The 288,358-nt window shown below is 39.5% G+C and overlaps 11 protein-coding genes and 1 long non-coding RNA gene across 30 annotated transcripts in view; 4 read left to right on the top strand and 8 right to left on the bottom strand.

The window, feature by feature from the left end:
• gpat2 (glycerol-3-phosphate acyltransferase 2, mitochondrial) overlaps nt 1-17,836 on the bottom strand; it is an 85,850-nt gene extending 68,014 nt beyond the window's left edge. For all 4 annotated transcript variants that reach the window (XR_015094827.1, XR_015094828.1, XM_086075869.1 and 1 more), the window contains exons 1-2: nt 17,681-17,836; nt 14,876-14,922 (exon numbers count right to left, since the gene is read on the bottom strand). The gene's annotated coding sequence lies outside the window, so the exon portion shown is untranslated. The remainder of the gene's footprint in view (nt 1-14,875; nt 14,923-17,680) is intronic.
• A 20,048-nt stretch (nt 17,837-37,884) lies between these two features.
• adra2b (adrenoceptor alpha 2B) lies at nt 37,885-43,437 on the bottom strand. Its single transcript, XM_086077202.1, has 2 exons — nt 42,770-43,437; nt 37,885-42,397 (listed from the first exon to the last, which is right to left on the bottom strand). Exon 2 carries the CDS (start codon nt 42,370-42,372, stop codon nt 40,822-40,824), a length of 1,551 nt encoding a protein of 516 aa, XP_085933328.1. The 5' UTR covers nt 42,373-42,397; nt 42,770-43,437; the 3' UTR covers nt 37,885-40,821.
• Nucleotides 43,438-49,784: 6,347 nt separating this feature from the next.
• dusp2 (dual specificity phosphatase 2) lies at nt 49,785-54,249 on the bottom strand. Its single transcript, XM_086077211.1, has 4 exons — nt 53,300-54,249; nt 51,883-51,998; nt 51,589-51,808; nt 49,785-50,333 (listed from the first exon to the last, which is right to left on the bottom strand). Exons 1-4 carry the CDS (start codon nt 53,694-53,696, stop codon nt 50,116-50,118), a joined length of 951 nt encoding a protein of 316 aa, XP_085933337.1. The 5' UTR covers nt 53,697-54,249; the 3' UTR covers nt 49,785-50,115.
• Nucleotides 54,250-58,294: 4,045 nt separating this feature from the next.
• On the bottom strand, nt 58,295-78,232 carry izumo1 (izumo sperm-egg fusion 1). 8 transcript variants are annotated; one of them, XM_086077207.1, is made up of 11 exons: nt 78,091-78,179; nt 76,386-76,437; nt 65,443-65,640; nt 65,304-65,375; nt 63,584-63,667; nt 63,473-63,493; nt 63,303-63,392; nt 63,074-63,201; nt 61,000-61,135; nt 59,013-59,178; nt 58,295-58,916 (listed from the first exon to the last, which is right to left on the bottom strand). In XM_086077207.1, the coding sequence occupies exons 3-11, from the start codon at nt 65,615-65,617 to the stop codon at nt 58,817-58,819; spliced, it is 972 nt and encodes a 323-aa protein (XP_085933333.1). In that variant the 5' UTR covers nt 65,618-65,640; nt 76,386-76,437; nt 78,091-78,179; the 3' UTR covers nt 58,295-58,816. The 8 variants fall into 8 exon arrangements, with proteins under 8 accessions (XP_085933333.1, XP_085933332.1, XP_085933329.1 ...); XM_086077206.1 differs by lacking the exon at nt 76,386-76,437 and adding an exon at nt 66,580-66,708 and having other exon boundaries at nt 78,091-78,105; XM_086077203.1 differs by lacking the exon at nt 76,386-76,437 and having other exon boundaries at nt 78,091-78,232.
• LOC147173638 (alpha-galactosidase MYORG-like) lies at nt 67,026-75,835 on the top strand. Its single transcript, XM_086077201.1, has 7 exons — nt 67,026-67,209; nt 68,668-68,709; nt 68,799-69,100; nt 69,698-70,229; nt 71,131-71,935; nt 72,034-72,137; nt 73,011-75,835. The coding sequence occupies exons 3-7, from the start codon at nt 68,823-68,825 to the stop codon at nt 73,356-73,358; spliced, it is 2,067 nt and encodes a 688-aa protein (XP_085933327.1). The 5' UTR covers nt 67,026-67,209; nt 68,668-68,709; nt 68,799-68,822; the 3' UTR covers nt 73,359-75,835.
• A 1,227-nt stretch (nt 78,233-79,459) lies between the features above and the next one.
• msh3 (mutS homolog 3 (E. coli)) lies at nt 79,460-121,992 on the top strand. Of its 2 annotated transcripts, none has more exons than XM_086075450.1 (24): nt 79,460-79,700; nt 80,126-80,234; nt 80,981-81,195; nt 81,279-81,491; nt 81,562-81,678; nt 84,695-84,812; nt 85,726-85,865; nt 86,074-86,240; nt 89,100-89,209; nt 89,599-89,713; nt 90,069-90,153; nt 90,881-90,990; nt 91,949-92,081; nt 94,572-94,759; nt 94,833-95,001; nt 95,090-95,154; nt 97,650-97,766; nt 97,947-98,054; nt 100,161-100,275; nt 100,551-100,708; nt 109,859-110,045; nt 116,810-116,942; nt 117,601-117,769; nt 121,413-121,992. In XM_086075450.1, exons 1-24 carry the CDS (start codon nt 79,575-79,577, stop codon nt 121,495-121,497), a joined length of 3,252 nt encoding a protein of 1,083 aa, XP_085931576.1. In that variant the 5' UTR covers nt 79,460-79,574; the 3' UTR covers nt 121,498-121,992. The 2 variants fall into 2 exon arrangements, with proteins under 2 accessions (XP_085931576.1, XP_085931575.1); XM_086075449.1 differs by having other exon boundaries at nt 81,261-81,491.
• Nucleotides 121,993-125,095: 3,103 nt separating this feature from the next.
• LOC147173635 (ras-specific guanine nucleotide-releasing factor 2) lies at nt 125,096-166,851 on the top strand. Of its 4 annotated transcripts, XM_086075446.1 has the most exons (29): nt 125,096-125,718; nt 137,599-137,705; nt 138,227-138,374; nt 141,176-141,265; nt 141,351-141,487; nt 141,978-142,094; nt 142,201-142,280; nt 143,771-143,964; nt 144,191-144,300; nt 144,385-144,503; nt 145,528-145,688; nt 145,761-145,827; nt 146,894-147,030; nt 147,254-147,336; nt 148,683-148,931; nt 150,872-150,964; nt 151,404-151,858; nt 153,705-153,830; nt 154,565-154,654; nt 155,787-155,893; nt 157,273-157,385; nt 157,604-157,664; nt 158,268-158,371; nt 158,650-158,734; nt 160,071-160,268; nt 161,233-161,312; nt 161,412-161,529; nt 161,615-161,683; nt 164,452-166,851. In XM_086075446.1, the coding sequence occupies exons 1-29, from the start codon at nt 125,443-125,445 to the stop codon at nt 164,542-164,544; spliced, it is 3,867 nt and encodes a 1,288-aa protein (XP_085931572.1). In that variant the 5' UTR covers nt 125,096-125,442; the 3' UTR covers nt 164,545-166,851. The 4 variants fall into 4 exon arrangements, 3 of the variants coding, with proteins under 3 accessions (XP_085931572.1, XP_085931574.1, XP_085931573.1); XM_086075448.1 differs by lacking the exon at nt 150,872-150,964; XM_086075447.1 differs by lacking the exon at nt 154,565-154,654.
• Nucleotides 166,852-171,550: 4,699 nt separating this feature from the next.
• LOC147173634 (corticotropin-releasing hormone-binding protein-like) lies at nt 171,551-176,574 on the bottom strand. The gene is made up of 7 exons (XM_086076061.1): nt 176,368-176,574; nt 176,208-176,295; nt 174,537-174,697; nt 174,167-174,377; nt 173,586-173,740; nt 172,462-172,582; nt 171,551-172,028 (listed from the first exon to the last, which is right to left on the bottom strand). The coding sequence occupies exons 1-7, from the start codon at nt 176,446-176,448 to the stop codon at nt 171,874-171,876; spliced, it is 972 nt and encodes a 323-aa protein (XP_085932187.1). The 5' UTR covers nt 176,449-176,574; the 3' UTR covers nt 171,551-171,873.
• A 13,739-nt stretch (nt 176,575-190,313) lies between these two features.
• LOC147173633 (homeobox protein orthopedia-like) lies at nt 190,314-195,358 on the bottom strand. 2 transcript variants are annotated; one of them, XM_086076360.1, is made up of 3 exons: nt 194,948-195,358; nt 194,289-194,701; nt 190,314-191,983 (listed from the first exon to the last, which is right to left on the bottom strand). In XM_086076360.1, the coding sequence occupies exons 1-3, from the start codon at nt 195,021-195,023 to the stop codon at nt 191,480-191,482; spliced, it is 993 nt and encodes a 330-aa protein (XP_085932486.1). In that variant the 5' UTR covers nt 195,024-195,358; the 3' UTR covers nt 190,314-191,479. The 2 variants fall into 2 exon arrangements, with proteins under 2 accessions (XP_085932486.1, XP_085932487.1); XM_086076361.1 differs by having other exon boundaries at nt 194,987-195,358.
• A 62,104-nt stretch (nt 195,359-257,462) lies between these two features.
• Nucleotides 257,463-270,402, bottom strand: LOC147173632 (uncharacterized). The gene is made up of 3 exons (XR_015094855.1): nt 270,365-270,402; nt 268,296-268,344; nt 257,463-258,288 (listed from the first exon to the last, which is right to left on the bottom strand). It is a non-coding gene; the product is annotated as an uncharacterized LOC147173632 (long non-coding RNA).
• On the top strand, nt 269,581-276,963 carry scamp1 (secretory carrier membrane protein 1). Of its 2 annotated transcripts, none has more exons than XM_086076296.1 (9): nt 269,581-269,829; nt 271,261-271,341; nt 271,511-271,621; nt 271,851-271,959; nt 272,133-272,261; nt 272,344-272,503; nt 273,293-273,394; nt 273,465-273,631; nt 275,108-276,963. In XM_086076296.1, the coding sequence occupies exons 1-9, from the start codon at nt 269,773-269,775 to the stop codon at nt 275,221-275,223; spliced, it is 1,032 nt and encodes a 343-aa protein (XP_085932422.1). In that variant the 5' UTR covers nt 269,581-269,772; the 3' UTR covers nt 275,224-276,963. The 2 variants fall into 2 exon arrangements, with proteins under 2 accessions (XP_085932422.1, XP_085932421.1); XM_086076295.1 differs by having other exon boundaries at nt 269,583-269,829; nt 273,465-273,582.
• LOC147173630 (LHFPL tetraspan subfamily member 2a protein-like) lies at nt 276,385-287,487 on the bottom strand. 3 transcript variants are annotated; one of them, XM_086076298.1, is made up of 4 exons: nt 287,283-287,487; nt 279,290-279,375; nt 278,735-279,216; nt 276,385-278,615 (listed from the first exon to the last, which is right to left on the bottom strand). In XM_086076298.1, exons 3-4 carry the CDS (start codon nt 279,129-279,131, stop codon nt 278,359-278,361), a joined length of 654 nt encoding a protein of 217 aa, XP_085932424.1. In that variant the 5' UTR covers nt 279,132-279,216; nt 279,290-279,375; nt 287,283-287,487; the 3' UTR covers nt 276,385-278,358. The 3 variants fall into 3 exon arrangements, with proteins under 3 accessions (XP_085932424.1, XP_085932425.1, XP_085932423.1); XM_086076299.1 differs by having other exon boundaries at nt 278,735-279,375; nt 287,283-287,434; XM_086076297.1 differs by lacking the exon at nt 287,283-287,487 and adding an exon at nt 279,451-279,603 and having other exon boundaries at nt 278,735-279,375.
• Between the last annotated feature and the right edge of the window lie 871 nt (nt 287,488-288,358).

Below are 288,358 nucleotides of genomic sequence, written 5' to 3'. Positions count from 1 at the left end.
GCGATTGCACTGCTTGCGCAGATGGCTCCGGGTGATGTCAGCGGATGAGTCCAAAGTTAGCTGAAAGCTAATGACTTGACTCGACTCTGATCACTGCTAGAGAAAACAACTAATTTGAAAGAGGAATATGCAGTTCTCTTTCAGATCTACTTCAGCTCAGGGGACTTTATTCAGTACAAACAGCGAGCACAATGAATCTGTAGTACTTTTTGTTCATAAATCACAAGTTAAGCGACCCAAACTAAGGCCACACTGTTGATGTCGTGTTTGCCTTCAGACATGCATGAAAAATGCTGACTAATCGCCTGGGTTGTTTTGTATAAATGAAGTGTGAAACAACTCCTGGATACATCCATGACACCTAATCTTCGGTATATAAAGATTAGTAAAGCAACCTTATATTGTGAAGTCACAATTAAAATAATGTTTAAACAGATGCCTTTTTGTTTTTTCCCCTTTAATGACTCATGCCCACCTATATAGACCTTCAAGAAAGCATTCTACTCTTGGTACGAAAAAGTCTAGCACTCCAAATTTCTGATACTGCACATTTTACTTCCGATGCCATTATATTTCCTATTATTTGTGCCGCAATGGTGAAGCACAATGTGACATTTGTCAAGTCTTCAGGAAGAGTTGGTGAACAACGAAAAGTTAAAGCACCAAAGAAGAGGAGATAGATTGGAAATGGAGAAAAGACAAGTGGAGGATGAAGGACTGAAATCTTTTTCTTTCAAAGACAGTTCTTTGAAATGGCTGTGACATTTCAAAAGGCCAGACTTCCTGAGAGGCATGGACACTCCCTCCATTAGAGTAGGGTACTCCACGATTAGACATATCGATAGCATCTTAACACACTTTATATCATTCCAGTGTGTATTGTACTGTTCGTTCACCAGAATGCGTGTGGGGATGCGTTAAAAACAGATGAAAGATGTCGGTGCTCAGGCACCAGCATCTCTTCAGTTTTATTTAACGATGTACCACTTGCTCAGTTCACCTAACAAGATTAAACAGGACAGACAGGATGTGTCTTGGCGACATTCAGTAGCTCTGGGAAAAAAAGCAATCATTTGTGAGTTTCACATTTTAGGTGCAGAGCAAGAGCCAACCCAAAACATCACACGCACACCAAATTAAACTCACCGATCGTAATTGCATTGATTAAAGTTAACTGTTGTTTAGAGGAGTTAATGATAGTGACATGATGGATGGCTGTATGATGACTTGCAGAAGTCTCAGCACCACCCTGCACAAAGTCTTTATTCACTCCAATGCGGTTTGAAGGGGCAACTTTCCTGAAGGCAACCCATAAGATGACTGCATCCTGTATTTTATTCATTAAGACTGAAGGCATGCAGTTATATGTGGCCAAATATCCGATATTAAACTCTGATCGCTTTCTGCGGTTGATCACTGTTGCTCATTTAGAGTGAGACTGCTACAGGCAAACGGTGCTGCCGAATTAGCTCCCATTTAATTGTATTAAAAAAAGGAAAGAGAGTCTGACTGACAAAACCGAGTCACATGGCTGGGATGTGATATTGTGGCCTAATGGGAACCATGTGGCTGCCACACGATCTTTAATTACGGGCAAACTCCTCTGACAGGCTCTTGTGTGATTCTCTACATCAGGCAGACATAAGCATACTCAATGAAAGTTGTGCGTTTGTAAAGTATTCGACTGACAGATGGAATCAATATAATTAGTCATGATACATGAAAGAGGCTCAGACAAACTGTATTATGCCCCAAAACAAAAAAATCTCTATAACTTGCTTTTCAGTCATTTGCTTATTCTCTCCCTTCATATTTAATTTTAGATTCAAAGGAAACCACCTAAAGAGACTGTTGATTTACAGAACCAAGCGCACTGCCTAGACTACACAGAGTCGAGTGGCTGCATGCCACTCGATTAGAATGCTGCAAAAATCACACATAGCTACTTAAGCTTAAGCATGCCAGCTGTGCCCCAAATTCTTTACCAGGGTGACGCTGGAGTCAGTGATTCTCGTGACAGAAGTAAAACTGCACTGTCCCAAAAAAAAAAAACCTTCAACAACACATACAGCTAACAGCAAAACTAAGAAGGGAGTATGCTTCACCATACGAAGTCACCTTCCTAAAATAATGTCCTAAGCTATTTATGTATTTATTGGGAGGGGATCTAGTGAATCATACAATTCTACCCAGTAATGAAATTATTGATAAATACAGCAAATGTCCAGTATTTGGTTCAGGGTATGTTTGTTTGTTTTGTTCTGTTGTGTTTCGTTTCCTGGAAAAAAAAAATACAAAAATAACTAATTTTCCAATGAAGGACACAATATGATGGAATCTAGCATCTTTTTCACAGAATATGAAGAGGATTTTTTTTTTTTTTTAATCAAACTAAAATTAGAAAGGTGACCTTTAATCTGTGAATGTCTGGCTGCTTCAATCTGGAAATATAATTAATGAAATACCATCCCTACATCCATTTTCTAAATGCACACAAATGTAAATTCACCTATAGCACAAATAATGCAAACGAAATAATACAAACAATAAGTAAAAAAAAAAAAATCCAATTGCAAAAAGTTATTTGCAATGAACTGCGCAAAAAACAAAGTTAAACAATGATACAAAGAATTTAGATAAATAATAATTGTGTTCGCGTTTATCTTCATTCCTTGTGCAGTTGTTTTTCAAGAACACTAAGGCCTGCCACATGACGAGTTGGAACCCAGCTTGAACCGAACCATCGCAAAAAATGACAGTTGGAAGAGAACGTGAATGAGAATAAAGAAAATAATTGGGATTAAATTATTAATTTGAATGTACCCAATCTGGTACATAATGCTCGCTAGGTTTTTACCACAAGCTTTTGCTATTTCACCCATACAAAATTATAACAAGTATTTATCTAAAACACAAAATACAGCATGTATATTGCAACGATGGTAAAGCAGCACATTTCCCGGCATCATTTGATTTGGCGGGAGAAAATGGAGTGCTCGGTGCTGGCGCTAGGCAGCAGTAGGCATAGTGCCCAGGTGCCCCGCACCGATGGTTGAGAGGGACATGTCCCCAGCCGGCGGTGTCCTCTCTTTCAGCCATCGCCAGCCACTGCCCTGCGCCAGCATTGAGAAGTCGATCTCCCCACATTTAGTCAAAGCATACTGGGAAGTGTGCGGCTTCACCATTGTTGCACAATACATAGATATTTGTGTGGCTAAGCGGCGGGCGGCTCCACATTCGGTCGAGTCTCGCTGGCTTCCAACCCAGTTGTGTGTTTGGTAAAGAAATAACTAAATCTCACTACAATGCCACCTGATTCCAAATTTCTAATAACTTTACAATAATGCACTGGTGTGTTACATTGTTTTGTGCAGTATGAATGAAAATCAGGCCAATTTCTCAGCCATCATATCAGCAGTATTCAAATGGACATACCTATTTCATCAGAAAGCTCACAACGGGCAAAAACCTCCGGGATTTCCAGAATAATTTCTGAATTTACTCTTTCATTACGGTCACTCCCACACCACCCTGCTTAGCATTCTCTGAATCAGCAGCAGCAGAATAAAAAGTTTTGTGGTTTGAAAGCAGTCAGAGATGAGGTAAGTGTGACATTGGCATTCTGCAGAGAGAGAATAAGATGTTGTCTCTGCTATCACAAGGCTGAAGCCTCAAGGGTTTGGAAATGGATCACAGGACCAATTCAATTATGTTTCTGGAAGTCATTTGAGAACACAAGATTTATCTTCAGTTACTAGCTGGCAACCGTAAGAGTATTTTCTTTTCTTTTTTTAAACACTCCATACACTTGTTCCCAGAAGATGTAGGTGATTGAATTCAATGACATGGAAAGACACTCTCAGAATTAGAATCACAAACTTTATCTACAAATCTATTGACTCAACATATTGGGGTGAAGATAGCAGAGATCAGAGGACGGAAACATCGCTAAAAACTAATAATATCAAACACAGCTTGATATCTCTGCTAGACTGAAAGGATTAGGCAACATGTAATTGAATAATGTGAAGGGAGGGTGAGTATATTGGTATTTAAAGCATCCAAACAGAAAGGCAGGGGAAAAGTAGGAAGGCATTGGGGTGACAGCGCATGACAACGGTGCTATGAAGCCTGAAAATGCTGTTGGTGTTTAAGTACAATTTGTGTTCATAGCGTCGCCAGCAAAGCCTACATACTGTACTTAAAAGCACAAAGAAAAACACAGTCATGCATAACCATTTTAACAAGCGGTTGTCATGTAAATATACCGTCTGTGTTTGGACAAGGCTTGGGGACGTAAGGGTCACGCTTTCAACCACCCATGAATGTCAATTTGAGTAGATTTTGAGTTAATTTTGTGCTATTTTATGGATCTGCATGCATTCCCATTCAGTTGTCATGGAGCAGATTAAAGATTATACAGCAAGCAGTGGATGCAGTTCATGGCTTTGCCAAAGCTGACAACAATAACTGTTAAAGCGTGGTGTAATATTAGGGCACATTTATGACGCCAATAACTATGAGTATGAGCCCCAATCCTCTTCACATAGGCGCATGGACATGAAAGGAAAGTTCTATGTTTTGAGGCATGTCTGTTTGTAAAGGGGCAAATAATGGATGTTTGTATGAGAAGTGGAGTGCCTGCTCACTAAGTGTAAAAGTGTAGTGTCAAGTATAAAATTAACTCATTCACTGCCAGCAGTTTTCAGAGCAGCCGTTTTAGAACATATTGACTGATCTTTCATGACCCACAGAATATTGTGTTCCGTAAATATATAAGCACCAATCCAACCAAAGCAAATAGTCTCAGCATTCATCAGAAACAGATGTTTCCAGCTTTTTTTTATTTTTTAGTAATCAGCAGTAGGGCTAATGTATGAAAGGTGCTATATAAATAAAGTTTGATTGATTGATTTCACCAAAAACACTTGATTCTGACCAGTGTAGAGAAAAAAAAAAAGCTTAATCACAACAGACTTTTTGACGCTTATATTATTTGCTTTTGTGACACCACAACCTATAAAACAGCGACCTTTTGATGGCAAAATAATTTACAGATATAGTACGCGCCTTAACCGTTTGTGCATTTTGTCACGATCGCAATGCCCACTTTCTATCAGGGCTGAACGAAATCAACGAGAATGAGGGAACACAATCTTTGCAAGAGAACGCAAAGTTTTTTTGCGAGGGAACACAAATGTTTTTTTTTCCCCCTCTACCATGTCACCTTCGGGGCTCCGTATTGAACAGCCAAGTAAAAGCAAGAAAAAGTGCTTGGAAGAGGTGACCAAAGCACGAGGCTCACCCTTGCATATGCATTATAAACTGACACTATGAACTGACATTCATTTCATTAAGCTAAATAAATCACTCTTCAAAATACTCCTGATTCCATCTTGTGAACGCCATTGTTTGATTGCCTCGACACATAGGCAAATGTTGTGCTGTCAACTTGACATGTGTTCTACAAATAAAAGTAAGTCATAAAAGTACAAAGCCTCAGAGCAGAGTTCCTTCTTTCTAACAAGTATCTATCTCACTGTCTCCGCTTTATGTCCCTCTTGTCAATATTCTCACAAGTGTACAGCTTACACCTTAGACCCCTAAACTGTCAACCTCAATGTCTACCATCATTATATTTCCCTCTCGTCCATGTCCCTTCTCTGCCCATCTCTTTTCTCTCCCTCACTACACCAAGAGGCTACTTAACATCTTAACTGCGGTGATAAACAACAGACAACTCATTCCACTATCAATCAACATCACTCCAACCACGCTTCACGTCTCGCAGGCCTTGCAATTCCTTAGTGCTCTGGGGATCTGATTTATTCCCACCTCTCAATGACTTCCCTACCTTATTCTCTCCTCAACACTTTCTCCCTCCACTCAATCTGTGCTTTGTCAGCATCTCTTTTCCTCCAACTGATGTGGAAAAAACATACTTTCTCTGTACATAAATATTATGTGTCCCATTTGGTTCTCAGTAGAGAAAATTAACATTGTTTTATAATACCCTTGAAACTACTCCTGCCACCAAGGGCAGTATTGTGCATTTTGTGGTATTTTACAAAGACGCATGGCGGTAAGTGGTAAGAGAAGATTAATTAGAAGGAGAAAAAGAAAAAGCCTCCTGTTCATTGTTTCTCTTCCCAATCGCCTGACAGGACTCTCAGTTGGAGCTGGTATCGAGCAGCTTTTTTGTGAACAAAGCAGGGGTTTTCCTGCGTTTGGATTTTATCCCCGTGTCTTTCTCCGCAATAAGCAGGAGACTTTAACAACAGGGGAAGGTCTTGAAACTCAGATGTATCGATAGCTGCAGGTATGACGCGCATGAGCTACACACAGTTTTCCAGCAAAAAAAAAAACACACACGCAACTTCTGTTCTCCATGCATAGCCCTGTGCCGAACCAAACGCACTGTCACTGTACTGTACATGATGTAACAAAAATAATCTTCTGTGGAAGTAGTCCTGGACACACCTCATATACACTATATAATTGCTCTCATTCCCAAAAATTTTTTTGAATCCTGACCAAATCAGCAGATGACCAATTGGAGGTTCTATGCTATAAAAATGTAATTCAATTTAAATGTATTGAAAATTAAAACAACATTAGGCAAAAGAGAAGATATTTTGTGCATATTGTGGGTAGTTCGTTGCCGTGTATCTGCCATAATATCTGCTAAGCATGAAAATATACAGTATATGTCAGAAACAATAGTCTCAGATGCTATACAAACAACTACCCTGGGCTGACCATGCCTGCTGCTGAGTATGGTTAACTCATCATTGGGATGAGAAACGCCAAAAACAATCATCCACTTATAATGTGAAGGAAAGTGGTTTTAGCCTCCAGTCTCTGTCTCTGAAGAATTGAATTAAGTAAAACTTCAGATATTACATTTCTTAGCCAATTTAATCGCACCAGTACAGTGGGAAAACAGAAAGAAAAGACAACACTGGTAATTGGGAAAACTATGTTATACCGTATCCTACTGGGGATTTTCTTCAGAGAGCGCACTGATTCTGTCTGACTAAGACTGCGAAAGATGTGTAAAAACTTGCTGTGACTAAGTGTGTGATACTATTTCAACCACGTAGCACAAAAACAACAATGTGATACTGTCCAAGTGTGACCACAAGCACATGGCATACAAGAAAACAGCATTTGAAAACATTTTCTGGATCTATAGATAAATAATGGTTGACAGTTACATTTGGAGGAAATGTCGGCTTCCTCAATTATATCTCTATTCCAGGAAAAATCTGTACTGCAATTTAAAACAAGACTCAACAATTAAACCTTAACTGCCTTGTTAAAACAAAGATAAAAAGAGAAGCAGATCGTAAAGACTGCATAGTACTGCAGCACAGCCTGAGTCTTCAAGTATAACTAACTGCTTTACATTCAAATTCAAGAGCCAAGAGTGACAAAATAACAATAACACTACTTTTTATACATAACATTTCAGTTAAGACAATTACAGGACAGGTAATTGTGAACAAAGATATTTCAATATTATTATATGACAATATAAATATATCCCAATTATTGTTTTCGGTTTCAAATGCTGTTGTGCCAAACTTTTCCATTTCAACAGCAGTCTTTAGGCAAAAAAGGATATCTTCAACTATCATGTTGAGAATTCCCGTGACTAACACAATTCTTAGTAATTCAAAATTGATAAAGTGGACAGTTTTCATACATTGTGACTTGTTTACAAAAATAACAACAATTACAGCTCACAAGAACCGCGGAAAAAGGTTTGAAATTGTTTGTCTTTTTCTTTTTTTTTCTATCACAAAACCGAAGCATTTGAGCAGGCAAGTGAAGACTTAATATGAACTGTGGGTCTCATGAGGGAGGCTGAGCATTCCATCCCCCATTCTAGCCATGCTGCCTTTCTGTAAAATAAATAGGTAGAATAATAGAGCATCAACCTTGAATGGACTGTAGTAGATGATGTAATAAAACAAGTTATTAACCAAAATAAATCATAATTTCTATAAAACAACGCTAACAATGGCGTGGTTGAAGCACAAGGTCAATAATAAACTTGTTTATTCACTTCCAAGTCAATTTCATGGCTGCAGCACACTATAGCGTTGTCGTAACAGAACAGAACAGCGGGAAAAAAGTATTTGAGCATGGCTATGGGATGATGCCCAAATTGAAGTTTAAATCCCCTCACTGTAAACCCAACTTAGTGCTAGGCAATATGATTATTTGTGCGAGGGTATGCAGTACAGTGCATACTGACAAAAGTAGAAAGGACATTAGTGAGCCACAACTACCTCACCAACACTTCTGTGATTCAGAGCTACCACAAAGATTTGATCTGTATGTTTTAGTGTCCTGTGAATAAGCAAAGGCCCTTGTCAGTGATAAAAGCAATATGGTATCTGATATAAATGGGTGACAAGAGAGTTATTTTTACAATGACTAGCCGAAGTAATAGCCGATGACACAGCTATATGGAATTGTACACCACAAAAACACAGTAATGCTAGTAGTACCCTTTTTATGCCAACATTTGTCAACCAAAGGAGATACTTCTTTAGGTCGGCTATTTGTTGTTGAGATGGTTTATTTGATTTAAAAGAGAAACTTACAAAGTAAAGTCCAAACTGACAACATAATCTTCACCAACTTCTAATGGATAGTTTTTTCTCATGATCTTCTACTTTACTTACCACTGTGCTTCTTTCAAGAAAAAAAGTGTCACAACAACCCAAAGAAAAAATCGAAACACCCACACAGAGTACATCCTGTGATGCTGGCTGAAATGGTGTCTTTTCAGGAGCAGTGATAGCTCGCCTGATATGTTCACGCATTATGAAAGTTCAATGTCCAAAATGTGCACAATATTGAAGCATAAGGAATATTCCAAATTATTTTTATTAAAATTTCACACTTTATTAGCTTAAGTGTAACCTCCCAAGTGAAGCCTTAACAAAAAAAAAATATTACTGATAAAGGTGAAAGCAATTTGTAATACAACCCACTGTCTGGATTAAAAGTGTCCATTCAGTCTGTGTCACAGACGGAGCAACCGGGACCAATAAATGAAAAGATGCCCCACATTTAATTCCATAAAAATAAGGACAACTGTGCTTTGCCAAGCACCAAATCAGATAAACAATTCAAATTCAGACAGCGCTCACCTTTTTAATTTATAAGGGGAAATGCAAAATCATTCTCGCAAACGCAGTCCATCTCAAGCATTGCGAAAGAGGGCGATGCTGAGATAAGTCCGCCCAAAATAGAAACAAGGAGTGCGACAAGAGCAACAAGAGCAACAAACTGATAAAAGAGTGGCGATAGACTAGAACAGCCAAATTGAAAATTTAAAAAAAGATAGCACAGCGGCGGCAAAGACATTATGTAGATATCACTTGAGTGTTAATTCGTTAAGAGACCAGTGCTCACGTATGCACAATTAAAAAGCAGAGTCCTGCAGGACTACTGGACCAAATGAACACTCTGCAAGCTTCTCTACATGGTGCAGATGTGACGGCACCACAGCTACTACAACACAATGTGGAGTGGGAGGGAAAAAACAAAAAAACAAAACAAATGAACAAACAAAGCACAAATGACACGGGCACACACGAGGCTACAGGTGTGCAAGTGAATTTGCGTCAGCAAGCCCTTGAAATTCGGCTGCTTTTATGCTTGTGGAATGCAGGTCATGTGCGTCAAATGTCAGGGGTTGCGTATACCTGTGCTATACATAAACATGAAGTAGCCCACTATACAAGTAATGGCACAGGATTGAAAGAATACAGTTTAGTTCGATTACAAACTGCTACATTTACTCCTCATTCATTTAAAGGATATAAAATACAATTGAATCCAGTAAATGACCAATGTGAACTAGGGGTGTTCCATATCATACCTTCTACGATATTACCGGTGTATTTTTCTGGGTGATAAAAAAATTGAAATCGCGAAATTGACGTGATGACGTAATGCGTACCATCATACGTCTTTGAGTCCATTTGGACAAAAACATAAAAACAATGCAGAAGCGTGTGAGCCAGTTCTGTCGCATCTTCGGCAAAGTGGGAATGAGCTACCTTCGTCGTGTGGAGGCTGTTTGGTTACAAGAGGTCAGATTATGATGCAAAAAAAATAAAATACAATCGTTTGCAAATTGTGCACGAAAACTGTTGCCGTTAAAGTTAAGAGATGCGCAGGCTAAAGGCACGCGAGGAAGACATGGAAACGGTACGTGTTTTTTGGCGTGAATAAAAATTTATTACTGGAGCACTGGAGCACAAGAAAAAGCAGACGGTGGTTGGATAATACTGAAGCGGTCGCGTATTGTTTGGCCAAGATAAACAGTCCGTGGTGTTTACTTTACCGTGATCGGTAACTCGCCATCTAATTGACGTGAGTTTGTGATGCTAACCGGCCGCTAAGCTAACGTGCTCTTGACGAGACGCCGTGCGCGTTGCTGTTGCGCAGCTGCGTAAACATCATTGACCAATCAGAGACATTCACGGCAACATAACGCTCGCAGGAGGGTTGCCGGTTACGGCAAAATAACCACTGCGTAAACAATCGCAGGGGAAATTTTTTTTTCAACAATACGCTTGCCTGCGATGTACAAAGCTTGACGCTACAAACTGGCTGCTACAGTGGAACCCCCCCCCCCCTCTCTCTCTCTCTACAACACAAGGATCAACCACACAGGAGAAAATAATGGACCTTCTTTACTCATGCAATTTTCCACTGACTTCTGAAGGTTTGTGTTTTCTTTGTATTTGCTACGTAAATGTGCTTCATGTGCTTTAAGCAGTTATGTTACAATTAGACCTCACAGGGTAAACACTACCAGGCCTGTTTTTATTTCCATTTAATTCCATTACGGTTGCTATATTTGCACTTTGTTTACATTTCAATTGTGAAAAAAAGGTGGCTTGAATATTGTGCTGCAATAAAAGTGCTATTATTCCAAAGCACCAATCACAAATCTATTGTTCAGAAATGATTACCAATATCGTCAAAAATGTCATCACCGCAAATTTCTTTGAAATATTGTGATATACTTTTTAGGCTCACCCACCCCTAATGTGAACAATATTGTTAGACAGTAATTGTATATCACTGAAAGTTGCCGTGCCTTGTCAAAATGTCAAATATCGGCACAGATAACCGACCTGGCCGATAATCGGTCTATCCTTAGTAATGTCTTGTGCAATGTTGTTTAAATGGTAAAAATGGACTGCTTTTTATATAGCGCTTTAAATACACCATATGGTGCCCAAAGCGCGTTGCAATTGAAGCCTCACATTCATCCATTCACACAACAGTGGTCGGCTGCTGCCATGCAGGGCGCTGCCAGGTCCGCTGGGAGCAAATCGGGGTTCAGTGTCGTGCTCAAGGACGCTTCGATATGGTTCGAACCCACAACCTCACAGATGGGAAGCAACCACTCTACCATGCCACCCCATACATCCATGCTCCTCTATCAGTACATAAATGATTATTTGCGGAATACGCTATCCCAAGGCAGTATAGTTTATATAGTTACAGTGAAGTGTGCAAAACGATGTTCTCTTGGAGTGCACGCATTACAGCTGACCAATCTACTCTAACTTGTTAGCAGGCTCATTATTGCCATAGGACATTTGATTGTTTTACGTAATTGTGACTTCAGTGCGATGCTGAGGTGCGACAGAGCCAGCACATCAAATCCTGGGAATTCCTTTACTTCTACACCAACATCCATCCAGCATCGTATTAGTATGCCCAATATATTCTTATTGCGACGGTCATTTATTTGCACAAAGTTAAGTCACACTTCCATACTCCACGCACACGGTTCAACTGCTGCTTCTTCGTGTCCACACTCAGCAGAGGAGCACTCAGCAGACAAGCACTCTGCAACTCGGCTGCACTCAAAACACACTTCGGTGCTCAAAATCTCCACTTACTTGCTTGTAATTGTGGCACAAATATAACGCCATGCTGTACCCCGAGGGTCACCAACTCACAACTCTGGTCCTCGAGGGCCCCTTATCCTGGATGTTATTGAGGGTTCTCTCCTCCAACACATCTGATTCAAATGTTCTGCTTGTCAAGAAGCTCTGCAGAAGCCCGATCCTTATCATTCAAAATCAGGTGTGTTGAAAGAGAGGGAACATCTAAAACATGCAGGATGAGGGCCCTTGAGGACCGGAGTTGGTGACCCCCTTCTGTAGCCTCTGCCTCAAGCACACAGAATGCTGCGGTTGGAGTTTTCTTCTATTGACCATTGACAACTGACATTGATTCACTGTCCAGCCCTAACTTCTACCTCCCTGCATTTTAGACAAATAAGTAAAAGAGATCCAACCATTACAGTGGAAATTGGAGTCAAACATACATGTCAGTCGCACAAAACATTGGATTTTGAAACAACACCATTGATATTCATATTCAGCAGTATCTCAGACAAGTCTTGAAATAGGGGTTAATAATGGATTAGCACAAGTTGTTTTACACTAATAAAACAATTACAGCTTGTTGAAAACTAAAACAAAGCAGTAATAAAAGCATCTGATCTGACAGTAAATTCAAGAACCAACAAGATAAAAGAGACTGTAGAATGAGAATTTAAATTTTTGTAACAAACTTAGCCAAAATGCCATGGCACTTGTGAAACCAAAGATTCTGGTTTACAGACGAGTTGTTTATATGCTCAGCAGATGTCCCACAACAGTAGCTACACCCAATCCCAATTTCCAGATTTTCAAACGGAACAAGGAGAAAGCACACCAAATCATAAGAGAACTTTTTGAGGATACCAGCTGTCACTGCTTTAAAAAAAATAAAAATGCATCTACATTCTTGGACCAGCAAAACAATTCCCTTAAGAGCACTTGGATGTTGGAAACCAGATGCAATCATCAGCAGACATCACGAATTTCTGCTTCAGAACACTTGACACAAAACACTTATAAAGCAGACCACTGTTGTATACACTCAACTGGCACTTTATAAGATACACCTTGTTAGCTTTTGAGTCGGATCCGCTTTCACCTTCAAAATTGTGTTCAGTCTTCATCATTGCAAAAGTCAAATGTTTTTTTGAGCATATTGGACCATATTGACAATATAGCAGTAATAGAGTAAATGCGAGATTTGGAGACTGTACATTCACAACCACATCCCAAAAGGTGCTAAACTGGATTGACATCTTGTGACAGTGGAGGCTGTTTTGGTTGTTCACGAGAGCAACAAAATAAATAAAGCTGATTAAAGCTTTGCAACATGGTGCGTTTCCTGCAGGAAGCCGACATCAAAAAATAGTTCAGGACATTGTGGATATAAAGGGTCAGCAATAATGGTCAGCATGACTACGACATTTAAACGATGCTCAATTGGTAAGAAGAGTGTTTACTTAACAAAGTGTGTTTTCCAAAAACAAACACTACTCATTTAAACAATCAATCTAAAAGGCAATACATGAGCAACTAGATAACACCAATCAATGTGACCAATCACAGGTTCCAGTACTTCTGCTCACTTGAAAAGTGGGTGTGTTCAAATGGAAGGTGCTCTGCCTTGATTCAGTTCTTTAACACATCTTGATGTAAATTAAAAAAAAATTAATTCTGGGCTGCCTACTGCACATAAACACGTTGCGCTTCCGCTCCTAAGTTAGTAATCACAGCCTCCATGGCGGCGTATAAGAAGCACTTTTTCAGCTACAAATATCGAAGCTCTCACAAACATATTACGAGACGTGATTAACGGGGAAAAGACGGAGAAGCCTTGCTAACTGATTTGCTAACCGCTAACGTTGTCGTGAAACTGGCATTCATTTAAGTGCTTGGGTGATCGATACACTTTTTACAAAGTTCTCGCTGGTACCGCGTTTAAGTGGAGCGTGTCAAACTTTTAATAGCAAAACCTTTTAATGAGTTTCCGGAGAGAAAAAGTAATGCGACACACTTAGCTAAACAGGAAGTGACGTGATTGTTACGGCATCCCGTACGTCAACCGGGGAGGAAGATTAAACGTACAGGGTTGATAAGCGATTCAGGAAATTGACAAACCAAAGTGAACACTTTTTATATCACTAAACTTTTGAAAGCTGCACAATAAATGTTTCAAAAAGAAGTTAAAGTAGAGCTCATCATTTTTTTTTTATATAATTTCTGTTTGAAACATGTCTTGTATCCTGACCCCTACTCAGATTGTGAAAAATATGTCAGTCGTTACTGTGCCTCGTGAACATTTGATAATTTCATATAGCACACTCCTGGATGCATTTCTCTTTTGATACACATTTGTTTAATGTCACTTCAAAATAAAATGTGAAAAAGTAATTAATAGTGTGTTGTATATATAATATAATAGCCTATATCGTGATATAATTTGTTTCTCTATCGCCCAGCGCTAAGGAAAAGTGTACAGTACTGTTGTTGTGTTTTTCCATTTACATAGGCTATGATATAACGGATGTTATTCTTCTAATATATATTGCATCTCTCACAAAATGAAAACACTCACACGGCGCTGCAGTAGGCCAAAACTCACCCTGAGACCCTCACATTCTGAGTAAAAGCCATCTAAAGACAGACCACATGCTACCACGTGTCCACAACTTCAACTCAAGCCTTAGGCCAACAACGCTTTGGACAGAGGACACCTGGGAGAAGAAAGAGAGGTAGAAAACATCCTGTGACAAGAGACTGTGCTGTTGCTAAGGTCCTTTACAACAAATTCAACTACAACTCTAGCCCTCAAACCAGGGTCCTTTGAGCGACCCCCAAGGCAGTGGAGCCCCTGTAGATTTACAAGCGAAGACAGCAAAATAGACTATTGTGCCAATAAACACATACGGTCACAGCAGTAAGAGGCCCAGGATCATTCCTACCTTATTCTCAGGCAGGGAAATGATTCTTCCACTGGGTATTGTCAGAACTATTGGAGAAGAAACAAAGACGTGTTAGGAGCATGAAATGAAAGACTAACACAGAGGGAACTTGAAAATGAAAATTCAACGTCAAAACTGCAAAGATACTCGAGAGAATTTTGTCCTGTGGGTGGCGATAATGCACATTTCCAGAGAAGGCGCTAACTGAGAATTTTACAATTATGCTGGATTGCTGCTGGATCACTGCCCATAAAAGAAAAAAAAATCCTCAATCCACTCCTTTTGCTGCTCAAATTTGAACTGAAACTTTCATGGAAGTCTGTTATGTAATTTAACAGCAAAACCGCTCGTCTTGCACTTTTAAACTTAGCAGAGGTAATAAATGTCTACATAGAACTTTCAGGTCTGCTCCATGTAATCGCTTCTTTCACTTGACTTGAAACCGTGTTTTCGTGCCAGCGGGTGAGTATAAAAAGTTCAGCCATTTTTTATGCCGACATGAACTATATATGGCAGCAAACCCACTTCCATGTAAGGAATAAGTGTCAGCCCATTGATGAGATGAAAAGGGGAGAAGGAAAGATAAGAATGAAGTCTTCAAGGCATGATTAGGTATTCACTGTTAGACAAGCCAAATCAGAAGTAATGGAGAAGACATCAGTGGAACGGGCAAAGACAAATGAGGGGATCGGGAGGGGATGTAAAAAAAAATATATATATTAGTTACTGTGACGGCTCATTTGGCTACACTAAACAAAAGCTCTTCTGTATTTACTAGTGCACACGGTCACACCACATGTAACTAATCTCATTCATGCAGGAGGATATTATGAAATCTCTTTTCTTTAATTCAGTGTAAAAAATGCTAATTTCTTACAAATTGCTAATCTTATCTACCATTCCATAAGGGTGCAAAAAGGTCTTTACTGAAAGTTTATTGTATATCAGTATATTGTGAAATAGGGACACATTTTGTCATAAATGCTGCAACCATCATCATCAGTCATCTTTTATTAATTTTATTTTTTTTAAGTTTAATTTCAAAGCAGATTTGCCTCTTCTTGTGAATGTTGCCTGTCATGCACCTTTGAATATTGGACAGATGGCTCATTGGATGGCCCACGTCACATACCGATGATGAGAAATGTTCACCTATGATCACATTGGCAATTTATCGAAACTTACCCAAGGAGAGACTCGAGTCAAAAGTTTGTGCTGTGTGGGATCCCGCATCAAGATTGTTGATGTTAACTCAGCCCTAATTCTTAACACTGCACACCTATTTTGTTTGTTTTTTAATGTACCTAGGATGTATTGTATTTCTTCAACATTGGTGTAAAAGAAAAGCCACAAATTTCGAGGAAACTGGAGGGGAAGACAAGTATTTAGTTTCAAAGTACACAGAAAAAAAGATTTGAAGATTGCTGATTGGCAAGAATGCAAATCAAACAACTATTTCCATGATGTCTAACAAGCAGCAATGGCACTACTAGGAACTAGATAAAAATAATACATTTTCCTGCTAGTTGTTGTTCATTAATTCTGAATGAGACGCCAAGTACCCTTCAGCCTTTTCAGTACTGAACGCTTGTTCACTGTGGCCACGACAGTTTTTTTTTTCTTTGTCCCTGCAAGTATGAGCTATTTTGTGCACCCATCTTGATTTGACACTTCGTCGTATGTATCCATTACTTGCGTTAATTACTTATGTGGCAGCTACAGTGAAAGATACACTGACTGATGAATTGATGCTTGGATTTGTGCTTCACTCAAAAAAGGTTCTGAGGTCAGAAAAAAAAAATGACATTGATCATTTGAATGTAAAAGCCATTCACACGATCGTGCATTTGTCAGAACCACTGTTTTCCACGTTTGACTGCATCTGCGTTTTTCATCTTACCACAAACCACTCACGATGACATCAAACAGGTGTACTTTTCTTAAGTACGACTTTCAAATTTCGTCCCTCATTTGTAGTTGACAACCCCCTGTCAAAGACTTTTAGGTAAGGCCATTCTTCAAATCCAGCAGACATTTTTTTTTTTATACAGCATTTCAGGTCCCTGTTGATGTTATTCTGTTGGTTCAAATTTTATGTTGCTTCCAATGCTAATGTCTATGATATATCTGCTCCTTAACTAACACTAATGGAGATTTTGTTTATTCTTGATGCTTACTGGGGGGGTTTTCATAGCACGTAATATAAAAATGAGGTACAGCAATAAGTTATTTATTTGCTGTATTTTACTACATTCATGTTATGATGTGACTTTACCTGTGTACATTACGTTACTATTAGGAGACTGTCAGATTATTTTCTGTAGAAAATGTGAATTGAATATTTGTTGTAAATAATTATTATGATGATTTGTCAGAGGAAAACACATATCACTGGAATTGTCTTTAGAAAAACATCAGACAAGTCTGATAATGCTTAAGTGTTTTCATGTAAATCAATTAATCCTTGAAATTTTACCCACATACCTTGACTACTAGACTACGACGCACCCATATTTACGTACATATTCCAGTTCTCCTAGGAACGTAACTGTCGTAAAACGAGGACCCCCTGCAATTAACGTTTGTAATGTTTATAAACCGCAATTAGTGCCTCTTCTTAAAGCGCAAGAAGTTGTCGAAGTTAGCTAAAAGTAACGAAAAATAGCATACACGTTAGCGGTCAAATTGTGGCGTTACTGTTTAGTTTAGTTTAGATTGCACTCTGACAGGCTATGCTAGCGCTCGCTCACACTCAAGGCCAGCCTCGTGACATTACTGTATCCTCGCATAAAAACGTTTACATACCTAGTAAATAGACGGCCTTTCGCGTAATTCCGGTTGAATTTGTGACGTTACAGGCGTCTCATACAGCGACCTCGGACTTGGCAACTAGTGTCACGTCCTTCCTGGTAATGCTCGCGGCTTCTGGCAATCACGCTGGTGTCGTGCCCAGTGCCCGCAACAACGTTGGTAGGACGTGAGTCACGTGACCAAAATCTAATATAAATCTATCATATTTATTTATTTATTATTTGTATTTAATCAACAGGAGCAATGTTACTGAGTAAGGGAAAAATAAGAAAACTGTGTTTTAATTTTATCAAAATGTTACGAATTAATGACCTTTTAAATATTTCAGAAAGTCTGCAAAACGGACTCTTTTAATCGAAACAAACCAACCCTAACTTCGGAATGGAGGTTTTTGAGTTAGACCTTTAAAAATAATGACGATTATTTACAGGAAGTGACGTCGTTCAGCGCGAAATAATGACTTTTCACAGGGCTGCAGACAGTTCTACTCTATAATCAATAAATAAATAAATAAATAAGACCGTTCTACTCTATGCTTGTGTCCAAATTCAAAAGGCTGGGTCCTCCGAAGGCCGAATTTACCGGCTGCATGACGTCACTCCCGGCGCGAGCTTGAGCAACAATAAACCATTTACAGTGTATTGTCATCAGTGTACATAAACTGATTTTTGCTGATCTGACATCTATCCAGACGAATGAGCTGCACTCAACACAAAGGTATGATCATTGGCATAAATCATTCATTCACCTCAATTCATCATTGATGACAAATGATGTCGCTGCTTACTTGCAGTTGGCCTCATGGGTCAGATCAAGGTGAGTAGAGTTTTCTAAACTTGTACTCAAGAGTACTGTTATGTTAGCTCACAACTAAAGCAAAAGTAAAAAGTAGTCCTCCCAAAAATTATGCGAGAGTAGCCTACGAATAGGTAAGTTAAAAAAAAAACTTTAAAAAAAAAGAAAAAGTATATATAAGTACAGAGAAACTGGTGAGGAACTTATGATTCTTTTCTATTTGTTTTTAACTCACAGCATGAATATAAACATATAAAATAGGGATGTGAAAATGCAGGTATTGCTCAATTACTTTGAAGTATTATTTGGTATCTTTTAGCCTTAATTTAAACAATTATAAATTCAATCTCTGCAAAATAATAAAAATAAGAATTTCTGAAATACTCATATCTGTTATTATTGAGAAAGACACCTTTATAATGTACAAAAAAATAATAAGACTTTATTGCTGTGACATGTCTTTTGTTCCAAAATTAATTAATTAAATAAACCATTTATTCATGTAAGAGTGTCAGATTTATGTGATATGTCCTAATCCAATCAGCACAGCATAGTAATTTATTGCAAATTATTTTTACGGACCCCAACCCCATGGATCCCAATACTCCTGTTGGAGAGTCCTTGCTATAATGTTTATTTTCATTTCAAGAATAATATTTTGAAATTTGATTCACAACTAAATAATGGCATAAGTGATCAAGGTCAGACTACTTTATTGAAACCTTGAGGAATGTTTTTTTTTCTCTTCATTTTCAGAAAGCAAACTGTTAAGATGGACTCAACAACACTTCAGCTGGTTGCAGTCAAGACACAATCAACGTGTGACACAGCCATGACAATCCATTGGGTGTGGTGACGATAAAAATCTCAATAAACCATAAAGGCAGATATGAGGAACGCTAAACGATTTAATGAGCCAAGCGTGGAAACAGGAGGGTGGAAAAAGGTCAAATATTTGCCGCATAGCTCATTTAGCACAGTAAAGCTCAAACTTTCAGCTTGAACAGGATTCAAGGTGCATTTATGGGCATCAAAGTGTGTAAATGTAACAGAAGAGTTTGTAGATGAACCGACTACATACTTAAAGTTCATCTCAAAATTTGAGCCAGGCTAGACTATTGAGTCACGTGTTGACAAAACTGCCATACTGCGTTATTTGTTGTTTTTACGTGTCAACGTACTTTATTAAACTTGTGAAGTGTTGCACCTCTGCTTTTGATTCCCACAACATCTATTATATCTACGCAAAATATTACATGAATTGATTGCTTTATAAAAATACATAAAAATCATATTTTACACAATTGAGGTTGTTGGTGTGGCCCTCAAAAACTCTCGAATGGCCCCTTTGAAAAATATATTGGCCTGATTTGCCATATGGGACAACGCGATTAGCTGACTTTTTTGCACCACAAACCGCTTTCATATCAAGACATATTTTGATGGACCGTCCAAAAGCTAATGCCCGGCTAGCGTTTTTCTTAACATCTCAGTGACTAATTTATGAATGTTAGATGACAAAATGATGGTGACTAATGTACTGATGGATGGATGGATGGACGGATGCTGATCTGAATGAGTTGTTAAACCACTCTACTAATTTAACAGCCATAAATAAAGTAATAAATGAATCTAATCTCACTCAGTATATATGCTTTGAATATCATATGCATGCTCCAGTACATCCCCACAATATTTACTGTACTCTCCATCAACAAGATTACTGAGATAATAAGGCACACAGACAGATCATCTCCGCAAGCCATTCCAAGACGTATTAGAATATGTCATCGGATAATTGCCTCAGATGTACTGCATAACTGAACAAACATGCCGCTTTCATAATTATGACAGTGCTAAAAATGACTTTGATGGCTAGTACCCAGATTCAAAAGCGAGTGAGTGATAATTGCTGGTGTGTGATTGCTGCCCACTGCTCCTCAGGGATGGAATATATGTATAGATATGAGCTATGTTTTATAGAAAAAAAAATATTGCCAACAGAAGGTGAAAATGCAAGAAAAAAGGGAGTTGGTCAGTCACAGATACGAGATATATTCCCAAATGCATTTGGGGGGAATCAAAAGCCTTTTATAGTAGTGGTTCACTTAGCTGACTTTTTTATTGTTTACACTCGGTGCACTCTTCATGATCACCTTGTGAGAAGGGATGGGCAGAATCTGTGTTTGACTGGAATGCTTTGTAAATTCTGAGTGGGATATTTCCTACTTACCAGCAGTCTGGAATGCAACATTAATTTTAGATTAGATGTGTCTCAATATTTTTGGCGCATACTGTTCATGCAGGAAGAGTTGTCTTCAGCTATGATGAACCACAGAAGACCATCTGTTTTATGTTTACAAATACGTCTGTATGTGTGTTAGAAAAACGCACACATACACAAGGATGGTTGGAGGAAGTGATTCCCTGCTCTAAGTGCCAATAGATGCCAATTTAATGCTAGCCCTTTGTCAGCTTTCATTAATGTTAACTCCATCATCCATTGTCCTTCTCTGCTTTATAAACAATCTAGAACATTTCACTGCTGTCAATCACTCGTGCAGCTTAACCAAATTGAGCACAGCGTCTTCCATCTCCTCGCTTCCGGCTAAACATACACAAACAGCGTGTCCCTCTGGAAGAGGAGTGACATTATCGTACAGGACATAAACAGAATGTACTCGCAAATGATTGTGTCGGTCTGAGATGGGAGATGAGCTTTGTATTTGCTTAGACACTGTTGTAAACAATAGAGAACTTTTTTTTGTTTTTGCTGTTTAGTCTACTACTGCTAAAGGCTACAGGGTTCCCTCACTTTTTGCGGGTGATACGTTCCATGTCCGCCCGCGATATGTGAATTTTTGCAAAGTAGAGGTCGTTAATTTCAAAAAAAAAACTTCAATAACCGCTAATATTGTCTGTCACATGAACTCTTTTGCTCCAAAAAAACGTTAAATACGTTCTATTTTAAATATTACCAGTGTCCCCAAGACGTATTTATACGTTTTTGTTTCATGCTAGAGCATACAGATGGCTTTGATGAGAACGGTTGAAGAAATGGTAGTTATTACATAAACGGCCAGCAGGTGGCAGCAGAGCAAAAGAGAGCAACCAGGGCCATGTTGAAAAAAAGCTATTTTACTCACATTTCTAAATAGATTTGTGAATAATGATGAAACTTAGCTGTATTCTAATGCTAGTTTCTGCAAAACGGAAACAGATAGAAATATACTTTTTTTCTTGATGAAAGAAGAGACTTTTATGTTTCTTTTGGTGGGTTCCATGTTTTTACAGCAATAGAAGACAAGCAGACAACATTCTGTCGGTCAAAAACAGCCGGGAGTGAAGGGGATTGCTTTAGTGAAAATGGCTGGGAGTGAATGAGTAACAAGCTCTTCTTGTGGAGTTGCGTAAACGAGCTGCGTAGACTATTACTATAAAGTGATGAAAGTCAAGACGAAGTTGACTGGTTGATTTAGCAAAGTACAGCGGTCCCCAACCATTTTTGCGCCACCTGACCAATCTCACGTGAAGTCATATTTCGACGGGGCAGCGTAGAAACATAAACTAAAGATTAAAAATACATCTCTCCATTGCTGGTCTTAGTGGGAAATAATAGGAGCCTTTTGTATATTTTCTCTCTTCAACAAGCTGGTAGGTCTCATCTCGTGTTCTATAGCCTAGCTTGTTGTAAGAACAGTCCCCTGGTCCTGCTGGCATGAATATTTTAAAACTAGCGGTGATTGAAATAGCCAACGCTAGCGAGGCTAACCACGATTGTCATCCACAGCAAGCTTATTTTTGTACTCTTAACCCGTGCAGATTCATGAAGTCGCCTCGTTGGCTGGACATCTCACTGCTACGCAGAGCATTATCAACTTCTCATGGCAGCAAACGGGCAAGCCTTCTGTAAAGAAAATGTAAAAAAAAAAAAATCCCTACAAAATAATGAATCCTCCATCAATGCTTAACTCTACGTAAAATATATATTTTTTCCCTTATAGGTTTCATTTTGTCACTGTAATAAAAAAAAATAATAAAAAAATATTGTGTTGTCCAGGTCACTTTGACTTGCATCAGTCTTATGTATTCTAATGGGCGCCAATATTGGTTGCCAGAACTTGTAAATTCACAGGAGGCGTATCAATCGAGGTGTTAATTAGACTACGGACAATTTCACACTCACTAACATTGAGTGTCAGAAAAGGCTTAATCGTCTTTTATACTTAAGAAGTTCTTGTTTGGCTCAGGAATGCTTGAGGGCAATGGTGATAAAAGCTGGTCACATTCTTCCTTATCTCCTTTAGCATAGGATGCACCGGGCTGTCCTTGAGAAAAGAGAAAGGCGATAAGGCGTTCCCTCAATTCCACCCCATCGCAACAAAGCTACATACAAATAAACGGACCGACATATTGACTAAATGATCACAAAGCCCTCATCGGGGATTTTTAACATGATATGTAAGTACATTTGACCATGCTAAGATCAGCGTAACAATACTTGAGTACCTATGATGCAATTGTCCCTTAGAATTGTGAGGTGAACATCGTTTATTTTTTTCAAGCATCAAAGAGGGAATTTGTATTTTTAAAACTACTAGCAAGATCGTAATGTAGCCTTACTTCACTAACCGGTCTGCCACTTCTACTAATTACTTGAGCGGCTATCGACTAGGGATATAACGATATCCGAACAACACGATACGATATTATCACGGTATGAAGGCCACAATACGATAATTATCACGATATTGTGGAGAGGTTGGCGATACAAAAAAAAGGTCACAATATTGTAAAAATAAAAAATAAAAAAGAGGTCATACAAAAAAAAAAAGACTACATTGTGCTTTTGTACATAACAGAAATGCATATAAACAACCTACAGTCTCTCACGTATTGACTCGGTTCACGATATTGCCACTATCGACCAGCTGCATGTTCACCAGGTTTGGAAATTATAAAAAAAAAATTAAATTAGGAGCCGACCATTTAATTGGCCACCGATTATAATCGGCTGATTATTGCCCTTGAAACATCTGCCAAAACAATCAGTCAATTGGGCAAAATGGCCGAATATTTTCCCCTTAAAATATTATAAACGCTATTGAAGAAAGCCAAAGTTTCCGATGTTGTGAAGGTACCCTAAATGCACCATTTTGCTTGCGTAGCATTAGCAGCTAGCAAGTGTGTAACGTATGTTATTCTGGTTATTCTGTTGTTCCCCCTCCCAAGCGTCCTTTAAGTGTTTGATGACATCCCAGTTAGAGTTAACTGTAAAACTAAACACACGACAATAAGATTATTCACCACTGTATATTTAAATACAAAACATGCTTCATTTTTAAAACATCGCTAGCCTAGCGCTAATGCTAAACGCAAAGGGAGGATCTCATCCAAATGCTAACTGGAAGTTAGCATCGACTTCGGGAGTGTTTTTTCCTTCAAATAACGGATATTCACACACAAATGCTATGGGAACTCGCACCCACAGGTAAGATAACGCGACACAAAAGCACACATTCTTCCCAATGAGTGAGAAACGAGTTCTTTTAATAGAATTAAATCATGTACATGGCACCTTACTGCCCCCAAGAGGACAAAACGCACAGGAACAGTCCGTATTTGTTCTTACTGTTTTTTTTTGTTGCTGTTATTTGAGTATATTCTATTTTTAATTTCACATTCTTATTTTTATTTTGTCATTGTCCTTTCAAGTTATATTTAAAGTTGATATTTAAAGGATTCAAAGAATTTCTTTTCTTAAAATTCAAGGACACAAACATCCAAGGATTTTGTTGTTTTTGTCTTAACACACATTTCCACATGACATGGCACAAAATACAATCCCCGAGGTCCAGGTTAGCCTGGTAAATCCCAAGACAATAACACAAGATAAAAATATATAAAAGAAAAGGTTCATGCTTAGAATAAATATGAGTATTGAAAATGCAAGAGGCTATATTTATAACATAATTTGTACTTGCAGGGATGAATGGACATGACGCTACGATGACACTTTTAAGTAGTTGAGCAGCTATAATAGTTGAATAAATACTAAGTTTTGAAATAAAAAATTGTTTAATCATGATTTTAATCTCAATCAAATAATCATGATTGCTTTTTTTTTCAGCCCAGTTATGTACCATATACAGTACAGCAGTTGTAAACAAGTAAGAATGCTTTTATCATTGACACATTCATCTATACAACAATATTGTATACTTCATGAAATGTGTTGATAAGGTCAACTTGTCATTCAAAGCAGAGTAAATCTTAATAGCGAAAGTTAGTGCATAAGTGACACCCATTATATATAAATCAATATTTAAAATCAACCCTTCAATCGGTATCGGCATCGGCTTAAAAAAAAAATACATATCAGTCGGGCCATAAAAAAATGCATATAAACTTGTTATTTATATGAATGTTTCTCATGTGAAGTCAGCCAAAGACCTTAAACATTTCCGATGGAAAGGTTCCTCCAGATGGCTTCCCAGTAGCTTTAGCTAAAAAAAAACAACTCATTCTTTACATGTGTGATAACGGTGTGTGTGTGTGTGTAAGGTATATTCAATAGTTTCATGCTGGAAATGTCATCAAAAGTCATGACTTTTTAAAAACAAAGGGATTGCTCCTCCACCCAACATCGGTGTTGTGCCATCCATTGTGTTCAGCGATCCAACTCGGCTTTTTTATTTATTTATTTTTGAACACGTTTACCAGTCTAGTGAGCCGATACTACAATGGGGATGGACTATTTTTTACATTTGACGAGACAATTTCACCAGCGAAACATGAAATTGCCGGTGGTCTCTCTCTCTCTCTCTCTCTCTCTCTCTCTCTCTCTCTCTCTCTCTCTCTCTCTCTCTCTCTCTCTCTCTCTCTCTCCCTCCCTCCCTCCCTCCCTCCCTCCCTCCCCGGCACTGCTTGGCACCGCTTGGCTCCTGACCAGCAAGCGAGGTGCTCCTGTTGACAGCTCTATTCACAAAGCTGCTGTCATGGGTATCAAGAAACGCTCAAGCCGTGGCTACAAGCAGTAGTGCAGTATATCCAGCTTGTTGTCATTATATACTGTATATACTGCCATAAAAGTGTGAATGGTTCATTCAATCAAAATTGGATACTTTAGCAATACGTTATTTACGGTAACTTGTCATAATTCCAGCAGTCAGTGAGTATCCGTAAAAGAGTCCATTGCCTTCATCCAACTGAACAGAAATGTTATTCATAAACTAAAGTACAAAAGTAATGGTAATAAAATAAGTTTGTTTTGCTATGCTACTAAATATCAGTGCTTATGTAAGGCAATTTCATAACTTACTCAGTTGACCGTATTAAATTATACTTTCATGTTCATTGTTTTACAACCAAGATGTGGCTGCAAAATTGCACTGAACATTTGTCTAACTGTAAATACACTGTTGCCCATAAAAGTAACGAGCGAATTTGATTTCTTTTACAATCCACTGTTTATTCCTATTTAGAGTAATCAATTATAACCGGGTGCAATGATTACTTTTTGTCTCCCAATTACCAAGCGAACCGAAGTCATGCATAACATTTACGTGAATTTTAATCAGATGTATAAGAAACGGTATCTATTAGCAAAAATCATCTCTTTAAAATGGATTTGACGTTTTCTGCTTCATTCAGCATTATTAGAAAGAAGCCTGACATCAGAATGCTGAATATGCACTCCGAAGAAATAGGCTGGGCCACTTTTGGAATATGATATAGGCAGCATTCTATATTGCTATACAGGAAATATCTATCACAGGCATCCCATCCTGCTATAAACGCATGTTATATGGAGATGCTCTGTCGTTTGCACAAAAGCTGCAAAATACTGCAAATAACAGTTTATTATGTACAAGTAGAGTTCTTTTTTGCATGGAGGAGATTGTTGTTTTCTCAACCTCATTTAAAGGAACGATTTGAAAACAAATCACATAAATGCTTTGAAACGCTCAGAGATATGACTGGTACAGGCCTCAACAATGGTGGACTGTTAACACTGTTATTAGTAATAAATGCTTCTTTCTATTTGCTTTGCAGTGTGATAGTCGCCTGTTAGTCACATGGTGGTCCTCATCCACACTGATGATGATGAGAGGCAAAACCACTGAATCCATTACTGCAGGGGCATAAAAGCACAGAGGAGAGAGACAAAAAACTATAAGGCTTGGAGATGACTACCTCCATCATCAGAAGGCTAACCTAAATCAGATTGTATATCAAATAAAACTGGTCTTCGTTTCATATTGTTGCAAATGTTCTCATCTTCAATTGATTAGATATTATCCATGATAATGAATATATTTGCGAGAGTGGCACTCTGCCAAAACCAATGAATTGCCGGGCACTACTGTTCCACTCCAGTTCTGTAAGTGGTGGGTTATTTTACGAAACTTCCTTTATGGACTGGAGAAAATTAGCGATCGATTAAATTGTTCATTTTACTTTTCAGGAGAATGGTCGAGCATCTCTCTGATTGTTCGGGACTTCTATTTTAATATAGTGCCGTATCTTGGAGAATTATGCTGCCCGGAAAAGTTGCCTTAACTGAGGCCTGACCAGTATCAATGCACAGGCATCTGATATCAATACCCCTGCTGTCTAACAGCCAATATACCAATATGTTGCACACTTATACGCCCAATTCACAAGTATGCGGTGCGGAAGGGATGAGGCGCTGCGGAAGGTTTCCGCAAGCGTTCTATTTTTTCCGGACGCCGCATGAAGTTGAAGAAATGACACGAGTCAGACAGGAAGTCGGCATCTATATTTCAAAATAAAACCGTTTGCGAACTCATTTTTTGGGGAGGGAAGCTAGCTAACTACATAGCATGACATGAGACGGACATTTAAGACAAAAAAAAAGAGCTCAGAATCAACTAAACATGACAAATTAACACTATTTAAACACAAAACGTACTTACACATGGTAGAAGTCACGGAAATAATGTCCAAAAGCATATCGATGTGTCAACAAGCAAGTGTTGTTTACCAGTAGCACTCTATATACACGGTTGTTATTGCGTGAACTCTACTCTCCAGCGTGAACCCCCGTGATCTTGTGGTGGCCGTTAAGAATGAGTTTGACTTTTGAATGTAATTGCAGTATTTTTTTAGTACGCCCCGTCCTCCAAGAAAAATAAATAAATTGTGTCCTCAACTCTCCCAAGCGACTATAAAAAAGTATTATTTGTCTATATAAAAGTATTGCTAGTGCACCTCTGCAGCTAATACTCCTAGCGCACTCTGTCAATGAAATCACCATCTGCCACCTACTGTAGTGGATGTGCAATTGCACTTTATTCTAGGACGATGAAAATAAAAAAATAAACATTCCCTGGGGTTACGGGGGGCATGTCTCACTATTTGAGAAGGATGGATGTAATGTTAAATGAGTATTCTTTTCCATGTATCAACACGACACTTTTAAGCCAAAATTGTCACGATTTGATTCCGTAAAATATATTTTGATGTATCACATATTATTCACAATATACACATTTTTTTCACACATTCTTAAAGGGTGAATTTTTCCGTGTCAAACCCGCTAACAAAATTTGAACGAAGCCTCACTGAAGTTGCTGACCAAAGCCCCCCCCCCCCCCTCTACATGTATGAGCGTGATTCTCAAACATGACCTTTCATAATGGCATGTGATTTTGAAAGTGCATAGTTGCAATAGTTACATCTGTTTATAGCTTCAGCAGTAAAACAGTGATAGTAATATTAAGCTAGCATTAGCACTGTAACAAGCAGACATTAGCCACAACTGCTACATCGGTAGCATAACTTGTTCGTAATAATAGGCTGTAGGTGTTGACTGCCACGCAGAAATTGTTTTCACAGTTGCTCCCCCTGCTGAATCTGGTAGGTCACTGACCCCTACTTGGCCCCAATGCAAGCAGACTGTAATAGCTACATTTTACGGTCTAAAAACAACTTTGAGTCAAGAAATTGGGCTTTCAGCATAAAACAACTAATAAATATTGGTCAGATCCTTTACTTGGGTTAAAATTGGGTCAATTTGTAAAAAAAACAATCCAGAAAATTGGGTCAAATTGATCGGCCCGTTTTTGATCCATAATTGGGTTACTTTTTTTTTAGAGTGTACAGAAACCGGTTCTGTCGTTTTTTTGGGGATAAACCTAACCTAGCAGCAACTGTGATGAAACCATGATCTTTTCGCTTGGCATGTTTTTTGTTGTTGTTTTTTTTGGGGGGGGGGGGGGGTAATTAAGCAAAGAAACAGGCAATTACCGGCTACGAGTATGTGCTTTGTCTTCACACATGCCATCAATCTTCTTCCACTAATGAATGCAATGTACTTTTTTGTTTTCATTGTTCCGTACTATAATCCGCTGCTTTAGTTTAACTAGGTTTTATATTATATTCACGCTTTATTTTCCAAATCATAAAACAGTTAAGGAGGTTTAATGGGACTTAATTTAATAGGGAACCGACAGCGAGTGTCATGCTCCTTATTATCTGTATTCTGAGTGATGGTCAGCTCTGCCTCCTGACTTAACCTTCGTAATTAACACACTATACGCATAAATCAACTAATCAGTGCATAATCATATTTCCGAAATCAATGGAATTTTTTTTTGGGGGGGGGGGGGGGGTCGGTTGGTGACATGCATGTCAAAAACGTTTCGTCTGGCAATGAGGCGAGAGATGGAAGGTGATTTTTCAGACGAGTGCTTTTACGCGGCAAAAGTCAAAGCAGGCTGCTGCATTATGCATAAGACACTCTCATTTCTGCATGAAATGAGACATATTTGTGCGCTTATTTCCAGAGTGTCATGTCCATGCCCTGGCCTCCTGTGCTCCACTTCCTGTCCCCCCTCCATGTGCCAAAAATTGGTCTCGCACACAAGCGCGTCCACGGACGCACACGCGGCGTAGAAACTCCTATTTGTATGTCAACAAACAACCTTTTGCAATCTCATCGTGGTTCTCTTTCCTTCTTTTAATCAGCCTCACACTCCAACAAACGCATAGAGAGCTCACTCGAGAAAATGTTATTAAAAGGTTGGAGGCGAGTGATGTTGCGCTGATTGCTGTGGATCAACTGATGAGCAGAGCATGACTAATGATGAAAATGGCAATCTGTGCTAGAAAAATCATGAGATACTCGGATTAATGCTTTTTTGTCAACTTGTGCACATGACTGCCTTTGGTCACACGTATACCGTTTTAATGTGTGCTGCTCTACTGTTTATAAGTGTGCATGTGCGTTAATGCATCTGTGTCAGCCCTTCTCTTTATCTATTTTGTTGTGCATTGATTGCGTGTTAACGTTTCCTCTGCTTGCGTGGGGGGTGTCTGACCTTTCAATGATGGCTCGGCTAAATAAAGCCTTTCTTTGAGGTCTCACACAAGTTGCACAACAAATCAGCCGCCTTTTTGAATTATTATTTTGTGTTGAACAACAAAGACGTCAACTGTGGATTTTATGTTCATTTCATAATTGCGTGCTTTCCATCAGATGATTTGGAGTTGCATAACAGTTTTGAGAAAATCTGGATTTCTTTGTAATGACCAGTGAAGTAATTAAAGTAATTAAGTAGTCATTAAAGAAGTAATTAAAATCAAAGACGACATTCTTAAAGCTATAGGTACTTGCAAAATGAATTTACAGTATGAATTTTAGGAATATTTTCCCCATAGAACATGATAAGAGATAGAAATAAGCTGTACCAGGGTCAAAGTGTTGCCATCAGTCTTTATTACTGTACAGGAAATGTCATATGTCATACGCTGTTAACTCATTCACTGCCATAGACGGTAATAAACGTTGACAAATCATTTTAAGTTTTCTATTAGTTTAACATTTTTTTTCTACTTTTGTTAACAAGAGTATGAAAACCTAAAAAAAATTTTTTTTTTGCACATTTAGAACAGATAGAAAATTTGTGGTTAATCGTGACTGATTAATTACGCTAAAAAAAAAAAATTAATCGCCTGACGCCCCTAATTTTAAATAATCATCTCGTCAGGCGATTACAATTTTTAATTGTAATTAATTTCATGACTTCACTAGTCACGATTAATCACAAATTTTATATCTGTTCTAAATGTACAATAAAGATTTGTTTCCGAGGTTTTCATACTCTTGTTAACAAAAGTGGAAAAAATGTTAAACTAATAGAAATAGTTCAAATGAATTTTTGACGTTTATAGCCGTCAATAGCAGTGAATGAGTTAATAATAAGGCATATAAAACAAAAAATTGTCAGTCTCAACTTCAATGTTATTTGTGACATGATTTTAGAATATTTAGATAAATCTTTGGAAAAGGTTGACATAGAATCATTTTATTCTCAGGGAACAATATGTACTGGATGTCAGTATTGCATTTATTTCAGCGTTTGAGTACTCCGGTTTAAAGTTTTATATAACAGATTGCCTATTTGATTAACATAACTCAATTGTTGTATTTTTGGTGAGGAATGGAAGACAGATTGTGAATTGGCTCCTGTTGGATTCTTTACCTTTCAGTACAAGTGTGGCATTATGCAGCGGTTCACCTCCCACAGATATGATTAGATTCTGTAAAATGATGGAAGGAGACACCCACGGTCAGGTAATCATGGTATTCTTCGCAAATTTTCAAAGCTGTCAAGTATCGAGCAAAAACGTATTTCGACTGTCAGATGAGTTTTCCTCTATGCAAATGAGCTTCTTCTTTGTCGTCTCTGTCTAATGCTGTGCTGGTGCGACAAGGCTCATCATCAAGACAGACAGGCCAGGAGTTAATCATCACATCACCACAGAAGGCCTTTAGATAGATCAGTGAGCATTTCTGACACAAGAGGGTTTAACTTTTCTTTGGCCTTTTGTGTGTTGTGTTTGTCCAGACTTTATATTCTACGGCTTTTCCTTGAACCGGTCACCAGTCAATCGCTGCGTACATGATGACCATTCACACTCAGATTCACACCTATGAAACAATTTAGAGTCTTCAACATTATCCAGGTCAGAGCAAAAATTGGAAAAAAGTGTTGGTCTTCTTTACTGATTCTTCTTCTACGCTTTCCGTTAACTCCCTGTGGCTGCGCTACAGCGCCAATCCAGACTTGGCATATACATTACAACCGTTAAACGTCCTCAGCGTCTTCTTTTGGACACACGCAAGTCTTGAAATGCTTCTGTGTGTACGAGATTTGTTTGAGGAACAAAGACGGCTTTGCTTCCATCTCTATCTATCTATCTATCTATCTATTGTGTCAATTATACAAGGATTTTTGCTATTAGTAGGCTGCCCGGGTCCCTATCACCCGCAAATTGCAGGGGTACATAGTATAGAATATATATTGTGGTGATATTTATTCTTATTTGGTCTTCATGAGTTTACTTAGTAATTGGTATTGGTATGGAGTAATCCGAAAGTAATCCAAAGTAATCAAGTTACATTACTTTAATATTATGGCACTTGGATTACGTTACTAACTAAAATTTTTAAGCAGTTAACCTGTAACTGTAACGGAATACATTTTAAAAGCAACCCTCCCAACCCTGCTATTGCATGATATTGAAAGGCATTACATGAAAATCATAATGAATTATATGAAATGATATATAGGTATGAATGCACTTAGTGTCTTGACCAATGACTCAGACAGCTGGGACTCGAACTACAGAACTCGTGATCATACGACAATCCAGTCTATCTGGGCGACCAGGACCGCCGCCCTGTCAAAAAAAACAGGAAATGATGTTGAATGGTAGTGAAGCATGTGGCATGATGAGGTGCACGTCTGTGTGGGACATTTTTTATGAAAAAATATTAAATTGTAGGATTACTGTAAGTATTTTTGATTGAAAGTAGCCCGCTTAGCGTGAATTTTTGGAACATGTTGAAATTGGATCGGTGTGAATCAGATTTATTATGTGGAAGTATTTGCAGAACAAAAAAGTGGGAAGAATAAGAATAATATGGAATAGTAACAATGCTTTCAGCATTCACACAATTTAGAACAACTTGAAAGTCAACAAGCATCACAACCTGCGTTCTATGGTACGTATTTAAGAACGTGCTGTTACTTACAATAGTAGTAATGAAAGACGCACTGATAATAGGACAAAGGTGGTGAATGACTTGCAGAGGCAAAGTATAAAGATTTGCTAAGCCTTCAGGGGTTCCAACTTGCATTACTGCATCCAAATGTTGTATTGTAAACTTACAGCATATGAGCTTTTGAGATAATAACCCAAGCGAGAACAATTGTTGCCGATGGCGAGTAAGATACCAACACTGGCATTTACAATAAACAAGTGTTTATGTCCTCTCACACACAACCAATGAGAGGCTCCATAGAGCAATTGTAAACATAATTGCACTGCCTTCTAAAGAAAAGAAGGCATTTTTATCACAAATTTTACAAAGCCCAAGTGCTTCCAAACATCTACACTTTCTGAACAGAGGAGGCCCTCCTTTGTTTCTCTCTCCATTTTTTAAAACTCATTCACTGCCATTGACGGCTATAGACTTAAAAAATTATATTAGTTTAAAAAATGGTCCACTTTTGTTAACAAGAGTATGAAAACCTAGATTTTTTTTATTGTACATTTAGAACAGATATACAACTTGTGATTAATTGTGAGTTAACTATTGAAGTCATGCGATTAATTACGATTAGAATTTTTAATCGCCTGATGCTCCAAATTTTTTTACATTTTCTTCTTCTTTTTAATTCATTCACTGCCATTGACAGCATTAAACGTCAAAAATTAATTTGAACTATTTCTATTAAAAACTAGAATTTTTTTATAGTACTTTGAGAACAGATATCAAATTTGTGTTTAATCGTGAGTTAACTAGTGAAGTAAAGCGATTAATTACGATTATAATTATAAATTATAATCGCCTTACGCCTTCTAATCTTTTCTTTAAAAAAAAAAGATGATTAAAAATGAGGGGCGTCAGGTGATTAAAATGTGTCATCTTGATTAATCGCATGATTTCACTAGTTAACTCACGATTAATCACAAGTGTTATATCCGTTCTAAATGTCCAATAATTTTTTTAATAAGTTTTCACACTCTTGTTAACAAAAGTGATTTTTTTTTAAACTAATAGAAATAGTTTAAATGAATTTTTTATGTCTATAGCCGTCAATGGCAGTGAATGAGTTAACAGGCAGCGAATGTGTAATGAAATCTAGTAGCCAACGTTAAAACGTGGACGGGAGCCGAATGTCCATAGTCACTAATGTTTGTTGCAGGACATTTTCCCTGCGTTTATTGCCTATCGACTTGCTCACGCACACACGTGCACACGTACACGTATCTGGAGGGATGTACAACAGAATCTCGCGTGTGCATAAGAAATCTAATGAGTGTGTGTCCTGCATGCTGGGTTCCCTCCATCCTCTCCAGAGGCTATGCTGCCACACACCTGCCCTGTTTTATATTCATTCCAATGCCGGCAAGAGAGTAAGCGGCTTAGGGACACAGCGTCCGTATGAATATACAACACTGTAAACATACACACACCAACTTGTCTCAGATAACTTATGTGTTCTTATCCTTGAGTCACACCACAGCCGAGATTATGGAAATGAAGGTGAAGACTGCCAATACATGGTTTTGTGTGTAGGCGAGGTTTGGGAGGCAGGACAGATTTGTTTCTGTATGACAGTACAATGACAAATCCCCAAACTGTCCATCATTACAAGCATTGAATATGAAAAGTGTACATTATTTGGAAGTGTTATTTGGAACTGTTCATAATTCCCTCCACCTTGTCGAAGGCATCATTCCTTGCTGAAGAAGAGCAACCCGAAAGCAAGATGCTGCCACTACCATGCTTCACCGTAGATATGATCAATTGGTCATCTACTAGTGATGAGCAGTGTTGTGTTTGCGCCAAATGCACCTTTTGAAATTATGGCCATAAAGTCGGACCATGATACGTTTTGTAACGCTACAACGACACACAAGTTAAGATGAGATTTTTCAATGAATACATTTGCATTATAAAGAATATTTTATAAGTAAATGAATATAATAAATTTAATTTTAAGTATATGAATAAAAAAAAAAAAACTTATTAGTGTTGTTCCGATACCGGTATCGGGAGAGGCCCCGATACTGCATTAAAACAGTGGTATCGGCATTGACTTTGGATGCAGCGTCTGGTGTCTTGCTTGTGCACGACATTCACTGATGTGTGACAGGTTCACTGAATGCAGAGCCAAGATATTCTATTGGCCCTTAAATGCTCTAAACCAATGGCAGGGCAGCTTTTTCATGTTGGAAAACAAAAATAACTAGGTATTGATATCGGCCGATACTGCAAAACTGGGTATCAAAATCCCTATCGGGGCCAAAAAACGGTGTACTAATTTTTATTATTTTATATTATTTATTATATATTTTTATATATAATTTAATATAATATTGTTTATAGTAATTTATATTAACTCATTCACTCCCATAGACGGCTATAAACGTCAAAAATGATTTTTAACTGTTTCTATTAGTTTAACTTTTTTTCCACTTTTGTTAACAATAGTATGAAAACCTAGACATTTAAAAAATATATATATTTTCTTTTATTTATATTTTTTAAAGAAAAGATTATTAAAAATGTGTAATAGTAATTAATCGCAGGACTTCAATAGTTAACTCACGATTAATCACACATTTTATATCTGTTCTAAATGTAATAATTTTCTTCTGGGTTTTCATCCTCTTGTTAGCAAAAGTGAAAAAAAAAGAGTTAAACTAATAGAAATAGTTCCAATTAATTTTTTACGTCTATGGCCGTCAATGGCAGTGAATGAGTTAAATAAGATTATTATTTATTTTTTTATGATATCACATTTACATTTTGGCATTCACACGTTTAAAAAAATATACATATATATTATTATTACCCCATCGCTCTTTATTTTTGTGAGGGTTTTCAGAGTGTTTGTCATTCATGGGTTTTTGCGGTCAAGTTCGGCCTCTTGGCAAGTTTTATTCTTGTCTTTTTTTTCATGTTATGTGATGTCCAATCCTTAGTAATGTATTCACTGTGTTCCACGGTATATTTAATGCCTTAGAAATTCTTTTGTACCCTATTGCCTTACTCATACCTTTGAACAATGAGATCCTTGTGATGCTGTGAAAGGTCTCGGAGGCTTGTGCCGTATGGTGTAACTGGCGAGGAACTGTAACATACAGCCCGGTTTTAAAAGGGTGTGCACACTTGTGCAAAAACATTATCTCTTTTTTTCTTTTTTACTTTCTTTTTTTATCACAGTAATGTGGCATTTGATTGGAGAAGGTGCGTGTAGACTTCATATACTATCTAGGGCCACTGACCTGAAATATAACAAGCTGTCACAGGACCTGCGATGGTGTATGCGTGTACCTGCATCTGTTTATGTGGAGGCGGATCTGCTACAGAGAGAGAAAAAAAAGCCAATGAGCTTCGATTCCATGTACTTTGGCTCAGTTATACGTGTTGGCCTACTTGTTATGTCCCACTGTGACACACACAGGAGACGTTCAGTTGGTACTCTTTAATATACCGAGAGCATGCTCCACATGGAAAGTCTGCTTTTAGATGCTAACTTAGCTGAAGTCTCACGAGATTTTCTGAGGTCTCATGTGACTTTGGACAGCCACGTTGTTTTTGTTTTTCTTTCTGAGGTATATTTTTTCTAGAGTGTGGAAACTGATGCGGCATTGCCTCGCCATATCCAGCAATCGGCCATCTTTTTTTCCCGTTTCTTTCCCACATGTATAGTTACTGTATATGTCGGGGTTCCCCGATTGCTTCTCATTGTGGGCCAAATCATGTCAAGGTTGCTAAGTTGCGGGCCAAATTGTGTGGGAGCATTTTGTTTGCACCACTAAATAATGTTTGATGTGTACTTTGTGTAGACGTGTAGTAATATTGTTATGATTGGGAGAACGAGTGGTCGTTTGTTGTAGTAGCAGATATAGTCAGAGTGTGTGTTGATGGATGAAATACACAGCTAAAAGAAAAAAGGTCCAACTTCAATTTATTTTTTAACGCCCCCAAAGAATACTTTGATCAACGGAACATGACCAGTTTGATCAATAGAACAAAATAACTTCAGCAAGTGGTGAACAAGAGGGGAAAAATCGTGTCCACGGGCAAAGATAACTTTTCTGAAATATTTTGTCATAGCGATGTCGGTTACATTGATGCTGATTGTTAAACGGTGCACACCTCGGCAGGATTTCACACTGAGGCCTGTCATGGTATATATATATATATTAGGGGTGTAAAAGATGTGAGTTCACTGAATCAAAACTAATCGAAAAATTTCACTTTAAACTATATCGGGATACGTATCAAATTGTCTTTTATTTTTAGAGATGGATGATTTGCAGCCGATTTGGCCACTAATTGGGGACGGTTTCTCTAAATTGTAGGTGTGAATGTGAGTGCAAATGATCCATTTTTTTTTGGTTTAGTTATGTTAGAGATCTGCACGATTTATACAATTTGCATTGCCTAAAAAGTGAAATAATGTAACTCCACCAATCTTAAAAAACTATCCTTAATGTTGTTTTAATGTACGGTATGTAACAAAAGGAGAAAGTGAAATTAACCAGGGTTTATGAGCTGTGGGTTAATGGTGCTCAGTGGAGCGCAGACCTCTGCAAAAGGCGAACAACCCTAAGTTGGATCAGCAAACAGAGCTGTTTTCTGCATATGCATGACTTTGTCATTAAGACTCATGTATTATTTACTCAAAGTGACGAAAATGTCAACAAAAAGTTCTCATCTCATCAATATAATAAACAGTGCATTATTCATTGGGTGGCATATTGTGTTAGTGGTTAGAACATCTGGCCTACAGTTCTGAGGTGCTGGGTTCGAATCTCGGCACGGGCTTTCCTGTTAGGCGTTTGCATGTTCTTCCTTCCAGTTTTCTGCCACATTCCAAAAGCATGTGTGTTATGTTCGTCTGTACGTGCCCTGCGAAGACAAGTTCAGAGTCAACCCCAAAAATGTTCTTTACAATATTATGTTCTATGCAGCCCTACTGCGTTTGTGGAATATGAGTTAACCATCTCAGGGGGCGGCCATTTTGCCCATTTTCAGCAGAAAATGACATGACAGTAGTTAGCTGTTTTCTGCAACTGGTCTGACGACAGCAAGTGACAAAATGGCCGCCACATGAGATGGATTTTGCTGCTAGATTCGTACTCTACAAACCCAATATTAATCAGAATGCCGTGTTTAGGGTGCATATTATTGTAAGGAAACTTCTTTGGTTGATTTTGCCTTGAAAAAAATAGATGGATGGATTATTTACGTATCTTATACAGTAAAAGTTATTGGATGTAATATTGACAACCAAGCAAAAATTTACTGTCATGTCCAAAATAGTGGTATAAAAAACAGCAGAGATTGCTTTGTGCTTTTCCAAATCACTTTATTTTTAAACTTGAGGGTGGGAGGGGATGATCACAGATGGAGGACTGACAACTCCGAAGCGCCGACCATGCATTTTGGTCCGAACACAGCAGGGGGAAGACACAACAGGTGCTTTCCATCGAAAAGATTTGGATTAGCGCACCTGTCTCCCTCAAGCCACAATCTTTGCTTCTTCTTTTTTTTCTTTTTTTTTTAACTAAGAGAAGCAGCAACGTCACCACAAAAAGCGAAGAATGGGGTGGGTAGAATAACTCATTTTTATACAAAAGCAGCCTTTTTGCATTGGAAAGAATACAACTTACAAATGTTTAATTGAACACATCTTTTCTTCTGGGTCATTTTCATCACTGTTTTTGGATTACAAATGTTCATTAAGCAGCACTTGCTGCTTCTTCTTTTTTTTTTTTATAGCTAATTCGGACAAATGTGCTTATCTCTATTCAAAATGATGATCGATGCTCATGTATGGGGCGTTTTATGCAAGTCCATAGTTTTTCCATGTATTGTAACAGCATCACACAAAAGCCACTGTTTAATGTTTAAAATCAATAAGGCTCTCGCTCGTTAGAAGGTAATACAATATTTTTACCCTCTGAGCCATATGATATTGTTTGATCCTCAGAATGAAAGCACTGCAATGGAACAATAAATAGAGAGGAAACACTCAGTAGTTTGAAATAAATAGTACAGTCTTGTATCGTTACCTCCCATCGCGCACACACGCGCGCGCGCACACACACAGCAAATATGACTTCAGTAAAACAACATGGGAGCCATATATCAATGCGACAGACCGAGGTCCCTCCGGGGTGGTCAGAAGAAAAGGTGCCTTCTCAAAATGCAATCAAACACACACTTTCAAATGGCTCTCTCAACACACCGACATAAGTCCGATATTCACAAATATAGAAGAAGCAGTCACATGACAAGCAGTGTCTCTTCTATGCTTCACTATTGTAGATCGATAGAGAATACATTCACACACACGCGCTCTCGCTCTCACACACACACACACACACACACAGGTCAGCAGAATTCGACAATGTGTCGCTGACAGCCCTTGTCCCATTGAATCAATAAACCTGTGTGCTCTATAAAACACACGTGTTTTGTCAAGGAAAAAGAAAAACCTCCGTCTTTTGGCAGGTAGCAAAAATGAGAGAAAAAATAATAATAATAATCCACAGCAGATGGAACTTGTGACTCAGGAAAATGGCCTTGGAAAATCCATGCAGTCGCAAGTGCGAGGTGATGTTATACACATCCCTCACTGCATTGTGTGTCTGTCCTCTTAATCATTTGTTCGAACGTTTGCCTTGTCACTTATCACTGACGGTCTGCAGAAGGTGTCAAGTAATGCAAATAAATCAGCAGATGAACCTCCCATGACATAGTGTGAATAACCTCATTAAGCAAGGCTTCATTGTTAACAAGATTGCTCCACCCTGTCCATTAAAAGCAGAGAAGATCATTGCTTTAGTGTTAAACATGTCTCTCATGACTGAATGCTAAAATTTCATTAAAAAAAAAAAAAAAAAGAACAATACACACAACCTGAGTGTCCACTCTGACCCGCAGGCAGCTGAGAGCCGCGGCATCTGTCACGTTTGACGCAAACGTCTCGGTGTTTCCTTTCGTTTGAAATGGACCCTTCCACTGGTGTTATCGCATTTTCGATCCTCAGATGCCTCTCATTGTTGCTCTTTTTGGATAGGGATCAGGGAACACATGTTTGCCCCGCAGCTGGACAGATTAAGACTGCAAGAAATCACCACTAACCTTGTGTGCTCCTTGTGCTCTCTGCTGATGAACAAAAGGCCCCGGGGCTTGTTTGGATCTAAGGTCAGTCTTTCTCATGTTTACCTGTTGTCCTTCCTCAATAACCTGCCTTACACGTCTGAAGAAGTACATACTCTATGTGTGCGTGTATATGTATATTAGGGGTGTCAGGCGATTACAATTTTTAATCGTAATCAATCACGCAACTTCCATCGCAAATTTTATATCTGTTCTAAATGTACAATAATTGTCATACTCTTGTTAACATAAAAGTAGGGGATAAAGATGTTAAATTAATAAAAATATGGCTGCATCTTTTAGTCACTGATACAGTCATTTCGTAATAACTCATAAAATGGAGTCAAAATCCAAATGAGTGTGATATTGATTTGTGTTGATGTTATTTTTCTGCCACTTAGATGGCATGATTGCATTTGTAAGACTTTGGTGACTGCTCAGTGCATTTTTCTTTTCAGACCTATCTAATCTTTAACATGAGGTATCGTGAAATTATACGCATTTTTAAAACTGTAAAATACAACTTGATCCCACTCTCCACAAATATATGCATTTTTATTAAATTTATGACTGCAAAAATTTTAAGTGGATGTGTCTGCTGCGTTGCGACTGGAATTCCTCCAATACAGACTTTCCAAGTAAGGGCCGGTCATTAATCACACATTGAAAAAAAATTTGTGGCGTTAAAGGAACTTTAAATTAACTCAAAATTAACGTTCTCATTTTTACACCCCTAATATATATATTTATGATAGACACATTTCACATATCTCTACTGCTTGAACTGTTGTGTCCTCCCTGATTTGAGGCCCCTGTGTTCCCAGCATTCAGTCAGTGTAATGTGATATATTTTTTTCCCGCATTGTTTAGGACCAATGCGAATTTTCTTTTTAAATGTTATCTGTGTCGTCTGTAGTCATGCCTGAACTATATCTATCCTGTCAAAGACCCCTATTGTCCACAAATCAGGATGTCGTAGTCTAAAATGTCAAGTCGCATATTCTATGGCTGTGATGAAGAAATTTGAAATTTGACGTCCATGGCTCATAAAATTAATAATGCAGCCCTTTGAAAGATAGCAGTGTTATACTGTATGCCTCGTTGGTTCCAAATGTGGTTAAAAGAAAGTACCCTTGGTACTTCTGCACAGAATCTTTTTGAAAGCCTTCCGAAAGTCTTTGTTGAAGATGGTGTAGATGACCGGGTTGAGGGAGGAGTTGCAGTATCCAATCCAGAAGAAGAACTTAAAGAGTGGGTCGGGGATGGCGCAGGTTTCGGGGCACACCGCCTGAAGGGAGTAGGAGAAGAAGAACGGGAACCAGCACACCACGAAGACGCCGATGACCACGGCCAGGACAAATGTGAAGCGTTTCTCTCGGTTGACCATGGCTTTGCGCCTCGCCGCCCCGGGGTTGTTATCGATTTTGGACTTCCTCCCCGGCACCAGCCGCGACCCCGTTGAAGTGGCGATCATGTTCCTGTAACGCTTGACGGAACCCGGGGAGTGGATGCCCCCTCCTGCGGGTGACCCCGGCATGCTGGCGCTGCCCCGGCCCCCTCCGTTGCTGGCCTCGCTATCTGTGCTGGAGCTGTCGCCGTTGTTATTGTCGGATTTGCTTTGTTTTTGCCGCTTGAACTTCTTGCCCGCTTTAGTCTTGGTTGGGGCCGGTTGAGGCGCGGGGGGGATGGTGGGGGGTACATGCAGAGTTGTATCTACGGAGCTGGTGACTGGGCTCGTAGCTGAAGATGGAGGTTGAAGATTGTTAGGGTTGGGATCCTGGGAGGGTTCGTCCTGCCCTCCTGAAAGAGACGGGGTAATGGCGAGGGTGGGGGGTCTGGCGTTGGATGTTTTCTTAGGGGAAGACGTTTTTTCATCCTCATCCCTACCATTGGCTTGTAGTTGCCGCTTGGGCTGACTCGGCGTGGCGGCGCCGACTCCGTCCTTGCGAGGCTCCCCTGGAGGGCACCGTGTTCTCTGCTTGGCGATTTGGTAGATTCTTACATAGACCAGGATCATGATGAGGCACGGGGCGAAGAAGGAGCCGATGGTGGAGTAAAGAATATACCAGCGCTCGTCATTGAGCTGGCACTGGGGTCCCCTCTCGCTCGCAAGGTCACCCACCTCCGTCTTGTTGAGCGACAGCAGCGGGGGGAAGGAGATGACGGAGGAAATGAGCCACACAACCACGATGGCGGCTTTGATGCGTCTGGGAGTCCGCTGGCGGCCGTAGGTGACCCTGGAAATGGACAGGTAGCGGTCTAGAGAGATAGCGCACAGGTGCACGATGGAGGAGGTGCAGAAGAGCACGTCCAGGGCCAAGTAGATCTCACACCACAGGGACTTGAAGTACCAGTAGCCCAGAAGTTCATTGGCCAGAGAGAAAGGGATAATGAGTGTGGCCACCAAGATGTCTGCCGCAGCCAGCGACACTAGGAAGAGGTTCTGCGGCCCTCGCAGGGAGTGGCTGGTCAGCACGGCGATGATCACCATGATGTTCCCCACAATGGTGAAGACCACCATCAGGGTTATGGCGGTGGCGAAGGCCGCCGTGGCTTCGGGGGAGTACGGCGCCAGCTTGAGGACGCTCTGGTTGCAGGGGACGGAGGCGCCGCTCGCGTTCCAGTTGCTAAGCTCCAAGGAGCAGCCGCCCTCCGGAGCAGAGGCCATGCTTTGGTCTCTTCTTCCGGAGTCTCTATGGAGAAAAATACATAGCCCCTTTGAATTTAAGTTGACTACGTTGAGCTATCACTGCTGTCCAATAAAAATGTGTTGGAAATAAATTTTAACAATTTAACTGACTAATGTCTCTTTCTTTTCACATTTCTCCTTCAGATTTCTTTCTAAATGTTACCAGAAAATAGGCAAATGATTGGAGTGGCTAATATTGTGTTCCTTAAAATAGTATTAGGGGCATTTAACAGCAACCGTCCATTACTGTCTTCAATTAACTTCTATTTGCTTTCAAACAAAAGGCACAACACTTGCAGATGAATGCTTTCCATTGGACGAAAGCTGTTTCTGCCTCGCTGACGCACACTTTCAATTGCAATCTGTGATTATTTACCTCTGTTGATGTCGTCTGTTGTTTTTCTCCAAATGTTAGCTCCCTTGCATCCTCCACGACGGAGCTTCCGAGTCCATTGTAAGATCACAAAACATGCGCGGGTCTTGTTGCGTCAGGACACGGATCAGCGCCGTTTCATTTAAAACAAGCCCGACATAAAACACCGATTTTCTCCCTGCCACATTTTACTGTTTTCCCCTACCGTGCAACTAAAACTTCTCCAGCTCGTAAAATATTGAACTCGGTTAATTTAATATGTACTACGGGTAGTCAACTTTGAGAAGAAGAAAATGAAGTATTGTCACATTATCTCCGTGCGCCCTTGCTTGCAGACACGCCTCATTTGGGAGAACAGTTAATAAAAAGTCAATAAAGCTGATACGTTACACTATTTACACCCGTTCACGCTAATAAAAGCAGAGAACGAAATGAGAGCTTTCCAGTTAGTCCACTAACTGGATTTCTAGTCGTGCGTCTTGAGCCGCAAAATGCGCAATTATCACTGGTGAAATCCCACAAAAAGGTCACATAAATTGCTCCTCGTCGCTGCCCTTCTGGTTCCACCCACACCCCGCGCGAGTTCACGCCACGATGGAGCGGCTCCTGTGGCGCGCATCGTCACTTTCTGAAGCGCATCTTCACTCGAGAAGTGGACCCGAGCCCGGTTGCCTCCCATCTCTCTCTCTCCCTCTTGCGCGTCTTTTTAGAGCCGCTGACGTCACCGCAGAGCTGAGCGTCACGGGATCCTGACTCGCTCCCCAGCTACACCCCCACACCCCACTCCACACCCCCCACCCCCAGCTCCTCTCTGGACTCTGGATCAACTCACACAGAGACCATTCAAAAGGACATTTTAGCCAATTAGCCGTTAATGGATGCTGCTGACCCTTGCGAATGTAAAGTAAGTTTATGCAAGTGATAACATTGTAGTGAAATACGAATGACGTATGCTTGTAATAGGTATCATAATAAAAAGTAATTACGTCTGGAAAAAAATTGGTGACAGTTTATACTTCCAGGTGGCAGAATTCCTGACCTGAACTGAAACTTGTGATTATTGTTGCACTGCCCAATTTTTGTTTGTTTGTTCTGATATCTTATTCGGGCTTATAGTGAATTCAGAGACTTTTTTTTTCATGATACACATTGGATGGTATAACTGCAAAAAAATGTGCAAAGACTGAAAAAGTTATCCCATCATGGGCACTTCAACTGTGAAAGACTGTGCAGTATGCTCTCAATTTGGACTTTTTTTTTCAAGTGGTTCAGAAAAACATCCTGTTTTATAAATGATAACATGTCATAAAAATGTGTACTTGCTCTCATGACTTGATAGGAACAGTTTGTAATTATTACTGGTAATACAAACAGCCCGAATGTATTTATCACGAGACAAACATAGAGTTTAAATAAGGTCATAAAACAATATTTTGCAAAAATATTTTTCTTGTTAGACCTCAATATTGTTTAAGGCCGAATATTAAACTGTCCCTATTCTTGTGTTTTAAATTACTTTACAATCAACTACCAGCCTAGCTGGTAAAAATTAAGTTAGGGGTGGTAAAGAAAAAAGAAGTCCTAACGTAAATACCAAAATGTCAGAGTCAAATATCAGAATCTATCATCTATCAATGTCCATCCAGATGAAGCACGCTGCAAAAATACGAAGAAAAAAACATAAGTGCTATGTGTGGGGTATGTACCACATTTTTTAGTGACCGACTGCTGAGAATAGTTGTTAAAGGAGGAAGGGGTTTGATTCATAAAAGCGGGAACCCTGTTGAACCTTATTACTGGGAAAAGTGTGGAAGCTGAAATACCCACATGCCCCACGGGTGCGCCGCCGCTATGTCCGTCTCTCATCTCGCCACCAAGTCAATTGAGAAAGAGGCCCCTCCCCCAATTTCACAGAAAAGTACCACTTCACAAATTTCCTTCTATTGGAACAATGTATATTTTTGTCTTGGCGGTATTCCCTTCTCAACCATTTCGGGCCAATCCCCATCTTTTAGCCGTCAAGGACGGGTCTGTTCTCTATGCTGTATTTTCACAGATCCAATATTTCCTGTACATTCAAGCACTTCAGGCACTATTCCATGTGATTTCTCGTGGATCTTATGAATAGGCTCTTTATTGCATTCTTGTGACGCAAAGTCATAACTTCAGGACCTCAGGATCAAAAGGTAGTCTCCGTTACGAAAAATGACTCGATTCAGTGAACTACAGTATATGCACCGACTTATGAATCATGTTGCTCCGTGTACTTCATGGGGTTAAAACCATTACCATACGAAGGGAATGTGCTCACAGCCTTCGTGTATGACTCCACTATATAAAGGCAGAATTGTAATTGTTATGTTCCGGACTATAGACCAGGAAAGGGTACCCCGAAAAAAAAGGTGTTTATTACAGAAAAAAATATATTAAATGATTAACAAGAAAAGGCGCTGGCAACCAGCTAGGAAGGAAAACCAAAAACACTTGCAAACGGCAAGGGGGGAAAAAACGAGATAACTAAAAATCACTTTTATACACGGGCGCGCAAAAAAAGCAAGACGCTCGAAACTTTAACGCAAAACAACGCGGAATACAAAACTACCTACACGCGTCAAAACTGTGGCAACATGAGCACAAGAACTACGAAAGTGCTCGGGAAAACACTTGGCACAACAACAGCGAGCAAGGTGAATCTTCTGGTACTCGTTTGCTGGAGCGTAGTCCCTTTTAAAGTCCTTGATTACTGATGTGCCTCAGGTGCGGCGCTGGTGGGACACGCCCCCTCACTCGCTCACTAGAAAAACACCAGACGCACAACAGGACTGAGAGCAGGAGCATGACAATTGTATTGTTTATCATTTATAATTGTATTTATTTACCAACATGGTGCCCGCAAGCTTCAGGTAGGGCTCAAGTGGGGATGTTAGAAGAATGGCTCACGTGGGACGTGATTGGTTTTCACGGGAGGCTTTGGCTTCCATGAAGGGTCAGGATTTTTAACAGTGGTTACGAAATTGTGTAAAATATAATAATGATTCAGTTGTCAGATTTGGTGATGGGTGTCAAAGAGTTTCAAAGGAAGGGTTGGCTTTGCAAGAGTGGTCCCAATGTTCAATTGTGGTTACAAAATTCAGCAAAAAAATAAATAAATCAGCTGTCAGAATTTATGACTTAGGGAGTCAAAGCAGTCAGAGTTTCAAAGGAGAATTTGGCTTCTAAAATGGGTCCTGATTTTTTTTTATGTACAGCGGTTCTAAAATTGAGTTCAAAATTTCAGCTGTCCGATTGGGCCACCGCGGGTTTTAAAGCAGTCAGGGTTTGAAAGGAGGGGTTGGCATTGCAAGAATAGTACCAATTTTTAACAAAGTTGAGATAATTTAGTTTAAACAAATCAGCTGTTAAGAATGTGTGACCTTGGGTTATAAAACAGTTGGGGTTTCAAAGTAGGGTTTCAAAATAGGGTTTGGCCTTCCAAGAGGGTCACAATTTTCTAGCAGTGGATCCAAAGTTGAGTTAGAAAAAAAAATCATCTGTCAGAATGTGTAACCGTGGATTCTAAGGGAGCCATTGTTTAAAGTAAAGGTTTCAGACAAGGTTTTGGTTTTACAAGTTCATGGGTCACAATTGTTACCAGTGGTTCCAACAGTGAATTTAATAATTCAGCTGTCAAAATGTGTGACGACAGTTTTTAACGCAGAGATGGTTTCAAACAAGTTTTTGGCTTTCCCAGTGGGTCACAATGTTTAACAGTTGTTCCAAATTGAGTTCAATTGAGCAATTCAGCTGTCAGAATGTGTAACCGTGGATTCTAAGGGAGCCAGTATTTGAAGTTTGGGTTTCAAACAAGGTTTTGGTTTTACAAGTTCATGGATCCCAATTTTTTACCAGTGGTTCCAAAAGTGAGTTAAATAATTTAGCTGTCAAAATGTGTGACGACAGTTTTTAAAGCAGTCATGGTTTCAAACAAGTTTTTGGCTTTCCCAGTGGGTCACAATGTTTAACAGTGGTTCCAAATTGAGTTTAATTGAGCAATTCAGCTGTCAGAATGTGTAACCGTGGATTGTTAGGGAGCCAGTATTTAAAGTTCGGGTTTCAAACAGGTTTTGGTTTTACAAGTTGATGGGTAACAATTTTTACCAGTGGTTCCAAAAGTGAGTTGAATAATTCAGCTGTCAAAATGTGTGACGACAGTTTTTAAAGCAGTCATGGTTTCAAACAAGTTTTTGCTTTCCCAGTGGGTCACAATGTTTAACAATGCTTCCAAATTGAGTTTAATTTAACAATTCAGCTGTCAGAATATGTGACCTCGGATATTAAAGCAGTCAAATAGGTGAATTTGTGAGTATGTTATTGGGACGTGGTGAAAGTCAGAGTACCTGCAGAAAACTCACACAAGCATGAGGAGAACATGCAAACTCCTCACAGGAAGGCCGGAGCGAACATTTAAACACTCAACCTTTGAACTGTGAGGCAGACGCGCTAACTGCTATTCCAACTATCCAATTTGTCATATTTTTTCATAAATGTATTATAGCCCACCCATATTTGAAACAGTTATCAGTGCAGTGGTACCCTCATATGTACTTGACTTTTTCCAGCAGTAACATATACCAATACCCTTTTGACTCTTGAAAAAAGTGAGTTACTTTGAAATCGAATAATTACCCTATAGGGGATTTTTTTTTTTGCTGCCGACTGAACTTAAAAGGGGCATGATTGTACTCCCCCATTTCGGTGCAAAACAATCTGTATGAAATCGAGCCGTGTTACCTCCAACCTTTTATCACCGCAAACGCTGCAGCATATAAGGCCCTTGTAGCTCTCTGTGCTCATGCATTTTCATCGTGACTTGACTTCCGCTTAAATCCCTCTGCATTATGCACCCTGCAGCACGTCCCTCCCCATGTAAAAAGCCCTTATTATACCCCCCCCCCCACACACACACACACACACACAGTGGCATGCTGCTCTTGCCGAGGTCAAGTACCTGATTGCATTGCCTGCTTGCGTCATGCCCCTAAAACGAAACGGCGCCGGGGTTCGTGTTGTGCTGTTCCAGAGTGGGTAGGTGGCCTCCGTGACACAAACACGCGCGCGCGCGCGCGCACTCGGCAGCCTACGCATCCAAACACATGGCCCTTGAATGGTCCGTGGGTAGGAGGTCCTGTTTGTTTGGTAATGCGCCCACCGCGCGCACATTATTCATTTAATTAAAGAGGAGCCCTCCTGTGGAATTACAGCTTGCAGGGCTTGAAGTAGGCACCCATAATGGTGATACATTTTTGCCCCCATCCCCGATATATTCCAAATATAAAAAGGAAACAAAATAAAGCTTTTAAGCGCTGGAGTGCTCTCCAATCAAGTAGTGTGTGTGTTTCTCATGGGCGGATTTGGCTTCAGTATAGCGAAATGTGTTGTGTGCACTGTGGGGCAGAAAGAGAGGTGTGCCGCTGACGCCAGCATCACACAGCAGTGCGCGCGCACAGTACGTGTCGGAAAAGTTGTGTGAGTGTTCTTTTTCAAGGTTCAAGTTCCTTGGTGAAGTTGTTCATTTTCATCCCAACAAACTGAAGGGCAAATGTGGCGCACATCCAGCACAATGGGTTGTGATCTTTTATGAATGGTTACTTTGATTCGGCGTGTGCAGCAGTACGCCCTTGAAGTTGACAGGACAAAGAGCACACCCCACTGCGGAGGCGCTCTGAGTTTTTAGGACTTAAGGAGAATGCAACAATGGCACACTGTCTTGTGAGACTCATGCCGGTAGTTGGCGCTACACTGCGGCCGTTTGACACATTAATGAATCATCATCGTGCGTCAGAAAGACAATAAATGTCTTTGTTCACGATTATCTGTCATCGTTACGAATTGAAATTTTATGTATCATAATGTAGGCTACTAGTGGTATTGGTACTTGGTATCCTATCGGTGAGCATTCAAGAGCCAAAACTCGGGGGGGGGGGGTGGTCAAACATCCCTAAGGAGAACCATAATAATAATAAAAAAATAATAATAATAATGTAAATCACTTGCAGGATACTTACCATCATTTACTTTAAATGAACGATTATTATTATTATTATTATTATTATAAAAAGTCTGGCTGACCTATAGAAATTTAATGCAGCCTTAAATGAAAAGGGAGGAAGGCCGCGTAACCTTATGTGTACAAATGAAGGGCAACGTGAAATTGCTCCACAAGTCATTCAAATGTGCAGTTGGGCAATGCGGTTGCCTTAATTTTGCAGCCATTAACATGTCATTTATTTCAAGTAGGCGCCATGTGTCATAAACAGTGTGATGGTGACATCTGCTGGTGTGCTATGGAGGATTTTGAAACTACAATCGCTAGAGGTCGCTATTTAGCTTTAAACCAATACTTCGTATTGTGGGTGAATGTGTGGTCGACGTTGCATCCCGTCCCTGCCTTTGTAATATTAAAATCAATTTAAGAGACTCATATTTGGTTATCATGTGCAACTTATATGGAAAATACCGAATTGAGTGAAATTAAAGAATTGCTTTAGCAGATAATTCGGCCATGGAGAGAGAATAGCTTCTCCCAAGATCTCAGGCAATCAAGAATTCAATTTCACTTGACTTTACCGCTCTCTATTTAAATATTTTTTTGCAAAGGTTTGAAAAAAGAAGAAGTAATTAGCATATTTTGACAATGTTTTCAAATGTGAAGGAAAAGTACTCAAGTACAAATACCTGAAAAATCTACTCAAGTAGAGTAAAAAAAAGTATTTGTAATTTGTTTCCTTATACCACTGTCCATATTATGTTGTAATTTTTTTTTTTCCAGGACTCAATCCATAGCTCTCTAGTTTTAAAGCCCAAGCACGTACTAATGAGCTACTTGTTAATGTAAATCCAAAACGAGCAAGGCACAAGCAGTACAGAAATTGTTTTTATCTCCTGCCATTAGAATGTCAAATGCAGTCAATCAGTTGCCATCTGCACTCCCAACTGTTGTAGAAATTATATGTATCGAATAAAAACAAGACTGAACATGTTATTCTGCACTGCTTTTTATTTTGCAAAAAAAAAAGATCAGCAGCCATTTTTGTGCATGTATAAAGTGCATTTACTGACAGGCATGTCAACAAACTGTCCTATTATATACAGTAGAAATAAATGATAATGTTTATGTACATAATTCTTTGCCAGCACGGTGTTGTCTCATCAGATTACGTAGTGATGCCAGCACCACTGCGTTTTACATGCTCGAATACCAAAGTACAGAAATATATGATGTGGGTCAGAAAGGTTCTGGGACTAGTATCAAAACATTTCAAATTCTAACTACTCACTACGAGTTTTCCCCTCACATGACTCGTATGACGTCAGCCCCGACACAGCACGTCCGTCTCAAACTGCAGCAGCTGTCCCATGAAATTCAGGTTGGGGGAGATGATCTGTCGCCGCTGCTTCACAAAGTCGAAGGCCTCGTCAAGACGAACCCGCCGGGTGTGCATGAGGTAGGCCAGGCAGATGGTGGCCGAGCGAGAGATCCCCGCTTGGCAGTGCACCAGCACCCGACCGCCGCTCTGCTTCACAGCATCTGCGGGTGAGCATACAGAGGGGGGGTGGGGGGGGGGGGGGGGGGGGGAATGTCATTGACATTTTGCAGGAAAGAGATTTTTTAATACAATAACATAATTTAAAACAAAGACTTACATATTCCAATGTAGTATTTTCCCTTGAAATTGCTTGCAATTAACTCATTCACTGCCATTGACTGCTATAGATGTCAACATTTCATTTGAACTATTTCTATTAGCTTAAAATTTTTTCACACTTTTGTTAACAAGAGTATGAAAACCTAAAAAAAAACGAATATTGTACATTTAGAACAGATATAACATTTGTGATAAATGATGAGTTAACTAGTGAATTAATGCGATTAATAATGATTAAAAAATTTAATCGCCTAACGCCTCTAATTTGTAATAATCTTTTCTTTTTAAAAAAAGAAAAGATTATTAAAAATTAGGGGCGTACATTTTTTCGTAATTAATCGCATTACTTCACTAGTTAACTCACTATTAATCAAAAATTTTATATCTGTTCTAAATGTACAATATTTTTCTAGGCTTTCATACTCTTGTTAACAAAAGTGGGAAAAAATGTTAAACTAATAAAAATAGTTCAAATACATTTTTGACATCTATTGCCGTCAATGGCAGTGACTGAGTTAACCCCCCCCCCTCTTTTTTTTATTCAATCCAATTAGGGTTATCTCATGTTTTTATTTGTTATAGTAGTGGACGCCAGGATAGGATGGCTGTAACGTGTTGTAAACTTACCAAGCTTATTATATATGTAACATGAACTTCATGCAAATCAACTTGCGATTGTGATTGGTTAGCTAGGATCCAATCATGAACCAGAAGTGTTGACATAATCCAAATTTTTTATTTATTGGTTTAGACATGCAAAAATTTAATGTCCATTCCAATTATCTCGGTCCGAAAGGGTTAAATACAATTCAGTTGTATTTACCTTTTAAATACATTTTCCATACGCTTTTATCATACTTGGCCAATAAAGTTTATTCTGATTTGCGTTTAATCGTTTAGAACTGTTTGTTTGCGATATCTATTTATGCCAAATTTTCATTCATTCATTTGCAATACATCTTAACTTCTTTTTTTTTTCTTCTTATATTCAAGTGCATCGTTAAGGTTCAAACTCTTAAATGCTTGTTTATCTAACACACAAATCAGTTTGTTTGATTTGAGCTGACAATACAGTAAGCAGATGTTGACCATGCCCCCCCCCCCCCATACCCCCCCCCCCCCCCCCCCCCCCCTTACCAATAAAGGCGATGGCCGTCGAGAAGCAGGCTCGGATGTCCGCGGCCAGGTTGTCCTCCACGGTGAGGCGCAGGTACTGAAACTCCCCCTCGAAGACGTTGGGGCATGAAGAAGACACGTTGAGCACGGCTGTGATGCCGGCCGACGCGAGGGTCTCCCGGCGGGACGAGTGGACGGCGCTGCCCAAAAACAGGAAGGGTAACAGCTCTACGGGGCTGTCCTGCGATTACAAAGGGTAAATGTGTTCATGACTTGGTTGGGTGGATAATGGTTTTTGTTTTTTCTCTTATCTACCTGATCGTATGCAGGTGTCCTCCGGCCCAAGCGTGCCGGTGGCTCTGGTTCCACCGCAGTGAGCGTTTTGTTGTAGCAGAGCTCTGGGTAGGTCTCTGAAAATTCTTCAAATCCACCTAAAAGGGAGGTCACGGAGTTAAAGCCTCCAGAACACATCCTACATCAAATGTAATCATTGTAAACATACATTAACTCATTCACTGCCATTGACGGCTATAGACGTCAAAAATTCATTTGAACTATTTCTAGTAGTTAAAAAAAAAAATCCGCACTTTTGTTAACAAGAGTATGAAAACCTAGAATTTTTTTATTGTACATTTAGAACAGAAATAAATTTTTTGATTAATTGTGAATTAACTAGTGAAGCCATGCGATTAATTACGATTAGAAAATGTAATCTCCCCTAATTTTTTATAATCTTTTTTTTTAATCGTGTCAGGCGATTAAATGTTTTTAATTGTAATTAATCGCATGACTTCAATAGTTAACTCACAATTAATTGCAAATTTTATATCTGTTGTAAATGTACAATAAAAATAATTTTTTCTAGGTTTTCATACTTTTGTTAACAAAAGTGGGAAAAATGTTAAATATAAATAGTTCAAATGATTTTTGACGTCTATGGCTGCGAATGAGTTAAGGTGTTCAACCTTTTTGCATCCAGGCACCATGGAAGAACATTTTTCCAAGGATGAGATAAATTATATAGTAAACATACCATGTGTGGCACTAAATGCCAGAGGAATGAAAAAGTTGCCTGTTTAAAAAAAAAATCATGTTACAAATGTGTGTGTTTTTTAAGAGGAAAAAACATGATGTAAATCAAGGTATGACTGCATTCTTAAAAAAAAAGCCTTTAATAGTACTTTTATATTTAAGGAATTTCTGTGATGCAATTATTCTCGAAGTGTGGTAGCTACTCCCCTTCGCGGTAAATGAAAGACTCACTGATTTAAATGTGTAATGTTAGTGGCTGAAACTGAAATTTTTATTTTCCCAGTGCAGCACAGTATTTGTTGACCGCGGTTCAGCTGTGTTTCATTTTTGAGTAGATTTCAATGTGAACTAAATTTAGAACATATTTATTAGTTAAGTAGTTGCTTTCCTAAAGGCCTATTAAAGTTCAAACTTTTGCCCCTTCGTCTCCTATTTTCCTCTTCTTCTTTTTTAAACCTATTTAAATATAAGTTCAATTGTATTCAACTTTTAATTGTAACACATATTTACATTTAATATTTTATAACTTGTAAATTCAGGTAACAATTCGATTCAACTTTCTTGCTCAGTACATTTGAATTGAATCATTAGTCTATAAAAATAAAAAATAAAGTATAAAACCATATGATTGATAGTGAAAATAGTTGCGCCATGAATCCTAGTCTGAGAACTGCTACTTTACACATAATGTTGTCGTTACCTTGGAGGAAGCACATTTGCGTGCTGACTTCCTTTCTCAGGGCCGAGAGCAACATTTTGGCCACGCTCTCCGTCTTCAGCTCGTCCACGCAGCAGCTGTCCTCATCCAGCACCACGACCACCGGCAGCGACGTTCGCCTGAAGTCCCCGCGCGGCGGCCGCAGCCGGCCCAGCAGCACCTTGTCCGGGATGAGCCAATCCAGCGCCACCTCGGCGCCCTTAGACCTGCGGCGCAGTACAGAGTTCCAGTTGACGTTCCGGGATTCGCTGACGTGCGCCAGGGAGAAGTCCAGAAAGGGTCTGCAGTCAAGGACAACGCAGCCGGCTGAGGTGCACTCCTTGAGGAGGTGAACCAATTCGTGGCTGTTTATTTCCAAAGGCTCGCCGACTGTCGTCATGGCTGGAAAGGTAACTAGTCAATGTTTTTTTTTTTTTGTTAACTATGATAAGAGCTAGTCAAGTTTGTTCCGATCGAGTTCCAGTGAATGACTTCAAACGAGTTCACTTGCTTGTTGATAACAAAGTCAAAGCCCCGCCTTGTTTTCCGGCAATGAGCGGCAGTTGCAGTCGGAACTCCCATATATGGGTTTACCTGTCACTCCTAATATGGACAGTGACGTCCTCTTGTTTTTAAACAAGCCCGTTTGATGTTGAATGACGTTCGGCTGAGGGCTGTAAGTCATTCAGACGACTACATTTTCCAACATAAATCAAAATTGTCACATTTTTCATGTAATATACTTTTTAAGCAGCGTTAAGTCGTTAATTCTATACACTCAAACACTAAAGGCCTATGTGATCAATTTCTTATATGAATTAAGACATGCTATCAACAGTATGCGGTTATCTATACTTTCTTTGTGGCTATCTATACTTTCTTTGCAACAATACAAAAAACAATTTATTCAGGGTCATCTCTGGTCAATGTTGTAAGAAAAATATATATACAATACAATATATAATATAAACAAAAAAAATTAAGACAATATTGTATTGTATATATATTTTAAACAGAACACGATTTGTTGGCAAAAGGCATACAAGAGTAACTAACCTACTGGATGCTTACTGTTCAACCCACAAATTAAGCAGCACTTTGGCCCCGTAAATTCATTGAATTTCAATTAGCCATGGTAAATTAGCTGCAAACGCTTGACAACAAAATGATACAATCTTATCAGTTGACATTGACATTTGAATGAGATCATTATTCAAATAATTGTTTTTCAATATTTAAGTGCAGTGTTAATGTTTTTTTGTTCGTTAACTATATTCATGGTCATTATCTCATTTCCCACGTTACGCACACGAAAACCTATTTGCCTGCAACACAGCGCTCCTTTTGTGATGTCTCGTCATCTCCTTCAAAAGCCACACAAGTGACTCCCACTGCCTTCATCATGTTCCCACTTCCTTCCTTCCTCCTCCTCGTTGTCTTTCCCCCCGGCTGGCAGCTCCTCAGCAGTATACTCTACTCGCCCACTTTTTTGTCATGCGCTTCCCTGCTGCTGAGGCTGCAGTGACTGGCCACGCAAACACTGAACATGCATTTGCGGCAACCTCTGCATAAATGCGCATACGCTAAAAAAAAAAAAAAATCTCAGCAGCCCAAACAGGAAATGAAAGGGCACCGCGGCTACTGTACATCCTGCCATCACCACCTCATCAACTCCTCCTCCCACGTAGACTTATCACCCGCTTAGTTCTCCCAATTGCACTGTTAACGGATTACAAAGACCGAGTGACTAATCTTCCACAGGCCCTGAACAAGTAAGCAATGGTTACATGTTAAGTTGAAAATATTTTCTGAAAATGACATCATAGTGCCAAGGGCTCAGGTTGTGACATGACCAAACCCAGGAAACAGGTGAGTCATGTCGGTCGTTACCCGAGCCATTGGGCACTGTACAGTGGATTTTGGATATTAACTCATTAACTCCCAGCCATTTTCACTGAAGCAACCCCCTTTGCTCCTGTTTTACTGGATTTTGACAGATTTTGCAAGGCCCACAGAATATTTTCTATTGCTATAAAAACATGGAACCTACCAAAAAAGATTAGTCTCTTCTTTCATTAGGAAAAAAGTATATTTGATCTGTGTCAATTTTGCAGCAATTAGCATTATAATATAGCTAAATTTCATCATTATTCACAAACCTGTTGAAAACACTGGTAACAAGAGCTTGTTGCAACATGGCTCTGGCTGATCTTATACTCTGCTGCCAGCTGCTGGCCGTGTTTTGTCATAACTACCATTGTTTTAAGTGACCTCTTCAGGTCAGCGGGTGCATCAAAGCCTTCTGTATGCTCTAGCATAAAAACAAAACAAAGGTATGAATACGTTATGGGGCGTGAAGAACAAAGTATTAAAAACATATTTTTGCGTTTTTGGGTTTGAATGATCGTGTCCCGGAAAATTTTGACCAGACTTCTAAATCAACAAGTGTATTTTTTTTCTAAAGGTGTCTCAAATTTACAGGATGAACGCAGCAAGTAATAGATTATTTTTTGAATATATGTGAGGAGATATACACTCATATACACATAAATTCTCAACTTCCCCTTCCCACAGGCGGATTATCCAGGATTATTTGCTGGGCCAGGATTGTAAATCTCAAGAAAACACTGCAATCCAGATGCTGACCTCATCTGATTCCTACCGTCAACGCCCATGTGACCTGGCCGCCCACTCGGCTCTGATATGGCTGGCGGTTCATTTTCTGGAAAGCTGAGCTGTGTCTTGGGGATTTCATATGCACGTGGGCATCAAAATGTGTGTGTGTGTTTGTGATTTCATTCACAGTGAATCACACATCTTCACTGAAGTAACATGGCGGTTTGTATGTGAATAAGTACTAAACCACTGAGACATAACTTGCTGGTATGACAGTTGGAACACTTGTCTCTGTGGGAAGAGGAAGGTATTTACCCAGCAATACTTACTGTTATATGCTTAGCATTGCTTAACAAACTAAAAAATTGACTAGTGTATCGCTGGGGTCGGGCCAAAATTGGCACTTTTTAGGAGACGCCAAAAACGGCATATTTGTTTAACCATTAACTCATTCACTGCCATTGACGGCTATAAACGTCAAAAATTCATTTGAACTATTTCTATTAGTTTAACATATTTTTTTTCACTTTTGAGTATGAAAACCTAGGAAAAAAATCTTTATTGTACATTTAAAACAGATATAAAATTTGTGATTAATAGTGAGTTAACAAGTGAAGTCATGCGATTAATTACAATTAACAATTGTAATCGCCAGACGAGACGATTATTAAAAATTAGTCAGGCGATTAATTTAATTTATTTTTTTCACCTTTGTTAACAATAGTATGAAAACCTAGACATTAAAAAATATATATTTTATTTTATTTTTTAAAGAAAAGATTATTAAAAATTAGGGGCGTCGGGCAATTAAAATTTGTAATTGTAATTAATCGCATTACTAAAATAAAATTAACTCACGATTAACCACAAATTTTATATCTGTTCTAAATGTGCAATTTTTTTTAATAGGTTTTCATACTCTTGTTAAAAATAGAAAAAAAAAGTTTAATATAACATTTTAAATGATTTTTTGACGTTTATAACCGTCAATGGCAGTGAATGAGTTAACATTGGATTAACAAAGAGAGCAAGCTATTTTCAACATCTCAGATTGGTCAATAAAAATGACACCCACACATGTGGTAATACTTCTTTTTTTAAGTGAAATTTGTCCAATTTTGACTTCTGAGATTTAGGCCCAACACCAGCGATATTCAGTTGATATTGAGTTGTGTGAATGCTGAAGAATGCCGCGTTGAGAGGAACCAGTTGAGGTGGCTCGGATGCCTCCTGGACGCCTCCCTGGGGAGGTGTTCCGGGCATGTCCCACCGGCGGGAGGCCCCGGGGACGACCCAGGACACGCTGGAGAGACTACGTCTCTCGGCTGGCCTTGGAATGCCTTGGGATCCTGTCGGAGGAGCTGGCTGAAGTGGCTGGGAAGAGGGAAGTCTGGGCTTCCCTGCTAAAGCTGCTGCCCCCGCGACCCGACCCCGGATAAGCGGTAGATGATGGATGGATGGATGAATGCTGAAGAGTTCACTTTATTCTGCACTAGAAAAATTTATTTGTGTTACTACTCGGCACATTTTTTTAACATCCTCCTTCCACATTTTTCAGATGATTCATAACATTCATTCCAAAATTAAGGGCATTCAGGGAAATAGTTTATACATTTTGATAATTGGGTTTTCCTACATTTTGTCTACATATTCCTTTACAAATCAATTTACCTGTTTCCACATTTATCGTGTTCAGATCATTCAGGACAAAGATATTATAAGATTCCAAAAATGACTAAAATTTTCACAATAAATTGCCAAATTAATAGGTTCAAAAAAACATAGTATTTTATCTATAATTAATGTGATAACTTCATGAAAATTTTCATGGACACTGAATACAAGAAGAAGACATCACCTGTGCTAAGGAAACAGGTAACGACGAATCATGGCTCAGTTTGCTGACCAAACCCAGAAAACAGATGAGCCATGATTGGTTGTTACCTACTTCCTCAGCACAGGTGATGTCATCTTCAGTCGACAGCAAGTGGCAAAAATATGTTTTAAAGTAGCACTAAGGAACTTTTCAACCTTAATAAAATGTTTTCATAACTCTTCTGATGAAACATCGTCTTAAAACTAGTTGAATGGTACCTTTGCCGTGGCCTGAGGAGGTCTGTATCATTTTTACTGACACTAAACAACTTTGAGGAGGATGGTAGGAACACTACCACACAAAAAAAACTTCAAATGTGCTGACTGCTTTATGGCATACATCACTTCCCCCTTTACCCATTCGTCACAAAGACAGTCAATTTGACTGGCTTGAGCTAAAAAAAATGACACATTGCGCTTGTCCTCATGGGAAATGTGGTCTTCCTTCAGGCATATAACATTACCGCTTTTGTCCATATGGCGCCGCCAAAATCAACAAACTGAAAGGTGCTTTAACGGTTTTAATTGTACATGAAAAAATGAATTCTGAACATATTCACCTTTTACTGCTGAAAATGACTAAATGAGTCAAGTTTCCCTTAAAAAACCTTTAAAGTGAATTTGGAGATTTATTTCAAAATATATAAAACATGCTTAAAGATTACGATGAAAATATGTGCAAGTTACAAATATGTGGTACTCTGTGGTGGACATATAGAGTAACTTTTCAGATTCTATGACCTTACTATCACAAACAAATGTATAGAATTTTGTTGACATTTTTGTGATAGGCCAACATGAAAAAAAGTAGGCAAAAAGTGGAAAGAAAATCATATACAAGTCGTGCACTCCACATATCTGGCCTTCATAAGTGGCAAGGAACCATTGTTGAAAACCAGGCATAAGTAGTCCCCTTTCCCGCACAGGGTGCACATCAAACAAGTAGAACTGTGACCAGAGTAGAATGTGGAGGACCAGTATGACAACATGGCAAGAAAACAAAACATCAAGTACATACACAAGAATCATTTACTGTGCACGCCATCTGGCCCACAAAGAGCTGAATATGCTATTTTCTTCCTCCACCCTGTGCTTCGCCAATGTTTTTCTTTGTTGAATTATCATCTTTCTGTGGGGGAGGTCACATCGAACCATACATTCAAACATCAACTGCGTAGCACCTTCTGGCCAATCTATAGGCCGTTGTTGTTATAAAGGTGCTTACCTCATTACAGCAATGAAGACCAGGCATCCCGCCAGACTTAGAGTGGTGACTACAGACATGAGTGGAACCAGCGCACGCATAGCGCGTTGAAGAAGTGAGTCATCTTCAGGACTCTCTGCAGGCAGTGTAAATATAGGTGGGTGTGTTGTGGTTTGCACTGGAGTGACTGTGAAGGACGATTAAATACAACTTTACTGACGAGGTTTTGATCTTTTGGATCTAGGTAGCCTAGGGTGACCATATTTCCAAAAAAAAAGAGGACACTTGCCCGGCCTTGAAATTGTGGTACCAGTCGCAGTTACACAGTGTACTTCACCTTCTATTAGCAATGCCAATCAGACATTTTTATGAATTTATAAAAACCCCGGACACCCGAACAGTACTTAAGAAAATGGTCTGGCCTCCCAAAAGAGGACAAATTTCGTCACCCTAAGCTAGCCTAGAACCTGGTTTAAAACCAGTGGCCAAGTGATCAACCACTCATGAAAGTGGTTGTTGAACCTAGCAAACAACATGAGAGTTCAGTCGGGCTCTGCCGCTGATAAAAGTCACAAGAATATGGAGCCTATCACAACTGGTTTCCGGCGAAAGATATACAAGACGTGTGTCTACGAGGACCCACACACTGATAACACCAAATGAGGAGATTACTTAGTGAACAAGCCCGCAACCCGTCTGTGGGCCAAGAGGAGCCCCCGTTAGCTTGTGAGCTAACTGGTAGCTAACTCATCACAACATGGAGCTCTGTGGGATAAATTCCAGCCACCAGTGGCTTTAAGAGGGTATTTTTTTTCACGGCTCAGGTTTTATAACAACACTCTTTGTTATGTGTCAAATTTACAAGACGTTCATTTTCACTATCCGAATTTCAAATTAGTCTTTTTAAAAAAAATCAACTTACTTGTGCAACTTTGCTCATAACATCTTTTGACTGAGACATTTTTAAATTTTGTCTCAGTTTTAGTCTTGTTAGCTTTTATCATAGTCAACCTCATCACGTTTTTATTTAGCCAACTTTTTGTCGACTATAAATCTAGCATTTTAGTCTACTTTAGTCCAAGAAAACATAATTTCATTAGTCTAGTTTTAGTCAGGACAATGATTTTACCGCTGTATTTTTTTTTTTGTCAGTTGATTATGTTGAAGTTGAACATTTCGGATCTAAAACTATTCCACATAAAATTTCCTCTCATCTTTTTAATGAAAAACTATTTGACACACAATTACAGTATATCGACAAGTATAACTCCATGCTACTAGCTAGTAAGTTAGCAAGCATTAGCTAGCGGTCGGATTAACATTATTGTTGAAATACAGGAGATAATGTTGAACATTCGGATCTACAACAATTTCACATAAAAATTTCTCATATCTTTTTGATGAATAACAACTTCACACACAATTACAGGCGGCTACTATGGCTCCATGCTATAAGCTAGTAAGTTAGCCAGCATTAGTTAGCGGTCAGATTAACATTAATGTTGGAACGTTATAGCCGTTGGTTTAATGTTACTGTGTGTCACATGACAGTGTCACAGTGCACTAGCAGAGACAGGATTTTACAAAATCTTATTTTGTCTTTGCTCATGAACTACAAATTTCTATAGATTTGAGTCTAGTTTTTATTAAGGGAAGTACATTTTCATCTCGTTGTCATTAGTCAACGAAAATGCATACTGATTTAGTCCCAGTTATTGTTTATTAATGAGGATTTTAGTCGAGTTTTGGTCCGGTGAAAAATGTGTGCTAACGAAATTAACACTGACACTTTACAGATGCAAACTACAGCATAACATAGATAAAGAAGGCTAAAGTCATTGTTTACTAATTTACCCACTTTTGTCAGGTGCTCCGCATTGGTCAAATAACATGTAAGGATTTGTTTTTTCGCTTGGGCCTTTGCCACATAAAAAGCTCATGACATTTCAAATGATCTAAAAAATAAAAAATAAAGCAGAGTGTTGAGAAAAGTGACATTACACTTTACCAGTGACATGCCATTGAACTTGGTAGAACACAATCCCATTTTGCCGCATCAGTGAACACTTGTACATCCCCTGATCTCTCAAGCTGATCTGATTTAACACCATTTCGGAGTCCTCCATCTGGACCGTATAGTTCCACTGGATACATAAAAAGTGACAGAGTGTAAGGCAATTAATCCGAATGTTTTGAAAATATTGCTCATACAGTTCATCAAAGTTTTATAATGGAGCATTTCATTTTCAATTAACTCATTCACTGCCTTTGATGGCTACAGAAGTCAAAAATTCATTAGGACTATTTCTATTAGTTTAAAAAAAATTCTACTTTTGTTAACAAGAGTATGAAAACATATATTTTGTTATTGTACATTTAGAACAGATATAAAATGTGTGATTAATTGTGAGTTAACTAGTGAAGTCATGCGATTAACTTACCCCGGATTTTTTATCATCTTTAAAATTTTTAATCTTTTAATTTTTAATTTAACTTCAATAGTTAACTCACGATTAATCACACATTTTATATCTGCATTTCAAAAAAAAAATCTAGGTTTTCATACTCTTGTTAACAAAAGTGGAAAAAAAATGTTAACTAATAGAAATAGTTCAAATTAATTTTTGACGTCTATAGCCGCCAATGGCAGTGAATGAGTTAAAGGAAAATCGGTTTGGAATTCCTAACAACAAACAAAAATGCAGTTCAACCTGGGCTCTATTTCACAAAGCAGGTTTAGTGAGAACCCTGGGTCAAGAAACCCTGAAATCCGGGAAACTCTGCGTCTTCAGTTTCATAAAGGAAGGTAACTGAATTTATATAGCGCTTTCAAACTTTAGCTATCACAAAGCGCTTTACAGAAAACACAACATAAAAGAGGAACAGAGGTAACTCTAGCCTGTTTCGGTGGCAGGTTTTTCTCAATGAACCTCAAGGTTTTCTCTGTCCCCGCCTCCTTTCAGCCACACGTGACATTTAATTTCCTCATTCATGAAGTCCACAGCGGCGAGTTTTTACGTAAATACACCTATAGTCTATAGCGTAAAGTCGCGAACATGGCATGTCCTTTTGACAATGAATAATTAATGAGCTTTAGGTTTTCCCTGTAATATTATTGTGATTGCAAAGAACTACATCCAAATGTACGCATTGACTCGACACCCGAGCAGCAACGTTCTTCCACGCCGCCTTCCTCTAAAGGGAACCGCTGCGGTGTTGCACTTTTTTTCCCAAACACATGTTCAAATTCGCCATATGATCGCATTTAGATTTCCAGTTGAGAGGGTAAAAAACGCGGAAGCAGAGGGGCGGCAAACGAACACATAAAGCCCGAGCCAATATTTGAACCCACAACCACTCATCTGTGAGGCAGACTGATTGCATTTATTTAATACAAAAAAAAAAAAAAGACTGATTATTTAAATGATTAAAAGTATTGTTTCCACTCACTACTGTTACTCTACATCACCCCTTCTGAAAAATGTGCATTATTCCACAACTAAGTCACGTGGTCAGGAAGCTGTTTCATTCCGATTCTCAGCAGGCCATGGGAAGGCCAAAAGAAGGAAGTTACTTTTATGCCTATTTGATGATATTTCAACTCTGAGGATTTAGAATCTCAGCTCAGTCGTGTTCATCATTTTAACGTGCATTTGATGCAAAAAAAAAAAAAAGTATTCCGCCCTGTTACTCAAATGAGTTTCAAAACAAAAAAAAGAAATTGCCTGATGGGTTAAATTAATCCACATTTTGTGCAACGACTCTAGCTGGATTCTGAAGTATTTGGTTTAGGTGAACGGTATGGGTTTTAGGTGAATGAATGAGTACACACTCACACATGCACACACCCGCACATGCACATACTCACGCACACACAAAATAAATTAAAAAAAACAGAGCAATGATGATGACATGTCGAATCGGTAAAATTAGCGAATGAACAATACTGAGCTCTCTCAAAAAAAAAAAAGATGAAAAATGAAACAAAAATAAAGGTTAATCCACATTTTGACTACTTGCATACTTAGCATATTTATGACTGAAAACAAGCGCTTGGAATATGTGAGGACGTAAAGACAGACCATTCTTTTTCCATTCACATCCATGGTCCAGGTGTATTGGCACTCTCGTCTCCTGAACACAGTAGAATGCCATGGTTGGAAACAGTTCAGTAATTCCTGTGTTCCCTCTTTAGCCTTCACCCGATGCACTGCAAGAAAAGGTGAGGTAGAGGACGACAAAAAGGAGGATGCTATTGTACTACTCATTTTTTTTCATTCACATGAAACAGGCCATGTGTAACTAACATACCGCCACAATCCACACTGCCGGACGGAGACGGACAGCTGTAGAGCTTATACTTGCATGTTACGCAATCCAATACTTGTCTTTGTAAGATACCTGACAGCCACACATGTGCATGCCTTCAAATATGAACGTGAACTGTTAAAGTTTGGCTTGTGCAAGAAGATCAAACTCACCGCACTTGTTGGGACATACTTCTGAGGGAAGAGAAACAGAAAGCATGCATCTGATTCACAGCCAAGACATTTAAATGATGACGTGCACTCTCTCATATTGTAGCTATTTACCATCAGCCATGAACTTATTCAAGAATTTTTCTATAAGCATATTCCCCTCGTTCAGGAACGAATAGAACTCCGTTGGATCTGTTCCTGGAAAAGGAGCACTTGATGTCAATATCTGCTCAATTTGCAAATAAATGAGTGCTGTCAAAGTCAAAGCGTTAACTGATGAATTAATCACAGAAAATGATTGCATTATCATGAATTAACGCAGATTCATCGCACGAATAATTTTGACCTCAGATGATCCTTTAGCGTGAGAGCGGATGGCTACGTTTGAGGTAGCGCAGGTTGTGTTTGAGCAATAAACAAAATGACATGCATTAAAGTAAAGATGGCTATGTTTGAGGTAGCACAGGTTTAATGACATGCATTAAAGTAAAGCATTTAAAAACAAAAATGCGTATCACATTTAGAATATTTGTTCATGTCAAAATATTGGGGTCATTTTTGTTCCATTTTCAATTATGCAAGTAATTAACTGGTTAAAAAAAGAGGACATATCATCAACACATAACCTGTGCTCGTCAAATTTGGCGGGGGGGAAATGTTGATAAAAATACCTTTTTTTATTAAGCGATTAATCGTGATTAATCAAAATTCCAAGACGTGATTAATCTGATGAAAAAATTTAATCGTTTGACAGCTCTAAAATAAATACACTATCTATAGTAAAGCAATCCAAGATACTGGCTGACCTCTATTCATTTCTGAACCAATTTTCTCACAGGAAATACAAATCAGTTGTAGTGTCAAACAATCACCATCTTGTAACATTTATTAACTATACAGAAGAGTTTGCAAGATTAATTTTAATGTCATTAGCAGTTAACATAGGTTTAAAAAAGAAAAAGAAAAAGTTAACTATTTGTTTACTTTTTTGTGGCCCCACTAGTCTAAACATGGTGTTCTAATGAATTGTTTTTGTAATTAAGCAGCAAAATTAACCAATTTTTATCTCGTTTGCAAGCTGAGCCATGATTGGTTGTTACTCGTTATCTGAGCCTCGAGTAATTATGCATTTGAGGAAGGTGGCGAGTCATACTTTTCCGACATTCGACCAGGAAAAGTGCACAGCAATGCCCCTTTTAACGAGGACGTCCGAGTCGCTAAGAAAAAAAATACAAAGATCACAGGGTGCGATGAAATTCGTTTGCTTCACACCCGAATGAAAAGTATAGATAACTATACTAAAAAGAAACAAAGACACTACACCGGCTTCAATCTGACCGTGAATAGCAAAACATAATTTACACTATTATAAACATATTTATACCTTTATTTATATATTTAATATAGTTATTTAAAGTAACTTCACATAACAAAATGTGATTTGTACTGACTGCATGCGTGAACCAGGACAACAAACCTGCCATAGTCGGCCATCTTTGTTGTTGACATTCGCCTTGAAAACTAAGTTATGGTAAATGGTACTTTACATTCGACTACTCAGGAACAACTGGGTGTTCAGTATCTTGCTCAATGATACTTCAATGTGGCCATAATGGCATGAAATCGAACCCACAACCTCTGGACTGGGAGATGACCACCATACCACTGAACCAAACCGCCCCTGTGTGGCAGCACGTCATTTTCAGTCCACGCAAAGTCAAATTTGCCCGACCCTCAATCAGAAATTAAAATAAATAAATAAACAAACATACATTCCGCTGACTTCGCTATACTATAATGCACAGGAACAATTAGAGCTTGTGAGAGTTCTCACCTTTCTTTTGTTTGTATTTAGTATCAAATACATTCTGGTACTCAGTTTTGACTCTGTACATGGTGGTTGGATCTAAGCAAGGAGACACAGGCCATAAAACGAAATAATCCATAATCAAATATTGTACAGCGATTCTTACCCATGACGCCATTCAGTTTCTGGCTTGTTGCTTTGTAGTTATCATATCCGTCCCTAATAGCTTGTTGACGTTTAATTGACAACTTTGGAAATATGTTGTTATGCATGTCCTGGATCTCTTTGTCGCACTGCAGACAGGCCTCAATTACAGTGTGGCAGCACAGCATCAACACCATTGTCCACCATTGCGGCGTCCCACCTCGAGTGCACAAGCAAATGTCAGTCAGCATTACTCCAACTTTTTGTTTTCATGAATCACTCACAGATCTGCTTAATCACAGGTTATCAAATGCAAAAAAATGTCTTGTGTTAAAGAGGCCATTCTTCACAGACAATAAAGCGATTGAACATGTGACATGTTGCCTCACCAATGGGTAAGTTGTCACACTATATGGGGTAAGATGATTGGATTTCGCAACTAATAAAACAACTGTTTTGTTTTTTAGTTTTTTAGTTTTTTAGTTTTTTACAGCCAGTAAAATTGTTTATCATTGATTTTGAAAATGTACCATAGTCATTGAGCAAACTTTAACATAAAATATTAAGAAATAGATTAACGTCCTTAGGCAATGCTGGCATGTAGGTCATGAAACAAAGCCTAGCAAACTAAATTCCTCACTCTTCAGACTCATCATCTGAAGGGCAATTCTGGCATATGTAAACTGAGTTGCCAGTGGTGCATTTTTCATTGGCCCATTCTTAGCATATGTGACAACAAACGCCAAAATGACTGAGACAAGTTGCCCCAAACTAACATGTTGGCTAATACTTGCTCTAGTTTAAAGTTAGCTTAAAACAGAGCAGTGACTGAGGCATGACAAGATGCCTGAATCTCTCCTCTAATAAGTCCACATGGATTGTTGATAGAATTTGTCTTTGTACAACGCCTGTTTCAAATATGAAGTTCCATTTTTTTTTTTACTTTGGGTTGTACAAATCAGTTAACTGGTACTCATCTCAGCTCAAAATGAATGAGTATTCCACTTTTTTTTTGCGCAAGTATATATCGATATATTTTTACTATGTGTTCTTTTTAACAAGCTTGAAAATTATACAGTATGTATATAAACCACGGAGTAATGTGTAAACAACAAAAATACAGTATCCCCCCATTTAATTATAAAATGGTTTGATCCACCTCAGCCCTCCGCTTCCATCTTCGCTGTTGCGACGTTGTGTACAAGCAGAGCATGCTGATCGTTTCTCCAGCGATACATCCCTGGTGTGACTGTCTAGTCGAGTGAAATTGCAAGTTCCTTAAATTCACCTGGATAATGTGAAAGGTTTATTACCCTACCACTAAATACCAACACATTTGGAATGAGGGAAACAAGTGTTAATATTATTTTCTCTGTCTGTTGCGCTGCTATTGGCTAGCTCACTAACACGTGTGGCATGTGTCGCCTAACGAGTAAGCCATGGACATAAGAATATTTTTCAGTAAACAAAAGCTCCATTTTGAAGTGTATTTTTATTTATATATTTGTATTAAAGACAATATGTAAAAGGCAGAGAAACGGTGCTAAAGTAAATTTGTTTTGTTAAAATGTTGTCTAGAATCGCCTCTGCTGTACACAAGTTTGAAAAAACTAAACTGCGGAACTACAATACCCAAAATCCTCTACAATTTGATCGACGTACGTCTGGACGAATCAGCGTCGCAGTGTGGTTGTTGTTGTTAGAATGGGCGGGCATACGGAGCTGCAGTGCTGCACCTGCGCAAGTCTTCGCGGATGTTGTGCTTGAAGTAAAGCGACATCATGGACAAGTAAGCATTTTTAGTTTTCTCTTTCAACCATATGAAATGTTATGAGTTTCATCTTCGTTAGAAGGCACGGTCAATTTGGACATTCAACCGGCGTGAATAAATTCGAGTCGTAACACAGTTGACAGATAGGGCGTCGTGCGAACTATAGATTGTATGATACATCGGGCCTATTAAAAAAAAAGAAAAATAAAGAAAAAACGGCCATGAAGCCTGGTCGACCGATTGTTCATGAGACCGCTTGGTTTCCCCTAAAAATCCAGAAATGATATGTAACCTACTAACCACAACGACATAAATCAGTCAAATATTACGTGCACACTGGTCTCAACATTTTCTCTTCCTCTTTAGCTAAAAAGTCTGTGCCGGGGTTCTCGGTTTACGACGAAGTTTCCAAGATCAGTGACGTAAGACGTATCTGTACGTAGATCAAAAAGCGCTGTAGTCTAAAAACATAGGCCATAATGGTGAAGCTATCCACTAAGATACAATAAAATGAGTAGTTAAATTACGTCAAAGCTACTTGAATTGGATGGAGTGCGTTACAGTTTAAAATATTGCAATAGTGTATCATTGTTGTATAAATGAGTACTTAATTCTAAAATATTAGGATAATCATGCTTCTTACTATGACTAATGTTTAATGCCGTGACAGCACTGATTATTATCACGACTGAACGTGTTTAACTAATACAGTATTATAGTTGCACATGTGGTCACAATTCTCTAGTAACATTTTAAGCTTTAAAACACCTAGTGATGCACCAAAATGAAAATACTCAAAAATGGAAAATGAGGAGCCCAAAGCCGGAGACCAAACCGCTGAAAGAAAATATACTTTTAAAAGCTTTAAAAAGTATTTAAAAAAAAGTCCTCAGCTGTATCACTTATCCAAATTTGTTTTAGTGCGAGCTCCCTGATTCCTTCCAAGCACTCATTCACGGCTGCAGTGATGATATTGCCAACCCGTCAGACCTTGTCAGGGACTGGATATTTTGTCAGGAACATTTTGATTTGTCAGGAATATTTGCATCTCAGCCAAAACAACAAAATCACTTATTTTTTGTTTACTAGTTTTGAGTGGCAAAATATTGACAGCTTATTATTTTATTTCAGTTTTTGTTTTCGGTGACTGAATTTTCCATGCACCACTAAAAATAACACTGTTTAACAACAATGTTTAAATGTACCTCAACAATTTTGTTAATAACGTAGCCCAAAATTAGACTTTCCAACTTCATCTGCCTTCTCTTCATGTTGAAATTCCCCTCACACACACACTGCAGGTTAGAATGTACAAGTTTCCTGTGAGTAGCGTGAACTTGTTAAGGTTTATATCAGGCGAATGTATATCATTGCACCATCAGTGAGTCAGCAGTGGGGGGTATAGTATACATTCTATTATTTTGTAATATGACAACTGCATTGTTACTACTGTATTGACGTGCATCTGCCTTATAGGTTGGAACCACCCAAAATGGAGGCATTACAAAGGACAAGAAGGTAGACCATCCATCGTTCTTTTTCCAATTCCATGACAACTTGGAGGAAGCTCTATTCTGAACATCATCATTATTGACCACTCTTTTCAGCTCTTCACTTACATAAAGTTCAGTATGTACCAGATTGTCCCAGTGGCCCCCGGGGAGCAGTACCTGTCCGAAGGGACTGGGGGATCCCCGCTAAAAAAGCGAGGAACTCAGGAAGCCCGGCCCCTGGTCATCGCAAGCGTTCTGGGCTGTGTGTTGGTTCTGGCTGCCGTGGTGGCCTGGTGCTACTACTCGGCATCCCTGCGCAAAGCCCAGCTCATGAAAACAGGGCTGCTGGACCTCAACAAGGATGGTTTTGTCATCCGGAACCAGGCGGGCGACATTATATTTACCATGAATTTCAGGTGGGCCTCTTGTGTAGATTGTCTGTCATCCAGTTGAATTCACAAAGGTTGAAAAACTGTGCATCAAAGCCACTCTTCCCGTGGGAGGAGACGATCTTTGAGAGTAGGGATGTAATAACTAAGCACATTCTGCAATTCTGCATAGGGAGCACTGGTTTGAAAGTCATGTCTACATTAAACTAAAAATGTAGTTTACACACAAACACACGTGCAAATGTATTGACTAAAAAAAGTCCTCTTTATGTGTCTGAAATAGGTCAATGGATAATGGAAAGCAGACTGAACAAATGATTAGCCCCTTAGGGGGAACACAGCTACAGCTACTGTAGTCATGGTCTTAGTCCAAAGAGTTCCTCTCATGGACAGAAGTGGTGTCTAACGCATCAGTTCCATTCGCACATATGAATAAATTAAAAGTCTGGACTGTAGAAAACCCAGACAAGAACAGGAAAAACATGCAAGATTCACACTGAAAGATTTGAAGGTGAAAAGCTCAAACCCAAAGCCAGACATGCTAACCACTAGTGTATGTGAAAGCTATTGTTCAATTTGTGTTCTGTTGCATGACCATAACCAATCCTCCTGAATGATCTGCAGGTCCGCCACACTGGATTTAGACTCCTGCTCCCATGAGGAAAATCGTCTAAGCTGCACTGAGTCCGATGCGGGCAAGATCAACTTTTTTATCCACACGGTTCGACTGAAGAACACCGTGATGTGTTATCGCGTGCGCTGGGAGCCTCTGCAAGATAAGCGCGCAGTGGAGCACGCCATGGCTTGTAATGGATCTCACTGGTATGGGGGGGCCGAGTCGGCCACCCAGCATTGGCCGATCAGCATCGAAAGTGAACAGGAACCGCAGCCTTTCATCACCAGCGACGTTTACTCAAACCGGAATGCTTTTGGGGGGATTCTAGAACGCTATTGGCTGTCGTCCAACGCGGTGGCCATCAAGATTAACGATTCGGTGCCATTTCATTTGGGATGGTCTGAGAAGGACATGGCGCTTCACTTCCAGGCCCGATATCAAGATTCTCCATTCAAACCACCAGAGGGACAACAGACCACACCAGAACTCAGCTACAGAGTGTGTGTGGGCTCAGATGTTACCTCAATTCATAAATACATGGTGAGCATTGACACCAAACAATCTGACAATGATATTTATTGCTTTCAGTCATTAGCTTGCAACCTGTGGCTCTCTTTAGTCTCTCCTTTTGCTCCATGTGGATCTCTAACAAAATAGTAGAAATTAATATTATTATTTTTACATATTTAATTTGATTTTTTGGGGATAAAATATTAATGATGAAATAAAAAATAATTGAATATTCCCCCAAAAAATGTCAGTCCAAATTTTCATGTTTACAGGAAGAGACAAAAGGCAGGTGAAAAAGTTTTTTAAATGACTTAAAAATGGTCCAAAAAGTGACGCTAAATATCCAAAAAGGAAAATGAAAAGCAGAAAATTACCACAAAATTGCCAAAAATGTCAGAACTACATCAAAAAAGACAGAAAAGAAAACATTCAAAAGTGACTAAAAAAATGTCCAAAAACCTGAAAACTACCATAAAATGTACACAAAATTGACAAAAAGATCAAAAAATTTATAGCAAAAAGACAGAATTTTTTTTTTAAAAAATAGCCATAAAATGTCCGAAAAGGAAAAAGACGCACTGAATTACCACATGCCCATAAAACAAAAATCAGAAACTTGACAGAAGTCTAAAAATGTATAAAAAGTGAAGTATGAAAAAATAAATAAATCCAAAATCGGAAAACAATACGCATTTAAAAAAAGAAAGAAAAGAATCTCCAAGTATTGGATGCTTTTTTTTTATTTTTTATGGTGCAGCTCTAATTAGCTCTTAGACAGAGTGTTTCGTTCATCAAATATTTTGCGGCTCCAGACAGGGTTTTTCTTTTATTTGTCCTAAAATAACTCTTTTGACAGTAAAGGTTGCTGATTGTAATTTGTCCAAAAATGGTTGTGCAGATTAAGTAACATTTTTATTTTTTGTTTCTTCAGGTGCGCCGCTATTTCCCAAAGCCTGTCAAGGTTCCCTCTGTTGAGGTGTTCAAACACCCGGTGTGGTCCACTTGGGCTCTGTACAAGACGTCTGTCACCCAGGAGAAGCTGCTGCAGTATGCCGCTGACATCACCAAACATGGCTTCACCTGCTCTCACCTGGAGCTGGACGACCGCTACACCGCAGACTACGGCGAGTTCGACTTCGACCCCCAGAAGTTCCCCAACGCCAGCGATATGTTCGACACGCTCCGAGAGGACGGCTTTCAAGTGACGCTCTGGACTCACCCCTTCATCAACTACGACTCCATCAACTTCGGCGTCGCCGTTCAGGATGGTCTGTTAGTGCGCGAGCCCGGCGGCGAGCTGCCGGCTCTTGTTCGCTGGTGGAACGGCATCGGTGGAATTTTGGACTTTACCAACCCGGATGCTCGCAACTGGTATTCGGTCCAACTGGCCAAACTGAAAGCGCACTACGGCGTGACCTCCTTTAAGTTTGATGCAGGGGAGACCAGCTATCTCCCTCGCCAGTTTAGCACGCTAATCCCACTAGCCGACCCCTCCACCTTCACCCGCCGCTACACAGAGATGGCCATACCGTTTAGTGAGCGGGCCGAGCTGAGAGTGGGCTACCAGAGTCAGAACATCTCCTGCTTCTACAGCATTATTGACAGGGACTCGGTGTGGGGTTATGAGCTCGGCCTCAAGTCCATCATTCCCACCGTTCTGACCATCAGCATCCTGGGGTACCAGTTTGTCCTGCCTGATATGATCGGCGGGAATGCGTACCCTGACCACATGGCAGGTATGGCTCACATTACAGGGAATCACCGCGATTAACTACCTTGCATGAAACTTTGAACATTCAATATGAAATGATGTAATATTTATGTTGTACTCTAGGTAATGACCTGCCTGACAGGGAGCTGTACATCAGATGGTTGGAGCTGTCTGCGTTCATGCCTGCTATGCAGTTTTCTATACCACCATGGTACTATGACGATGAAGTGAGTATAAGATTTACTACTAGGGGGGTGTTGGGCGATTAAAGTTTTTAATCGTTTTTTAATGTTTTTTTATTTTTTATGTATTTATTATTTTATTTTTTATTTAAATTAATTAATCACATGACTGCAATGGCTAACGCACAATTAATCGCTAATTTTATATAGGTTCTAAATCTACAATAAAATAAGTTTTCATACTCTTGTTAACATAAAAGTGGAAAACATGTTAAACTAATAGAAATATGGCCGCATCTTCTAGTCATTGACAGTAATTTCATAATAATTCATAAAATTTAGTTAAAATTGAAAAGATGTACTGTGGTGTAAAAAAACGAGTGTGATATTGATTTGTGTTGTGTTGAGGTCATTTTTCTGCCACTAGGCATTTGTAAGACGGTGACATTTTTCCGTATTAAGAGCTATCTATTCTTTAACATGAAGTAACTTGTGAAATTCTGCACATTTTTAAAACTTTAAAAATACAACTTGACCAGTCTCCACAAATATATGCATTATTATTCAATTTATTACTGCTAAATTTTGACGTGTCTGCTGCATTGCGATTGGAATTCCCCCAGTACAGGCTTTTCAAGTAAGGGGTGGATATTAATCGCACGTTTAAAAAAAAAAAAAGTGCCGTTAAAGGAATTTCTAATAAACTCACTAATTTCGACACCCCTATTTACTACATTTACTTCTCTTGTGTTTGTTGTACAGTTTGTTCATATCTTGAATTAAAGGGGGCAACTGAATTGGTTATTTGGTTGATATTTAGAGCCATTTTTTGCATTTTATGATAATTATTTTTTTTTTGTGTGTGTTATGTATTTCTGCTTTTTGTCATTGTCCTCCAAATCTTGCATCTCTATGCAGGTGGTGGAAATAGCGCTCAAGTTCACCAAACTACACGAGAACCTGGTTGCCCCCAGGGTTCTAGAGCTGGCCCACGAGGTGCTTAAGACAGGAGATCCCATCATCAGGCCCGTCTGGTGGATCGCCAACGACGACGAGGCGGCTTATAAGGTCGACTCCCAGTTCCTGATTGGAGATGACCTGATGGTGGCTCCCGTGTTGGAAGCAGGCAAGCAGGAACGGGACATCTACTTGCCTGCGGGGAGGTGGAGAAGCTACAAGGGGGAACATTTTGTTAAGGGCCCCAAGTACCTCACTGACTACCCTGTTGACCTGGACGAGATTGCCTACTTTTTATGGGTTCACTGAACGCATCCAAGCATTATGATGGGCCCTGCCACGCTATTTTCAGGTAGACGTGGTCATGAACACGCGTGCCCAATAAAAGCAGCGTTTTTTTTATTTGTAGGGCGCATGACTGTGCTGCCAGCAATGCGCTCCGGAAAATAATGGTTTTCACCTTATTAACTCATTCACTGCCATTGACGGTTATAGACGTCAAATATTCATTTTAACAATTTCTATTAGTGTAAAAACATTTTTTTTCACTTTTGTTAACAAGTGTATGAAAACCTAGAATTTTTTTAATTATACATTTAGAACAGATATAAAATTTGTAATTAATCATGAGTTAACTCCTGAAGTCATGCAAATAATTATGATGAAATTTTTTTAATCGCCTAATGCTCCTAATTTTTAATAATCTTTTCTTTTTTAATCGCGTCAGGCGATTACAATTTTAATTGTAATTAATCACATGACTTCAATAGTTAACTCACAATTAATTAATCATACATTTTATATCTTTTCTAAATGTACAATTTAAAAAATTCTAGGTTTTCATACTCTTGATAACAAAAGTGGAAAAAATGTCAAACTATAGAAATAGTTCAAATGATTTTTTGACACCAATAGCCGTCAATGGCAGTGAATGAGTTAAAATTATGTCCAAAGTCATATTTTGTCCCCCCAAAAAATATTTGACTGGCCACTAATGCTACATCCTAAAAGATCATTCAATTCTATCCTAAAATGAAATTATTAATATACCGTCTTTACGACTATGAATTGCGCCGGATGAGATTGTTGGTCGCCGCAGTCAAAAAATGCATCAAAGAAAAAAAAAAAACACGAGTCACTCACACACTTTTTTTGCAAACATTTACCAAAACCAAGAACAGTAGCACTCGGACACGCGCGCAAAACCTACTTTGTCTACTTCTACTGTCATGGCGGTTGGAAAATACTTTTATTTTACTACCAACGGCGGCAGTCATGTATAGAAAGTCGACACAATTAAGGAACAGAGATGGTCGGTGCCAGCATGAGCCTTAATTAAGTCGTACCTAAGTATAAATTGCAGGACCAGCCAAATTCTGAAAAGCGTGGGACTTTTATAGTGTGAAAAATACGGTAATCAGTATTTGATTTGGATTTTCATGTTTTGCACAAAAAAAAAAAAAATGGAGACCATTATTTTATTTGTCAATGAGCATACAAGTGGTGCCTTGAAATATGAGTTTAATTCGTACTGTGACCACACGTAACTTGTCTCAAAATATATTTTCCAATTGAAAAGAATGGACCCCCCCCATTTTTTTTTTTACATTTTAATGTACTTTAACTTTTTTTTTGTCACATTACATCAAATGAATGGCCACTGTGCTGTTTTTTTATAATGACGTTATTAAATTAATTCTGTGCAAAATATTAACTTTTTCCTGCTGAAAATGGCTCAATGAGACAAGTATCCCTTTAAAGGGTTACAGCACAGCATGCTACATTAGCATTAAGCGAGCATACTGAAAGGCTTAAAGTTTGATAGTAAACCTCAACTGTGAGTGGCAAACAGCTTGAAGCAAGAATTGTTCTATTTGTCAAAGTCTGTGCTGCCTGTTATGAAGCGAGTTAAGTTCACTGCCACCATGCAAGAGCTCATATCTCAAGTTTGAGCTTGCCAACTCAACACGAAAAAAATGGCCAAATGATGGCTTGTATCTTGAAAAACTTTTAGTCCAGTCACTTGTATCTCAAGGCACCGCTGTATTTGTTTTAGTCGTGAGAACTATTGAGAATATTATCTGGCGAAAACGACAAAAAAAAAAGATGCAATGTTGGTTCTGATCTCAAATGCACATAATTTCATAATCATTTTTAAACAACACAACGTGACCGATCTTGACTGATTCCACCCCCGTTCCGTCTCACATCTGAATAGCTTTGAAACACAGCCTGTGTCCAAATTCACAAGGCTGGGTCCCCCGAAGGCCGAATTTGTCGGCTGCATGACGTCACTCCCGACGCGACTCGACAGCACGCACAGACTTGCATATGACGGATTGTAAATACTGCTTGTCAGTAGCTCATTGACATCGACAATCCATTCATGTGTAAATCAGTCATTTAAAAAAAATGTGACGTCATGCAGTCTTGTGAATTTGGACTGCACTGACTTGGAATGATATCCAACAACACTGGAATGTAATGGCTGAACTGTGCTCCGTTTGGACCGCTGCATACAGATCTCAGCCAAAGACTGAATGAAATCAATCGTATCGTTCCATCCTTTTTTTATGTGCCTTCCAGACAGTAGTAAACGATCTCCGATTGTATCATTGCCGCAGTCTTCCACCCAGTCGGCAGAGACCTCACCTCCTTATATGCTAATATACCGTGCCGTAAGCTAACCAATGTGTGTCTTTATCATCAGTTGTTGGCCACTGAACAAGTAAGTTTACCCTTTTGACTTAAGACATTGATTGAATTAAATGAAGGGTTAACTTTTGTTTTGCATAAATGTTTATTATGTTGTTCTTGTAGTATTCTGCTCCACGTGTAATCTAATTTGTGGATACTTTTATGAATGTACAGCATATGCACTAAACCAGGGGTTCTCAAAATATTGGGGTCAAGGCTACCAATCCAAAAATTCCCTATTAAATAATCTAACCATTGAATACTTTTTTTTTTTTTTAAATCAATGTTACAAATAGATGGAATGGATGGATGAGGGGGGGGGGGGGCTCTATTTTTCCAAGATGATGTAATATATTCAAGTTTAAAGGGGAAGTCAAGGGAAAAAATATATTTACAATAATATGTTCTATATGCAGTTCCTCTAGTTTAAATATGTTATTCTGATTAATAAATTTGTGGAATAAGATGTAAGCAGCAAAATCCACCCGTTTGTATCCATCCCAGGGGGCAGCCATTTTGCCACTTGCTGTCGACTAACAAGGACATCACAGTGACCAATTGCTCTCAGCTTGTGAACGTCACATTGCCAAAGCCCCCCCCCCCCAAAAAAAAAACAGGTGAGCCATGATTGGTCGTTACCTGAGCTCTGAAGTCATTTTCAGGCGACAGCAAGTAGCAAAATGGCCGCCCCCTGAGATTGGCAAAACAAGTGAATTCAAATTCCACATTAATTCATATTCCATTCGTTTAATACACCTTTAATTAAAAGAACAACTTTTCTTTAAATGACATTTATGTTATAACATACCACAATCTTTTTATTGGCCCAAAACCAAAGTATTTTTTTTTTCTAATAAATACTTTTACGGACCCTAGTTTGAGAACCCCTGCACTCCATACATTCCTTCACCAGTGGTGCCATTCCTTATTTTCCGCACCAAATCTCTTCTGATTGTAGACTGGCATGTGTTGCTCGTTTTAAAATGTGATTGTCACGTGTTCAAACTTGCTGGTAAGTGTTTGATGAGTGTTGGAACATTTGAATATTTGTCTGCTCCTCCTGTCATGACGGCAACACACGCACCCAAAAATGCCTTCTTCTTTTTTTAATTGTTTCGTCAGCACTCTTGACAAGTTTGTATGTGTCAGATTACCAAATATTTATTTTCTTCTTTGCAACGACTATGGTGCCAAGAAAGAAATCGAAATATTATGACATACTAAACAGTGCTGGATTATTTTTCGAACCCATTCAAAGGGTAGCTGTGGATTTTGAGCAGATTGGGCTACTTTTACGCAAGGTTAGGCCAATTATTTAGAGTTCTAGCTAGGGTTACATATAACAATTTTTCTGAAAAGAGGCCAAGTGGTTGCTTTAAGCTGTTATGTACCACTACCACTTAAAGCTTCATTAAAAACTAAACATAACATGCATCAGGTATTTCTTCAAACGACTAAATCTGCTAATGTAGTGAACTAGTTACCCTCTTGCCAATCAAAACGGGTCACCATAGTTACGTTTGTTAGATTTACTCCAGTTTCGACTTTATAATGATGATTTATTTACTTAGTTAATTCAAATGTGTTTCCATAACGACCAGACTCAAAACACGATCACGGACGAAAACGGTTTGCTTCTCCCACTGGTTACACCTGTGATTTATCATCCCATTGATTAAGTAGTCTCAGGCCAGGGCAAATGGGCACCACTGCTCCCCCAAGTGGTGGGAGGTTTAACAAATAGACAAGTAACAGAAATGGCTCTTACAAAAATGCATAACAGGCTTACAAAGCTAGCATTGCCGTTGCGGTAATTATAAACAAGTAAATTGCTTATGTCTGTTCACGAACGGTAGCAACACATGCATTTATTACTGTATGTTTCAATGAAATACAATGCTGTTGAGGTTTATTTTATTTTATTTTATTATGATTATGAACAAAAACGATTGTTCTTTGGGCTAGCGGAGTGTAATGAGATCCCTCAATGTAGCAGAACTGCTTTTTGTGTCTCTTTTATTGTCCGTGCCTTACACCCCATGTGCGCTCTGTAAATATTCATGCATAAGAGTATAGGAATAAAATAATAAATTGCTCAGTTGTATTTCTTTGACACTTCTTACTTTTTGGCCTACAATCAAATAATTTGAATAAAGCTAAAGGGCCCCTTTGCAGAAGTTGCCTGCACAAGATGCTAAAAACTTTTACATGACATGTTCATGCATCCCTCCTTTGAGCTGCTCAATATTATGTAAATAAAAATTTAATAAATATCCTCTATTTTGATATATGGCGCAATGTAATGCAGCAATCTTTAGCAAGTTAAAAAAAAATGATTTCTTACCCATGAAGAAAATAATGTATTGAACCAACCAAATCTTCATTCTGTTGCTGTTTCTGGAAAGAAAATCAAGACATGGGGAGACTCATAAATTCAGCTGCTCCATTACATGTGATCATAAAGTATCAAAGCTCTTATGTGTCAGGTTAAATTCTTTATGAAGTGTGTTCACAATGACACGCTATACCAGTGTCACTTTGTTTTGAAATTAATAGAAAGAATGCTATGTATGCGTTAGCGTTCATTTTATCAGCCATTTTTAAATTTAGTCTCAGTTTTAGTCATGTTTCAATCACGCTTGTTAGTTTTAATTATAGTTAGTCAACCTCATCCTGTTTTCATCTAGGCAATTTTTAGTCGACCACAAATCTAGCATTTTAGTCTTTAATTTAGTCCAAGAAAACATAATTTTAATCGTTTAGTTTTAGTCAGGACAATCATTTTACCCCTGCATATCAGCAGATTATGTTGAAGTTGAACATTTCGGATCTAAAACTATTCCACATAAAGTTTTCTCTCATCTTTTTAATGAAAAACAACTTGACACACGATTACAGTATATTGACAAGTGGCTAGTATAGCTCCATGCTACTAGCTAGTAAATTAGCCAGCATTAGCTTGCGGTCGGATTAACATTATTGTTGAAATAATGTTACCTTATAACTATAATTGACTTTTCCCTAACCTTTCACTGTGTATCAATCTCCTGTCTGTCACACCGCGTGTCACATGACCTTGTCACAGACAGATAAGCACAGACAAGATTTTACAAAATCAAATAATTTTCATCTTGTTTTTGTTCATGAACTAAAATGTCCTTAGATTTTAGTCCAGTTTTTAATTAAGTGAAGTACATTTTTGTCTAGTCTTCATTAGTTGACAAAAATGTATACTGATTTAGTCCCAGTATTTGTTTATTAATGAGGGTTTTAATCTAGTTTTAGTCCGGTGAAAAATGGGCCCACGTGTTGCAAACCGGAAACGGAAACAAAGTCGATGGGTGAAAACCCGGACGTCGGAAATCCCGCCTCCTCCGTGGCATATAGTCCATTGAGAGTGTTTATTTTGGCCATTTCTGATCTTCTCTCGCTTCCTCGTAACGATCACGGATTTGAGTGCATCCTTTCACAATTAAGGCGAAGGTTACAGTATATATTTACTAAAGGCAATAATTTCAGATAATCTTCAGAAATGTAAAGTAAAAAATAAAGTCAGTCAAAATCATATATATATGATGTTAAGGGTTTTTACGCATATATAACAGCACACACATTATTTGCTATAGTTTACTGTTGAAAACTCTCAACAGGGAACTTAAAATATTACAGCGCGCTTGATGATTACGTCATTAACGCGACTGTGAGCTCATCACGCGCGACGCTGAGTTTTGAAAAATTGCCGGAGCCTTCACGCAAGCTTCTGATTGCGCTCCCTGTCAACACAATCAACATTTAAGGCATCCGTTAAATGAACATGTTGCAGTTAGGATGCCTAAAGCTCTGAAGAAGTCGTGTGCCTCTCAAAAGTCAATCAGCAGGTACTTCGGGCGGTTGAGCGGCGGTAGCGGCGGCACGCCAAAAACGCAAACTGATTATAATCTCCAGAAAACCAAGGTGAGACTCAGGCAATCATCGTGTGTCACGTTAGTGATTTTATTTTCGTTGTCGCAGAGTGGTGCATTTGGCACTGGGGATTTACTTAATCCACCTCTACTACTGTCACGACACGTACACCTTGATCAATTCAGAATTAGTACAGTATTTATTTAATCATAAAATAAAACAATCCATCCAGAAAAATAACGCATACTACTAGAAATGCTGGTTACTAAATTAGTTCTAACACTTTATCGAGGATTCTTCAAGCTTTTTAAAGCCACTGTCGTTTCAAGTTTACTGTCATGCTAAATTTGGCCAAATAATACATAATACTCATATCATATTAAGGCAACACTGCATTATAATTCAATATGCTTCTGATCATGTTTAGTCACTGTTGTCAACTCGTCACCCATGTATTTGCTTTATCCGCCAAACAGAAGCGTGTCTCCCACCAACACGATGCTGAGCTACCTTCTAAACAAGCCAGGCTCTCCCTGCAGATGGATGACGGAGGCCTTGACACTCCAGCCGCTCGTAGCCCTGCAGGTAACTGTAATGTAACTGTAGCTGAGACTACGGATACATGTGTTTTTGTTTTTCACAATTTGCTGTCTTTATAACATGCCTAACGTCTTCCATGACAACCAGAACAGGCCAGTTGGGAGTGATTCAAAGAACATCGAATCAAATTCTAATTGGCATTGCAGTGTAGAAAAATACATTTTTAACAGACCGCAAAGGCTGTAATTTAAACCCTCCCCAAAATAAAGCAACCTCTGCTTCATTTTGATTGGTCGGGAGGCTTTTTTTCTTCTTCTTTCCCAAATTCATGGTCCATTTCCTTTTATATTGTAAGCCTAACCTATGAGACCAAAACATTTATGTTCAATAAATTTGATATTGTTTATTGTAACACAAATTAAATGATTGCTTATGCTTGAGTTGTTAAAGGGACAGTGTTTATTATTTAACACCATATAGTGGCAAACTAATAATTAATTAATAAAAATAAAAAAAACACTATTAATTTCAATAATATGGAAAAAATATGTTTTAAATTTTTTTTTTTTTAAGATAGCTGCTTTTTTTAGCCGCTCCAGAGCTAGTTCTTGCTAGCCACTCTTGCTCGCTGGAGACTTCCAAATTTCAATCCTATCTCCCGCGTTTACAGCGAAGTAAACAGTTTACATTATGGGGAATATTTGACTCTGTTATATTGTCTGATAAAAATCTGAATTTTGTTATCACGACAACACAAATCCCCAACAAGGCTATTATTATTGCCCATTTAGAACAAAAGTTGCCATTCAGCGCAGGACCAGCGGGTTTGTGCCCCTCGACCTTGGAGAGGCTGAAAGGCTTCGCTTGCACCACTGAGCCCAGTGACGGGAGCTGTGATAATGTAAAGGAGGCGAGCAGTGGGAGCCACGGCTTTTCTGCTGATGTCAAAAATCAACACAAGGACCAGCTCACAGTGAAAGCGCAAGACGAGCAGAGTTCAAAGCAGGTACCCGATGTTCATGATGCAAACATGATGTATTTGCATGTTCAGTGACACATCTCGACTTGCAGACATTCTGCTTCTCTCAGTTTGCCAAGCCAGCAGGCAAGGGAGGACAACATGCTGAAGCAACCGCTACGGATGTCAGTCATCCGTCAGACAATGGCGCCCTCTGCAGACGCTCCAAAAGTGCGTACACCCCTCTGGAGCAGCAGGTCATCCGGTTGAAACAGCAACACAAGGACGCCTTGTTGGCTGTGGAGTGTGGATACAAGTATAGGTTTTTTGGAGACGATGCTGAGGTGAGAAGTCACTATTAAAATGTATTTGAACCAAGCTCGTGAATATATCTAGATATCTGTGTGTTGTTAGATTGCGGCAAAGGAGCTGAATATCTTCTGTCACCTGGACCATAACTTTATGACATGCAGCATCCCAACGCACCGATTGTTCGTTCACGTCAGGCGACTGGTGTCCCATGGCCACAAGGTATGAGTTTAGGCTCGGGCTGCCAAGATTAGTCGACGAGTCACGACGACGTCGACAATTAATATGAACTCATTCACTCCCAGCCATTTTCACAGAAGCAATCCCCTTCCCTCCCGGCTGTTTTACTGGATTTTTACCCATTTTGCAAAGCCCACAGAATATTGTGTCCTATTGCTATAAAAACATGGAATCTGCCGAAAGAAAGATTAGAGTCTCTTCTTTCATCAGGAAAAAAAAGTATGTTTTTATCTGTTTTTGTTTTGCAGCAATTAGCATTACAATATAGATACGTTTCATCATTATTCACAAATCTATCTAGAAATGTGAGTAATTAGCTTTTTTTCAACATGGTTGATCTCTTTTGCTTTGCTGCCACCTGCTGGCCGTTTTGTAATAACTACCATTTCTTTAACCGTTCTTTGCAGTTGAGAGGCTGCATCAAAGCCTTCTGTATGCTCTAGCATTAAAAAACATATAAATACGTCTTTGGGACACTCAAAACATTTAGCATAGAACGTATTTATATGTTTTTGGGAGAAAATGAGTTAATAGTTGACAGGTCGTTTATTCATGTAATTATTCATCTGCCGCTCTGTTTTTGTCGAAAACTGCCTCGTCTCGCACTTCTCACGGGGCTGGATGCCATGTCTGCGACGCACATGCGCATAAGTGGTCATCCGGGTCATCCGCGATGGGCAGTGTAGTATCGAGGCTAACCCGTATTAGCAACAGAACCTGAAACTTCAGGCGCATTTCAACCAAAATGCTTAATACGCGGTAAACCTCCCTTTGTGGCTGATGCCGAATAGCATTTCTGGCATAGAATATCGAGTCATGTCTGGGAGCTAGCATTAGCACCGTGTGTGTAACATGATGTTCTGTTTGGCACGCTAACATATTTGTAAGGTCTATTATGGATTACGGAGGCTTTAGTCAGCGAGCTTGCGTTTATTAACAACCAAAACAGTTTTTGTACGCCACCGAACGAGTTGACATCGAACGTGCGCCCTCACGGAGGTCTTTTTCCGATGTTTTGAGTCGCGACCACGCACAGTGTTGCGTTTATGAACTCGGACGTAGCAAGACTCAACAGAACATGACAGCTTTGCCACAAGCCCTCAACGGCAACACATTTGAATAAAGCACAAAATAGTTTGTTCTAATATGCAGTACAGTGCTTCACAAAAACAAGTCCCTCCTAATCGTTCAGGATTTCGTTTTTCAGGTGCATACCACATTTTGTTTGGTTTTGTTCAATTTATTGCTTTTAAAATAGACATATTAGTGAAACAAAACAAAGTATTTTGGATAAATGTTAAATAAAAGAAAAACAAGTATTAATTTTAGTTGTGTTCAGCGCAGTGTATTTTCCTAATTTTACTCATCTGATTTCACTACCGACATTGAAAAAAGTCATAGTCCCCAAGAAGAGTGAAATATAAATAGTTTCATAGTATAGTCAGTGTTACTCTGCATAGTTTTAAAGGGCTAGGGTCTCAAATTAGGGTTTCAAACTAGGGTTAGGGTCTCAAATTAAGGGTTTTAAACAAGGGCTAGGGTTTCAAATTAGGGTTTCAAACTAGGGCTTAGGGTCTCAAATTAGGGTTTTAAACAAGGGCTAGGGTCTCAAATTAGTGTTTAAAAATAGGGCTAGGGTTTCATATTAGAGTTTTTAAACTGGCTAGGGCTTCAAATTAGGGTTTCAGATTAGGGCTAGGGTTTCAAATTAGGGTTTTTGAGTTATGCTAGGGTTTTAAATTAGGGTTTCAAACTACGGCTAGGGTCTCAAATTAGGGTTTTAAACTAGGGCTAGGGTTTCAAACTAGGGCTAGGGTCTCAAAATAGGGTTTAAAAATAGGGCTAGGGTTTCATATTAGAGTTTTTAAACGGGCTAGGGCTTCAAATTAGGGTTTCAGATTAGGGCTAGGGTTTCAAATTAGGGTTTTTGAGTTATGCTAGGGTTTCAAATTAGGGTTTCAAACTAGGGCTAGGGTTGCAAATTAGGGTTTTGAAGTAATGTTAGGGTTTCAAATTAGGGTTTCGAACTAGGGCTAAGGTTTCAAATTAGAGTTTCAGATTAGGGCTAGGGTTTAAAATTAGGGCTTTAAACTAGGGTTAGCGTCTCAAATTAGGGTTTTAAACTAGGGCTAGGGTTCAAAATTAGGGTTTCAAACTAGGGCCAGGGTTTAAAATTAGGGTTTCACTAAAGAACATTTTTTTTAAGCCACAGTATCACCATTAATTTATAAACATGTCAGAAATTATGGTACAAACTGCAAAATCTAATCAAAGTTCAATGTCCTATAATCTCAATTGTCTTCATTATTAATTTGTACACACTTTTAAAGAATTCAAACTGTAAACTAATGATTGTTTTAACAAGAGCAGCCACTTGTTGGTGCAATATGCTGCTATTTACATATCGTCGCTGTACTGTGGAAAACATAAATTTTTGTCGTTTTTGACATTTTTACGTTTGAGATGAAACTGAATGCAGGCATTAAAAAAATGGACATGAATGTTTTTCACAGGACAGCGACGGTATGTTCTGATTAGTCGACTAATTACGAATACTGTTGTGAAGAATATACATTGATCTCATTAAATAAATGTGGATTTAGATTTCTTTTTTTCCCGTAGTTAATATAAAATGCTTATTTCCCCCGTTTCCCCCCCTGTGGAAAACGTATATTGAATCTTATAAGCAATTATTGTGAATAATTTTGGGTATATAATGTATAAAAAAAATCCCTATGCATTTCACTAGGCTTCAATTATACGCTGTTATATAATTTAACTATTCGCAGCCTAGCCGGCTCCCTATCCACCGTAAATATCCGGAGTGGACTGTAAGTTTGTTGTTTTTCCTGTATGCCTTTCCTTGGACAGCACTAAGATATCCTGCCAAGTTAGTCAGTTTCTCTTCAAAACTCCACATTTGCGCCATAGGGTTGCCTTCATAGCCTTGAAGGATGGCTGCGTTATTAACACTGCAATGTTGTCTTTTACTGCACAGGTGGGCGTCGTTAAGCAGACAGAGACATCCGCTATCAAAGCGTCGGGGGCCAATAAGAATGCTCTGTTTACACGGCAACTCAGCGCTCTGTACACAAAGTCCACGCTTGTGGGAGAGGGTATCCTTTGGAAATGCTATACGTACTGATAGTTTTTTTTTTGTTTTTGCGACAAACACTACGATATGTCAAAAGTATTTGCTCGCCTGCCTTAACTCACCTGGTAACTTAAAGCATGAAGGGGGTTTGCAGTGTCAAAACTATTAGAAAGATTTGAATGTAGCCACACATCACACCTGGTAAATTTCAAATTTTTTTTTGTCACAGACCATTTTACAAATGTTCTACTGACTGGTCTTACTGACAGTTTTACAGAGAATGATTATTATTTACGGCAATAATTTTATTGTATTCCTTACATTATTATTTAGCCCTCTTTTCCTAAAATTGGTAAATTAAAATAAATGTATTTGTTTTTTTAGATGTTTTTTTATTTTTTATTTTTTTTGAATAAATGTTCTCATTGATTGGTCAACTGGTTTATTGGAACTTGTTTTTGTTACATAGTGGGGCCAACATTTCGGGATTTCACAGAGTTGTGGGGCCCACCCGTTCATGTGGGGCCATTTTGCTGGGCCCCACAAGTTTAGAGCTCTATTTGAGGGTCAAGACTTGATTTTAGAGTTTAGGTTTGAATTGGGTTATGGTTGAGGTTAGGGTAAGGAATAGGGGTAGGCAATCATTTTTGATGGTTAGGAGAAGGGGCTAGGAAATTTATGATGTCAATGAGATGGCCCCACAAAGATAGTAAAACAAACTTGTGTGTGTTATTATGCATACTATACATATAATACTATCAGGCCTATAAAGGTCTGGGTAAACCCTGTATTACTTTTATTTATTTTTTTACTTCATGCAAAAAAATCGAATGAGGCCGGCCCATATAGCACAAAAATGTGCCCACTCCTGGGCCAGAATGTGTATTTGTTTCACTGCATTGCTCCAGCGTCATTGTCCTCAACAGTCCACTAAGACGTCAACCCGGTGTGCAGTTCAGACGACGCGACGCAGGGCGGAATTCACGATGCCGTGTCGGAGCCTCCTGACAGCATCCTGTTGTGTGTCAGTGAGAACTGGGACACATTGAAGAAGCAGCTCACTGTGGGGCTGGTGGTGAGTCTGACTGGCACACTTTCCAATCTCATCTCTGCAGTCATGTACTTTATTTTGCTTGATTTTACTTTGGCCGGTTGGTAAATGCTTATTTAATCAATTACTTTTATTCAATGACAAACTCTATTAATGTTGAATAGAATAAATCTTGGTATGTACTTCTACGTCTTCTGTGTGTAATAATGTAACATGTCATTTGTGAATGCAGGCAGTTCAGCCCAGCACAGGAGAGGTCCAGCTGGATTCTTTCCCTGACAGTCAGTCTCGCTCCGAACTGGAGAGCCGTCTCTTGATGATAAACCCTGTGGAGATCCTCGTGCCCTCTGACCTTTCAGCGCAGACCCAGAAACTGTTGCACAGCATTACCAATGCCAGGTAGCCACCAGGGGGCGTTATAGGGCTTCTTTTTAGTGTACCACGACTTCCCATTTTCTGCATCCATCCAACTATTTTCTATCGTGCTTGTCCTCATGGGGGTCGCAGGTGAGCCAGAGCCTATCCCAGCTGGCCTTGGACTGGTCGCCGGTCGGGCACATGTAGACACTCACACCTATGGACAATTTAGAGTCCTTAATTAATTTATCAAGCATGTTTTTGCGATGTGGGAGGAAGCTTGAGTCCAAAAATGGAAAACTGTTCATTCAGATTTCCAGGGATTCTTCCAACACATGCTTCTACATAAACATCTCTATTGTGTCATGTTAAATTTTTTTATTAAACATACATACATGTGCTACCCAGTGTTGTGCCAAAGATTAGCCCTGACACCCTCTAGGGGCTTTCTCTCATTGCATTATGCACAAATGAAAATCAAACGACGCAGTGGGAGGAAGTGAAGTGGATTAGATTAGATGAGGTTGATTGGATAAATAGAAAGCTGCTCGCTGCAGTCTGTTGTCGCCAACCTGCTGCACATTTGTCATTCGTCAACCTCATCTGTGTTTTGCTTTCTCGCAACAGCCCCTGCGGTCATTGTTTGAGCACCACATAAGGCCTGCCAATCAATTTGAGCAGCGCTTTCTAAGAAAGGTACCATGGCAGACTAGTGTGCCACGAGAGATCACTTTGACAGAACAGGACAGAACATTGTCCAATTATTGATTTTTTTTTTTAATTGCTAATTTATCTTTGTTCGTTTATCTATGCCAGAACAATTAAATTAAATACTCCCATCCTGTTAAAATGATTCAAAGGAATTATTCAAAATGAAGATCTCTTAAATATAACTTACTAAATGATTACTCAACCTTTCAATCAAGGGGGGGGGAAGGGGGGGGGGTGATCCTCATTAGTCTATCGATCGACCTGTCATTTAAAATGACTAAAAATCAGATCAACCTTTGTTCATCATTCATCTACTTTCTCAACAACCTCGACCTCTCCAGGGCCGAATGGTGGCAGCGGGCCCCCTGGCAACCGGGCATGTGTGTCCGCAGAGAGGCAGGTAATGAGCCCCCAGGAGATTGGTTGGTAGCTTTGCGCAATATTAGGAGCTTCTCTCACCACCTCACCAGCCTCCGGTCACAATTCAGGTTTGTGAGGGGAATTTGATAGAGTAAAAAAGAAAAAAAAACCGACTGGATGATGCTTTTCGACATCTGTTGTCATTCATTATTATAATTTTTTTTATTTTTTTTTAAAGATTTTAAAGGGGATTAGCAACTGCTGTGAGGACGAGGTGGCAGTCATTGCCTGCAGTTGCAACTCAAACTTAACTAATTTCACTTATTTCAATTAGGAACAGTTACAAACAGCAGTCAGTTCTGTCTGTCTGTCTATCCATCTATCTAGCTAGCTATCTAGCTATTGTTAGAGTAGACAATATTAAGTATTGTACTCTTTGCGTGTTCAATTAACTGAATGGTGAGATTCTGGTGAAGAAGTCCCTTTGCAAAGGTAAATAATTATCAGAAGCTTCTGAGGACAAAAGGCTGATGACACTGAAGCCGTGTTCTATCAGGTTGTCTGTCTCGTCCAACGTGGGGCATCAATACTTATTCAGAAAAGTGGGAGACTAGAAGTCTCCTCCCATCAGCCCACAACACACCCGGCCACAACTCAGCGAATACAAGAGAATCTGTTCCCATGGGTATAAATCAGATTAGAAAAAATACAATAATAATAAGCCTGACTCCCTTCCGACCAGTAGAGACCGGCCCTCCCATTTAGAGATAGCGAATGAATGTATGAACTCGTTGCCCTTCCTCATGAAAGTAACACAGACAAGAATACAATTCATTGAGCCTACACTGAGTCAACTAAATCCAAAACGGCTAAAATATAAATTAAAACTAAAAAACAATGTTAATAACTCATCACTATTTAGCTAGCTAACGGCTTCTAGCGAACGGCAACGGCTTCTAGCTAACGGCTTCTAGCTAACGGCTTCTAGCTAACGGCTTCTAGCTAGCTATCTAGCTAACCGCTTTTTGCTCTTAAGCTAGCTCTCTCTCTCTTTTTAAAGGCCAAATATACACTCTACCTTGGGTAATTTTCCTTGTTGAACGGGTAAAAAAAAGTTTTGCGCCATGTGTGCTTGAATGTGATCGGTGAAACCAAATATAGGATGGATTGCCAGGAACGCCAGCATACATTTTCACTTCAGGGATTTGCAGTAAAGCATAGGTGACACGGCGCTGACATGATCAGACAAATGCATAATAACCAGCAAAAATAGCCACACCCCATCAACCCTACTGATATGAAATATGCGCAAAATATCTGTTGTTATCTGATGTTTATGAGCCTTACAAATGAGGGGTAAACATTTTTTTGCTGTGAGCCTCAAACTATTGAAGACTTTTTCCAACCTATTTAGTGTTTGGTAGAAGCGCTTCAACAGAGCTCGACTGATGGATAAGAAACTCATCCTTTGCTTGAACTTGTATGATTTATAGAGCTTATTGGAACAATAACATTGATGCTCCCCGTCTGACCAGCGGCTGACGTCTTGTGTGTGTCTGTGTGTGTATTAGAAAAGAAAACTGCATCCATATCCACATGTTTGCCTCGGTTGCCGTGGCAACAACAGATCGGGAAAAAAAGCTAGCGAGTCCTTGAAAGCAGCATTGCAGCATGAATGAATGAGATGTGATGGAGCGGCGGGCATGCAGTGTGTGCGTGTGTGAGTGAAGGGAGAAAAGATGGCCAGAATAGTGTCTGTGTTCTTGTTTTTTTTCCCTTTCATTAGGGAGGGAAATTACATTTGCTTTTATTCGTGTTGTTTCTTTCCAGTGCTCAGGCTGACGACAAGGTGCGAGTTGAGAAGAGGGACAGCGCCCACTTTGAGTTTGCCTCTGCAATGAACACAGTCACTGAATTCTATTGCCACGAACTGGCTAAAGGTGTGTGTATGTGTGTTCTATTCTTCTGCATTATCATCACATTTTTTACAGTTTATATATGTTTTAATGAAGCAGAACCTTAAAAGTCCACTAAAATCCTCTCCAGGATGCTTTTCAACCTCCAGTTTGCTCCATCAGTTAATACCATAGGAAATAATAGAAATAGCCTTGTGAGCTGCTGATGCATACCTAAAGACCAGTTGCCACTTTTTTGGGGGATGCACGACGGCTTTCACAAAAGTAGAAAAAAATATAGTTACAGTGTTTCACAACAACACAAAACCATTTTTATTATTTACAGTCAGCACGTTGGGTGTTTTATGTTTATGTTGATGAGGCTTAAAGTGGTTCATGACCACATTTGATAACAATCTGTTTGCGCTGTTTAGGCGGTCGCTCTCTATCGAGAGTGGCATCATTGGAGAGCCCGCTGATCTGCTGTTTGGGTCCTCTAATCCAGTACCTCACAGAGTTCAACTTGGAGAGAGTGCTTAGAAGTGAAAGGTATACGACAACAGACTCATATATACCTAAAAACGTCCACACTTGCCTCTTTTTAAAATGAATAAGCAATGTGAAAGTAACGATATAATACTGTTCTTCAGTTTGAGGGTGTATTCAGACGTTCATTTTTTTCTGTTCAAGATTCATTGTGTCATGTAAAAATGCACGTGAAACACATATTTTATGCTGCGGTCCTTGCCAAAGAATTAAGTTTCACGTGTGGGAAAACTGTTTAAAACTGAGTTCAGTTTATGTCAGAAAGACTTCACATAAAGCCATCCATAGAATATGGACAATGTTGTGCTTTTGCTGTATAGTGGGATGATTTTGTTATTCCGTGTGTTATTCCTTGTAGCTCCTTCCAACGTCTGACTGGCGAGTCGCAGGGGATGATCCTCAGTGCGGCCACCCTCAGGAACTTGGAAATCATCAACAATCAGGTCATCTTTTGTTTTCTTTTTTTTTTATGTGCATTATCAATGCTTAAGATCCTGTAAGGGAAGTGAATTCAGCAAAATTGTTTGTAATGATATGTTTAAAGATCATTTCTAATCTTGTGGAAAGACTGAGAGCTAATGTACTGCAACTGTTTTTCACCTCTTTAGTTTTACTTTTTTTTTGTGGTGGTGGGGGGGGGGTATCTTTGCCATTTAAAATCATCTGATCAGATTATAATTTGTTATGCCCATGTAGAATGATTCATAAGAAAATATGCATCTGTATAGAACTTTACTTCCTGTTAGCTCGATGATAGGCAGATTTTAATGATAGGCATTCACTCATTGATTTTGCAAGCCTTCTCAACCATCCAAATGCTCTTCAGATCAGAATGTACCGCAGAGGCTTGTCACGAACACAACGTACAACAAAATCCGCTTTTTCTCTTTGTTGCATGCGTACGCTAAAGATTTAGCGGCTGACTTAAACTGCTTCTCAGTTCCCAGCAAATTGCTCAGTGAAGAGTTAGGCTTGCGTGGGCGATGGCTCAAAGGTTCAGCACGACTCCTGCGGGTGTCAAACATCCTGTGCGCACACATACACACACTAAGTTTTGGTCCCAGTTCAATTCCTCTATCCTCTTTTTTTCCCCTTAGTTAGTCAAAGCTGTATTTTGCAATTATTCAATGTGCATACCACATTCTCATGTTGCTTTGTCTTCAATAACAGACAGATGGTAGTGTGAGGGGCAGTCTGCTGTGGGTGCTGGACCACACGCGCACTCCGTTTGGAAGGAGGCTGTTGAGGAAGTGGGTGACCCGTCCGCTCACAGACCTGCGGTGAGTGCGCGACTTCGCACACCTGACAGCAGGTGGTACGATAACCTGCAAACATGAAGCCGATTTAGCTACTTGGAAGCTTTCCAGAAAAGGTACAATAGTGAAAGGAGGAAAAAATAGTGAAGTGGTGTTGGTTCTGAAAAGGATTCACCCCAGATTCGAACCCCAACCTCAGAACCATGAGACGTGCTAACCACCAGTGGGGTTTTTTTCATTTAAAAAAAGAAAACTAACATTTTAAATGATTTAATTCAGCCACAAGTAACAAAACAAAAAACCTAATTTCTTTATTGCTGTAAAAAAAAAAGGTAAAAGTGTGCATTTTGAAAATTTTCTGTAAATGCTTTCAACCCTTTGAAACTCGACTCATGAATACCACTCTAGTAAAAAAGTTGACAAAGATCGACACATTGAGCACCCCTGTGCTACAATATATTGGGATTAGAAGCTATGTAGGTACTGCAGGCAGAAATAAAACTCTTTGCTTGAAACAATCTCTCACTGATAATGTGCTGACACTTTTCCAGTTCATTCAATTATTCATGTGTGTGCGCGCGCGCGTGTGCATGCACGTGTGTGTGTGAGTGTATCGTACTCACAGAGGAGGGATTAAAGATGAAATTGAGCACTACTCTCATTTTATGACGACAGCTCCTCTGCATAATTTCAACATCAATAAATCCCAGATTACATCCATTAATTCCATAACAATGCATGAAAGCTACAGCACACGAAAAATATGTGATTATTTGTAACGTTGCTTTCCTTACTTATATTTGGATTTTCTTTATCTGCTGTCTTTGTGATACTTAACACATGACAGAAATGAAATGTGTCAAATGAGGTTCTGTTGGAATTATAAGAAATTGTTGACAAATCCTTATATTATACTTATTTCCATTGCATAAACAGAATGACTATTACTAGTTATGGTACCCTATTTTCTACTTGGAACTAGATCCATCTCTGAGCGTCAGGATGCGGTGCAGGAGATCCTGGAGTCTGATTCGCTCACGTTAAACTCCACAAGATCCCTGCTGGTGCATTTGCCTGATTTGGAGAGAGGAATTTGCAGCATATTCAACAAAAAGGTAACTACTGACATTAAAGAGGGGGAGACGAGAGAGGGAGGGAGAGGGAAAGAGTTTAGAGAGAGGGGGGGAGGGAGGGAGAGATGGGGGAGAGAGAGGGAAAGAGAGTGAGCGAGAGACAGACAGAGGGAAAGAGTGTGAGAGAGAGAGAGAGAGAGACAGAGGGAAAGAGCGAGAGAGAGAGACAGAGGGAAAGAGCGAGAGAGAGAGACAGAGAGACAGAGGGAAAGAGCGAGAGCGAGAGAAATATATAGAGAGAGAAAGAGAGAAATATATATAGAGAGAAAGAGAAGTAGAGACACAGAATTAGAGAGAGAAAGGGAAATGAGAGAGTGAGAAAACGAGAGAAAGCGAGAAAGGAAAGAGAAAGACACTTGAAGAGAGACTGAGGGACACAGCGAGACTCTGAGACGGAAACTGGGGCACTTAAGAGACACAGAGAGTTAAGAAACAAAGATAAAGAGACAGAGAGAGAGAAAGATGGAGAAACTAAGAGCAAGACAGAAAAAAACAGGGAGAGACACTGAGACCGAAACGGAGGCACTTTAAGAGATTCGAAGAGAGACAGACACTGAGACACTGAGAGAAAGGCACCAAGTCGCTTGGAGGGAAACACTACGACACACTAAGGCCATGTACACACGTAGCGGGGTATTTTTTAAAAACGGATACTTTCCTTCTCTGGGCGTAGAAAAAAATAGTGTCCACACCACCAAAAGAAAACATCCACAGCTAACCGCATTAATGTGTTTTCAAGTACGTTCATAACTATTCCAGACCGTAAGGTGGCAACAGTTCCCCAAATCCTGTCCAATCAGAGTACGCCTCCGTCTGGCGACGCCACTTCCACAAATTGGGCCTTTTATGAGATGCATGCCAAGCCTCTAGGCGGCAGTAAGCCAAATACTGCTCATCTCTTGACGTCACTTCACCATGCGTCACACAAGCACGGAACGTCAGCCGCTGATCTGTATATATGCGCATGCAAATCTTCACTTTGGCCGGAGTTTTTAGAAACCTTCGTTTCCCTGCAGACGTGTGGATGACAGGGCAAGTCGCGGACAAATACCTCCCGTTTGCAAAAAAAAAAAAAAAAAAAAAAAACGGCTTCCTGTATACATGGCCTAAGGGAGATACTTGGAAACCCTGAGCAGGAGAGACATAGACTCTCTGAAAAAGAGAGAGCCACTGAGAGATTGCCTGACAGTCTCACATAATCTCATTTCCCATCTGATTCATCTTTCAAATGTCACAGGGTCTCAACCGCCCGTTTGGTGTTCAACTTTTAAACCTTTCATATAGACAAAAACAACATAAATGCCATTCAATACACGCGCTTACCCGTAAGTGTCATGTGGGCCCTCGGTAGATAAATGAGAGACCGTGTGGAATGGCTCTTCTCATGATGGGCGGGGTTTGGCGTCGTAGGGGGGGTTAGGTGATGTATTCCATGAGGCACCTATTCAGAGGGCGGCTGAAATGAGGGAACTTGTAGTGTGTGATGAATACCTGGAAGCTTTCTCCCCCTGTGACTCTCATTAACCCGTTATGACGCAGAAGTCGACTGCAATTCCACTAATGGCAATCATAAACTGCAATTGCTTCGCTTCGCTTCCCGAGAGAATGGCCATTGATAAATCGATACTTTTGATCTGAACTGATCACGGGTTTGGCCTTTAAAGCTGCAAAACAAATCACAATATAAACATTACATTTGTTGCTACAATAATAGTTTATTGGCTCAGTAATATATTGATGATTATTATCATTTTCATATGATGGCTTTGTGTGCCCGTTGTTTTTAAAAACTAGAAATTCAGAGCACAATTTCTCTGGAAGGCGGCATTGTGGTGCAAGAAAAAAATCAAGGGTCAGAAATAACTTATATATATGACAATTTGAAAAAAGTAATAATACATCAACATTTAATGATAATTAACCGGTGACAGTCAGATATTGCTTCTGAATTTTACTTATTTATTAATTTATTGTGTGTGTGTTTTCTTTTTAGTTGGCTCCAAGAACTCGTTTGTAGGAAATAATAATAATAAATAAATAAAATACATTTTGTTTCTAGATCACCTTACTGAGACAACAATAACAACATCACAAGTAAAAGGAAATGCAATTCACAGAAAATACTTAATCTTATTTTTTCAAGGTGTTGAAATAATTTTGGATGTACTCGATGTGTTATGGCATTTTTCATCTGCTTTTATAAACATGTTCCCCTATGAGAAACATTCTGTTGAAACACTTCTTAGAGCTAAAATACACATGTTGCCTTTTTGCTGCTTGGCTTCAATATCGAGTGGAGCTGAAATTTATCACACACATTTTTTATGCGTTGACATTTTGCCCCCAGTTATCAAGTGTAGATCAGATTTAGTGTGTTAATCTTGTTGTCTGTCAGCAAAACGTCTGTGAAAAGTAAAGGGAAATGAATGGATGTTATTTTTGAACGTTTCTGATTGGAAAAATGTGCTGTAGTCGTCCACACAGGAGTTCTACCTCATCAGCAGCAGCCTTTGTCGCCTGGCGCTGAAACTGCAAGCCTCGCTGCCGGCTATTAGAGCGCAGATCCGCTCCGGGCTCATTCGAGGACTCCTGCTGGAAACCCCGGACCTGCTGGCCCCGGCCCACGGCTTCCTCAGCGTGCTTAACGAGAAGGCAGCCAAGTCGGTTTTATAAGAGTAAATAATCAATTGAGGGACGGAATGGTTGAAATATAATGTCACTGTCATGTTGCAGGTGTGGCAATAAGACAGAGCTCTTCTCTGACCTGTCCGGCTTGCCGGTGCTGCGGGAACGAAAAGAGCAAATCCAGAAGGTTCTGCAGGAGATTCAGGACCATCGCAAACACGTCCGCATTGTGTTGAAAGCCCCCGCCCTCGACTACACAAGTGTGTCAGGACAGGAGGTACCTACTGACGGAGCCTGAGTGGCAAGACAAGTCCAAAACGGTGACGGCGCGGCTTCGTGCCTGTGTTTGTGTCCTCTTCTGACAGTTTCTGATTGAGGTGAAGAACTCCCAATCCTCCATTGTTCCTCGTGACTGGGTGAAAGTCAGCAGGTGAGCTGCAACACACAGTCATAGAAAGAGAGTGTACTGAATTGTTTTTATATGAAGAACTGGCAAACTACCTAGCATGTTGTGGATATAAAATAGAGCGCCTTGGTGTGAGTGCTGCCAAACTGTCACAAATGAAGCGGTTAATTATTTGCTTCCCTGATGAATTTGTAACTTTTCTCACTAGAAATGAATGTCTCTAATTGTCATGTTTCATTAATAATTAAGGATTTTCAATACCACTTTTTTTCAGACTAATACCAGTACGAATACTCAACTTTTGACTACTCACCGATAGGGGTGTTAGAAAAAATCGATTCGGCAATATATCGCGATATAACCGCGCAATTCTCGAATCGATTCAATATGCGGCCGAGTCGATTTTTAAACACCAATTTTTTATGGGAATATTTAACAAAACGTCTTACTTAGGGTTAGGATTCATACATTAAGCATGGAAGAATGTTATATTAATGGAACAATAAGCCTTAATATGCAACCTGTTTGTTAAATGCAGTGGCTCAGTTATAAGCCTGAATTTTCAGATAAATAAATAAATTGTCATACAAATCTTACAGTGTACATGTAGAAGTTTACTGATTAGTATTTTCTGAATTTGAGTTAAAAAAATATATCGCAATAATCAATTTATAGATTCGTATCGGAATTAATCGGTATTGAATCGAATCGTGACCTATGAATCGTGATACGAATCGAATCGCCAGGTACGAGGCAATTCACACCCCTACTCACCGATACCATTACTAAGTACTGATACATAAAATTTCACAACAGAAGCAATAGCAGATCATTTTAATAGATCATTTTAAAGACCTTTATATCCCAATGTAAAATGCAAAAAAAATTATTGTTGTCATTTTACACTTTGTATCTTGCATTGACAGTCTGCCTTGTTTTTTCCAATATAAACACACACACGCAGTCTACGCAGAGCTACTGATGGTAGGTAACTGCAGCTCCGAAACGTGCGCACCGTACCATACTTGGCGCATGCATGCTCAAATCAAACGGTAGCAAGCGTTCTACCATGTGTTTTAAAATGGCAACTGGAGTAAAAAAGTGAGTTCAGTACACTCACGGTACTCACGGCACACGGTACTACTTATTCGTGCCGTGCACTTTAACAGGCGTTCACGATCCATTCACATACCACTGCCTAACTCGTCCGTCCGGCGCGGCCTCCCAGTTTGTTTTGATGGATCGCTCCAATGCTTCTCGCGACTTGGAACGCGAAGTTTCAATGTCCAGGGGTTGGATTCTCCCGGAATGATGGCAAGCCCCGACGTTTTCTTTCTTCCTCACCTTCCGAACCATGGATTCATCGACGTAGAATTATCTCGCGGCTGCTCTTTCCCCATGTACAACCGCGTAACTGATAAATTGCAGTTTAAATTGTGCTTTGTAAACATGTCTCGACTTTAAGCTGATGCCATTTACGGATTTCCGCCGGAGTTCGAGTCGTCTCTGCGGATAGCGCCCGGTCGCTGCACATCGCCAAAAGGGTGGGGTCCAAACGGGGTAAACTAAATGATTACATGAGACTGGAGGTGCCACTGCAGTCTGGCGTTTCATTTGATCTCTTTTTATTCACTTTCTCGTTTCATCTCCACATTCGAATACAAACAGCCACAACTCTCTTCTGCCTTTGCTGCCACCCCCCCCCCCCCCATCACCCCCCGCCCCACGCAGTCCCAACACAGGCCAGCAGCCAACTGAGAACAAGCATGAACCAGCCCACCAATCAGAAACGTGCGTTGGCGCAGCAACAAATTAATCGATAACTATTTTGATACTTAATTTTGACAGATCAAATTTTAAGTCAAAATGGGCGCGCCCTGAGATGACTTAAAACGTTTGGATTTAGCTGCTTAACGCATATTACACAAATGTAATATTACAGTAATTTCTGGACTATAGGGCGGACCTGACTATAAGCCGCGCTAGCTAAATTTGGGGAATACTCGAGTTTGTTACACATATAAGCCGCACCCGACTGCAATCCGCAGGTGTTTGAATGCACCAGGTTCCCGCTAAAAAAGTAGCGGCTTATAGTCCAGAAATACTGTGTTTAGACTAGTGGGGCTGTATAGAACTTATAATTGTTAAAAAATTTTTTAGTTGACTTCCCCTTTTAAGGTTATGATGTCAATCCGTTGTATTTTAAATGTGCATATTAGCGGTCGTTGAATTAAATCTATGACTTATTCATTCTAAAATAAAGATGTCTCATCTTCCTATATTTTGTCGTTATTTGGGGAGGCACCGTTTTGAAGTCTTCTTTTGTTAGTTTTTGCGAGAATGTAACACGCATTCCCCACTTCTGCCTTATTACACAGCTTTATTTGTTAGGAAACTCATACAAACCATACAATCCATATCATTGCTGTCAGGCAGAATACTTGCATCTCCGAAATCACTTCTTTTCAGGAAGTCAAAACAACGAACTTCATCCAACTTCATCTCCTTTTGCTGTGCAGCACCAAAGCGGTCGGCAGGTATCACTCTCCCTTTGTGGTGGAGCGCCACAAGACTCTTCTGCAGCTCCGTGAGCAGCTGCTGCTGGACTGCCAGAGGGAATGGACCGCTTTTATGGAGTACGACACTCACGCATGCACATTCAGGCTCTCATAGACTGTTCAGTCGCTGTAGTGTCGCCTGCCACAATCATGTTGTGTTCAAGTGCACCAGCGGTGTCATCTACTGAGAGTCCAATTATGCATTTCCGGTAATTTACGCTTGCAAATCTCTTCCATCCTCTCCTTGCTCTCTTGCAGTCAGTTTGGGGAGCACTATCACACCATGAAAAGGGCTATTAGTCACCTAGCAACCATGGATTGTCTCTTCTCATTGGCTGAGGTGGCCAAACATGGGGACTATTGCAGGTGATGTCCTCATGTAATTTTACTCTGTGTACTTGTATGTGTGTGTGTGTGTGTGCTTGAATTGTTTGATTGTGTATTAATATATAGTCTCTGTGTGTGTATACATTTTTCCTGTGTCATGTCCTATAGTCTCGGGCGGGCAGGCGGTGCGTGGGTGTGTGCGTTGGGCTCAGCAGCGTGCTCAGCTAGAACGCCAACGTTTCTCCCACTCACTGAGATGCACACACACACACACGCGCGCGCGCACACACAAGCCATCACACACTATATCCAAATACAACCCAACAAGTGTCATCAGAAAAAAACGTTTACTGCAAAATCCTTGCTGCAGTTAAAGGTCAAAATGCTACGGAAATGAAAACAAGTTTTCCGCAGGTCATTAAAAAGCATGAAAAGTCATTAAATGGATTGTGCTGAAATGAAAGCCTTCAACGGCATTAAAACAATCATTAAATACGATGTTCAGAGGCATTAAAAATGTATATAGAGTTGAGTTGCTTATGCTTTATTTTGCATCCCTAGTCACTATAACACAATTAAGCAATAATAAATGTGGTGAAAATTAGGGATGCACGATAATATCGGCGGCTGATAATAATCGGCAATTATCGACCAGTTTGACGTCAAACAGATAAACCAGATAATAAAGAAATCCACAGATAATAATAGACATGCCACATTGGTCCATTTGTTGTGGTTGTGGTTCAAGTTGTGCCCAACTCCTCAACCCCTCCCCTCTTCTATGGTAGTGTCGCATATTTGTGATGTCATAATGCGCGCGACCTCATGTTCACGGAAGATGCATCATGGCAACATGGCAGTCAACAATGTGGGCTGTCTTTACTGTATCTCAGCAAAATGTTACCCTGGCAGTTTTTGTTGCATTTTTTAAACATTACTGTTTTGTTTTGGAAACTCAAAATGAGTTACTGGATGTCTTTGAAGCAGAGATTTCAATAAAATTCAGCTTCATGATGCTTTACACAATGTTTCAATGCATTTGTACATGTTAGACTTAGTAGGACTCAAAAATATATTTGTATTCAAGTTAATTTGGCAAACAATTATCGGCATTTGCACTTTCTAAATTATTGGTTTATCGTATCGGTTGAAAATAGCATTATCGTGCATCCCTAGTAAAAATATATTGTGGGGACTGGTGACTAGTTTATTTGTTTTATTTACAAGGGTCTACAAGTTGCGTCATGTTCCAAGTACCAATTGCTCTGAATTTGAAAAGAAAAACTTACTGTTTCTGTCACCAATGTCCAACATGAAAAACTAATGCTGCCTAGTGGCAGAAAAATTACCTCAACAAAAATGAATGACTCAATGTTTCACACTCCTTTTAACTGTTTAGTATAGCTTCAACTAAATTCATGAATTACTTACTATACAATTACAATATCAATGAACTAAAAGATACAACCACATTTGCATTTACTAATCATTTTTGTTCAGTTTGATCAAATTTATGTTAACAAGTGTATGAAAAAAATATTTATTTAAAGTTTAGAACACATAACGTGCGATTAATTTGCGATTAATCACAAATTTTTAATTATGATTAAAAATCGTAATCAACTGACAGCCCTATATATAAAAAGTATATGTATGCATGTATATGTGTGTGCGCATGTGTGTATATGCAGTACGACATGGGCAAGTTAAAGATGTACTATAGCCTACTATAAACAAAAAAAATTGAGACCAGTAGATGGCATAAGTGTTTAATGTTGGGCATTGATGACGCCACAGTTGCAAAGGGCGCACGTTGAGTATTAAAATAAATCTCTAATTATAATATGTATTATAAATTGTATTATTATATTTAATATATATTATAATATTATCAATGCTCTAAATTGTCCCTAGGTCTGATTGTGAGTGCGGATAGTTGTTTTGTTTCTGTGTGCCCTGCGATTGGCTGGCAACCAGTTCAGGGTGTACCCCGCCTGATGCCAGAAGACCGCTGGGATAGGCTCCAGCACCCTCGCGACCCTTGTGTGAGGACTAAGCAGTTTAGAAAAACGGATGAATGGATGGACACTATTATTAATATGATAAAGTCAGCTGACCTATGTGTGTGTTTTTTTTCTGTTGCAGGCCAGAGGTGTCTGACAGCGAGCGTCAGATTGTGATCAAAGATGGAAGACACCCCGCTATAGATCTCCTCATGGGAGAGCACAGCCAGTATGTGCCCAATCACACAAAACTACAGGTATGCACACTAACACACACACACACGGGAACGTGCAAAATCTTTTAAAGCTAAGATAAATCCCGCAGCTGTGTCAAATGTCAGCAGCACATATGCAGTCTTTCTCACACACACACACACACACAGATGTGCACGACAGCACATGCGCACTCTTTGAGTGGGTTTCTGTTGCAACAAGCCCAAGCTTGGCGTCCGCCCACCTCCTCAGCATCCAAATATCTTTTTACCATATATCGCTGTCTGTGTTACAACCGCTCGCTTCCACCTCACTGCAGGCTGATGGAAAACGAACAATGATCATCACTGGCCCGAACATGGGGGGGAAGAGCTCCTACATCCGCCAGGTGGCCCTCATCTGTGTTATGGCCCAAATGGGCTCCCGTGTGCCCAGTTCTGAGGCCCGGTTGGGCATTTTGGATGGCATTTACACCAGGTAGGATCCATTCCAGTGGGAAATGTGTGACACCTGTGGATAAATAGACTTTTTGAAGGTTTTATTGACTCTCAAGCAACTTGTTCAAATCAAATCCTGAATAAGAGATTAGCAGGCAATGCAAATGCACCTCAGAGAAGTGGAAAACAAACATTAGTGCCAGACAGGGTTAATACATTCTAGTTTGGAAATGTCATTATAGTTTTTATTTCGTTTTTTTACATTTCATTTCAATTAGTTTTCAGGGTGGCTCTGTTCATTTATCTGTATTTATTATTTGTAATTATTTCAAAAATGCTTAGTGAGTTTTTGTGTTAGTTTTCGTTTAAAACAATTTGTATTACTTGCGTGCAAGGTTTTAATATATACCACGGTAAAATGAAAAAAGTAACGCACTTCTTACCTAGCGTTGCGTTTCGGCCGAATTAAATGAAAAAGCGGGCAAGGCGAGTCATTGGAGCCAAAAGTCAAACATGCAATATTGTCAGCTCGGAGCGGTGTCATCTGAAGGTGCTTTTCTGTCGGCTGCTGCGACACAATTTCAAACGTCCTTACCGAAATAAATATACTTAAATCACTTTTAAAATCAACCCCAAAGTCTCATGTATTAAATTAATTACCAAAGACAAAAACTAAGGACATTTTCTCTATAATTATTCGTTTGTTTTAGTTTGTTATGTAAATGTAAAATGTAGTTTCAGTTAGTTTTAGTTTTTTTAAAAAGCTTTTTTATTTTTTCATTAACTCGTTTGCTCCCAGCTATTTTCACTGAAGCAACCCCCTTCGCTCCCGGCTGTGGATTTGGACTGATTTAGCAAGGCCCACAGAATATTGTGTTTTATTGCTATAAAAACATGAAACCTACCAAAAGAAAGATTAGAGGTCGGTTTCCATTTTTCAGCAATTAGTATTAGATAAGTTTTATCATTCTTCACAAACCTGTTGAAAAGCTTTTTTTCAACATGGCCCTGGTTGATCTCTTATACTCTGCTGCCACCTGCTGGCCGTTTTTTTGTAATAACTACCATTGCTTCAACTAGTCTCTCCAGTTCAGTGGCTGAAAGCCTTCTTTCTGTATGCTCTAGCATTTAAAAACAACAACGTATGAATATGTCTTTGGGAGCATGGTAATATTTAAAATTTAAACGTTTTGGAGAGCAAATGAGTTAATGAAAATGTTTTTTGAATTTTAGCTTGTTATTTGGTGCCACATAGAGGTTGTACATTCCTCCTCCCTAAAGCCTGTATCTCACTGAGCGAGTTTTGCTTTTTCGACGGGCTTCGTTCAATGTTGCAAAACGTTGCAGAGGACACTCGCCAGACACTCTCAATCTCTCTTTATACTCTCAGACTTTGTTCAAACATGTTCAAAATTGAATGACATTAGGTTCGATTCCACTCGATTGTCAGAGTGTATCGCAAATGACAGTATTTCTTTCATATTGATGGACAGTTGCCGTGACGACCATGAAGGGTCTGTTCTTTATTATTATAGTAATTGCATGTGTCGAGTCTGTCTGACAACCTGTAGAAAAAAAAGAAAGAATCTATCAACAAGTATCATCGAGTCGAGTGTATTTTTAGGCGTGACACTCCTGGCTAATCCGTGGTAATCTCATCGTGTCCTTTGCCGCACGGCAGATGAAGCATGGTTAGGCTTTGTGTTCGCGCATTGCCGATACAATTCGTCTTTGTCGGAGGGAGATCTTGCTTTTCTGCTCAGCTCGATGCGCACGTTCCACTCCTCACTGTACAACATACAATATTCTCTCTGTATTTGTGGCCCCGCTGCACTCTGTGATTAGACAAAATGACTTGCAGATGTGTGTAATTGTCTTTTTTTTCGTGGGTTTAAGCATGTTCTTATGAATTAACTCGGTGGGAGCCAAAACACGGTCAGCATACCAGGGGAGTGTGTGTGCATGTGCGTGTTTTAGCCTTCATTTTGGAGTAATGAGGTTATGTTGCTGTGTGGTCCTTAGGCCAGTGAAGTCACTTTAAGGTTATCAGGGCTCTAAATGCCTTTTAGTGACAGAAAGCAATAAAAACATAGCGTCAAGGTATATCGATGATTGGTACATATTGCATCACTGGACATTGAGTTAGGTTTTTTTTGGTGCCAAATTGAGACAGATCCTATCTTTGCAACCTTTATGTTCAAAATCTGTTCCTTGTTTTGAAGCTTCCCCCCCCCCCCCCCCCCAATAAAATACGGCCGAACTTTTGGACTGTAAGAAAACCGGAGCAATATCTCCCATTGGAAATAATGTAAGATAGACCAATCATGGCTCAGTTTTCTCACGTCACATGATCAAACGCAGAAAACCGGTGATCGTGATTGGTCGTTACTTGAGCTCTGAGCACCTGTGGTGTCTTTTTAAGTTGATAGCAAAATGTGGTTTTGAAAGTATTAATTGTACATGAAAAACAATTAAGTTATCATATTAACTATAGACAAAATATCTTCTTACTGCTGAAAATTAGTGGTTCCAATTCAACTTTTCTTTTTTCATTTATAATTATTTTACAATTGCTCACTTGTAATTTTCACGCAACTTATCTTTCATCATTAATTTAACACGCCTTACATTTAATGCACTCAATTTAATGTTTAATGACACATTCACTCTGGTTCAGCAAGACATCTCTCAATTACATTTCACAACACTTCAATGATGACACCAAGTCCTCTGTGGCGCAGGTGGACTCCAGCAGAGCTCTGACCGGTGAACAAGAGGCGCTGGTTCAAATCCCACTTTATACAGATTGCAGTTCAAGTTTTCTTTTTATTTATTTATCATTCAACTACAAGATACTACCTAATAATTACTAGTAATACTATTACTTGTAATTAATAGTTATTTACTAGGGGGGTGCCATAAAATCGATTCCCATAACAAGCGCGAATCTCATTTAGTACGATTCAGAATCGATTTTAAATGTCCCCAAATTGATTTTATTTGAATTATTTTATACTGTCTTCCCTTTGTTTGTGTGTGCCTTTATTGGGAGCGCTGTTCATGTTGTACCCGATTTGGCCACTTAGAGGCAGTGTGGTTCCACGCGGTCTGATACACTGTTAAGTTGTAGCCACATTAGAGAGTAGAAGGAAAAAGTCACGATCAAGTTATTCCAATAAAAGTTGTTTTTTTGCAGCGTGGGGCTGTTCTTTTGAGTGATAAAAGTGCCGCGAGTAGCGCGCTAATTAGCATTAGCAAGTCAGATTGGAGTAGATCATTACAATTCCTTAAACATCTATAAATTGAAGCAAAAATCACTTTCAAGCAAAAATCGTTCCTAATCGAAAATCGATTCTGAATCGAATCGCAGGCCCAAAAATCGGAATAGAATCGTGAGACATCCAAAGATTCCCACCCCTATTAATAACTTTGTAATTTTCACATCATTTATCTTTCAGTTTACTTCATAAGCATTCAGCTTTCAGCATTCCCACGCAATTTCTCCAGAAATTGCACTTAGTCTAGTCATTTTAAAGGTGTTTAAAGCATCAGGAAGCAATCATTGTGCACTCTATGTTGGAGTTATGCCTGTGTTTGTTTGGGGGGGGGGGGGTATCTGTGTCGGGATTTTATCGAGCTGGAGGTTAATTATTCCCTTTCTATTAGAAAAATGCATATATGAACTCATTAGTGTCCCCTGAGAGAAGAGGGCCGTTCTGTCTTCACCTACCGCATTTCTTTTGTCAGCCTATCAGTTTCAAATTGGGACAGAGCAAAGTTTGTATGGATAATAAACACCCACCCAAGGCCCTCCGCCGCATCTATTATGTGTAACATTGTCGTTTCATTTTGCGAGTTTTCTGCTCTAATAAGTGTAAGGGAGACTGATTGGGTGGGAAGATTTTCGAGAAGCGGATTGGAATGAGCAGACTTGGCGGGTTTGGCGGGGGTAATGAAATGCTGCGTGGGTGTCTAATGGGCTATCCTGTCTTAGATGATCCCCGTGATTGATTAGCAACGAGCTGCTAAGCGGCGCAGCAGCTCGCACATTTTTTGTTTCCCCTCCCTCCCACGCTCTTGTTTTTTTACAGTACATAAAAATAAGTTACTTATTTTTGTTTGTTCTTCAGCAGCAGATTCCAGGAGTGATCGCTCACTGATGCAAATGTGCATGTTTGCGGCCGCTTTGTGCGTTTTCTTGTCTGCATTAAGTCCCGAAGGTTACAAAGCGCAGTCCTGCATCCCTCCACGGTCGTTATGGAAACAGCTAAGAGGAGGAAGCGTGTTTTGAAAAGGTCCTGTAGCCGAACGGCGGAGATGGCGCGGATGTGACATCGTCATCGTCCTCGGTTAGCGTTGTCGTGATCTGTTGCTGCGTCCCGCCTTTTTAATAGTTTACAGACCGCCTGTTCCTCCTCGTAGGCGGCACACACGTCTGCTCGGGCCTTTCACAGCATGCGCGCTTATAAATTAAGCCATCGCGCAGGAAAGCGCTCCCGCACATCGGAGTCGAGTCGAAAGAGCTGACAAAAGCAGTGTGGAGCCATCGGAGTATTGTGTAACACGCTGATTACTCGCAGCAGCGAATGCTCTTTGTGGGTCAACATATAGCGCAGCTTCTATGCGAATAGCTCGGTAATTGTCTGGATTTAAAATGTTTTATTCCCTAACGAAATGATAAGCAATAAAGAATGAATTAAAAGCCCAAAACGGTCTGCAGAGCAATTCAGCGCATTTGGCCGACATTCTTGGTGTCTGAATAGCAAATCAGCTTCCACATCTGTTTATGGGAGCAATCCAATTGTTGCCCATTTTTGCGTGTGCAAACTTTTAAGAAAGCAGGCCCATAGTGTGAGATCTCGCACGAGTTCATCTGGAATCAAAGATTTAACGACGCACGAGTTTTTCTTTGTTTTCTTTGTATTTTGCAACAACAAAGGGGGCCCTCAGCTCAACAAAGGAATAATCTTACACCACAAGAAGGAAACATCATCACTCACATGTAAATTCTCATTCCCATACTTTTTTTTTTTTGGATAATTTTAAAACAAACCTACCAAATAAACCTTATATGTTACATATTCATTCGTCTACTAAAACGTATTTATTTGAAATGCATAATCCTCAGGTTTATGCATTTAGTATTAACTCATTCACTGCCATTGACGGCTATAGACGTCAACAATTCATTTGAACTATTTCTATTAGTTTCTATTTTTTCATTTTTGTTAACAAGAGTATGAAAACCTAGAAAATATTAATTTTTGTACATTTAGAACAGATATAACATTTGCGATTAATTGTGAGTTAACTAGGAAAGTCAATCGCCTGATGCCTGATGAATTTTTAATATTTTCTTTAAAAAAACAACAAAAAAAATAATTTTTTTAAATCGTTTATTTTTATTTTTAAGATTATTAAAAATTAGGGGCGTCTGGCGATTACAATTTTTAATCGTAATTAATCACGATTGATCACAAATTTTACATTTGTTCTAATACAATAAACAAAAAATCTAGGTTTTCATACTCTTGTTAACAAAAGTGTGAAAAAATATTTAACTAATAGAAATAGTTCAAATGAATTTTTGACGTCAATGGCAGTGAATGAGTTAATAAATAATAAATAATTTTTCTATTTTTGGAATGAAACTGAATTCAGACATAAAAAAAAAAGTAATTATACTTTAGTAGTACTACACTACATAAACCTGAGGATTATGCATTTCAAATAAATAGTCTTTATTAAACTAATGAATATATATCATATAAGATTTATTTGGTAGGTTTGTGTTAAAATTATATATATATTAAAAAAAAGTCAATGGGAATTTGCCATGTAAAAAAATTACATAAATCTTACCTTAGGCTTGAAATATTTCTGTGACTACTGTTGAATGATCTTTGCTTTGTATCTTTTTTGTTAAGACTGTGAGGTCCTGATTCCCTAAAGGGTTGATATCAGTATTCGTGGAGGCTAATGATACCAGCAACCGATACTTAAGACAAAAAAAAAAATCAGGCATTTACTCTCTTTAAGTCCTCCTTGGCAGTAGTTGGCGCTACCCGGTGGCAGTTTGACACATTGGTAAATCATCATCTACAAAATGTTGTCATTATGTGAATTGAAATTTAATATAGTAAAAGTACTAGACTAAATACTTGGACTGGTATGAGTCTAAAAAAATTGAATTGAATTGACATGCTGAAATAAATGACCCCATCAATATTCAAATTTATTGACATGCATCTATTTGCTTATGCATGAACACATGAGCGACGCCATTGACCAGCGTCATAATGGGATAGCAAATGAAGTGAAGCCGTTTTTCGGAAACACGTGCGATGCGGCTAAGCGTGTTTACTGGAAAGATGTGAGTGGTGATAAATGGAACCCGTTTTCACAAACGGTGTTTTTGGCGGGAATGAGGAGCTCCAGCTGGACACTGGAAGTGCACGTCCTCTCGCCTGTGGACACACGACACGAGCGTGCGCGAACACCTCGCAACCTTTCATCGGATTGTGCCCGGTCTACACAGCCAAGCTATAGATCGGCAATAATTTCCCTCGAGTCTCTGTCACGCACGGACACATCGCTGTAAATGAGCGCATGTAATGCAGCTGCATGCCTGCTACCGTATAGCATGAGGCGTAACCATGGCGACATGGGAGGTCCATGTTTGCGCAGTTCATTGAAAGGTATGACGCTCAAGGGTAATTAAGTGGGGTTGCGAAGACGCACTTGAAGGTAAAAGTGATGCAAAACTTTTGGGGAATTGATGCACATTTCAGCAATTATTAGAATTGTACTTGATCACCGACCTCCTCAAAACTCAATTAATTTGGATTAGCACCAAATATACTGATGTATCATACTTCTTCCTAGTGGAATTAAAAAGCCAAATGGCATGTGAAAGGAAGGCTTTCCACAGACTGTCACTGGCGATGAGTTTTTTCTTGTCAAAATGATTGGCTGCTTGCAGGGTTGAATGAACGAACCGCTTCTTTGAAAAAAACAAAACAAATTCTGCTTCTCTAGAAGCAGTTATGCATGGAGGGAGGTAGCAAGGCGACAGAGATACTGTCAACGCGATCAGCTTTTGCTCTGATTTATTTAAAAACATAATAATAATAAGTTGCCAGCAACTGCTCATTAGCTCCAAAGACAACATAAGGCCCCGCCCAGATGGAAGCAAAGCAAATCTCGTACACACAGAAACATTTCAACACTTGCGTGTGTCCAAAAGAAGACGCTGAGGACGTTTAACGGTTGTAATGTATATGCCATGTCTGGAGTGGCGCTGTAGCGCAGCCACGGGCAGTTAACGGAAAGCGTAGAAGAAGAAGATAAATGCTCCCCCCCCTAACTTTATTGCAATCTACAGAACAAACATGGCTTTGCATGTATCAAAACATAAAAAAGACGAACATGGTAGAAGCGACAATGGCGGGCGGTTCAAGTACAACACCGCTTGTTGAATGTGGGAATAAAGAAACAAAATATTTTGCCGCAAAAGCAAGCTAAGGAGGCTGCGCAAAATGACTACGATGCGGCTATCCGCCATTGTTGTTGACAGACTGACGGTTCGCGCGCAATACCGTGAGAATTAGCACATCTGCGACCATTACATCATCACTGGAGGAGTATCCTGCATATGGTGTCCAGACGGACGCGTTTTTAAATCTTTCCACACTGGAGTTCGATTTCAAAAGTGATCGGTTTCAAGCTCCGAAACCGCCACCGTCATGTGGACGAACGGCTTAAACGGTAAGAAACTTGTGAGGATACATTGAAACTGGCTTTTGTGTGGACGGGGCCACGGGTCTGTTCTAAAAATAGCTCACCAGTGATGGGACACTGGGACTTGCTAAGAAGAGTTAAAACAGAAGAATTTCCACATTTATTCGTTTAAACGTAACATGACAAGTTTACCAAATATTCAATATTATGTTTAAAAATAAAAAGGCTTGTGTTCAGATAAATGCATTTTTTTTTTTTTGTGTTTACCCAAATATTTCAAAACATTTTAGAGCTGTAATTTTGACAGCGTGATACCGTAATACCACGCGATCATACTGTCAGTATCTAATATCGACCCATGCCTACATCTCAGTTTACGGCAAAATGTACTTTAGCGTGAAATGTCGGCCTGTTTCTTTGGGCCCAAAGTTGTCATTCAGTTGAATGAATGGCATTAGGTGGATATACGCATTCATTTTACCTTCTGCCATCTAGTGGACAAACATGTAATTGTTCTGCCTGTCGTCATTTGTCGCTGGCATATTAGTATGTACTAATCATGCAATATAGTTGCTAAATATTGCGATATCGATATTATTGCGATATTTAAAATGTACCTAAAGAAATGACATTTGTATTATATAATGAAGAGAATTGCATTTTTTTTTTATGCGGCAAAATTAGCTAACTCTATGTATTCGTAGTTTATTAATTGTAATTACCTCTCGATAATGTTCAACTATTGGATGGCGGTGCACATTTTAGTTAACGTCTAGGGCCGGGCAATAAATCGAATTAATTCGATATATCGTCATTTTAAAAATCGAATCGTTGAAAATTTGCTCAATCGTGAAATCGAATTTTGTCTTTTGGATTATTAAAAGCTGTTGTTCTTATGTTGTGTTACACTCAAATGTTTTTGTAAGTTGGAATTTTGCACAAGTGGCAGAATGCTGGATGGGTGCTTTACAAGACATGTTTTGACATGTAGCTACCAACTACTTCATTGTGGCATTTAAGAAAAAACTATGAATGTTAAGTTTATGATAAAACTAATTTAGAATCAGTATACATTATTGATGTCTGAACATTTTGCACAGGAATAATTTTTGAATGAATTAAACCTTTAGATAAATGTTTGTTGGGTTATTTAAAATCGTGATGGTCCTGAATGTCTGTAAAAAAAAATATATATATTTGGGTCGTCAGATAAAAACATAAAATGTCAATGTCTTTGCGATATGCATATTGCATGGGCCAATATCGATATTTTTTCTAGTATGTATGTGTTATTTGCATAGCATTTTGAATTCTATCAGTACAGTATTATATAGCTTTTCCGTACAAAAGCATCCAAACGCATCACAATTTGAGTACATGCAAATGTTTTCAGGTCTTTTTTTGTCATACTTTTAACCTTGACTACCTCTTCCTTGTATCTGATGATCAGAATGGGAGCGTCGGACAACATCTACAAAGGCCGCAGTACCTTCATGGAGGAGTTGACTGAAGCCTCGGAGATTATTTCTCACGCCACCGAGCGTTCCCTGGTCATCTTGGACGAGCTGGGCCGGGGCACCAGCACCCATGACGGCATCGCCATCGCCTATGCTACCCTGGAGTACTTCATCAGAGATGTAAGTTTGTGTTTTAATAAGCACTAAGGTACGACAGCAAAGCCATGTGACTTTCTTCTTCTGAAACCGTGCACTCCTTTGTCTTTTTACAATAAACATTGGGATGTGAAAGCCGGTTCAATTAACCTTCAAGTTAATGGCCTCCAATTGGATCATTGTGTATTGGTGCGCTCCTTTGACCGAGCTCGCTTATAGGCGCTGCTGGTCCGTTGTTTGTTTTGAAGGAAGAAAAGAGAGACGAGGCAACAGGGGAAGGCTCTCGAAAAACGGAGTGAAATAGCGGCGGGGCTTCATCTACATGTTAATTCATTCACTGCCATAAATTCATTTGAACTATTTCTATTAGTTTAACAGTTTTTTCCACTTTTGTTAACAAGAGTATGAAAACCTAGAAATTTTTTAGAACAGATATAAAATTTGTGATTCGTGACTAGTGAAGTCATGCAATTAATTACAATTAAACATTTTAATCACCCAAAGCCTCTAATTTGTAATAATCTTTTTTTTTTATATATATATTTTCTTTTTTTTTAATAAATAAAAATTAACTAGTGAAGTAATGCGATTAATTACAATTAAAACATTTAATCGACAGACGCCCCTAATTTTTTAATAATCTTTTTCAAATCTTTTCTTTAAAAAAATAAAAATTTACTAGTGAAGTCATGCGATTAAATACAATTACAAATGATAATTGCCTGACGCCCCTAATTTGTAATAATCATTTTTTCTTAAAAAAGAAAAGATTATTAAAAATTAGGGGCGTCAGGCGATTAAAATTTGTCATCGTAATTAATCGCATGACTTCACTAGTTAATATCGTTAATAAAAAAAAATTCTAGGTTTTCATACTCTTGTTAACAAAAGTGGAAAAAAAATTAAACTAATAGAAATAGTTCAAACGAATTTTTGACGTCTATAGCCGTCAATGGCAGTGAATGAGTTAATAAAGTTTTCGTTGGTTCCAAAAAAGCCACATAATTTTGGGACACGCTGACAAAATAATGTGACATGAGGAGAATTCCATCACTTTGGTAGAGGTTTGGTCTCGGGTAAGGTGAAAATTACGGAGAAAGAAAGGATCTGCTTATGATCAAAACACACAAGCTCATCTGTGAAGCATGGCGTCCATCATGGCATGGCTTCGGATTGCATGGCTGCTTTCAGGAACGGGCTCATCTCGGGCTCATCTCGGGCTCAAGTCATTATGGCGGCTATAAAACCTTTACAGAAAAATGCCTCCAAATTAATCAGGAGAGGCTTCATTGTGCAACATGACAATGACCCGAAACGCATCAAAGGAAAAAGTGAAATGGATTAAGTCTATCACCACAACTTAATGGGGGCGTCAACCTTAAACATTTCTTGACAATATGTTATATGTGACCTCATAAGTCTAAATATGACATTTGTGGAATATGAGTTATGCAGAAAATCCAGCCGTTTATATCCATGTCAGTGGGGCGGCCATTTTGCCACTTGCTGTCGAGTGAAAATGACATCACAGTTGCTCGGGGCTCAGGCAACGACCAATCACAGCTCACCTGTATTCTGAAGCCGAGCTGTGATTGGTTGTTACCTGAGACCCGCGCAACTGTGATGCCATTTTCACTCGACAGCAAGTGGCAAAATGGCTGCCTTCGTATATTGATAAAAACTGCAGGATTACCCAGAATACCATATTTAGACTAGTGGATAGAACATATTATTGTCTAAAAAAAAATTGGGGGTGGGGGGGTTGACTTCCCCTCTCAGTTTGATGTCTGTGGGTTGCTTCAAACAAAAGGTGTTTAACGCATCTAAATGTAAATCTTTTGGTCTGAAACCCCAAAGTCTTCATTATACAACAAAAACAAAGCCGACCATGCCGTTCCAATACTTTTGGAGGGGACCGTTTCATTCGTACAGTATTTTTTTTTTTTTGACACAACTTTGTGGTTTATGTAATTTTGTGGCTTGACGCTGACTTTTGACCCACCTGTTGTATAACAACATTGATTTGTTGACGAGGCCTTGCTATAAAAGGAGACGCAAGCAAAACGAAGTTGGACTTTCCCTGGTACAAGAAGACCCACACTGTCTTTCATGCACTCTTCCTCCCACTCCTCCTCTGCCATGTCCTCTTCCTTCTCACCAGACATGCCTGCTCGCGTCAAATTCTGTCTTCTCCTTTTTTGCACTCGGTTGTTATAGAAACGCACCTTTCCCTGCCCCCGGCATTCACCCGTGAGGTAGTTAAGAATGTAGATGGCTTTCATAACGCCGCTCATGGACGAGACGGCCTTGATGCTGAAAATGGAAAAAGCGGAACGTTTGCAGGAAGTTGCTGGGTTTTGTGTTCAAGTCGCAGCTGTTGTGCACGGGGTTCCTCGGCTGTCTTCACGGTGGCCGCCTCCTCGGACATTACTCTCCATCAGTCCCCACGGGCAGCAGGTCCTGCTATTAGCGTCACGCCATGCATGTTGCTACACACGTCGCTCTGTTCTTTTGGCACGGGCTTCTGTTGGGTGCCTTTCCATTGAGATTTGTGAAGATGGCAGCATTCCATTTTCCGCAGTCGCTGGTGAATTGCTTAAAGGCACCGACCGGAAAGATGGCAATCGCTACAACGGCAATAAAAGCACAACTTTCCATCGAGGTTTTGGTCCCTTTTTTGGACTCCTTTGATTGAAAGCATGTTTGGCAATCATTTTTCAAGATGATAATGCAGCTTGTCGTAGAGCAAAAGAATAACAAGGGATATTCCTTACCACTATTTTTCAGACTGATACCAGGAGTACTCAATTTTTGAGTATGTATCAATACCGATTGCGGCTGGGTTTAAAAAAAATCGAATAATCGATATCGAATTGATTTTGATTTTTGAGCCCAATATCGATCTATAAAACCATGAATTAATTATTTAACTCATCTACTGCCAATGACGGCTATAAACGTCATTATTTTATTTGAAATGTTACTATGAGTTTAACATTTTTTCCACTTTTGTTAACCAGAGTATGAAAACCTAGATTTTTTTTTTATTGTACATTTATAACAGATATACAATTTGTGATTAATCGTGAGTTAACTAGTGAAGTCATGCGATTCAATTACGATGAACAATTTTAATGGCCCAAGGCCCCTAATTTTTAATAATCTTTTCTTTTTTTTAAATCGCGTCAGGCGATTAATTTTTTAAAATTGTAATTAATTGCATGACTTCACTAGTTAACTCACGATTAATCACAAATTTTATATCAGTTCTAAGTGTACAATATTTTTTTCTAGGTTTTCATACTCTTGTTAACAAAAGTGGGGAACATTTTTAAACTAATAGAAATAGTTCAAATTATTTTTTTACGTCTATAGCCGTCAATGGCAGTGAATGAGTTAAGCTATCATTTTAATGACGTGTGCACATTCATGTGGGGTCATTTCACTGAGCATAATTCCTCGAGTGACTCCAACCAGTCCATGACAGAACCTCAAACTGACAAGTCTTCCTGCGGGAGGGCTGCAAAAAACAAAGGTCATTCGCTGTTCACCTTATTGTTGAACCCAAACAAGATCAGCAACATCCACACATGCAACATTTATACACCAAATCTTATCCACTTTGTCTTTGAGGCTCATAAACTGCCCTCGGCGAGCGCTTGTTAGCTGCGAGGTGCGGACACTGACATAGCGGAGAGGAAATGTAGTTGCGTCTAATTGGATAGAAAAGCGTTGTGAGGTGGAAGGACGGCGTTGCTGTGTTGACACCTCGAGCCTTTTGCGGACACGCTCAAATCCCATGGCTGACTGACAGCGTGTCGTTAGGAAGAAAAAAAAAAACTCACACCACTGTGTCGAGTTGAAGCTTCACATTAAGAACTCGAGAATGCAATGAAGGCTGAGAGGCTGAATGAAAATGTATGGAATGACCTGAAATGAGCACAGTTTAAATTTGGAATGGTTTAAATGTGTCAAAAGTGGAGAAGTCAGAGGTGATATACAAGAAAAGGTGAAAACTTAATTTTTTATCTTTTATTTTGAAAAATTGTTGCTGTTGGCATAAGATGAACAGGTTAATGTTAGAATGGTTTGAATCAATCAAAAAATATAAAAATTAGAGAACAAAAAAAGTCATAGTTTTGGCTTTTATTTTGAAAAAAAAGGATAAACAGTTTAAATTAGTCAAAAAAAATTGTAATTAGAGGGGGTGACATTATAATTTTTGGCTTTTATTTTGAAAAAAAAGGATAAACAGTTTAAATTAGTCAAAAAAAATTGTAATTAGAGGGGGTGACATTATAATTTTTGGCTTTTATTTTGAAAAAAACAACAACGCAGGAATGACAAAAAAGAAAGAAGAAGTAGAAATTAGAGGGGAAAAGCCCAAAATTTGCAATTTAGAATTTTTTTGTGGATATTTTGATGGTGAAAATGTTGAATTTTTGGTAAGTGGGTATTTTTGGCATGTTGAAAATTGTTCCAAAGATAAATTGAATGATTTCAATTTTTTTTTATTGAATGTGCCTTTGAATTGTGCCAATTATTAATGAATTTTGGTGGAATAATTTAGATTTTTTTTGTTAATTATTTTTGGGGAAATTTTAATTAGTAGAGCAGGGACGGACGACTTCATGCAGGATGGGGCCACAGTTTTTCCTCAGTGTGGGCCACATAGACATAGGACCACGCACTTCCTAACTTAATGCTTCATATTTCATTTTTACTAATGCATTTTTCAGTGCATGTATAAAATATCAACTATTCTAACCCAACAACAAAGAGTTTGAAGCAAACAACAAAATAACCCCATACTGTGACTCTTGCATAAAAAGTTTCCAGAGATTTTCTCCCCTTTACCCATATATTATACCTTATATATTATAATTTTGGTTTCGTGTAAGGAAAAAAAAACTTTTATTTTTTTATTAATTTTTTAATTAATCAAGGAGCCACTCAGAGTGAGGTCCCGCTGGATGCCAGTTGCCCATCCCTGTATCAGAGTGATGAACTAGACTGGAGTCAGAACTGGAAACCACCAAAATGATTCATTTGAACTCATGAGCTTTCTATCAATTAATCGATGACTTGACCAATCGCTTCAACTCTTTAATTTCATCAGCGTCTCCCACCAACGAGGCTGTCAGTGCACCCTGGGGTGGTCTGCTAACGAGCGCCCATTAGCATCCAATCACACCATTATTCACACGCCAATCGCCCGCCACCGCGCTTCATTTGTTTGTACCTTTCAATGTAGGTGGACAGCAGTGATTTAAAGTAACGCGCGAGCGCAGGTCCGCGTGCCTTTTCCTGGAAGAGCGTGGGCGTCGCCCCGCTCGTCCTGTTCAGACTGAGGTACAGTATTTCTAGTGACGTGACCTTTGTCACGCCGAGCGAGGTAGCACGGTTGTCCTGGAGTCATTCATGTTGTGCAGTTTTTTAGAGAACAGCGTTTTTTTTTTTCAAAACGGGGAGGGGGGGCATTCAAGTTTAATTATTATTTGTGTTTTTTTTAAGTCATTAAAATGCGCAGGAGAATTAATTACATTTGTCAGCTGGTGTGTACTTGAGCTAACAACACCACATTTCTCCCCATTTTTGTTTGAAATGTAACGCTATACACATTGTCGTAGTTACTAGAATGATGTCAAAGGCTCCAGAAGTGAATGTTTGCAGTGCTAAATCCCAAAGAGAAGGAATCAAATACAACATTGGTGCGTTGTTTTGATCTGAATCCACAGTCGACTCAAATCCTCTTTGTTCTCCGGCGGAGACAGACTCTTACATAATTGTTACCACACCTACCATTTGTTGCGCGTATTACATTTTCTAAATCCCTATTTCTCCCTCCCACATATCTCTCTTGCACTCCAATAAAGACTTGATAATCATCAAGGCGTATGCACAGAAATAAACAGGGAACAGGCACACACATTTATTTTGTGACAAAAGCGTTATCATTTCATTTATCCATCAATTGGGGGCTTGGCTTGACCCATTAGTTGAATCTTCTGATTTCATTTTGTTTAGCCTAAGATATTTTGGATAATTCTGGGCTTCAAACAAATAATTTGCCACAGTGCAGGGCTGAGTCCGGACTCGGACTGAAGTCTGGGCTCGACATGTTTTTGTTGTTGTCTCGGATTCAGCCGTAGGACTCGCAAAAATATTTTTAGCGACCCAACCGACTGTTTTTATTTCTGAAAATTATCGTCTTCATTCAAAAGAAACTTGAAATACAATTTTTTACATGATTAAAATAGACCAGCATTGACTTTGGCCACCTGGTGAGCATAATAACATTTTCGCCAATTTTACTCTTGATCTCATCTTGTGGACTCGAACTTGACATGGACTCGGACTTTTTGCATTTTTAATTGTTGTACGGGATTGTTGGAAAGATGACAAATCCAACATGAAGATGAGAGCATCTGCTTGAACATTTTCATGTTCTGCACAATAGTTGGATCTGAAATTCTTATTTGTTGGTAGCGGCTTGCAAAGCTGGTGAGTAGGTGGGCAGAGGTTAGCTCGCATGGCAAGTGAATTTATTCTCGTAGTCTCTTTCTTTTTGGACAGACTTTACATAACATGGAAACAGTGCCAACAACAATCTTGTTGACATGGGTCAGCCATTATTTAACACATGCAGGTTTTTTTTTTTTTTTTTACCAGATTGAAGTTTCTAAATCCTAATGGTTGCTACATGTGCTTTGTGATTAGCCCAAAGTCAGCATGGATGGTTGAATGAAATGAATGGATGAATGCTTTATTTCCTTCCTTCACTGCAGGTGAGGTCGTTCACCCTCTTTGTGACCCACTATCCTCCCTTATGTGAGCTGGAGCGAGTGTACCCGCAACATGTGTCCAACTACCACATGTCCTTTCTCTTCAATGAACCTGATGTGGCTACTGACACACAAGGTATGCGTTTCTGCGTGTACATTTAAAGGAAAGGGAAGGGAAGTCAACCCCCCCAAAAAATTTTCTTGACAATAATATGTTTTATGCTGCCCCACTAGTCTAAATACGGTATTCTGGTTAATATTGCTTCATAACTCATATTCCACAAATGTAATATTAACTCATTTGCTCCTAAAAACGTATAAATACGTTCTATTTTAAATACAAAAACGGCCAGCAGGTGGCAGCAGAGTATAAGAGATCAGCCGGGGCCATGTTGCAAAAAGCTCGTTCCCCCACTGTATTAAACGGATGTGTGAATAATGATGAAACGTAGCAATATTCTAATGCTAATTGCTGCAAAACGGAAACAGATAGAAATATACTTTTTTTTCCTGATGAAAGAAAAGACACTAACATTTCTTTTGGTAGGTCCATGTTTTTATATCAATAGAACACAATATTCTGTAGGCCTTGCAAAATCAGTCAAAATTCAGTAAATCAGCCAGGAGCGAAGGGGGTTGCTTCAGTGAAAATGGATGGGAGTCAATGAGTTAATCAGAATGTCATGTTTAGACTAGTGAGGTCACATATAACATATTGTCAAGAAATGTTTAAGGTTGACTTCCACTTGAAGACCTTTCAGGCATTTTAGACTTTAGAGCTGTTATCTTTGCAGATGGAGAGGTTTGTCCGGAATTCATCACCTTCCTCTACCAGTTAAGCGAAGGAGCTGCTGGACGGAGTTACGGCCTCAACGTCGCCCGCTTGGCTGATATCCCGCAGTCAATACTCCACACTGCGGCCCTCAAGGCCCGAGAGCTAGAGGATGCAGTCAACTCACGAAGGTGAACCCAGGCACACATTCAAAAATGCTGTTCCTTTAAGGTCGTTGACCCAATAAGCTTCAGGTATGCAGTACAAATAAACAAAAAACATTTTTTTATGGTAGAGCATACAGAAGGCTTTGTTGCAGAAAACAGTTGAAGCAATGGTAGTTATTACAAAAACGGCCAGCAGGTGGCAGCAGAGCAAAATAGATCAACCAGGGCCATGTTGAAAAAAACTAATTCAGCCACAGTTCTATACAGATTTGTGAAGCGATGAAACCTAGCTATATTCTAATGCTCATCGCTGCAAAATGGAATTAGATAGAAATTAATTTTTTTTCTGATGAAAGAAGAGAGGTTTTTATAGCAATATTCTGTGGGCCAAATTCCAGAAAAACAGCCGGGAGCAAAGGGGGTTGCTTCAGGGAAAATGGCTGGGAAGTGGATGAGTTAAATATTTAAAAAATGTCAGAGTCCAAATTTGTAAGTTATGAGAAAAAGAGAGCCAAAAGGTAGATGATTTTTTAATTATCTAAAAATGTCAAAAAGTGACCATAAAATGTCCAAAGGGGAAAAGCAGAAAGTTACCATAAAATATTCATGAAATTGCCAAAAATGTCAGAGGATTGAATAAAACAGGCAGAAAAGAACACGTTCAATCTTCAAATGTTTTGCAGCTCCAGACACATTTTTGCTTATTTATTTGGCCTGAAATGGCTGTTTTGACAGGAAAAGTTGCTGACCCCTGGTATAAAAGAACGCACTGATGAAATCATAAGCAGTCATTCAACCCAATACAATTTCAAACTAAAAAGAGTGAGAAAATTCAAGAAAATGTCTGCATTTAGATGTCCTTTCATGAATACAGTGGCTAAATATTCATTTAGCACAAACGCAGTTTGCTGCTCGTTTGCCAAGTTCACTCCGAATTATGCATTTGCTAGATGAGAAGTCTGTGCTACTTGGGATTGCTACATAATGGGAGAGAAAGAAAAAAAAAAGAACTTTTGTGATCAAATGAGGCACTGTGTCTATTTCAGTGCGGAGGCTGCTGTGTGATGATGACAGTAATATAGATTTACATGCAAAATCTTTCAACTGGAAAGGTTTTTATATGCCGTGAAAAAGCACGTTTGTGGACCGGCTTCACTTTGTACTGAAATGAATGTCGTGTCTATCAAACATACACTTTAACCCAACATTGCAGACGTGAGCCCTTTAAGATGAAAAAAAAGAAAGAAGAAAAAGTCATCTTATCGGCGCTTTAATGGATCCTGACATGTGAGAGCGGCGAGTCTGCATGTCGTGAGGTTGAAAATTCAAAGCGGCTTCAGCGACATGAAATGGAATGTTTATGCAAGGGTTAACACCCCAAATGAACCTGATTTTATAGCCGTGCTCACAATTCTCGAGCACAAATTGTACACAATATTCCAGGAATGTCAGACGCGAGATTAGCGGAGCCTCTCACGGGCCTTTGTGCGCGCTTGCTACGAGGGCGAAAGACGAGCTCGCCTATTAAAAGCGTCATTTATTGTCGTTGTGTTTGTCTGTCGCATTGTTTGCCTTCTGCCGCACGAAACCTGCATTCGTGAGACGCTTGAAGCCAGGAGACAATTGAAGCAAACAGCAGGACAGGAGAAACATTTTAATGAGTGACTTAAATTGGTCATGTTTTGGAAAATTGACTTTTTGATGGCTTGGATGCACATCAATTCACCAATTTCATATTTGTGTTGGTGATGTGTTCATGTGCCACACGCGCAGCGCGGCGTGTGAAGTGCTGCCTCTGTCAGTTAAAAGTTGTTAAAAGGGTTTAGGGCTGCTTGCGTTTTCCCACCGCTATGTAGCAAAAAAAGTGCTGGCGTCTTCTGTTTGAATCGTTCTTAGTAAGTCGCAGTGTCCCATCAATTGTGAGCTATTTTTAGAACAGATCCTTGGGCTACTCATTAGGGTTGGGTTTAAAAAAATCGAATATTCAGTATCAAATTTTCCTTTTCGAGTCTATTGATTCATAAAACCATGAATTGATTATTTTAATATCTTTTTCCAATAAATTTATAGGAAAATAGAGTTTTAAAGGCCACTTTTTTTTTTAATCTTACCATTTTCTTGAAATTGACTGTTCATATGAATTTAAATTGACTGCATTTTAAAACAATTCAGAATGTTTTTAATTTACATTTACAATTATTGAGTTAAAATTATGACAATATTTTCATCTCATCCTTGCTGATGTCAATGTTTGTGTAACACTTAAGTGATTACAACTTGTGTTACTTTCATGAATAAACTAAATCATCTATCCAGTTACTTCCTCCCCAAAATATTATTTGGAATTTAATGTTTGCGGAGTTTTTATCTTGTCCTTGATATTTAAGAAGAATTGCTGTTCCATAATTAATCAATATCGGATTGAATTGAAGTGAATCCAATCAGGGGAAAAAAATCGAAATTGAATCGAACTGAACTCTTGTGACTCAAAATCGAATTGATTGAGGAAATTATAATCGATACCCAACCCTACTACTCATGTCGTCCTTGGGGCTAACTGTTACCTGCTGGCATTTTTTTTTTTTTACTTTTATTTATTTATTTATTTTTGTCAGCGCACAAAGCACCCCAATTTTCCAGTGGCTCCCTCTCCAATTGGAGGAAAGTGACTTCAAAGAAGTGGCTTGTTTACTCAGCTCTGCAAGCAGCCAATCATATTGCGCCCCGCTTAGACGTCCCCTCCCAAAAAAAGAAAAGAAAGCGCTCATAGTTACAGAAACCTTGACTTTTTAATACCAAGGTCAACTGTCAAAACCGGTAATCGGCCCGTGCCTGGTGACGTCGTCGTCGAACAGAGATTGTTTTAAACTACTTGTGGCTTGTTTGTATTATGTTGTCGCTTTTAATAAAAGTGAGAAAACAATCGCAACTCTTGATAAGCCACGTGATGTTTAGTACTCATGTCGTCCTTGGGGCTAACTAATACCCCCTTATTTATTTATTTACGGGGCGGTGCACATTCATCAACTGATATAAAAGGCATCCCGGATTAATATAGTGATGCTTGTAACCAGCAGATCGGAATAGATGTCACATGTTAAGTTAATGACAAAAAAAAGAGTCTCAGTGTAAAGCCGGCTAACGGCGGTTCTAACTTGAAGTTGTCCCCATGCCATTGTCGTCTTTAAACATGAACAACACGGAAACCTCGCTGGAATCGACAGGCTTTCGGTCAACGTAGAGCAAACGGGCAACGCCGTTAGCATCAACTTATAAACGACAACATCTGAAGTAATAAAGAATGGCAAACACCGTCCAAATACCGGCTGCGGAACAGACGGCCTGCTGGGAAGTTCACGGCCGCGGAGTAATCCTCAGCATATAAAATGTCCGACCGCCACACACACACACGCAGCCGTACCTCCTCATCAGTATAATCCTTCCTATATGAAATGTTTGTACTTTGTTGGACTGAGACCACACTGAGTACACAAGACACACATGGAGGAGGAGAGGAGGGTGGGGGGGGGGGTGGAGATTAAGCTCCCGGTCAGAGGTTGACAACACACAGCTGTGCAATGGATACACTACAAAAGACTCAATGCATATGCGGGAATATGCACACGTGTGCTCGACTGACGACGAGTTTTGTTTGGTGTGTCTCTAGGAGGACGAAGGGGAAGCTGCTGCCGGAGCTTTGGAGCATCTCGGACAAATCCTCTCTCACCCGCTGGCTGCAGTCCAAGTCCTGACAACCATGCAATGCAAATGTAACATTTTGCAGGTGTGTTTGTTTGTTTTGTTTTTTTTAGGCCCAGGTTGGTGTTTTCTGTACACTAGCACGTAAACAGTCTAAATATGCACCAAGGATGACTGTTATGGATGGTGCGACTACTATAAGGGAGTGCTTTTCTCCCCTTATCCTTGAGGTCAAGGTACGAGTTGTTACCTATTGCTGTACCATTTTATATGAATCATTAATTGATTGAAGGTACATTGAATCCTGGCTTTGACGGAACAAATTTCAGGCCCGAAACGCTTTCCACCTCAGATTGTTTTCATGGCGCTGAGATGAGATTTAGCACTTGCCATAGTTTTAAAGTGCTTTGAAAAGGAAAGAAGAAAAGGATAAATGACAAAATCGGATAGTGTGGTCACGACTTGAGATGGCAGCCAGCACGTGTCGGTGAATTAGGTACGAAATGTGTACATACTAATCAATGTAATAAACAAGAATTTGTAAGGATCTTGCAATCTCGAGTTATTATCCTTCCACTTAATAGCAGCCTCATCACGCCACAGATTCTACGCAATCAAAGTACAAAATGCAGCTTAACTCATTCGCTGCCATTGACCGTTATAGACGTCAAAAATTTATTTGAACTTATCTCTATTAGTAAAAAAGTTTTTTTCACTTTTGGTAACAAGAGTATGAAAAAAAAACCTAGATGATCAAATTTGTGATTAATCGTGAGTTAACTAGTGATTTCATGCGATTAATTACGATTAAAAAATGTAATCGCCTGGCGGCCCTAATTTTTAGTAATCTTTTTTTTTTTAATCACTTCAGGCGACTAAAATTTTGTAATTAATCGCATGACTTCAATAGTTAACTCACGATTAATCACAAGTTTTATATTTGTTATAAATGTACAATAATTTTTTTTCTAGGTTTTCATACTAAGTGGATTTTTTTAAAACTAATTGCACTAGTTAAAATGATTTTTTAACATCTATAGCAGTCAATGGTAGTGAATGAGTTAATTAGGACAGCGGGTGCACGTTCATTTTTTCCGATAAAAAAAATGACGCAACTTTTTCTGCAGCTCTCAGCATTCGCGTGTAATATCTGAGGGCATTGCAATTTCTAGTTGTGATTATTCCTTCCATTGCTCTTTTGTTATTGCTCAACAGATTGGGTGTAATATAAGAAACAAGAAGTCTGCGGTCCGTTCGGGATGCTTGAGAATTGCTGCTTTGATTTTTGTTATTATTTTTGATTAACAGTGTGGCGGCTTCTCTCGACAGATTACATCCGAAAGAACAAAATGTGTGGCTTGTTCAGGACAGGTTATTAACTTTTTTCGCCCCCTTTTTATAGCCCAAACACTTTGTTTCTGAAATGTTGGGCTTGTTGGAGATCATAGACAAAAAAAAAGCTATGTTGCAAACATGGCACTTTTGAAGCATGTCCAATCAACATCTAATGTACAGGTGGTGTCATGAGATACGGCGATGGACTTGACTTGTCTCGCAGCAGTTTAGCATAGTGTGAACAATTCTTAAAAAAAAAAAAAAAAAGAGGCATTAAGCTGTTTATTGCTTCATGCTAAACATCAAACAAGGAGAAAAGAGGATTAATATGTATTAATATTGCAAACACATTGAAGAAGACATATAGACACTGACCGCCAATTAACTCATTCACTGCCATTGACGGCTATAGACGTAAAAAATTCATTTAAACTATTTCTATTAGTTAAAGATTTTGTCCCACTTTTGTTAACAAGAGTATGAAAACCTAGATTTTTTTTTAGTGTACATTTAGAACAGATATAAAATTTGTGATTAATTGTGAGTTAACTAGTGAAGTCATGGGATTAATTATGATGACAAATTTGAATTGCCTGACGCCCCAAATTTTTAATCATGTTTTCTTTTTTATTCATTCACTGGCATTGACGGCTATAAACATCAAATTCATTTAAACTATTTCTATTAGTTTAACATTTTTTCCCCACTTTTGTTAACAAGAGTATGAAAACCTAGAATTTTTGTTATTGTACATTTACAACATTTTCAAATGAATTTATGGCAATGAATGAGTTAATTAGGCAATTAATATTTTTTTTCCCCTGACAACTTTTTACTCTTACTCCCTACATTTGAAAACAAGACATCTGTACTTTTTTATACTCCATACTTTATCTGAATGTGCTTGTTGGGCTCCACCCATAACAGCTAGATGTAAAATCAATATTAATAGTAAATAGAGAGAGGTAAAGTCAACGTTGGTGATTGAGACCTTGGGGTCTTGCAAGACGGAAGAAACGTTGCAAAGCAGCGACATGGACGAACATGAACCAGAAGGAAGCAAGAGATTCTCCATTCATGGCCTAAAGGAAATTGTTTGAAGTTGTCAGCTCCAAGAATGTTTCATGGTAAATGTGTTGTGTCATGCGTTCAGCTAAAAAGCACAAGCTTCTCATGTTCAGGAATTCTCCGCCTAATCGGAGTAAAACACGTAAGGTAAGGTTTCATTTTTTTCCTTTTGCATCATTAGCTAATTTAGCTTTTTGGTTTCCCCTTATAAGTTTGATAGCATAAAAGCTGGAGTTGATTCTTGTTTATTGTTTTTTTCTCAGTTTGAGCACTATGATTTTTTTCCCCGTTTATTAAAACTGGTATTGTATAAAAATTAACAGTAAAAAATATTTTTTTGTATTTGAGTACATTTCAGAAAGACAAAACTCTTTTAGAACTTTTTAAAAATATATTTTATTTTATTTATTTATTTATTTGGGTAGCTGCTCTCCATGGTGTATAATTTCTTGCGTAAGGATGTTGGATACAAGAAGTATGCTACATTTGGCTTCTTTTTTTTTTAACCATTCAAATTAGACAGGTTGTTAACATTCTATTTGGTGGTTCATATTTAAAAGACATTTATTTTTACTTTACAGGAACTTTAAAATATAGCACAATGGACTCCCGCATATACGCTCAGTTGGGCGCATCTATTCGTATATTCGCAGATTTTAAAAAAAGAAAGAAGAAGAAGCAACTTAAAAAAATATTATTTTGGGGTTTGGCTCCTCTCATCCCTACCGCCCTTTTTTTTTTTTTTAATCAGGATCTTTGGAATACTTCAATATTCACGTGCCGGCCCCCGGTCCCAATTCCCCCCAATATGTACTCAAGGAAAAACAGACCTGAATAATGATTATATTAATATGTATTACATCTAAAATGTTAAACTATTTTTAAAATAACATGAAAATGTATTATGTTAAAAAGTTAAATACAACTGAACTGTATATAGGCAGTGATTGTTTTGCGTACCACTAGAGAGAGCCATACACCACTAGTGGAACTCGGGACACTTTGACACTTGACCCAAGCCAAGCAGTTGAATTGGTCTACTTTTTTTTTTTTTTTTTCTATAAACACAAGTATGTGAACCTGCTTTTTGCCACCTCTGGTGCGTCTGTAGATAAAAGAAGACTTCTACAGTATGTTTGGTTTGGTTCCTGCATGGATTCCTAAAGTAGTAAGAAATTCACGCTCCGCCTTTCAAATCACTCGGTGAGAGAGTCGGCCACGCACGGGAGGGGGGGAGGGAGGGGCCGGCGCTCGTGGTTACGTGTGCGCACATCTGAGCCACACAGACTTGACCACAGCCAAAAGCCGATTACAGCTTATCTCTTCTGTGTCATTCTGTCCTCGTCCACTTGAGGCTTCTCGATGTCGCCGCCGAAGTTGTGAGCGAGCGCCATGACTTCCCCTTCGGCGTCGCGGGGCGCGGGCAGCTCGGCGGCGGACGCTGCGCTTGCGCCGGCGGCGGGACAACTTTTACGCACGGCTCGGCATCTCTGAGCCCTCCCCCACCGACGGGGAAAGTTTCCCCAACCGGAGATGGCCAAGCGTTGACCGAGAAGACAAATAGACGTAAAAAGAACATCTGAGCCGCGCTTAGGATGCAGAAGAGCGTGCGTTACAACGAGGGCCACGCGCTCTTCCTGTCGGCGGTGGCGCGCAAAGAGGGCACCAAACGCGGCTTCCTGAGCAAGAAGACGGCCGAGAACAGCCGCTGGCACAACAAGTTCTTCGCCCTTTACCAGAATGTCCTCTTCTACTTCGACAACGAGCAGAGCGCCCGCCCCGCCGGAATTTACCTGTTGGAAGGCTGCACCTGCGAGCGCGCACCCGCACCCAAAATGTCCACCACGGGGAAGGAAGCCCTTGAGAAACAGGTGGGAGATGTTCGTTAGCACAACACGTGTCAAACAGTCATTTCAGTATAAGCACGTATAAAGTATATAACATGCAAAAGGATGGAACCAGCTAGCTAGCTTATAGGTAGCCCATATATTGTACTATATCACATATTGAGACCTGAACTCCTGTTTTTGGTTACCTAATAACTCAGCATCAGTGTTGTGATTGTGAATGTGTGCTAATGTTTTGGTGACCAAGATCTAATATAGTGCGCGTTTTTTATTTAAGCTTACCAAAAGTATTTTGTAATTTTTTAACTTATAAAAGCTCTCAGTAGGAGTATTGTGGTTTTAGTTGTGTACTAAGAGATGTTTCTAATATTTTGGTTACAAGTCAAAATACTAATTGGTAACATCTTCAAATATGTTTGTAAACTAGACACAAAATGTTGGTTTTGGATGAGTGCGACTAATGCTGTGGCTGGTCATTGTATAAAGCTCTGCATCACGATGCCCATCAAAAAGGTTGCTTGCAGCAGGGTTGGAACATCTCTGCAGTGTCAGTGCCTCCTCCCTGCAGGTGATCCTCCTCCAAAGGAGTCAGTTGCGCAATACGCTGACTTCCCTCTCCATGCTGCAGTAGGGATACAATAAGATACATGATGTGGATTTTTAACGCGCTAATTATTGTATGGCTGAAGATGAAGAGTGTGCCTCGCTGTCACCACTTGTTTCCTCACAGCGCAGAGTGGGAGACCAATGGAGCAACAAGTTGTTTCGAGTTAGCAATAAAAATGAGCGGAGTTCCCTCAATTTATGGCGGCCCATCCTTTGCTTCCTTGCTATTTGGCATTCTCGATGCTGTTGTTTAGAAAGGTTTAACAAATGTTCTCCTGCTGTATTGCAGCAATATTTTGACTTAAGTTTCTCTTGTGGAAATTTGCTAAATGCTAACAAACGATGCAAAAACACAACAGGCAGGCTAACAATTAGCATTGTGTTATGTTAAAGCTGTTTACACAAACTGTTGAACAACACATGCAATACTCACAGGCATATGTTCTTTATCCTCTGTAATGAGTGACTTTTATAGTGACTGACAAATACTTGTCTTTGAGTACCACAATAAACAGTAGGGGAAAAAAATGTGACAGATATTTTATTCAACATTTTTATAATGGTCTCTATCGTTGTTTTTGACCTATGGCAGCAAGGTCCGGAACGTAGCTAAACAGGCGTTCATTGTACAATTTAAACTTTTCCAAACCGCAAAAATGATTTAAAAATGCTATAAAAAAAAAATCACCCCCCAAAAAATTTTTTGGGGGGGGGGGGTGAAAAACAAGATGGGGGTGAAAAAAAATAATAAAAATAAATAAATAAATAAAAGCCTAAAATATATATTAACAAATGTTAGGATAAAATCTGCGAGTATGCAAATCCATGCTTACCAAACCACAAATGTATGCTCAAACATAATGGATGCATTTTGGAATGAGTTATATCAAGGGTGTCAAACATACGGCCTGCGGGCCGGATCAGGCCCGTAAAGGGGTGTAATCCGACCCGCGAGATGCTCTTGTGCAGTTAAAAAAATAAAAAATAAAAAAAGGAGTAATGTCAGACCAATTAATCTGACGGCCAAAATCAAAACCTAGAATTATGTAAATCCTCAGATGAGCAATGCAACTTGTACACGGAATTAACCTGGATTTCATTATTTTACACACAACCTAAACTTATGGTTTGTTGAAAAAAATAAAAAATAAAAACACAGACCAACATAAATCAAACATAAACTTGCTGAATGTGACACACATTTAGCTACAAGTAACATTTAACACATATGACATGGATGAACGTCCTGTAACTTCATTAACTGCACCACGCAATGCATTCTGGGAACAACATATATGCCAAGCAGGTATATAATAGAAATAGTTCAAATGAATTTTTGACGTCTATAGCCGTCGATGGCAGTGAATGAGTTAAGTTTGCTAACCGAAGTTAACCCCTTATCATTAGGGATGCTGCTGCTGCTCAAGTGCTTGGATTTTCGGCACGTAAACACCGCGCACTGCTCAGCTTTCATACGGTATTTCACTGCCATGCATTTCAAATTAGCTTAGCCGTTAGCACTCCCAGGTTCTCCCGTGGTCTCCTCTTGTGCGGTTCGTTGCATACTCGGCTACTCACTGTCCTCCTCTAGTGATACTTTTCAGAATTGTACTTTTATATCCCACCGTGGAAGCGAGGATTAGTGACATAGAGGAGCTGTGGTAAGTAAGTATTTAGCCGTGATAGCTAGCTAGCCAGCTTAGCGTTTAGCATTCCCACAATAGCTCTCGAGTAGCGGGGAAGGCGTGGATGCAATGTTATTATTTATTTATTTATTAACAAGCCTTGACCTGGTTTTAATAAAGGGTGCTGGAAGCTTTGTGGTTAAAAGTCAAAATCTATACAGCGGGCTAAATGTATTCCATCTAGCATTTTCAAGTATACTGAGCTCCCCTAAAATAATGGTATATTAAGCTTTGCTCATTTGACCGAATCACGCTCTTAGTGGGCAAATGAGTCTAATAAACGCTATTTCCAAAATGATGCCTTTGCAAAGATGATCATGTTCAGTTTTAATCATGCGCATTCATGTTACCTCGCGGTACCGTTTAGCTGTACCAAATGCTTTGGTTGGTAATTGAGAGACACACTCATTTTTGTTTTTAATTAGAAACTTATTCTCCCATTGCTATTTTTAAGTTCCATCTCAAGGATAAACCATTAAACATGTTCAAATAAAACTGCTGTTATTGCGCCGATCGTTGTATGTGGAACGTTATTTTGTGTTTCTGCTGTCTCTGCCTGTCTTTCTCCCTCCGGCCTGTCTCACTCTCGCACTACAGCTGTGATGCTTAATTAGAGTTATTTTCAATCTGCCCTAAGCTGCAAGCCTGTGTTCTGCCTGCCACACATATTGTACATGCATAGCCATGCACTCAGGAGCAATAAACCAACTCATTACAATAGTGCTTTTTATTTTATTCCCCCCCCCCCCCCCCACCCAGCAATTGGTGATAGTCAACTTTTGGTGATGTGCTCCATTATGCAGTATATGTGCGGGCTTTTTTTATTTTCTCGTGTGTGTGTGTGTGTGCATTAAAGTGAAGCAGTGAAGTAACCTGCAGTGTATCACACCCCCACAGTGAGCTACAATGCGAGCGCGCGAAGCCTTCTGCCTTCCTCGTTCCGCGCCGTACCCTCACAAAGATACAAACCCTTCAAATCATTTGAAGTGCATTCACACTGTTCTGAATGGTTTCCACGGCGACGGTGCCACTGCTATTTGAACACCAGTGTGTCATTTGGGCGCATATTTGGCATAGCATGCGTTCAGAAGCGCACCATCTCACCGCCGCGGCGCATTGATTATATTGATCGCTCGGTTCACCGGAGAACATCTGATGCATTTTGTGTGTGTGTAGATGACTCCAAGGCAATTTTTTTGTTTATATATATTTTCATTTTGAAGTGGAGAAGGTGGAAACACACTTCTAAGTTAGTAGAAATATTGTTTGATGTTTGGATTTGAAATGGACAGTATTTTGGGTGATGCCAGTCCTGTAACTTTTTTTTTTTTTTTTATGTTGAAGAAAACGGGTAGTAAAACTAAGATCCTGTTGAACAACCCAGTCAGAAATGCTACTGCTACCTCTCCTAGACACTTCCATACCTCCACAGGTATATCATCAGGACCGAGTGCCTTTCCACTCTTCGTCCTCTTCAATGCCCTTCCCACTTCATCCTTACTAACCTTTGCTACTTCCTGGTCCTCCTTACTGTCCAACCTAGCATACAAGTCATCGTAAGCCCCTTGTTTGGCCTTTGCCACTTCTACTTTCACCTTACGCTGCCTTTCCCCTGTCCTCCTGTCTACTTTCTTCAGTCCTCTCAGTGCCCCCACTTCTTCTTCGCTAACCTCTTTCTCTGGATCCACTTCTGCACCTCCTCGTTCCACCGCCAAGTCTCCTTCTCCGCCATTTCCATTCTTTTTGCAAAGTCCAACCACCATCTGTCCTTCTGCGTTCCTCTCCTGGATACCAAACTCGCCCATCACCTCCTCACCAACGTGTCGTGTCCATTGAAGTCTGCACCAATGACAACTCTCTCACTTCTAGGGATGCTCTGCATCATTTCATCAAGGTCCAATCAAAAGTTCTCCTTCTCCTCCCATTGATCATCACACCTTCGATTCCTAGCTTCAGGCTCATCACTCTTTTTTTTTTTTACCTCCAGGACGTTCCAAAAAAACTCCTCCTTCCCGATAACTGCTACTCCATTTCTCTTCCTATCTACACCATGATAGAATAACGTGAACCCTGCTGCTAAACTTCTCACTTTGCTCCCTTTCCACCTGCTCTCCTGAACACACAGTATGTCCACCTTCCTCCTCTGCATCATGTCAACCAGCTCTCTACCTTTTCCTGTCATAGTTCCAACATTCAAAGTCCCTACTCTCAGTCTTAGACTCTTGGTGTTCCTCTTCTCTTTCTGCCTACGAACGCACCCTTCCTCCTCTCCTTCTTCAAGCAACAGTAGTCCAGTTTCCCGCCGGCACCCTGTAGGTCGTTGTTAACCCGAGCCTCGACTGATCCGGTATGGAAGTCAGATATTTGATTTGGCCAAAGTTTTATGTCTGATGCCCTTCCTGACACAACCCTCTTTTTTTATTTTATTTATCCGGGCTTGGGACCGGCACAAAAAAACACTGGCTTGTGCCCCCTTGCGGGCTACATTCAAATAAATATATAAATACTTAGAATTAAATATCAATCAATCAATAAAAAAACGCTCTGCTCTCACATTTATTTATTTCATGCAGCAGACGCTCTTGTCAGGTCGAAATGTTATTCAAATGAGGGGGGCGGTCCTAAGCGTGTCTTGGGGTTGGGCTCCGCCGTTGCAAAAAGTTCGACCTGACAGCATCTGCAGCATAAAATAAATAAATGTGGGAGCAGAATTTTGTTATTTATTGATTATTTAATTCTATTTATTTATTTATTTATTTTTGCATTTATTTTTATTTTTTGAATCTCGTTTTTATTTTTGTGTTTGTTTTTACTGTTCGTTAGTTATTTAGGATATATATATATTTCCTAAATAAATAAATATTGTCCTCCATAACTTTACTATCTCTTATGGCAAATGTCATTATGTTGCGAAACTCGATGGGCAAAATTGCTTGGCAGTCGCACAGAATGCAGTTTCGATAACAGATGTGCACGTAATCTTCAAAGACACACACACCGTGGGTGATAAAGCTCTGGGGGCGAATGAGCCTCTGTAGTGCGCCATGATGTTATTGTTATTGCTTACATCTACGGCAGCCGCACGTGGAGGGGAGGGGTGGCGCACCTCACGGGGTCTTCATGTCGTGTATTGTAGTGTCAACTATTAGGGTCGTCAGGCGTCTGTGCTGAAGCTAATAAGCCATAATAAACATTGCGAGACTAAAACAACATGTTTCAGATGAGAGAAAGTGCTTCATAAAACATTTAATGAGGGTAAGCACAAGGGCTTCGTTAGAGATACGTGCTCAAATATGCTGCGTTTGCTTTATGTGCCTGCCTGGTGTCGAAGATGCAGGTGCACTGCATCGTACCGAACGCTGTTTCGAGTATTTTGGTTTGCTCTTTTAATTAGCTACATGAGGGGTAAAATATTTAAAACTGGTCGAAGATGATTAAATGTCCCAATTTCTTTTTTTTACTCTTGTTACTGCATCATGTTATACTGTAGTGCATACGTTTACGTACATTAATTTTTTTTTGACTTTGTTGGCCCGGTGGGAGCCCAGCAGGGGTTGAGACAAGAAAGGCGGATAATGAGAATGAGAAGGGGTAGATTAGGAGTGGGATCCGGAAGACTGGTGTGTAGGGACAACAACAGTGAGCCCACTCAATGAGTCTCAATGTTTTTTACAAATGACTTGTATTGTTTCTCCAGTTGGTTGCAAAACCCCTTTAATGGCTGGCGGTGTGATGCTGTGGCGGAAATGAAACGTATGGAGGCAAGATGAGAAAAATGGAGCAATTGTCAGGAAGGATGTCAGACAATCAGCTTTCTGACAGTTATTTGCTTTATTTATGCTTTTAAGGCTTTAACGTGTTTTTTTACAACATACTTTTAAAAATGTAATTACTATTAATTAATTAAGAAAAATACTAATTTTTGTCATTATCTTTATGATCTTATTTTGTTTAATTTATTCCAAAACCGTATTGTATCCTCATTTGCTCACGAGACGATAAGAGCATCGGGCATTGCAGCAAGGGATTTTTGTCAAATTCATTCATGTCACATAGCCTGAAGACTTCATTCCTCTGTGCAAAAACCAATTTCACACTTGTGATATATTCATGTAGTGTGGTGTTTTAATATTGCAAGTTCAAAGCATGGCCAACTGTAAAACACGCGTAGGCCTACACTCGTACCTTGAGATACGAGTGTCTCGACTTCTGAGTGTTGTTGTTTTTTAAGATGCAAGCTGTTATTCGGCCAATTCTTTGCTTGGACTTTAGAGCAACATTTTTAGATACGAGTGCTGTTATTTCTTGTGACAGTGAACTCAACTCACTTCACAGCAAGCAGCAGTGGCAGCTAGTGAGCATTTCTTCAGAAAGAGGCTTCAAGCTGTTTATTGCCACCCCCCTCGCCCCCTCCCAATCTGGAAACCTGAAATGGTGAAAAACTGTTTAACGCTATTCAGTATCTCCACAACTGAGTACAGCATTCAAGACCTCTGTGCGGTGGCATGCTAGTGTGCCTTAAGGAACTATCCAATCTAACTTAATTTGTACATTTATTTACTACAAATAATGTACATTTCTTTATAATTTGAGCGTACTGTAATTAATTTCCTGTTACGCTTCTTTGTTAGCGAGTAGATCTTCCCTCCAGAGTCCAAACACTTGTTAATTTGCCTGCTATTTTGTTGTTCAAAAGTTGGACGTCGTCTGTGATCGGTAGACTTGATCACCCCAAGCACTTAATCCCGGTGTTAAACGTGCGACCTGTGTCGGTCTTAGGGTAACTTAGCAATTAGCATGGCTTCTCTGTCTTTCCATGTCATCCGTTTGTGAGAACGCCAGAATTGTCAGAACATAATAATAACTTATTCACCGCCACAGGGGTGTTGTTTTGTGACTTAGGAGCGACTCCGAAACGTGTTTAATCGCAGCAGGGGCCGGCCAAAGCTCATTGCTACTTGTAGCTAGCTAGCTAGCTCATGAGGTATAAGTTGCACAGTACCATTTGTGTGTCCAGCCAAGTGAAGTGTTTTGGGATTGTCTAGGCGGTTGGTTCTCAGTTTTGCAATTCAGCGTGTGTGTTTTTTTTGTGACTCGCAAATCCTATTGATTCTGTGTTTGAAGTTGTTGGACTTTAATGACGCATGGACAATTGCTCGCGACTATTACAATTAGCTGCCCCTCATTGTGCAGGACTCATTTACCTCATGTTGCTTGATAGCGGTTCCACGAGACGACGATTCAGGTGAGCGAGTGGAAGGCTTCAAATTGTTCTTAGTGCTTCGTTGTTTTTAGACGCATTCGCCCTGTGTCTTTGTCGAAATGGAATTCCTTACAGTGCAGTGAAAGCCCTCGGGGGAATATGAGGGTACATTGGAGGCGATTTGAAGGAAGAGTGAGCATGTGAGTGATTCCGAAATGACTGCGTTGGGAAGATGAGTGTTTATGTGCGAGATGGAGAGTGTGTGGGAACACCGTTTAAAAGCTGTATATGTCTTCTATTTAAAGGATGTTTGGCTAATAAGAGTCCAAATGTTACAAATTGCTGTCAGCATAATTCAGTGCAGTGCAAACTACAACCACAATAATGAACTATTTGTTTTAATCTGGTTGTAAAAAAAACGAAATCAATTGGCATACTTTATTTCTACAGATCTTTACATATGTTTACATATTCACATTGTCACTTCTACAACACGCTAGGCAATCATAATGTCCCATTCACTGGTGAGCTACACTTTCTTTCTTTTTTAAAACAAAGCATTCCTGTTTATACGTTTCTGCTGGAGCTCTGATAATTGGAAGGCATATGCAATTGTTGAAGACAGGCGAAAAAGTCAATTATAGCAATTTGCCAAACCTAACAGGAACTTCGCCATTCTATTTATTTATTTATTTATTTATTTGGGAAGTTGCCACCATTTTTTTGTCATATTTTATAACCTCGTAAACCAGATTGATAATTGTGATTCACTCGAGGGTGTTCTTCACATGATCAATCTGGGATGTCACTTCACTCGGCAGATCTGTTCGAGAAAGGACTTGGAGCTGATTGGTCGATGCCGCATCTTGCACCTTTGTTTTGACCAATCAACGCAACGGATGAAAATGTCGTCTTCCATCTGGTCTTAGGAGGGGGGTGGGGGGTGGGGGTGGGGGGGAAACATCTTTACCAGATAAAAATGCACGAAGCGCCTCTCGCTGTTCAAATTCAACAAGGAAGCAGTGAGTAATTCTACGAAAAAATAATTAATTGCCGCGTCCATTTGTCTGTTAGGTTTGTTTGCATTTTAGAGGGTTATTTGCAGTTTCATAAAAATCAGCAGTGCCACTTTTATTATATTTTTTTCAACACAGCAACAAAGCTTCACCTAGATCTTCAAAAATTGGGAGGCATATCTAACTGACCAAGACATACAAAAAAGTCATACCCTATGCGTAGCAGGAAGTCCTCCATTTTGAATTTATTTTGGTATCTGACCCTATTTTTGCCCTTTTATAGAGGTCACATTTTAACGAACTCATCCGACAGAGTGCATCTGATCAGCTTCAAAATTTGCCTGTTTCATCTAAAGATGTTTAAGGCAAAAAGTTATTGAACCCATTTATTTTGTTGCATGCTGTTGTCGTTTGCAAAGATAGAAATTATGCTATTTTTAGGGTCTAAAGTACCTAGTCAAAAACTCATGAAACTTTGCACACACATCAGGCATGGCCAATAAATGTATACTGTATTTTAGAAGGTTCTTGTCGTATGTGTCAGTACCCAAACGTGGCCAGAGTTGCGAGGGCGCTTTATAGCTGCTTGCAGCTCTAGTTACTATTAATTTTTATACTATCAATATTAATATGCTTCCTTCTTTGTTCCTGAACATGTGAGATGGATCTCGAGAAGTTCAGAACACGAAGAGTCATCATGGTCCGACAGTGGAAGCACAAAAACCCGGGAAGAAGAGTCGGATATGGCGTTGCCATGGAGACGCTTCCCTGTTAGACACAATTCATAAACATGCACATGCTAAAGAAATATTATGTAACAGCTCTTGCTTCGCTCCATCTCTGGATCCCTCGGTGCCTTTCTGTCAAAGGCTGTTATGGCACGGATTAGCGTTGATGTAATAATGTCCCACCAGTCAGAGAATCAAAGTGACAGGTGCTTTTAAAAATAATAAAACTGAGTAAAGCCTGGATATGGGGAAGGAGACGGCGCTGTTTTTGTCCCAATAACCTCGGTGACTCCAGCCCATCTCGATAGCACTGGAGCCTGTCCATCCTCCCGGGGGGCAAATGTCTATGCCTCCTCTAGACTCTGTGTGCTTCACTGAATCCTCACTGAGACACAAAGGGATGAAAGCATGAGGGGATGCCGAGATGGGGGGGTGGGGATGGTGGAGGAGTGAGTTTGGAGAGGAGTGGGACGAGAGGTGATGTGCAAAGCAAGAGGAAAGGAATAGAAGAGAATGATAGCAAAAGTCCACTCGGCGCTGTAAGTCTTGTGTGTGTTTTTTGCCCGGCTAAGAATAGCAGCTCTTGTGCTAACCCAGTGCCCCAGGACAAAGCTTCTATCACTTCACACAGTACTACTGTATGTTCTGTTCTCGAGGTGAGTGCCTGTGTTGGCGTGTGTCTGTGTATGCAGTATACATTTTGAGAACTGAGGGTACTGTGTAAATCCGTTTCTGCGACGGACATATACACAGTACTGTATGTTACGTTCCAATAATACTTTTTGCCATGCAACTTTTAATATCTTTAGAACCAGGAAGGAGCCTGCTATTCATTTACAGACACCCAAACACGTACACTGTCAAAAATCCTTCCTTGGTTAAAACGCATTAGCAGAAACAGAATTTAAAATGATATTCTACAGCTGAGTTCGAGCCAGTGTAAAGCCTTTAAAACTGGAATAATACGTTCAGATCTCTTTGGGGAACAAAGAACCTCAGAACCTGAGCTGCAGCGTTTTAAATGAGCTGCTGCTGTTTGATGCTCTTTTGAGGGAGTCCAGTCAGGACCATTACAATAATCAAGTCTACTGGAGATAAAAGCATGGATAAGTGTCTCTTGGTCTGGTTGGAGCATGCAACCCTTCAATCCGGGTGTTTTTCAACTGTTTGAAGTGATTGATTTGATTTGACTGCTAAAAGTCAGATCTGAATTCATCAGCACACCGAGGTTTCGTGTTTGGTCTTTGGTTTTTGAAGACAGTGCCTCCAAGTGTTTACTAACAGCAATACTTTTTTGTTTATTGCCAAAAACAATTACGTTTCTTTTTAGTTTACGGTAATTGAAGGACATTGTTATTCATCCAGCTCTTAATTTATTGTAGGCAGTTCTTGTGACAAAGAATATATAGAGCATATTAATTGTTTGTATACTTTTGTACTTTTCGGCCGCTCTTCTTTTTGTTTTGTTTTTTGTTTTTTTGTTTTTGTTTTTTTCTTAAGAGCTCATATATATATATATATATATATATTTAATTTTTTATTTTTTATTTTTTGTATGTGGGTGAGAATGTGTGCGTGCGTGCGTGCGTGCGTGTATTTGTTATCTCACCAAAAACCTATTAAAAAAAATCCCATACCGTTCACCTAAACCGAACACCGCCGTCAGGAGACCCGAGGGGACCAAAGAAAACAAAGGAAAGTGAAATCCAGCACCGATCAGACACCACCCACCGGGCCACCCACCAGAATTCTTCCCCAACACCAGAAACATCTAAATTCCAACAAATCCCCCAAAAAATCAGGGAGACCTCAAGAGACCGAAGGAGAGACTGAGGAAAGGAAGGAAGGACAGACGAGGCCGAGTGAGATCCACAGACACCAGCCTCCACGATTTAATGACCTGAGGAGGAAGCGGATTGTGTCTGAGTTTCGATAGATGCTGGTGTGGTGGATCTGGCATGCATGAAAATCTCCACCAAAGAGGGGAGCCGTCGACCCCCGCCAGGACAGAGCAAGCGCAACACCTCAGGGCCCCCCAGGCCGCGGCAGCGCCAAAGGACGACCCCCGGGCCGCTCTTCTGTTCCCAGGATATATTGTGCATGCAATGATGTACTTTTTCCCGTAATAAGGTCAATTGTTACTGTTATAGTGTGTTTATGTCACCCTGTTGAATGTATGTTGTAAATAACTGCCGCGTTAAATTGGTGTCTGCCATCTATTGGTGAACAGTGTTAATACAACTTAAAACTGATCCGGTGTGGTGGGTGGCATTTTGCCTGTTCCTAACCTAGATAGTGCCGTTTGTACGCAAATGTACCTAATAAATGGTACACATTGTAACAGTCCCAATATGTACCCTGCTTAAGTACAGTCGGTGTACTTTTGAGAATACGGCCCCATTGACAAGTCATTGGACCCTTACAATATGGCATTGGCACTCAGTTATTTCCCGCCCCCCTTTTTTTAAGAGGCATTTTGAGTCCGTATGAAAGTACAGTACTGGAGTCATTTTTGTGTGTATTGACTTATGTTGCAGTATCTTTATGACGCCCCTTGTCTAGTGTTATTGTTTTATGTGTGTTGAGGCCCCGAGAGCTTTTTATTTATTTATTATTCCTGTATCGTGTTTGACAATCCCCTCTTTCTCTTTCATTTGCATCTGCAGCACTACTTCCTCGTTGTGTTCGGTCACGATGGACAGAAGCCTCTGGAGCTCCGAACGGAGGAGGAGGTCGAGTGTGACCAATGGGTGGAGGCCATTCAGCAGGCCAGGTATCGATGGATGGATAGATCGATAGATCGATAGATAGATAGATAGATAGATAGATACGCAAATGCCCTACCTAGCTAGCTAGCAGCTAACTTAATAGATAGATAGATAGATACGTGAATGCCCTAGCTAGCTAGCTAACAGCTAACTTACTGGATGGATGGATGGATAGATAGATAGATAGATAGATAGATAGATAGATAGATAGATAGATACGTGAATGCCCTAGCTAGCTAGCAGCTAATTTACCAGATAGATAGATAGAAAGATACGCGAATGATAACATCAGACATCAGTGCAGCTAATTTACCAGATAGATAGATAGAAAGATACGCGAATGATAACATCAGACATCAGTGCAGCTAATTTACCAGATAGATAGATAGAAAGATACGCGAATGATAACATCAGACATCAGTGCCCTAGCTAGCTAGCTAGCAGCTAACTTACCAGATAGATAGATAGATAGATAGATAGATAGACGTTTCTTCAACATCATAAACCGACACCCCCTCCCTTTCAGTTATTCTGACATCATCATCGAGCGAGAGGTGCTGATGCAGAAGTACATCCACCTGGTACAGATCGTAGAGACGGAGAAGGTGGCGGCCAATCAGCTGCGTACGCAACTGGAGGACCAGGACACTGAGATCGAGAGGCTTAAAGCGGAGGTATCAAGTGACACAAATGAGAGACACTTTATTAGGAACACCTGTGGAGTTCATTGAGAGCTAATACATGTATGTTCAGTTTTGATTGACACTTTCAGAGAGTTATAAAAAAAAAATGCGTTTGCATTACAGGGGCTTAGTACAAATAGTACTTCAAGCTTTAAAATAAAAATGTAATTTTAAGAATAAGAATACAATATGAATACAATATGTGTAGTACTTCACTTATACCTATGGAAGCCAAAATTTGATAAAACATGCACACATTTATTCTGCATTTTTTTTCATGCTGTCGAAAATATTAACATTTCTCTATGAATTAAAACATAATAGCTAGTATTTATACAGCCAACTGAGAGCTCGTTCTGTATGATGTTGAAAATGTTTGGGAAAGGAGTTAATTTGATATTTATATTTATATTATTATTATTATTTATTTTATATATTGATATTTGACATTTACTCAAAGACATAGCGATACTATGAAAACGTTAGGAGTAGAAAGTACATATATCTGTATAAATGTAGGGAGTAAAGGTAAAAAAGGCACCAAAAATACGCAAGTACTGACAGCTGAAAAATTGCAGTACTGTAGGAAAGTAATTACTTAATTTCCTCTCACCACTGGTAATTTGCATGACGGTGATGCTAAATCATAGCCTTTGTGATCGTCAGCTAACGCACAATTATTATGAAGCTCCTGCATACACATGCACCTCCAAGACACTCCCACATGTCGAAGCAAGTTCTTCTTAAATGCTATTCGATATATTTGCATTCTGTACTGGTTGCAGCCTTATGCCGTTGTAAATGCACATAAACAAAATCATCCAATTCCTCTACAACATCCACTCCATGCCCCTGGTGATTATTGTGTTGCAAGTGTGCGTCTATGCGTGCGCGCGCGCACGTGTGTGTGTATATTAACATATTTGTGTGTGTTTGTGGAGGGATTGATCGGCGCTCCCAGCGTAGGAGGAGAATAAAGACGAGCCATCACATTCTTACAAGCAGCTGACAAGCAACTGTTCTACTTATCTACTCTCCGTGTCCCTCCTGTATTGCAGTTGTACAATAGAACACACACACACACACACACACAAACAGTGTCATGGTACACACACACTCTCAGGCTTTAATGACCTTTGCAACATTGTTCATTTTTGATTGATTACCTTTAAAAAAAACACCCAGCCACAGGTGATTGTGGGTTTATAGTACAAGAAAAATCCATAGTGATGATTGCTCCTTTTGTAAACAGTTAATGAGCATGTGGGTGGCATTGTCATGAATGGTAAGAGTTGTGATAAAAAAAAACGACTGCTACTTGTTGCTGGGTAGAATTTGTGGATTACGTTCATTAGTGCCCACAAGCTCAATAGTTACTGTATAGTCAACTATAGATGAGCAAAGATATATTTGTAACATTCTGAATACTTGAAAGAAAAGTCGATTGAATTAAAACTGAGAAGGGCTCTGAAAATCTTCAGACCTGGGTCAAGTGGACTTTTAGTGGAACTCAGAGTTCAAAGTAAACATGGTGAAGCTGCATTGAGCTGTTATGCTGCACACCAATGGAATAAGATGCCTACAGAGGTGAAGTCATGTTTTTTATTTTATTTTATTTTTTTACAAAGTGCGGAGGCGCTGTGTAGAATGGCTGTCAACATGCTGGTGCTTGATGAACATAGAAGTTGTGGGCTAAGCGGCAATTGGCCCCAAGGGGACCAGCAGCTATCATCTCTATAAATCACACCTCCACCACCGTGTCTCGTATTGTGCCTCACTAATTGCTCTCATAAACAATTGGTCTGTATTGTTCTGGTACCGTGATCCTTTGCATGTGAAGCCCTGGAGATCATCAAATGCTAACAAAAGACATCTTTTTTTTTTTGAAATTATTATTAGGGAACATCTGTAATGAGGCCGCACATGAAATAACATTATCATTTGAGAGCCAGTGTGCAGCCGGCGATCCATCTCATTAAAAACACACTCTTGCTTGTGTGTGTGTGTGAGTGTGTGTGTGTGCTGGATATTTATGAATAATTAAACCTAGCTACTGTAACTATCAACAGTTGTCAGCATCCTCTTTGCAAGCATTTGCATGATGCTACTGCTGCGCGCGCGTGTATCGAGTTGAGTTTCATGCAAAAAAAAAAAGCTGCAAGGCAAAACAACTAATGTTGCACACAGAAGCAGACGCTGCCAAGAAGAAGAAGAAGAAGAAGAAAAAAAAGCTTTTAGCAGCTCTGCTCGCCTTTGTGGGGAAAACAAAAGAAGTGTTTGCAATTACCAAGCAAAATCTGTTCCTTTCGTTTCTTTGCAAGCTTTTGTGTTTCATATCTGGAAAGATGGGCGGTGATTTACTTAATGTCACGTTTTTTAAATGTGACGGCCATGAATGGACTTGATGTAGACAGAATAGGTTTTAACACGGGTTTTTAAAAGCCTTTTACGCTTTGCTGCCAGACAAATGACATGTCCCCGAGACTGAAGATAATAGTTTATTTCTGGCAAATCTGCCACTTTAAAAAACTTTATAAAGTGGCAAATTTAGGAGTTTTTTTCTCGCCAATTTATAGTCACAATTTTGCGACTTTAAAAAGGGGCAAATTTGCGATTTTTTTCTCTGAATATTGCCTACACCCTCTAAATGTTTTTTTTACTTTTTTTACATGGGCCTAATACGCCGTCGTAGCCTGATGCCCCGAAATTTGCAATAGTTCCCAAACACCCAAATTAAGCATTTTTCAACTTTAAGAAACCATTATTGTATTGTATATAATTTGTGTTTGCAGATTATTGCTCTGAACAAAACCAAGGAGCGTATGAGGCCTTATCACGTCAACCATGAAACAGAAGATCCAGACATCAAAAAGATCAAGAAGGTAAGTGTTTTCTACTACAAGTAGTCCTACTTAGCGTCTTCACCATTCAAGCGGCTGCAAGTTGTGTGTGCTTGTCTTAATTCAGGTGCAGAGCTTCATGCGGGGTTGGCTGTGTCGCAGGAAGTGGAAGATCATCGTGCAGGACTACATCTGCTCGCCTCACGCCGAGAGCATGAGGAAGAGGAACCAGATTGTCTTTAACATGGTGGAAGCAGAGACAGAGTGCGTTTAGAGTATGGGATGATGAAATGTTTTTTTTTAGTGTGCCATTCTGTCTCTGTGCTAATTGAGCAAAGAAGCATTTTATAGTGAACTGTATTTCCTGATCTCACTGAGGGGATGTCCTTCGTCTTCTTGCTCTAAATTATCTAAATAATTTGGATTTGACTGGCATGAACGATCGAAGCCTTAAAAAGATAAAGATAGACCAATTATCGTCAGGGCTGATTATCGACAGCGATATTCAGCATTTTGAAGAAAAATCATACGTCGGATAATTGAACAATTTAAAACTGTGTTAATGTCAGGGTATGAATTATTTACATTTTCAGTTAGCTTTATAAGAGATGCTGACCCTGGGAACTCTCCTGTTTTTGTTTTAAATGAAAACCAAGCTAAGTAAAAATGTAACATTTCAGATATTTTGGAAAACTATTGAAAAACAGTACAATCCCTAAGACGCTTACTGTGGCGTCTCTTCGCATGACGGCAGGTATGTCCACCAGCTCTACATCCTGGTCAACTGCTTCCTCAGACCTCTGAGGATGGCCGCCAGCTCCAAGAAGCCCCCCATCAGCCACGATGACGTCAGCAGCATATTCCTCAACAGGTGCGCTCTGACGAACGGACAGATTTAGCTTCTCGTCAAGCGCCAGACGTGCTAATTATGCAGACCGAGCTGACAAAAGCAACGTGGACGCTGTGTTGTGTTATAGCGAGACCATCATGTTCCTGCATGAGATTTTCCACCAAGGCTTAAAGGCCAGAATCGCCAACTGGCCCACTCTGGTGCTGGGTAAGCTGTTACTTCACACACACACACACACACAGGATGCATTGTGTGCAGCCACTCAGTGACATCAAGGTCACATTTTTCGCATCTTCTCCTCATAAAGCTCGTCTTATTCAAACATCAGCCACACACAAACACACAAACACTGTGCTGACATACAATAAGCAGCAAGGCCTCCGCATTTTCACCTCTTGAAACAAAAGGCCGTGCTCAGTTTAACAACGCTTATAAGGAGACTGCCGAAACGCAGTACACGTTAGCGAATGGCTTGTGCCAAATTAGTCAAAAGAAGAGAAGGCTACAAGGCACCGTGGGTTCAATTCCCGCCCAGTGACGGTGCAAATATGAGAATGAATGGATAAGCAATGTATGGAGGGATGTAAGAGAGTTTCTTCACTTTGTTATTGCGGTATAGCGTGTAAGATGAACGAAATAAATAATTGCATTTGGGAACGCAACGTCATGAAAAACGTGAAGGGACTGTGGACGATCCATCAGAGTATCACAAATGGTAAAGCCTGATGGTCGAGTCAAATGTTTAAACGCTTGTTGTATAAAGTATTTGGGTCCAGTGACTCACAAGTGGTTTGGGAAATTATGTAACTGGCACGGTAACTTTGGTTCACACCTACCTTCATGACCTACAGCAGTACATGGACCAAAATAATTAATAAACTCTTGTGTACAGTATTGCCATATGTACCTTGGATGATAGATAGATGGATGGATGGATAGAAGCTCATAATAACAAAACATTAGCGCTCTAGCTACCTAGCAGCTAACTATGGATGGATGGATGGAAGCTCATGATAACAAAACATTAGCGCTCTAATTAGCTAGCAGCTAACTATGGATGGATGGATGGATGGAAGCTCATGATAACAAAACATTAGCGCTCTAATTAGCTAGCAGCTAATGATAGATAGATATAGATAGATAGATAGATAGAAGCAAGCTAATGATAACAAAACATTAGTGTTCTAGCTAGCTTGACAGTTTTGTCTATTGAACATATGCAATAACAAATATAAAATAAAAGAGAAAGAAAAGAAAGAAAATAAAAATTAAAAAGGAAAATAATTCTTGATAAAGTCATAATTTACATGTTCAAAGGGAGTAGGAAGAAGTAAAATACCTAATCTAGTCCTACTCCCACTAACTTACATGATGATAATGTACAATAAGTTATTATATTTAATAATATATTGGTAAAATAGGGGGGAAAAGAGAAGAAAACGAATATTGTAAAATAAATAATAAAATAATAATAGCTAGCAGCTAACTAGTTAGATGGATGGAGGGATAGATGGGTAGTCTATAAAATAATATCAAATCAGTTGAAAAAAATTGATTCATTACAAATTAATGAACATACACAAAATATCATTACAATGCTTGACTTTTTAAATTAGACAAAAGGATTGCAGCATGTGAGTAAATTGAATTATAGTCATTTATTACAGTGTCAAGCTGATAGCCCATTTCGTTCCCAGCCGACCTTTTTGACATCCTGCTGCCCATGCTGAACATCTATCAGGAGTTTGTGAGGAACCATCAGTACAGCCTGCAGGTTCTGGCCAACTGCAAACAGAACAGAGACTTCGACAAGCTGCTCAAGCAGTATGAGTCCAACGCCGCCTGCGAGGGGAGGATGCTGGAGACCTTCCTCACCTACCCCATGTTTCAGGTTTGTACGCAGACAGACAGCCTGCTGTCATGGGAACTCAGTAATAGCATTTTGTATGGAAAATCCTTTCCCCAAAAAAAGATCACATTATTCTGGTATTTTAGATTAAGACTAAGATTAATCAAATCAATTCACTTTCCAACCATATTAGAGTTTATTGAGATTTGATTGTAGGCTCAGTCAGCACATTTGTTCGAAATGATCCCGTGTTTCTATCTTGCCTAAGATTCCTCGCTACATCATCACCCTGCATGAGTTATTGGCGCACACGCCTCACGAGCATGTGGAGCGCAAGAGCCTCGAGTTTGCAAAGTCCAAACTGGAGGAACTGTCCAGGTAAATATTTGGTTTTTCAAACATCTATCCTTTGTTGTCCTGCCCTGTTTTTAACACTGGCAATTGACGCGTGTGTGTGGTCAGAGTCATGCACGACGAAGTGAGCGACACCGAGAATATTCGTAAGAATCTGGCTATCGAGAGGATGATCGTGGAAGGTTGTGACATCCTGCTGGACACCAGCCAAACTTTTGTCAGACAGGGTGAGTCTTCATTACTTCAGCGGCACTTCCACACTTCAGTAAAACGTGCCTTGGGCAAGAAAGGTCAAATACATCCAATGTGTACAGTCCAGTGCATCAAATTTGTCATTTGTGTAATTTTCCGAAGTTCACTGGGAAATGTTGAATACAGTACAGTTTTTAACAGTAGTATATTCTCTTGGGTCATCAAAGTTCATTTTGTTTGTTTACCCTTAAAGGGAACTTAGACACTTCTCAGAACTCAACCTTAAAAACTCTACATTCATTCGTCGTGTACACATTATGGATGGAGGTCAATGGGGCATGCCTGTGTGTGTGGACCGAGCCTGATTTTTTAAGTAGTGATGGAAATTAGACAAATTTAAAAGTTGAATTGATTTTATTGTTACACACAAGGAGCAATACTGACACTCATAAGAATCGCGATTCTCATTAAGTACGATTCATAATCGATTTTAAATGTCCCAAAATCGATTTTATTTAAATCATTTCATACGGTCTTCCCTTTGTTTGTGTGTGCCTTTATTGGGAGCGCTGTTAATGTTGTACCCGATTTGGCCACTGAGGGGCAGTGTGGTTCCATGCGGTCTGATACAGTTGAGTTGTAGCCACATTAGAGAGTAGAAGGAAAAAGTCACGATCAAGTTATTCCAATAAAAGTAGTTTTTTTGCAGCGTGGAGCCGTTGTTTTGAGTGATAAAAGTGCCGCGAGTAGAGCGCTAATTAGCATTACCGAGTCAGACTGGAGTAGATCATTACGGTTCCTTGAACATCTTTAAATTGAAGCAAAAATCATTGTCAATCAAATCATTTTGAATCAAAAATCGTTCTTAATAGAAAATCGAACCGCACACCCAAAAATCGGAACCGAATCGTGAGACATTCAAAGATTCCCACCCCTACAACACACCTGATACTAAAGATCAGGATCGTTATCAGGCGTGCTGATAAGCTGATTATATGAATAGGAACCATCCAATGTGAATCCATCCCGAGCGCCTTGAAATAATTGCGCTCTCTTCAGGCTCTCTTATCCAGCTGCCATCGGTCGAGCGGGGCAAGCTCAGTAAGGTGCGACTGGGCTCGCTCTCCCTCAAGAAGGAAGGGGAGAGGCAATGCTTCCTGTTCACAAAACACTTCCTCGTGTGCACGCGCAGCTCCGGCGGGAAATTGCACCTCCTCAAGGTGACGCCAGCACCACTTTCTTCAAGTACTTTTTCAATTTCACTCAATTTTGACTGCAGTTTTTGCTTGCAGCAAGGCGGCGTCTTATCCCTCATCGACTGCACTCTCATCGAGGAGACGGACGCCGGCGATGACGAGTGTAAGTATTCGGCACGTCAACGCAAGCATTTATGGCCTCTCCCTATTTATTTGTGGAGGTTAATTGGTTTTCAGCTGATAACAGATTGCTAATGAGTTCTCTTTAAATATCAGAAGCTTCTTTTTTAAAGGCCGGGTTAAGATCTTTTGACATTAACGGTCCATTAATTTGATTTATTGTGAAGATGTAGACGCACACTTAGACTTGCTACGTACACACTGATTTTTAACACCTTAACTGATTTTCAAAATTGTCGCATGGGTGGGCGGGCCACGGTATGATGCCGCTGGGTGCGTCCCCAAGAAACATGTTTATTTTTTTTGTTATTTAGTTTGTTTGTTTTGCAGCAAACAAATAAAGTGTAATTGCGTATCCACTACATTAGTAGGGGGGGGATAGAAGAAATATTTGCTTCTTCCTGAAAATTGTTCACATTTATCCAAACTTACCTTGTTGGAGGAAGGATAATAGCATGTAGCTGGTCGCATTCAGAGACATGCAGTTAGCATTAGTTAGCATTAGCACACATTTCCACATGACATGGCATGAAATGCAATCCCCGAGGTCCCAGGTTTGCCCAGTAAGTCCCAAGACTTGTGAAAATAACACAAGATAAAAAATATATAAAAGATAAGGTTCATGCTTTACAGCAGTTGTAAACTAGTAAGAATGGTTTTATTATAAATTTATTATTGACAGATAAATCTATACAATAACCTTGTATAATTCATAATTTTTTTTGATGGACTTGTCATTCTAAGCAGAGAATCTTAATAGTGAAAGCTTGTGCGTAAGTGACACCCATTGAAAAGGAATTAGGGAGGGGGGGGTCATTTTATGCAATACTGTATACATGTTTTTATTTAATCGGTAATCAGTATTTTTTTCTGCCTAAAAAAATGCATATCGGTCGGGCCCTATAGCCTACTATACTATACACAGAATGTACGTATGTAAAATATAAAATAAACTGCTTGGACCCGGATTCCCTGATTCCTAGATCGTGTGGCGTAGCTTTAGCCGGCCCATTTAATGAACACCCCTCGCATGCTTCTGCATTTTCCAGCTAAAGCTGGAGGTCAGGTATTCGGTCAGCTGGACTTCAAGCTGGTGGTGGAGCCGGCCGACTCGGCTTCGTTCACCGTGGTGTTGCTGGCGCCCTCGCGGCAGGAGAAGGCTGCATGGACCAGCGATATTAGCCAGGTGATACACACACTCACAGGGAATAACAAATAGCGAGAGCGTGCCCCCGCTGGGCTTTGCCGAGGCTTAGTGATACGTAAACACAGACGTGGGTGCAGCTCCCTGGAGGTGAGTTCAACTCGGCGCCTTCACAAACGCGCATGAGCTCCATTCAAGGGTTTTGAAGACAAAAAGTTGTTTGTTTGTTTTTGTTTACGCTCCTCCCCTCTTTTCGTCTCTTCAGTGTATCGATAACATCCGCTGCAATGGCCTGATGACCAGCGTCTTTGAGGAGAACTCCAAAGTCACCGTTCCTCACATGATCAAGTAAGTGTGCGAAGAGGAGGCGGCCATCTCTTCATGCGCATGCTGCAAAACATCAAGCACATGTGGGTGATGATGTTTTAAACATGTGTTGATTGTGACTACAACAAAACACTTTATTGTTTCTATTATGCTTCCTTTTCTTGATTATTTTGGTTTCAGAACTCTGATCTGATTTGATATTCATTCTTTTCTTTTTTTGCAATACCTTGGAACCTCCAAGGTGGAACACAATCCGTTGCTGGACAATTTGTATGGATTCCACAACAATTTCCCCAAATGGAAATGTTGGAATGAGAATTAGTCTGTTAACTGAACAGGCAATCTTCTAAGTAATGTGTAAAAACAAGTTAACGGCATTTACTGGTAAAACAAAAAATACTTAATGTTGTCAATAAAAATCAATCAAAATAATTCAAGCCCTTTTTTTTACATTAAGACAAAAATAATTGTCATTGTCATTCAAGTATAAAAATAAGAAAACAATTGCTCATATTAAGACACTTTCAATTGTAGTACAAGTGGAAAATTAAGTCAACCATTTAAAATAATAAGACAAACAACAATTATATTTAAATTTCAATGTTGTTTATTGTTATACATGGATTAAAATGAGCTTGCCACTGTAAATATGAAGACATAATATATTGCATTTAAATTTTTTTTAATTGTTATACAGTAGTTACAGTATTAGTATTAAAACATTAAAACAATATTATTATTATTTTTTATTGTGTTTAATGTAAAATTAAGCATTAATATTTTGACAAATATCAAGTTATATTTTCAGTTTAATGTTGTGGTCATGCATATGTAAAAATAAGTGAACCACTATTATAATAATATAATATTAAAAATACACATTTAAATTTTTTGTCAAACTAGTACTAAAATAACTGAACTACTGCTATTGTTAATCGTATTAATAATAAAGGCCAAATGCAAAGTTGATTTTAATTGACATTCAAGTATGTTTAAAAAAACAACGAAGTTAACCATACAAAACAAAGCATTCTATTATTAAAAAGTTCATCAGTTAATGCTAACTGGACCAAGCACTTTCAAGATGTAATATTCAATTGTGTTGTTTTTTATTTAAACAAAAAAAAATCCTGTAATTAATTATTTATTGCTTGCTGAGCCGAAGTCTCGCTTCACGTCCCGACGCCAGCCCCGTGAAAGCAAAATCTGAAGTTGTATTGGTCAAATTCTGACTTGCACGCTAACTTTCGAGGTTTCAGTGTATATGATTTTAATTCAATCCATTTTGAATTCAGTTCTTCTCATGCTTTGCAGCAGCAGTCACCCGTGCTCGTGTGCTGTGTGTGTGTACGTGTGTACCTCATCAGATCCGATGTGCGTCTCCATAAAGATGATGTTGACATTTGCTTCAGCAAGACGCTCAACTCCTGCAAGGTCCCGCAGATCCGCTACGCCAGCGTGGAGCGTCTGCTGGAGAGGCTGACCGACCTGCGCTTCCTCTCCATCGACTTCCTCAACACCTTCCTGCACACGTACAGGATCTTCACCGCCGCCAGCGTGGTCATGGACAAACTGGCCGACATCTACAAGAAGCCCTTCTCTTCCATTCCCATCAGGTCACCCACTGCACACGTGCAAAAACACACAAACCATGTTAAGCGATCATTTTCCCACAAGGGCTAATATTATTGGAGTTGCATGCACGACTCCGTGTCGGATGAAGATGGTACGATAGCGCTGAGCCAGAAGGAAGGAGTCCATAAAAGACATAGAATGTGCAAAAATATGGGACCGAGACGGAAAGTACCAAATATATGTTAGCTAATTTAATTTAGCCTACCATCACTATTTGTTTAGTAATGTACTGTAATGCCCCCGTAAGTGGTTATAGTTATATTCGAAATTCATCCAGTTCAGTAATGTTTATTAAAACTCAAAATAGCTTGATATATCAAAATTCATATTTTGATTTGACAATTTTTTACACAAAACACACAATTGCATCTTGTTATTATTTTAAGTAACAAAATATCAAGTTAATCTAACATTGACAACATTTTGGTTTAAGTTAATTAATTAAACAATAATAATTAATTAATTATTCATTTTAATTAATAGTCTACCAGTTCACTTGTTTGTATTATGACAATGTAAATTTGTTTTTCAATTTTAATAATTTTTGTTTTTGTCCATATCATATTACCACTAGAATATTTTTGTTTTTTTTAAGTATTAATATAACTAAGATTTGGGAGATTATGGAGAGTTATGATATGAAAATGCCCAGTAAAAATTGCTGATCAAAAAATATGAATTCATAATTTTAAAAAAATCATTTGTTTCTCATCATTCATTTAGTCAGGTTTTGGACAAAAAGTTTTTGTGTCGTGAAAATAATTTATATCTACATAAATATTAATAGGGTGTGACCAATATGTTTTTGTTTAGTTTTTTTAAGGCTGATGCCGATTTCAATAATGGCAGAATTTTTTTTCAATAAATAACTAATCAGCCGATTAATTAGCACAAATATATAATAGATTTTTTAATCCCTTAATACTTACAACCATAAAATATCAATTATATGCAGAACATTTAATTGTTTTATATTATTTTGTGTACGTTTGCCCTACGAATGTTGTAATGTGTTTATGTGTAAAAAGCAATCTGCAGAAATCAACGAAATCAATCATCCAATTTTTGCAGATTTTAAAGGCACTAGTATCGGCCGATTTAATTGACCAGCCGATTAATTAGCAATGCCTGTTTATATGGGAAAAATACAGCACTGTAGTATTGAGGAAGGAGTTGACCCAGCTTTGTTGATTTGAAAAATATTTTATTTCTGGTCAAAAATATAGCTGATGTCAACGAGATCATCTCAAAAAATGGCGCACGCCGACTCCTTTACCGTCCTGGTTTATATACCCTTTCACACACAAAAAATCTCTTTGTACTAACGTCACCATTGGCAGTGCAAGCATTTGGGGTTGCCATGGTCGCTTTTTTCAATTTATTCCTTTCTCGGATTCTCAATGGGAAAAGTCTTTTCATGTGTGCAAACCCTCATTTAAAAGTCTACTTCTTTGCCTCTACTTGCTGGAAAAGACCAGCAAGACTCATGCGGTATATAGTTAAGCCTGCTTCTATTTATTTGGAAACTACTACACAATATTATAGCAATTAATTGTAGTTCAATATGTGTCCAGTAAATGCCCTCCCTTATATTTACAGTGGGGTTTTCAAACGTTTTTTTTTTTTTCATAGTTAAGAAAAATGTAACGTTAGCGCAAAGCACGGTAAGATTTGATTTGAAGCGTTTCAGTAGTGTGTGAGCGGTGATGATGTCCCCTCATAGTTTGGATTCACATGCTGTCCATGTCCTTTCATTTCTTCCTTCTGACCACATGAACTCATCAGACCACGTTTTTTTTCTGTGCTTCTGCAATTTGTCGTCCTTCACCTGTGCTCATCTTTCCACCCCCGCCCTCCATCCAACTGACGTTTCCTTGTCCTCGCCGGCCGTGTGTCCGCCATGCTTCCGTCCAAACGGCAGGGCGCAGTACCACTCATTTGACCGTCTGTCCATCTCATCCATCTGTCCCGACTACAGTCTGAAGATCAAGAAGATAGCCATGGATCAGTCCAAGTAACCAGCTCCTCTTCTTTGTCTTTCGTCTCGTCCTCTGCATTGTCTGCTTGTCCTCTTTTAGTCTTGCTCACCTGATGCATGGCTCTCTAATGTCGTTTTCGGATGACTGGACTCGAGAGGCGGATTTATGTTCGGCGCGGCATGTTCTGTTCTCACTGTGAAAACATCCTCGCATCCGTAGTGATTCACGTCGGTCTTCCCTGCTGCCTGCAATAACCTTTTCCTCCTTTCATTTCCCCGCTTCCAATCGTGCCGTGCAATTTCTGCTCGTTTTTCTCGATGGCTGCGTTTAACATTGATTACGCCTGCGTCGAGTGCAATTGTTTTGATTTGTTAGTGGAGTTTTTCAAAAGGCAGATAGCGGTGTTATTTATGTATTCATTTTTTTTATATTTCAGTGTTTTTGAAAGATAGTACTCCAATATTCCCCTTTCAGGTCCTTGGAGCTGTTCTTCGCTACAAACCAAAACAACAGAGGCGGCGAGCACACGAATGACAAATCTCCTCGTCTCTGTCGCAAGTTCTCCTCGCCCCCTCCTCTCTCCATCTCCTCCCGCGCGTCCTCGCCCGTGCCCGCCCGGAAGCTCTCCCTGAACTCGCCCGTCAGCGGCAGGGTGGGCGGGCTGGACCTAAGCAGTCCTCTCTCCGGCCTGAACCACAACACGTCCCAGTCAGCCGCCGGCAGCCCCACGTCGGCCAGCACCCCCCAGACCCCGACACCGACCTCCTGCTCTCCCCCTCCTCCTCCGCCTTCCTCCGCCTTTCCGCCACAGGACCAAGTTCCTCCCATCCCCTCGTCTCCCGAGCAGAGTCCAACCCAGAGCGCGGAGGGAGAGGACCTGCCCAAGATTGACCCTTTTTGTGGCAAACTGAGACGGAGCATACGCAGAGGTCAGCAATCGTTCCTTGCGTCAGCAGTTTTTGGGGTTTGCTGTCCCAGGTTTTAAATGCCATACATTTTCCTATGAATTAGTCATATGTTTTTCTTCCACTAACACTTCCAATTCCATCACTTCACTTTGTGCTTCAAAATTTCTATGCTGAAAATTAACAGAGCTACCGAAAGTGCAAAACCTCTTTACAGTATGGAGATCTCTGCTACTTTTCCACCTGCTGCCAACAGGGAACATAACAAACAAGCAATTTAGCGCCCACTATTTGGGATCTAAACTAGAGATCATTAAATCAAGCCCCCATCCCAGAATGAATTAACTTGTCATCTTATGTTGGTCACATCCTAACCTACAAACACGTAAACACCCTGTTTAAAATTTTTACTGAAAATCTGAAGATTCAGGTTCAGTCCTATCAAGTTAGATAGGTGTCAGCAGGGTTACGCAAAACTGCTGCACCATTTTCCAAAAACATTTGCAGAACGGCAGAGCATGGGTCAAAACAAAGAAATTATTTCTTTTCAGATTTTTCACTTGCGTTCACCATTTTATTTATTTTCCTTGATGTCATTGTTGACATTGTTGATGCGGCAGATTGGGACTAGACAGGCCTGTGAATAATTAAAATGTGCATATAATTGACATCCATTAGGAAAAAAATTATTTTTTTAACCCAAAACATTTTTCAAAAACTGCTGATAAACATTTGGGTTTTCCACGAAAAATGAATAAATTAATTTAAAAAATTGAATAAAATACTAAAATAATAAATTTGGAAAAAAATTGAATATCCGATTCTGTGGATGCAAAACCAAATTACAATTGGGGCAAAAATTACTCAATTATGGTCAATTTGACCCAATGGTCAAAAAATTGGTTGTGTTATTTTTATTGGATTTTTTTCATCAGCCATATGTGTCAAAAAGTTGGGTCAAATTGACCCAAGTGGGTGTTGGTCCTGTTTTGACCCATAATTGGGTTATTTTTGAGCCAACTGTTTTCAGAGCGTCTGATTGTTTGGTCTCGTTCTGCGCTGTACCATGGGCCCACTCCCGATTCCAAGCTTAATTGGCATGTTAATAATCAAAAACGGCGAAGGCGGCTGGTGTGACATCATTATCTCCTTTCATTTGTGTGCTAAGTCCACTAAAGAAGACCTATGAGCCTCACACGCTCACTTCCCATAATTGCGGCGCTAAACGTCGCTGTGGCATTGAGGAGGTAACGTGTTTGGACATCCTCTCATTAGCGTGCGTGCAACACACACACACACACACACACACACACACACACACACACACACACACACACACACACGCACGTGTGCGCCCAAGCGTGTGCATGGGTGACACACATTAAAGAGCCAGTGTCAGCTCTTGAAGGGGCCACAATTTTTCATCAGTGCTACTGGGGGGCACATAGGACCAAGCATGTTCTAATTAGATGTATGACAAATCTACTGTACGTGCTCTTAAAATATTTGATGCCACTGAACGCAGAAAATTTTATTTTGAATTGCTACTGCCATCTCTTGACGAAAAATGCAACTGCACACACCCTTCTTCACGTACACAATGCGCACGTGACGTCATATCCGCAGACAGAGGGCGGGACATTCGAACCCTATTGGCCAGAGGCTTGCAGGAGTGCCCATTGTGAACAGCTTAAGGTGTTTATCTACTAATTAGAAGATGTTTCAGTCATAAATGATCAAATAAAAAGGCTATTGTAAGGATATTTTTGGGGAAATTGTTACAAAGAGCAGCTTTAAATAGGCATGAAAAAAACCATATACGTAAATCCAGTACAGTATATGTTTGTGTCATCATTGTTGTCTGTTGTAGCTGTCTTGGAGTCAGTGTCACTGGAGAAAATCATTCCCGAGTCTCCTCAAGGCAGCGAAGCAGGAGACATGTCCCCGTGCTGCTCGCCGTCCACTCCGCGACACCTCCGCTTCAGGACGCCAGGAGGTAAGATTTTACATGTGCCATACAAGTGCTTTAAAAAAACAACAACATACAAATCAATTATGGTTGATTTCGCTATACTGGCGGTTATTTAAAGTTAGAGAACTTAACTCATTTGCTCACAAAAACGTATAAACTGCGACATAAAATACTTTCTATTTTAAATATTACCATGGTTCCAAAGACGTATTTATATGTGTTTTTTATTTTTTATTTTTATGTTTTTTTATGCTAGAGCATATAGAAGGCTTTGATGCAGCCTCTGAACTGAAGAGAATGCTTGAAGCAATGGTAGTTATTACAGAACTGGCCAGCAGGTGGCAGCAGAGTATAAGAGATCAACCAGCCCCTTGTTGCAAAAAGCTCATTCCCCAGTGTTTTCAACAGAATTGTGAATAATGATGAAACTTAGCTATATTCTAATACTAATTGCTGCAAAATGGAAACAGATAGAAAAAAAAATAATCCTGATGAAAGAAGAGACTAATCTTTCTTTTGGTAGGTTCCATTTTTTTAATATCAATAGAACACAATATTCTGTGGGCCTTGGCAAAATCAGTCAAAATCCAGTAAAACAGCCGGGAGCGAAGGGGGTTGCTTCAGTGAAAATGACTGGAAGTGAATTGTAAAACATTTTGGTTAAGGAAATTTTATACAAATACAAAAATAAAAAATACTTGACTGACTGTACTGTAGTGTTGTCATCACTTTGATGATAATCTTGTGTTTCTATACAGTCCAGTCGGGGGAGAACTCACGCTGCGCGGTTTCTCCTGCCTCAGCTTTTGCCATTGCCACGGCAGCAGCGGGGCATGGCATACCACCAGGTACACACATACACGTAGGGTGGACCAGAGTGGTAAAAGTATAGGGCCAAGAATCAATCCTTGGGTACTCCGCAATAATAATAAATAATAAAAATGATAAATATTAATAAAGATACCAGAAAAAGTTTTAATACGGTGGCTTATTAAACCCAAGTGCATGTTATTCACGGGATTTTATGATGTATAAAGAGAAGCATAAAATTGTATAAATAACAAAACTAAGTGCAATTATAATATATAATAAATTATGTGAAAATGACAAAGTATTAATTGTAATTATGAAAAAAAATAACACCTGAACTGCAATCTGTCAAAGGTGGGATTCGAACCATTGCCTCCTGTTCACCAGTCAAAGCTCTGCTGCACTAGCTGAAGAGTTGTCCAAGTGGGGTTTGAACTGAGATCTTCCGGTGTGGCAGGCAATTGCTCAAACCACTGTTCCATTGCTGCCCTTGAAGAATCTGTGACATTGTTTATAATTGTAGTGAATGCGTCGGTATATTCTGAAAGCTTGCGTTGAATTTGAATTTTGAATATAGAATGGAGTGAAAACGTAATAATGACAAATGACATCAAAAGTAATGGATGTGAAATCATTTGACAAAGATTAGTATTCAATATTGCATTTGTACAAAAGATTTGTCCAAGCGGGGTTTGAACCCCCAGGCCTTCCGGAATTGCTCAAACCACTGAGCAAGGCAAGTTGTCTTGTTCAAAATTACAGCTTATGGCATATATACATTAAAAAGTGTCCTCTGATGCTGAAAAAGGGGGACAACATGCTTTTAATCATTTCAGTGAAATGATCATGTCAGTTGGTTAGCATGTCATCACTTAGCATAATTGCCATGGATATATTTGCTATGTACAGTCGGAGGTGGGATTCGAACTCGCGACCTCCTGGTTACTGGACAATGCAATTGAATTTGGTGCTCCACTCAGCAGTATCAGAGAGCTGGTAATGATGATCAGTTGTATGCATGGAAGTGAGGATAATAAAAAAATCACAATAACATATGTGGAAACGCTGGAAGCATAAATCATTTATACCGAGAAGTTGTTGGGCTCATCTGTGTTTGGTTTGCGACGTGTTTACCATCTGATAACGATGACGATCTTCTCTGTCGTCCAGTGTTCAACAGCTCCGAAAGAACTTGTGATAAAGAGTTCATCATCCGACGGGCTGCAACCAACAGAGTTCTAAACGTGCTGCGGCACTGGGTCTCCAAACACTCACAGGTGTGTGCGCGTGCGTGTGTTCGGATCACGTCACTTGATTAAAGCTGCAGCGTTTTTTAGTGCTGCGTTCATCTGTGCAACCCTCATCCCCGCGCAATAAGTACCCGCGGCAAACTCACACACAATGTTGTACAGTCGGCCGGGTCAGTGGTTCCTCTCATGAATAAGCGCACTTCTCGTTGCAGACGTGCGCCTAGTTCAACGGCATTGATCCGCTCTATGGCTTTTCCTCAATCATGTTAAACGCTTCGTTACGCCTCCTATTACCGACGCGCGCACAAATATACATGCCGAAAAGGGCAAAAGGAGCTCGTTAGAAGTGACCTTTGGGAAGACGTGTTGGAGAAGAAGAACGAGTTCGGGGAGAGTAGAAGGTTAGCGGTGAGTGGCGACGTATAATCAATCACAAAGGGAAATGATAGAAGAAAATGGCTAATCATGAGAGGGACACTAAATACATGATCAATAAAGTTAAAAATCAGTAAAAGGAATGCAAAATAAATAACTTTACCTTCCTAAAATAATGGCCTATGTCAATTTTTCATTTTTGTTTTTGTCAGCAACAAACATCCTGAGGAGATTTTTTTTTTTAAACGTTATTTTAATAAGGTGACAATATGGAAAGATTGGAAGTAACTTGACTGAATAAATATCGAAATCTAAAAGTACATTATGCATTATAAATAAGGAAGATGTGTCGAATGTCTGCATCATGTTGTTAGGTTTTAGTATCCCACAATTATGATTTACCGCCATATAACATAGTATCTCATAATTATGACTTACAATTTATTTTTTAATAGCCTCTCATAGTTCTGACATTATTTTTATTATTATTATTATTATCATTATTACTTTTCCTGTTTTTTTCTTTTCCACAAGTAAATATATAAATTGTTTATTTTTCCCACATTTTCCTAGTTTCCTCATAAACATAATATTGAGCTACTGTCCAATTTCAGCTAATATTTTTTTTTCTGGTGGGTTCCAAGTATTATTAAGGAAGTGAAGGCAAAATAATGTATATGCAAATATACATAGGCATATGAAATTAAATTTATTACAAATCATTATAAAAAATCCCTACAAAGTAATTATTTAAAAAATAATAACAGACATTCAACAGTGGTTGTTTAGCCGTGATTCAAGATTTGCTCCAAATGTTGCTAAACTGTTTCCTAATACCGACCAAAACTGATGCAGCTTATATTACAAATGTTCTAGATAAATAATTCAAAATTTTTCTACCTCAGTGAATACAATATGATTACATTTGAGTCATAATAATAACAACAATCAACTTTTCTGTTACCATTTACTCTTGTAAGCAATATGATTTGAATCATTTGAGTTCATCCATTTTTGTTGTTGTGTTTAAGGACTTTGAAATGAACGGCGAACTGAAGATGTCAGTCGTCTGCCTGCTGGAGGAAGTCCTCCGAGACCCGGACCTTCTGCCTCAGGAGAGGAAAGCCACTGCGAACATACTCAGGTACACGCACACACACACACACACACACACACACACACACACACACACACACACACACACACACAAAAATACACATACACGTTCTGCCTGTTGTTTTACTAACAACACATGAAGGTAAAATATTCTGTGTGATGTCAATCAAAAGTGAGCATTATGAATTCCCGTGCAGCAATTTGTGTCAATAAAGTTTTACCCCTTGTTTGTTTGTTCCCCTTTAGTGCCCTCTCTCAAGACGAGCAGGACGACGCCCAGCTGAGGATAGAAGACATCTTACAGATGGTGACAGAACACACACGCAACATAATAAACACTCTTTGGCCAAAACATTAGGTACCCTTTCACAATCGAATTACATTTCTCCCCTCCTTGAACGGATCACACTCGATGGCAAACTTTTCAGTTACTTTATCCCCGTGGAATGAAGCAACTCTTCATTTTATTTTTGAAACGTGCGTTTCATGAGGGCTCGTTCTTTTATGAAAAGGGCCTCCCCCCGATGTACTTAAATATCGACGCTCGCGTGTGCACAAGTTCGCATTTAATTTCCCTGGACGCTCTCGGGCACCGAACACCGGGACCTTCAGTTGTCCTCATCGAGTAATGGCCGAGAAGTGCACGCACACACACAGACACACACAAACTCGAGGACAGTGTACGCTCTGCTGGCACGCAGACAATGACCATTAAAAGTATTCCTCATCACCAAGTGTGTTATCCGATGCAGTACAGTGAGCCTCCGAGTATGCTATTTATTTGAGCAATTATTCAACATCTGCCAAAATGCTGCTTGTTAAGTGACTTGAGTTCCAATCTTGAATTTTGCAGAAAGCGCCGCTTGTTATGATCATGCGTGTTGGTACGTGTGTGTGTGTGTGTGTTCAGGCAGACTGTCCCAAGGCGGAGTGTTTCGAGTCTCTGTCCGCTATGGAGTTGGCCGAGCAGATCACTCTGCTGGACCACATCGTCTTCAGGAGCATTCCTTACGAGTCAGTCGTCTTCCCGCCGCGCCGTCACTGAGTATAAACAGTAGGATTGGACGTGGAGTGAAGAGTTCCCACGCTTATACCACTATGTGTTGTTGTTGTTTTTTTAACCTCATACTTAGGAGAGTATCATTTGATCTTTTTCTCTGTTTTTGTAAGGCACTTTGTTACGGTTTAAGAAAAGTGCCATATAAATAAATCAGACTACGTTTAGATGAGGCACCATTAGTACATTACTTTTGTGTAATTCCTTTTTTGGATCTTCACCTTCCCTGCCGCAGAGAGTTCCTGGGGCAAGGCTGGATGAAGTTTGACAAGACAGAGAGGACCCCATACATCATGAAAACAAGTCAACACTTCAATGATGTGAGTCACAACTTACTGCCGATAACTGGCCAAAACATTAGGTACAGGTCAGTATATTACATATACCCATAGTATTATGGTATTACTTATTTGAAGCTAAGAAAAAAAAATGCTTGAATAAAGTGAAATGGTGTTACGCATTAAAAATAAAAACGGACTAGAAATATTTCAAGAACAAGATTAGATTTTGCACTTTGCAGTCTTAATAAAGTGAGTTAAAAATAATAATAATAAGTGTGTATGTAAAAAAGTTATTTTATCAATTAAATTGTCATTATAGTTCATTAAATTAGAATTAATAATTTTATTTTATTTCATTATTTATTTATAGAATTTTTTTTAAATGTATATGCATTTTTTTATCTTATCAATTACATTGTCATTGTAGTTCATTAAATTAGAATTAAGAATTGTATTTTATTATTTTATTTATTTATTCATAGAATTTTTTTTAAATGTATATGCAAAATTGTTTTTCTTAAGAAACATTATTTATAGGGGTGTCAAGGCGATTAAAATTTCCAATCGTAATTAATCGCAAGACTTCAATAGTTAACTTACAATAAACGCAAATGTTATATCTGTTCTAAATGTACAATAAAATGCACAACAAAATATTTTATTAAGTTTTTATACTCTTGTTAACTTAAAAGTGGAAAGATTTAAGTAATTAAACTAATAGAAATATGGCTGCATCTTTTAGTCATTTATAAAGTAATTTCATAATAATTGATCAAATTGAATTTAAATTACAAATATGTACTGTACTGTAAAAAAACTGTGATATTGATTTGTGTTGAGGTCATTTTATCTGCCACTAGATGGCATTGCATTTGTAAGACATTTTATTTTCATATTAGGAGCTATCTTCTATCTGCACATTTTTTAAATTGTAAAATACAACTTGACCCCATTCTCCACAAATATATGCATTATTATTACATTTATTGCTGCTAAATTTTGACGTGGACGTGTCTGCTGTGTTGCGGCTGGAATTCCCCCAGCACAGGCTTTTCAAGTCGGTCATTAATTGTGCGTTAAAAAAATTAGTGACTCACTAATTTTGACACCCCTAATTATTTACAAAAAAATATTATTGAATATTTAGTGCAATACATGAATACAAAATAAATACAAATGGGGAAAAAACAAAGTAACCAAAATTAAGGGAAAAGTAGGCTAAATTAATGCAACAAATATTGGAGGACTCTTGATAACACGTAGGCACGCACAGCGGGCCGTCTGAAGGACCGCAATGGGCCGTAAGTAGCCCACGGGCCATATGTTGCCAACCCTCGCGATATGCTATATCCATTGCTTTTGCTCACGTTCCCAGATGAGCAACCTGGTGGCATCGCAGATCATGACCCACACAGACGTGGGCTCCAGGGCCAGCTCGATCGAGAAGTGGGTGGCCGTGGCGGACATCTGCCGCTGCCTCAACAACTACAACGGCGTCCTGGAGATCACGTCGGCGCTCAATCGCAGCGCCATCTATCGCCTGAAAAAGACCTGGGCTAAAATCAGCAAGCAGGTGCTCGTTTGGTGGATAATAGATATTAAGATTTTGCAGGCATTGTTAAAAAAAAAAATGTCGTCGAGTACAATGTAATGAAAGTGGAGTTGAAGGCAGCCCAATTAATGGCATTTTGATCGTGATCCAGATTTTGGCTGCCATGATTAAAGTGGAAGTCAACCTTAAGCATAATAATATGTTATATGTGACCTCGCTAGTGCAAACATGACATTCTGATTAATATTACATTTGTGGAATATGAGTTATGAAGCAAAATCTTGTCGTTTTTATCCATCTCAGGTGGCGGCCATTTTGCCACTTGCTGTCAACTGGAGATGACATCACAGTTGCTCAGGCAACGGTAATGATCAATCAGGACTCAGCTTGCGAACGTCACATGACCAAACTTAAGAGGTCAGCCGTGATTGGTCATTACCGGAACCCTCAGCAACTGTGATGTCATCTTCAGTTGACAGCAAGTGGCAAAATGGCCGCCCCCTGAGATGGATAAAAACAGCTGGGTTTTAATGCTTAGCTCATATTCTACTAACACAATATTAACCAGAACGGCATATTTAGAATAGTGGGGCTGTATGGAACATATTATTGTCACACACAAAAATTGGGGTTAACCTGATCGCAATATTTAAAATGGAGGCTCCGCTGCATACTTAATCAAGCGCCTTCTCAGCTATTCGTCAGCTAACCACCAGGGGGGGGGGGGGGGGGGCGAACTCATAGTTAAGCTTTCTAAATAAGAAGCGAGCACACCTTGCAGCTGGGTCCTAAAGCCAGTCGGTGGACTGATGGGAGCGAGTCATGTTGAGAGAAGAAAGTAGAACCAAAATTGGAGATGAGCAGCGTCAATATCCGTTGTCTGAACTGATAACCGTATTGATCAAAAATAATTGTGAGACCTTTTCTTGGTAAATAATCCATTTTTACCGTCGCATCATATGTGCACGTGTGTGTCGCAACACAGACCAAAGCGCTGATGGATAAGCTGCAGAAAACGGTGTCCTCGGAGGGACGCTTTAAAAATCTGAGGGAGACCTTGAAAAAGTGAGCCTTCTTCTGAAATCTTCATCTCGCCGCACAAAAAATGTCCGTCCTCGCACGCCTCGGGTTTCTCCCCTGATCACTTTGCGTTTGTCGCCTCAGCTGCAACCCTCCATGTGTGCCCTACTTGGGAATGTACCTGACAGACTTGGCCTTCATTGAGGAGGGAACGCCCAACTTCACAGAGGAGGGACTTGTCAACTTTTCCAAAATGAGAATGGTACAGTACGCTTATGCAGATATAACCGGTCAACGTAACGTCCAATCATCCAGTGGCACGATCCTAGTTGAACGTCTCGTCATAGATTTCACACATCATCAGAGAGATCCGGCAGTTCCAACAGACCCCCTACAGGATCGAGCATCAAGTTAAGGTACGTGACCCCCCACAGCACGCATGATGATGTCATCAGTGTGGGCCGTGCACTTGGGCCTTGACTTACTCAATTTGATATTAAATAACATGGGGGGGTCAATAAAAAATGTAGAACTATAGACTAAGTGCAATTTCTCCAGAAATTGCATCAGAATTCTGAAAGCTAAATGCTAGTAGCTAAATGCTAAGTTGAATGCTTATATGAAGAAAATGGAAAGATAAATGATGTGAAAATTAAACAAAGTATTAATTGTAGTTGAAAGATAAATGAATAAAAATAACACCTGAACTGCAATCTTTCAAAGGTGAGATTCGCCTCCTGTTCGCCGGTCAAAGCTCCGCTCATTGTCCGTCTCATTGAAAATGAATGAAAGTTGATATTTAACGTTAAATTGTGCGAGGGCAATAATGTGAAAACAGACGTTATATACCCCCCCGGAAGGAGAGAATGCTTGAAGCGAGGGTGTAAAACGGAATTATTATGTGGGAGTTGTTTCTCGGCAAAAAAGTGAGGAGAATAAAAAAATCACAATAACATATTGCAGCATTCCCACAATCGTGTATCACTTTCAACCTAACGACACGACATGGGGCCAAATCCGCTACGAATGAGCTGCGTCCGCCAAAAATGACTCCACATGTGCACTCGCAGCGTGCTCCCTGTTAACGTCCTATTCACTAAGGTCATTGCTCTGGTTTGACAGCTGGAAGCAAATTTGCACCGGATTTTTCCACACATGCCAATGGATTTGCGCCAAGCACACGGCAGTATAGTAACAGTTGCAAGAAAGATGAAACGATCAGAAAGCGAGGTTGGTGGTGGGGGTTGCGGGGTGGGGGGTGTCTGGGGGATTGGGGACGTGGGGGCGGCTGGGGCTAGGTTGGGGTGGGTGGCGGGGGTGGATGGGGGGCGGGGGGCGTGGGGGTTGGGGGCCGGTGGGGTGCCTGGTGGGCCTGCAGTGCCCCGTCCTGCTGCGTTGGGCCGGGGGCGCGGGCCGTGTTGGGGCGGGGGGCGCTCCTGCTCCTGGGCTTGCTCTCCGGCCGGTGGCCCTGGCGGGGCCCGGGGGTCGTCCTTTGGCGCTGCCGCGGCCTGGGGGGCCCTGAGGTGTTGCGCTTGCTCTGTTCCGGCGGGGGTCGACGGCTCCCCTCTTTGGTGGAGATTTTCATGCATGCCAGATCCACCACACCAGCATCTACCGAAACTCAGACACAATCTGTTTTCTCCTCAGGTTATTGAATCGGTGGAGGCTGGTGTCTGCGGATCTCACGCGGCTTCGTCTGTCCTTCCTTCCTTTTCTCGGTCTCTCCTTTGGTCTCTTGAGGCCTCCCTGATTTTATGTTTTTTGGATTTGTTGGGGTCTGGATGTTTCTTGGGCTGGGGAGGAGTTCTGGTGGGGGGTGTCTGGTCGGTGCTGGATTTCACCTTCCTTGGTTTTCTTTGGTCCCCTCGGGTCTCCTGGTGTTCGGTTTAGGTGAACGGTATGAGATTTTTTCTAATAGGTTTTCTGGTGAGCTGACAAATACACGCACGCACGCACGCGCGCACGCACATACACATACTCACCCACACACACACACACACACAAAAAATAAAAATAAAATAATAAAAAAATAATAATAATAAAAGAGCAATGATGATGACATTTCCGAATGAACAATACTGAGCTCTTAAAAAAAAAAAAAGAGAGAGAGAAAAAAAAAAAGAAAGCGAGGTTGGGCCGAGGAGGTGCAAAAGCGTTTTCTTCATTTAGCGCCATGAAGCTGTCGACGACGACGTCATTTGTTCAGTCATTCGATGTCCATAAGATACAAATTATTGGTGCGATAATTAGTTTGATATTTTCAGAGGTTGACGTGGGCATACATTTCATATAGCATAATCTTGGTAACTTGGGTTAGCCTGCATGCTATTTGGTACAGGAGTTAGCTGTACCGTGTAAATAAAACACAGGCTGTACATATAAGGTATATATTAGGGGTGTCACTCGATTCAAATTGGTAATCGTAATTAACTCATCTGCTCCCAAAAGCGTATAAAAACATTCTATTTTAAAATTTTAAGTGCCCCAAAGACGTACTTGTACGTTTTTCCCCGTGAGTTTTTTTATGCTAGACCATACAGAAGGCTTTGATGCATCCTCTTAACTGCAAAGAACGGCTGAAGAAATGGTAGTTATTACATAAACAGCCAACAGGTGGCAGCAGAGCAAAGGAGATCAACCAGGGCCATGTTGAAAAAAGCTTTTTTATATATATATATATATATATATATTTATTTTTATTTATTTTTTGGTAGGTTCCATGTTTTTATAGCAACAGAACACAACATTATGTGGGCCTTGCAAAATCAGTCAAAATCCAGTAAAACAGCCGGAAGTGAAGGGGGTTGCTTCAGTGAAAATGGCTGGGAGTGAATGAGTTATTCGCATAATTTCAATAATTAATTGCACATTTGATATCTGTTCTAAATGTACAAAAAAAGGTGCAATAAAATATTTTTTTCTAACTTTTCATACTCATGTTAACATAAAAATGTTAACCTAATATAAATATGGTTGCATCTTTTAGTCATTGAAACATACAAATTGTTTGAAGTAAAAATTAAAAAGATGCACAATGATGTAAAAACACAAGTGTGACGTTGATTTGTGTTGAGGTTTTTTTTCTGCCACTAGATGGCATAATTGCATTTGTCAGACAATACCAATTCATGTGATTACAACAGCGGGCCTGTATTCCTCCTCTTGTGTTATTGTTGCCGTGCAGGTGACCCAGTACCTCCTGGATAAGACGCTGATCATGGACGAAGACACTCTCTATGACCTCTCGCTGAAGATTGAGCCCAGGCTTCCTGCCTGATCGATAGCAGCCTTTGGCGAACCGGAGCCCGCCAAACTTGGACCCTCCCCCACCCCCCCCGCCCCCAACCCTTGACGAGGTCCACGCTACCATGTGATCTCGAGCGATCGAACGAAGAAGAAAGCCTAGGGACGCTTTTAAGACGGGAAGCGGAATGCTGGGAACACTTGATTGGAGCGACCGGACCGAGGGAAAAGGATGGTTGAGGGTTTTGACGGAATGGCGTGCCGCGTCTCCGCCCGCATTCCTTAGCGTGGTGCCGCTCAGTGGAGGGAGTGGATCTTTAGAAATGTAGCATACAGAGAGGGCGTGACAGCGAGATACCTTTTTGCTAGCGTCTCCGTGTTGTCGTCCGTGCTGTGTTGCGCCTCGTCCCTTGTGCAAGAGCCTCCGCGTAAAAAAATGCTTTTCTCCTGACTTTGCATGATTTCAGCTTCAGGTGTACGGTAAATGTCAAAATGGCTTTCAGCTTCATCTCTTGACTCCAATCACTTTGCACTATGCATCCTCGGTGGGCCGGTGTGGCGTGCATGCCTTTAAGCCAGGCAAAGCATCATGGAGAGCAGAGGTACAGTTAGGTTTTCATTTTTACGATTTGGTTGACATTCACGACAGTTAGGAAATGAAATGCAAAACAAAGTGCTTCTCTTGTGTCAATTGGAACAGCTTATATATATATATTTATATATATATTTATATATATATATTTATTTATATATATATATATATATATATATATACTTTTTAGGAAGGCTATTTTTAAAAACGCTCTTAAAAGACAAAAATTATGCAACATAGTGGTTATCACATCCAGACTGTGGCATGTTTGCATGTTCTCCTCACATTATAAAAAAACATGCATGTTAAGTTTAATTAATGACTGAAAATTGTCCAAAGATGTGAATGTAAGTGTGACTGGTCGTTTGTCTGTATGTACGTAGTGATTGGCCTGTGCAGGGTGTAGCTCGCCTCTCGCCTAAAATCAGTTGGAATAAGCTCAGCTCAGCCCGAATCAGGATAAGCGGTCGAGTGAATGGTTCGATGGCACACTAATAATAGCGTTCGTTACTGCACGGATATTTATGTCTGTGTAATAACCGTTTCAAACGAGATGGCTGTTCTTCGTGTCGCTGGCAATGACGTTCGCTAGCCAGAATCTGAACCACATTGTGTTTGTTTACAGATTAGGGCACCAGACAGTAACCCTTCCTTTTACGTAATATGTTCTGTGTGGGAACCCTAATAATAGCACCATATTATTTAATTGCCTCTATATTTGATAATTGTCTTCTTCTTCTTTTTTTTAATAGATAGTTGCTTTTGAACAGAAATCAAGGAATCATTGTGGCAAGATTTCACAGGTTACATATAAAAAGACATGAAGACCTGATTTGGGTTTGACACCTGTCCTGTCACATAAATGCAAATATTTCTCCTAAATTTGACACACCACATAGAAGAATGACACCTCAACAACTTTGAAAAATGGATGGTAAAATTATAAAAAGAGAAGAGCAGGTGGCCTTCTAATGTGCAACTCGCATTCATCCACAGGAATATTTGTCGATCAAATTAAATATTCGTCAGCACGTTCATGCCACAACTGATAAGCCAATAGCGCCCTCTAGTGTTGTAATGCTCGTGCAGTTCTACATTTTGAGTACTGTACATGTTCTGATTTGGACAAATGTTTGCAATCTGGAGACGTAGCTTTGCTTGAGTAATGTTATGACGCTATTATCACACATTTTGGTTTGTTTGTCTTTTTCTTTTTTCAAGGGGTGGGTGACGCCCCATGAGTTGGGAAATGCTGTGAATATTAATTTGACTGTCTTGCGTCTCCATCGCTCATCTGTATTGCAGGGCCAGACTCTTTTGTGGCAAGAAATCTGCTGTAAAGGCAAAAAGGAGGGTGGGGGGTTAAATGTTTCAAAAAAAAATGTAGCATTTGAATAATCAAAACTTGTTTTCTGTGTTGCTCATATGATGAACATAGTTGCCCTGCATGTACACAACAGCTGCATGTTGTGCATGTCTGACTGGCCCCTCCGCTTCTCTGGGTTATTATGGTCTGTGTATGTGCGTAGCTGTCACCAGGGGGCGCACGTTTGCGTTGGTGTGCCTCGCCAGGTCCGAAACGAGCCTGTTTGTGCTTTTTGTACTGCACTTTTCAGTGGGGAGGGGGCAATCAATGGATGCTGTGTTTGTAATGTAAAAGTCCAATTTTCATGTTTGCGTGTTTGTTCTACTGTATAGTCTGCATTTTTCACTCGCTGGTGCAGGGGGAAAATAAATCAACATGCCTTATGTGTGTGTGTGTGTGTTTCGTTTAACATTCACAGACTTCTTAAACACCCTGTTAGTAGATTTTTTTTATCTATATAAAAATATATAATATATAAATATAAAATATATGGCCAGTGTCTTGTGCGACACCCTTCACAACATGCCATGCCAAATTCATCAAAATATTGAGGATAACTTCATTTTTTTCCCCGTAAGTAATCAAATATCAAGGTCAGGTTCCTCAAAACCAGGAGAGTCAATCACATTTTCAATGTGAAGCCTTTCAAATCCCAGCATCTAACCCATGGGGAGGGGGGGGGGGGGGGTCAGTTTGAAAGCAGAATGATGGGTCATATGTATAGATTAGGTTCAAATCTAAAAGGTCAACGTTCCATATTATTAATTCATTCCTATTGTTGCTGTGGTTGTTGACCTCTAGGTGGAGCAACTGATCCATGAAAAAAGGTTGTGGCTGAGCATCTGGCTGCTTTTATACATGAACTGAAGTGTTAACAACTAATTCACTAATTCACTGGGTTAGGGTTTTAGGGTTTGGGTTAGGGTTAGGGTTTTAGGGTTAGGTTTAGGGCTAGGTTTAGGGTTAGGGTTAGGGTATTGAGCCCTTCCTCGACCAGGATAGGGGAATTGATCCCCCCTCCTGGAGCGAAAGGGAATCACACGGTCCTTCCGTCCTTGGTACCTCCCGTCGTCACGTTCCTTCCACTGATGTGTGGGCTGGCGTCTCCGCCAATAGCGGACAACAGTCCACCCACCATCCATCATACTTTTTTTTCATTTTATTTTTATTTTTAATTTTTTTTTATATCTCTCAGATTCCTTTTTATGGTAATTGATGTATAATAATGTTTTTAATCTTTTATTTAATAGATAGGAGTTGCCTTTGTATCCTATGTAATCACTATCTACAAATATATTTTATTGTAGATGTTATGTATAATTGAATTTTAATCTTTTATTTATTCAATAGGAGTGGCCTTTGTTATATATGTAATCACTATCTATTAATATAAAACAAAAACAATCAAAAATGTTTTTTTTATATAAAAAAATAGTTCTAATTCCTAATGAGTATAATTAAATGCAAGTGTGCCTTGACAACGTTTCGGCTCTGAAGTGCCTTCTTCAGGTCTAGCGCACTACAATAGTTCAATGAATTGTCTGAGATGTTGCCTCTTTGAAAACCAAATCCAAACTGAGCTTCCTCTAACAGTGAATTGCCTTTATATACTGCAACCACCAAGCGCAAATAAGTTATCTTAACTGTGCGCCTTTTTCGTTCACATTATTAGGGAAAGCGTCCTATTTATTGTCTATGTAATACTTACATGTAAACCAATATGAAATGTTATTTAAATACCAATGTCACTATTGTATCTCAACAATTGTTTTATTCATGTATTTATGCTTTTTATGGTTTTGTTAATTATTTAAGGGTTGGGGTTGGGGTTGGGGTTAGGTTTAGGCTTAGGGTTAGGGTTAGGAAGAAGGGACTGAACCCTTCCCCTCGCAGGATAGGGGGAATATCCCCCCCTCCTGGAGCGGAAGGAAGGTGCACGGTCCTTCCATCCACGGCCTCTCTCAGGGCCATAGTCCCTGTCCTGTGGTACAGGTCGACGGCGTCCATAACGGACTACTGTCCACCCACCGTCCATTGTTTGTGTTCGTGTATCTGTTTGTGTTGTGCGTAAATGTATGTTGTATGTGTGTGTCTAGGGTTTAATATGTATAATAACTCAATAATCAGACTTATTTACTATCATAGGAGTCGCCTTTGTTATATAAGTAATAAGCCCCCCACCCCCTCCACACATAAAACACACAATCCTTAAAAGAGAAAAAAAAGATAATAAAAAAAATTTGGGGGAAAATTTTGAAAATTTAAACAAAAATATCAATTTGTAATCAAAATATCAATAATGGTGTGCCAAAACGACGTTTCGGCTCATCCAGAGCCTTCTTCAGGTAAATGGCACAATGAAAATGCAATTAAGCTCTTCCTGGCGAGAGATGTTGTCTCTGCGACGACCAAACTCGGTTAGGGTTAGGGTTAGGGGTTAGGGGTTAGGGGTTAGGGGTTAGGGTTAGGGGTTAGGGTTAGGGTTAGGGTTAAGGGTTAAGGGTTAGGGTTAGGGTTAGGGTTAGGGTTAGGGTTAGGGTTAAAACAGCCAAAACAGCCAAAACAGCCAGTTATCCACATACACACTACACAGAGGGCTCTGTCAAATGTTTTGGAAAATGTACAGATCTAGACTATAAGTGTGAAAAGTGTAGCCGCGTTGTGTCCACATCCTGGCCACTTCCTTTTTCGATCTACAGTTTTTATGATGTGAACAGTAATTTAGGCTAATTGTATTGGCGTTCATTCCAGGGTGAACCCCATCACTTGCCCAAAGTCAGCTGCGATAGGATCCTGCACAACTCTGACCCTAATGCGGGTAAGCAGTGTAGAAAATGGAATTCATCGTGAAATTCGTCCTATTTAATCTCATTTCAGACTATTGTCAAATAGTGGAAATGATGAAGGATTTGTGGCAGAGACTAAGACGAAGAACCCCTCACAGGCAAAGCAGACGTTTTGGTCTCATTTTAAACATGTAAAAGATCATCTGACATAAATAATTAGTACTGCACTGAACAAAAACATACAACACGCGTTTAGACGTATGACCTCGCTCTGATCTACTCGTTCATGGATGGTGATGTCATTGCTCGAGCTGACTGCCACACTTAATGATATGGCTGTTGTGAACAATTATGTAATAAGTTTCTCTATTCGTCTAAAAATAATTACTTGTCTTGGTTAATTCATGTAAGATGTTGCTTGCTGTAATATAGGCTAATAACAATAAACGCATGCGCTTACAAAACAGCTAGCTAACTAGCTAGGAAAGACGTGTTATCGTGTCACCTATTTATCTATCTATCTATCTATCAAGTTAGCTAGCTAGCTAGGGCATTCACGTATCTATCTATCTATCCAACCAACATATCGTGTGTCTTATTTATACTACTTTTACCAACTAACACATCTCAAATGTATTTTTTTTTCTCTGAAATGGCCGGTCTTTTTGAGTCATGCCGCTTTGTGTATTCTACGTAAGGCTCTGCGTATTCATGCAATGACATCATCACACACAATGGCAAAGTCACTGAACGACTTTCGGCAGTAAATCAACCCGTGTTAAGCGACATCCCTTGGATGAAATGAGTCGGCAACACTGATTACCACTGATGGTAGCACTCACACAGCACAAGAAGCTGGTCCGCGAAATTAATGAATTCGATCTCAGTTGGTGGTTAACCTGGCATCCACTTTGTCCTTTCCAAGGCTTATATATTAATCCAGGTTTAAATGTCCAAAGCATATAATTGATAAGCAGCAAAGCAGGCAGGATAAACAGATCCGGGTGCATCATAATAAACTGTAGCTATATGTTCATCTTGTTTATGCTCATATAGGAGAAGTGGGGATTAGACTTAATAAATAAAGGCATCCTGCCACGAGAAATTACTGTTTTAATTATTTGGCTGAACGCTCCTTTTAAATCTGGCTGCTTAGCATTTACTCTTCCTTTTTATGGCAGCAGATTAATGATGTATTAATGCTATTAGAGCTGTAGGAAGCGAGTGTGTGCGTTGGTCGGGACTTAATGCAGAATGAGGTTCGGATTCTTTGTGGACACTAAATTTGGATGTTAGTTTGCACACTATCAGAACTCAAACTAGCAGTATGATTAATTGGACTTGCGGCGACAAGTCTGAAATCGGGATTACATTAATACCTAATTTCATGGATCGGATATTCAAATTTTGATTGTAAATGTATGTCATTGCTTTTGATAGACCAGCAAATAAGGCCTCTTGACCAGGACTTCTTCTTCCTCTGGAGATAAACAATCTCGTTTACTAGGAGAGACCTAACCCCCCCACCCCCCCCCCCCCCCCCCCGCCTGACGGCTTCCAGTCCATCCTCTAATAATGAAACGTGAAAATTGCAGCACGTCAAGCGAAAACGACATCCGGCGGGTAATTAAATCATCACCGTTGAGCAGGTTTGAGATGAATCCCCCGTAAGGAGAAGATCAAACGCTTAGCAGGAATGTCGAGGGGACTGAAGCACACGTGCCGTAATCCCATTAAGAGCTGCACATTCATGCGCGCTCCGACGGAGGTCACAAACAAACAGTATTAAACATGCATGTTAATTCTCATCATAAGCCGTTTTTCATTATGGCACCGAGCAGCCGCTACGAAAAGCTATTTGTAGGCCTGTGGAACATATCGGATTAGGACAAATGAAAATGGAGACGCTGACGGTCACAGACATGTTTTTAACACAAAACTCTGACTCATCGTTGTTAAAATTCAACTTCGAACGTTTGGAATTAGCGTGCAGCTCTCCCAACCAATGGAAACCGTTTCTGCATTCAACAAAGAAGAAGAAGACCATTCCAAAACTGCTTTGTCATGCATTGTTTTTATTTATTTTCAAAATGTTCAAGACAATTCAAAGAGAGACACGTAAGGAATATTACACTTTCTATGACTTTAACAACACGTAAATTCATTAGCTAAATCAAAAATAATCAGAAATGATGAAACAACACTGTGAAATAACTTTCATGATAATTTATTTAAAATTGACTAAGAAATGTGCCATGAACAATATAAATTGAACATCAGTGGCTTTTTTTTTAAATTTTTTTTTAATATGGGTTACGTCCCTCATTTATTCCATAATTTGCATCATCTTTTTGCAACACACTAAATTCCTCTGTTTATTCCATAATATACTGTAAACAAGCCCCGTTTGAGTGTCAGCTTTCTAAACTTTGTTCATTATTGTCGTTGTAAAACGTACGACGGATATATACGTCGGTGGCAGTAAATGGTTGGATTCCATTTAACGGATATAAAACATCGGCGGGAGTGAATGAGTTAAATACCTACTGAAGCGAATAAAATATATTTTCATATGTAAACAAATGTATTTACAGATTTTTTTGCGTGATTTGCGCAGTTTCACTCCACATTGCACACGTTGTCCAGGCTGTTCTCGTGGGTCTCGGGCAGCAGGTTGCGTTCGAGTAGTCGGTAACGGAAAGACACTCGGTTGATGTAGTTGCCACTGGACACCAGCCTCACCACCGAGTTATCGCAACCGATCTTCATCTGGGCTGAGGAAGCACACAGGCAACAACAGTTGCAACAAAACCTCGCTATATGATTGTGTCAAAACATAAGCATAACATTAAGTTGAAGGACTACCTGAAGTTGTTTTTCTAAACAATCTAAACAAGTAGCAATTCATCACTTTACAGAGAAATTTGTACCCGGCGGGTTTTGAGATGAATGAGTTTGAAAGTTTGTTGTGGCCATTTTTGGACAGTTTATAGAATAAGCCAAGATAGCAAGTGGACTCATTTGCATACGACAAATAGGAGAAACGCAAACCAATCTGACAAGCAGAAAGTGCAAACGCATCGAGCCATAAATCTGTGTGACGCTCGGAATAGAAGCAACTTCGCTTCCAAAAAGTTGAAAGTGCATTTTGGAGGCCTTTTACTTTTGTTTTTGGACATATCACAGCGGAGGCGATGATGGACTTACCGAGCCCACTGAGAGGAAAACACAGATCAGCAACAGGGAACATGCGCGACGTGTCCACCCCGTTTCCACCCAGCAGCTCCACGTAGTCGCCGGATCCCGAGCATCCAGACGACAGTCTCGCCTTCGCAAAAAACAGACACCGAATCAAGTGTGGTATCGACATGTTGCTAGCATGTAAACATCGCTACGTCTGATTTCAATTACAACTATTGCGGTATCATGACCAGTTTCGAGATTTTTGAGACGTAAGCAGATATCTGACCCTTTTTTTTTTTGCTGTATGGTGGCAGTAGTGACACTCCCGGCTGAAGTTTACTGTCAAACTAAATAAACCAAAGAGAACTAAACATTGTGTTTTAAAAGCAGAGAAACTGAAATGCCTTACTGGAATCCGGCTAGCTTAGCGCTAATATAAAATGGAAACTCCCGTTGACGTGCTAATGGTTAGAATTGATAGCAATGGATATGTGAACACAAATAGATTAACAACGCAAAGACAGATAAAATGACAATATTCACACACATGTACTAAGTCTGTTTTTATTTTCATTCATCTTTTTTTGTTTTTTGTTTTGTTTGTTTGTATACTGAATATGAATATTTACACTGAAGAGGCCAATGAAAATATGTAGAGGTCACATTTTTCTACTTCCTATAAACCCTGTATGAGTTTTCAGATTTATTTATTTATTTTTAGTCTATTCTTCTTCGTTTGTTTCAACATGACTGTATTATTATACAATACCGCCACCCGTTGGCCAAGGCAGGCACAACCTGTTTAATGCTGACTTTTTTTTATTTATTCCCAGATATAAATAAATAAAAGTTTAGCACCTTGGGCTACAACAATCCTGTACAGATCTGACAAAATATCCAATGACTAAAATTTAAAAAATAATATATATTTTTGAATATTTTAAAAAAATCACGCTTTTTTTTTAAATTTCCTGCAAATATATTCTCTTAGATGACAATTTTTCTATTGTGAAAATATGTTATCAGAAGCTAATAGAACAAAACAAAAATGCTCGCGTTACTCAAATATACATTTCTAAATTGCTTCCATATCCAGTATATATACTCTGCGTAGCGTACGTGCATCGCAGGGCATGTGCGTGTCTGACCTTGGGCCTGAGCTGGTTGCTTTTGGCCTGCTCCAGGCTGAGCTGTGTCACTTGGATCTCCACCGGGTAGATGATGGAGAAGCTGCAGTTCCTGTGCTGATGCGGCATCACCATGGTGAAGCTGCCCTCTGGGCTCTGAGACATGATGTTACATGCTACAACATGCACACACATATAAAAATAAATAAATAAAAAGAGGATTGCACATGATTAATATTAACTCCCGATGAGACACATATTTGGTAACTTATGTGCGTATCATATGCCTTGTCTCCATAAAGATTAGGACGCTATTGCTAATGCTATCGAAATAAGTGCATTGTAATGTGCCACAATCCTTTTTCGACCAATTACATTTTGAATTGAACAACGTCATTTGCCGGTCTTTTTCCGCTTCCCCGCCACATTGTGATTCACTCAATGTTGACATCATGTTTGTCTGCTGACAACAGACGCACGCCTCCTCTTCTCCCTCTTGGCAATGACGCACTACGGAGCGTGAAATGCGCAACAAGTGCACCACCTCTCTGAACCCGCACCCAACAACCTTGAAACACCCATTGGAATTTCATCGGACTCACGGAAAGGGTTGTGCAGCTTCTTCACGACGAGGGTGAAGCTGCTGTTGGGGTTGTGGATGCGGAAGAAGACCATGGCGACGTTCTGAGATGAGCGACTGGCGTGACCCGGCGGCGTGGAGGAGCAGATGTCCGTGTAGCGCTGGTGCAGGGGCAGTGGGTGGTCGTGGTTACTGGGGAACTTCTCCCCCTTCAGGACCCAACCGTCAAATATCTGGAAATGAAAAATGGTTTGTTGACCTCTGTAGGGTCGTAAGTGAGCTGAGATTCTTCCCAATTGGCTTAGAAATGATCGTTAGAAATGTGATGAAGATGATAGAGCGCAGTTTTACACTCCCCCCCCCGAGGGCCTGCGTGGGCGAGTGAGGTCAACCTTGATGAAGTCGCCGGCGTCGCAGTCGATGTTGACGTCAGACAGCTCCAGGCCGATGACCTCGCTCGGCTCGCCGATGATGAAGGCGGCGCAGGCCAGCTGCTGCGGCGATGACGCCACGAAGGTGAAGTGGCCGTCGGCGGCCAACATGTCCAAACATCCTGGCAAAAGTGCACATCAGGGAGAGAAAGAAAAACATGAGCACATTGAGAGAATTAGATTCTCAGGTAAAACATTAGGAATAGCTCTAAGTATTATGCAACAACAAAAACTTCATTACTGTATTTAAGTCCATTTTTCTGGTATTTCTACATTACATGAGTATGCATTTTAGAGTAGACATCTCTATTTTCTACTTTTTACTTGATCCAAATCTTGCTACTTTTTTCAAAATCCACAGATGATGACATGACGCAAAATATTCAGACAAGCACGATGTTACCCATCCAACGCTTAATTTAAGAAAATAGTTTGACGTCAGCTAAAAAAAAAAAAAAAGATTTGTTTATTCTGGAAAATATACAAAAATAAGTTTTAGTTATTATTAGTTAATGTCGCCCTTTTTTTAGTTATTTCACAAAAATAGCAACGCTATGTTAAGACATAAAAGCCTATGCTATCGATCTATCTATCTATCTATCTATCTATCTAGCTAGCTAGCTAGCTGTCTATGTAGCTAGCTAGCTAGTAGATAGATTTATTTTTATTTTTATGAATTGCTTTATTTAACAAATTGAAATCAAAAGCTAAACATGGCAAACATTAAGCAAACAATCATCATCACAGTACACAACAATCTCACAATAACGTAAAGGAAGGGGGGCTAGTAGCTCGATAGCTAGCTAGCATAGGCTTTTATCTCGTCATAACATGTTAACATACTGCACTGCGTTAGCTAGCAGCTAGCTTGCTAGTGCAGTACAATCACTATACTACTGTATTTTGTGCACTTTTTTTTTCTCCATTGTGTGTATGAAGTTGTCAGAATGGCTACTGTATACATTAAAAACACTTTTTAACTAAAAGAGATTAAATTATTACACAAATATCAGTACTTTTACTCAAGTACAGCATTTGAGTACTTTAGTCACCTCTGTGTTACCAACCACAATAACAAACATTAAGTAAAGGCCAAACATCTGTGTGAATTTACTCAATTGGATTTGGGGAAAGTATATATTAGTGCGAAGGCATCTTTTGGACTAAGGCTTTAATTCATACAAACACATAAAAAAAATGTTATTCAAACTTTTATTAGGAAATGTAGTTAAACAAAAAAGAATTGCGACTAACATAAGCACTAATCTTTAAAACTCCATTTTAATATTGTGCATGGTACTCACTGGTACTAATTACAGCATGCCTCGGTAGGTGCTGCTGTATTGGTTAGCAAAGGGCACAATAGCATTTATGCTCATGTTTACAGTTCCTACTTGTTTATTTCTTGAAAAGAAAATGTGTCTATTGTGAAGGCAGAACTTTTGATTCAGCTCTTGGATCACATTAAAAATTGTGCGGGTGGACCTAATATTGTGGACAGTGGATGAACAAGCACACACACACACACACACACACACACAGCTGGCTTGACAGTGAAAGGTTTAGTCAGTAGTTGATTACTTATTAGTTCAGTCTGCAAAATAACGCCCGAGTAAAAGTAAAGCCACTTACTAAGAGGTCGTCTGAAAACATATTCTTCTGATTCTCTCTTCTGCTCCGACCTGAGAAGAGAATATAATCCGTCCGAAGAGTCGTCCTCCTGAAAGTAAAACATTTGACAATCAAGGCATCGGGCAAGCCAACACTTCAGGTTCGGCGACGCGGATCTCACCTCGATGTGGCGGCTGAGCATCAAGCGGGATGAGAGCGAAAGAAGGAGGAAGAGAAGTTGCGTGCGCGCAGGCTGCGACATGCCGATGGATGGATGGATGCGTGTGCGTCTGTCTCTTCGCCACTAAATCTTGGAGAGCAGAAGAACGGCTGTGGGGGCACCGCGGCGGCTTTTATAGAGCAGCCAGCACACGCTCATTGAAGCATCGAGCGGGATTTGACTCGTGTGTTGAAAGTCACTCCCAATTGCATCCATTGTAAAGGGTTGACAATGTTTCCTCACGTTTAGTGAGCCAAAGCACTTATTTTATGCGCGTTTTAAAATGCGCACACCACCAAACAGAAATAAAACAAGAATTTGCAGGTCAATTGTGATTTTTTTGCCATCTAGTGGAAGAGTATCTAATTGTTGTGCGTGTGTCGGTCGACATCGCTGGCATAGAATGATGAACAAAGAGAATAATGAAAATAAAAGAAGAAAACATTGTGAATAAATTGCAATAACATTATTATTATTTTTTCAACCGTTATTTCTCCATAAAGCAACTATAAGGACCGATTTAAATTTAAAAAAAAATACCCATAATTTTTTTTTAAATGACAGAGCATTCCACCAAACTAAAATGTGACAAAAAAGTATGTATCATATACTGAAATACTGATGTCTCAATTTACTCTTAAAACTGACTTACTAAAATAATAATAATAATAATAACAATATTACTATTTTTATTATTATCATATATTATTATATAATAATATATATTATAAAATAATAATAATAATATTATTATTATTATTATTATTGTACCTTCTGCCATTTATTTGAATTTTTCTGTTGTCACTATACGTCACTTGCATAGATAAGCAAAGATCCATTTTGAAGTAAAATAAATAAATAAATGAAATTGGATAATATCCTGTGGCACACGGGAAAGTAGAATGAATGAAGAGTGAGGTTGGCAAAATGGTCATGGCCTCAATTTCTCGACTGACTGTCACTTTCTTGGACAATAAATATAATAATTTATTATGAGCTCAGAACTGCCCTTAAACATTTTTGACTTTTCTGTTAGGCATGTCTTAAAAATTTGGTCGTCTTTAGCGGTTTGGTTTGCTAGCCAAAATTTGAGTTATGAATACTAAAGAAGACTTGACTTGACTTGACTTGGTAGCAGTCAACTTTCCAACAAGCAGCAGATTGTGAACTGAGGCCAATTAAGTGCTTGCTTCATGCTGTTTATTGCCATTCCCAGTAAATCGGATTATATTTAGAGTAAATTTGACTCTATTTAGAGTGTGACCAAATAGACTCAGTTTTAGAGTAGGCTAATAATTACACTTGGAAGAGAGTAAAAATAAAGAATTGAAAAACATTAAAATAAAAGTCACCCAAAGGTTGAGGAACGAACCTTGGGAGAATACCACACTACCACCTGAGCTATGCCCCTCCTTTTTTTCATTTTTGTTGTTGCTTATCTCCAAGAGACTCAAAACAATGTTTTTGGACTTGGAGTACATAAGCGATATACTAACACACAGCAAGAGCTGCGTGGCTCAGGGAATAGATCGGCTGTCTCCAAAGCTGAAGGTTGTGTTTGTTCCTCAACCTTTGAGTGACTTTTACTTTTTTTCATATCATTATTTTTCTTTCTTCCAAGTGTAAATATTACTCTAAAATTGAGACTTTTTGGTCCCACTCTCGTCAAATGTACTCTGTTTGAGTCTTGGCTAAGGCCTGTTTGAGGGCAACATTCCAAAAACATACATATGAAGTTCATGGATTGCTTTAAATTGACTGTAATTGTGAATCAGGGTTATAAACGTTTTGGGTTTTTCATTTTTAAATTCAGTAAGTTTAGATTTGTTTTTGTTTTGTTTTTGTTTTTTCAAAAATGCTTCACATTAGTTAATGTTTTTATTTAGTTTTAGTATTAGTTTTATGTATGTATTAATTAATTTATTTTTATATTCATTACAGTTCGCTTTCATTTTGACTTTTGTTTCTTAAATTCAGTAAGTTTTCATTTGCTTTTGTTTGTTTTTATTTTTTCAAAAATACTTCACATTAGTTTATTTTTTTACTAGTTTTAACATTAATTTTTATTTGATCTTTTTATTTACTATTATTATTATTTTAATTCAGGGAGTATTTGTCGAGTGCAAGAGATGTACATCTCCTCTCGGCAAAAGTTAGCCGTCAGATGCTCTAGCTCACCCACAACCAGGTGAAGGTATTTATTTATTTTTTGCTATTGTTGGGACAATGAATCAATTACTCAACAAGTCATTCACAAATTGTTCTTTTTTTCTTTTCCTTTCCATTTTTTAGGATTGTCCTTCGTCACTGCCAACTAATTGCTTTATGTCAAGGAACAATGCGCTGAGACAGAAGCCGTGTTCTAATCCAATACACAAAATTCACTTAGATGCAGCTAATTGTAAGCCTCCACGCAGCCATTGTGAAAGGTCAAACTTGACAACAAGCTGAGTGTTTGGGACAGCCACTTCATGCTAACTCCCATTCATCTAAACCACAAAAAAATGACAGTCTTGCGTGTGGCCTAAAATGACCCTCTAATGAGTGGTGACATTTCCTGATGAAGGTCTGTGACGCCACACGCGCCCGGCTCCAAAAATAAGAAATACAATAAAGAGCAACAACGGCTTCCAGACAGGAGCATTGTCCCCTCGGTGTGCAATGACCTATTCAAGGTGTATTACCTTCAATTCAAAGCCATGGGGGGGCAACTCAAATTAATTGGTGTTCTTTTTAAAGTCTTTGTGCGTAGGCGATGTCTCATCCCTTTAATAGGAGAGCTAAAGATTTTTGTGTCCCAAGAGAGAGGGTCATGGGGTCATGGGGTCATTGTGTTACGATTTTGATGTTGTCAGTTGCTACGCATGTCCCTATGGTATTTGTAGTGTCTATGCAACCGCAAGGTACCTTATAATGATGATGTATTTGTCACTCGTATTTTGTAGTTGGTATGCAGTTGCTATGTTCCTTATAATGATGATGTTGTCAGTTGCTATGCGTGCCCCTATGATATTTGTAGTTTCTATGCAGCCACTAGGTGCCTTATAATGATGATGCATTTGTCACTCTTATTTTGTATTTTCTATGCAGTTGCTATGTTCCTTTTAATGATGATGTTGTCAGTTGCTATGTAGTTGCTATTAGCCACTATATTCTAGTCACTCTTTCTTTGTCATATAGGCCTTTATTCTGTCATTTAAGGTTCTATCTCAGCAAGCCGAGGTCGCCCATTCCTCTTCTTCCATGTAAGCTGTTCTTCCATGTGTTTGAGGTTGCTTCATGCATCCAGCCTTGCTCTCTCCATCAAGGTTTCTCAGGCAAGGTTTCTCTGTCAAGCGTTTTCGTCGAGGCCATCCGGATCCAGCCCTGCTCTCTTGTAACTTTGTATTTTTGCATATGAAGACTTTCTGCTTCTCCAACTTCCGCATCTTGTCTGCGTTTGGGTCCTAATTCCACACAGCATAAAATCCTGCTTCACCCGTACAGTTTCTCCAAAAATGTTGTGGCATAAAAGTAACTTTAAATTAACTCAAAATTAACACACTAAATGTGACACCCCTAATGAAAACATAAAAATAAAAAAATACATATTAATATTAATATAAACATATAGAATATTAACAACTACATAATATATCCAAATCAAATGTATTGATTATAAAATAAATTTTATTTAAAAAAAAAACATCCCAGTTGAAATTATAGCATCTGCTGCCCTCTGGTGGCCAAAATGAAGAACTTGCCTTTGTGTGTCTAAAATGATGAGTCTTTCAACTATTAAAAAAAAATCTCCAAGTTGTTTTCTATTACAGATGCGGCAAGATCGGGATGGAAAAAACCCCGCCAGTTTATTTACCGCGTTTAATAATTGCTTACGGTGGTCAGACTTGATGTTTCACACAAGACGTCATGTGTGGAGTTCAATTGCAATGATTGTTGACTTCACTCAGAAGCGGCCCTCTGCGCCTTGCTATCCCAGCATGCACTCTGTTTTTAACACACCTTCTCCCTGGCAGAAAGAGAACATTTAGCAGGCCTTGTCTTGATTGCTGCATGCTATTGACTCACCCGCACGCACGCACGCACACCCACACCCACACACACACACACGTGCGCGCGTGCGCTAAAGGTGCACACGCAGGGCAACTTGACCCATTCATCTCCTGTGGGGGGGTCCTAATGAGCCGACCCTCCCTGTTTGGACTGAATGGACAGAGAGAGATGAGTGCGAAGCCCCGAATAGATTTTCTTCCTCATCCCTCACCTCCCAAACGTGGTTAGTTCAAAGTGTGTTAATCAAGAGCGATGGATAACACCGTTTTCTTTTAATTACCTCGAAGCATACAACTTCGGGGGAGGCCTCCTGGTGCCAATCTTTTTATTTGTTTTTGTTTTTTTTTCCTACTGAGTCAAGTCTCTAGTTTGTTCAGAACTTGAGGGTCGTGATGATTCGGGTCACGTAATTTTATCATTTCTATAGCAGAACGGTGGATTAGTGGAAGTTTGTATTTTTGATAGCAGCTCTTGTAACAATTAGTGTACATCATTAGCCTATGTGCTAGTGTACCTAATGTTGTGGTGGGCCTTTTGACACTCTGTAAATCTTCTCAACCCTAACTCATCCATAGGAGCTAATAAACATTGATTAGATTGCGTAATCAATGCACTCAATGGCAATGACTCAGTGCTCTGCGTAAATGTTATTGACTGCAACCACTTCCAAATAGCAGCACCTCATTTGTCCATGACTTAAAAAAAATAATACTTTTTTTTTTTTTTGCGATCTTCAGGCATTTAATTTCCCCATAACTGGATTGTAGAATGCCAATCACGTATTTCGATAAAAAAAAGAAAGAAAAGAAAAGTAAACGCATTTACATTTTGCCAAGTCCTATAATCAATTCTTCGTGCCACCAGAAGATGTCGACATTGAACCACAGCTGATATTAAAGACGCCACAGGTCTTAAAAGCTGCATAAAGCCTAACAAAAGCGACACCTTTTTTTTCCAGTGTGACTGAGCTGTGTGATTGTAAAGTACTACTAATGCCTTGTCTGTATTGAGCACATTTTCAAGGCACCCATTTTGCAAGTCCTGATTTAGTACAGAACGTATTTGGTGTATGACCCAAAAATAAATAAATTATTAATAATATAAAAAAATAATAATAATAATAATTTAAAGAGAGAATCAAAGCCATAATATTACAAGGAAAAAAATACCTTCTAAAAATATACTTTTTATTCCCTTATTATGCTTTGTGTTTAATATCACAATTATAAATTTATTTAGGAAAAACACTACTTTTTTATCGTAAGATTGCAGCTTCTTACGTACCACAACAAAATACGACTTCTTTTCACAAAGATTACACTGTATATAACTGTACTTTTTTTTTTTAGTCTAAATAATGTGAATCTATTATCGTACAGTTACAATTTTTTTCTTTTTTTAACAGTTAACTTTTTCATTCCAATGGTATTTATGAGTATACATGGTACTTTTGTTCAACTGGCATTAGGATTTTGAGGGGGAATTTTCTCCTAATGGGTCCCTGGAAGAAAAAAGTTCGGCTGTTTTTGAAGTGCTGAAAACCCCCCCAAAGTTGAGTTGAATAAGAGGCCAACCGTCTTTTTAAGAGCCTATGCCAGTTATTACCTTAATGTGTTTTTATCAATGCAGTGCATTTAGTAAGTGCAGTTCAGTTGTACTTTTTTTTTTTAACACTATATATTTAATTGAATCGTCATTTGAGTACCCCCCCCCCTCTACTTGTTTAAGCCCATTCTTAGAGTAGCTTACAATATTAAAAAATACCTCTTGTTATTAACCAACACTTAGGCCTACTATGTTAATTGTAATGTTGCTCATTATGGTAGTGGTGCTTGGTGTAAATTATTTTTTTTTTTTAAATAAAACACTTCAAGAAGCACTAATATAAGCTATCGTGAAGTTTTAGGGGAACGCCACAACAAATGCTCTCAGAGTTTGGAAAGTAGCATCTAATGACAACAACAAGGTGACATATCACCTTTCAGCCAAAATACAGTAGTGAGAGCATGTAAGTTTAGTGCGGCCCGCATGGCCATGCATGGCTGGGTCACATAATGAATGTTGATGAAGTAGAAAAGCCGCTTTAATCAGGACGGATCACTGTGCAGAGGTGGAGAATGTCAGCGAGAGCAGGCACAGCTGCTTGCTGAGAAATTCAATATTGACTGTCGGGATAAATGTCCTGCATATTCTCTCATGTGTCCCAGGGGCCGCGGTATTATGCCTCTCACGTTAGCGGGCCCTAATTGGATTAAAAATGACTTGTTATTGGGAGAAAAATGGCCGAGAATATGCCGTCATAATTATTGCCTCCGCTTCCCCGAGTGCTCGGCGAAATGTCAAAATCAGGTGTTTGCCCGCAAACACCTGATTTGATGGATTGTGTTTCATTTGGGAATCAATGAGAGGCTGTGCAGTAAGAAATGTCACATCAAAGTCTTGTTTTCTTTTTGTTTGCTGGCCCGAGCTTTGATATATATACCTGCAGTGTTTTAGAAAAAATTCATGTGAGCGTTGCATACGCTGGCCTGATTCATAAGTAAACTAAACAACTGCTTGGGATCCTCTAACTACAACAAGGCCATTATTATTATTATTATTTTTAACACATTAAAGAAATTAAAAGTGGAAGAGGTACAATCATATTAGCCTTTCTTCGCAGAGGATAAAGAAAATACGCCTGTAAGTATCGTTATATTGTTGTATACATGTGTTGATCCACTATTTGGCAACTGCTTGCAAGGTTATAAATAAATGTCAAGAAAATACTAAAATAATACCCGAAACAAGGTGACAAAAATGGTTTCAAAAGCACATAGGAACTTGAAAAGTTAGCTCTTAATTAACAACCCTCATAAGGAAAGTGTCCAATTTTTGGCTTTTTGCTTTTTATAAATATTAATATCAAATATAGAGCATATGAAAAAATCACTGAGTGAGCTGAAATTGCACCCAATTGTCCAAAACATGTTGAAGTTCAAAATAGCACCGTCCAAAATTAAAAAATTATTATTGTCATTATTATATGTGGGGAACAGTTTTTTTTATAGTACACATGAATAAAAAAATTCCAAATTTTGGCCCATTGACTCCCATTATAAATCATGATTTTTCTTTTTCGCGACTGCATGAATATTCCAATTTCAAAAGTGTTTAACAATATATATATATGTACAGATGATAGTTAGTTGTGCTATTAGGACAATATTGCTTTTATTGTCCATAGAGGGCATCAGAAACACATATATAATAAAATGCCATTGAACATTTTGAGTGGTCGCAAGTAAAAAAAAGAATTCCGAAATGACTTAGATATCACACTTCCAAAAGTGGGCCAAATTTTGGTTCATTTTTACTTATGTGCCGTCGTAAAAAAAATATTACTGTACGAGGAGGACATGTGCATTAGTTGGAAAAAAAACAACATCAAAAGATATTTACCTTAATACAAATTAAAATTGTTGTTAATCTGTTCTTCCTCAATACAACTCGCACGAGAAATAATCCTAACAAGAAAAAAATCCTACAACTGGCTCTATTAACTGTTAATTGCTCATGGTGGCCCCTAGTGGTCATGTGGCCCTATAGCAGCTGTTTAGTTTGATTATGTGGGCTAACACAAACATTAAAAATTCTATTTTAACACTCACAGGGGTGTGATTTTGGGGGTGGAAAGTGGAGGGTGTAAGACCCTAACAAGTTTCTGTTGCAAAAGAAACCCGATTTTGGATTTTCCTTCGTCCTTTCCATTTTGACGTTGCATTTTGAGTAACGTTGCTGAAATGATGTTTCAGTGTCAGAGTTGGCCAGTTTGTTTGGTCCATACGAGAAGTCAAGCAGTGGTGGGATGAGGGGGAGGGGGGCGGGGGATGTCAAATTGTCCACCATGCAGAGTATAGACGTGAGAGACAAAAATCCATCTGAAGTCCGCTGGGCTTTGTTTTGTGCGCGCCACCAGGCGCCAGCCATTAACACAAAATAAATGCTCGACGCCGTAAAAGTGACAGCGTCTCATTCATACTGACACGGGCTAAATTACACATAAAACCACTGATAACATCATCATTAAATATTGATTGTAAGAAAGGCGGAGACCAAAACACGCGCATAACACACACGCCCGCCGGGCATTGCAAAGACCACGATGCAGATTTAGCAGAGGGCTGGGGTGGGAGTTGCAATAGTTGACGGGAGGTGAAGAGGAAGTGGAGACGGTGAAAGGGGAAGGGGGGGGGGGGGGGGGTAAAGGCTTGGAGGAGGGGCTGAGGGTGGCAGTGAGATTTAAGTCTGAGGCTGTGAGCAGATGTGAGCATTGATGATGATGGATGTGGCTTGTTGAGATGCAGACTTGTTAGCATGAGAGACCCTCGCAGCCTCCTCGCGGTCCCCAATGTGCCACGATGTGCATTTGTCTGCTTTTATTTATTTATTTATTTACTTTGGTGCTTAGAAACAGTTACATGTTTCCATCCATCCATCTATCTATCTATCTATCTATCTATCCATCCATCCATCCATCCATCCATCCATCCATCCAGTTAGCTGCTAGCTAGTTAGCTAGCTAGAGCGCTAATGTTTTGTTATCATGAGCTTCTATCCATCTATCTATCTATCTATCTATCTATCTATCTATCCATCCATCCATCCATCCATCCATCCATCCATCCATCCATCCATCATGTTAACCATACAATTCCAGTGGGTTATTGTCCATTTCTTGTCAATTTTAGGCCGTACACGTTCAACTTGGTATTGACCTATAACAACTGCCATCTAGTGGATGAGAATTAAATTGTTCTGCCCGTTGCTATACGACAGTAGCATAGATGTCGATGAGCCTAAAGATACATTCCTTGTCTTAAATAAGTGAGAATTTTTAAACCAATGAAATCAAATTGGATAATTTCCCAAAGCACATTTGGTGATATCTCACAGTACGCTAATGTGAACACAGTGATCTCTAAACCGCGAAGCAGTAGTGTTCTCGGTATAGCTAGCGAGTTAGTATGACGAAAGAAAAAAGAAAAAAAGAAAAACAAAGCAAAAATAACATCACAATATTCACAATTCATATCGCATTGTAGTCATGAGCTTTGTTCCATAATGATTTTTTTTCTCTCCAGTAAATGGGACATATTATGGAAAATTGACTTGTTAATTGCTTGTATACAAATGCTGTCGTTTGGTCTCTGGAGTGCCTGCCCACACATCAAGTGTGAAATTAAACACCCAAGTAAATTTATCTGCCTAGTTCTGAAAATTACTTTGTGAGAGCCACACTCTTCCGTACCAGTGGAGCTAAGGAGCTAATTAACATAATACCACCCCCCCCATGACTTAGACCCTTACCTGGGATCCAGAGCAACTGAAAACGACCTCCGGTTCGTGATGTGCACATGTTCCATTAACACAGTAAACTGCTGCCTACACTAGTTAAAATGCTTTTATTCTCTTTACCGTTTTCTTATTTTGAAATTTCCCTCGTGTTAATATTAATTCATCGGAAAATTGCCCCGCATCAAAGCCTGCGTCACCCAGTTACAGCATACATAAGTGCATCCCTGCACATGCACGGGCAGCAGGTGTTGTGTTCGTGTACGCGTGTGCGTGATAGGCCATGCTGAGTGGTAACCTGCTCTCCACTCTAACCATATAAAAGGTGCAGGGCAGAAACACGCGGGTAATTGATTGCTAATTAGTCCTTTTGTTGTCGCGATGTATTGTCCTGACACAGCTTTGCCCCGGGCTGTCTATTCACTCTCTCGGCAGTCACACTCGCAAAAATAAGCACAGCAAATCCTTAATGAGACACAACCAGGAGACCCCCGCGCGGCAGGTGATTAGGATTCAGCATGGCTTTACGCAGGCGGTATTTCGCGCACGCTCGAGGGCCACAATATTAGGTACAGCTACACGACGGCAAGAAGAAAGAAGAAACGTCAAATATTTATTGCTTTTAACTCGGGAAAACTTTTGTGCTTTTTTTTTTTGTACACGATGGCGCGATGAAATTCGAAGTCGATTAATTGATGATGTGGTTGATATTGTGCACAGTACAGTGATCCTCAATCTTTTTTCTTTTTTTTTTGGACTTGAGCGAACAGGTCTGTAACCTGACGCTCTGGAAACACGTGATTTATTTTTATTTCATTTTATTTTTTACATCTTCCATAAACTAATTATGGAGTTAGATAAAAACAAAACATGAATCATTAAATGTTCGAAAAATGTCAGAGTCTAATTTTTTAAGTGAAAAAAGAAATGCATATGAAAAAGATTTTAAAATTACCTACAAAGTTACCATAAATTGTCCAAAAAGGACAAGCGAGAAAATGACCAGAAAATATCTTTAAAAAAAATATTTTGGGTTTTGGCAATTCTAAAGGCAGAAAAGAAAACACTTTTTTAAATATCCGAAATTCCGAAAAATTACCATAAAATTGCCCAAAATATCAGAAAATTGATAGCAAAAAAGGCAGAACAAATTTCAATAAATGAAAATTAGACTGTAGACCTTTATGCAGCTATTGCATCTATTAGCACCCTTAAAAACCTTTCAAAGCAGTTGAACCACTTAAGACCGTGGAGTCCACACATAAGAAGATGCTAACATTATTGTTTAGGTTATGACGCACTTCGGCATCCACCTCCGTGGCTAAAGACAGAATAAAAGCAGGAAAGCTTTTGGACGCAGACCTTCTTCGGCACCTGCGAGGCTATAAAGCTCCACCAATGTGACCATTGCGGTGCAGCTGTGATCCACTGTGCACATCCAGGTGATTCACAGGCAGGCGTGTCATGATAGGATAGCACACAACAACGGTTGAACAAATGTAATAAACAGAGCAACGCCGCACACCCCCTTCACCCCCTTCCCCCCTCCCGGCTGGCTGAAGCGGTGTCATATGAGCGTGATGTTATGCTAAATATCCCCGCAGTGTGCTCTTCACGGGCACGGCCCACCACATCCAGCGGGGCCGTGCACATGACCTGCGCCGGTCCTGCCCGCCTGGGCTGCACACCAACAGATGCGGAATCGCATTAAGCAAACGCCGCAATTAGTCTCACTCGTTCGCGGGTTAATGAGTTTGTGGAAATGCGCGACCCATTCCTCATTAGGTGATTTCTCATGGACTGATGAGAGAGAGAGAGAGAGAGAGAGAGAGAGAGAGAGAGAGAGAGAGAGAGAGAGAGAGAGAGAGAGAGAGAGAGAGAGAGAGAGACAGACAGACATAGAGATATAGAGTGATAAAGATATGGATTGGTAGTTATACTACTATATATATATATATGAAATTCTGCAATTTTTTTAAAATTGTAAAATACAACTTGACCCCAGTCTCCACAAATATATGCATTATTATTCAATTTATTACTGCAAAATTTTGACGTGGACGGGTCTGCTGCGTTGCAACTGTAATTACCCCAGTACGGTATTAATTCAAAATTATGATATTACGATCACGATATTTTGGGGAGGTTGGCGATATAAAAATGAAAAAAAAAAGCTCACGAGTAGCTAAAACATTCCTAATTCAAATAAAACTGCATTAATAAACTAACCACCAGAGGGTGCTAAAACTGCACAAAATAAATATCTTGCTGTAAAAAAAAAAAAAAAAAAAAACACAACCCCAATCGCCCCTACTTTTACTTCATTCACTCACTATTCATTGAAGCAACCTCCTTTACTCACCGTTGCTTTACTGGATTTTGACTGATTTTGCAAGGCTAAGGGGGGGGAAAATCTATTCGTTTCCGTTTTGCAGCAGTTAGCATTAGAAAATAGATAAGTTACATAATTATTCACAAATCTGTTTAAAAATTGGGGTAAATGAGTTTTTTTCAACATGGCCTTGGTTGATCTATTTTGCTCTGCTGCCACCTGCTGGCCGTTTGTGTAATAACTACCATTTCTGCATCAAAGCCTTCTGTATGCTCTAGCATTAAAAGAACATAAAAAAAGTATAAATACGTCTTTGGGACACTTAAAACATTTAAAATAGAACGCATTTATACCTTTTTGGGAGTAAACGAGTTAATATCGTGACACGACGACTATATGGTGGTATCACGATTTTGCCATTATTGTTACATTCCAAGTGTAAATTACATAAAGGCCTCCTCTACTTCCACCATGTCATACTATGCGCCTTTCGCATGTTGAATTTAGCCACAAAGCTAGCCAGCTAATGTTTGCACAAACTATGGCACAAACCACCCATCTCGTGCTGCGCGCATTTACCAAAGTACCAAACACATTGTTCTCTCCAACTATATCACAGACCCATATTTCAGAAATAACATGATATTGTGCGTATGATATTTTTCCAAACAAGTTGACGCTAATAGAAAAAGGTGCGACGCAGACTGTTTTAGCTCGACTGCAATAAGCTTTTGTTAATTAGGAGGAATCTTTCATGAAACGTCGATGTTTTGATACCCCCAAAAAAAGAAGAGGAAAATCCAATTATAAACTTGCAGGCAGTGCTGCTGGTACGAAGTCATATCTTGTCAATTAGCATGCTGGGACCAGGAATGGGACCCACACTGTGTTGAATTGGGGAACACGGACTACGTAAAAATATTTTGCCCTCACACGCAGTAAGTTTATTATAATTATTCATTTCTGGAGAAGATAAATTGACATTAAAATAAGGTCACATATTTGAGTTTTTACTAAAAGATGAGACTATCAGATTAGTTCCTGTGTAAAATAAACTATCGCTCCAGGTTGTCTTAAGCAGAATGATTGTATTGAATTATGTTATTATTATTGTTATTAATAGAATAAAGGTTCTTCAGAGATTCCATATTAGGCCACTGGTTCTATAGCACCATTGCACTGTGGTGGGAAGAAGCTAGACATATTTTAGTTGCTAAAGGTTTTGTGAACCTTGGTTCAGTATAAAGACCCAAATGGTTGATTATGGTGTTTAATATCCAATAAATTGTTGGCGCTGTTGGATAATGGTTGGTTCTATACTGAACCGCAAAGAATGTGTACTAAATGGCGCCATTATGCATTTAAGCCAAGTAATCATATTTGGTTACTAAGTAGAACCCAGGGACCTGCCGGTCAGGCAGGCAGGATGTGTAAAAAATAAAAATAAAATAATAATAATGTGGTAATTGTATTTAGCTCCAATACATAACTCGTTGAATTATTTTCTGATTTGAACATGGATTGATTTGTTAAAATCGTCAGACATGCAGTTATGATACCAGACATGTGGGTCATTTTTATAATTTCATTAAATATAATATATTTATATTAAATATAAAATTAAGACCCAATTTAAAAAAAAAAAGAGGTCAGCAAAATAAACAAACAAACAAAAGAATCAACACAGAACTTGAGCTCTTACTTGACCTTATATCAAATATTATTTTGTTTTTCTTGTCACACTGTTGAACAATGTGGAATTAATTGAAGCATAATTAAAAGCGTTGAGCACAAATGATTCAATTAGGGTCAAAATTGAAACTATTTTTATATGACTCCAGCGAAGTCATGAACCTCACCACACGTGACCTTTCGGGTTTTGACGGACACGGTAATCGAGATATTCATTTAACAATATGATTCTTATTGTGCATGGTTGGCGATTAACTGGTGGGAGAAAATGTTATCTCTCAGTAAACATCAATATAAACTACAACCACAATAAACAAACCTTGGGTCACATAAACCCCTCCTATAAGAGCCACTATAACATTGCACAGGTGTTCCTAATCAAGCGATGTAATCACTGACATCTTTACTCAAAAAGAAGAAGATAAATTAACAATAAAATCCAATTTAATAGAGACATGTGGACATTCTTTAAAAGTACTTTTATTTGTTGCTTTTTTTTGTTTAATTATTGGTACAAACCTGTCAATGTGATGCATTTCGATGTAAGATCAAACATTTAATAAGAAATGTGTCAAGTAATATAGCACATACAATAAGTTAAAACATGTCACACAAGAATGTTTTTTTTTTTGTTATCTACACAAAAACATCCTAAAACAGAGTTTAGGTCTAGACCGAAAGATCACTGTATAGTATAAGTATGTGCGCGTGTGTCCCTTCATGTAAAATCCCCACGCATGCACAATTTTGCATGCCTGCAGCTCCAACGGGCTCACGCACAAGTTGTTACAAAAAAGAAAGGAAAGAAAAAACCCAATGTATATTTAATAAATTACCGTTTGACATAACACAAGTTCACTTGAACACAACATTACAAGTGCTGAAGAGGCACTCGGGGGAGGGGGGTCGGGGGGGGGGGAGGGGGGTACGCGATAGTTCTGGCCCTCCGAAGATGGTTCAGCGTCAAATCTTTTCTTCTTTTCAATGAACATCATGAACCTATACGGAAGCTTGGAATTTATTTGTGGAGTAAACTGTTTTTTTTTGACTGGCAAATATGTTCGGACGTATTTGTATAAAGTAAACGTACGCGTATAGATCAATGTTAAAAAAAAAAAAAATCCCGATATGCCACAGGTATTGATTTGCGCATGCGCATAAAAAGCCTTTGGCCTACATTATACCAATACTTTTGAAAATTAAGTAAATAAACATGTTGTATTTGTAAATTGTATTATGTCTGCGATTTATGATTTCCGTTGGCATTGGTTTTCTATCATGTCACGGGGTATGCGCATGCGCAAGTCAATACCAGAAATAAAGTAAATAATGCACTGCATACCTCATAAACATTACGAATAAAAAAATGTTGACTGTATGGGTATAATATAGGCCAAAGGCTTCTTCTTCTTTTTTCTTTTTTACTTGGGGAATGCTAGTCAATACCAGTGGCATCGTGGGGGAAAAAATGCTATGTTTTTAGCATTTAGCCTACAGGTACGTCGAACGTACTTGCCAGTCAAACATGTTTACTCCACATTGGCAGTTCCACGCAAAGGTGTCATTCCTTGAGTCCCAGCGTCTAAATCGGGGGGAGGAGGGAGCGGAGATTGGACGTGGTGGTGGTTATGGTGGCGGGGTAAGCGCGTTTTGTACAAGTCACTAAGTGAAGCTCATGGACACTGTGTGCTCCAGCGCCTTGCGCCGGAGGGACGCGATGCTGGTCCCTCTCCACATGTCACTGTCCGGGGAACTACACAGCTGCGGGGAGCCCGATACGTTCGTGGGGCCGGAGAGCGACGCCGACATGCCGGGGAAAGGCGACTGGTACAGGTGCGACTGCAGGCCGGAGCCGTTGGACGAAAGGCCGTTGGACAGCCCCATGGAGTTGTGCGGCTGCCCGTGGCCCAGGCTGCACTGCGACAGCGACTGCGCCATGCCGGGCGGCTGGCGGCCCAGCGCGGGCGGCAGCTGCAGCTGGGACACGCCCGGCATGCCCGTGGCCCAGCGGGAGTCGTTGGCGTGGAACGAGCACAGGCTGTTCTCCATGGCGGCCGCCGAGAACTGCGGCAGGCCCGGCGTGGGCAGCAGCGTGCCCGGGGCGCGGAACACGTTGGTGGTCTTCTTCCTCTTCTTCCACTTGGCGCGCCGGTTCTGGAACCAGACCTGCGGGCCCAACGGACACCCAGCCGTCACACGGGGACGAAACCGATGGCTGGCTCATTTCAACACAGCAGCCACTATATACATTTGCATACAGTTTAGGGTCCATAATATGTATTTTTCCAGTATATTGAACCTTTTGACTGCAAAACGCCAAACAATGGCAGAAAATTATGAATGGACAAAAGCCTTTTTGTTGCCATTTTTATTGATATTTATTTAATTTATTTATTAGCTTTTTTTTGGAGGGGGGGGGGGGGCGGTATTTTTTTCCAGGGCTTGTAAATGGATACATTTACGCATATTCCCCATTTTGGCTGTATTGATGTGGATACGTTCAAACTACTTTATTTTATTATTTTTCTTTTCATTTTGTGTTATTTATGTATTTGACCTATAAGGATAGTATTTGAATTTTGTCATTTCAATCTATCCATCTATCTATCTATCTATCTATCTATCTATCTATCTATCTATCTATCTATCTATCTATCTATCTATCTATCTGTCTATCTGTCTTGTAAAATATGCTGCAGAGGTAAAACCACTTTAAAGGGAATAAATAAATATGGTGCATGTTAATATTACACAAAAATTACATCATGTCATAATAAAACTATTCGTGAAAGAAATAGAATTGTAAATTGACTCAAGCGACTCACGGGGATGGTCAGCGATTTGAATATTATCACTTGCATAAAAAGTACGTTGCTGGAGTAAAAATATATTTTACCCTCAACCACTTAATTGCTATACAATTGTTGTGAATTGCATTGTAATTAAATACGTTTAATATAAAATGTTTACCGTGGTGAATGCAAAAATAAAAAGGCAGCCTACTCATATTATTCTTAATGTCACACTAAAATGATCAATATCATCATTACATTGACAAAAATAAAAGACATTTACCCATTTTTCGGTCATTTGGTTATTGAATAAATAATATAATTTGTAGTTGCCTTGTAAGGTGACTTTGAGACGCCTGTACATTATTCAAATTTTTAGCAAAGGAAATGTGAGCATTAAAAAAATAATAACATATATATGTATACATAATTTGAGGGACAGGCTATCTTTGTTTTAAATAAGTGCGTTTGTGGCCTAAAATATCACTTTTCCCTTCTGCTGTTCTAAAATCTAAATTAAAACAATAACAAAAAAAAAACCACAATACAGTATAACATAACACAGCCGTTTTACGGTCGCGCTGCGACCCAAAACACGCGTGGCTGTGTGAAGATTTCATCAGGCTCGGCAGTGATGAACTCGCTCTCATTCCACGCAGCCAGGCGTGACGCAGCAGGCGAGGGCGAGACTATTACGCGACCACCACAAAGCAAATGCAATCTCTCATGCCGCTCGAAAAGAGAAGATATTCCTTCTCCAGTCCTATTAAGAGCTTGTTGATGGAATATTGAGCACGAGCACGTGACCGTCGAGGTGACAAATAACGAGTTGGACGGCGGCTTTTATTGCTTTCGTGGGGGATCATTTGCATGAATTCCACACACGAATTATAATAACACCGGAATAATAATGTCTTAGTTTGCAAATCGGAATAAGGCGTGGGAAAATACAGAAAATTAGCTTTTTTTTTCATGCTTTAATGCTCAAGTGCGGGGGGCATCGATTGTTTTCCCCGAGTGGATGTTCGTAGAACAGTTGTGCATAAGTGTCCACACCCTGTCATAATTGGCGAAATATTGCCACTTTAGAGTGACAATAACCGATGACTTAATCTCATTATTTTCTTTATTGCGATATTTTGATGATTGCGATATTCTGAACGTTCTTCCAAGTAGGGACATATTTTCCAAATTATCTGCCAGGACGCGTAAACATACGCGCAACTCCATATTAAAAGTATAAATTCTAATTATATTTTTCGAGGTGGAAAATACACTCAAAATAATAAGTTAACACACAAAAAAATCGAACTATATGGATTTATATTTTGCGAAATCTTATATTGATGAATTTCTTTCTTTCTTTTTGGGCGAACGATTTGCACGTATAAACAGATTTAACAATTATATAATTATTATTATTTTTGCCTCAATATGATTTCCTTTATCACGTGTGTTTTTATTAGACTTCAGCACAACGGACAGCGACTCAAACGAAACTCTCTGCCAGTAAACACATGATTATTTTGTGAACTATATAGTTCTAGGCTTATTTAATATAATGTAGGAACAAAAAGATGCAATCAACACTGAACTGAATATAACCTCACACGTGATTTATTGACACTGATGCCGGATCCGTTTTTCGTCTTCCTTGCAACCATGCATTTCAGGCTCACCTGGACTCTGGACTCAGTTAGGCCGATCCTGAGCGCCAGTTCCTCCCTCATGAAGATGTCCGGGTAGTGCGTCTTGGCGAAGCTGCGCTCCAGTTCGTTGAGCTGCGCCGGCGTGAAGCGGGTTCGGTGCCGTTTCTGTTTCTGCTGACTGGTCTGCCCGCCGGAGCTCTGCTGGGGCTGCTGCTGCTGTTGTTGCTGCTGCTGCTTTTCCGGCTCTTTCCCGTTTACCGGCATGCCTGCCGAGTTGGATCCCACGGTGGTGATGACGTCTTCGCCGGGCAAGAGAGTGGCTCCCTCCACGGAGTCCGAACCGGGGGCCATGTCTCCCGGATGGCCCTGGTCCGGCACCCCGCCGCCCAGCCGACACTTGAGAGCTTCTCGGTGTCCGAGTAACTCTGCAGCATCTTTCATCCCTGAGAGGAATAAAGAGAGTGTAAATGCGTCTTAAAAAAAAAAAATCACTAATGAAAAAATATGACCAAATAACAAATTAACTTAATTTAGCTGAGGGTCTTAATCATATTTATGCTGTCAAATGATTCCTAATTCCACAAAAACACTAATTAAATACATCCTCAATTGATCAGTGCACGCACACACACGCACCCACTCACACTCACACACACACAAGGAGAAATAAATAAGAAGTTTAGTCTTACAGTGGAGTTTAGCTCCCGGGTTTAGAGCCGAGAACTCACCGAGCCGAGCATCCAGGAGGTCGGCGTGAGAGAGCATCGCGTACCGCTCCAGGGCGAAAAGAGGTCCGGGCAAAATGCTCCTACAAACTTCGGGGGCAATTTAAGGGGCATAGATGTTGTAAATGAAGCAAAATTCGCTTTGTGCTTAAAAAAAGGAGGTCTCTTGCATTATAATGGCCCTTAGAAGGGCTGGGAGGCGCTTATTAGTGGAGAGAAGCCGTCAGCTTCCTCAAATGAGAACCAATCACAGGCGAGGATTGGACCGAACCAACACCACCCCCGCGAGCACACGGACCCCTCACCCGCCCTCCTGTTGGCACGCACGCGCCGAGAGCCCAGGCGTGCACGTGCAAAAAAGCACTACAATTCAATTGTGCCATACCATCCTCTGATTTATTAGCTTTTTCATGCTCAAATTATTCCACGTTAAAACGTCTTAATGTGTTTGTTTAATCCGCACGTGGGCTGCTTGCGAGATGAACACACGCGTGAAATGAAGAGGAGAAAAAAAAGAAGAGTGGAATTAATGTCGAATTGGAAAACAATATATGGCGAATGTGCATGTGCGCAATCGCATTTACAAATAATAATCCTTGATGTGAATTCATGCAAATGAGCGAGATGTTTTTTTTTGTTGGTTTTTTTGTTAAGGGTTGCACAAACAAAAACAAATACGCGTCTCGGTCCCGGCTGGCAGGTGATTTGTGGAGACAAATGGAGGAAATAAATAAATAAACGAGTACAGATGGATCGCAGCTTCGCTCAGTGATCGGGCCGCTTTAACCGCCATCGACTTTTCATCAAGGCGTTGGCAATTAGAGCCATTTAGGCCCGCTTTGCTTGGAACTAAATCAGACGTGCAGGAGCCTAAACGCTCGCCCCCGTCTTGCAGGGGGGGGGGGGGGGGGGGTCCACAAGTAGGACTGTTACACAATTAAAAGAGGGGACAACCATTGATCTGAGACTCGTCTCCGCACCAATGCTACATGGCGGATTTTTATTCAGATTTTCTTTTCTTTCGGGGGCAGATGTTCGGATTGAGGCCGGTGAATGGAGCAGCACACCCCGGGACTTGACAAAGGAGGCGTCCGAGCGAGGAGTCCATTCGAACCTGCACATGGTCCTCCTCTTTTGTGCTCAATCTGTCAGGATGCAGAGGAACAGCGCGTGCAGCGTGAAAAAAAACGCAAGGAAATGGACCGGTACGTGCATGTGATGAGGGGGGGTCCCGAACTTCATCACCATCATCATCATCATCATCATCATCATCATCATCATCATCATGAGGGGCTGTAAATTCAGTGAGGGAAGAGAGAGAAGAGGAGGCCAAGTTTGTTTTATTACTATTAGGAGAAGGGTTCGAAGACCGCTAAAGCATATCAAAAATCTGCTTTGGTCAGAAATGATAATTTGTCTAAAGGAATTTTGAAAAAATTCAAGCATATAATGCAATATAATGCACGCTGAATGTGAGACATATTTTATTTTGTGGTAATGGCAATCAAGTGATTTATATCGGGGAAAAAAAGAAGCTTAATTTATTTGTATGACACACAAAAAAAAAAGAAAAATGCCAAACGACTTGCAGCATCTTTCTAATAACGCCAAATCCCCACATTTATTTTGCATAATTGGATAACCTAATACTAAAACTACATCAACGGCAACAATTAAAAACATTATTAAAACACTACGAATATAGGCTAAAGACAACTTGAATAATAATAATAATAAATGTTTATTCTGTTTTAATAGTGCAATAGCGCTTTTAATGCATTCAGTGAAATAATTTCAACCACCTCCAAATTTAGTTAAAAAAAAGTCCCCATATTTCGAATAATAATAACACAGAATTGCCTCATTAACTCATACCTTGTTTATTAAATCACGTATTTGTTGATTGATGAAAAAAAAGAAGAAGAAGCACAAACCAATATATTTAAGGATAATCAATCTATTTTAGGAACGTGCATGAGAAATCCGGTACAAAAATGGCTGTTTGTTGCAGGCGGAGAAGGGGAAAGTAATCAGTAATCTGTTGTGCTGTTATGGCGCCTCCGACTCGAACTTTATTGGCGTAATAAGAGCGGGCCACTCGTGCAGGCTCTATGTCTCACTCAGCCTCCCTAACTGGACCACATCAATCTTTTTTTCCCTTGCAGTGGAAACACTCGCGCGCAATCCACGAGGGTTAATGCGGCGCATCTGAGTGCACGCGGGGCTGTTTACACGCCAAGAGACACGCTTTGAATGGAAAACACACGCCCAAAAAACAAAAAACAAATGCAATTTTGTTGCGCAATAGCAAAGATCAAATTTCCCTAGCATGTGCGCCATTTTGTTTACTCATCAAACCGCGTTAAATCCACCGCGCTAAAATGGCCTTGGTAAAAAATAACAGCAAAAAAAAGAAAAGAAAAGAAAAGAAGAAGAAACACAAAGGTGCTAATACACACAGTATTTACATTTTATAAGGTCTATCTATCTGTCACCTTTAAGGTACAAGCATTCACTCGCTTAAAGGGGGCAATCGATGTTCCATCTACAGAAATGGTTGAAATGGCTGCATTCGTGTGTGTGCGTGTGTGTGTGTGTGCAGGTGATTTGGTGACGGTCCAATGAGTACATCCGAACCCCAACCCCCCCGCCCCCCCCTCACATGACAGGCTTCCCTCTCCGGCCACCCAGCTTGGCTGCAGCACGGCGTGCATCCCGAGCCCCAATTAGGCCCGCTGCCCCCCGCCTGCTCCCCGCTACTGCGTGATCTATTGCACATGGCGGTAATCACAGGCTCCAAATAAAATAATCAGCAAAGAAGAGCCATTTCCTTAATGATGAAGAGGAGGAGTGTGTCACGCAGAGGGTGATGATGGTGGTGGCGTGCGTGATCGAGTGTGTGTGTGTGTGTGTGTATTAAAATAGCCACATCACCAGGCGTGCACGAAAAGGTGGCATTGGTGAGTCATTAGTGACAATCACTATATCGCCAATTATTTTATAACATTAGAAGTGCAATGGTTAATCCTCAACTAATAAATCTAAATCAAATCAATCGATATTTTTTGGGGGGACAATCCATTTATTAGATATTGCATAATCCTCATAATTTCATCCTCTCAGTAAACATTCTCAGATTTATTTGTCATCTATTTATTTTTCAAAATAAAACCCGAGCAAACATCCACTTTTTTTCCCCCTGCACTGTCAATTGAAATAATGTCCTGTTTATGAATAAAGGGATGGAAATTAAAACATTGAAATAAATCGGATCAGATCAATTGATTATTAAAATAATTGTTAGTTGCAGCCTTAAACAATATGTTGATTATACAAAAAGTCTTCACACCCCTGTTTAAATGTCAGTTTTTTTTGTAATCTAAACAAATACCATTAATTGAACCTATATAGTATGTACAATGTATTTTAATCTTATTATTTGAGATAACTCTCAAATGAACCCCAAATAAAGCTCAGATGTTCTCGGAGGCTTTTCCTGACATTTTTCTTCCCTTTCAAGCAGAAATCAGATAATTATAATTTTTTTGCTTACATTGACTGCTATTTGGCAGTGTTCATAATCCCGTCGAACCGCCTTGATGAAGGTTCCAGTTGCAGTTGAAGAAAAACAACCCCTAAAGCAGTGTCGTGTTTGGAACAAAAAAATACCTTTCAGAATTATGGCTAAAAAGTCCAACCTTGGTTTATTGGGTACATATTTTCACACATGTACAGAGAGCTTCACTGCTTCATACTTTGAGTTGCTCTGAATATTTTTTTGACCCGTCATGTAAACAAAATTCAAGAAAAATGTGTACATTTGGACAGAGCACTTGGTGTAACTAATTTTATTGGCATTGAGCTCCCTCATGTTTATCCTACAGAAAAATTATAAAAGAACCCCACCACCCCCAATACATTCTAATTGTAACCTGCAAATCAAAATGCATACTTGATTGGATTTGATTAAGCAGCTGAATAAATGACTCATTACTGTGCTTTATGTTAAAAACCAGAACGTAAAAAAAGAAAAGAAAAAAATGTGAAAATGTAAAACCCTCTGACCGATTCTCCTTGGGAAGGCCATAAATATTCATAGAAACATCAGGAAAAAAAAATATCAACATGTAATTTCCCACTTGACTCAGTGGCAATCTTTTTTTGCAGGTCTCATCCGCACTGTGAAAATCTAAATAACAGGCAAGTGCATTCATTCATCAGGACGCAAGATGATTCCCGGAATATAGATGCATTTTGTATTAGTATACGAGACAGCCTGCAACCGTGGCTCTAAATGTCACATTTACTTCATTAAAACGAACAGTAAATGACTTGAAAAGTACACACTTTGAAAGGCCAAAAGCCAAACAAAATGCGTACGAATATATTTGGACAACTTGTTACCGAAAGCTTTGTGATGCAATCCCAACTCCTCATCATGCTGGTGAGTTTGAATGCACTTTTTTTCCTCACTTCCATTTCATCCCAAATCAATGCACACCGTCTTTAATTATACATTTGAAAAAAAGAAGTTGAACATGGCAGTGAACGGGGGTCAAAAGATGAATTATGACGTGTGCTCACATGCCATTCATTCCTTGACTTTGCCTCCAGTTGTGCTCCAGCTATTAGAATATGCTCTTTTGTTAAGAGCTTCTTATTAGCGGACTCTATTACAGTGGCTCCATCATTAGGAAGCTGTGATGCATCATTTGAGGTAATGAGCGCCTCGCATTACAGGTGCCAGCGAGCTGTGGACACAGTGCCGTAAGGGTCTGTTCTCCTGAGATTTATTGTTACGACAAGACTTTTGGGGCGACTGTCAATTTCATTTCCACAACTCTATTCTCCACAATTTTGATCATTTATACTGTATTTTAGTTAGCATGTTGAACATTTTAGACGTGTCCCTGAAATGAATGTCCAGTGTCCAGCCCTGTGGGGGAACTATGGACTTAGAAAAAGCAAAGTTTGGCAAATAGTGAACAATTCATAAAAAAAAAAGAAAAAAAAAAAGGCTTCAGGCAGCAAATGAGCGCTCGTTTAGCTTAATGCTAATGTATACGGAACACGCAATTTACCTGCATAGCAAAATCACCAGTGTTAGATTAACACTTAGAGTGTTAAATCGAACATTAGAAATGTGTTTATACAATTCCAAAAACAGTTGGATCAAAAGTAACCCAATTATGGGTAAAAAGTGGACCGATCCACTATATGGGTTAATTTGACCCAACTTTCTGGGTTGATTTATACAAAATGACCCATTTTTTTGGCCCAAGTAAAGGATCTGATCTGACCAATATTTATGAGTTGTTTTACACTAAAAGACCAATTTCTTGACTCAAAATCAGGTCAAATTGACCCAAGTAGAGGATCGGTCCATTTTTGACCCATTGTTGGGTTATTTTTTTTACCCAACTGTTTTTAGAATGTATGTATCCACACCAATCTGACACTTTTCAAAGTATCCGTTTTTCACTTTTATCCAGTGTTCCTCCAACACTGCATATAGTGTTAAAAATCTACACTGGTAAACAATGAGTAGCGTTGAAAGTCCTCTACATTAATGTCAGTGTTAAAAATTTAACTGAAACTATACTTTACTCTGGTAAATGCTACTTCACTTATATAGCGTTTTTCTCCTTACAAGGCCCTCAAAGCTTTTTACATTTTGACGACGGCATCAGGAGCAACTGTGGGTTCAGTATATGCTCAAAGATACTTTGACATAGCCCGGCTTGGGATCAAACCCACAATCTCAGGGTCGGGAGACAAACACTCTACATTCTAAAAACAGTTGGGTAAAAAAAGAACCCAACAATGGGTCAAAAATGGGCCGATCTTCTATTTGGGTTGTTTTGACCCAATGTTGAGTCAAGAAATGGGTCGTTCAGCGTAAAACAACTCATAAATATTGGTTAGATTCTTTACCTTGGGCCAAAAAAATTGGGTCATTTTGTATAAAACAACCCAGAAAGTTGGGTCAAATTGACCCATGAAGTAGATTGGTCCATTTTTGATCCATAATTGGGTAACTTGTGACCCAACTGTTTTTAGAGTGTATCACTGATCCACATCGCCCAACGCTCAAGGAAATTTACTCTGACAGTGTTAAAATAACACTGCTTACTGCATATTTGATCAAACACTGGAAACTTAACACTGACCAGATTTGCTAAGTGCTAGCATTGATAGTCATGAACCATCATTAGTTGCCAAGAACGACTTAAGTCGTCCATTAGAATCAAAACGTTCAGTGCCAAAGTCCAGTTGTCGTTTGATATATTTTTTTTAATTAAGAGAGGGTGTTATGGGTAATCATGCGCTTTAATGCATAGACTGCGTTTTGCAGGGTCCATAGCGTTTAACTTTTTATCCCAAATACCGTCGTCTGGATTTTTTTTCGCATGGCTAAAACCAAGTCCAAGTGCGAAATTGTGTTTAGGAGTATTTTCTGGCCACATGCCGGCCACCACTAGAGACATTTTTGCAAATGTGAATTGGCAATAATCAAAAGGTTGCGAAAAACTATCAATCATGATTTATGTGTGTGTTATGTAATATTTACATGTCAGTTTAATCTAAAATAACTTGAAAATAAAGTAATAAACATTTGGTACGTCGCTTTGGAGGGTGTCTATCTTTATATTAAATACAGGTGGGTTTTAATGAACACAAACATTTTTGGGGGGGCTGTAATGGATTAATGGCATTTCTATTCACTTCAATGGTCAAAGATGATTTCAGTTATGAACGTTACCCCACTGTACAGCACCAGAATGACATTACTGCGGCGTGAGATTGACTTTGCGTCCATTTGTTGTCTCGTGCGACAAGGTGTGTTTGTTGGCGTGGCAAACATGGCGGCGGGAAGGGGAGGACTTGGGTCAGTGGTGTCTGTGAGTGGCTTGAAATTAGAAACATGTGCTGGCAATTATCAAACGGCGGCAAAGCCACGTCATGCAATTGAACGGCTCGGCAAATGAAAGAATAAATGGGATCACTCTCTTTGACCTTGCTCGTCGCCACTCGCCCAACTTCATCTACCCCCTGCTACTTCTCAGTGTACGACTCGCGCGTGCGCACACACACACACACTCAAGTGTGTATTTCGTAGCTATATTTGTGACATAATAGGGACGGCTGCCGCAGCATCCCGGCGTTTCCGTTCACACGCTCTCCGGTCCCGTCCATCCATTCTCTTTATCCTCCCTCTCTCTCTCTCTCTCTCTCTCTCCCTCTCTCGCTCGCTCCCGCTGCCACTTTTCTGCTGCTCCTCTGCTAAACGCGGCGCACTACCCCTCCCAAGATTAATTGATCATCAATTTAGCTCTAATTTGGACCAAGTCAGCTGGTAAATGGGGCAGTTTTCCCTGATTGTTAGTGAAATGTGTGCAAGTACATTGATAAATTTTGATTATTTATCAATTACAAGCAAATGAAGTAAATCTATTGAATAAATTCTAGCCTGATTGCCGTAATAGAGTTTGAAAATATGGCTATTGATAATGATTCTGGCTAATAGTCTTTTCCGGCGGCGCTTGCCGGCTTGTCGGAATGACAACACAAAACTCATTTTTCACAGAATCAGCTGAGTGAGCGCGAGGTTGATCTTTCATTAATCAGCCACATTACGGAGCTGATACGCCGTAATGTGCCACGCTTCCCTCACAAAGACTCCCACGCTTTGTCATATTTTATGTCAATTACCAGTCATTTTGTTGTGTTCCATCAAGCCACCTTGTAATAGTTAACATATGCTAAGGTAAAGCTCCCCCCCGTCCCGCCCTCCGGGAGCTCCGGCTTCGGAGTTTGGGAGAGACAGCGGGCTCTCTTAATTTCTTATTTTGCCGGCCACGGGCCCTTATGGGAAGGGTGGAGCGGCGGCTTTTTAAATGGACCTGCCATCATGTTTTCCCAACACTAATGGAAACGCAGCTTTGTGGAAAATAGGAGGGAGAAAATTGGAAATAGGTTAGGGGGGGGGGGGGGGGGGGGGCTTCAGTACACAATGACAGCTGATACAGCCACAAGGAGTATTTGCACACAGACGTACAAATTAGCACTGACATTCTCTCGCTGCGTCCAACTATTAAGAGCAGGTGATTGATTGATTTTTATGTTGTCTATGGTTTATATGAGGATGCCACACAATCGGTGTGAAATGGTTTCTGGGGAGAAATGGAACCAAAAGGTGGCCAAAAATTTAATAGGATTTACATGACATGGTTACCCAAATGGGTGGCGCGCCCCCGGCCTTCACCTAGGGGGCGCCAGAGCACCACAGGGCAAGTGCAGCAGCTTGAGAAAAAGAAAGAAGAAATATTTGTAAACTTGCTATGCTAATTTAGGAAAAAAATGTTTCCCCCTAAAATCTGACTGTGAGAGAGGAGAACCGCCACACTTTGAAAAATCTTGATGTAGAGCACGATGGAAATAGTTTCAGGAACACGCTCATGGAAATTTGATTTTGAAGTTCTACTCTAACTTAAATTAGAGGCATCAAAATTATGTTTATGTTATGGTTTCCCTCAGGGAGCTGTTAACAGAAACTCATTTGAATGTATTATCACCTGAGCAGCAGAATCAATCTGTTTTTAACCATCTCAGAGGGCGGCCATTTTGTCACTTGCTGTCGACTGAAAATCGCATCACAGCTACGAAGGGCAAAATTACTTGAGATGGAAAAATACGGGTGGATTTTGCTGCTTAATTCATTTTCCACAAACACAATGTTTTTATTTGATATTTGACTTCCCTTTAAGGGATTTGGTAAAAAAATAAATGAAATGCTTGTAATATCCATTAAAGGGAAAGAAAATGTGCAAATTTGTCCCGTATTCCGCGCCAAGATAAAGCAAACTGATTTAATTAGCGAGAAACTTGAAGAAGACGATTTTTTGTGTGGGCAGGCTCCTGAGTTTGTCACCTGTAAATTAGATCAACACATCAGCACGTCTCACTGAAAAAAGTACTTCATTATCGGTTGCACATGATGTAATGTTCAGCTATTATTGAAAATAAGAGAATGATATACTGGTGCACATTTTTATCATGCGCAAACAAATGCGAGTGTTCAAATTATGCAAATTCAAATAACTTTTCCGTGTATGGACTACACTGTCTGGGGGGGGGGGTTCGTAATGTTTTTGGAAATTTGATAATAGAACATACGTGGGGGGCAAATGTTTCGCTCCTACAGTTGAAATGATGAGACCAACATAACATAATATAATTCTCAACCTCGATATAGGCCGGTTATAAGGGCTGAAGTTTCAGATACATGTACACATCTTACAGTGTACATGTTTACTGATTAGTAGTGATGGGAAACGGACGCTTCATGAACCTTCATGATGCACTTGCATTTCTTTTTAAACTCCTATGATGCTCATGGTTTAAAGATAATGGCGATGGAAATTGATTACACTCCCGCTGCATCTTTAAACCAAGAGTGCCATTTAGAGGCGTAAAAAAAACATCACAAGTGCTTCATGAAGCTTCATTTGTCCGTCTATCTGGTTAGTTGTTTAGCTAGCTAGCTAGCTGCCAACTTTAAACCAAGAGTCATCTAGAGGAGTCAAACAATATCACAGGTTCTTCATAAAGATGAATTTGTCTGTCTGTCTAGTTAGCTGTTTAGCTAGCTAGCTAGCACTTTTAAACCAATAATGCCATCTATGAGGAGTCAAACAATATCACAGGTTCTTCATAAAGATTAATTTGTCTGTCTAGTTAGCTGTTTAGCTAGCTAGCTGGCACCTTTAAACCAAAAGTGCCATCTAGAGGAGTCAAAAAATATCACAATTCATTTGTCTAACACTAGTGATCAGTATTTTCAACATTTTGAGTCAAATAAAATTCACAATAATCGACTTATAGAGTTGTATTGTGATTACCGGTAATTGGTATCAAATCAAATCGTGACCTATGAATCGTGATTCGGATCGAACTGCCAGGTACGAGGCAATTCACACCCCTAGAAAATAACGAACAAACTGACAAAAAGTTGCTTATTCAAAGAAAGTGGAATCCATCCCACCGTCACAGAAGCTTAAACAGGCTTTAACGGCTTGAAACCTTGCCGGCCTCGTCCGCGCAGCGGCGGAGAAGTGAAATAATTGTGATTCGGGATCAATGAAAAGAAGCATTGGTGCAGCAGAAGCAACTTAATGATCAGCATTTAGAGCGGGCAGATAAAGCGCCGTGCTGCGGAGCCAACACAGGGGCCAAGTGCAGGTGAATTAACCCGGTCCACATCTAATATGCCGGTGTCAGCTCTGGTTAGCGCGCGGCTACATGGCCGCCTGTATTGGCAGTGGCACAGCATCCAACATCGTCTTCCCCCCGTATGCCAGCAGGCAGCTATCTATAATCGATGGCCACTTTTAATTGGGCGGCCTGTCTGTCGGTGCACGGGGACGCCGGAGGGTGAGCAACGCTGTATGTATTTACAGCGCTGAGGAGAAATACTGTAGGTCGTCCTCTCTGGAAAAAGCCAATCAGAGCTTGTGCTGTTGCATGGCAGGCAGTTATAATTGAATAATTTCACACGGTGACCCTCGATAAACACCCGGGACCCACATGCTGTAACAGGCATGAAATGATATAGATTGGAATATAAATGAGTTTACACATCAGTCAGAGTTATGGATGAGTTTATAGGGTAGCATTTAGAGTATTTTCATTTTAAACAGGATACGGACATATGCTTCTGCTTTTAGTTTTGTGAAGGCGCTCTATAAATTCTAGTCACGTTTCGACACGTTTGCTTTAGAGATAGATATCTTTTTCATTTACAATTTTCCAAATGCTTGGATATATTTTTTATTTAAAATTCTCTGGAAGCTCAGAATTTCAGCTCAACGGTAAATATTGTCCGTTTTCTGTAGTCCTCCATGAAAGTGGACTGATTAATTTTGTTTTTGAACCAAAGTAAAACAATTGCTTTCATTTTGGAAAACAATGATCAATATTTTTGATTATTTTCTTCACGTTACAAACCAAACCAGGAACTGAAACATAATTTAATTTATGTTTGTGAAAAAAAAAAAATAGTTTTCTAAAAAATCTTATTCTCTGGTCAATAAAAAAAACTAATAATCGAAAGATTAATTGATTACTGAAATAATTGTTAGTTGCAGCCTTGATTGCTTTTAATTTGCAGATTGGTTGCCCGGAACGGAGTCAGTAAATTAAACGTTATCTTCCCAACAATTTATACAAAATTTGTAGGGCCGCAATCATTTTTTCCATTAATTGATGAATTGGATATAAAAAAAAAAAAAGGTTACATTTCCACCCCTTTTTGAAAAACTGGACATTATTTCAAACTGACAGTGCACAAACATAAACCGTTTCAATTACTGGTTTAGTCTGTAACACGAAAAAATAGGCCAAAATGTTGCTTATTGGTTTCCAGAACAACAGCAATTGTAGATAACCAGTTTGCTTTCATGGAGGACTACAGAAATCTGAGATTATTTATTGCTGAGGAGCTGAAACTCCGACCATTTGGCCAATAAAAATAAAATAAATCAATTATCAATTTTATTTTTATCGATTAATCGTCGATATAAACCTCTAACAAGTTGTATTATTGTGTCTTCATATAACACCGCGATTGAATTGACAGACTTTTTGAGAGGTTTCATGACTACTATTTGCCATTCAGTATTGCATAGTAACTCAAATGATCAAACGCCATGAGCGACACCCTGCGCACAAATTAAAATAAGAGATAAGTGTTAGAGATGAGCTGCATTATTTTCTTTTTTCCACCGTTACTCTTGTTTTTCAAGTAGGTTGGGGGGGGGGTTGCCATGCGCCGTTGCCAGGAGGGAGGCTGCACGGGAGCTGGAGACGAGAGCCACCGGTGGACATGCTGCTTTTGCCGCAGCCGCTAATTGATATTGAGCGCGCTGCTGGTGAGGAGCGCGCAGGGCCACTGCTGGCTAATCTATGCTTTAATCAGCGCGTGTAATGAGAGTGGCGGCACGCTCTCACAGAAGAGAGACTTACAAGCAGCGTCTGTCAGCATCCGGAAGAAAATATTGGGTCCAACTCCTGTGTGATTATTAGCTGGCGATTGTTTTAAAAACAAAACAAAAAACAAGAGCTGTCCTTCAGCACACCTGAATAAAATAAACGTGGCGACAATATAGTTAATTCCGGTGCTAAACGTGCTATCCGTGACAGTCGTCGGTTAGCTTAGCAATTAGCATGGCTTCTCCGTCTTTCCTCGTCATCCCTTCGTGAGAAGTGTAGCTTACTCGCCGCTACGGAGGTGATGGTTAGCGACTCAAGAGCGAGTCGTCCGCAACGAAATTAGCCGCATTAGTAGCCAGCGAAGCTTTTTGTTAGCCAACTAGCTAGCTAGTTGCGGCGTAAGTCAACAACATATGAAATCTGTTTCTCAGTGTGATACAGCGCACTTGTAGTCGTGTCAACGAAACAAAACAACCGTTAGCGTTAGCAGGTGTACCTAATGAAGTGTCCGGGGATAAACCCTTATTTATTGCTTCGCAAGCTAACATCAGAGCATGATCACCGCTCATTCAGGGGTCAAGTTAATTATCAAATGAGAGAGATCGCTATTGTGATGGAACAACCCGTACCAAAGGACGGGATGGAGGGTTGGGGGAAGGGGCGGGGTCTGGGGAGGGGGGGTGGTTGTTTGGGAGTACTGCACACATGCAAGCCGCAGACTGAATAGCAAGCGGAACATTAGCAGAGGTGTGTGCGGGAACACTGTCAGACAATTAGCAGGCTATCACCGATGACACACACTCAGGCAAATAGGTCCACGCACACGCGGCCGTCCGCCGCACACATGCTCGCTTATGCATACTTTAGATAGGAGAGTGTGTACAAAACCAACGGCCGCTAATTATGAAATTGAGCCGAAATAATTGCTCCCGTTGACGTGTAAAGCGGGTTATTTAATTGCCAACTAGGATTTCAATTAACGCATTACAACTGCATGTGATGAGCATACTGTACATGTTCAAGTGGGAAAATAGGAAAGTAGTGTTCAAGTAAAGAATTTTTCAGGAACTGTTGACCTTTCGTAAATTTACACCTCGCAGTGTGTGACTTTCTAACCTTGATTTTTTTTTTCCCTGGAGAACTTAACAATCAAACTATGGCTTGGGGGCCATAGTTTGTGGCCGGCGTCCAATTTTATAAAGTAGGGCTAGTAGTATAGTTGGGCTGCGGAATCAATTGAATTAATTACTCATTATTATTAATTTGAATTTGAAATGAAGGTGCGCTAAGTAAATAAATACACTCTTGTGGACAATTAAAAGCTGTTGGTCTTAAGTTCTGATATTTCCAAATGTTATTGCGAGCTGTAATTTTGCACGAGTGGCAGAATGCTGAGCCTGGATGGGTTCATAAGATGTGTTTAATTAATTTACAATTTTAATTGACTTAATTGTGCCATTTAAGCAAGTTATATAATTTTGATTTGTTTATTGAACATATAAACATAAAAACAAGTAGCAGACAAAAAAATAAAGATTTAAAAGAAGGAAAAAACATATACAAGCTATGAATGTTAAATTGACATTGAACTGATTTCAAATCATTATACATTATTGTTGCCTGAACATTTTGCACAGGATAATTTTTAAAAATAAATAAATCGAACTTTATTTCAATAAATATTTGTTTGGTTTATTACTTTGGTATTACTTTAGATTTCAATTTTTTGGCCATATCGCCCAGCTCTAAAAGACACTAATATATAAACAATATGCAATTGCTTGAATGACTGATTTTGGTTTACTTGATCAATTAAAATAGAACATTTCAAAGTGGCTCTTGTATCCTTTGATTTTTCTGTATGTGGCCTTTGGAGGAAAAAGTTTAGACACCCTTGCCTTATAACAATTTAAGCAGCAAAAGGTTGACGAGCATTTCAGCTCAATATATAACAACGCTCACTGGCATATTTTCTTTATCCTCTGCGAAAAACAGAATGATTGCGGTTACTGTGGAGCTGTGACCCTCTTCAGTACTGCCCTCCGGTGGCCAAGGCACGCACACCAGGTGCAGCACAACGTCCAATGAACTTAAGAGTGCAAAAACTATAAAACACCCCAAATGGAACTGTAGCGGGGGGGGGGGGGGGGGGCAGATGAATCTGGTTTCCTCCTGACAGAAGAGGAGCACACCTCGGTCCTCCCCCGGCCTGGTCTACTTCCTGTCCCCGGTGCCAACCCTTTTGTCTCTCTCATCAATCACAACCTGTATGCGTACGTGCTCGGGTAAGACGCACACACTTCTGGTTTTCTATATATTTGATAACAAAACAGACGCTGCGGTTGAAACGGACAGTTATGGCAAAATGAGATATCCACAAAAAGTGACAAGCTCGCCAACTACGTGATTGATAGCTGAAACTCGAGACGTATAATGGCACTTCTTAAAGGTGAGGAGACACCTGCTTGGATGCTTAGCAGACAAAGTGATCACGTGACCTACAGTAGATATGAGTGATGGAACTTCTTTTTTTTTAAGCCCGAATTATCTAAAATGCAGCAAAATGAATGACTACGAATAAAAATAGAAGGCTAATCAGCCTTACGTGTTTTTTTAATGTAAGTTTTAGAACGTGTCGTATTAAATGGTGGTATGATGAATGCAGTTAAATTTTTGTATTGTGGGCCATCATTTACATTCCTGGCCAGTGCATAAGTTATATACATGGATGAAAGTATTGTCTGTTAGGTTACCTTCACATGGCATGACATGATGCCCAATTTTTTTTTTTCATTATTATTATATTTTTAATATATATATATTTATATGTATATATATATATATATATAATATATATTTTATATATTAATATATATATATATATATATATAAAGAAATCTTAAATAAGATTGTAAACATAAAAGTTATCACATTTAAAAGTTACATCAAATTGTGCCTACATTTTATTTTTTAACCAGTTCTAAAAGATTAAGCGCAAACATGTTGTACTTAAAATTCTGTACTGTACTGTATTAAATATTCTGTACTGACTAAAAAAAAAGTTGAAAGGGGATATCAACCCAAAAAAAATCTTAATAATATAATAATGTTGCATCCCTACTCGTCTAAACACGGTATTTTCATGAATATTGCGTTTGCGGAATATGAATAAAGCAGCAAAATCCATCTCATGGGGGAGCGGCCATTTTGTCACTTACTGTCGACTAAAAATGACATCACAGTTGCTCAGGGTTCCGGTAATGACCGATCACGGCTGACCTCTTAAGTTTGGTCATGTGACGTTCGCAAGCTGAGCCCTGATTGATCATTACCTGAGAAACTGTGATGTCATTTTCAGTGGACAGAAAGTGGCAAAATGGCCGCCCCCTGAGATGGATAAAAACAGGCGGCTTTTGTTTCCTAATTCATATTCCACAAACGCAATATTACCCAGAATGCCGTGTTTAGGCGAACGGGGCAACATAGAACATATTATTGCAAAGAATATTAAATTAAAAGTAACTTTTAACTTGAGAATAGAATACACAGAGTTGCATGTAAGGAAACAAAATGTTAAACTCTTTCCTATTCGATACCTGCTCTGTATTAAATAAGAATATATTCAAAAGCGCCATCTGGTAGACAAGTGCAGAGTCGCCGCCGACTGACGGAATGAATCCAAACGCAGCCATAGAGCAGCTCTCCGTCTCCGCATGGGGCTTTTATGAATGATACGAAGCGCACCTTGGCCCGGTGACCTTGGAGGGGTCGAACCGTGGGGCGGCGATGGAGTCTGCGGCGAGGAAGAAGAAGAAAGGAAGGATTTCCACGGAGTGCTGCGGCGAAGACGCTGCATAAGTTTTGAAGGTGACTGCAGGTTATTTCCTCTCATGCATGTGCAAATAATGCGCGCATCCCCTTCCTCCCCCTCCCCCGCCCTCTAACTGCCTATTTAGGGCCCAAATTGGAACGACCCAGCGCTATTTCCAAAACAAATAAAGTGCCTTTGAAATGGATTAGCGAGATATGTATGAATTTCTGCTTGATTTATTTGATCATTCCGCATTACAAAAGCTGCGTGGCGCTCAAATGCCATTACAAGTTTTCACTTCCATTCATTATGTAAGAGAAATTAGGCCTCTATAGGATTTGGCTGGTGCGCAGTGGTTCGGCGGATGAAATGTAATTTGCGGGGGGAATTTGTTGTATCTGTCGCAAATATTCCCAATTAGTGGCGTAATTATTGGAAGGTTTCTGCAATTACGACTTAAGCCGGGGAAATCTGAAGCCGCGGCTGCCCCTAATTGCTCTGGATTTGATATTTTGCATATTTGCATAATGAGGAAATTGGAAGGAAATTGTGTTCAGCCATTTGTGAAGAATTCTATGAATTTTATGAATGTGAAAGCCGTCCCCTCTGCGGCGGGTGCCTCTGGAGGAAGCGGGGCAGGCCAATGTCACTGCAGGAAATGTTGCAGTGTGTGTGAAATGTACACAAATATTCTTAACATGGCGCAAGGTCACCGTGTGAAAGCCTGGGACGGCACGTGGCGGGTTCAACATTAGCCAGGAGGGGGGACGCGTCGCCGTCTCCTTTTCGTCAACAAACAGCGAATGGTGTTTTATTAAGAAGCCTTTGATTTTGTCATTAGATTTATATTAGATAATTCATCCAGATTGGCCTGCGAGACTTAATTATGCATTATCACAGCGTGCTGATTGATATTGAGAAAGATAAGTGTTCTATGTAATTGGTAATAAAGAAGGTAATTTTAGAAATTTGTCCAATCAGTAATGATTATGAGGCTGTGAGTGGTTAATGGCGTTAAGTCCGGGTGCCCCCTTTTACACAGTCCACCATCAGCGTGTCATAAAACGAAATAAAGGATCCGCAAGAAGAGGAAACAGATTATTATTACCACTCTTTATGATATTTATCATTCTTTTTATGTGCCTGCACGCGCAACAATAATTGTATTGAATTTGTCATTCACTCAACATCGTCATTTTAAAGTCTTAAAACTATCGAGCTTCTAATTCTTTCATGAAGCTCAATAAAAGGTAAAAATTTGGGATGATCAACTTACAATCAATTTTCTTTCATTACACTGGGGAACAATCTGAAAAAAAGGATGTTAAGTTAGATTTTTTTTTGGGGGGGGGGGGTGATTGAAAATAAATTAGCTCTCCACAGCTGACCCTCCAGATAAGCGAAATCACACTGATTAGCTGTTGTAAGAAGAGTTGATTACAAATCTGTTAAATTGGATTTTTATGGTGACGGAAACAAAAATTTACTTCCTGATTCGAGAAAATTGCATATCTGTTTTTTTCCCAAGCACATCAAGTTTTTTCTCCACAGCTGATCCTCCAAATAAGCAAAATTCCACTGATTAGCTGTAGAAGGACTGTAGTAAGAGCAGCTGATTCCAAATCTGTTCAATTCGATTTTGATGCTGATTGAAACTGAAGTTAGCATGCTGATTCCAAAATTGAAGTCTGTTCTTTTCTCTCCACAGCTTACACTCGTTAGCTGTAGTAAGACTGTAGTAAGAAATTCGCTTCCTGAATTCCAAAATTGCAGTCAGTTTTTTCTCTCCACAGCTTACACTCGTTAGCTGTAATAAGACTGTAGTGAGAAATTCGCTTCCTGAATTCCAAAATTGCAGTCAGTTTTTTTCTCCACAGCTTACACTCGTTAGCTGTAGTAAGACTGTAGTAAGAAATTCGCTTCCTGAATTCCAAAATTGCAGTCAGTTTTTTTTCTCCACAGCTTACACTCGTTAGCTGTAGTAAGAAGAGCTGATTACAACTGGACTCAAATAAATAATTATTCACCCACATGCCAAACGCCCACAGTGTAGCATGTCAATGTGTTTTTTGTTGTTGCTTTGCTCATCAATTTTGTTTCCTCTACAGCTTACCCTCCACATTCTACTGATTAGCTGTAGTAAGACTGTAGTAAGAAGACCTGATTACGACTGGACTCTCGGAGGCAACTTGTTTGTGCAGTCCCAATTGCTTGTCATTATTAGTGTACCTAATGCTGTGGCCCACGGGAATATAGACTTTCCCCTTTTATGTGGTTGATACAAGGCGAAGGAGGCAGCTGTTAACGGTTGTGTAGTCGTAGCGTGCGCGTCCTCGTGCAGGAGCGGCAACCAGCCCCGCTGAGAGTCGTATATCGTCCCGCAGTAAAAGAAGGAGAGAGCACGCGAGGCTGATGAATGTGTGAGAGATGGATGTGTTAAGTGACCTTGGTACATTACACTCTCCTTCAAAGAGGCCCAATGAAGATTAGTGCAGGCTTGTCGCGCCACACTGAGTGCGCTCCAGTGTGTGCAGATCATCTCCAGGCGCTTCTTACAACTTCTGTCATGGGAATGGTGTCACTTTAACGCATGCCATAACCTATTGTTTGATTATCAAGTTGTATTTCGCCCTCTCCCCCATTGAAATTACGGGCAGTGAAAATGATCATTTAGCCGAGGCTTGTTTTTCTCTGCTTCTCTATTTGTTCTTCTTATTACTTTTAAATGTGAAGTTGTGTAATGCACTGTTTCTGGTTGCATACATTAAAGCTGAAATATGTTGTTTGCATATTGGTGTATTGTATAATTAACATTGTTTTTCCATTTTTAATAAATGTTCTCATGAAACAAGTTATGGGTTCCTACCAGGGATGGGCGAGTGCCTTTGCGGTGCTCTTTTTTTTCTGTAGTCATTTGTGAAAAAAAGACTGATTTTTTTTTTCTGTTTTGATGAAATTAAAACATTTGCAAACATCTGCTTTTACTTTGGAAAACAATGAACGCACTCGTGTGATACTGCTTAATTGGTAAATACCGGTAATCAGTAAGGCTGCTCGATTATGAAAAAAATATTGGTAATAATGGAATTAATTTTTGGGGCACAAAACAAGAAAATGTTTAAACATATAATACTAAGACAAACACAATTCTTTGAAACACTTAGTTCCTTTTGGACCAAACAAAATTTATAAAATGAGGGTTTTTTTGTTTGTTTTTTAAGGAGCAAGCTAGCTACTATTTGCATGCAGATGCCTCAAAACAACTCAAAATAATCGTTTTTATTTTTCATTTTTTTACAATTACGCCAACTTTGTAATCGTGAAGTGTAATTGAAATCGTAATTGAATTTTGATGCATTGCACAGCTTTTGATAATCAGTATCGGAGAGAAAAATGATTTTGTAATATACTTGAATGCAAAATAAAAATAAAATGAAGTCATACAAAAATAATGTTAGCTAAAAGATTTTGTTCAGATTGGCCGTAAACTAACATAACAACCAACGTTCAATTACCTGATTTAACTACTGTGAGTGTCTTAATTTTTTTAAATAGAGTGGAGAAAAGAACAAATGCTCTCATGTGACAAAACAATCAACAGCAAATACAAACATTTTCATGCATCTATTAGAGGAAAAACATTTAAATTGTTGACTCAAAATTGACTTTGAATTGATTAGCCGGCTCTCAGCTCGATACTTAAACAACACAAGTTGTTGATCTCATCGTAATTGCTGTAAAATGGGAAACAAGATTAATTCAGGTAGTTCATTGAAAGCAAAGCTAAGCCGTTGCTATTAAATGTCTGAATATTGAGTCTATAAGAGGAGAATGAAGCTTAAATGAAAGCAACTGTGAGTTTATCATGAATAAAAGAACGCAAAAACAAAACGAGGCAGATATTCTGCTATGGCGAGACAGACAACTCCTTCGATAACACCTGTTGATAATTCTTGCACTTTTATTCACCTTAGAGACGACTCAAGAAAGTGTAAAACTGCAACAACAAACACAAAAACACTTACATTCTGCTGTAAAATTTAATACAATAAAACACTGTGCCCCACTTGTCTGCTATGATGAACAATAAGCTAAGCTAGCATGCGAACACACGCTAATTGCTAGTTTAGGTGCTAATGGCTAATTAGCATATTTCTAGCATCGCTTTGATACAAATTTACAATTGAAAACCCCTCCAACGTATGATGAGAACTACATTTGACACCAAACCATGTTCAATATACACACGTTTGGCTCAGGACTGAGAACACGGAGGTGCAGTCATCCTAGCGAGACGCTAAACAGGAAGTGCTTAACGCCACAACATCCGGTTAGCTTTTCACAATAAATGTAAACGTACGCTTACAAAGTAACAAAACACAAATAATACAAGGTTCTTCAGGAGCCAGAACAGTATATGTAAAATACATCAATAAATAAAACACCCTTTTTAAATATTCACGGGCAGCTCATAAAAGAGGCTGCATAATAATTGCACTATTTCATGGGATATTAGAGCAAAATGAGCGCAAGTCCAGCCCCCGACGGCCCATATTAGGACGCACCCCTCGATCCTTTCGCTGCTAATTTATAGCTAAAAATGAAAGGCCGCCTAAGCGTAATGGATTTTCAAAAAGACACAAAAAGAAGAGCGGACGGGAAGAGGGAAGAGCCAGACTAAAAAACATGAAGCTTGCGGGGGCACCAATGTGTTCCCAATGAAAGTCCCGAGACAAGCCTGAACAAATAGAATCACACGTGCACACAAACAGCGGCGGCAGAAACTGGCGTATTCGACTCTGGGACTTAATGGGAATAAAATACCTCAGTGGATGAGTGCAGATGTGTTTGATACAAATAGTCATTTTCCTATTTGCTGCCTCATTGGGCATGATGAATGATGGAAGTCAGGGAGGCGTTGTGATAAATGGCAGCACCTTGGCTCCACTGCATGGCCTATTGATTCTCCTTCTTTATTACCCCTCCAACCCAGCTGGCTGTTCTGCCCACTGCACCCCCCACCCCCCACCCGCCAACCTCCCTCCATTCCTTCCAAGCACACACAGGGAAACAAATATGTGCTTCCAAGCCAAGCGCTGGGAAAATCCACACACACATTTAGAGAAAGGGATGCACCGGTGAGGAAAATAATTTGAAAGTGTATTTTCATGTTTATCGCTTAACAAAGCCATACAATGGGCATTTAGAGATGGAAAAATTCACACAGCCTCCTGCTCAATTAAAGTGTTTTAGCGGCGTTAAATTCAAACGCATGCTGTATTGGAAACTGTCGAAAGGTTGAATAATTCGGTGAGGGATTAGGCGGCCAGATAGACAAACTAGGCAGGGTAAATAAAGCGATGTTATCTTCCACTGAGCTCTTCATCACGAGGTAATGGGGGGGAAATGATCCCGCCCTGTGCAATAGCCGTGCCGTTTGAAATAAATAACCGATTGCTGTCATTGTGGAAGTGCGCTCAAATGCGATGTCACTTGAATGACACGATCACGTGCTTTTGACGTGGACCAAAACACATACAGAAGAAAGAACGAAGATATTGGCATTTTGTACTGTGTATTGCATTCACTTGAAAACAAACAAACAAACAAAAAACTCATTTTTCTGACTAATTTTTGGGGGAGGCTTTGTTTTTTTGAATATATAAAAAAAAAATATATATTTTATTCTTTATAATTTTATCATTTATTATTAATTATTTTTCTGTTTTTTTAAATATTTTTTGTCATTGATCCCTCCAATTTAAATATTTTTTCTGTTCATAATTATTTTTGTTTTTTAAAAAAAATTATTCTGTCATTGATCCCCCCAACCTCCCCCAAATAAATAAATAAATAAAAACAGGGGTAACAATTGAAAAACTGGAAAGAGAAAAAATGAACAGGAAAAAATATTCAGAAAAACAAGTTTTTTAAATATCATAAAAAAACAGGGGGGGGGGTCCATAAATAAATAAACAATAATTCAAAAAACAGGAACTAAAAAAAAAGTATTAAAAAAACAACCCCCTCCCCCCCAAAAAAACATTACTCATAAAAAATATTCAGAAAAACAGGGAACATATATTCAGAAAATTTATAAAAGTATTATTCCAAAAAAATTAAAATATATTTCATAGAATTAAAAAAAATATTAAAAAAAAATAACATTGAAAAAACTGAAATAAAAAATAAATATTCTAAAAAACTGAAAAAAAACATAAATAAAACAATAACAGTAATAAAAAAAACAGGAACTAAAAAAATATATATAAAAAACAAACCACCCCCAAAAAAACATTACTCATAAAAAAGTATTAAGAAAAACAAGAAACATATATTCTGAAAAATTGAAAAAAAAATCCAAAAAAGAATAGAAAAATATATTCCATAGAATTATTTTTTTTAAATAAATAAGTAAATAAATGAAAAAAACAAAATGAAAAAAACTTAAGAAACAAACAAACATAAAAACAGTCCAGTCCAGGTTGTACCCAAAAGTCTGCTGGGATATGTTCCAGCTTGCCTATGACCCCACAATGAGGCCATGAGCTAGAGAAAATGGAGGAGCTAGATCAATTTTGGCTCCAACACTTCCTTGAAATAAGCCGCATCAAGATGACAAAAGGAAATGTTTCCATCATGTCTATGAGTAGACGTCTCATCGGCAACAGTGGAGGCTGATGCTAACGTCTGAATGGAAAAAGAGAGATCAAATGGCGCTGACCTCTCCGACTTCAATTTACCTGCTGCATCTCCTTGACCTTGAACCTGAGAGATAATAATTCAGGGGGGCCCGGGCAGGTGATGAATGGTTTGTGTGCATGTGTGCACGTGCGCTTTTTCACCGTGTGTGTGTTCACGTCCAACGAGCAGCACGGATAACAAATGGAGAGAACGAACCGTACACAAACAGAAGTAAAAAAAAAAAAACTGAAGACGTGACTTTTATATTGAAAGGTCAAATTTGATTTATAAGGCAGAAAAATATTTTGTATCTTTAATTTTTGGAATGTATTATTTATGTCGGCGGCACAGTGAACTAATGGTTAGCATGCCTGCCCCCTATTATGTTGTGGGGTCAAAATGACCCTCTTTCAACAGACAATAAAAAACGTTTTGAGATATTTGGAAGGAACACAGCGTGTATCACATTCACATCAACAAACTATAAATATTTTTTAAAAAAAGAGGTTACTTTTGACGCACGTGCAATGAAAACGGTTAATAATAGGCTATAACAATGGTGACTGTTTTGGAATGTTAAACATTCTGGGTCAAATTCACCCATTAGATAATATGTAGCATGAAACATCTCATCGACAGACAATCACAATGGCTTGTTGTGACATATCTGCAATGAAAATGGTTAATTATGAGCTATAATTGGTTATCATATAACTTTTGGAACATTAAACATAGCCCATTTCAAAGTTAAAGAACTACAAATAGTAGTTACATTTCATGATGAAACTTGTTAGAAATGGTTCATTTGAAATACTAACTCATTCGCTGCCGGCTGTTTTACTGGATTTTGACAGATTTTGCGAGGCCCACAGAATATTGTGTTCTATTGCTATAAAAACGTATATTTCTATCTGTTTCTGTTGTCTTTTGCAGCAATTAGCATTAGAATATAGCTAAGTTTCATCATTATTCAAATATTTGTTTAAAACAGTTGGTGAAAGACTGTTTTGCAACACGGCCCTGCTTGATCTCTTATACTCTGCTGCCACCTGCTGGCCGTTTTTTTTGGTAATCATTATGATTGCCTTAAGCGACCTCTTCAGGTCAGAGGCTGCATCGAAGCCTTCTGTATGCTCTAGAATAAACGAAAACAAAAACGTCTTTGAGAGCATGGCAATGTTTAAAATAGAACGTATTTATTTATTTATGTCAAATTGACCCAGGAGCGATTAATCGACAGACGGAATATATATATTTTTAATTTATAAGTCTTTATTCTTAACAGGACATTATTTCAAATTGACAGTGTGGAAAACAGACAAAAAACGGATTCAGTTAAATTGTAGTTGTCCAAACTATGGCCTAGGGGCCATTTGTAACCCGCTATCCATTTTTAAGTGGCCTGTGGCATATAATAAAAAGTCAGCTAGTTCAGAGGGTATTGACCACCCCCGAATCTTGTAAAAACCTAAACTATAGAAAAAACAACAACACTAATATACCATATAAACAATGTGCAATTGCCTAATTTACTGATTTTGGCGTGCGTGATAAAGTAAAAAAAAAAAAAGGGGACCCTTTGATTTTTCTTTTTGTGGCCCTCGTAAGAAAAAGTTTGGACACCCCTGAGTTAGAGGATCAGTCTCCTTTCATGGAGGATTACAGAAAGGTAAGAATATTTACTGTTGAGAGGCTGAAATTCCAACAATTTAGCTGATGATCGATTAGTTGGTGATTACTCGATTAATCGTCACACCTCCAACGATATGAGTACGTGTCCTGTTATTGGTTAGCTTCAAAAATCACAAATACACCTGCTGTAAAGGTTTGACATTTACTTGAATATTAATGAAACTTTGCTGGTGAAATACTACCCCCTACTGGTTTGGAGTAAAAAAAAAAGTAAATAAGATCCTGCTCATTATGAAATCATTCCATACAGAGTTAGCACGGGCTCCGTGTGGCGTCCTGATGGCGTCCAGCACTCGCTTACTGCTTTAAAAATCCATTTGGACTCCTGCCTAAAATCACATCTCGCCGTTGCCGTGGTAACGGAGCCAGACCTAATTAGTATGCATTATCAATTAACAAACTTAATAGCCGGCAGATTGATTAGATCCTCAGTTATAGGGGCAGAACTCAGGCGAAACACGGAATGAAAAATAATCACACACACACACACACGCACAGCACAGACGCTAACCTTCTCCTCCTCCTCACTTGTGTAATTACTCCATGCATATGGCGGCGAGCGGATTGGGAACGAGGCAGTGTGAGGTTTTAAATAAACCTTCAAGCTTCTAATGAGTCAGGCCGCCATGGCTAGTTTAGCTCTGATTGTGCTCCTCGCTAATGAATGACAAACCTGCGCGCGCAAGCAAAGACAGACGGCGTTCGACTGCAGCACAACAAGAAAGGCGCGGAGTGTGTGTGTGTGTGCGTGCACGCGGCGCGCGCGCGTGTAAAAGTATAGCAGGTTTCCGTCCCGCGTACTTGCCGGGGACACGCATCCTTTCACAGACGCACGGAAAATGTAATCAGGCGTTGGGTTTACCCTCCTATCAGTCTAATGGAGGTTAATGAATGATTAGGCGGAATCATTTTTAGAGTGGAACTCTCGGCTCGGCATCAAACTCACTCCGAGAAGGATGGAGAGATGAAACGGAAAAATATGAATCAATTCACAAACTCCTATCGTTGAAATGGTGTCTTTTCACGTGTACGTGATTGGCAATAGGCAAAGTCGGAGTGTAAATGTGTGACTGCAGCAGGGAAGCGGTGACCTACCACATCCCGGAAAGGCCAATTGATGGGCATTAAAATGCAAACGCGTGCATATTTCACAGCGTTAAATTTAACGAAGCATTTAAAGCACAATCCGTCCGCCAGTAAATCCTAATAGTCTTATTTCCTATTCGTAATGTTCAAACGAGGCCACCCTATTGCGCTGACATTAAAAATGTTTGCATCCACACTCGGGATAGACCGATTATCAGCAGGGCCGATTATTGGCGCCGATATTTCCAGTGGCCTTTTGTGAAAATCTGACGGTCGATAATAGATCAATTTGAAACTGTGATAACTTCAGGGACTATTTGTTTACATTTTCAGTTAACTTTGTTAGAGTTCGTGGGAACTGTTTGCACCTTTTGTTTTTGTTTGAAAGTAAAACCAAAATAAAGTAAAAAAAAAAAAACAACTTAACATTTTAGAGATTTTGAAAATTTGGAACATTTATTTATTGAAGAAAACTATGTATAAGGTATGGAGGTATAAATAAATAAATAAATGAATAAAAAAATATAATTAAATATTAAAAAATAAATATAAATGGAAATAAAATACAATATATTATTTATTAAGTGATGACAGATATGATATATAGATATATATTATTTTTTATTTCCATTTATATAAAACAATTTTTTTTTATATACGCTTTTATTTACACTTTTAGTCATTTATTTATTTAGTCATTTATTTATTTTAAATGTTGACAGTTTGAATCCTTCAGAATAAGGACCTTTGTACTTTCATTAAAGTTTTTAAGACATGCTGATAAACCAGGGAGCTCCCTGAACTTCTAGTTAGAATCTCAAAACATAAATGACTATTGTCTGAGATTTAAAAAAAAAGAAAAAGAAACTTAAAACATTTTGCAAATGTGAAAAGTTGTTCAATAAACATATGCTTAACGACATTTCAGCAAGAATAAATAAAACGGTGTGTTTTTTCGGCGCCAATTAGTTGTCAAAATCAATTGATTAATCAACAATCGATTACCAAATTAATCGACAGCTATTTTAATAATCGAGCCATTTAAAAAACTTAAAAAAAAAACTTAAACGTGTCAATGCTTTGACTTGAGAACATACATCAGTTTTTACTTTGAACAACAACGGCTGCATTTCAAAAAGGTTGGTGAGTAAAACATCGATCGCCCTTTTTTAATCACTAAACAACACAAAATAAGCAACAACAATTGGTTAATAAACAGTAATCATGGGAAAAATGCTTTTGTATTGTAATACACTTGAATGCAAAATAAAAAATTATCCAATTAGAGCTGTCAAAATAATCAATTAATCGACAAGTAATCGATTATCAAATTAATTGACAACTATTTTAATAATCGAGTAATCTTTTGGAGACATTTAAAATTGTCCAAATCCTCTGATTTCAGCATTTTAACAGTCATTGTTCACTGATTTCTGTAGTCCTTCATGAAAGTAGACTGATTATCTTCTGTGTTTTTACTTTGGAAAAGAATGACTCTACTGGCAACATAGTACAACATCAATCCCCTGTTGTTGTTTTTTTTAATCACTATACGAAATAAACTGGTTAAAAAAGAGTAATCAGGGAGGTAAAATGCTTTTGTAATATATTTTAATGCAAATTTCAAATGAGTCGATTAATCGATTCTAAAAATAGTCAATAGTGACAGCACTATATCCGATTTATCGATTCCATAGTATTTAATAGTAACTAGTAGCACTAACGCCGATATTTTCCCTTTCAGTGAAAGTGACTATATCAGCTCCAAATATCGGTTATCGCCCTCCTTGACAAGGTATCGGTATCGGCCCGGGATGAAAAAAACCTATCGGTCTATCTCTAATCTCAAAGCAATTTAGAGGGTAACATTCACGCACGCACACGCGCGCACACGCGCGCACACGCAGTGCACACGCAGTGCACAGATGTGCGCCGGGTCTCTTCTGCTGCATTGTGGCCTCGTTTGCAGCCATCTCCCTCTGATGTATAACTCGTTGTCCAAGCCTTAATGTTGATTTATTATCCATCCATAAATTAGAAAAATATGTTTGAGAATTCGGCGGGGCTCCGCCAGCCCGTCGAGGGGATTGGCTGACGTGTCGGAGGCGCGTATTGGCTCGCCGCGCAGCCTTTTGTTTCCCTGCACCAGCAGGCATTTAATGAGTGCTGATGGCTTAAGGTAAATGTGTTAGGACAGACGGCAACAACAGCCACAAAAACAGCTTGCTATATGGGTTGGTGTGGGGGGGGGGGGGCTCTCAACATGCCTCTTTACTTTACATGGCTTGACAACAACATCAATCCCATGATAAATCACACGCCGTCTTTTCGCGGAGAGTTAAATAAAGTTTTTGCGTATCAGCAGGCTGATTTTCTCATTTTGCCCGAGCCGGCCTCGGCCTTCCATTCACAAGTTGAATCAAAACGCCTCTCGTGGGCCCGCTCATTATATTTGCTCCACTTTCGGCGCCATGTAAGCCTATTTTTCTCTTATCCCGCTATTACCAAATAAGGCTGATTATTAGCCGCCATGATTCTCAAGCTCGTCTCGGTTGACTCGTGCGCCGACATGCATACTAATCTGTAATAGACGTCTCGCGAGGGCGGAAGAGGAGGAAGGGGGGGGGGGCATGTAGGAGCAGACGTCGCCTCGCCGCCTATCACAAAAGGTTTTTTTTTTGCCGCGCTTCTTGTTAATGATAAAAGTAATCATGGGTCAAGGTTTAATTTTGTGACATAAAACGCCGCCACGATGCACGCAGCCAGCTTCGTTGGCCATTAATGCAGAACGGCCGCTAGCTCGTGCCGACGCGGCGTATCGGGGGCGGGCGCGACGCGAGCGGACACAAACATCATTGTGGCGTTGCCTGAGAGCTGACACTGTCACTTCATTGTCATGGCTGTTAGCTCGAACCGCCGCTGCCCGTGTCCTGCTCTGCTGTTTATGTTACAGATGTTGCAGTAATCAGAGCAGCAGCGTGTGAAGGACTTTGACTGACGCCCCTCGACCGACATCCCGCCGGCAAAGGTCAACCAGGAAATGCGGGGCTGATGTGACGGACACGGCGAGGAGAGGTGGGGGTGGTGGTGGGTGGGAGGGGGAGCACAGTCACACCGAGATGTCTACTTTTCTCATATCAAGAAGTTGTTGTTTTAGGGGACAGATATAATTTTTTTAGGGCCAATACGGATACCAAGAGGTTGATAAACGATATTTAGAGCTGCTGTGGAACAAAAAGAAAAATAAATGAGTGTTTTCACTCGTGCTGTCACTATCGAATAGTTTTAATTTTGCATTATAGTGTATTACAAAAGCATTTTTTCCCCTGATTACTAGAGATAGACCGATATGCTTTTTCAGGGCTGATACCGATTATCGGTAGTCAGGGAGGCCGATAACCGATATACATTTGTAGGAGAGAAAAAAAAGTTGGCGTCAACATTTTTAATAACAAAATAATAATAAAAACTCCAGCACTTGACTGCTTAAATGTCTTCAAGGACATGTTTATTAAACCACCTATTGTGATTTGCAACATGTTAAATCTTTTTTGTTTGCCATCAGCTTTTGCACTAACTATAATGCCAACTCCCAAATAGCCACTAATTCGCGGGCTGTTAGCTTGCGGGCTAACCATTCACCCACACGCTAACCCCGGAATAACTCGCAAATAGCCGCTAAAAAACGGCTATTAAGTTAGCCCGTGAGCTAACCGTTAATGCGCGAGCTAGCTCGCGGGCTAACCATTCACCCGCACGCCAACTCCCAAATAGCTGCTAATTCGCAAGCTAACTGTTAGCTCACCCACACGCTAACCCTGGGATAACTCCCAAATAGCCGCTATCGGCTAGCTCGCGGGCTACCATCCGCTAATTGCTGCTTATTGGCTGTTAGCACTGCACGAGCAACCAATCGGATGGTGCTGTGGGCGGGCCAATGCTGCAGGGAGTCAACAGCCGCTATAACAGACGAGTTCCATTAGTGGTAGCAGGTCGTTGGTCCTGGGCGAAAACCTTGTACCTCCAAAATCATCACTTTTCATTAAATAACAGCAACGCATGTGGACTGGCCAACGGAACAGACTTTTGAAAATAAAATAAAAACAATTTAAAAAGTGACTTTTTGGGGTTTCGGCCTGACGTTAACGATGTATTTGTTAAGGTATTATGCTTCAATTTGGTTATTAGATACAAAATACATACTATAAGTAAAATACAAAATAAAATGTGTCCTTACGTATAATGTCCCATAAAATGGAAGTAAATAAAACGGAACTAAGTAAATATCCAACAAAGCTCATCAACTAATGCCCAATTACTCTTTGTTTGTTCACATTAGGGCCCGACCGATTAATCGGCCGCAACTATAATCGGCCGATTATTGCCCTTCAAACATCTGCCAAAACATTATTTTCCCCTTAGTACGTTATAATCAAAGAAAAGAAAAGTTTCCGACGCTGTGAAAGTACCCTGAATGCACCATTTTGCTTGCGTAGCATTAGCAACTAGCAAGTGTGTAGCATATGTTATTCTGGTTATTCTGTTGTCCCAAAGCGTCCTTTAAGCTGTTTAATGTCATTCCAGTTGGAGTTAACTGTAAAACTAAACACAACACTGTATATTTAAATACTTAACATGCTTCGTTTTTAAAACATTGCTAGCCTAGCGCTGATGCTAAAAGCGAAGGGAGGATCCCATTCAAATGCTAACCGAAAGTTAGCATCACCTTTATGCATTATACATTTTTTAAATAATTGGGCGATTAATCGGTCATCAGTATTTTTTTCTGACAAAAATCGGTATTGGCACCATCTTAAAAAAATGCATATCGGTCGGGCCCTATTTCACATAACATTCAAGAGACTAAAAACACATTTGTTTGAAAGCGGATCTGAAATGGGATGGATCTGAAAATGAGAGAAAACTAACATAATCTAAATGCTTGATATGGTCTTTCATTGTAATGCCTTCATACCAACCATGTCAAGCAAAAGAAAAAAGTGTTTTGGATGTGCAATATGACTTCACATGTATGTATGTATGGTGTTCCACAGGGTTCAATTCAGGGGCCTCTGCTGTTTTCATTGTAACTGCTAGCCTTCCATCTTAATAAGACAAACAGGTAAGCTTGCTCGTAGTGTTGCTGTAGAAAGTGTCAACTACTGGCCTGCCTGGCATGAATATGACGGAATTGTGGGAAAATAGATTAAGATGTCCACGAATTAGCCATTTGCATATTTTATATATTTTAATCTCCTGAATAGCATTTTATCAGTACATAGTGGTTAACTACAAAAATGATAATGAGCCATGAGGTTGAATTTTAAATGCCTTTTTGGAAGTGGAAAAACACAGTATGTCATTGAAGTGCACATCAGTCAACGCTTGTTTTGATGCCAGGCCGGGCCGAGGAAACAAGTGGTGTCGTTTGGAGGGAAAAACGATGCCTGGGAGGCGCACTTATAGCCCATCAGTAGCGATAGCTATTCCTCAGTCTGCACGTTTATCCTTGGCCATTATGGGATGCTGAGTTGCTTGTGGCGGCCATTGTTTAATGATCTCCTTGGGCTCTGGGAGTAAACTACTGCCATAATCAGAAGGGTAAACTCAGCTATATTTCAATTTGGGGAGCCGCTGTTGCGTTCAGAGAGGCCGCTCGGAGACGATAAATAATAGGACTATTTAAGCCTATCCCGCCGGCTGCCTCTGACACCTACCCAAACACACACACATACGCGCGCACACATAAAAGTCAGCCCATAACAATTCATGTCCCCTCCATAAATCTGCGGCACTAAAAGCTGGTGATTAGCGACATCATTTCGCCTCTAAAAGCCAAACAGCGACAATGTTTCCTTCCCTCTTTTGGGGAGAAGATGGAGAGATGCACAGATGGCTAACTGGCGGGAAGGGAATCAACTGTGGCTCAATTACTAATGGAGATGTCCAATAAAACTCATTGTTGAATTCCAACTCGGGGCAAAAGGGTTTTGGTGGGCAAACGCGGGTTTGACCTTGCAGATTAGAAGCGGAGACACTCATCGTGTTATGTCGTTCGTTTCGACTTTACGGCGCCCGTAACCCCTTCTTTGACGTTAATTTCCCACAGTAATCACGCCATTTTAAAGTTATTTAAAGTTGTGTTCTTGTTACCTCCAGCAACGGATGTCCATCAGCAGGTCGGCCTGGTCATCAGGCGCGTCACAAATCCGTGTTTAGGTTTGAATTAGATCCGCTTTGCCGTCCGTCAGCGATGAATGTCCGTGCGGAAACACGAAATATTGGTTCCGGGTCGCGCAAATATATATACATTTTTATTTTTAATTACTTAAAAAATTTAATAGAATAATATTATTATAATTAAAATGTAATTACTGTACAAAGTATTTTGATGTAAATATGGACTTTAACGGTTAAATCCCACTTAAGTTGAAATTCTGGTTACATCGCCAGTTTAGGAACGAAACTCCGCCGTAACTTGAGGACTCTTGGAGAAATGCAAATGAGGTGAAAAGGTTTGTTGAATCTTGAATTGAATTGAACATTGTTAGATTAAATGTACTTGTATTCTCTGTGAAGCTGTTGGTGTGATGTTTATAGCGTCTTCATCAAGCAAACTTCAGTCATTTTATGCCTTCAATTATTGGTAAATAGCTAGCGCCACCCGCGATTCAATTACTAAATTATATTTGACATTTTTAGTGTATATCTTCATGATTGAATTTGGGCCGATACTTGGCCTTATTTCAAGGTATCAGCACTCGCCATGGCGACCAATCCTCTTGTGGCTGTTTTACCATCAGGAACTAGAAATTAGAAGAAAATGTACATTAATTTCATGCAATTTTGAGGAAAAATGCTGTATCGGGATAAGCCTACTTTAAAATTAACTACCATTGTTTTTGTTTTTTGGGGGGAGAGGGGTTGGGTGATTTCATGTATCGAAAGTACTAGTTGTATCAGTACTTGGTATCAGTGACTACTCATGAGGACTTGTACTGGTATCGGTCTTAAAAAAAAAGTGGTATCAAACATCCCTAATTTAATCATTATCGTTATTTATTATAATTGAACAAATTGTCCACACTAGTGGACAAATCATTAGATACAGCAAGCAGAACAGCTCGTTTCAATGTTTCAATTTATCGGGCTGGGTAAAAAAAAAATCGATTAATCGATATTGAATCAATTTTCCTTTTCACAGCCTGACATCAATTCATACAACCATAAATTGATTATTATAACGTCTTTCCCCCATGAGTTTGTGAGAAAAGAGAATTTTAAAGGCAAAAATGTTTTGTATTGTTTTTTTTGGTGCTGTTTTCATGAAATTTACTGTTTGACCTGACTTATTGCACTCCAAGACAATTCAGAATCTTTTCCATTTATATTTACAATTATTAAATGACATATGCCTTGATGATGTCAATGTTGATGTAACACTTTCATTAACAAACATAAAAATAAATCATTTGACTAGTTACTGCTGCTGCATAATTTAATTTGGAATCTAATGTTGGTTAATGTGAATGGAGTTTTGATATTTAAGAAGTATTGCTGTTCCATGAATATTTTTATAATAATAGACATTGAATTGAATTGAATTCAAAATCAAATCGAACTGAAATTTTGTGAATCAAAATTGAATCGATCTAGGAAATTAGTATCGACACCCAACCATAGTTTGTTACGGTTGCTGTACATTTGTCTACAGCTGAAATGCATTAGTAACATTTAAAAACAAAACTATATTGATTTATTTCGAATAATCAAAACTGTGTTATCAATAAGGCACAATTCTTGACCCAGTTGTCGTATTGGATATTTAATGGAAGTGTATCTCAGTAAACTTACAGTGAGTTAATATAAAAACCCAACCATTCAAATTTCTATTTATTTATTTTTCCCTTATTTTGAAATAAATGAAACAATCAATGACTTCACTACAAAAGCACAAAAACAAAAGCCTGACTTTCACAGTTGACCTGCTATATAACGTATCTTGCAATGACGCAATAGATGATGCAAATAATCAAGTATGACGACAGTGCTTGGAAGACCAAGTGACGAACAAGCAGCAATAACACGCAAACAGATTAAGCAACCTATCGCAATCATTTGCTCGTCTACATCCTGCAGAAGACTTTCTGCGGTCTCAGTGGAGACGGATCCGACGTGTGTCTGATTATAGCTTCCTAAAGAGCTTCAATTAGCGGCCTGTCACTTATCATTAGGGCCGCTGAAAGGCGGGACACCAGAGAGCACCGTGCAAACAAAGGCGCGCTTTACGGTGTCAATTGGAAAAAAAGCGCCCATCGACTCAACTGCGGCGGCTGGCCTCGGAGGCCCCCGTCCCCCCTGCTGGCCCCCCCTCGGGCCCCGCTGGGCTCTCTCCTGGGGGATTAGCGGGATCTGCTCAAATTAGCCGTTTGGATGACAAGCGGAGGCCAAAGGACGAGCGGGTGTTAATGTCCCCTTTTTACGGGAACAAAAGCACTGGGGATTTTAAGTAACACGTCTCCTTTGCCGCATGTGGCCACTTCACCCGCTGTGTGTGTGTGTGTGTGTGCGCGCGCGCGTGTGTTGGGTCGGTTACTGTGCGGCGTTAATTAATTGAAGCCAGTGCCATGGCTGCAGGAATTGGTGTGTCTGATAGACTACACCATCCTGCATCTGCGGCTCAAACATTTGCTGCCTTTCGCTGCCAGAAGAAAGAAGCAAAGGTTTTAAAGTGGAAAGCAACCCCAAAAGGTTATACATTCTGTTGTAGAATATGAATTAAGCAGCAAAAATCCACCCATTTTTATCCATCCATCCATTTTGTCACTTGCAGTTGATGGAAAATGACATCACAGTTGCTCAGGTAACGACCAATCAGGACTCAGCTTGTGAACGTCACATGACCAGACTCTGAAAACGTGAGACGTGATTGGTCGTTGCCGACCGACTTATATATGAATGGGCTGTCAATAGGAGCCTTGCCAGAGAGCAGCCATCTTTTTCTGACATCTGTTGTTTTTCCCTGATACCTGATGGCTCTCACAATATGATACGGACGAATATTTGAGTAGCACGGGGAGATCATATACCTTATGAGTAGGGCTGGGTATCAATTCAAATGTCCTCAACCGATTCGATTTCAATTCACAAGAGTTCCGTTCGATTCAATTGCGATTTTTTTCCCGAATCGATTCAGTTCAGTCCGATGTTGATAAATTATGGAACATCAATTCTTCTTAAAATACAAGGACATGTTTAAAAAAAAAAAACTCCACAAACGTTAAATTCCAAATTAAATTTTGCACAGGCCGTAACTGGTTAAATGATTTATTCATTCATGAAAATAACTTCACTTAAGCGTCACACCAACATTGACAAGCATGGATGAGCTGAAAATGTTTTCATAATTCTAATTCAATAATTGTAATTATAAATAAAAGATTCTGAATTGTCATAAAGTGCAATAATTCAGGTATTTCATAAGTGTAAGAAAATACTTTTAAATTCAAGTCAACAGTAAATTTCAAGTAGACAGTAAGATTATTATTATTTTTTTTAAATCGTCCTTTAAAATTACATTTGCTTGTTAATTTATGTGAAAAAAAAGACTGATTCATGGTTTTATGAATCAATATCAATCGAAAAGGAAAATCGATTAGATATAGATTTTTTTAAAAACCAGCCCTACTTATAAGAGAAAACCAAAAGTATTTTTCTTAGCAATGAAATATACATCATAATAACTACACCTTCATAAACGGTGGAATTTTCACTGTAAAGAAAATAACGCAACAATAAGTGACAACACCGCAGAGAAATCAATGTATTCAAGTTCGGCGGCCTTCGTGAATGGCAACGTAAGATGGCCGCCAGTAGCTTCACTAAGTGGCATTGACAGTCTACACTTTGGGGGAGGGATGGCACCTTTCCCTGTGACGATGGGCTGTCATCCCGCTCAGTGTGGAAGAGCTCCCCTTGGTTGCTTTTCCCCACATGGTTTCCTTGTGCCCCGCCGTTAAAAAAAATATATATATTTTTTTACATAGTTAACTGATTGTGTGCGGGCTTTCTCTAGGGGAAAAGGTGGGTTTTCATTTTTATGTATGAAAAGTGCTATCTAAATAAATGATGACTTTGATACAGATCAAACCAGAACAAAAATGAACAATATAGAATAAATGTCAAAGCAAGAAGCATTTTTTCCCCCCACAGAAGCTACCTATTAAAATGAAATTATGTGTCTCAAAGAGTTTTTGTAGCCGAGCCGTTTTGGTGTTGTCCACAGAAATGCTTGTTTACTCTTCATTATGATGTCAAGCTATAAGGCAGAGGGAGCTCCTCAAAGAGAACATCCACAACAACATCCTCTTGACTGGGCCTCTAGCAGTGCTGCTTTTGTCCATTACGCTTGGCCTCCTCATTGACAGCCAATAAATCATTCATTTAGAGGCAAAGCATGGAGAGAACTCAAACAGCCATTTCGGAGCCCGAGGCCTTTGAGCGCGGCGCGGCTGCTGCAGGCCACAGATCTAATGTGGAGTGGCTTGGGCTGCCTTGGCGGAGGCGAGGGCTCTTAGGAGACGCGAGCGCATTGTTTGGAGAGACGGGGGGAAACGCTCCTCTCATTAGACCTGGAGCTAAAAAGCAACCTGAAAGGCCCGCTTCAATTTACCTGCCATGTGCTTGGAATAAATCACCAGCACGTACGCGTGTGTGCGCGCATGTAATGCACAAACACACAAAACGACAAAAAAAAAAAAAAACAACAACCGAGGCGCACTCATGAGCAGGCGGGTACAAAGAGGTTTATATATATATATATATACGCGAGGCTTTAAGAGCGTACATCTTCAAGTTCAGAGTTGTTTTAGCGCAGTGTCGTGTTAAACACACACACACACACACACAAGAAACAACCCTTTTACCTCTCTGCCTCTGATGGCGCTTTTATTGAGCTGCTTTCTCATTCAAATCAGAATTACAATTAAAGATGTCCTGACTTATGATGGGAGGTTTTTGCAAGTACTTTGAATGGGCAGCAAGGGTTGGAGTGGCTTCTGTGCAACACAATACAACCACTCAGCATTTGGACAAAAGTCAGTGGACACAATTCTTAAAGGGATATTTCACTTATTTAACCATTTTGGGCAGTAAAAAGTTATTTTTTCCGTCTATAATTAATTTGCTATTTTCATTATTTTCCATGTCCAATTAGTACCTTTAAAAAGACATTTTGCAACTTGCCGTCGACAGAAAATGACATCACAGGTGCTCAAGTATAACGACCAATCACGGCTCACCTGTTTTCTGGGTTTTGGTCATGTGGCGTTCGCAAGCTGAGCAAAGTATTAGTTTGAGGTGTGCATATTTAAACAAACGGGTTATTGTTCTTTTTCCCCGCCATTCAAATATATATATTTTTTAATTGTGTTGTACAGGTTAAAATGTTTTTTTTATATAAGAAAAAAACTAACCAGGGTTATTATAGTTTTGGAAACTTCTTTATAATTAGTTTCTATTTCTTTACGTTTTTTATTTAGATGGTTTTAAATAGTTTTCTGGGGTTAGGGTTATTATTTTATATTTATGTATTTATTTATCTATTTATTTTTATTATTACATATATTATTTATTATTTTTATTTTTTATTGATTTTTTATTGAATTATCATATTATTAGTTTGAGTTATTTCAAAATGCTTAGTTTTAGTTAGTTTTAGTATTAGTTTTCATTAAAAAAAAAGTATGGTACTTGTGTGCAAGATTGAATAAATACCATGGTAAAATGAAAAAAGTAATGCATTTCTTAACTAGCCTTGCGTTCGGCTGAATTAAATGAAAAAGCAGACAAGGCGAGCCATTGGAGCCAAAAGTCAAACAAGCAAAATTGTCTTCATCTGAAGGTGCTTTTCTATTGGCTGCTGCTAGATGACGTCACTTCCGTGCGACACACTTTCAAACGTCCTTATTCTGCTTAATATAAAAAATAAATATACTTAAATCACTTTTAAAACCAACCTCAATGGGTCATGTATTAAATAAATGACCAAAGATGAAAACTCAAGACATTTTCATTATAAGTATAGTTAGTTTTAGATTTGTAAATTTAAAATGTAGTTTGAGTTAGTTTTTGTTTAAAAAAAACCCCCGTTTATTTATTTATTTTGTTAACAAAAATCTTTTTGAAATTTAGGTTGAGTTAACTAAAATAACCTTGACGTGAACTGGGGTGTGTAGACTTTTAATATCCAGTGTTCTAAAACGGTAGGACCAACTCTCCATTTTCCCCAATTTTCACCATCTCGAGGTGTTGTTTCAGATGTCCCAATACTTTTATTCATTTAGTGCAACTGAAACAAATTTGATCAAATATCGCTACCAAGTAGTCTCGCATATTGGATTTCAGAAGCAAAATGCAACCTGGTGCAGCAAAAGGACAGAGAATTGAATTTATTTCCACCAGCTAGTCAGGCACAGCAGGTATAATGCACTGTGACAAATAAAAACACACGCTGAGGCAAAAGAAAAAGTGAATAAATTACACAGTCAGCGATATTAGGTGCAGGAAAAAGGGGGGGGGGGGAACAGCAAGAGAGCAGCCCGGGGGACGAAAGAAAGATGGATGGAAGTTGTAGAGGAGGAGAGAGGATGGAGGAGTGAGAGGAGAGCGGGAATCCCCTGCAGATGTGCAGTGGCGGAGATGTCAGACTATTTAAATACTGACGAGGCCCCTCTGTCTCTACTTGTCTCTGTTAATGACATGCTCGTCAGGGCCAAACAAAGGGACCCGCAGCCTGCTCTGCCATGCCTGTCACAATGCACACGCACACACGCACAGCACATTGGGCAAGGTGTGTGTGTGTGTGTGCGTGTGCCGGGGGGGATTCTCACATCCGTGGTGTGTCAGGGCGTAAGCTAACACCGATGATGAATGTCTGGCTTTTTGTCAGAGTGCAAACACTGCAACATCACGCTCGCAAATAAAAGTAACTTTTCCACTTGGGGAGATCCTCATTGTGTAGATGCACTTTTTAACCTTCTATCGAGGCGGTTACGGTTTTGGTTGTGAGTTTTTCAGCTGTGTTTTTATATTTGCAAATGTTGGCGCAGCAATCACTAATAGAGGTTACGCGATAGAAAAAGTACAATATTGTTTACGGTCGTTGCTGTCAGTTGGAAAGCCCGTTTGGCAGAATAGGCACTTTTTTTGTTGTTGTTGACGCTATTGGTCGGGCCCCACCTTCTCTGTTGTTTTTACCAATTTAAAGTCTTGAAAATTCTATTGAATTTTCTGAAAAGTGTCCTAGATCTCCGCCTTGTCCTCACTACATGGAAGCTGTGTGGCATTAAGTTCTCTCAAGATTGAAAATGACGATGTTTTTAACCCATTTGCTCCCAAAAACGTATAAAAACGTTCTATTTTAAATGTTGTCATGGTCACAAAAACATATTTATACGTTTATGTTTTTTGTTGTTGCTAGAGCATACAGAAGGCTTAGATGAAGCCTCTGAACTGAAGAGAATGCTTAAAGCAATGGTAGTGATTACAAACACGGCCAGCAGGTGGTAGCAGAGTATACGAGATCAACCAGGGCCATGTTGCAAAAAGCAACAGATTTCTGAATAATGATGAAACTTAGCTATATTCTAATGCTAATTGCTACAAAACGCAAACAGATACAAATACAGACTGGACATTTTGTGGTGCTGTTGTGTATAATAAGAGAAACTTTTTTTCACCTGTGACCCAAATGAGGGCAAGCGCTTTAGAAAATTGATGAATGGATGTTAGAATTTGGACTACACCGAAACCTAAACTAAACTGAGTCAGACAAGTAACTTCAATGATATTACTAGATCCTGTCATTTTAAAGCTAGCTAAATGAAGCATTTTACAATATTAGTGCCTCTCTATTGCATTTTGTTGCAATACTTCCACGCTCTCTTTGACTTCTAATTTGATCCAAAACACAATTCAGCCACACGCAGGAGGTCTATGAAATGTACAATTTTGCAACTGACCCAAATTGTATTTTATTTTTTTCATGCTTAGTGCTCAGTAAGTGCTATTCTCGTTTCCTGCTGTGTCTGCACCAGTGTTCTAAATTGTGTCACATGAGGCCAACTGTATTGCACACGCACACGTAGATATTGAGGTGAAATTGAATCAGACAACACCTGCTTCAAAGAAAAGCAAAAACACACAACACCGGTGTCCATAAGTGCTACGAGTCTTCCAAAGTGTTTCGAGTTACTGTAAGTTCTTGCTTATTTATTTCCTGTATTCGTGACTACACCGAAGTCTGCTGACAAAAAAAAAGAAAAAAGAAGCAGCTGTTGATATAGAAACATCATAAAATGAGGCACGCTATAAAACATAGTCCTAAAACGCACACATCAAAAACACAAGTCTGCTTAATAAGACGGACGTGCAGTCATAAGACGATAAACGGCACGCGCGCACACACTCGTGATGTATTTGTTTGCTTGAAGTGTGTGACCATGTTGCTGGCTGTATTATTGCGGCTGGTAACAAAACTTTTGCTCTGAATTGGTTTTAAAAGGCCTCATAAAACCATCTGGCCATCTTTCATCACCTCTCGCCGTGTCTTCCCTCGTCGTGACTTTGGCTCTAAAGCAGAGGAGAGCATGAGTGGATGCTCGCTTTGATTCAGTGCTATCTAACCTTGCTTTATGAAAGCATTAAATTGATGGTTCCAGCCCAGCCCAGAGAAAATGCACATAAAACCGAGACTAACTGAGAGATAATAGTCCTCGTAAACTGGTCTAAGAGCTCCATAACTCACATCGTCCTCAAACTTGTTCTGTCTCGACAGAACAAGTCCATCCAGACGCCTCCGATGCAAACTTCAACGCAAAAGAAAAACAACGCGCAAAGTTACCATGAGCTCTTTTTGTCCCGCTGTAAACTCATCACATGATAATGCTACAGCCAAAAAGTTTAACTAATAGAAACATAGCTGCATTTAGTCATTGATACAGTAATTTCATAATAATGCATACAATTTAGTTAAAATTAAAAAGATGTACTGTAAAAAGAGTGTGTGATATTGATTTGTGTTGGTCATATTTCTGCCACTAGATGGCATAATTGCATTTGGAAGACGTTGGTGAGAGCTCAGTGCATTTTTCTTTTCATATTAAGAGCTATCTAATCTTTAACATGAAGTAACTTGTGAAATTCTGCACATTTTTAACAGTGTAAAATACAACTTGTCTTACAAATATATACATTATCATTACATTTATCACTGCTAAATTTTGATGTAGACGTGTCTGCTGCATTGCGACTGGAATTTCACCGGTACAGGCTTTCCAAGTAAGGGACGGTCATTAATCGTGCGTTTTTTTTTGTGGTGTGTGTTGGAACTTTAAGGCCCCGCCCACACGAAAGATCATTTCAATGTATCCGCACGAGTTTCTTACCGTTTCGGAGCTTGTAACCGATTACTTTTGGAACCAGGCTCCAGAGTGGAAATATTTCAAAATGCGTTATTACATCAACAAAAACGGCCAGCAAGTGGCAGCAAAGTATAAAAGATCAGCCAAGGACATGTTGCATAAAAGCTCTTTTTCCTAGTGTTTTAAACAAATTTGTGAATGATAAAACTTAAGCTATAATCTAATGCTAATATACAAATATACTATTTTTTTTCCTGATGAAATAAGAGACTCTAATATTTCTTTTGATAGGTTCAATGATTTTATAGCAATAGAACACAATATTCTGTGGGCCTTGCTAAATCCAAAGTCCAGTAAAACAGCCGGGAGCGAAGGGGGTTGCGTCAGTGAAAATGGCTGGGAGTAAATGAGTTCAACATGTTCTTGTTTTGTACCCCGAAAATATGATCGTTTAAATAATTGTGATTTCAGTATTACCAAAAATCCATCTATCCATTATCTGAACCGCTTAATCGTGATTAATATTTTTTCCCCCTAATCGAGCAGCCCTATTTGACACCATCCCATTCCAATGAAAAATATGGGCAAAGCACCTGCAAGATGTTGCATATGCAGACGGTTCGATCCAGGTCGGCCCGCATAAGACGTGCGAGTCGTTACGGTACAACTTGCACGTTTGCTCTGGGGTGATAATGGATGGCCGCTGTGTGCCCGCTGACGTGTTATTCTTTTATAAAACATTGCCTCAGCGTAGCGCCGCGCTGGGGAGAGCGTGTCATGCGTGTGATGAATGAGCAGAGGCTAACATCTTCACTCCTGACCACTAACAGAGGCGCGCGCGCTCCCGCGGATACGATGCACACGTCCCGTGCATCCAGTTTAAATATGAGCTCATTTGAGTAAGTAAAACTGACTTTATTGTCAGCACCAAAGATGTGCCGAATCAAAACGGTGACCTTTTTTTCCTTTTGAGGTTCAAAACTACAGAAGAAGTCGGACGGGTTTCATCGCTTCATCTTTTCTTTTATTTGATCACAGCTCCACCATTAAGAAGCTCCCTCCTCTCATTTGTCACACAACTTGACTAACAAGCTTGCGGCCATCAAAGCAGGCCGACATCAAACGCTGCTGCTGCTGCTGCTATTAAAACACCGGCTGGATGGACAATACAGAGTAATAAGCTTTTTAAGGTGTTTTTTTTTGTTTGTTTTTTCAAAAGCACCTGAATGTATCACAGAGTCGTATATAACAAACAGCAGAGACTACTTATACACGAGTGTACTGCCTCAGAGCAAGAGAAGCAAAAAGAAAAAAAAAGAAAAAAAAAAGAGAGAGACAGAGGAGGAGATAGGAGGAGAAGGAGACATGATAGGGAGGAAAGCGAGACAGAGGGGATGAGGGGGGAGATGAGACAAGTAGACAGAGACAGAGTGGGTGACGGTGCAGGCACTGCAGGTTCCGAGAGGAGGGTGGGAATGGGTTTGGGGAGGGGGGGGGGGACGCGCAGCCAGTCTATTATCAGGGGTCTATAGAGAAGCATTTAGGGACAAATAGGACACCACCCCCCTGTCACCCCAAACCATTCAGCCTCTGTCAGTCCGGCCCATTCAGCCAAATCCCATTGGGAACTGGTCGAGGGGGGGGGGGGGGGGCTGGCGACGAGGGGCCGCCGAAGATGGAGCACCCCAGTTCCACCCCTTCGTCAGATGCGGTATCTTAGCAACGGCACTCGGGGTGTGACCCGTCGTCATATGGCTCCATTCAGTTTCGCAGCAGAGCCTCTTGAAAGACAAACACGCTGACCACCGCGCACACACAGCGGGGCCCCCGCAGTGCTTATCGGGAGCCAAAACGGGCTCTCGTGTACAACAATTAGCACAGATCATGCACCCCCAACCCCGTAGCCCTCCACCCAAAACCTGGCCTTAATAGCAGAAGCCCCACTGGGAGCACGCTTAATTACTATCAACAGACAGAAGGGAGTTCATCTTTACATACTTCAGATGATCCGCTTCTCACACGCACGCACGCGCGCGCAGTCAATGCAAAAACTCCCCATTTCAGCAAGCCGTCAATCACGTGCTAATTTGATTGACGCAACATGTTGATAAGGTTTGCTCTCACGATTTTCATACAGAATTAGTATTTAATGACTTGAGATGCAGATTAATTACAGCATAATGATATTTGATTGTTGTTGTCGAATTGTTCTGCTTCTATTTTGTATTTGCTGGAAACTTGTTTTGGGGTAGGATGGCTGCTTGCACTGCAATATGGAGTCGTAAAATCTTTAGAAGCTGTGTATATTGTAGTGCTGGATGATTATAGAAAATATAATAATCACAATGATTTTGATTGAGATTTAAATCACGATTAATAAAACAATTATTCATTGATTTTAAAACTATTTATTCAACTACTCAAAACTATTCTATCCTCATGTGGATTCATCCCTGCACGTTGAAAACTTGATTATCTTTGTCAAGTACAAAATGACCTTGTGAAATTCAAGCCTTTTGCATTTTCATTCTTAAGCCTTACATTACCCTAATCTCTTTTTCATATTTATTTGAACTTCTGTTAGTTTTACAGGTCTTGGGACTTAGTGGGCTAACCTGGGACCAACCTTAGGGATTGTATTTTGTGCCATGGCATGTGGAAATATATATACATATACATTTAAATTTAATTCCATTTAATTGATAAAAATACAAAAAAACAAATACTGGCTGTTCCGGTGTGTGTTGTCCTCTAGGGGCAGTGTGTTGCCGTGCATCGTTGGAGTACACACTTGAAATGAGATGGAAGAAAATTGCAATCAAATTCTATTAATATAACTAATTTTTACACAAAAAAACATGCCTTTGAGTAGTGTTATCTTACCTGTGTGTATGTGTTTACACAGCATTTGCGTGTGAATATTCGTTTTATTGAAGGAATATCACTCCCAAAGTCGATGCTAATTTCCCCGTTAGCATTTCAATGCAATCCTCCATTGGCCGTAGCATTAGCGCGAGTGACGTTTTAAAAACTTAACATATTTTGTATTTAAATATACAATGCGTGTAATTCTTCTAGTTGCGTGTTTAGTTTTATAGTCAACTTCAACTGGGGTATCATTAAACATCTTAAAGGACGCTTAGACACGGCAGAATCACATGCGCTCAAGCAACATGGCGCATTCAGGGTACTTTCACAATGTAGGAAACTTGTATACAGCATGCTTTGGATTATTGGATTCATATTGTCTGCCAATGCTTTATGGTGGTCACCCTCCAGTCAACCACTTACCCCCTTTTTAAACACGCACTGTTAGGGGGGGGGGGGGGATAATCCCTCCTTTCACATGGGGAAACAGCTTTATCAGCTTTGTTCTGCTTAATAGATTTATATACTCCATCTATTATTTACTCAGGGATCATCACTGTTGCCTGAGGCCACTGATAAATGTTTACAATGACCTTGAGCCACACACACACACACACACACACACACACACACACACACACACACACACACACACACACACACACACACACACACACACACACACACACACACACACACACACACACACACACACACACACACACACACACACACACACATCCAGTAGGCCATGGAATTGGTGGAGGATTAAATATCTGAGCTGTAATTGTCCTTAAGTCATGCTGCTCTTTTTTTCTCCATCTAGCAAATCCATTTAAAATCCACAAAATAAGATCATCTTCTGTGCCTCCATGACATCTCACTACAACACATTTTAATCATTTGTCATAATAAAGCACATTCTTCCCGGAATTACAAACATAATTCAATTTTGGCCTCATTTAAATTTCCCTGATTCATTCCCACTTCTATTAAATCTGGTCTGTGGCAGCTGTAAACTGCTGCACTGCCCCACTGTGGCCGGAATGGGACTTGCAGGATGGCAAGCAAGAAAAAAAAAAAACTCTGGGGGCAATTGTCCAACTCCACCTGAATTGATCTACAATATGAGCGCTATAAAAACAGATGGCACAGAGTTAGCGCAAATGTTGAGGAGCGTAAACACGAGAAAGACGCACGCAGCCGCGCAAGCGCACAACTCTCTGTGTAAACACACGCGGACAGGCCTATAGGGCAATTTGGTAAATGTCATCAGGTCTGCAGAAAGAGGGAAATAGGCTTGCCTCCCATCTTTGTATCGGGAACACAGGTGAGATTGATGAGCAGGGTCTGTTTATGATATCGGTTATTCAAGATGAAAGATGAGGGTTTGCACTGAGGTTCCTCCCATTCACTGTCATTGATTTACACACACACACAAAGAGAAGAACATAGCCACACGCAGTGAGTGTCCTTGCTTTGTCAATAGTCAAGGTTATTTGATATGCAGTAGAATATGGAAGTAATATGGCAAGATGCAACATGGCAAACAAGTGAACAGACACACACACACACACACGCATACATCCCTACATCCCCCCACCCCCCTTCCTCCTACACACACACACTTTCGGACTCCTGATGGTTCAGGAACAAAGACACGCAGTCAGTATTCCGGTTAAGATCAAAATACATTTACATGTTGAGTGGACAAAGTTACTAGCGATGTAATGATATCCAAACATCATAATACGATAATTATCACGGTATTGTGGGGAGGTTGGCGAAAACAAACAAACAAAAAACAATACTGTATAAAAACACAAAACTCATATTGAAAAAAAGCACACTATTGTGTTTTGGTACATAATAACAGCAATGACAAAGAAATAGCCTTGGTCAGTCATTTTATTGCCATGCGCTCCTATTGGCTATTATCACGGTCTATGTAGTTCACAGCGATGTGTTTGACTGAAGCGGGCAAAAAGTCATGTTTTTTTGATGGAGCTTGAAAAATATTAGTTGGTATGACTGATTTATGCGAGTGATAACTGCCACAGTATTTCCTGTTTAATTAACCATTAAACCATAAACCTAATTTGGTGGTGTGGTTTTTGTAGAACAAAAAATGCAAATACAAAAAAAAAAACGAGCAATTGCATGTAAATGTTTCGTCTATAGAATGCTAATTATCTGAGGTTACAATTATATACATAGTTCAAATAGTATAAGTAACGATAACCTCAATGTACATAAATGACCCACAATCACCAACACAATATTGAGGCACTTGCTAATGCATGCACACTGAGCTCTATTAATATACTGTAGCTCCTTTTTCACAGATTGGGGGAAAGCATGCCTTTGAATAGTGTTAATTTACTCTTACAAAGTCTATCCTAATTTCGCTAGCTTAATTTAAATTAGCTTTTCAATGGAACCCGCCATTAACTTAAGCATGAGCACTAATACATTTCTAAAAACTAAGCACTAAACTAAGTTTTGTATTTAAATATACAAAAATATAAATTAAATATACAATATACCAATCAAATCAATTTCCCTTTCATCTGGCCATTAGCGTGGTTCTTAAACATATGTGACCAAAAACAAACTAATTAAAATTAAACTGCACTAAAGAACTAGCCACCAGAGGGTGCTGGAAGTGCCTTTTTTAACAAATGCGCAGCTTTTAATATCGTGATATGACAACGGCAATATCGTTGCAATTTTAATATCGCGATATCGCCATTACCGTTACGTCCCTAAGAGTTACTCCCGCATACTTAGTCTGATCCAAACCGTGACGCACGGAAAACGTCATTACGCAAATAGACATCATTTCCGCGTTTAACTTCTTACAGTCAATACAATTCATGCCTTTGAGCTTCCTCCTCACTCCAAAAATTTAGTTCTGTCCTGTGGTCGCCATGTTTCACCATTTTTGTTTATACCTCTGCTTGTGTATTTCTGGTGGGTTGCGCACAAGACACACGGACTTAAATACACGAATATATGTGTGCATATATACACACTATGGAACTTTTGCCATAAAGACAGACAATAAATAGAAAACGCAGAAGAGAAATCAATGTATTCAAGTTCGGCTCGTTTAGCGTTGTGGCAACGCAAGATGGCCGCCACGCAACTGGTTCAGACCAAAATTCCTTGCGAATAGCCAACGTTTCATTCAAAGGATTTACCTCAATACACGTTTATATGACCAAATATTCGTGTTAAGAAAGGGGTAACCCAGGAGTCTTACACTCAGGGTTTCAAAAATATTTTATTGACGCTGCATGTAAACGTAGTCAAAGACGGACTTCCTTAAGAGAGCTGAGCTCACTAAACAAGGCTAGGCGTTACTGAGTGAAAATCCATCAGCGGTGCAAAAAAAAAGTTGTTTAAAGGCAATAAAGACAGCGAGGACATTTTCTAAAAGCAGTCAGGAGGAAAACGGAGCATTCAAGGCAGCGGCAATTCCTCTCTATATGAATTAAAACCTATTTCGCATTAACGGCCCGCTGAGAGACAAGTGCCGCTAAGTGAATGCGTAGCCCGTGTTTGTGTCAAAAGCCTGTTTTTCTTCCTCGGCCAATTAGAGTGACTGTGGCACAAAAGCGGCTAATTTTGTCAAGCTCCTGTAAATGGAATGATGGATGCTGCCTTATGGTGAGGGGCGGGGGGGGGGGATAGCGAGGGCGAACGTAAGCTTTGCGGTTACCCCGGTGAGGCCTCCTTCATTAAAGAGTCTTCTCGTTGGACACAGGCAGACAGACAAGAGAGAGAGAGATGTGCACAAACATTCCCTATTCAGGATGAATTAAAAACCAACAACACTCGACTTTGCACAAGAGAGCATTCATTACGGAGCCCTAATGTAATGGCATAAAGCAAGAGGAGCAACAGCCTATCAAGTGCTGTGATTTGGCTTTTTTTCTTTTCTTTTTTTTCCACTTGTGCCGTTTCGTTGCTATAGGGTAATTTGTAGCACTCAGCAGGCCAGCGTAAAGTGAATCAAGATTAATTTACATGCAGGCAAACACTTAGGCAAGGAAGAACGGTAAGCAAATACAACCAGCAAAAAAAAAAAGGGGGGGTGGGAGGGAGTGTATGATAATTGTGGACCAATTTTAAAACTCACAAAATGTGTGTGTGTGTGGTGGGGGGCTTAACTGATGCAGCACATGCTCACTTAGATATCATCTTTCAAAATTTGGGGCAGGTTGTACAAAAAACACAAGAAATATAAATTCAGTTGCAAGAAATTATTTTTGATGTGCCACTAAATGGTAAAAACCAAAAGTAAAAATGATTATTAAAATGTCCCACTAATGTAACATCTGACACCAGTAGCTCCTGTCTCTTACAAAACCTGCCACACATTTAGTTGGTGATATTTAACGTGTTAGAATATTAATTAAGACAGAAAATACCAATAAATTAAAAAATTAAAAATAATGCACATAACAGATTCAAGACAAAATTAGATACAAATGTTAACACGACCCCGTCAAAATTCAGTTAGTAAAGATAACCTTGTTAATCTGCTCTTGACCATGTATTTGTAAAATGCATTTAGATTTTTGGTAGAGCTGTCAAACGATTACATTTTTCAATCAGACTACTCCCATCTTTTTTTTGAATAATCATGATTAATCACTTCAGTAAAAAGGCTTTTTAATCAACATTTTTTGGCCGCCAAAATTTGAAGAGCACCTCTTATGCGTTAATTCTTTCTGCATTTAATGTTATGGGGATGTCTTCAACATTTTTTTGATCCACCGCACACTCTCATCCTCCTCTTTTTGAAGCAGTTAATTAACTTGAATAATTTATAATGAAATAAATGTGACCAAAAATGGAGGAAAAAAAAATTATGAAATGCTTTACTTTATTGCATGTAGTTATGTTTATTGCTCAAACACAACCTGTGCTACCTTAAACGTAACCACCCGCGGTCAAGCTAAAGGATCATCTGCGGTCAAAATGAATAGTGTGATTAATCTGCGTTAATGCATGATTAATGCGATATTTTTTTTTGTGATTAATAAATGAGTTAACGCTTTAAATTTGACAGCGCAAATTTTTGGACAAAACGACTCTCGCGGCCTCCATTTTCCAGAACAGTTTGCTGACGTTCACCTCGCCACACCGTTTTATGTCTGGAAGCGCTGCATGAACACAAAGAAGGTTGCTCAATTGAAACACTTTAGACAACACATTTCTGCATGTCCACGGCGTCACAAAGACAACGAAGACGCGAGATTGAAGTGACAAAGCTAACTCGGACAAAGTGCGAAGACTCAAATCCAAACAAGGCTCCGAGTACACCGAAGGGTCGCGAATGAAAATGCTAAATGAGCTGTTTGAGGTGGGCATGCATCTTGGAGCTTCTCAGACACAGGCTGGATGGAGTCTTGGCCCGCTGAACAGACTTAACATATCAGAGAAGGTGAGCGAGCGACAGAGAGAGAGAGAGAGAGAGAGAGAGATCACTGGGATGGGATGAAAAGAGAATACCTTTCTATCGCTCAGTGGTAATGGACCCTGGACCGAGCGAATGGCAAGGGAACCTGATGCGGAGCCATCACGGACACGCACATACACGCGTACAGAGCCATTCTGTCAAATCTGAATAAACACACATGGGTCGGACTGCTGGGGTGCAGCTCAGGGATTTGGGCTGAGCGTCTGGCATATTTGGCCATCTCAGATCTCCTGTCAGGGCCTGAATGCGCCGTGACAGCAGGAGAGAGGCGGCGGCGGCGTCTGGAGACCCATCTCCATCTATGCATCTCTCACATAAACAAATTCTCCCCCTCGCTGCATTCGGACTAGCCTCTCTGCTCTATTACACACAACACACAGCTGCCACAAGCACTCAGACACCCAATCAACAACCGCAGAGAGAGGAAGAGGATGGGAAGGGGAAAAGGAGGGATGAGGAGAAGAAAGAGAAGGTTCAGGGGAGATTGGAGAGAGAGCGAGAGAGAGAGAGGGAGATGGCAAGATGGGAATGTTGAAAGGAGGGCCAGCGCTCCGGAACTGTGCTCATCGTTCTGTCTGGCTGAGCAGGAACCTCCTAAAAGCAGGACAACCGGCATCGGGCTTAAGCGGGATGAGGAACAGACAAGGGCAGGAGTGTGGGGCAAAGGGTTGCATACACACGGATCGCATGAAATATTCCGACCACCTGCTCTTCCCGTGAAATAGACTGAGCAGGAGAGCACGAGCGCCGGGGCGAAAAAGTGCAAGGCTACGTGATTACGGAATTTAATGCTTCTGTGCGGCGTTTGAGTATTTACAAATGTTTGTTTTTGGTTACAGGATACAGTAGACGTTGAACATGACTTCCGTGCAAACATTTGGAATTAAAAAACCTTGGCAATACATTAAGAAAAAAAAGATGGGAGTGTTTTCACATCATTCAGGTCTCCTTGTTGGTCCAAGTATAAATGATGTTCTGCTGCAGCATGGAGGGAGAGCAATCCGTGTGTGTGGCTTTTATGCTCAGTATGGCCGCTAACCCCCCCCCAAAAAAAACAAAGAAAACAAAAACACAAATAGTAAAATTGTGTAACATAAGATTAAGCTACTACCGTTCCTTTGACAAGATATTTTGATCTTTGGATTAGTAATAAAATAAATTAATAAAATTAAATTAAATAATAAAGAAAAACGATCTTTTTGTCCTGATCAACTGGAAATCTGGGTCGATCCCGTGATCGGATCAGGACATACCAAAAACAGGTATTGGAATTACTCTGCCTTATTTCAATGTATCAGTACTCGCGACGGTAGATGATACCAGCATCGGCCGCCCTTTTGTAGCCGTTTTACGATAAGAATAGAAAATTACTATTAATTTAATGCAATTTTCAGGGAAAAAATTGTGTATATATATATATATATATATATATATATATATATATATATATATATATATATATATATATATATATATATATATATATATATATATATATATATATATATATATATATATATATATATATATATATATATATATATATATATATATATATATATATATATATATATATATATATATATAAAGGCCAAAAATGGCACAGCTAAGTTCATACACTTAACAAAAATGAACACTATAGTTTTTTTGCCAATCAATACAATAAAACTGCATCTTGCCATTTATTGTTGGCAACCTAAGGCGCAACTGTGAAATAATTGTGCTGGCTAATCAGCATCTTGATTTGCCACTCCTGTGAGATGGATGGCTTATTTCGGCAAAGTAGAAGTGCTCACTAAGGGATTTAGCTAGATTTGCGGAAAAATAATATCTGAGAGAGAGAAAAGACCTTTTGTGTACATAGAAAAAAATACTACATCTTTGAGTTCAGTTCATTTCCATTTTTCAACAGTATATGTATACATGTCCATGGTCAAAGCTATCTATCTCTAGAAAATAATATTATATAATTTGAAATATATTGGTTAAGGCTTCTTTTTTTTTTTCATACCCAGTATATTTAAATAGTTTTTCCCTTTTAGAAGAAAAATATTATACCTTCAAGATGTAGCCACTCCAAATATATTTCTAGTAGCACAGCAATATGGAGGAGAACATCTTAAAATAGGCTCCATAATGAATATAACAGACAGGCTAGCACACATCCAGAAAGAAGCAACATTGATTTGGCACATTACAAAGCATCCCTCCCTCCTTCCTCTGCATCCCTACTCAGTTCTCCCACCCTCATCTGATCAGACTATCGATCCCCGGATCAATCGATGGGCTGCTAGCTCTGTGATCTGGGCCAGGACAATTACTTCAGTGAGTTATAGCGATTAGTTTGTGTCTAGATCAATCTGTACCTCAATAGGGAGAAAGTCTGTGGACGGAGCTGCATGGGAGACTATTCATCTGGGAATATTCGCAGACAAAAAAACAACTCGGCTAGGCGCGTGACAACCGGTCTGGTCGTAAGTGCAAGGAGAAACCTGTACAATAGAATATTTAAATATCCATCAGTGATGCCACAATTCTTGCGTGAACAAACCCCACAAAAGTTGCAGACGATCCAAGCTCATTTAGTTCGGCAGTTTGGGAGCATTTCGCCGAGTTGGGGACAGAGATGGAAACTGCAGAGTCAACAAGACCCAGACTGCTTTCTGTAAGTCAGGGGTCGCAAATCTTTGACAAAACTCACATTTCTTGGCTACTGATTGAAAGGGCGACCAGTTTGATACACGCTTCCGAAACAATAACATTCAGATATGAAAGACAAAGGCACGCGCTAGGCACGCAAGCAAGCGCACACACACACACACACACACACACACAATGTCGGTGCTTGCTGGCTCTAACCCAGTGGCATTGGTTTGACATTGCATAAGTCATTAAAGGCAAACTAGTACTAATGTCGGAGGCAAATCTATTTATGTTGATAGTATTCATGGGCAATCTTTCCATAACATTGATCAACACAGTCTAATAGGAAAATAATAAAACAATTACTCCTGCAGACGAGAAGGGTAATTGATTTTCTTCTGTAAATTACCACCGCCACCAGGCCTGCGTACACAGAAAGGTGATCATCTGCATAAAATCAATGGGATATGATCCTCTCTGTATGATAATCATGGACAGTAACCAAGGAGTCGTCATTAGCTTTGGAGCACGAAAAAACAAACAAAAAAAAGAACAGGTGAGTTTCCCACAGATCCTCTTTTAATATTGCAACATGAAAAAAAGTGATCACTGCGCAGACTTCCTATTAAGAGGACCGGGTTTAAAACAAGGATTAGTTTCTAATGTGTGGTCACACCCACGGTGTTCTCAGGCGGTCCGACACTGACGAATGGTGATTGGTAAGCCCACCAGTGGACAGCTATATGTACGACTACGAGCAAGCCCCCAAATCAATACTCAGTCCCGCCAAAATTGATAACACCACATGCGTCAACATGCAAGGATCGGCCGACACTCTGGAACAAAAGAGGAGACCGTCTGCAACTACGCGACTTGCGAGGGCTGTTAATCACAAACGCTATAATCAAAAGGATAAACCTCCGCCAAGGCTCAAAACATTCAACAAATACCGTTTACGTACCAGTACAGTGTCCAATACTGTTGCCATTGTTACCTTGAAAAAGTAACTTAGTTACTTTAAAGACTACTTGCTTTAAAAAAGTAACTTAGTTACTTTACATCAATCAATCAATATTTGTATAGCGTTTTTCATTTAAAAAAAATGCAACTCAAAAAACAAATCTCCAGCCCACAATACCGACCCCCCCCCCCCAAAAAAGACATTAAAATATATATTTTTAAATGCTATAAAAAGTAACAAAAAGTTAGATTACAAGTTACCACATTCAGCAAATTCTGACAACCTTGCTTAACATAAAAATGATACCTGGTTTTTCCACTTAATCCGAAGTGCACTTTTGACAGTGACATCTAAGAATAAAGTTTGTTTTTATTAAAAATTAAATAGACAGCCGTTTTGACTTACAATTATTTTAATTAAATCATTTTAGTGTTTTCAGGATTTCACTTAACATAAATCTGCTACTTGTTTTTTATTTTAAAAATAAAAGAAAAATATAGAATTCACTGATTTTTTTTTTTTTAATAATTTCTAAAATAAAGACAGTCTATTTTACTCAATGTATATAGAATATAATATATATAATATAATATATAATATATTAATTATTAATGTTGTAATGGCAAAGATGAACATATCTCATTTGCATTGATGTTTTGGATACACAGGCATACATTTCAAATGATCTTAAATTTGACATTATTTCATCCATTCTAAATCTAAACAATCACTTTTTTTATGTTATTACTGCACAATAATCATCATAACATTTGGAATATCAGAGCTATGTTTATTCTTTAACAATCTAAAAAATAATTTAAAAACAATTCTAGCTCACTATATATCAAAGCTTGAAACCAGGATGTGAAAAAATATATATTCTTGGGCAGGCTAAAATAAACAATGAATTAAAAGAGGAACTGGAACACTCTGCTTTGTGTAATCTTTCATTTTAAGCAAAAAAAGGTACAAAGTGGACGATATATACTATAAACTAGGGGTGTTAGAAAAAATCGATTCGGCAATATATCGCGACATTACAGCGCGCAATTCTCAAAACTATTCGATATGCGGCCGTATCGATTTTTAAACACCAATTTTTTATGTGAATATTCAACAAAACGTCTTACTTGGGGTTAGGATTCACACATTAAGCATGGAAGAATGTTATATTAATGGAACATTAAGCCTTAATATTTTATTTCAGTGCTGTTCAAACATGAAACAGACTGCAACCTGTTTGTTAAATGCAGTGGCTCAGTTATAAGCCTGAATTTTCAGATAAATAAATACATTTTCATACAAATCTTACAGTGTACATGTACAAGTTTACTGATTAGTATTCTCTAAATTTTTGTTAAAAAAAAAAATCGCAATAATCAATGTATAGATTCGCATCGGGATTAATCGGTACGCACACAATGCACACACACACACACAAAATAAAAAAATAAAATAAAAATAAAATAAAAAAGAGCAATGATGATGACATGTCAAATCGGTAAAATTACCGAATGAACAATACTGAGCTCTAAGAAAAAAAAAAAATAATAATAATAAAAATAAAGGGATTAATCGGTATCGAATCGAATCGCCAGGTACTAGGCAATTCACACCCCTACTATACACAGGATATAGCTGACGTCATGCAGAATCTTTACATTTTTAAAACCATTACTTTTCAGGGGAAAAAAACAACAACAAAAACTGTCTGTTTGTTGAGCTATATTAGCATTGCATCGTCAAAGAGAGCAAGCCGTTTTCGACACTTTAGATTGGTTAATAGTTTGCAAAAATGACAAACCCATATAGGGACTGATCATTAGTATTTATAAGTAATAAATAATAATAATAATAATAATAATAATAATAATAATAATAATTAAAAAAAACTAATAATAATAATAATTTTAAAAAATTATAATAATAATAATAGAAATTTGGACAGTGACTATATAGCACCTTTTACAGCTCCGGAAAACCACCGTTAAGGGCATTAGGGAATGTGTTTTCTACTAGCAGCATTAAGACATTTTGTGGAGATTATTTCTCCTTACAAAGTCACCACTGTCTTTCCTAAAGAAAGACACATAATATATACAGTACAATGGAGCTGGAGAATTGTAGGTACACTGCATTAGCATTTTACTGGTTTGGAGGATGATTTCTTCGTCTTCTTCTTTCTTCTTCTTTTTTTTAAGGTAAAACCAAATAAAGGCCTTTGCAGTAATAAAAGGGGTTGGGTTTAATGCCGAGAAAATGAGCTCCAGACAATCAGCAAGAAGATGCTTTCAGTATATTAGCTTCTCAAATCAAAGCAGCACAGAGAGAAGACAGAGGCAGCATTTAACATAGCAAGGAGGCATGGAGCAGATGAATAGAACGAATGTTCCGTTTCAATATGCACTCCTTTCATAGACTTTAATGGCCTATTGCAAAGTGAAGTGTGTTAACACCCAATAACTACATTAGTGTGGGACTATTTTTTTAAGAGTACAGAAGAGGCTCAGCCAATTTAGCATTTCCATTTGCGTCGCTGTGGTAAATTGCACACAATGAAATCAAAACCTCGGGTACACCGAGTGCAGTCTGTTACCCATTATCAAGTTATCCGGATTTATTAGAAATAGTTAATTTCAGACACTAAGTGCAATAAAAGGCATGGACTGATATGCAGCAGAAACTGTGCAAGGCCAGCACATCACCTCACAGTAAAGATTTGGATAAAGTGAACGTATAAAGGAATTATATGCGTTTGAAAAGGGGAGGGGGGGGGCAGTTTTGTTCAGATTGATGCTCTGCTTTTGTCATGACGGAAAAGTCAGAGATCACTCAGTAATAATCAACAGGCTGGACACGAACTGGTCTTTATCACTTTGTCCCCTTTATATGAGTCCCAACCTTGGCTGTGTGACCAGTTGCCTGATTTCTCATTTTGTTGCACTGCGACTGACAGTGAGCGGCTCTGATTGAGGGGATCCATTAGGGATCAGCCTGAGGAAAGCCCGTTTGATGGATGAGACCAGCAGTCACCTTCAAAGCTTGCTAACAACACCTGTATCCTCTCTGTCACACGGGCACACACACACACTCACACGAACCAGGCACACTTCTGCTGACATATAGCAATTTACTCACTTTGTAGGGAGAGAGGGAGGGACAGAGGAGAGATATCTTCAAAGCCGAAAATCCATACTGGCCTGTCACTTCAACTTGTGGCCAAAAACTAACAGTTGAGTTGCACTTTTGAAAATATATGTGCTACTTAAGAAAAAAACAAATAAATAAGTTTGAGCAAAACTTTAAAGGCGCACCGGCACCGCTTATCAATTCCATTCCATTACCGGGTTCAAGCGAGAAAGGCACAACGGCTCGGCAAAATGCAGTACACATATTTACGTTGTGATTTACAACAATACTTATCCATATTTACAATGGCATATGTATCCATGGATGAAATAGTGAAGCTTGGGGTCACACTTTTCATGAGCAGCATGCGCAAGTCAGCAGGTCCGTTCCATTTTTTTCAAAATCTGACGGCCAATAAAAGGTAAAGCTAAAACCATTTGACTATTTATTTACATTTTCAGTTAACTTTATAAAGACATGCTGCTGACCCTAGGAACATTCGTAACCTTTTGTTTTTGTTTGACATTAAAACAAAGAAATTTCAAAGTTAAAAATGTCAGGATTTTTTAAAATTTGGGGAAAAAAAGAGCTATGGTATTTACTTTTTAAAGTTTCCATTAAACTTTTTAAGAAGTACTGATAACCTTGGAAGCTCCCTGAACATTTTTTTTTAGAAATCTAAAATGAAGTATATTATATAAATAATAATAATAACATAAATAATTCCAAAAAATTAAAAAACTTCTACATTTTAAAAAGTCAGATTTTTTTTTCAATAAACATTCATGTTTTAAGACATTACAACAAAGTCAAGATTGCCATTTATATTTTAAAATGACAAAGACGACGCATGAAGAACGGTAGCCATGGCAACACAATTTCATCAGCAGTTATTTCCTCTCTCCAATAAATAAAAAAAATGAGAAAAAAAAGAAAAGAAGCAGTTATTTCCTTTAGGCTATTTATTTCTCAACTTGTCGAAAGGTATGAATCAAATAACCCCCCTCGGTCTAAAAAACATTGAGAATTTTAGAAGACTGAACTCTAGTACGTATGCATGAGGTTTAAAGATGACACAGGTACGAGTAATTGGACCCACTGGCTCTATCTTCCATTTGCTTTTTTGATGTAGACACGAGGCTTTCGTGGACTAATTCCATCTACATATGAAGCAACATTTTTTACAGGATTATATTTGTGCTCGTCATTGTTGCAAGTGTACAAGTCTCCGTGCGTTAATGGGAATAGCCCTCCTGTACCTAACAGGCTAATTGCTCTCAGCAGTATTATCTCATTAGGGCCTATCAGCATTTGACATTTAAATACACAGCTGCTAAAAGCCTCTCCGCTTATTTAACATCAACATTACCATCCATCACATCCCTCACAGAAGGGCAGACGCGGTTACGGGGGTTCTTGTCGACTCCATTTCTCCCATTTCCCGGGCGCTTCGAACCTCTGAGTAATTCCTCTCCTAAATCATCAATTGATGAATCTAATCAGAATAATGCATCTAATATAGACGGCTGCACAGCAAGAGCCACTGAAAGGCATCGTGTCATTTGTACACAGTGTTGAAATATGGAGGGAATGCTGGGATAAGTGAAGGTAAGCAGGGAGGGTGAGAAAAGGAAGATGAGCAATGGAGTGTGGAAAGAGAGAGAGAGAGAAGAGGAACGGCGGGTGAAACAGAGGGAGGAAGGTCAGCAGTGTGGCGTTACAGAAGGAAGGTAGAGGCTGATGGGCACCAAATGAACAAATTATGACGGGCTCCATTTTGCAGGATGGGGTCACCCCTCCCCCATCTCTTTGCCACCCTTCCTCTCTCCTCCACTCCTCCTCTCTCTTCTCCTCTCTGACAGTTCAATTTCCCCCTCTCGCCTCTCCGCTGCAGCCTGCTAATTGTGAGTGAAGCCTTATCATTGGGCCCCCCGTTCACCCTCGGCCCGAGGCATCGCCGTGTCTTAGGGAGGAGACCGGAATGTCAAAATGTTATCCGAGACGGCAATCCACCAGAGAGACAGAGGTCACACACAATAAGAGTGGACGCTCGTCTGAATTCGCAAGCACGGGAAAGTCATCCTTTTTGCGCGGGACCCAGGGACAAATGATTAATAAAACGGGTGCAGGTTATATATGACGGATAGATTCAGAGATCGGATGGATGATTGAATGGATGGATTGGTGGATAAAGACAAAAAATATCGAATTGCTAATGTTAGCTGCTAGCCCCAACCCCAGGTAGACGAGCTAACTGCTATCCGCAGCATCACTTTGTGTAGATTATGTTCAACCTTAGTTTAATTTATTTGTGCTTGTGAGATAACTAGAGTTTTGTTTTTCTTCTAACATTTTTACAAGAAATAGAAAGGACTAATGAAATGAAGTTTCTAGGTATTATTCTTGATGAACATTTAACATATAAAGTATGTTCAATTTAAGGTATCCCAGCCGTTTTACCCAGGTTGAAGAATCATTGTTATTGTTATCCATTGTTCCATGTTTCATTGTTGTTTGTTCCATACCTGATCTATTGGCATTGAAGTGTGTGTGTGTGTGTGTGTGTGTGTGGTGGTGGGGGGTGGGGGGTGGGTGCTGGCAAAACCTATACCGAACCCATCTTTCTTCTACAGAAACGTGCTATTCGTTTTGTGGATACAGAGACCACACTAATCCATTATTTATAAAAATTAACTTTAAAATGTCATGAATTGATGGAGTTTAACCGCCTTCAAATAATGTATAAAGCCCATCATGGAATTTACAATTTTTTTTTTTTTTTAAGGTAAAGTGAGTATACATTTTTCCAAACCTAAATACAGAACAAAACAAAAAGAACAATGTGTTTCAACTCAAGGTGTCAGTTTGTGGAACAATCTGGATTGTAAAACAAAAATATTCTCAGTCTATCTGTATTTTTATTTTTTTAATGTGGCAAATCACAATTACTGGAAAAATATATATAGCACAAGGACATGCTGTTGAATTATTTTATAGAATTGTTACATTGAAAGAGTCTTGACAGCTCGCTGTCATTTATTTTGTATTATGGTTTTTTTTTTGTTGATCAGGGGCAGATATAACACATTTTTACTTCTTTCTGTCCCCTTTCATTTCTTTTCTTTTAAAGAGTGAAACAAATTTGAATTGAAATGAGTAGAATTTTACAAGATTTTTTTTTTTTTTCAAATGTCTTGGAGAAACTGTGCATTGTGTTCAAAAACATGATCAGCCATGTTAACATGCAATATAGCTTTCTTTATTGCATTCTTAAAATTGGAAGCGATAGATGGATGCAGGCCCAGCCCTGGGCATAGGCGAACTAGGCGGTCGCCTAGGGGCGCCATCTGGTGGAGGGGGCACCAAATTGCAGGCCCCCCCATCAAAAAAAACCTTTAAAATATATATATATATACAAATATAATTATCCAATATATTTCACTCAAAAACATTGCCTTGTCAGACGTACTTACTGCAAGTGTGACTCCAGCACTTCTCCGCCCCCAATTTTGACTGAGAGCATTTATCTGTGTGTGTAATTTACCCAAAACAAGCACGGCGATTCAAGTCACACCTGAAGACGGAGTGCGTCTCACACTTAAGTTTTTCCATATGAATTTGAAGTGACACCAGCAAGCATTTGCTCGCGGCTTCATTGTTGGAAACACGTTTGCCTTTCATCGGATATAAGGGGATATTTAGCGCAGCAGCTGGTTGGCAGACGGGTCGGGGTCTAAAGTAATTTACTGGTCAGCTGATTGAGCTGCTCTCGGGTCAGAATAATCTGAATGCAGGAGGAACAAGCAGGACAGAATCTCTGACCCCAAACGTCCCCATCACGCAAGGCTAGATGGAGGGAACAAGCGGGCTCGGAGGGGAGAAGATTGTGAGCGAGAGGAGAGAGAGATCACTCATCTATATTCCAACACTGGTAATAAGGGTTAATTCATTGGTTAAGGATTAACAAGGCGCAAGAGTGTGATAGGCAAGCAGTTGCCTTCTCAAATATAAGTTTAAATCAACCCCATTAGACGGGATATAATTTCAGACCCAGAGCCCCTCCTGGTGGTAAAGTAATTACATAGTGACCTCCGGGACTACTCTTTTAAAGTAAAACTCCACTGCAAAGTCAGACGTTTTTATTTCTTCCATGCTTAAGAGTTTTTCCCTTTTTGCTACAGTCATTTTATCGGAACAAATCGAAGGATCGATAGAAAAATCATACATATACAGTACACACACACACATATATATATATATATATATATATATATATATATATATATATATATATATATATATATATATATATATATATATATATATATATATATATATATATATATATATATATATATATATATATATATATATATATATATATATATATATATATATATATATATATATATATATATATATATATGTGCAGTTAAAACAACCCGTTTGTAATACTTACTTTTCAATTTTTTTTCCAATAAAACAAGATTGGAACACTGAAGATGTATGCTGCTTGTTAAGAAAAAAATCGGAATCGGCAAAAATCGAGATCGATCAGCAGGTCAGACGTTTTGAAAGCTTGGGGAGGCGTTAGGGCTGTGCAATAAATTGAAATTAAATTACAATTTCAATTAATACACTCCACTATTACAAAATCGGCATTATCGTAAACAAAAATAAAAGATTAATACCAATTTTGAGTTGTTTAAATTTGTGTATTTACACCTTTTTCATTTTAAAATGACTAATCTTATCAATCTTGTTTAGTCCAAAAGGAACTTGCATAATTATAGTGTTTCAAATAAATGTATTTGTCTTGTTTTGTACCCCCCCAAAAAAAGATTGTCCTAATGGAGATTATTATTAATACCAAATTAATCGTGATTAATATTTTCTTCATAATCGAGCAGTTTTTTATTGATGGTTCACTTATTTGATTGTTCGCTTATTTGTTAGTTTTTATTTCTTAGAGTTGGTTTATGCATTTGTATGTACAGAGGATTATCTTTGAGTTTCAGAATTTACAAGTCACAATATATTTTTGGTTAAACAAAGCCAATTATGTTCAATAGTTAAAGATTCATGGAGTACAATTTCTTAGATATTATTTAATTAAAAAAAATATTAATGCTGTATAATTTTCTACAACTTCTTCAAGAACTTTTTTTGTGAATTTCTCATTTCAATTTTTTTTTTTTTACTAATTAGCACTTCAATTATGCCACTTGACAGTATCTTTAAATTATGAAATGATCACTAGTGTTATACACTCCTATTTAAAATGAAAGTGGGGTAAAATTCACTTGCAAGTCATACATGAGTCCAACGTGACCTCATGGCAAGACCACACTAATGACAATCTGAGCTAAGCTAATATTTCATCATCAGCTAAGCGTTGTTGGAATAGTCGGGATGCTATTAGCAGACTAATGGCCAAAATACTCAGGCGCTGTTAAAGAGCAGCCAGCCTTGGTCACACTTGGGATCGGCTGGCTCCTTTTAGCTACGCAGATAGTAAATTAGCATATGAGGAGAGGAGACATGCAAGTGATGGACACACAGGTGACCCTTTCACATATAGGTACACGCACAAAGGCACACAAAAACACATACACGGGCCCGCACACACAAGCATGGACACCGTGACCCCTACATGGTTGATGAGACAGGGGCTGATATGCGAGTCAGGCGGAGCCACATTTGTAAAAAGAGATAGCCAATTACGGGAGCCCGGGCTGGGGGATAATAGCCTGCCTGTCAGGGTCTGTGTGCATGATCTGTAAGCGCATGGATGTGTGTGTGCCTGTGCCTGAGCACGTAGCACCCAAGAGTGAATACCAAGCTCCCTATTCTCACCTATTTGCCCTATATCTTCATTGCTTGGGTATTAATTTCAGAGCGGCGCGGCCACACAGAGCGCGGGTCGTTAGTGTGATTCATCTGCGCTTCATCCCCAAAAAAGGGTAGGGGGAAAGACAGGAAGGAGCTTGAGGCCGTTTCTACCACCACCACGAGAATATTTCTGCTTTCAGCGCCATGAAATAAGGGCTAACATTTAACTATATTCACATTTCTTGCGGTATAATATCAAGTACAATGGCCTTCCAACATGGTCGGACAATCTTAATTTGGATCAGCACTGAAATGGAAACCTTCAAAAGATATCAATCTTCTACATTATGCCGGTATTTTGTCATTATAAATGTACAGTATGTACAGTATGCAATATAACTCCAACTTATTGTGTTTGCCTAATAAACACTTCAGAAGCCATTCCATTTTTGATCCAGAATGGATGGCCTTGAGCCTATCACAGCTGATCCCAGATGAGGGGCGGAGTTATATATATATATATATATATATATATATATATATATATATATATATATATATATATATATATATATATATATATATATATATATATATATATATATATATATATATATATATATATATATATATAACCTTGTAAAATGTACTCAAAAGTTACTTAGAATTTCTGAGTGGAAACATTTTTTGCTCATTTTTTTCAAGTAAATACAGTATTTTTTATTTTTGTTTACAGTGGAGTGTGCAATATAAAAACAGTTAGGTAAAAAATAACCCAATATGGATCCAAAAGGAATCAACCCAACTTTTGGGAGTTAAGAAAATTTTGGGTTATTTTGTACTGAAAAAAAATAAGCACTGTTTTGTGAGTTATTCATTTGACCCAACTATTAGATTTTTAGGGTTAAATGATAAATGAAAAATTTGGGCCGATTCCTTTTGAATTCATATCAGGTTTTTTTTTTTTTTTTACCCAACTGTTTTTAAGAGTGTACACCCTGGACTGGTCGCCAGGGCATATATAGACATCTATTCACAATCACTTTCACACCGAAGTACAATTTACAGTCTTGAATGAACCTAAAATGCATGTTTGTGAAATATGGGAGGAAACTGAAGCAACCGGTTAAAAAAACAAAAAAACATGCAGGCATAGGGAGAACATGCGAATTTCAGCCCGGATCCGAACCCCCACCTAAAAATTTTGAGGAGGGAGTGCTTAACGCAAGGCCACCTTATGACAAAATTCAGCATTTTCAAGAAGTGGCTGCAGAGATCTGTGCTTATTCTGCCTGAGAAATGATCTCTCTATTGTATGATTATATCCAGATAGATGCCACATTTTTGCTAAATAAAGATAACGAGAAAAAGAAACACTGAAATCCGTCTTGGAGGAGGTAATGAGGCGGGTCATTTAAAGGTGGAGACATGATCAAGGATATCTCGTCAACATAATCATTCAAGGCATTCCAATCCATGCGGGTGAAGCCACGGAACGCTATCATAGAGACATTTGGACGAAACAGACCAGAAAGAACGAGAGAGTAAAAAAAAGAAAAAAAGAAAAAAAAAGCAGGAAGGGGCAGCAGCTAGAGAATCATTCCAAAGCTCCAACATCAGTGCTTGTCCTGTACTTTCTACAGACGCATGATCTCCTCAAGGACTCGGCCCCGTCAGCCACAGCGGGCCAGCCACCTGAAACGGAGCCATGATGGACTATCAGAGGAAGGGAAAGTGTTCGGGGGAATTGTGTGGATTTAGTGGTCTGCTGCTGACACATGGCTTTGAGCGTGCTAGAAAAGCACTTTAACTCTTCACTGCTTTTATAGCGTGTACACACCCCATAAAACTTGAGTCTATGTGGCATCTCTCACCCTTTCAAACGCTCACACACAATGCATATGCGTTACATTTGTACATTAAACAACCAAATTCTCAGAGATGAACGACATTGGATTAGTTGATCGGTACTTTTGTATGCCTTCTTTGTCAACAGTACAAGAAGTTTGTAAAACTGGCATTACACATCTGGTGTATACCCTGTTATTGTGAAATTCTATTATTCGCGCCGCATGACTAAAGACTGAGGATTGTGTCAAGTTATATGTGATTTATGTGTGGGCACATAAATGTGTGCACCACTGTACACATAAAAAGTGTAAAGATGTGGAGTGGGATGCAATGAATGGATGGATTCGTTTACTACAATGTATTTTAGTAAATAGTATTTTCGAAAATAGGCAGACGGGGCAAATGGTGTCCACAAAAAAAAGGACAAGGACTAATATAAAGCAAAAATTTGTGGGAAAAATCGAAAATGTGTTGTTCCATTATATCTTTTAAACCCAAAGAAAAAAAGCATAAAAGAAAGTATGAACTAGGGGTGGGAATCTTGGAATGTCTCACGATTCAATTTGATTCCGATTTTTGGGTGTGCGATTCGATTCAGAATCAATTTTCGGTTTGATTGACAGTGATTTTTGCTTCAATTTATCGATGTTCAAGGAATCGTAATGATCTACTCCAGTTTGACTCGCTAATGCTAATTAGTGCGCTACTCGAGGCACTTTTATCACTCAAAAGAACGTCTCCACGCTGCAAAAAAAAAAACTTTTATTGGAATAACTTGATCGTGACTTTTTCCTTCTACTCGCTAATGTGGCTACAACTTAACAGTGTATCAGACCGCGTGGAACCACACTGCCCCTAAGTGGCCAAATCGGGTACAACATGAACAGCACTCCCATTAAAGGCACACACAAACAAAGGGAAGACAGTATAAAATAATTTAAATAAAATCTATTTTGGGACATTTAAAATCGATTTTCAATCGTACTGAATGAGAATCGCGATTCTTATGAGAATCGATATTTGGGCACACCCCTAGTATGAACATTCAATTTTTTTTGTTGTGGACTTGACTGGATGGGCCAATTTGGTATGGTAATCTGGTTAATATTGCGTTAGTGGAATACGAGTTCAGCAACTAAACCCAGCCGCTTATATTCATCTCAGGGTGCGGCCATTTTGCCACTTGCTGTCGACTGAAGATGACATCACAGTTGCTCAGGTATCAGGTAACAGCCAATGACAGCGCAGCTTCAAAAAACAGGTGAACTCTGATTGGTTGTTGCCTGAGCAACTGTGATGTCATCTTCAGTCAACAGCAAGAGGCAAAAAGGCCGCACCCTGAAGTAGATAAAAACAGCTGGATTTTGCTTTATAACTCATATTCTAAAAATGCAGTATTAATCAGAATATCATGTTAAGACTAGTGAGGTCACATATAACATATTATTGCCAAGAAATGTTTAAGGTTGACTTCCACTTTAACTCATTCACTGCCATTGACGGCTATTGACGTCAAAAATTCATTTGAACTATTTCTATTAGTTTAACATTTTTGAGTATGAAAACATTGTACATTTAGAACAGACATAAAATGTATGATTAATCGTGAGTTAACTATTGAAGTCATGCGATTAATTACAATTAAAAATAAGGAGCGTCAGGCGATTAAAATCATAATTCATTTCTTGACTTTACGAGTTAACTCACGATTAATCACAAATTTGATATCTGTTCCAAATGTAAAATAATTTGTTTTTCTAGGTTTACATAAGTGGAAAAAAATGTTAAACTAATAGAAATAGTTCAAATGAATTTTTTACGTCTATAATCGTCAATGGCAGTGAATGAGTTAATATTCCAGCTCTCAAGTTTGTTTGCATTAGGATGAGCGGTTCAGATAATGGATGGCTGGATGGATGATTATTTCCTTTAAAAAATAAAAATAAAAAATAAAAAGAGTGTGGCCGCAAATCGTTTTGATCAAGGATGGCAAAAACGTTATACTGTGCCTATCAAAAAACCACCTCAAGCCTTCAAATGATGACAATGGGGGGAAAAATAACTACGTATACCAATTAATGGCCAAATGAGTGCATCTTTACGTTTTTCATACACATTTAAGCCTGCCCAGATTGGATCTTAAATGCAAGAAAACAAAGCAATATGTGATATAGCTCTCTCTTGGTTTCTCCATCTCTGTAATAGAGATGCAAGCTCCGTAATGCTCGCTGGGAGCCAAGCATGAGATTGAGGATTTCTCACACACCATGCATTATTCATAGCGCAGAGCAACAGAGTGTGTAAGATGAGAATTACGCAGCATGAAGAGAACAGGGGAGCGAGGACTGAAGGGAGAACAGGGGAGGGGAGATGGGGAGGAAGAAGAGGGCAACACAGGTGAGCGAGAAAGAGTGAGGAGAAGTGAAAAGAGAGACGGTGGACACGGTCAGATCTCCATTTTCTTTTCCTGTCAGCTTAACCCCCGGATTGTTCTTGGAGTTGGAGAACAGTGGGGTGGGACGGAAATGAATATGGAAACTGGAGAGCTCGGAGAGCGTCGCCAGATTGGCTCACAATTTGCATTTGTTAAGTACACGTCTTGTGAGTCGGTTTGTATTCCAAGCACAAACTGGATAGCGCGCAGGAAATTTCAGGGCTCCGTTACAATTCGTGTCCAGCCTTCGTTCGTCGTAATGAAAAACAGTGGGAAGTGAGTCGGTGTTGGAATTGATTTGTTTAACAATGGCAATGGAACAAAGCAGGAGGCATGGGAGCAAAAATAGAAGGCTCGCTATCTTAAATGAAACCCCGAGACCAAGAAATTGCAAGATTGTGGCAGATGCAATTTGACAAATGAATTGCACGGAACGATATTGTGCGTTTTTTATTCCAATAATTGATCGATGGCGGGGGGAAAAAAATAAAGTCCATTACAGTGTAACAAAAGACACAAACCCTCGCAAATATACTCACGGCGCTCTTAATTTAAACCTCGAAAGTACACCTAGTAATTGGCCAAATGTAATTCATCAGCCACTATTTCTCTGATTTGAATTATTAAATCAAAGTGACTCTGTTGGAGGAAACCACTGCAATAAAATTGTAGTTATTCTCCTGATGACCCTCATTTTCTTTGTCTGAAAGCCTTTCTCAGCAGACGACTAATGGTTATTAGAGAGCCAACTTAATGGAATATTACATTACACTGTATATTTTTGTTAAACGTGAGCACGCGTGTGTGTGCGCGCGCGCGCATAAACGTCTCCTCGGATGCGGCCTTAATGACAAGAATGTGACGGTTACTGGCTTTTTAACTTCCCGGTGATGAAAAGCCAGTATTAATTTGGGCTACAGATTTCATTTGTTCAGAACAGGAAAAACAATATAAATCACTTTTAGAGTGATTAGAGGGAGGGTTGGATTAATCCAGGCTTGATTAGGGCATTATGCCGCCTTGTTATGGACACACAGGGTGACTGACGGTAATTACTGTCTGTAATAGGAGAACACACACTCAGTCAAGGCATCAGCCACAGCAGCCTAGGTGTGTGTGGGAGCGTGCACACTCGGAAGATACTCAGGCTGATAACATTTGCTTTCCACCAATTACACGGAGAAATATGTGGAATATTTGCAATTGTTGGCGCGAGCTGGCCCCGGCGCGACACACAAACAGCGTTCGAGGGAGTGAGTCATGGCTTTCTTTATGATTATTGATATCCTGAGACAAACATATTTACCCGGATAATAAAAACAGATGGCAGTAGGTAAGGCTAATATTACTGTGTGGAAAATTAGAGAGGTGCTAAATCAGCAAATCAATTTACGGACGCGCAATTGGGCCTCGTCCCGACGCAATGTCGACAACTTGAGGAGCCAAAACGTCCGCGCCGAAACAAAAGGATATTTGAATTAGGCTCATTAAAGGGCGACTGATTTTATTCTTTACAGAAGATGCGTGTTAACTGCGTTATATAGAAGTTTATACCATTTTTTTGGTATGGGAGCGTTCCTGAATGCGTCAAGCTAAATTTCCTTTTAAAGTTTGGAAGCAGACATAAGGCGACCGAATGAAACGTGTCCCGTAAAAAAAAAAAAGATTGGAAAATAATGTACATTATGCATATTTATCACAATGTCCAACATCTCTCTCGCATGTGGCGTTTTTCCTTAATGGCGCAAGTCGTTTCATTTCATCACATGGCTGCTTGGAGGAGAACTTAAAACACGCCGTTGGCTCAGCAAGAGCTCCAACATGATTTGATATGCTGAACCCCCCCCCCCCCTTTTCCACTCCCAACCACCCAACACCAGTCCCTTTGGGCTGTAAAACAGCCATTGAGGACCTTATTTTACGAGTGCACACTTCTGCTCTTTGCATGTTTATGGCCCACATTTGGAACAAATGGCACGCATTGGCTGGAACAACACAGATAAATCTTGTCAAGTCACAGGCGGGGACGCCGAGAGAGTGCTGCACTCAGTGGCGCTCAGTGGCTGACGAGAGGAGTGCTTGCATTATTCAATTAATACCTGAAAGGGGCACAATTTATGCAGCATTTAGCGACGCGGGCCAAGACACACAAACACAAAACATACAGCTCGCAAAGGCAGTCTTGTGTTTGCATCCTGGGAAAAGACTGGACTCCCCCTTCCATTTTGCCAAATCAAATATACAGTGAGAGCAAGCTAAAAGGCACTTTCAATCAGCCGCTCCGGGTCTTTCTGTCAATCCGTGAACAACAACAATCTAGCCTACTTGGAGTGGTCCAAGTCAACATCCATTCCCCAATAAATTCAATCAGCGACGGCGCGTGTGCGCCTGTTTGTGTGTCACTCTGACAGGTACGACAACAAAAGATGAATTTTCAGGGAACACCTGCACACGGAGCCAATGTTGAATATTCAAGGGCATTTATTGAAGTTTGGAAAATGCAGAATTCGAATGCACTTTGTTGCAGCTCATTCAAAGTGACGATACGGGCAAATAATCTTAAGAGGGCTGAGCGGCAGAGTTGTCAGGCCTGAGCTAATGACATTGACGCGGAGGGGCTGCACACCAGAGTGATTGGCTGACAGTCGGAGAGCCAAAAGCAGCGCTCGCCGCCTCATCATGGGCCTGCCCGCGCTCTCATTATTCGGCCACAAATGGAAATGCAAATCGCTCGCTTGCCGCGGACGCCTCAAATTTATTAAACTAAAAGGTTTAATTTCCATTTTTCTCTGCATCAGCTTTATTTATAAATGTCGTGCCCTATGAAGACCCTGTTATTTTCTCCTTCTCCTCCAGGCTCTTAACAAATCTGCTCATTAATATGGAAATGGGGAATCAATCAGCCCCCCCCCCCTCCTCTGTCGAAGGGCGTTGTGTGTAATGTGCTCTGACTGGTCATCAGAATAAACATGTTTACATATTCACACTGAACTTATGTCTACAGTCCGAAATATGGATGCAATACTTTTTATGCTGATTTTTTTTCATGACTCGAATTTGGTTTACCTAAACACAAACAAAATGTTTATATTTCCCAAATATGGCATGCTTTTGTTTACATTTGCATTAGTGCACACCAGAGGTAAGATTTGACTTGTATCTCAATTTCTGATAAATAAGCATATAATATGTGTATAATACATTCAAATAATTTAATATTATTATTTATTTATAAAAACATAAAGAAATATATATTCTATTATAAATAAATGCGTCAAAATAGACCGTGCCTGCGTTTTCTTCTGTGGCCCATTTTAATTCAAATAATTTTGAAGGTGCGTGAATATGTTTGGCGTGACTTGGGAGGTTTATTGAAGAATTTGCGCTAAATAGTGTAGGTCTTGTCAACTATGCAATTGACATTTTTGTTCTCAACCGGGTAGCCAAAATGCTTCCATACTGTTGACCTAAATGAGCCTGGATGGTCTGCAATTTTGTTGTTTTTATTCATACCAGCCATGTTTCTTCCTCTCCTCTGATCAGAGGTCTTCACATAGTTCAACAGAACAAACACGAGCAGTAGCCACAGTTGTAGTCACATGAAATGCAGTTGGAGGAGGCTTGTTGAATAAATGTATCTTCAATCTAGTCATCTAGCTTAAAAATGTTGTAATGACCTTCAAATAATAATAACATTATATATGTCACATTAGGTTCCGTAGCACTGTGAGCTCATCTGGCTGTGTCTGGATTAGAGTCCCAAATTTTGTGAGTTAGAAAAGACTCATGTCTCAAGAGTGCCACAATGTTAGGTTTCGATACTGGATAAGGCTTAATAGTCATAAAAAAAAAAAAAATGCATTCTGCCAAACAAACAAATGAAAGCGCAATCAAGAGTGCAGCGCAGTGCAGCCTGACTGGTCAAGTACACTCTTAAATGTCTAATGATATCACACAACAACGCAAGGACATGGAATGGATACTATCAATTTTAGGCAGTATGCAATTTTAATGTCAACAGATCAGAGTAATTTGGCAGCATGTGCTGCCTGGTCGATGGATTAATTCAACAAAAGCTAAGTGCTCACTAATAACGATTGTAACAAACTTGTGAACCAAAATGGAGAGATATCAGCCTTTTGTTTTCATATGGGGTGCTCTCACAACTACTACATACCTAAACTCGTGAAAATCTTGGAGCAAAACATATCATACGATTACATTTATTTTTGGCAAATGGTGATGGGGTCACCAAATGATTTCTTCTTTTTTTTTTTTTTTTTACAATTCGTGAATTAAACTTCAGAGAAGCATTTTTACATTTTGGAAAGCTAAATGTTTTACTTCAATTCATGAGTAAAAAAAAAATGGGTGCTACATTTACATTTGAGTACACGTTTTGGTATATATATTTTTTTCACACGAATTATATCACAAAAAGTCTTAAAGAGGAATTCAAACCAAAAATGTTCAGTACTACAATATGCTATATGCAGCCCCACTAATCTAAACACAGTCTTCTGATTAACATTCTACTTGTGGAATGCGAATTAAGCAGCAAAATCGACCCGATTTTATTCATTCTCAAGGGGCGGCCATTTTGCAACTTGAAAATCAACTGAAAATGACATCACAGTTGCTCAGGGCTCAGGAAATGACGAATCACAGCTCAGCTATGACCAAACTCACAGAATAGGTGATGTGTGATTGGCCGTTACCTGATCTCTGAGCACCTGTGATGTCATTTTCAGTTGACAGCAAATGGCCACCTCCTTGGATGGATAAAAACGGGTGGAGTGTGCTGCATAATTCACATTCCATAAATGCAATATCAATCAGAATACCGTCTTTGGACTAGTGGGGTTGCATAGAACGTATTATTGCAATGAAAATGTTTGGGTTGACTTCCCCTTCACGTTGCATTCAGGTTCCATCTTCCATCCGACATTTAATGCAATATAATAATAACAACAAAGAGTTTAATTATGTATACTTTTGGGATGTCTATTGTTACATTTTAGAACGAGTGATTTCACCTTATGATGATAACATTTAAATACTGCATTTCCTTCCCATTCACTCATCAAAATATTGCCAGAATGGCGCCAGATGTTGCGGCATTAATAAGCCATAATACCAAGTCCTGCTTATCCAACCTTTCAGAACTCTAAAATAACACTCATAGACATTAATGAGATGTAATTATACGCCAGGTTCTAATTCAGGGCAATCTGGGGATAATTGCATCCACGGCTTTTAACACTTGGTCGTCAAGTTGGCGGGTGAATGACTTTCCCTCTGCCTCTCGGTCTGCCTATGCCCGTCTCTCCACAGTCGACAGCGGAGAGTGAACTATCGCACCTATCCACTCTGGTCGGCGACCTAATGAACATTTCTAAATGGCCATGACCAGCTGGTTAGGAGACTAATGTAGCAGCTATTAGCCAAAGTGGTTGTTTCCACACACACATACACACACATACACACTCATGAGGACTGCAGTATTAGAGACACAGAGGATGGGAGGACGAGGGCGGACATTTTCACCATCTTTTTTTTTTTTTCCCTAGGCACACGTGTAGAGTGCATACACAAAGACGGGCAGTCACAGCCACGGCTTGTTTATCTTTCACATTGTGCAGCAAACAAACCATGCGACAGATTCTAAACCATTAGAGTGCTTATTAGGGCCTCAAGGTGTGTGTGCATCTGATTAGGAAAATTCTGTTTTACTCAAGGTCTAAGCACTGCGGTTGCAGACCACTGACCATTGATTATTCATAGAGTCTGTGATTGGGTCCATTAATACGAGATTAGGGGAGGAACTGATGCTCACTTTCAGTGTGTATGTGTGTGCGCACAGAAGGTGAATTGTAATGAATGCGCAGCTTGTGTTTATCTATAGTCCATCTCTGGGTTCAGTATAAAATAAGTATCGAGTGCGTAAAGCAGACCAAGTAGTTAAAAGTCAAAGTAGTAAATACACTAAATGTATACCGGACATGAGCCTTCAACAAAATCAAAGGGGTACAAGTGCATTTTGTTCAAATATGACCAATAAGATTAAAACAATAAAATTGGGAATATCTTAAGCGCTGTGGTTTACAGCATACCGTAAGATTTCCACCTAATAGCATTTGTTCTCCAATTGAAACTTAATCTGGGTAAATGGTGCTTAAATGTTTAAATCACATTTACAGGCTGTCAACTCATCTGATGTTCTTCACATGGTCACCCTTCGTTTGAATGAAAATAAATTGGGAGGCAAATGAGAAAAAAAAGATTCTGCCAAAGGAGAGACAGAGACGGCTGCCGACGGCGTTGTAGCGCCCCCAAGTGTTTAGTACGGGAACCTCGGGCGACTCGCACCACATTGGCTGCTACTCTTTCACTGTGACTGTGGTGAGGTCCAAAATAATTTATACGCTGTGGTTTTTATGAGAAACAAGTCATCATTGTAGATATTATGAAAGCGATAATCCTCATTGGCAGCAGAGATCATCGACACAGCAGATGCTTCCATTGCTAATCATCCTCATCATCATTAGCGCCATCACCATTAACGTCCTCATTATTATCACACGGAGGAAGATGGCTGCCGTATTTGACCTACAGGAGGTAAAAATACTGTACAGCGGGCATAATGTTTGCGTAGAGGATTGACTGTACTGCAATTGAAGCTACGGAATATAGATCCACTGTATATTTACAAGCACAGGATTTAAATAATGACGATAAACTGTTGAGTCCATTCGCCCAAAACTTAATGTACAAGGTGTAATTTACTGTAGTAAGCTTTAAAATTCCAAGCAACCGATTAAATTCTAAAAAGGCCCTGCTCAGAGTTGTGGTCAGCAATCAGTACTGTTAAAGCGGTTCAATATAAACAATCTATAAAACTTGTTTGGGACAAGAAAGGTAACAGTAGCCATTTAGGAAGCGGGACACAAATAGAGGAACGACTGGTTGTGTTGACTGTGTCTAACATGTCTCACAAGACAAGAATTGTTTGCATCTAAATGTAGTGACTAGATATGCTAACAGTTAACCAAGATTTTTTCCATTTCAACTACTTAGCACAATAACACCAACATATTTTTAAGCTTGGCAGTCACAGATTACTATTTGCCATTTTTGTGCCAAGGACAAAGCAAGAACAGTATTGCTTTGGTGCCATCTGGTGGCATTTTGGTGCCAAGGGAGGAGGAAAAATGAAGTGAGTTGAGGAGCTTCATTTAGAAAGAAAGGCCAGTCATTTGCTGCCATCTTATGGACATTCTAGGCAATTACACACCCTTTGTGCATGGGAGCATCAATTACTTGTTGATTGTAAAAAATGGCCTTAGCTCAAAAGAGGTTGTAAAACACTGAATTGTATAGAAGAATGACATACTCATCAATGTAAATGTTTACTTACCAAACACCAACCCATTGATATGGACCACTGCTGTAACTCAGCTTTCCAACTGTAATTGAAAGTATTAGTTATTATCATTTAAAGAGCTTGTTTGTAATTAAATGACACGTTTGAAGATAATTGCTGACATTTACTGAAAAAACTATATGAAGGTGATAAAAACATGTTAGGTTGGTGCTAGCCCAGCTTTAAGTGGCTAACGTTATGCTAGACTAATACATATTGCTAAACTTACTATTCTGCTGCAGACTGACAGGATTTATGTTGATTTTCAATTAAGTCGGTTCTAATTAATAATGGGGTAGATGCCACAGACTTCCGACTTTCACACATCAGCGTTGTTTTCGGCCACTGATGTTCCAACACTTGCACCCCCACTCCTGCGCCTCCAAACCGTGCACTGGCGAGAGCGCGCAGGGCGTCTCAACTCTCTGAAATTCTTCGAACAACTGAGACAGACACACTCGCACCCGTCGACGGGAAGCGCAAGAAGTGGGACGCGGCCCACATGTCGCACAACAGCAAACGGACACAAAGCTGATGTGTGAAAACCAGGAAGTCGGAAGTCCCGCCTCCTGCGTGGCATATACCCCATAGGCTCTGGTGTCTCGAACATCCCATTCAGGTCGTAGAGGTGGTATTTGATTGACAGTTGACAGTCGATTGGGCGTGGTCACAGCACATTCAGCTTGAGATGACCTGCAACTGACGGGTTTTTCACAATTTTGAAGCCTTATGTTACATGGTGGCGATTTTTTTATTATTATACAAATTTGACAGGTTGTTAACAGATTCAAATTCGGGTGTCATTTATTTTCGCTTTACATTACCTTTAATTTAAAAGAAAATGAGAAAGGTTCAAGTCTTGTGGCAAGCAAGATTATAGTAAACAAAAAGTAAGGGGGAAATGGGGGAAGGGGTGGAATACAGTATTTTGGCCTACTAGTCAGTGGATCTGCGCAGCTGGATTGTAGATTTATGTCATGACAATTTCCATACATATTATTAATGACGAAAGTGACGTAATTTGTCCTAGGCGAAATGCCGTTGCAGATAACAAAAAATGCCAACTTGTAGTTATAGATAAGATATCTGAAATGTTCTTTGTAATTAGGCAAAAGTAAATTGCAGAATATCTTCAACATCTAGCTGATAAATGGTTGTAAAGCTTACAGTCTCTTCTAATTTACAAGTGAACTAACGTCACCATTACAATCTTTATCATACGCCATGACGTCACGCTATCCGAGGTGCTGAATGTATGACGTCACACTCCAGCCGCGCGTCGCCTTCCCTTTCCCCGGTTTTGTTGTGTGCTAACTGGGCTAGCAACTAGCGGTGGGTCCTCCATCAGCGGACGGCGGCGGAGAAGACCGCAAGGCGGCAGAGAGGGGAAGCAAAGAGCGACGGACCGAATACTGCCAGGCGAATTGGGACGCGCTGAAATACCGGAACGAGTTCTCTGAAAGGTTGTAAAATGTCCGATTTTGACAGCAACCCGTTCGCGGACCCGGACTTCAACAATCCGTTTCAGGTAACTAACTCTTGCTAGCATGCTAACTGTCAAGCTACAGCTATAGACTTATTACCTCGGTACGGAGCTAAGTAGCACGACCAGCTACAAAGTAACCATTTTACTTATTTAATACTGCACTTGCATATTAACGGTGCAGGTTGTGGTCACAAGATAATGTGTTTGTATGAACGCCTCTACTTAGCTATAGGCTTCCCCTAGTTGGTACATGCTAGGTAGCACAATCGGCTACCCAGTAAGCATTTAATACAGTCCTTGGCCTTCAATGGAAGACGACGCTAAAACCGCTATGCTAGCTTAACAGACAGAAAATTTGTGCCCTCCAACATTACTGAATGTTCTCGGCTTCGAGGTAGTACAGAAAATGTATGGGTGTTGTGGTTGTGCTTCATCCCAGAGGTGTTAGCATTTTGCAAATACATTGTTAACTAATGACACGAACTACACGCGATACTGATAGACATAAACAAGCCCTTGATAAACTGGTTGTGTGTCGCCTGTTTTATATATAAATTAAATTATGTTGCGTTCTCACCTGTGCGCAAAGGTGACAGCCCCCCCTGCCCCCTGCTCAACCAACCAGAAGAATTTTGATTGAGACGACAACTTTTTAAAGTTATGATGGTTTGTGATTGGATAGAAAGCTGGCTTGTGATTGGCTCTTCAGGGCACGGTAATTGGCAACCATTTTGGTCGCATATGTGTACATGTGGGACAGTTGCTTTTTACAGGTAAATTATAAACATACCTATATTGGTCTATCAGCTGTTTAAAAAGGTAACAGACGACTGGGAGCCACACAGGACCATGCACGGAAAAAGCCATTTTAAGTATGGACAAAATACGAGCAAAACGTGTTTTTAATATATTTAAATTTTTATATTACATTTCTCATTACATGCATGAAAGATTCAACATTAAATAACAAAGGGTTTGAAAAAAAAAAAATAAATCCCGGTACAAACGGCTCTCTTACATAGAAAATTACCATTCAAGGACAACACAAAACTGCTGAACAGCATTTTTTCCCCCCACACAAAAATAAACTAAACCCATAATTTTATTATTATTATTATTATTATTGAGGTGCTTTGTTTGTCCTGCATGTCATTCCAAATATTAGGTAGAGTACTCACATTGTAATATCGGGTAGTGTAAGGCCCAGTGTAAGTGCAGCTAAGCCACGTCTGCCATCTAGCGGCGAATGCTGATATTACAATTTAAAACTACAGGCGTTCCCAGCTCATGAACAGCTCTCAGTTTGATGAAGTGCAGTTGTGCTCCACTGTAAACTACACAATAATAAACATATTGTTAAAGTAACACTTGTAGCACGACTCTTGAAAATCCAGCTCTTGTATTAGACGACCCCATTAGATGCGCAGGTATATCTAATATTATGGCCAATGACTGTAATGTAAAATCCCACAGGATCCCTCAGTGACACAGGTGACCCGTTCTACCCCACCCGGCGGTCTAGAAGAATACAACCCCTTCACAGATGCCAGGACGGTAAGCTGAACTTCTGAATTCATCTTGCGCTAATGAATTTGACGATTTGTGTTTGTGTGTGGCCTTATTTGATATGCTTCAATCTTATCGCTCTCAAATTCCAAATTGACCAAATAGGACTGTGGCCTATTTTGCTTCGATACTAAGATTGCTCTTGCTGGTTTTGCAGGCCGCCCCTGGAAATGCCCCCAAGTCTGCCCCAGCACCTTCGCAGAACACACAACCCGCCATCATGAAGCCCACAGAAGAGCCCCCGGCTTACTCGCAGCAACAAACGCAGGTAACTTATTTTAAAACTATTTTTCCCCAACAGTTTGATTGACACAAATATTTTATCCCAAGTCTTTGTTTTGCCTTTTTGTTGTTGTTGTGTATTTCGCCGCACTCCTGCTTTCTCACCTTTTAGCACAAACCTGAACTCCATTTCAAGGCAAACATTAGCACAATGCAAGCATACCTGATTGCAAGTCTGTGTTATTTCCTTGGTGAACTCTGCGTGGACGTTGCAGGACCAGGCGCGTGCTCAGGCCGAATTGCTGAGAAGGCAGGAGGAGTTGGAGAGGAAAGCGGCGGAGTTGGACCGCAGGGAGAGAGAGCTGCAGTCTCACGGAGGAGCAGGTCAGTAAGTCCGTCAATGCATCACTGCTCTGTCACGCAAAAAAAACCTTTTGAGTTTGATTAAATTGTTGAAATTTGAGGGGGGGGGGGAAGCTTTTTTGCTTGACTCTGATTTTAGCATGCTAATGCTGCTAACACCCTACCCACAAATGGCCTCATCCATATCTCGGCAGGTCGTAAAAACAACTGGCCCCCCATGCCTGAGAAGTTCCCCGTGGGTCCGTGTTTCTACCACGACATCGCAGTGGACATTCCCATCGAGTTCCAGAAGACGGTGAAGATCATGTACAACCTCTGGATGTGTAAGCGAATCTCCTTCATTTGAAGAAGAAGCTGGATTCACTTGACGCTGATTACCCCATCTTGCTTTTGCATTTCCACCAGTCCACGCCGCCACGCTGTTTGTCAACATGTTTGGCTGCTTGGCCTGGTTCTGCGTGGACCCGACCCACGGCGTCGACTTCGGCCTGGCCATGTTGTGGTTTCTGCTCTTTATGCCTTGCTCCTTTGTCTGCTGGTACAGACCGCTGTACGGGGCTTTCAGGTGACGACTTTATGGTGGCAATGAATTCAGCTCATCCTCACATTTCTCCAAAAAGAGGCTTAGGGTTACTAACAAAGTGCTAAAATTATAGAAGCAGTAGAAGCTTAGCCGTCAGTCTGCTATCTTAATGCAAATGATAACGCATACCTGCATATGGGAATTAGCCATTAGCTTAGGTTTACTAACAAATTGCTAAAATTGTAGTTGTAGTAGTAGCTTAGCCGTTAGTCTACTAGCTTAATGCTAATGCTAACACATACCTGTACAGTATATGGGAATTAACCATTATCTTAGGTTTACTAACAAATTGCTAAATTTTTAGTAGTAGCTTAGCCGTTAGTCTGCTAGCTTAATGCTAATGCTAACACATACCTGTAAAGTTTTTGGGAATTAGCCATTATCTTAGGTTTACTAACAAATCGCAAAATTTATAGTAGTAGCAGTAGTATCTTAGCTGTTAGTCTACTAACTTAATGCTAATGCTAGCACATACCTGTATATGGAATTAGCCATTAGCTCAGGTTCACTAACAAGTTGTTAAAATTGTAGTAATAGTAGTAGTAGCTTAGCCGTTAGTCTTTTAGCTTAATGCTAATGCTAACACATACCTGTACAGTTTTTGGGAATTAGCCATTATTTTAGGTTTACTAACAAATTGCTAAAATTATAGTAGTAGTTGTAGCTTAGCCGTTAGTCTACTAACTTAATGCTAATGCTAACACATACCTGTATATGGTAACTAGCCATTCGCCGACATGCTTTGTATGACCTCCCCCGTCTGCACTCCAGGAGCGACAGTTCCTTCCGCTTCTTCGTCTTCTTCTTCGTCTACATCTGCCAGTTTGGAGTTCACGTGCTACAAACGATCGGCATCACCGGCTGGGGCACGTGGTGAGCGAGTCAAACAGGCACGAAGCTTTTCAGTTTGGACGCATCTCAAGTCATTGTTGTGGTTTGGCAGTGGCTGGATTACAGCTCTCATGGGCCTGAACACCAGCATCCCGGTGGGCATTATCATGTTGCTCATCGCGGCGCTCTTCACCACGCTCTCTGTGGGTTCACTCATCATGTTTAAGAAGGTACAAACTCGCACATCACGATGGATACAATTGTTGGTACTGGGGATGGGTACCGAAAACGGTACTTTTTGTGGTATGGACCGATTTGGGTCGGTACTTCCGAGTACGTCGTTAAGGTATATAGACATTGTAATTTGGATATACTACTGGTGACCATTTTTAAGTTAGCAAAAGATTGTGACCAATATGTAGCGAGCATTACAGACCACATCGGGTACGTTCAAATGATTCATTTGAACCCAATTATTCTCTTTGTTCATGTCATGTCCTCCAACTGTCTTTTTTTATATATTTGAGTCCAACGTGGGTTCAAACTTCGAGCTCATAGCTCGGCAGGCTTTACGTTCTTGATAAACAACTGCACAAGAAACTTAAGATAACATCAAATTATTTTTATTAATTTATATGTTTACTGTTGTTCATTGCACAGAACTTTGATTCACACTTTGGTTTTTTTTTCTTGTAATGTTAACTTATGCTTATTAATTATACTTCAGTACTGTAATTGTAAAATGTTAAACCTTTATTTTTACTATTCCTCTCTGGCTCATTTTAATGAAATTGTATTTTATTTTTATTCGTCAAGTTTTATATATTGAAAGGTAATTGTTAATTATTTTTTAAATATATTATACTATTAAACAATGATGAACATTTACTACCACAAAAATGAATAAATAAAATTTAACAAAGAAAAAAGAGAGAGTAAAAAAGTACCGAAAGTACTCACAAATTAACCTAACATTTTATATTTGTTCTAAATGTACAATAAAATATATTTTTTCATATTCTTGTTAAAAAAAAGTGGAAAAATATGCTAACAAATATGGTGGTATTTTTTAGTTCATTGATACAGTAATTTCATACTAATTAATTAATTAATCGAGAGTTAAAAAAAATTGTGGCCCCTTCGGACCTATAGATGATTGCAATTGACATAACATATTTGCGTGTGTAAACCAATAAAAACGTATCATTTGAATGATGTCAACACTTCTGGTTCATGATTGGATCCTAGCTAACCAATCAGTCGAAAGTTGATTTGCATGATGTTCATGTTAAACATGGTTACAGCCATCCTGGAGTCCACTATAACAAAAACATGACATAACCCCCCAAAAATGTCAATGTTTTTCTTATGTGGCAAAAGAGTCAAAATCAGTAAAAAAAAAAAAAAACGTTTTTTAATTAAAATAAAAAGTGCCCAGCAGAAAAAATGCTGGTCTGAAGGGATTAAAGGAACTTTAAATTTAGTCGATATTAACACACAAATTTTGACATTCCTTGTTAGGACATTCAAAAAATGATTTAAGCACCTTAAAATCAATCTTGATGACGTCCACAAGAAGGAAGCATGTCAAGATTAAAAAGTAGTGGGCCTAGAATTGAACCTTGGTGAACCCCACTTTTAATTAAGATCCGCGGGACTCTAGCCAACTCGCCCGGATGTTGCCGCAGAAGGTATCTTGTATCTCGCGAGTCAACAATTCTTAAAATGCCAAACTAATTCCAAGCCTCTGCGCAGGTACACGCACTGTATCGGACCACCGGCGCCAGCTTCGAGAAAGCTCAGCAGGAGTTCGCCACCGGCGTCATGTCCAACAAGACGGTCCAGACGGCAGCGGCCAACGCCGCGGCTAACGCCGCTTCCAACGCCGCCCGCGGGACCTTCAAACCTCATCCATAGACACGCACTCGTACACGCGCACACCCAGATGCACAAATCTGTCCCTGCTCAATCACCCCCCGATTTGCTAACGTCTTTAAAAAAAAAAAAAAAAAGACTCCACTCCACATCTAACCTCATAACTTAGCCTGCTCGTGTGCTTCCCGGCCCCCGAATGAGTCACGCTTCCTCCTCGTCATCTCCATGAGTGGGATTTACAAGCCCACGCCTAAAAATAACCCCGTTCACCTTCTGTTCGACTGGACGGGTCAGTAACTCCGCAGCGAGATTGAGTGACGGCGCGACGTGCGCAAGTTGAAGCACACTCGGTCATGTTGCTAATTCGTTAGCGTCGCGTCTCCCCGAATGTGAGCTGCATGTCCATTGGCCGTTTGACGGGCGCCCGGTGGAGGGGAGGACGACTCAAAAGACGTGCGTTTGTGTGTGTGTGTGTGTGTGTGTTGCGCGTGACTTTTGTCTTCGTAGCCCGTCACGTTGAACAAATGTGAAGCTGCTATCAATCTGGACGAGGCCTGTTGCTATTTTTGGGTTCCTTCGCATAAAAGGGGACTCGCACTAGACTCAGCAAACAGGCCCACCTAAAAGGGAGGGAAGTCATGTGACCCACCTTGAGAATAAGATGAAATTGTATTTTTTTCTTTTCTTTTTTAATTCTGCCATGTGACTGAATGGTGCACATTACTCCACATAGTGACATCCAACCTTTGTTGAGCCAAGGCACATATTTTGTTCTGTTTGAAAATGTTCACATCGACTGAAAAAAAAAATGATTTACTCCACACAAAAAAAAGACACACAAAGCTGCTATTTCTTTCCTTCTGCCACCGAGCCTTTGATTGTTCACGTCACTGGCGTCGACAGACGGACAACGATACATTATTAGCAGAAAATCAACTTCATTTTCAGACCAATGAAGTCAAATTGGAGAATTTCCAGCGAGTAGCTGGGAATCGCTGTTTAAAAGCTGTACAGACTACTATCGCCAACTGTGTTGTATTTTCGCACCCCTCTCGTATTGTGGTGGGGTGTGCGCCATATGGCGAATGACTGAACTGTTATTGTTGCAAGTGAGGAACTTGGATCTCGACCAGAGTGTTTTAGATAACGTTGTTGGAAGTCTAATCGCGACATTAATAGGCCGACGCTAACCGCAGTATTTCTTTTTTTTTTTTTCTTTTTTTTTTTGTTAGCACATATTTGTTAGGTTTATTTATGGTATAATTTATGGTTTTACTGTCGCGTGCATCAAACTGTGCTTGTGTTCAAGGTATGACTGATTAAGACAAATCCCTCAAGTGTTATTCTACTGTATGTCAAAAGCTGTGAGAAATCTACCAAATGTCCATTTCATTTTATTTTATTTTTTAAACTAAGTTTATGATTTTGACATATCTCACTTCACGAACATCGAAAGTTGTTTTGTGCAAGCCGGTCTACACTTAAGGAATGTGAACAAAAAAAAAAAACATGATTTAGACCTGTGACTTCACTGAATCAAACGTGTAAACTAATTTAAGAGGAATACCACACTTGTACATTCTGTAAAGATGATCATTTGATGCCCCCATTAGGAGTCGCGTGTAAAAAGAACATTTGATGCACTCTCGTCTGGCCTGGCCTTTGTCGCATGTGAAATAGTTTTCAGTTTTGTATATTTATGGTATTAACATGGAATAAAGATTTGAAAGAGACAATCTGTGGACTTTTAATGCAACAATTTTCCTATCAGAGAGAAATTATTATACGTATATTAAAATCACAGATCCTCGGACTAGCACTAGATTATTGCTCAACAAATAAGTGACATTTCTTAGACTGTAATTCACGATGTTTTCCACTAGGTGGCACAACTTCCCCTGGTGGCCTCAAAAAGAAATATTGAACCATCATTTAGACATTTTTACCTAGAGTGCCCTCGCTGTTGTTGCTATCTGTATAGGCATTAATAAAGCTGCACACTTCATTGGAGCAAAGTCATTTTCCCCCAGCGTTGTCCTATGAAAATAAATATAAAAATAATATTTACCCCAAAAATTAGATCCTGGTTCCCCGCTACATTTTTTTTAACAACTAATCATACTTAAATCTCAGTATGTCAATGTTTCAAGAATACACTTACTGATATGTTAAAATTAAATTTATTCCTACAAACCGACTATTTCTCCACACTAATGTCCACCATTCATTCACCAAAACAATAATATTCTTGTTAATGTAACAAAAAACATCCCATTGACTCATTGTGTTAGTGTCTCATACATCCGCTCACTTCACTACAAACATCAGCACGACTTCTCATTATTATTATTTTACAAATACAAAGATGAAATCCATTCTCTTGGACACACACTGTATGGCGCTGTTTAGTCGTCCATATTTATTGCTCATCAGTTCAACCACCGGCCACAACATTAGGTACACCTGCAGAGTGTTAGAACCATTTACAAAGACAATAATTGTTCAGTTAATACCACTTTCAGTGTCATCCAAAACATTATTAGTCGCATTCACACTTCACAGTATAGATTTGTGTTCACATTTTGTGTGTTGATATCAGAACTCTTAACACTTGTGATTGACCAGCGACCTGAATTTAAAAATATATATCTATTTGTGACTGCAATTCACCACGTTCCCCACTAGGTAGCGCATCATCACTTTTATTGTGTTTTTCATCTACAATTGTTCATAGACAGCCTGTATCTCTGAATTTTGTGAGTTTTATTAAATTTTATTTTTGGGAGGAGGAGGGGGGGGAGTAATTAGATAAACGATGGTTAACTTGTGATATGAATTTAGGTTTTTGTTTTTAATTTTTTGTTTGTGCAGGTGTACTAAATCTGATTCAGTGGTATGCACTTTGCCAGCAAATGCGCAAAATTACTTTTCTCAACTTCACGAGGACTTACTAAAATAGCAAAACTGTTTGTTTATTTATATATATATATATATATATATATATATATATATATATATATATATATATATATATATATATATATACACACACACACACACACACACACATACATACAGACCACCTCGTGCTTCTAATCTCAACAAGTCCATGCTCCCTTGAGTCCCTGGTGTCACAGCACGCAGATGAGACTCTTGCCCTCCTCGATCTCCTCTTGCACCTTGTCACTGGAGGTGGCGATCTCGGCCTGCGCCGACAAAACGGCACACAGGAAGGTCGCCAAAGTTCCCCCGATGGCCGCGTAAAAGGCCCAACCGAGAGAGCACAGGGCCGGCCTGAAGGGGGAGGCCTCGGCCCCGCAGTAGACGGCCACCTTCTCGGAACCCCAGCCGGCTGGGTACAGCATGAGGCCCACCAGGAGGAGGAGGCCTGGCGGGAGAACACACAATGAGGTGAGTCAAGAATGGAAACAACAGATCCCAGATCAGCCGCTGACAGATTTACGGTTGACCCCGAATGTTTATGGAGCACGTGGCTGCATCATTTACCCGCAATGGCCTGCATCAGACCGCAGATGTTGAAGATGCTTTTCCTCAGGATGCTTTGGAAGCACATGCTGAAGACCGAGACGCAGGCCACCACGGCGAGCACCAATATCCCCGCCGCCAGGAACAACATGGCCGCCTGCCAGAAGCCGCTGGCCACCTCGGCGAAGGTCCCGGCGTACGGCCCGCAGCTCACGCCTCCTCCCCGGGTGCTGAGGCGGAGGCAGCGGCTGTAGAGGCCCAGAGTGGGCCGGTACTCCCCGGGGCTCGCCTCGGAATCGGCGCGAGGGAATCCCAGCAGCCAATCGGGGCTCATGAAGGCGATGAGCTCGGCGAAGGCCACCGTGATACTGAGCAGCGTCCACAGCATGGAGCGGCATGTTACGATGACATGACACATGGTTTCACTCTTGGAATTCAATGTTTTCAGCGTCTTTACAGTTCCTGAGGTGTTTAAATGTATTTTCCTGGAAAAACTTGGAAAGCTGTTCAGATCCAAAAGGGTAGCAGATGAGAAAATATGTTCCCCGTTTTGTTGATTTATTTTTTTGTCCTTACAGCCAAGATTCACTTTGTCGCTCTCGAGCAGCTCACAATGAACCAAAGCAGCTTCCCTCCTCCATGGCGCATTCAGGAACTTGCACCTACAGACGCACAAAAGGAACGCCAGAGGTTAAGCCAAGTGCGAGTCGCAGACGTAAACAAGCGCGTTCCCGGACCTCTGTGATTCATCTTCTCTTGCGTTTCAAACGGGCGACCTTTTCATCATCCAAGACTCAGAATGGACCGTGACATTCCCACCAACTCTGCTCCCCCGGCCGAGGCCAGCTGCGAGCAGCACTTCCAGATGTCCGCCGACTTGATGAATCACGCTGGCGCGCACTAAACCGGCCCCATCCTGCCGTCGTCGTATTAGTCACACACTTTCTTTGACTTGATATCATTGATAGCCGGCTTGGGCGGTTTCGGCCCCCCTCCCACCCGGCATTCCACGCGGCGTGACAAGTCGACACATGACATCAACTGGAGCTCCGTTATTATTCTATTCAGTAGTGTTTTTTTTATTTTTTATAATCAGGCAAGTTTTTATTGGAAGCGTTTCATGATCTTTTCTTAACAAAAACATACTTATTAGATTAGGGCCGAACAATTAATCAAGTTCAAATCATCTTCTATTTCATTTCAGTCAGTTGGTAGACTATTTATTTATTTATTTATTTACATTGGAGATGTTCGATTCAATACTATTTTTTTCAGAAAGATACTACCAGTACTCAACTTTTGCGCCGTCGCCGATACCAAGTACTGATACTACTAGTACGTACCGTTGATACATAACCCCCCCCAAAATGGCAGATTATTTTAAACAAAGTCCTACAGTATATATATCCCAATGTAGCATTTCATTTTAAATTAAATTAAATAAATAGCAATTTTCTATTATTTTCATTAATTAATTAATTTATTTGTCATTTCTAGTTCCTTATCATAAAATGGAATTGGCTGCCATCGCAAGTACCTTGAAATTAAGCCTGGTATCGGTTCTCGCCCACCCCAAATTTCACATTTTTTATATAAGAATAGTGCTGAGAAAGTGCATTCCACGTTTACATATTATTTGCATGAATCTGACATATGACTTGCTGATTTACGTATGGGTCCACCTTGGACTGTCGGCCCTCTCTGCAGATTAGAAAATGAATAGTGTTGGTTGGCGGGTTATGTTACGTTCTCCTGCGACATCCTCGGAATGCCACCGTTGATGTTTTGCATTTTTCTGCTATTATCGGTGACACTTCAAGGAAAAACATAGTTGACATTTTCAGAGCCACAATATGAAGAATTTCTTTCTCGCGCGTTTATCTGAGGCCGACCGTAATATAGAATGACCAAATCTCATCTCCCGAGCTCAGGGCGTCAGGTTTGGGCCGGGCCACATCTTCTATTCTGGTCCTCTCAAGTCTTGGCGGACTTTGTCATAGTGTGCGGTTTAACACAGTAGCAATCACACAAACGCAATACTTGACGACAACAGACGGGCTGCTGCATCCCGTCTAAACAGCAGCTTTGCGCACACGCAGATTACTGGCCATGACAGTACTTATATACACGCGCACACCAACGCATACCTGTGTATGTTTGTTTGCATTGCCTTTTTGTTGAAGCCACCCGAGTGGATGAAGCCGCTCCTGCTTCCAAAGCAATTATAAATATCGCAGTGTTCACGGAATAAAGACGACCATGACCGCAAATGAGCAGCTTTGCTCCTTCAGATAGCTGGATGGATCTTAAACACACCTTAGTTTAGCAGTTTGCGGGGCCCTTTACTAATCTCATCATGCACAGAACAAATACTGACAGACATCTAAAAAGGGACTTTTTCGACTTGATAATAATGTTGGCATTTACAGTTTAACACGTTCACTGCCATTGACGGCTATAGACGTCAAAATATAAATTTTTTATTGGGCTGGCAGTGAATGAATAAATGAGAAGGTTTAAGTTAACATACTGGACTAAAAATCTTTTAACTACGGAAGAGGATTTGTGCCAGTGAAGCGGGGGGAGGGTTGGTAGGATTCTGACTTTATTTTCAGAATTCTGACTTTATTCACATAATTCTGACTTAAAAGTGAGAATTCTGACTTTATTCACATAATTCTGACTTAAAAGTGAGAATTCTGACTTTATTCTCAGAATTCTGACTTTATTCTCAGAATTCTCACTTTAAAGTGAGAATTCTCACTTTAATCTCAGAATTCTGACTTAATGTCGTAGAGCTATGAATTGTGGGGGAAGGTCAAAAAGTCAGAATTCTGAGAATAAAGTCAGAATCCTGCCAACCTTTCCCCCCCCCTGTTCACTGGCCCTAATGCTCTTCCGTATTTAACAGCTTCAACCTATGTCATCATTAGTGCATGTATCCAAGTAAATGTCATTTTGTTGATGTGATGCACGTCAGATGCAAAATCCCCTGATGAACACAGCCTGTGTTTCTTTTTCAGATTCCTATCATCATTCCATCACATCTCTAGAGTCGTATTGTATTATTGTATCTTTTGCTGCGTGTGCAAGACAACATCTTTCCCCGACCCCAGCGTGATGCTGACTTAGGCCGATAAAAACACTTGATACCTTTGGAGATGGATGTGGGACGCGCAGCGTGTTCTCACACTCCACAAGTCTGGACTCGAACGCGCACAGCCAGGCCTCCGACGCCCTCGCGACGGGCAGCAGTCAGCGGGCCAACATGAACATTGCTTTGAAAAAACAAACCTGCTCTGGTGGACTTTACAACAATATAAAAAAAAAAATCCAGTAGTTGTAAGTAATGTTGACAACAGTGTGCTTCCATCAAGGAATAAACAGTTTTGAATGATTGTTATTATACTGGTGCCTTGTGATATGAATGACCTGACTTTGTTGTTTTTGGGGTTTATGAGCCATAAAGTCTGGTTAGCTTAGTGCTAACAGACGTCGCAAAATCCAATAGACAGGCTAACGCATAGCAACAGTGTAGCAGTGTAACACAACATCAAGTTCTGCCGAGCCACGGACTCCATGATTGTGCTGTGAAACTGATTATACAAATTAGAAAAACATCTTAAAGCTCGCATTGTTGCTAGACACAAATAGAGGTTTAACGTTTGAGTGTTTAGCCCCACGACAATCACCGCAATGAAAATGAAAAAGAAAGAAAAAAAAAGGTAGCCTATGTGTTACCAATCTTCCAAAAGAGATTTTACAAACTATAAAACACAAAAATGTTTTTTCCACTTTTAGAAAAGAGGCGAAGTCAAACCAAAGCTGGTCACTACGCCACTGCCCGTCCTCCATCTGGGCCCAACAGCCTCAAACCAAAACCACACCAGAGGCTGCGTCACCATCTTACATCAGCTACTCAAACAAAACACTAGGACCTGTGTCCTCTTTGGTTTAAAAAAAGAATCATTTGAAATCCAACAGGCAAACTGCAACATTTGTTAAACAGACACTACCCTACCAACTTCATGATGGTCGTACCTCGCTATGAGGTCATATCGAGCTTAGCATTTTAAATGCTGAAGTAAGGACGAAATAAATGATTCTTCCATACATCAATAACTAGTAGCCTACTATGATATCTGTCATATCGTGCGTTTTGGGCTATATTTAGCTAACATTGCAGATCATAGACTTTCTGTTAATTTGTTCTGCTTTGCAATAAACACATTGTACTTTGTTATTTTTGAAGAATGAACGGATCACAAATTTGGGTTCTTTTCCATCTTTTTTTTTTCACTTTCACCAACTTATTTTGAAACCGAGTTGTGCTGTGACACTAGCGCGTCAGGAAAAATGAGCACTGCGAAGCTTCATTCATTTATTTTATTGATTTTTTTATTGTATAAATGGAATTATTTAATTGCTCATTTGAAGGATTGTTTTTCGATCCACGTTACAACGTTGTCAACCTTTAGCGGAGGGCAGCCACTCTCCACGACTTTCATTCGACATTCGAGAGAGGACAGCTGGATCAAACAGAACACCACAGTCGAGTACAAACAACGTGAGCTGCGTTCGTGAATCGGTTTCCCCATTAGTTATAAGAGCAAAGACTACATTCTTCGGGCCCGAACGAGACGACGTGTTTTGGCACGGCGGAGCAGCAGACAAGCTGTAACATTAGGAGGAAAAGGACGCCTATGCCCTGCAGTGATAACTCAATAAGGAGCAGTCATCACAGATCGCCTTTACAAAAGTGAAACAAAGCACAAGCACGGGTAAATAAAGTCTCTTCTGATATCAAATGTTTGAACTGTGAAACGTGATTAACCATACACGTGGACCAGATAGCAGCCGTTCTAGCTTTCAAAGACAAATGAACTTCATTTAGTGTATCTACTATCTGCAAGTACCGAGGTTACTTTTTGTTACGAGAAAACTTTGGAAATCTGAAAACCATCTGAAGTTTACTGAACTTATTCCGCTTTTAAAGGAAGCATGACAAATGTCACATGTTAACATTACCGTACAGAAAAATGACATTTCACCGCTTGTATACAAATATTTGGATCTCTGGAGTGCTTGCCCATCACTCAAGTGTGAAATTGCACAAACAAGTACAACTATTCAAGTTACCCAGAGCGCGTATGTTAGAAAATGTGCCTTCAAGCAAGCCGTCCCAACCTAACTGTGAGCTGAGAATAATACCAACCCCTCCGCATTGCGCGTCTCCACTCATGACTTGGCACTTATGCCTTTAACCTTTTGGAGTGTCTGATAGCAGCGTTTTGTTCCGCAGAAAACACACTACATTGGGTTAAGGTTGACAAGATATAAAAATAAAAATAAACATAAGTAGCATTTTGGCCAACGTTACCCAAGCAGTCGTACGCCGTACACAAAAAATGCTTGGGAGCTAATGGCCACTATTTTGAGCACCTCTTGTAATTATAGAGACAAAAGGTAACTTGCATAAATCTTGTTATATCAGAATACATTTGTATTAGAATATTTATGCAAGTTTTTCTGTTACTGTATGTATACAATTGTTTTTGACTGACTATATTTGTGAATAAAATTTATTATGGACTTTTGTTATGTTTAGTTTTGAATTTGGTTAGATTCAATCTGCATTTTAATTATTAATTAATTATTTAGGGATGGGTGTTATGGCCAAAAAATAAAGTCAATTTTTTTTTTCTGTTATTCAGGACGATGACAATTTAAAATCGATTTTAACCCAATAAACCCAACAAACATTTGTTCAAAGGGACAGTAATGTGAAAAATCCACTTATTGGAGCTTTTAGCCATGTTAAAAAGCTAATTCCTCACCAAAAAACATCACCGAAGTGCTGTTTTCCTCCATTCACTCCTCTATGAGAAATTCTAGGTCATTCTGCTCCCCAAGACACAGCCCCTCCCAACAAGAGAAAACGAGTGGGTGCTCACTCTATGACGTCATTAGGTGTGGACCCAACCCCGCACCACCTCTCAAGGATTTTTAAAATGACGATTAATCGAATTAATGCCCAGCCCCATTATTACTATTATTCAGATTAACTCATTAACTTTAATGCACCATTTATTGTTAACATCCCAGAGACGACACTCCAAAACTCACTCTGTAGCACCCCCTGAAGAGTAAGAAAAAAACAGAAGACACCAGTTAGGCTGATCGACACGAATTTGGATGAACAAGTCCATCGTGACAGGATGATTGCAAAAGTCTCAAGCGCGCAGACCCACCAGGAAGTTGGCCATCTATGACGCCTAGTTTGACAAAAGGGCCCAATCGCAAGCAGGGATTCTCGACAGATGGTGGACGATACTAAGCTAAGCGGGACCAGCTAGCACGACATCACAAATTTGGCAATCATTATGAAGATCAGAATTTTATTTTATTTTTTTAAGAAGGCTTTTCAAGGGCCCGTTCATCACTACTTGAAGCTCAAGTCATTATAGTTTGTCCTAAAGCAGGGGTCACTCAAGGGATACTTTCCCCCTCCTCCGACACACCTGATTCAAATGGTTGGGATCATTTTTAGGCTTCTGCATTCAAATCAGGTGTGTTGGAGGAGCGAAACATCTAAAACATGCCGGATAGAGGCCCTCAAGGACCGAAAGTCAATTGCGCCTTCTGTCATCTAGTGGAAGAGCATTTAAATGTTCTGCCTGTCACTACAACAAAGATAAACAAATTGTCAGATCAATTGCGTGAAATTTCCCAGGCACACCTGATGATGAGAACCGTTGGGAATCACTGAGGAACATAAGGCCATTTTAAAAGACATTCCCACATCTCATTAGCATGCTCATACATGTGTGTGCGAATTAAAGCGGGGCTCCTGATCTGGTGCCACTCAGCCCAACAAAGGCCGCTCAGAGGCCCGCTGACACCGCCGCCCCCCGTCTTAGACACACCACCACCAGCCCAGAATGCTCCCCTTCATCCTCAAAGGCGAGCCGCCGCAACCTTTAACCTCTTCACCGGGTTCGGCGAGCCGGCCCCTTCAATGCCAGCAGCGACTTGGCACTGGCCCCCCCTCGCACTAAATTGTCACACACAAAACCCATTCAGTGACCCTCGCATTTCACCAACACAAAGGCAGGAATGACCCGGACTGGTCTGCCTGGAAAATACTTTTGATTCGCACACTTCCGCAACTAACATAACTAACTCCCTAACACAAGACCAAAACGTAGCTTCTGGGAAGAGAGGGGATTTCCTAATGTAGTCATTTTGAAATAGTAGCTTGCCCTTGAACTTAGCAAGAACAAACACAAGCTCTTTCCTGGTTTTGTTTAGTTTTGGGATGAAGTAGCGCTTCCCTTTGCAACATGTACGACTCCATGGGTGGCTCTGTGAGGCATGGCGGAGGCGCGGGGGCTCCCTGCTACTCAAGGACAAGGAACTGTGGTGGAAGAGAAGGCGGAAAAGAAGGCGGCCACCTGAAGCTGCTGTGCCGTGCACAAATGTGTGAAGAGAAAACAATCTAATCAAAACAGACTTAAGGAGCTTTGAAGGCCGACATGCAAGCCTTCATTTTAGTAGATGTTATACAAAAGTCCAAAGCACTCGAGGCCAGCCAACTTGGAATTTAGTCAACATTTTCAAGACACCCTCATTTGAATAACATTTCGTCCTGGCAGTATGGACCAAAACTGCCCAAATTAAAAATAAATAAATGACTAAAAGTGAAAAAAAAAACGAATATAAAAAAGTATTTATTTATTTATATTGTGTATATATATATATATATATATATATATATATATATATAGACATTAATATTGACTTCTGTCTTTGTGACGAATAGGGAAAGGGGGAGTGACGTATGCCATTAAGCAGTCAGCACATTTGTAGTTTTTTTGTGTGGCAGTGTTCCTACCATCCTCCTTAAAGTTGCTTAGTGCCAATAAAAATGATACAGACCCCCTCCGGCCGTGGCAAAAGTACCATTCAACTAGTAAGAGATAGGAAAATATTTTATTATGGTTGAAAAGTTCCTTAGTGCTACTTTAAAGTTCAAACTGAATAATTTACAATGACATTTAAGAATATTAAATATACTTTTGGGGGTGGGAGAACCATTTATAATAAACGTTACTGTAATTAATGTTGGTCTGCTCTTGAACTTGTTTTTTATTGTTCAATGGTTAATAATATATTTGTTTCATATAGGGCAGCTCTTCTGATTAACTATGGTTGTTTTTCTTTGTTTAGTTTAAACTTTAAGTAAGGTTGAGTTGGGTATGCTTTAAGTACAAGAGTCAAAACAGTACTCAACTTTTTTTTTTAAACATAAATATGTGTACTTTTCACGTTTTTAGTACAGCATGTGAGGAGTAGCACCTCTGCAACTGATACCTTTGGGATGGGCTTTGTTACGGTACAGTCCGAAGAGGGATTTTCAGTTTCATATTCATGTTCACGTTACCAATAAAAACACCATAAAAGTCGCCACACCTTTGACTTCTCGTTCAACTGAATCTTACTCGTTACTGTAAGTGTGCTAAACAAACAACACTTGGACAGAAACATATAGTACTTCCTCAACGCTTACCTTATCAAAATGAAGGCAAAAAAAACTGACAAGAAGCCGTGGCCTTTTGTAAAAAATAATATACAAAAAAAAGGGCAAACGTGTTCAAATAAGGAGACGTTTTGTTGTTTTGTCTTGGGAGAAACGTTGCTCGGTCTGCCAGTGGGCGAACAGCTTCATTCACTGAAGTCTCTCTTCTTTCTGGAAGTGCCTCCGCCCACCTATTCCTCCTCCTCTTCCTCCCTCTTCCTCCACCCGGGATGTGATGACGTCACGGCCACTTACTCAAAAACGATGATGGTGATGAAAAAAAAAAAAACCACAGAGCTGACCTGATTGACTGCGAGTTTTTATTTAATTTTTTTCTACTTGTCTTCCAAATGAACAAAGATAATGTTGGAAAATTCTGTAAAGAATGTTTCTAAATGTTGTAATGTTGTTCCGGATTGTCTCAATAAACGTTAAAAAGAAAAAAGAAAAAAAACATGATAAAAAGAAGTACAATTTAAAAAAAAAAGACAATGATGATGATTATATTTTATGGATTCTCCTGCTCACAAAAAATATTTTTAAGTCGCTCCAAATTCTAATTCGTTGAAAAAAAAGTTTAGGATAATATACCAATATAATTTTTGTTCTATTTGATAATATTATATAGTATTTATAGAATATATTTTACATAATGTTTTTATTTATTTATTTATTTGATATATTCTTGATTCCCAGAACAAATCAAAACCGAAATAATAATCATAAATAATAAAACCTTTATTGACTATTTTTTGTTGCAAAAAATAATAAATAAATAATAAAAATCCATGTTCTGTAGTACTTATCCTCTTTAGGGTTGCTTGAATGTGCACCCCTAAAATACCCCCCAAACCGCTCCGCCACAAATGCCCCCTTGTGCGGCCGCACATATTGCACATACCAAAAACCATCGCTGCCGCTAACTTTGGGGCGAAAGGCAGAGCACACCCTCGATCGGTTGCCAGCCAATTGCAGGGCACATAGATAAAGAAGCATTCAAACTCACATTCGCACCCACGGATGCATGATTTGGATTCTCCAATGAAGCCAGATACAGAGAAATGATC

This window comes from Leptonotus elevatus, chromosome 5 (assembly GCF_054856555.1).
Source record: "Leptonotus elevatus isolate MCC_2025b chromosome 5, RoL_Lele_1.0, whole genome shotgun sequence".
NCBI classification, from domain to species: domain Eukaryota; kingdom Metazoa; phylum Chordata; class Actinopteri; order Syngnathiformes; family Syngnathidae; genus Leptonotus; species Leptonotus elevatus.
The sequence above is the reverse complement of the archived record's forward strand: the minus strand, read 5'-3'. Positions and strand labels throughout refer to the sequence as shown.

Bases quoted from the DNA above. Each gene is read 5' to 3' on its own strand.
- LOC147173635 (XM_086075446.1), top strand. From the start codon at position 125,443: ATGCAGAAGAGCGTGCGTTACAACGAGGGCCACGCGCTCTTCCTGTCG. The intron at 141,488-141,977 runs GTGCGTTTAGAG...GCATGACGGCAG, and splicing joins ATGGTGGAAGCAGAGACAGA to GTATGTCCACCAGCTCTACA. The intron at 145,689-145,760 runs GTGACGCCAGCA...TTTTGCTTGCAG, and splicing joins GGAAATTGCACCTCCTCAAG to CAAGGCGGCGTCTTATCCCT.
- msh3 (XM_086075449.1), top strand. From the start codon at position 79,575: ATGCCTAAAGCTCTGAAGAAGTCGTGTGCCTCTCAAAAGTCAATCAGC. The intron at 89,714-90,068 runs GTATACGACAAC...TATTCCTTGTAG, and splicing joins AGAGTGCTTAGAAGTGAAAG to CTCCTTCCAACGTCTGACTG. The intron at 90,154-90,880 runs GTCATCTTTTGT...CTTCAATAACAG, and splicing joins TGGAAATCATCAACAATCAG to ACAGATGGTAGTGTGAGGGG.
- LOC147173633 (XM_086076360.1), bottom strand. From the start codon at position 195,023: ATGCTCTCTCACGCCGACCTCCTGGATGCTCGGCTCGGTGAGTTCTCG. The intron at 194,702-194,947 runs GTAAGACTAAAC...TATTCCTCTCAG, and splicing joins CCCGGGAGCTAAACTCCACT to GGATGAAAGATGCTGCAGAG. The intron at 191,984-194,288 runs GTGAGCCTGAAA...TTGGGCCCGCAG, and splicing joins TAACTGAGTCCAGAGTCCAG to GTCTGGTTCCAGAACCGGCG.
- LOC147173630 (XM_086076298.1), bottom strand. From the start codon at position 279,131: ATGTGTCATGTCATCGTAACATGCCGCTCCATGCTGTGGACGCTGCTC. The intron at 278,616-278,734 runs GTAAATGATGCA...TTCTCCCGCCAG, and splicing joins TCTGATGCAGGCCATTGCGG to GCCTCCTCCTCCTGGTGGGC.
- scamp1 (XM_086076296.1), top strand. From the start codon at position 269,773: ATGTCCGATTTTGACAGCAACCCGTTCGCGGACCCGGACTTCAACAAT. The intron at 271,622-271,850 runs GTAACTTATTTT...TGGACGTTGCAG, and splicing joins ACTCGCAGCAACAAACGCAG to GACCAGGCGCGTGCTCAGGC. The intron at 272,504-273,292 runs GTGACGACTTTA...TCTGCACTCCAG, and splicing joins CCGCTGTACGGGGCTTTCAG to GAGCGACAGTTCCTTCCGCT.
- LOC147173634 (XM_086076061.1), bottom strand. From the start codon at position 176,448: ATGTCGCAGCCTGCGCGCACGCAACTTCTCTTCCTCCTTCTTTCGCTC. The intron at 176,296-176,367 runs GTGAGATCCGCG...TTTTACTTTCAG, and splicing joins TGCTCAGCCGCCACATCGAG to GAGGACGACTCTTCGGACGG. The intron at 173,741-174,166 runs GTGAGTCCGATG...TGCATGTTGTAG, and splicing joins GAAGCTGCACAACCCTTTCC to CATGTAACATCATGTCTCAG.
- dusp2 (XM_086077211.1), bottom strand. From the start codon at position 53,696: ATGACGACAGTCGGCGAGCCTTTGGAAATAAACAGCCACGAATTGGTT. The intron at 51,809-51,882 runs GTAGATAAGAGA...TTGTAATCGCAG, and splicing joins GGACACCTGCATACGATCAG to GACAGCCCCGTAGAGCTGTT. The intron at 50,334-51,588 runs GTAAGGGGGGGG...GCTCACCCGCAG, and splicing joins GACGGCCATCGCCTTTATTG to ATGCTGTGAAGCAGAGCGGC.
- adra2b (XM_086077202.1), bottom strand. From the start codon at position 42,372: ATGGCCTCTGCTCCGGAGGGCGGCTGCTCCTTGGAGCTTAGCAACTGG.
- izumo1 (XM_086077203.1), bottom strand. From the start codon at position 78,130: ATGAAGATTTGGTTGGTTCAATACATTATTTTCTTCATGG. The intron at 63,668-65,303 runs GTGAGAACTCTC...CTCCTTTTCCAG, and splicing joins TAAATACAAACAAAAGAAAG to GAACAGATCCAACGGAGTTC. The intron at 63,202-63,302 runs GTATGTTAGTTA...CTTTTCTTGCAG, and splicing joins CGGCAGTGTGGATTGTGGCG to TGCATCGGGTGAAGGCTAAA.
- LOC147173638 (XM_086077201.1), top strand. From the start codon at position 68,823: ATGTACCAGATTGTCCCAGTGGCCCCCGGGGAGCAGTACCTGTCCGAA. The intron at 71,936-72,033 runs GTATGGCTCACA...GTTGTACTCTAG, and splicing joins GTACCCTGACCACATGGCAG to GTAATGACCTGCCTGACAGG. The intron at 72,138-73,010 runs GTGAGTATAAGA...ATCTCTATGCAG, and splicing joins CATGGTACTATGACGATGAA to GTGGTGGAAATAGCGCTCAA.